General features: G+C 37.9%; 3 protein-coding genes and 1 long non-coding RNA gene across 10 annotated transcripts; 2 read left to right on the forward strand and 2 right to left on the reverse strand.

Moving 5' to 3' along the window:
* Window positions 1-931: 931 nt before the first annotated feature.
* Window positions 932-8083, reverse strand: CCKAR (cholecystokinin A receptor). Its single transcript, XM_065060675.1, has 5 exons — window positions 7700-8083; window positions 6730-6981; window positions 4529-4790; window positions 2686-2813; window positions 932-2063 (listed from the first exon to the last, which is right to left on the reverse strand). Exons 1-5 carry the CDS (start codon window positions 7818-7820, stop codon window positions 1537-1539), a joined length of 1290 nt encoding a protein of 429 aa, XP_064916747.1. The 5' UTR covers window positions 7821-8083; the 3' UTR covers window positions 932-1536.
* A 14135-nt stretch (window positions 8084-22218) lies between these two features.
* On the forward strand, window positions 22219-74960 carry TBC1D19 (TBC1 domain family member 19). 6 transcript variants are annotated; one of them, XM_065060682.1, is made up of 22 exons: window positions 22219-22303; window positions 22426-22561; window positions 34727-34799; window positions 35572-35617; window positions 37393-37468; window positions 45439-45513; window positions 46467-46530; window positions 47151-47197; window positions 49279-49389; window positions 50233-50305; window positions 51103-51141; window positions 53683-53795; window positions 60610-60684; window positions 61167-61229; window positions 65506-65590; window positions 66209-66253; window positions 67498-67530; window positions 69852-69961; window positions 71189-71280; window positions 72006-72121; window positions 73530-73600; window positions 74596-74960. In XM_065060682.1, the coding sequence occupies exons 5-22, from the start codon at window positions 37433-37435 to the stop codon at window positions 74668-74670; spliced, it is 1323 nt and encodes a 440-aa protein (XP_064916754.1). In that variant the 5' UTR covers window positions 22219-22303; window positions 22426-22561; window positions 34727-34799; window positions 35572-35617; window positions 37393-37432; the 3' UTR covers window positions 74671-74960. The 6 variants fall into 6 exon arrangements, with proteins under 6 accessions (XP_064916754.1, XP_064916752.1, XP_064916751.1 ...); XM_065060678.1 differs by lacking the exons at window positions 22219-22303; window positions 22426-22561 and adding an exon at window positions 25099-25288; XM_065060680.1 differs by lacking the exons at window positions 22219-22303; window positions 22426-22561; window positions 73530-73600 and adding an exon at window positions 25098-25288.
* Window positions 74961-75575: 615 nt separating this feature from the next.
* On the reverse strand, window positions 75576-84951 carry LOC135579340 (uncharacterized). Its single transcript, XR_010472177.1, has 4 exons — window positions 84771-84951; window positions 84532-84651; window positions 79534-79621; window positions 75576-75710 (listed from the first exon to the last, which is right to left on the reverse strand). It is a non-coding gene; the product is annotated as an uncharacterized LOC135579340 (long non-coding RNA).
* A 6993-nt stretch (window positions 84952-91944) lies between these two features.
* On the forward strand, window positions 91945-158246 carry STIM2 (stromal interaction molecule 2). 2 transcript variants are annotated; one of them, XM_065060677.1, is made up of 13 exons: window positions 91945-92174; window positions 129554-129684; window positions 140382-140496; window positions 147440-147551; window positions 148160-148275; window positions 149617-149794; window positions 150701-150878; window positions 151470-151637; window positions 151845-151945; window positions 152246-152484; window positions 156022-156223; window positions 156499-156647; window positions 157034-157488. In XM_065060677.1, exons 1-13 carry the CDS (start codon window positions 91982-91984, stop codon window positions 157069-157071), a joined length of 1920 nt encoding a protein of 639 aa, XP_064916749.1. In that variant the 5' UTR covers window positions 91945-91981; the 3' UTR covers window positions 157072-157488. The 2 variants fall into 2 exon arrangements, with proteins under 2 accessions (XP_064916749.1, XP_064916748.1); XM_065060676.1 differs by lacking the exon at window positions 156499-156647 and having other exon boundaries at window positions 157034-158246.
* The last annotated feature ends 50574 nt before the right edge of the window (window positions 158247-208820 follow it).

Genomic DNA, 208820 nt, shown 5'->3' on the forward strand with positions numbered 1-208820 from the left:
AGCTGGATGCAAAAAACATAATAGCCAAAGGTGTGTGCTACACTGCCTGGGTAAACCGTTTCAGGCAGTAACAGAGTGCAGAACAGGCATCTAGGTGCCTGGAACTCAAAATATAATTCCAATTTAAAATCATTCTGTAAAGAGATCAGATTTTCCTGATTAAAAACCTGGAGAGGGGTCATAGTTAATATCCACATCTACATTTCACGCTGTGCTCGAATTTAATCTCTGTTTAATAACAAGTCTTAAATGATAGTGACTCAGCTAGAGGATAGAAGCATCTCCAACAGGATATTTTCACAAAACAAAATAAATGATATAACTTCTTCTGCTGAGCTCCACTGAGCAAAGGGCAGGACCTGAACACCCACACTCACCCTTGCGCTGCAGGAAAGAGCCTGATTTCTTGCTCAATAAACCACCAATAGCTACAACATTCAAATGGGGCATTTTTCCTCTGTTGAGTCTGCTTACAAACACCTCTAGTTGGAGAAAATAATTGTTCCAAAGTTTAGAAAAACTGTTTTCTGACAAAGTCTCTCACTTTTTGCTTGTTGTGTCTGCTGCTTCTTCATTTCTACCTCTAATGGCTTCTGTTTTTACTCAGCCAGTACCACAACAGTAGTGACTGTGAATATGTTAGTGAAATATGTTACTGCCATGGCCATCATCCTACGTCTTCAGTCCCGTGTCCTTTGTAAAATCACCTCTTTTTACCTTTATCCCAAGCATTTATCCCAATTTCCACAGGTGTTTGGGGTTCATCCAAGACCCTTCCATTTGCACGTGTGGGTACTTGCAGCTGCACAGAAGAAAGTCACTATTGGGGCTTTTTTCTATGGGGTCTGTTTAAACCAAAAATACATGAAAAGATGTTAATTCAAGTGATTGACTGAGTGAAGAATGCATTCCAGCCACAAAGTCATAAATATTTATTTTCATTTTATTTAAAAAAAAATATTTTACTTAAAAGTGTTATTTTCACATGGACAAACCAAATATCCCCTCCCCAAAATTCTGCTTTTAATTGACCATGACACCAAAATGAACTCAATATGTATTAGCTCAGTTAAAATAATGTGAAAAAATACTATGAATGTAACAGAAAGACTTTGATTCTGAGGCATAGATATTGAAGTGAAGACTGCCATACATGTAATCACATTTGAGGAGACTGTATTAGCGTCTTGAAAATTTTAAGAGAACTGCAGTTGAAAACTGAGGGAAACTGTTGATGTAAAGAACACCAATTTTTACAGGAGAATTTGTGACAAATAGAGCATCTTCTAAGGCTTTTTATAAAGCCCCTTATCTTCAGAGAGCCCTCTTCCTCTGTACTTTTGAAAGGAAGGTGACATAAAGCTCAGACAGTGATAGCATCCATTTCCCATTAAATTCTCCCTGCTTTTACTGTCGCTGAAGTGTTTCATTACCTCAGAACTAAATCATGTTCGTCTGATGCCACAGTCACTTTCCAAGACCAGGTGATAAACACTTGAATGTCTGTAGGCCATGGGCAGCTTCTTGTGACGCAGCTCAGGGGGGTGCGGATGCATTCATGTGCATGTAAGAGCATTTGGAGAGTGAAGCCCCTGTGGTCTTCCCCTCCTCTTCCTCACCAACCTCTCCCCGTATTGCAGGGGGCTTTTGCTTGGCACAGCAGGTGAAAGTGTCTAGAAAACCCATGCGGAAACGCTTGTTCATGAAGCAGTATATGATGGGGTTGACGCAGGCAGAAGTGTAGGACAACAAGTGGATGAAGGAGATGGGAGCTCCCGAGAGACGCTGGTCTGCCGAAGCGGTGTCAAACGCACGCCAGGCATTGACGCTGAAGATGGGAGTCCAGCAAAGGAAAAACAAAATCACTATCACCATCAACATGCGGATGACAAGTTTCTTGGCCATTAAGTTGGCGGAAGAGCTGCTGCTTCTCACCCTGTCTATTTTGGTATGGCTAGTTACGGAGAGCTGTTGCAATGGCATTTTCCTTTTTCTTTTGGTTTTGTTGAGGTAGCATCCATCTCCATCCTCGTATTTGGTACTGCAGGTACTTATTTTTCTTTCTGTGCATATAAAGTGGTACTTAAATAGTTAGCAAAACATCTCTAAACAGTGATCCAAAATACAAAGCAAAGAATGGAGTCTAAGTCTAAATAAATAACATAATTCATAGCTGAACAACTGCTGCAAAATAGCACTGGTCTGCTTCTGAGTCAGTCATGTACCAGCTGCTCTGCTTCTGCTATTTCCCAATATTCTCATGTCTTAACTCTATATAAACTGATGCAAAAAATGTAAGAAGACTGTTTGCTAAAGTATTCGCTGAAGATAGTTTTCAAAGTTGTATGCTTCTGTCTTAATTTGACTGTTTTTATTGTGGTGTTTATTCAGAGAGATGGTCCTCATCCATGGTCAGAAAAAAAAAAGTTATTTCTATAATAAGCAAATTAGAAATGTAATGTATCCTGCCCAGAGTCTTTGCAAGCAAGCCATAGGTGAGGAATTATTTGCTAGTGAATAGTGGAATAACTTCTGTCAATAAATGCATCTGGCAGGATCACAACTGTAGCTGACTGCAATGAATATTTTTGCAAATAGAAATTTTGTGTTCAGTAGCCTCAAGATGCCTGCTCATACCTTCAACTCTAACCTAAAAGAAAACCACAAACCTAAATGTATTTTTACCTCGTGAAGATTTTCTCTGGCTGGCATCAAATTTTATTCCTCTGTAGAGTTCCAAGGAAATCAGGCCATATGCAATCATCATTATAATCCCAGGTATAAGAAAGAGTATGAGTAGCAGGAAAATGTACCTAAAGAATCAAAAAACAATCTGTGACCAGGGAACAGCACAAACCCAGAAAAACTCCTTTTTCTCCTGGTGAGAATTTGGGTGGGTTGGGATTTCAAGATTTTGCTGGAATTTTTTCATACTAATACAAAGCATCATTTTGATGGCCCTGGAAATTAGAAGTTTCCCACCTCTTCTCTTCCTTCTTCCCTCAGAAACGTACAGCAGGAACAAGGTTATTGTGGCTGCAAAACATGTGTCACCCAGGCTCCGCAGGCCCAGAGGAGATGGGCACTCCCGCCGTGGCTGGAGGGGTCAGAAGGTCTCTGTCCAAGGAGTGGGGCTCCCTGCTTAACCAGGTAAGTGTCAGACGCCCTGTAGCTTTGAATGATGTAAAAATTGCCTGGCATGAGCTAGAGGAGCAGCTGCTGATTCTCAAAGGAGCCCCTGGTACTGGCAGTCTACTTCAGTGAGATCTGACTTGCCAAGGGTCGTGGCACACACGGGCAGGGACAGAGCAGCCACCACCTGGGCTTGCATCCCTGGGAGGGATCACAAGACTGGCAACACCTTTGCTAAAGGAAGCAGCTTTTACTTGATTGGGGAGGGGGAGGGAAGGGAAGGGAAAAGGGAAGGGGAAGGGGAAGGGAAAGGGGAAGGGGAAAGGGAAGGAAAAGGGAAAGGGAAAGGGGAAGGGGAAGAGGAAAGGGAGGGAAGAGGAAAGGGAGGGAAGAGGAAAGGGAAGGAAGGGGAAGGGGAAAGGGAAGGGAAGGGGAAAGGGAAGGGAAGGGGAAGGAGAAGAGGAAGGGGAAAGGGAAGGAAAAGGGAAGAGGAAAGGGAAGGGGAAAGGGAAGCAAAAGGGAAGAGGAAGGGAAGGGGAAGGGAAAGAAGAAGAGAATTTTGCCCTGCACCCTCCATCCTCTTTTGTCCTCAGGCAGATACTTGGCAAATACCTGAGACTACTGAAAGCATTAATACAAATTTACTGTGTTTGTGGATACACCACACTGAAGTGGTGCACACTTTAATCTTGTTTCCAGTTCCAACTGACCTTCAGTATCCAAAATATCTTACCTCTTCTCAGTGCCAGTTGAAGTATTTAGTTGTTGCACAAGGGCACAATGTCTAACTATTAATAATATTGCTGCTTGACACTGCTACTACTTACTTACTCTGCCTGGATGTGACTTGGAGCACTGTCTCTGCTCTCATCTCTCTGCCCCTATTTTCTATAAGTGACCAAAGGGTTCCATTCTCAACCTCATTTGCAACCTCTCCAAGTTCTCATATTCTACTTCTCTGCATCAGGGACCTTCAGACAAACAAATTAACAGGCAAGGCAGCTCCCAGGGAGATGGTTGTATGTCTCTGTGTCTCTGAAAGATTAATGAAGGCTTTCTCTGAAAATATTTAAGTTTCTGTATAAATGAGTGAAAGCAGTACTCCTACTTGAATGACAGATGCTTTTTTACAGTGACAGTAGGGGCTTAGCAGACCATACTGTGAGAATCATTGCCATGTTGGGTATCATTCCTATGACAAGGGAAAAGTCATAAAAGTGTCAAAATGTAAGCAGCTTAAAAACACTTTTTTTAAAAAAAATTCTTAAATAAACATGATAGAAGTGTAAATGTTTGCTGAAGGTTATTACTTGATTTTCAACAGGCTTAATGCTACCATGAAATCCTGTTTTCCACCAGATAATTATGCATTTGCTAACAGTCAGTTATGTCTTACCAAGACTGCTGAATGACATCACTTGGCCAAAGGAGCCGACACATATTTGCTGTGGTGTTGTTATACTTGGTAAAAGGCACCAGTTTGCTGTAAATTGGGTATGGTGACATGATAATGAAGGAAACACACCAGGTAGCAGCAATCACTTTCAAGGCATGAGATTTTGTCTGCCAGACCCTGGACTGCAGCGGTTTGCAAATGGCACTGTATCTCTCCAAAGATATAGCAACGAGGTTGAATGTAGATACACTTACAGAGATACCTATATATATGAAAGAAAGAAAAAGGTTATTCCCTTGTTTAAAAGATTCATTTTATTTTCAAATAGTCTTGCTAACTTTTTGTACATATATAAAAATTAAAAATATAGCAAACTATTTATAAGCCAAAACATTGATGAATATCATACTAAGTCAGCAAAGAATGTGTGGGCAATAGGTCTGGGTCTCCAAACTGATGTTCCTGCTCTGTGTTTCTTTAACTCCAGAAGTCCAATATAAAAGATTTGTTTTGTCAAACCATGAAATTATAACAGGGAAAGAAGACACTTTTCCTCCTAATTCTTCTTTTTGCTGCTGTGGTTTATCCACTCCACTAATTGCACTGAAATTCAAACAAGCATTTGAAATCAGTGGGATTATGCTGTTAATTACTCTTTTAACTCAGGACTTCATAACGCCTCTTCCGTTGTTTTAATTTTTTCAAGTGTCTTGCTTGACTGCTGATCTGATTTTCTCATTCAAGAGAATTAAATATATTATCTTTTTTTTAATTAGGTGCTAATGGAATTACAAAGCAGGAGAATGAAGAATGAACCAGAATCTTTGTCCTTCAAGTGTCCTTAATTTCTCCTATTCATACATTATAAAATGCAATGCAGTGGTCTGTATTTCTGTCACTGAGGCGCCCCAGTTTATCACTGCAAGATTATAAATATTTCTTCTTAACTTTGTCACAAATTTTTCTTTCAGTGAAAGATCTTTCATTTAGTGGCCTCTGTGAATGTTCTAATGTGTGTCAAAATATGAAATGCCAATATCTTTACAGTTTGCTTTAAACAAATTATCTGTAGTTTAAAATAAGTCTTCCTACATCTTAAAATGAAAAAATGAGCACAGATAATGCAATGGATGTCAGTACCTGTTTGTCAGCTGAAGCCTCTGTTAACCTGAACTCCTAATGGGAAATACCTGGTTTCTGACTCTTAAACACCTTCATCATGAAAAACTTCATGTTTGAAAATATTTCACTGGATGTTTTATAAAGTAATTTACACAGTGTGAAATAGGAGAAAGATTACAATGCTTCAGTAATGTTTTATGGTATTTGTGGCAACAATTCCTCATAATTGCTTAAACATGGCCTTTAGATCTATTTGCTTTATCTACAAAAAGATGTTGATTTCCCATTCGCACACTTTAAGTGTGTACTTTCACATTACATCAAAGTTCTCAAGGGCACGGCTCGAAAGCAGACCTGAGGTTTCTGGAACTACCTGAGGATCTCCCAAGGTAGTAAAAACCTTACATAATGTGATTTTTTTAATTACTTTTTAATTTATTTTTAAAGAAACAAACAACTGAGACAAAATTGCTTGTACAGACATACATAATCCAGGCATTTTGAAACCCCTGGCTTTTCAACCAAAGGGGGCATGGCAAGGTATATAAAAGTGATGCTTCTTAAAGTCAGCCTCTAAAACCTGTATCTGTCTATTGCGGTCTCCTGGTGAGCTCTGATCACACATGGTCTCTTCTCAAAAGGTGCTTCTTCTAACTTCCAGTTCCACAAATGACACCTATTTTGGAACTTTTTTTTTCCATGTATCACTGAGACCAAAAATTTGTGAGCAAAATCTGCCCTTTGTGAGGCTGGTACAACCATGTCATTTCTGCTGGGTGACCTGAACAGTGCTGATAACCCTGCCAGCAATAGGTAAGCAAGTGCATGTGTTGGGCTCCTCATTAAAGCTTCATCGTGCAACACACTTCTCACTTAATTTTAACTACCCACAGAGGTGTTTTGCTGGATCGTACTGAGGGAACCTGAACCACAAAGTTCTGCACTATTAAGTTGTTTCCTTATTATTTTAGTACCTGTTCAATGGCAGATGGAAACAATTGGCTTTTTACTGCTTTAATGACCTTCTCACTTATCTCATTTAGCAATCTTCGAAGTAAGTATAAACTTCCAAGACTTACCCATGAAATAAGTGGCAGTTTTGCAAACAGCGCTACCAAAAATAAAATCTTTCAGCAGGTTGGGAATGAGGGTGAATGGCATGCAGAAAAGGCAGAGCATCAGGTCGCTGACTGCTAGTGACAGCAGAAAAGTGTTGGTGACTGTTCTCATCCGCTTGTTTCTAATCAGTACTGTAATTACCAGAATGTTCCCCAAAACACTGAGCAGAAATATCAAACAATACAGCAGAATCCGAATAATCTGATGCAGATCTGAAAATTGTCACAAGAAAAAAAAATCGGTTATGCACTATACATATTTTCAAAAACCTTTCTGTATTTAGTTTTACTAAGGTTTATGTCTTTACACCAATATCAAATCTGTGGAAGTTCTGAAATTCTTAAACTTATTCTGATCTACCTGAATTGCATAACATCAAAATACAACACAAGCAGACAATGTCCACTTGGAGGGCCAAACATGACTTCTTAAAAGCGCATTCTGCTCACACTATTTAGTGTGCGCTGCTCACTTACCATGGCAGTTCGTCCTTTGTGCAGAAGTAAGAAATGATACAGCAATCAAAAATATTTTAATACATGGATTTTTTTCAGCCTCAGAGTGCTATAAATTAATATTTATTCACTTTAATACACAGTATCAGGTAAGATAACTCCATTGTTATTTAATTGCTCGGGGTAAAAATAATGTTTCTCCATATCCTTAGCAGAGCTGTTTATATGTTGTGCCCGATAGTGTTACTGTTTTAGTTTTCCATTATATCCAAATTTTCTTCTGGTTGAATTTTTAACTTGGAAAACCAATACATACTAAATTCTCTCATGCATGTTTCTCTTTCTAACTTATCAGCAAGCAGGTGATTTTGTACTCTCTCACAGAAAAAGCCTTGTGTAACTGTTTCTTTCCATAGTTCCTCTATTTTCAGCTAGAACTAAAACTGCCTGAAAAAATCTCTATTTCTGTACATACCTTTAGAAGGATAAGGTGGATCATTCACACAGAAGAAAGTGTCATTTTCCAATATGATATCACACAGAAAAGCAGTAATATTGGTACCGTTCCCGAGGAAGCTTGCATCGACTATTTCCATTCTTCAGTATCCACAGGTTATCTTTGAGGAAGAAGAGGATGGGTTTGTTACTATCTGCCCATTCCTTCAGTAAACAAATACATTTCTGAATGAAATCTTCGGGAGAAACACAAGAGAGGCAGTTGTGCAATGAAGCTTTTCTAACTCTCCGTCAGGAGCACCCAGCACACAGAGTCCTGCTCAGAGTGAACAGGATTTATTCTGTGGGCAGACCAGGCAGTTCAGAAAAGCAAAGCATGTGGCACATCCCCGCTCACACGTACAAACGCACATCCATACACATCCCCTCTGGTACTTTTTAAGATCCACCCTCTCCTGTTACTGGACTCCTGTCGGGATTATAAATAGGCTAGAAAAAGATTACAGCGTTAACCCCTTGCAATATTGCTGCTACTCGTGTGTCTGCAATATTTCTCAGAGGGAGTCTGTGACACCGCAACCAGTAAATCACAACCGGTGAGTGATGAGAGTGACAAATCCATCTCTCAACCAACAACATTTAGGATGGTAACAGTAGCTGAATAAAAGGGCAGAGAAGAACATAGTGAACATTTTGCATGCCTTGCATCAAAATGATTCTTATCTTCATATTTTTCAGAGCAGACTGGAGATTGGGTGTGCTCAGAAAAAGAAGAGCTGTTACATTTATCTCACTTGGTGAAGTGCTAACTTCTTATGAAAGCCCTGTACGTGCCTGATCCAAACCCCAGCAAGTCAATAGAAAGACTCACTAATTTTAATGTTCTGGGGTCAAACCTTATGAAAGTATGTTATCAAAATTCTTGGTTATTTTAAGCAGAAGCCTGCACTTCTTCTCAGTGCAAGGACGTGAATACAAACTTAATGAACTGATAAATTGTACTACATTACTAACGCATTAGTGTAAGTAAAACACAACAATCTTGATTGTTTAGAAGAAAGTCTTTCTTCTGCACTCTGCTTTTTGAATGCATAAACATCATCCTCTCTGGTGTTTTCACAGAGTCATGGGCTTTTAACTTCCAGTATACAGCTTTTTTATGGCCAAGTATGTAAATTAATATTATAAATGCATCCCTGCTACAACTCAATGGAAAACTTCACATCTAAAATGTCTTCTACTTAAATAGGTAAGGCAATTACTGGTTCCTCATAACAAGTGAGGTCACCTTACAGTCGATATACAATCTCCCCAGCTTTGCTTTATAATGCCATTAATGGGAACAGGTATGTAGGAGAGTAGATTGAAAAGTTACACCTAAAGTTCCAATTTCTAGATAATCTTTTCTTTATCAGATTAATTTCATTTTTTCCATTTCTTTTAAAAATCTGAGATAAAATGACTCAAGCTGGCACTTAGTCTATACAATGTATGAATGTCTCAGCTGAAAAAAACATTCAGTCCGGCAGGACTCAATTCTAGTTTCAAAGGTGTAATGCACTGGTAAGAAATTAATCCAAAGTGACACGTTCTGGTTTATTTTTCCACTTGTGAATCTCAAAATGGGAGACAAGCATACTGACGCAATGAAAGTTGAAATAGGTTTCCATTTCTGCAATGACTGAGCATTAAGCCTGGACACTAGGTACCAACAACATCTCTGAAACCAGATTTTTCTCTTAGCTAGCTAATTCAGCTTTAATTTTTTTATATATTTTCTACTACAAAATTTACAGGTGTTACTAATCAACCACTCAAATTACTAACTTCACACTGAATTATACATATTTTTTTAACTGTTTTAGTTTTGAATATAATTGTAATTATTCAAGTTTTTCCTAAACATACACTCTGACAGTTTAAAATTATTATAATATCCCAAACAGCCGAAATGGCAGCCAAGACAGGTACTGATTTAGTAGTGGTAATGCACAGGAAAAATAACGAATGCTTTTTGGAAAGAACTACTGCACTTAGGTTGCTTTTGTTGCTCCTCTTCATAGATAATAAAATGCAGACTAGCCGAAACTTCTGGTTAACAACTTCTCTTTCAAAGTAATTTTGAAAATTACTTTCTGTAGAAGAAAAATCAAGGACAAACCAACTCAGACCAAATTTTGCAGCCTTTGTTTGCCTTTCTAATCTGTCCTTTACACTCGAGGTACTGATCCTGCTTTCTATATCTGTATGTAATTCACTTCAATGAAGTCTTCAAATTTTAGGGCTTTCAATCTGATTCTGAGATTTAAGAAATCTTTGTGTATCAAAAGAAATTATTATAATTATTTACAATTCTTATGATGGTCTGACCTGCTGCAAAATACAGGCTGGGTAACTGTGTTTAGCAATTCCTTTACTGAATTAAATACCTTGTAAAGGAGTTCGAGGCTTTCTATAAGCAAGATATCTAATTGTTGTTCTGGGCTCATTCTTAATGTGGAAGAGATCTTTCTGAATTCTTGGCACCTGCTATTAGATCTGCATTAGAGAAAATTATTTGGTATGTTTTCAGTTGCAGTTGTGTTGAATGGCTGATATTAGCAGTATTATTATTTACTGTATTATTTATTTACCATAGATGTGTTGCAATTTGGAGTTGGATTCTCCCCCAATTAGTTTTTAATCTACAGCTTTTATACTGGTTGCACCACTGTACTTTTGCAGTGAGAGGTTAATTGCTGGTGTTCTGGTGAGTTACAGCTTGGTTTTTCCTGTACTTTGAGGAAGCAACGGTACACTAAGGATTAATTTTTATTCATGTTGTCAAATATAGACTGGACTGACAGTGTGCACTTATCATCTGTTGGGCTTCCAAACTTGCTGAGCTGGATGCATAGAGTCTTCCATGAACTCTCCAGGATCTGCTTAAAAAGAAGAGAAGAAAAAGAGCGAATGGAGGTCTGGGGGACACATATTTAGTGATCAGGAGGGAAGACAAGATTAGGAGAATAATTAGGGGGATCGTTGCAGTCAAAGAGAATACACTGTCTCTCCACTGTATCATGACAGACAGTGAATTATCATTCTGAAGTTAACTTCTATGTACCTGATACAATTTCGTCATATCTGAAGAACATCAGGTTGGTTGTTCATTCCTTGTAAACAAGCAATTTTTACATTCCATGAGCATTGTGGCCCAGGTCCAAAATCTTTTCTAGTTATTCTACAGTATTTCACAGATGCTAACGCATAAAGATGAACCTAGAATTTAAATAATGGCACATTGTGGTTTTGTGTTGTTTTTTCCTTTGTTCCTTTCCTAATAATTCCTGTAATCCTATTTACCTTTATTATGAATACTGAGAATTGAACTGATGTTTTTGTGGAATAACCTACTGTAAATTCAGTAGTCTCTCTCCTGCATAGTAATATCTAGTTTAGAGCCCTACACTATTCATGAAAAGTTATAATTGTTTTCTGCTTTGCAGTTATTTTTAGTTCTCCCATTTTATCAGAAAGATCTTTCGGCAGTCCTTCAAGTCAGTTTTTGTTTCTCCTTTCCTTGAATGACTTAGCAGAAGCAGAAAACTCTTCTACCTCAAACCTTCTTCCCATTTTCTGGAGCATTTATGAAAGAGACGAACAGCTGTACCAAAGCTTCCTGTGGGGCTCCATTCAGAATTGCCTTTCACTCCTACTTTTCTTTCCTACTTTTTATTTCCAATCTTCTAATCATGCTGTTCCCTCTTTCCCTCCAGAACAACACTCTACTTGTCCATGGTCTTAAATTGCTCCTGAACTCCTGCTTCCATGATTCTCCTAGCTCTTTCTGGCAAGAAAATCCATACCAAATTTGCTCCCTCAGCCCAGATAAGTCTTTCAGGACTGTCAGTGAATGTTGATTGTCATGTGTTAAATCATCCCAGGCCTAAAGAAGCAATGAAGAAACAAAGTAAGAAATGATACTGCAGCTCAGTGATGTGTGTTGTGCCCACAGCAGAAGGGAATAATGTTTTAAGTTAAAGAAACAGAACACAAAGCCTGATGCACACATGCAAGTCATTGAAAAACTCAGCATGTATTCTACTGAATTGTTAAGACTTTTACCAGCACTGCCACCACTGAATCACTCATTGCTTCGTAAAGGTAGCCCAGAGCCATGTTTGCATTGCAGCTCACTTTTTCTGTATGTGCAAATTAATATGACATTTGTCAGGCTTATTGTCCTGACTTACATGTGAGCAGATGGCTTCATCTCTTGCCATTCACGTCTTCCCACTGCAAGCCCACTGGTGGTGGGAGTGGCAGTACCAGGCTGTGTGTAGATAAGGCTGCCATGAGCATGCCACGTGGAAAAGGCTGAACTGACAGAGAGCAGTAGGCTCTTGTGGAGGACTTGGCATAATGTTCTTCACCTCTGGGGGTCATGGGTGCAGCTGGTCATCAGTGGTACATACCACTGCATGGTCCTACTAACCTCCTTGCTCTTAAGGGGGTGAGAGACTGGCCAGCCTGCAGGACACTGCAAAAAAACACTAAAAAACCCATCCATGTCCCAGACATCAGTCTCAGCTGTATGCGGGAAGGTGTGAAGGACCAGCTTCCTCATGGCAGTCGGAGTCCATCACCTAGCCCCATCCCAAGGGATGGGCCCACCACTGCTTCCTCAGCACATGCAAGAGGGCTGAAGCCATTCAGGTCCAGCAGCCATGGCCAGAGGCCTCGTGTAGTCTGCAGAAATGCAAAATGGGCCAAATGGCCTTGGACATGGCCTGCTTTGTGAAGCCAGTTGGCACAGCCACATGCTGCAGACAGCAAATGAGCAGACAGGGTGGTGGTGGGAGGCAGCATATGCAGCACAGACATGGAAGGCTGAGGGATAAGTATCAAGCCATGGTTGACTCCAGAGGGTACTAATTTCAACCAAAAGCACGTGCAGGACAAGTGAGGGGGTGCTAGCTAGTGCAAATCCCAACAACTGTGTAATTACTGTTTAAACAAACTGGATCATCTTGTTCACATGCTCAGATCTCTAAATCTGTAAGGTGTAGCCTTCCTCTACAAAGTTTGGGCAGATCACATGTCCAGAGATTTTTATCCGTTACTACAATCCCCACCAGTGCCCCTTCTATGGGTGCCAGGCTCACAGACAGGTTTGTAATTCCAAGGGTTTCGTTTCCCTGGAGCCTCTCTTAAACACTGGTATCACATTTGTGTAATGTTTTTTCTCTGGCAATAGTGTAGGTCTAAGCAAGAGGTTACACATCATGTTTAATAATTTTACTGTTTCCTTTAGAAGTTCTGGATGAATACCATCTGCTTCTGGGCTGAGCTGGATTCAGTGTCTGCTGGTTAAACTGCCAGACTAAATAAATAAGAATTTGCTATGAGCTCCAGACTCCCCTTTTGGAGTAGATTTCTGTATGAAACATATTAAGATCAAAGAGTTTTGTTTTTCTAGGCTTTTTTTTTTTCCCATTTTTTTTTTCACTCAAATAATCAACCAATAATCTTAATGTTTGGACAGTTCTGAGTTGCCTTTTTAACATAATTTCTCTACATTTTGCTAATTGCACGATAGATTGTTCTCTGTGCAGATCAGTATCATCTCATTGTCTCCCTGCAAGCTGTAAGAGAAAGAAAAAAAGGCTGCTGTTTTAATGAAAAGCTTGCTAATCACAGATGTACTTTTATTACATAGGAAAAACAAAGACCTGAATGTCTGTCCCACTTGAAGTTAATAATGCATTATTTGGGATGTTGGAAGTTTTAGGCAAGAACTTCCTTTGAGTTGTCTTCTTTATTAACAACACTACCTTATTGACAAAATTGGCTTTGTTAATTAAGAAATAATTTTGGTACCATAGTCTGCCTGTGTAGATAGTTTAGAGAAAAGTATAAAAATATTTTTCCCTGTATTCAAAGACGAGGCCTGGTAATCCACAATAAATTATATTATTATATTATATTATAATTATATTATTATTATATAATTATATAATTATATATTATATATAATTATATATATAAAATATATATATAATTATATATAATTATATAATTATAATTATATTATATTATATTATATTATATTATATTATATTATATTATATTATATTATATTATATAATATTATATTATATTATATTATATTATATTATATTATATTATATATATTATATTAATTTTTTGTCTTAATTCTTGTTTTCCCTTTAATGTCAAATACCAAACACACTGGCTTTGCAGCCAAAACAGTTGCTGCGGTCTGTCATTCCATGCTATGTGTATAATGCTTTTCTCATCCCAAACCAAAACACATCCATTTATATTTGCCTCATTCATTTTTCCTGAAGAATATGAATCTGTTCTGTTTTTTCATTAATTTAACAAAGATCATTACTTAAATTTAAAGAGAAACTTCACTTGTAAAATGATGACTCTGGAAAAGCTTACCTTTATTTTGTTCTCAAACCAACAAAAAATTTTGGGTTTGTTGCCAGCTGTTTTTTGTCCTGGCAAGTGAAATAAAATAAATTAATTAGGAGAAATATATATGGAAAGTAGTAGTCTACTTCTGTTCTCACTTGCCAAGGTTACACTGGCATTAGGCCGCTGATTCAGTGGAGTTACTCACACAGATACAAACTACAGGGAGATCTGGATTAGGCCACACTTTTGGAGAACATAAAAAATTCTCAAGAACACATTTAATTTAATATTTTTCAAGGTGATCTGAGCTTGAGTCTGATCATTATCTTGAAGTAATTGAAATCAAGACCGGTGTATATCATGCTCATCTGAACTCAATAGCACTAAGGATGAAATTTACTTCAGAACACCCTGTTGTACCATCAGTAATTTCTGAAATAACATTCACCAACTGTAGAAGGGATCAAAGGCAAGCAATATGCATCTCCAGTGGTCATGTATGACACGGCTGTGGCATGTAGCTTAATAAATGCCTGGAAGAATCCACAGGTCTTGATGGATGATACTTGATCTGGACACATCTCAAGGTAACTTTTAAACAATTTTGGGGGTGACCACTGTTCGTTCTTCTGAAGCACAAATTCATATTATTTGAACTTGTTGGATGTTTGCAGTATCATCCACCCACCATAGCTGTGAGACACGTCGCAGCTGGCCCTGATGCTTTCATGGGCATCCAGTCAGCCTGTCATACCATCTTCCTCAGAAGAGAGGAAACGAGGCCTCCCAGGTGATGGCTGTGACTTTTGTACAACGTTCAAGGTTCACTGATGAACAGGACAAGTAAAGCATATTGTCTCCATAATTCTTCAGGTCTAATTTTATAATTATATTAGAGATTCTGTGTGTTTCCCAGGTGAAAGAACAACCAGAAATTCAGTTTGGCTCCAGAGATCGCTACGCACTAGGTTCAGCTGCATTTCTTCTCTCCATATACCTGGCCATCTTACTGTTAAAACTGAGGGCAGTAGTTGTAACAATGCTCACTGAACAACTGAAGCCAACCCTTTTCTTTTTCATGGCTTACCATAACTGATGCACAAGTGCTTATGAGAAAAAACAGAAACCCATGAAAGAAGAAAACAGATATTTTTAAAACATGCTTGTTTCTTCTGTAAGCTATACACTGGGTTGTACAGCCCTATGTTTTTCTTCCCTCTGTGAATATATTAGTTCGTCAGAAAAAGCAGTGCAGGATTCAAGCTAGAGATTCAAGGAAATAGCCCCGCACACTCTTGTGTTGTGGATGCTAGAACCACATGCCAATTTACCATCATTAATACATGGCCCAAGAGGTCACTTTTTTTTTTTTTTAATTAACACTATCAGGCGTTAGTACCATTAATAGGCTCATTTGACTACATTTTTGCATACAGACCAGCACCGGCCAAAGTGAGAATCCATCACATGTTCTAAGGTACCAGTTGCCCAAGATTGTTTTCTGAGGTACAGTTGTGGCATGGTTTGTAACAAACAGATGAAAGATCAGGGGCTGCCACCAGAAACAGCCCCCATTGCTTGTAATTTCAGCAACAAAACTGGAACGGACTGCTAAATAAACCTCTAACTGTAACAGCTGAGAGCTGTAGTCTTTTCTTTTTAAGATTTCAGTTCAGCACATGAGAGAGGCACTACTGGTTTACTGCTAGAGATTTTCACTAGTAGATCTCACAGAAGTATATGAAAGAAGCTACTTACGTTAACTGCAGCCACCATGAGTTTCAATTTAAAGATTAGAAAAACGAAGCACAGGAAAGTGAAATATTTGGCACGGGCCACTCCATGGGCTGGTGGAAGAGTCAGGAAAAGGAAGGCAATGTCTTCAGACTTAGTCCAGTGCTACATTTGTCAGACAGCTCTGCTCTCAAAAGAAGCCACGCTATACTCATGACGTTAGGATCAAATAGATTTCCACATTTCCGCAGAATTAGATAAAGAGATGTTAGCTTCACAACATCAACTAAGTCATTAAGGGACTGGCTGTGCAGTTAGTAGGGAGGAAATAGAGAAAGTCAGCTGACGTATTATTGGGTGAATTGGTACCAGCATGTCTGAAGCCACGGTTTTAATTTAAGATTCCAAAGTTTATGTGGCTTACTATGTACACAGAGAAGTTACTTTGTGTTTCATGACATCTGATCTGACATCTAAATTTTTGGAGGAGTATCAGTTTCTGCAACAGAATATAAATACCTTTAAATTAATACTACTGAAATTTGTTCCTTGGCATCTGAGTTCCCAAGAATCATTTAATCCTTGGCTTAAGGGAACCTAAGCTATGTGTAGCAAGAGAAGTATTGTCTGCATCAGAAAACTACTGAAATTACATTTACATAAGAATTCATTTAATCAACAACAGTAGTACTTGAAATCTTCAGTTTTTATAGGAATCATAAACTTGCCATGAACAGCAGTCATCTGATTTGACATAAATTTCCACAAGTCTGTACTAGAAATTGAACATACAATTTGCTTATATTTTGATGAATTCTCTATTATTCAGTAGCTAAAGTGGGATACACAGCCTTACTTTTTCCAAAGTACACATCTGGCCAAGTCTCTTATCAACAACTGAATTCTGAGTACGAATTTTAGTCATTTGAGAGAATTCGGAACATGAAGTGAGGGTAAAGAATAAGAAAAAGAGAACAGGAAATAAAGTATTTGCAGTAGGACTGCAGTATGAAATACCTATCCAGAGTTATTTCTAAACCCAGAGCTATACTGAAAACTTTTAGGAGATCTTGCAAAATGTCTCTCCTTTAGAAGACCTTTCTACCATTACTGCTGGTACGACATAGAGAGCTACTATCGTCTATAAATCCCACAAAGAAACAATACTCTGTCCTTGATAGCACTTAACCCAAGTGGGATACTGATCTAATAAAAAGAAAAGCAAACGATTGTGTGATGTCTAGAATTTTGCTGGTTTTCCATCATCATGGTTTTGCATGGAAAGGTACTCAGGCAGTGAAAGAATGGGTTGTCCATTTCTAGTTTTGGGGCTCCTAGAATGAAAGTAAGATTTTAAGTTAGGTTCATGGCTATGTATTTCCTTGTACACAACTAAGTATTTTATTGTTTGACTCTTGTTCTTTTACTGTGACAATCTCCAGGCCAGTTTTTTGCTTAACTGGAACTGTGCTAGCTGACAGTTTGGACTAATTATTGAATGAAGTAAGACAAGGTGCAGGGGACCTTTGAGAGTGAAGACAATTTACCTCAGCTGAAGTTCTGTTCTAGGTCTTCATTTCTGGAATGTTTATCTTTATTTGTAAATTAACCAAATTATCTTTGCAGTATGGACTTCTTTGATAGGCCTAATGCTATCCAACAACTGGATATAGAAAATTGTCACTTACAATTTTTTGAGAAACAGAGAGAGTTAGGTCAAGCCCATAGTGATAACAAATACTCTGATTTATTTCAACTCTTGAGCTAAGCTGTCCTGGGAGTATTTGACAGTATTTCCACACAGAGTGATTTCAAAACATTATTTGAACACTGAAACACTGAAAATAATAATTTCCATAGTTTCAGCATAGATGGGCTGTTAAACGATAGTAGTATTTGCCTTATTTGCCATGCTTTTGTCTATATAATTCTTAAGAAAACATACTCCGAGGAACCATTCCCATAGTTAGTTTGTACTATTTGCCCATGTTTATACAACATTACATTGTGCAGGGAGTTAATGCGACTGAAAGTATGTAAGTTTTAAATTCATTTTGATTGTTTAGTCTTTGCTTACATTAGAAGACTGCTTTAAAGCTGCCAAGGAGAAGACTCAGCTCTCAAAAGAAGGGAGAAACAAAAGTCTAAGGACAAATTCTGTTCTGAATTCTCTACATTAACATTTTGATAGAGCCAGGCTCAGTTAGGATGCTGTGGTATCCCCAAATACCCAGAGGCTTATAAATCAGACAAACAGATCAGAAGATGGATCTTTGAGAGATAATCTTTGTCTACAGAAAAGTTATATGAAATACTGTCAATTTTGCTTTAACAAACATTTGAAAATTTGCAACTAATGTGGAAGATTTTAATCATTTTTTGTGTGTGTCAGAAGTCTTGCATTTGCAGTTTCATGCATACTGGTTTGGCCCATTCTGTGATCAATTGCACTGGTGTTAAGCGAGCTTTGTACAGACAAAGCAGCACAAAACAGGCACAGATCATACAAATTGTGGCTACTACTGTCTCACTTCTTGGATACCTTATTTCTTCTTTTCTTCTCCTTTTATTCTAGTGCATTCATTTTGCAATCCTGCAATGTGGGAAAAATGAATAAATTGAAGTAGGAAAGGTATTTCTGATGAGATCATGACAAAAGATCCATAACAACTAGTATTTTATTTTAGCAGTGTTTGCTTATTGAAGTTGCTGGAGCAAGTAAAGGGTTCTTTAAAATGTATTAAGTGAGATGTTAGTGAAATGCCCCCAGATTCTACTTTCACTCACTCTGGTTTTAAACGCAGCAGTATCAGAAGTATAATCTTGCACAAACCATAATCTTACAGTGATGTTATCTCTTCATTTACATTTCAGTCAGAAAGCCAGAAGTTCCAGCTGCAATTTTATACTTTGTAAAGACAGACCTTCCCAAAGTCTTCAATTAATTCTTGAAGACTGCTCATAAAAGTTGTTATGAGAAGTTAAAATTTGGATGCTCTGGCAAAATAAAAAGTAAAGCTCTATTTATTTCACTAGCTGTTAAACTGAGTAATTTCCTACTGGAATAACTTCTTCACAAGACCTTCTATAGAGAAGGCTAGAAATTTAAAATTGGATTGTGTGAGAAATACTCAGATAAATTCTAAAGAATCAGATCATTATATTAATTGCTAAATACATTTTGATTTTCCGTTTTAAGAAGGAGTAGGTGGTAGATCACATACAATATTATCCAACCTAAAATTATAGGAAACCTGTTCTTGTTGTCTCATGTGTTACTAAATATCCAAGGCCTTCCAGATTTAATGCTGTTTGAGAAGAAACTGGCAGTACAAATTGATATTCCTTTGATGAAATCCAGCTTACTTATCAAGAAGGCAGTAAATTTCATTTCCCTGAATAGTTTGGGGAATGAGAAACTAAACAGGATTTTTCCTCACTTACACTTTTCCTGTCAGCCTGTCCTTTACCCAGTGGTTCATTTCGTTAATGACATGATAAGCAGTTTGGATATGTACAATAGTTCTGTAAATTTCCCAACAGACCTCCTGAAAGGTGAATATAAAATTTAAAACTAAGATTAAAAATATATGCCATACACAAAGTGCATAAACAGCTCAGTATATAAACTGCATTTCTGATTCAGCATGTGTTTTTCTTCAAAACTGATCTAGGTCCATGGGCTTCATTTCTGTTTTAATCCCAAGAAATCCTACTTCTGGATAATTATATTTTAATACATGATAAATGTACACATGGGATTTTACAAACCAGAAGATACAGAATGTTACTGCTAAAGCCCATGCCACTTGCTTAATAATAAAACATATGAAAAATGGACTAAACACTAGAAAAATTAGGTACTTCGTGTATGTTGGTTGTTTTGCATATCTGATAAGTCACAGTTGCTGCTATTATATGACTCAGCAATGCTATGAAAAAGCACCAGAAATAGATATTATGACGTGAGATACATGATCCTCTCTAGGCTTATACCTATCTAAAGCCAAGGTCTGGTAGGAAAGTACCTAAAATCAAGGACTGAAGCAATGTGAAACTCCTAAAACTAGACTGATAATTCTTCACGTCATTGGCAGGCAAAGTCTAGCTCTCAAGTTCAGCCACATATTAGATAAAATATATTACTACTCATGAACAATAGTCTGCAATAAGAGATGTTTTCTCCCCTGATAACTGAAGATACATCATCTAAGCTTCCTACATTCTTCAGATTGCACCCGTATTATTTGGGCAAAAAAATCTTATTACTCCTCAGGAACTGATTATTTTAAATAAAGTACTGAAACTTGTCAAAATATACACTGTAACTTTTTGGGCAATAATTTGAATAAAGCTTGAAAATGAAGAGGGTTGAATCACTGACAGAAATTTCTTGTTTGTCTCACCTCTCTGTTTCCAGCTTCAAACAATATGTTGTGGTTCCAACTGCACAAGGAAACCAGTGAATGTTATAAAGTTTGCAGGATTGTCCCATAACTAAGACTAAAGTTTAAAACACATTAGTCTAAGACAAAGAGTGAGCACACTGAGCAAAGGCCTGACTAAGATGTTCTCTGAAATAACCTGCTTGGATGAGAAATCCTGAGCAGTTTTTGAACCTGATGCTTTAGTTCACAAGTGAAGATCTGCTGATGGCTTGAGATGGAGGATCAAGATTATGGATTTTAAACCCTTAGGAGCTAAAATAATTCCAAATGGAGGAAGAATAAAAGAAGGTCTGGACAGGAGCAGCTTTTTAGCTGAAAAAAATCCAAACCACCGAGAACAAAAAATCCAGTTTACCTGAGAGGCAATAAAAATGCTCTTTTTTCCTGTCTCAAGGAACAAATATTCTGGGGCCTTTGGGGATGGGTAGGACGTATGTGGCTTTTGTTTGACATGTTTTGTTATTGTTTGTTTGTTGTTTTCCATTTAATGTCTTATCCTTTCGTTTTGTCAGAAAAAAAAAATGGTGTGGAAGGTTTCCTTACACGTGATCCAGTCTGCCATTAGAGATTTCACATGCTGGCAGCGTCTCATGTAGCACAAAGAAAGGGAACAACTTGGGGATCTACACAAAATTTATGATACATTATCAGGGTGAACGTGACATGTAGCTTGCCCTGGACAGCATTAACCCCCTATTACTCAGGGTGTCAATGAAAGGTAAGTGGTTTATCTACAGTAATGGGTGACAACGATTGCATGCTTAGTCCTATTTTGCATCATCCCTTATTCCTCACCGTGCCACCCTGCATAATGCACCCACCCCACACAGGTAAAGAGCAGTGTCCCAACTCCAGTCCCTCCCCTGCTCCCCCAGCAGAGAATGCAGCCCTAAGAGGGCTCTTCATGACTTGGTGTTTCTAACAGAAAGAGAATGAAAGATGAAGGGGGAATGAGGCCAATACAAGTGTTGTGAATTGTTATGGGGAAGAGTGCCTTGTGAGCAGCTGACTGAAGGAGCTGGGATTTCATTGATGCTGCTGGGATTCTGTTAACTTCCCTCACCCGTTACCCTGCCATATAAGTCAACTGCCTCTTTTGGTGATACCTACGGACAGCCCTGGTTTTTATTAGGTCAGCTAACACAGCTGTATGGAAAAAGCCAAGCTTCCAGACACTCATGCATCCTTTAGATGCCTTTCCATTTTCCTGACTTCACTGACATTCTAGGAAATAAACTCATCTTCAGAATAATTTAGAAGCATTAGAATATTATCTTATGTGGCCTTAAATAGAGCAGTACAATGTGTCTATTGCTTCACATCCTCTTCTCAATCGAAAACCTACCAGGGAAAAGAGGGAGAGAATACGGGTGAAATATTTCAGATACTCACTATGTAATTTTTGTCTTTCCCTTGCCAAATTTTTGATGCTTTCCAGACCTGAAGTGGCAAATAAACAAAAGACACTTGGGATACCAGTATCAGGTACCGTTAACAGCAGCAATGTGACAGAAAATGCAGTAAAGAAAGGTATAGCACTGTGGAGAACTGCAGCTGTAAATGAAGGTGGAATTCAATGGGGAACTGAACTGGTATTCCTCAGTGTGCGGAAGAGAGGGAAAGACCACAAAACAACCCAAAACAAAGCAGAAAAGCAATGACACCTCCACCAGACCTTCTGCTAAACCAGCAAGCTACCTGTGGTATGTTGTACTGGACATCATAAAACTATCTTAGGCTGACTGTACTGCAGTTGCTTACTTGTAATTTAAAAGTAAAATCATGATGAAAAAGCAGTAATTGTCACTTATCACATGAACCAAGTTAAAGTAGTCATGTGATAGCAGGGGCACAGGCTAACGGGTTGGCTGGGATTTCTGCCAGTGTCTGTTACTTAAGTGATATTTTCTAACAACGACCCTGTATTTCTCAAGCTGTGATGCAGTAAGCTCCTTGTAAGGAAACAGAAAAAGAAGCATGCACTCAAGCACAAGATTTCTTAACTGGATATGGTAAGAATACACAAGAAGCTGTTAACAGCCCTCAGTGAGATGCTGTAAAGATGATATCTTTCTGCTGCCTTGCTTCTTTCTCTGATGGGCACTTACAAGAAGTTTTCCTATCCGTATTGCAGATGAAACTGACCAAAGAGAAAGCCAGTGCATAGGAGGAAGGAAACCAGACTGGAAATAGCCCAGGAAAACAGGGAATGAAGAGCGACAGATGTGCACATGCAGGGGGCAACAAACTAAGGCAGATTTCAAACAGAGGTAGGTAGCTGCAGGAAATTACTCATCTGCAGCTGACATTAGCTATTTTTCCTGTTTCATTGACCTATAGAGATAAGGATGGCTTTTGCAGACCTGCAAAGCCCTATGCATTGCACATGAAATTCACCTGATGTATTGTTTCCCCGTGTTCCCCAGGAGTGGGGGAACTGACACTTCTAACCAGCAAGGTGTCGTGGTTTCTGTCCTGTTCCATCACCTGCGATCTGACTGAATGTGGTGCCTGCAGATCACAGCATGGAAAACAGCAAAACACCATGTTGTGCAACCAGTAGGAATGTGCCCAACCTCTGAGTCCCCACATATCAAGCAGTCTTGATAAATAACACACTTGTCAAATGCAATATAATATTGTCATCCCTGTGGCAGTCCACAAATTCTTTCGAAAAATGGAAAAGAAAATGCTGCTGAGGACTGTGCCAAGCAAGAGGGGAGGGCTTCCCCTCACACTTGCAGCTGCAATGTAAACCCCTGGACTTACAGACATGAGCTGTGGAGCTTAGTTGCATGCCCTGGTTTTCTGCATGTGCTTATCTTATTATGCTTGTTCAGCTGGGAATGTTGGCAAATATTTCATTAACCCCCAACACACAGAGATATAAAACATGCTTACTGTTTCCCCTAACTTCACATTTGCATGTGAGTGCAGAACAGACACAAAACTTGGTGCAAATCAGAACAGATATTCAGGCATTGGTAGACAACTGGGTATTTGATCTCTCCGTTGTCTCCATGAATTGAGAACTGAGCGCTTCTCAGTGTTTTGGTTTGCATAAGCAACTCTTTCAGGTTTTTCTACAGTTGGTTAAAGAACTTTTCCCTTTGATCTTCTATTCTTCTTTAAACTTTTCCTCCAGAGATGCTCACAGGTAAGTCAAAAGAGATTGCAGATAAGTTCAGGTGCATTTTATACCTAGTTTATACCTAGTTGTATATCTAGTTGTTTTTTCTAGCAAGTTTACTAATGGTATCTATCTTCATTTCCTTACATTTGTATCACTCAGCAGTGAAAAAGTTGCAACTTGATGTTTCAGAATCTTGAAACATTCCTTGTTACAAAGGGGTATGGCCATCCTCAGAGCTGAAAATGAGTATTAAGGCTTGGCTTTGGAAGTCAGTGATCAGATTTGCCATGTTATCTCCCTGAACTCTCTTAGTTTATTTATTAATTATTCTGGGATTTTCAAAATTAGTATTTTGGCTTAGTAAATTAGTTTATTAAGTGAGAATTTGACTACGTGGTCCCATTACTGATGCACATAGCAATAGGTTTTTCCTGAAGGACTAAGTGGATTAAAGTTCCTTGCATTTACACCACCCAACAAGATGCACATAGTACCACACAGCTGCTTGGCTTAAATGAGGGCTGTGTCAGCTCCTGGTACTGAGCCTCAGCATGGTGAGTGGATGGCGTAAGAGTCAAGAGTGCAATAAAACTTCGCCTGAGAACAGGTCAACTAGTGTCCCTCAGGAAGCACACAGAAAGGAACCTTGGGGCTGAATTTGCTGTTCACACCATCTGGATGTCACACATCAGGCCTTAAAAGCAGAATTTTAAACTGTGTCTCAAGCTGTAATGACATTAATCCTGCTACCTCACACTAGTGGCAAAGCCACTTAAATTGCAGTTAAAGATGTTTTTAAGCTAAACTTACTGACTGCATTGAAGTGGGTTTGAAGCCCTTTCACTGTCAGCTCCAGCTGAGAAGCAATTCAAGAAGCAGTTGCCTTGAGCTGCCAATGGCAGCAGCTCAGCTGAGGTGCGATAGCTGACTGTAAGAGAAAGCTTAGTTCTTCCCAAGGCAAAGCCAGACAGGTGAATTAAGCCGTGAGTAATGATGATGTAAGGTATTATTTAACTTGTTATTGAGACAGATCTGGAATGCTCACGGCCAGTTACTGTCCACCTGGTCCTACAGGTGGTGAGCAACAGCAGCTAGAAATGCCTTTGTGGGCTCCTGTCATGAAGCCCCTCAGCCAGGTGAGCGGCTGGGCACGCAGGTACAGCTGAGGCAGTCACAGACTGGGGACAAGGACACTTTTGTATGCAGAAGCCAAGGGCAGAGCAGCGCCCCAGGCATGTTTGGATGTCCCAACACCAACATGGCCAGGTGCTGGCATTCTGTGCAGCCAAAGCCCAAGACCCACTCGTAGGCTTTCCTTACACTTATTTCTGGCTTCCTTTCTAGTAATGATACATTATAAATGTTTATGTCGGACACAGAAGCAGCGCGTGAAGCTTTCACCAGAGCTTTAGGTGACCCTCATCTGGCCCATGGCGGGCGCAGGAAGGCCGCCGGGTGCCCGGGGCGAAACGGCGATCGGAGACACCACCGAGGCGTCTCCCCGGCTCCGGGCACAGCCCGCCTGGGCCGAGCTCCGAGGGGCCGCGGGGATCTACGCCACACCGGGCGGCGGAGGACGCGCTGCCGCGCTCCGGTCCCCACAGGCGCTGGGGAACGTTTCTGTGAGGCGGCGCTTTCCAGCCGGACGCCGCGGCGGAGGAGCAGCCCCGCCGCCGCCGTTGCCCGGTAACGCCGCTGAGCGGGGCGGGGTGCGGCGGTGAGCGCGGCCCGGTGCGGCAGCCCGCCCGCGGGCAGGGGCGCCGCGATGCTGGACCCGGACAGCGGGCTCTCCCTCACCATAGCGCGGATCGTGCAGCGGCTGAAGGGCTCCAGCCTCCACTCGCAGCTGGAGCGACAGGCCCGGGTGAGCCCCGCCCTGGCGCTGTGCCCGCAGGCCCGCCTCCCTCCCCTCCTCCCCGCCGCTTTGTTCCCGGCCGCCGCCCCCGGCCCGGGCCGCGCTGCTCCGGCGGGGCAGCGGCCCGGGGCTTCCCCTCCTTCCCCCCGTCCTCCATCCTCGGCCGGGCCGGAGAGCGGTCTGCTTGGTTTCTAGAGCTATATTTGTAAGTTTCTCCCCCCGGGACTGGAGGATTTCTCAGTGAATATTAAGATGATCCTCTTGCAGTCCCACTGCTTGCAATAGTTCCTGAAATTAATTGCTTTGTCTTTTAATCTCTAACTTGGAAAGATGTAAATATTACTTTTCCCCTCCAGAATACCCCTGAGAAAATGAGGGTTTGGTGAAAAGAAGTGAAAATAAATCAAAAACACAAATGAAAATACATTTAATGAAAATACATTTTTGTAGCTGGGAGGACAGTTGCTTTTTTATATTTAGTAACTTATCTGCATTTGAAACCAGATTTTCACATTTCAGCTGAACTTCATTTAGAATGTTTCAGATTAAGGTTTTATCAACTTTCATGTAATGACATAGCAGTGGTGCTATTACAATTATTGTGTGTTAATGAAATAGTTAAATAGTTTGGATTCAGTTTTATAAAATCTTGGTGGTTTGTTGTTTTTTTTTTTCCCCCAAACAGTGCTTAAAATTGTACAGGGTTTCAAATGAAACATAATTTTCTTCTTTGAATATCTCTAAAGTTTTCTATAGCAAGTGACTTCACTGTGTGCTTCCCCCCCCCCCCCCCCTTTCTTTTTAAACATATGCTGGTTTGGTTTCTAAATGGTTTTTTAAATATATATCTGTTTTGCTTCTTTTGACTGGTTGTTCTCTAAATATGTGAGTAGGCAAATATGCATGGCAGAGGGGCTGGAACTAGATGGTCTTTAAGGTCCCTTCCAACCCAAACCATTCTGTGATTCTGTGACTTGGAGGGGGCTGGAAATATAAAAGAATACAGCATCGGGTTCCGCTAAGTGTTGAGGAATTCAGCATCCCAAGTAGATGGCCTGACATGAAGTGTGGAGAGTCAAATTCAGGACCTTGTCCTCAGTAAAGGAAGTGATGGGATTTCGGAACAGGACTCTTTAACAACTACTGATTGTAATAAAACACGTATGTGCTCACCTTTGCTTTCATGCTTTTGTCACCGTCACCTCTGAGGCCTGATTTTGCAGTCACTTGACCTTTGCATGTTTGTTTTGAAACACAAGAGAGCTTGATGTTGTCAGCAGTTGACAGTGTATTTAAATGCTGCTGGCGGGCGGCTATTTCATACAGGCATTTTGTAGAGGTGGACACTCTGAGGACCTTAGCAGTGGCCTTCCATGGTGGCGTCTGATGTCTAAAGAGGTGGTTAAATGTCTAAATCCCTCCGTGACGCTGTAGCATATCAATTTAGTCAATGCAAGCAGAAACCCTATTTAATCTAAAAGCACAGAGACAACCTATAAAATTAAGAAAACAGTGTCATGACCACAGCCAGATCTGTTGTGATAACTTTGCAGAACACTGCTGTTTTACAAATTTCTCAAAGAACTTAATGTATATATAGATCAGAAGATTATTCTTGTCATATGAAGTGCTAAGAGGAAAAAAATAACAGGGCAACAATATTCGAGTTGATTCTGAGAGTAGGTGTTTGAAGAGTTTGTAATAGAGATTAAATCAGAGCTCTGGTCAGGGTAGTGATCTGAAAGACTGGAAAGTCTATATAATGAACTAGAGGATTCCATAATCTAAGGAGTCATCTTTTGGAGCTTGCAGTTTAAATTAACAGGGCCAACTGTACACCCTATTTGTCGGGAATCTGTATATTCTCCTTGATCTTGAATTTTTTAACTGACCTTGCATGCATTTCTTTTCCTTCATTACAGTATAGACTTGTTTTATTTATAATGCTTGTATAGGTATATTATTGCTACACAATGCGGTTGCAGAGCTGCTATCAGCAAGTTCCTTATCCTTCCTCCATCCCTTAACAGCTGTACAGAATTCTGAATGTTTCTGAATTTTGCTACTCTCTGTATTAAGTTGTTGCTTGATTTCCCTCTCATGACATAGAGTCTTTCTGAAGCTGCATTATCAAATACAAAACCTTTGCTACTGGTATGTGTCATACCTGAACCCCAGTTTATCAATAGGATGTGGTGAGTTTTCTGTCTGCTGGTTAACAGTCAGCTTCTGAACAATGCTTAGTCTGCACTGGTTGCACTGTTGGTCTATGTGTGGTCCCTTTTTAGGCAATTTTAAGCCATTTTTGGGGACACATACTGTAGTTTTAGAAATCTCTTGAGGCAGTGCATCAGAATAAAACTTTCTTGTTTTGGGTATTTAAACTACAGTTATACTTTACCTTTGTAAATATTGCTCTTTATCTGACAGTTTAGAAGATTACACTACTGATACTCATTCCTCAAAAATATTTGCCATCTCTGAAAACATGAGAGTCAGAATGGATTTAAGGTCCATTATAATATTGCCTGAAATTTTTGAGAAGTCATGTAGTCTCACAAACAGTATTTTAAATATTAACAAAAACTCTGTTTTGTAAATTCATCTCTTCTTTTAACACCTGGGGAGGAAAGCTCAAAATGAACAGTTTCTTTCACAAGTAAGTAGAACTTTTGGGAAAACACAATATCCTGACATTATTTGCGGGAGGTGATAGAGTAGCCCTGTGATTATGCTCTGATCACACCAGTCCTGCGCTCGCCTGTCACCGAGGGCCTGAGCTTGTGTCAAGGGCTCTGATGCACAGTCTCTGCAATAAGTTTGGCATGGGCACCAAATGATTTGCTGTCACAGCTTTAGCTCTGTGCTTGCCAAGATAATTGCATTTTTGTCCCAAGGACTGAGGTAGAGTCATATACTTGTGTCCAGGTTTTGATTGCGGGGTGACAATAAAACCATGGCAGATGTGGTGTTAACCCTCTCTCCCCTCACTTTCCCCCTTCAGCCCCTCCCTCTCCCCCCTTCCCACTAAGGACAGGTGATCCGGAGGGAAAGAAGGACAGAGAGAAGAGAGTTGGAAAAATTAAAAATGTTTTACTAATGCTATTGATAAGAATAGAGAAAATAATACAAAATATACAAAACCAATCTTGAAAGTCCCAGCAACTGCAGAGCCGGCACCTGAAGTCCTGGATTGGACTCTGCAGCCAACCGGAGCTGGATTCATTCTGTCACTGGGCCTCAGTTCGCAGGGACGACTAGCAAGGTCCTCTCCTAATGTTGGCCATAAGGAAAAGGGATGAGATCCTTGTGATCTCCCACTTTTATATGAAGTATTCACATGAATGGGATGTTATACTCCGAGAAGTGCATCCATGCTTATCAATAACTTCGCATTCCATTGCTATGTTTACCAAAACATGTATCTGGTTCTCCAGGAAAATGCAGTTAATATGAAGCTTTAGCTGACAGGCCAATTCACTAAAAGAGAAACTTGTTTTTAACAAAACCAGGACAACTTGTTAGTGATGATTTGGAAAATAAATTTTAGGTTGATTTTGTAGGTTGAGTTTTGGTACATTGATAGTGTGTTTGCAGTTAATACAAAGAGATTAGTGCAGGAGGGAGTGTAAATTTGCCAGTCATTTGCTCTGAAATTTCTTCTGAGTGTATTTTGTAGTGTGATTGAAAGGCAAGGATAACAAAGAGCCAAAATATTAGACAATAGCTTTTCAACAGGTAGAATTGCTGCTGGGGTTACTGGAGTATCAGAAGAGGAATCTGATCTCAGTTTCTCAGGTGCAGCATTCACTGTGTGAGTTTGTAACCAAATTTATTTGCTTTTGTCTTAATTTTTCTCTTCTCTTCTTGGAATGTGAATGTTTTTTAAGGTGAAAGTTAGAAGTGGTTAGAAAAACTGAGACATGACATCTTCAGTCACAAAATGTGGTTTGAAAATAAATATATTTGTGAAATCTTGCTAAAATTTTGTTTTAGGGAAAATCTTTGTCAGTGAAGTAATAAAAAAAATAAAACAGTTCAGAGACATGAAAAAAGTGCTACTTTTTAACACATTTTCATTTGCAGACAATTCAGAGACTTTGTTTTTCATCTTGTTTGAAGGGAGTCAGGCTTTATTAATCAATTAAGATTAATCAATCTTAATTTTTGTTCTCTGCAAACCCCTAATAGAAATCCGTCTGACTTGTGAGTTGCCTGGAACCTCTAGTGGCTGGGGGCAAATAACAAGTAAAGTTAAAAAAACCCAGACAAGCAATCAAACCTAAACAAAAATACCCCACTAAACTAGCTAACCAACAAACAAAGAAACAAACAACAGCCTCGGTAGTTTTAAATTGAACAAGAAACGCTCACAATCCAAAGAATCCCTCTGGGCATTTTCTGTGTAGACATTCTCAGTTCTGTTTCTTGTAGGTGGGTCGGTAGTGGAACAGCTTGAGGGAGAACTTGTAGAAAAACAGGATAATGGCTGTCAAACTAGTCTAAAAGTGGTAACTTGTCTGTAAGAATCAGCCCTGACACCCCATCCCTCCCCACTCTGACAATTAAGTTTGGGAGTGAGAAAAGATTTTAGGAGATACCTGAAGGTATAAACAAGGTGTGGAGAGACACGCCGGGGGATGTCATGGTCAGAATGATTGCCCAGAGGAGAGGGCTCTGCCGTCACTCTTTGAGCAGACCTGTGACTAGTACCACAAAAGCTTAAAGAAAATATTAATGAAAGTGAGAGGTGACGGTCTTCACAAGCCTTCAAGTGGGGCAAGGAAGAAGAGGAGTTTGCTTTGGGAGCACCGGGAGCAGTGCAGCTGGGGTGTTGCCCGACTGTGCGAACATCCTAGAACCATTTATGTGGAGTGAATGGTTTGCAAGATATCTGAGGATACTATTTTCATGACATTTTTCTCCCAACAGTTAAAAAAAAGAAATTGATACTGATTCTTACTTAAGTAAAAGATCAAATTGAGGAGGAGAATGTTTCTGTGAAATGTAGCATTTATTTAATAAAACTTAGCAAATAAACGTAGGCACATGAGTCATCATAGATAATTAATGATTCATTTTCGTGCACTGTGTTTAACAAAGGGCTTACTATTCCCTCCTGCTAGAGCTTGTACTTTGGTTCACCGGTAACATTTGCAGTACAGTGAATTTTAAATTTAATGCATTTGTGTATATGTTGAAGAGATTACGGAGTTCAGAAACAACACAAGCTTGATTTACACATTTTTTTTTAGTCATGTAGATGATATGTTTTACTTTTTGTGTGTATTTTAGTTGCAACACTGATTTTTATTCAAATAAAATGTAGAAAATTTATTAAAACATCAAACCTGTATTATTAAAAATGTATCCTGTGTATCCTGTAGGAGAACATAACATTTGAAACTGTTTATTCCTGTATCAGGCTAACTGAAACTCTCTGTTTTGACCGCGAGGTTATTTTTACTTGTGTAAGAAAGTTCACAGTACTTTTTCCCTTCGTGTAATTACTGTCGAAATGTAGAAGGGCTGGAAAATTGTCAATGTGGTCAGGGTTTTACACTTAACTGAAAAGTGCTTAGTTATGCTCAGAATGATTTCTCTTTCTGTTATAGAAACATATAAAGCTAAACCAAAATCACTCCATTGTATCTGCATGATTTAAAGTGTTTAGAGAGTGTTTATGTTGAAATTGTTGTGATCATACTTGAAGAGGTTTTTAAACAAGTCGCCTTGATCCTGATAAAATGTAGTTATGCAGAATGAAGTATGTGAGAAAATGTGAATATTTATTAGCTTTCATTTAAATTACTTCTGCTAAAGTTGGGCTGTATTTGGGGTAATGTACTTTGTTGCAATTTGGGAAACAATAGCAATAAAAGCGGAAAACATTGTGCACTTGTGCAAAATCATAACGAACAGTAATAATGCTTTGAGAGTGTACATACTTATCTAAACCAAAAAGGCTTTGAAGAGAAATCATGGTGGATAGCCTGTAAAAATATTTAGACTGTGTAAAGTTGTTTGCAGAACTGTTTGCAGCAGGATAAAAAATATGTGCTCACCTGATGCAGTTCCACATTTCAGCACAGTTGGATCACTTCTCTGCAATGTTTGTTCTTGCTGAGAAAAGAAATAATTCAACACAGGAGTTACGCTGGAACACTTTGTTCTGTCAAGCCTCCTTTTTGTAGTATGCTGCTGGTCCTCTAGCTCTTTCCTGTACTTCTTTGAGTGTGGTGCCTTGATGGCTGATTTGTCTTCTTGCATGATCAGTGCTGTTCCAGTCATCATGACTGAATGCCATTTCCAAATTTAGATGTTAATTTGCAAATAGATTTCTCGCTGTGTTCAGTTGCTCTACAAATCAATTTACTATGCCTGCTAACTTTTTCCACCTAGCACTGCACTATCCTGTTGCTTGCTTTGAGCCAGATCAGCATTGAGTGTCTGGATTTTCTTCCATTGTGGCATCCAAGTCCAGAAAGTGTGATACATTTAGAGTATCGCTTATGGTGGTGACTGCCTGTATCTCAGCAGGATACCTTTACAGAAGAAGATGTACATGAAGGATTGCTAGTGGTACCTGAGACAGCTTTTGGAAGGTTTGGCAAAATTTTAAAAGGTCCCAAACTATCTTTTATCTTCTGTACAGCTGAAGAACAAGAGGGTGCTAATGCTGTAATAATAGCTTGTTTTATGAAGGAATGTCTAACTGCCAGTTGCTTCTTGATTTGGAAGAAGGTGACCAAGACTGTAGATGACCACGGGCACCCAATGCCTGAGCCCTGGTGCTCTATTCACAAGAACATGCACAATGCCAGTTATATGGGAAAAGAAACTGGTAGACATTAACTTTTATTTAAAATAATTTGTTACTGATTGCTAAAATACGCTGCTTTCATCCCTGTCTCCTTCCAGGACTCTGTGTTGGCCTGACTGAGCCTCTGAATAGCGTGAAGAGGTGAAGATAACTGGTGGAGACTGATGCACTAACATAGTCCTTGGAGAAAGTTCTCCCCAGAGTGCTGTCCTGCTTCCTTTTTGACTTCTGCCCTGCTGCATACAAACGAGTCACTGTTTTTTTCATTCTGTAGCAGGGGAACAGGCTCTGTTGGGAACAGCAGTTTACAAGAAAGTCCTCTATTGTATCTTTTGGCCTGGCAGGGAAAATGGGATTCATCTGTGTGGACTGAATGCCTTTATTGCCTCAAATGCAATACGCAGTATCAATTTCAAGAATTTCCAGGAAACCACACAAAAAAAAGGATCATTAATATGAGTGTCAGACCTTCCTCAGTGAGCCAAGAGCTCACAAATTTTACAGATGTGTGAACAGTAGAGAATTAAAATACTGTTCTCCTGATCACACTTTTGTCACTTTTTGCACTGTCTACAATGTCAAGACAATGAACCAACTTTTTAGTAGATTGTAAAGCTACTTTGTTGTTGTTGTTGTTGTTGTGATTAATCAGCTGTCAATGAGTTGTATTCGTGAGGGAGTTTTTGCATATCTAAAAAGGATTTTGAAACGTGTACACGGCTGCACAGGTAAACACCCTGTGGACACTGAGATTAAAATTGGCCATATTTAACCCAGGAGACAAAGTTAATATTTACAAAACTGTGCACAAAAACTTCCAAGGAACAGTCAGGCACAATCTGCCCAATTTGACACATATCACTTTATTTAAAATTCATACAGGAAAGGTACAAATTCACTGCCTTACAGCAGAAAAAAATTAAACTCAGCCTGACATACATCAGTCCAAAATGGACATAGGACTTTCCATCAAAGTTGGTTTAGAAGGAATCCTTCATAAAATACTCCTTGAGGCTATTGCTTAAAAGCATATTTTGTGAGCTGTCCAAGAACTCCCATAAGAATCTTTCTTTGGACCCCTGCCTTTGGTGGTGAACCTTTGCCAGCTATTACCATTGTGCTAAACAGAATACATGTTTATCATTTGACACGAGAGTTATGCAACTCACCACGCCTTATGGTTTGTGCTTATGATCCTTTTTTTCTTTTTCCCTGGAAAGCATGCTTAAGATATCTTTGCTATTGCAGTCCATAAACCAAATATAAAAGCTGTCCTGACCTGTAATGGCAAGGTGACTTAAAATAAGAGCAGAAATGCTGATGCTGTCAGTCTCTGCATTGTTGGCTGTTCCTCCTTTCAACTAAGGCAAATGGAAAGGTTTCCTTAAAGTTCTGCCTTGTGAATTTATCTAGACCAACTTTTCCAGCAAGCTGTACAGCACAGCAAATACCCTTTTCTATATATAAATTGTAAGGTAAATGGTAGAATTGTGGAGTTTGTTAGTTGTGTGTGATGGACCTAAAGCATACCGTGCTGTCAGCAGTGCTGTTAGGACTGGCAAACTGCACAAGCTGGACTCAACTTTTAATCGCAACATAAGTTACTGCAATAGAATCAGCAGCTGATATGCCTCCAGCATGTTGCTGAGTAGCTTTTGGTAAGAGATATCTCACATTTCTAGGCAAGTGATATGGCCATATGCTTCTAACATATGCCTTGAGCTGTCATGGCAGTGGAATAAGTTGCACACAGCTCTCCCAGTGTTACTTTCAAGCTAGCAGTCGGGGCTGCTATTGTTTTCTAAGCCTCTAGCTTTATCCTCTGGTGTTAACTGGGTATCGTCACACTTCATGTTTAGAAAAATATGTATTAGAAGTCACTTCACAGACACTCCTGAGTTTCTGATGGCTGTGCTTTGAGACCTTTGTGGTCTATTTGTTTTCTCCTCTTGGTCTAGCTATGAAAGAAGAGATGCCGTAGCTGCTGCTCCTGCTGTTGCTGAAAAGTCTGCAGCACCATGTGCATGGTAGTGTCATGGTATGGTTGTGACGCTGGTTGGTGCCTAATTGTCTGTGTTGAGTGCATTTCATTACAAGAGGCTGAATGTACCTGGTTGTCCCAGCTGCAGTGGGGAATGTTAGGTCCAAAGTTTTTATTTGCAGTTTGAATATGGCATTTCTGATCTGAAAGAGCTGAAGTTATGGAATATTTTCAGTTTGATTCTTTTGATGTAGAATACAGTGAGTGGCTTTGAGTTACTTCCTTGTGTAGGTTATGACCAATCCTTTAATGTCTGGAGCCTAGCATTATGCTAAGTACATGAGATACTTGCTCAGGATATTAAGCATACACGTCACTGCATACTCCATCTCCCTTCTTCTCTCTCCTTCCCCACATACAGCTTTTAGCACTGATGTAAAAACAAAGACATCGAGTAGGTAAAAAGTGGGCTGATTTTTTTGGCTTCAATTGCCATTGTTGAATTAGTAGGAAGCAGTTTGCTTTGTATGTAACCTTGAGCATCTATGTTTCTTTTTTCATAACTTAAAATATGCAATCTACTTTCTTTTTAGTGCTTGCTTGGTGCTTATTTATTTATTCAATTATTAATTTCTCATATTAGGTTAGTCTACACAAACCAGAAATTAAACTGGAATCACTGAAAGAAGATATTAAGGATTTTCTGAGGACATCAGGTTTGTAATACTTCATTGATACATTTGTGAATAGTATAGATCTACATAAGAACATATGTGGCACACATGATGAAAATAGTAGTTTCTGCTGCTTGGTATCTTGTCCCTGGCAGTAGACAAAAGCAGACATTCAGTGATTCTAGGTTGCTAAAGGAGATACAGAAAATTAAAAGGGAAAAAGTTCTTGGATTCCAGCAGCATTTTGAAAAACATACTGTGCAAATCAGTGATTTTATAATTTTATCAGATATTGGTAATTTTTTGAAAGTTCTGAATGATACAGAAGTTCAGTCACTTCTGAAAATGGAAATTAATGTTCACAGAGGTGCTTTTGAAAATTTTACCCTTAGTTAATTTCCCACTTTCCATTGGAAGATGTAGGCTATGTAACTATAATGTGAAGATTTGATTATAAGTGATATAAAATTTATAATAATCAAGAAAACTGTGTCTAATAGTATTTGTAGTTGTTTTAATAATATGATGGCTTTAAAAAATAGCATATAATATCTAATCAAAACTATGTTGTAATTAGTTGAACAGTAGATGGAAATAAAGGATGTTCAACCTTTAAACAGGTCTCAACTTGCAATTTTTCTTGCAGTTTTTCCTATATTAATTAGATTAAGGTTTCTTCGTCTCTTCCTGTTTGTCTGCTAGGTAGACATGAATTGAGACAAGACAGAAAACTAGTGACTGCAAAACAACCTCTGATTCCTTTTCCATTAGTATTAATTCCTAAAGTAGTCTTCTGGATATTTTATTTTAACAGGTTGGGAAAAGAAGCTTCAGAATGCTGTTTATAGTGAACTCAATGTGTGAGTTTATTTAGTATTTTTATTTAATAATTCTACTCACAGGATTTGTATTCCGATTCATTTGTATATATAGGTGTATGATGTGTTACTATTAATCTCCAAGATCTGTCATACCAAGGGTACCTGCTTTGTTTTTGTTTTTGGAGTGCCATTATTTCTTTTCATCCCCATGAAATACTGGACTCAACTACATTTTAAAGAATGGGTGAAACAAATATCACCAAGTTTTTTAGTTCCTTCAGTAATTTCTTTGTTGTTTTACTTCCAAAGGACCAACAGTCATAATATAATTCTTGTGTAGCTGAGTTAGTTGTTGCAAATGAATTTCAGTTATTTTCAGATGTTTATGACAGTATCACACATATTTTTTTAATTAATTATTAAAAAGAATCTTTAAGGTTTTGGATCTCTAGATCTAGCAGATTAGTGCTCATCATGCTTGGGATATGGTTATAAACACACTGAAATTTGTGAAATTCCCATTTTATAATTGTTCTGTGAACTTTGGATTAGACTTCTGGGAAGCATAAATTGCTGTTACATTCTGACAAGGTGGGAAGGTGAATTTTGTAACAGACGTAACCATAAATGCAACTATATAATAAGAAATGTGTATGCATACCTATTTCTGCTAATTTAAACAAGCTTGTTAGCAGTTTTGAACGATGTGTCTTAGTAGTACTTCAGCAAAATACTTCTAAATGTATCTGTTAGTAAGGATTCATGTTCATTCTATCTTTCAAGGGAAAAGTATTTACCTGTCTCTTAGACTAATGCTTGTACTTTCTTTGACTTCACAGAAATAGGCTGCAAAATAATGAAATTAGCCCTGGAAAATTGAGATTAAGTAAGAATACCATGATTTCATGACCATTGTGGAAAAGCCAGGAAATGGCATTGCTGAAATCTGTTAGTGTTGATTCCATTTTACACATGGGCACAGAGTTGTCCAGAACAAATTAGCAGCAAGTAAAAGAATGATCTTGTCAGTTAAAAATGGGAAGAAATTTGGGGAGGGTTTTGCAAAATCGCATGATACGAACTGACTGAATACATTTAAACCAAAGAAAATTCAGGATAACGAGAGAAGCTTTGTGTAAATTTGGTTTCCTGAAAGAAATTTGAGAAAGTTAAGATTAAATGGAATAAAGAGTTTGACAATAATTCATTGGAAATTGTCTGCACTACTGACAGACAAATTAGTGTTTTGGTTTGGTTATGTTTTTTAATTTTTGTTCCAGCTTATGTATTTTGGCCTAATGCAGTTTATGAATGGATATTCAACTTTGCTGAGGTCAATACCACAAAGTTTTAGTTGCTTTGTACATGTACATGTTCACTATTGGTTTTTGAAAGGAAATCCTCCAAAAATATAGTCTTTAAAAAATATATAATATCCTGGATAGTAAAAGTTCCAGAGAGTCATAAAGATGATATGATGTGAAGAGGAGGATACACTTTTAAAATACCTGATTTGTTCATAAATTATTTGATTTTATTTTGCAAATATGTGAAATTATTATAGAGTGTTACTTTTAGTAGAAGAACTCATGTTGAAATGTTACTAATACTTACATACCTTTGTATTGTTTATGTCCATAGGAAAGGATGAGGAGGAAATACTTCTAAAAACTATGTTTATTCTTAGTTTTGATCAACATACACAGTGGTTACTAGTGCTCTCATAGAAGAAGTTATGTTTAGGTTTACAAAGACAGAGTTAATTAAGCATAATAGAAATCTGACCATTTAAAACCTACAATACTTTCTTAAAGGTTTCCTTCGCCCTGTCATCCTGCAGCACCGCCTGAGCATATGAAAGAACCATTAGCTTATATGAGGAAAGCACAGGTTGGTTGTTATCAATTTTACTGCTAATATGAGATCTTTGACTTGACTGTTTGACATTTACTCTGTATGATGTTACTGTACAATTTCTAGGTATTATACTGTAGGAAAAACACAAATTCGTAATTGCATCGCAGTTGTTAATAATGTTGTATATGTGACATCTTAAATACATGCAAAAAATGCTCAAGTAATTCTCCAATCATGAAAGAAGTAGGATATAGTCAGGCAGGTGAATATTTTAGAATAGAGACAATGTGAAATATGTCAAGGAGGATAATTTCATTTTGTTGGAGAGAAGAAAAAGCGTAGCTATAGGTCATTTCACTTAAGTTACAAAAATGTCTTTTTGAAGAGACACAGGCAGGCAGTTTTGCAGTGAATGAAAACAGGCTGCAGAGATAGTGAGATCTTCAGGAAGTAGAGATATATTTAGTACTTAGAAATATGAAAGGAAGATGAAAAGTATAGAGCTAAGAACCTAAAGGCATATTGAAGGAGAATAAGAGAAACTGGACTGCAAAAAATTAAATGAGGATTTTTAGAGTCAGGAAAAAAGAGAGTTTTGATTTGTTGGTTTTGTTTTTTCACCAATATATGCCATTTGAAATAAATTAAAAAGTCCACATAAAAAGGTAAAAAAAAATGCTTGAAGAATATGATCTGACCAAAATATCTGAGGTAAGGATAAAATTGTATTGATCTCAGCCGTGCTTAGAAATATATTGCAGTATTCTTTTACAAGGTATTTGACAAATTGTGTTACTTTTTAAATCATATTGTTGCTTATTCCAGTAAAGCTTATCTTCCTGTCCTGAGTTTGAATCTTTAGCATTTGGAGACAAAGATTGTATTAAACAATTTTTCTTCTGTGGTGTGAAATATAATGCCACAATTTACTGCCTGAAAATAATCACTCATCAGTTTACTAATGCAAAACCCACAGAGATGTATCTGTGTGTGTGTTTGTCTTAAACCAGCTTCATTGGTTATTATTTTATAGAAGTGTTTACCATACTTAGGGTAAGCAATATTTTTAGCTCTATATGGGAAGGACTGTTTTTCTGATAGTTTAGGAATGAGTAGAAGAAGCCCTGGTTTTGCTAGTTTCAAAATTTCATAGCCCTGTTTCGAAGAGTATTAGGCATCCATGTCCTCTGGGGTGGGTTAGCCCTGGTAGGCAGCTCAACCACTTGCTCATGCTCCTGCAGCGGAATAGGGGAGAGAATTGGAAGGGCAAAAGTGAGAAAATTTTTGATAAAACCAAATAAAGACAGTTTAATAGGTAAAGCAAAAGCTACACATGCTAGCAAAGCAAATTAGGAATTAATTCACTACTTCCCATGGGCAGACAGATGTTCAGCCATCTCCAGGAAAGCCGGATCCGCCACACGTAACGGTTACTTGGTTTCACTCCGGTGGTTTCCAGAGCAAGGCAACGTTAACCAGCCATCTTCAAGGAGACTGAGAAACTCTGCTGGGTCTGGAGGACCCATGTTGTTTGAGTTAATAATGCTTATTTTTGCTTGATCTTCTTTCCATTACCTCTAAATTGGTCTCCAATGAAAAAAATGATAGGTTCATCTGAAATCTGTGCAGTCAGAAACATAACTCTGGGTGATCTTTTGTGATACAGTATACCTTTCTGAAGGTCGGGCAGTTCTTAAAACTTGAGTACTGGAGTACAGTCACAAAAATGAGAATTCTGATCCGTTACTTCAGGAAATCTTAAGCATGATTCAGTGTGTCCTTGTTGAGTAGCATCAACTGGTTGTCTAAAAACACAGAGACCTGAAAAGATAAATTGTTCCCTGGTGGGCTGTACTTCAGACTTTCGGGAATATAGAAGACCATAACTGTTTTTTGTTGTTTTTTTTTTTTTTTTTTTTTTTTTTTTTTTAAATCTGTTTGTCCCTTTTTTCATTAGATTCTTTACCTCTATGCTTCTACTCAAATCTGTGATGATCTTGCTGAAGTGGAGCTTTACTAAAGCAAATCCTTCCTCCCAGTACTTAAATTTTCCTGTGTTCCTCTTTGCTCATTTTCAGATCTCGCAATTTGAAGAAAGTGCATACATAAAGAACACACCTGGTTAAAAACTTACCTTGAAATACATTGTTATATTTGTTATTGATATTCTGGTAGGTTTTTTCACCCAGCCAAGACCAGATTCTCCGTGTTGTACACGCTGTACAGACACACAATCGAAAAAAAGCACTCTGACCTGTAGGTTTATAGTTACAAGCTAGAGCACGCCCCAGTGCAATTTAAAATATGAGTAATGTTACAGTTTATTTAAATAGGAGTGTGGGTACTAGGAACTTTTTACACAGAGATGTTCCTATCCCTACCCTAATTTCTCCCAGAAGACTTAAATAATCCATAAAGGACAAAAACCAGCTAGATTATTTATTTTCTTTCTTGAAACAGACTGGTGGACTTTGAAAAACTTGAAATGACAATATGGCATATTCTAATGCTGTGGCTGCTAATGATCTGCTTAAAACAATAGTCAGTTCAGCTTTCCTAGTTTACAAATCTCTTTGAGAAGATGGACGTGAGTGCTTAAATAGTTGATAAAGAAAAATCGTATTTTCTCTGAAAAGTATTAAAGTAAAAAGAAATTTGGTAACATTTTTGTTATTCCTGAAAAAGTTTCTGTTTCTTGTTACAGAAGTTGTGGTAGGGGATATTCAGTATCTTTTAGATTGTGTATTGATCTGGCTTCTTGTATCCTAAATTAAGTTATGCCTCATATCAGAGACCAAATGAAAAGTTCGTGAGCATCAAAATGAGTGCATTACCAACATTGTTTCTATATTTCTCTTCTTTCTGAAATTTACAGGTTTTGATTCGAGAAAATGTACCAAATGAAATCTGTGTTCAGATACCTTGAACTGTACCCACAGAGTAGGTTTTATTAGGTACCCTCTGAAAGAATCACATTTCCGTCTAGTCTTGTAGAAGAAAGAATTTTATGATTCATTCTTGTGGAAAAAAAGTAACTAATCCTGGCTAGTTTATGCATTTGTGACATATTTCTCTTTAGTTTATTTGTCTACCCTGTTTCATTTAACTGCAGTGAAAGTTCATAAATGACTTTGCTACAGGATAAGATAAATCTGATTTGTAATAGTCATGTTTGGAATTGTTTGCAAATTGCACTGCTGCGTTCCTTAGTCTAAACTGTTTTACTGAAGGTTATCATTGTAACCATAGCAATCATAGAACCTTAGAATCATAGACTGTCCTGAGTTGGAAGGGACCCATCCACAAGAATCATTGAGTCCAACTCCTATCCCTGCGTATGACAACCCCACAGTTCACACCATGTGTCTGAGGGCGTTGTCCGGTTTCTTCTTGAACACTGTCAGGTTTGGGGCCGTGACACCTCCCTGGGGAGCCTGTTCCAGTGCTCCACCACCCTCTGGGTGAAAAACCTGATGTCCAACCTAAACCTCCCCTGGTACATCTTCCTGCCATTCCCTCAGGTTCTGTCACTGGTCACTGAAGAGAAGAGTTTGGCGCCTGTCCCTCCTCCTCCCCTTGTGAGGAAGCTGTAGACCACGATGAGGTTTCCTCCTCATCTCCTCTTCTTCAGGCTGAACAAACCAAGTGACTTAAGCTGCTCCTCATACCACTTCCTCTCCAAACCCTTCACCAACTTTATAGCCCTCTTCTGGACACTCTCCAGTAGCTTAATATCATTTTATCCTGTGGCGCCCAGAACTGCACACAGTGCTCCAGGTGAGGCTGCACCAGTGCAGAGCAGAGCGGGACAATCACCTCCCTCACCCAGCTGGCGATGCTGTGCTTGATGCACTCAGGACACAGTTGGTCCTCTTGGCTGCCAGGGCACACCATTGGCTCATGTTCAACTTGCCATCGACCAGAACCCTCAGATTCCTCTCTGCAGAGCTGCTTTCCAGCATCTCATCCCTCAGTGTGTATGTACAGCCAAGGTGGCCATGTCCCAGGTGCCAAATCTGGCACTTGCCCTTGTTAAACTTCATGTGGCTGGTGATTGCCCAGTTCTCCAATTTGTCCGGATCCCTCTCTGCCCTTCAGAGTGTCAACAGCTTCTCTCTGTTTTGTGTCATCAGCAAACATACTAAGCAATCCCTCAAGTCCTGAGTCTAACTCATTTATAAAGACATTGAAGAGCACTGGCCCTAAGATGGATCCCTGTGGAACCCTCCCAGAACAATATTCTCCATGATTTTGCCAGGCACAGAAGTGACACTGACAGGCCTGTAGTTGCCAGGGTCATCCCTGTGGCCCTTCTTGTTGGTTGGGACAGCGTTTGTCAGCTTCCAGTCTTACGGGACCTCTCCAGTTTCCCAAAAGTGTTGAAAAATCACGGAGTAGTCTTGTTGTGATGTCAGCCAGCTCTTTAAGCACCCTTGGATGAATCCCATCAGGCCCCATCATCTTGTAGGGATCTAGCTGGAGTAGCAAATTCCATACAAGTTCCAGATTGGTTGGGAGTTTATCGCTCTTGCAGCCACAGTTTTCCAGCCCAGGGTTATGGTGGCCCCTAAGTGCATCATCAATGTTGAATACCGAGGTGAAGAAAGCAGTAAATGTCTCAGCTTTGTTTATGTTCCCGTTAATAAGGTGACCATGCTCATCAAGTAATGGCCCAATGTTACTTCTAGTTTCCCTTTTGCCATTAATATAGTTTAAGAAGCTGTTTTAATTGTCCTTCACAATACTGGTCAGCTTCAATTCTAATTGAGCTCTGGCAGCACAGATTTCCTCCCTACAATGGCAAGCAGCATCTCTGTAGTCCTCCCATGTTGCCTGACATGCTTCCACTGACCATGTAATTTCTTTTTTCACTGTATTTCAAGAAGATCCCTTTTCAACCAAGCTGGCTTTTTGCCTCACCTGCTAGATTTTTGGCATTTTGGAATTGCCTGGTCTTCTGCTTTTAGTAGGTGGTATTAAAAGATGACCAACACTGATGGATCCCAATGCCTTCAAAAGCTTTTTCCCGGGGAATCTTACTAAGTGCTTCTCTGAGCAGCTTGAAGTCTGCTCTCCTCATATCTAGGGTTAAGGTCTTGCTGGTAGTTTTCCTCCCATTAGCAAAGATCTTGAACCTGACTGCTTCATGGTCTCTGTGGCCAAGGAAGCCACCAGTCACCACTTCTCGCATGAGACCCTCTCTGTTAGTGACAATCAAATCTAGGAAGGTGTCTAGGAAGGCATGTTTTCTGGTCGGTTCCCTTAGCACCTGCACTAAGAATTTATCTTCCAGATGCTTTAGGAATCTGCTGGACCTGTTTGTGCCAGCTGTCTGATACTCCCAGTTGACATCTGGCAAGTTGAAGTCCCCCATAAGGACAAGGGCAGATGATTTGGAGGCTTCGCTTAGTTCCTTAAAGAATAACTCATCAGTGTTGTCATCCTGGCTGAGTGGCCTGTAGTAGACACCCATGATGACACCTGCTTTATTTGTCTGACCCTTAATCCTTACCCAGAGGCTCTCAACTTTGCCGTCGCCAGCTCTATACACTCCAGCCCCTCTGCTACATACAGTGCCACCCCCCACCTCTCCTACCCTGCCTGTCCCTTCTGAATAGCCTGTGGCTATCCACCATGACACACCAGTCACAGGATTCATCCCAGCAGGTTCCTCTAATGCCATTTATATCATATCCCTGGGACGACCAGGCCAAGGCTTCTAGTTCATCTTGCTTTTTCCTCATGCTACACACATTAGTGTAGAAGCACTTCAGTGCTGTTGATTGTGCCCTTCACCTCATGGCACAGTCTGAGAAATCTTGCTGCCAAGCATCTCCTCAATCTTTGGTGTGCCATCCCACTGCTCATCACTGACTGGCCTGGTACTGCTGCCTTCCTCCTTCCAGTCTTAGTTTAGAGCCGTGTCAATCAGCCTTGCTAGCCCCTGAGCGAACACCCTTTTCCCCTTCCGTGAGAGGTGACGTGAGCAACGTGTTTTCTTAGTGTTAAATTTCTTCATGAAATTGGTGGAATCATCTTGGAAAATGTATTATTCTCATCAATTTAATGAATTCACAAACTCTCCTACCAGATTTATTTCAGTTGAGGACACTGCTTTCTGTTTCTGCTCACTGGAGGTGATCTGCTGTCCCAGGGAGAGGGGAGGATGTTTGGCTTGGAGAGGCTGTGTAGTCCTCACTTCTGTTTTAACTTGGTTGCTTTTATTTGGACGTATTTTACTGGGCAGAGTCTTGAAGGCTGCATTATGGCACAGTCTATGAGTATCTGGAAGTGATCTATTACTTACATGTTGCATCCTCAACCACATAAGTGGGTTAATGTTTTTTCTGGCAGTTGTCAGTCATACCAAGAGTATTGGCCTCCATCACTCCTTGGAATAAGCTGGTTCTTGGTCTTGCAAAGCTGCCATCTGCCTCCTCTCTGCTTCTTCTGTAGCTTTTATAGCTTGGAGCACATCTGTGCTTTTTTTTTTTTTTTTTTTTTTTGGCCTTCTTTCTCCCCTTCCCCCCCTTAATTTTTATCTTGGTGATTTCACTTTTTGATTTAAACTGCTACTAAGACCTCTGTATTTTCTCTTTATTTCAACTTTCTTATCCTATATGGCTTAGTAGTGTTCGTGCTTTCTCACTTGTCATTTCTTCTAGCAACAAAACTACACTTAGCAAAATAGGGTACTGGAAATGCTCTGCACAACCCCTCCACAAGAGAACAGCTGTTTTGTGGCATGGTATTGTGTAACTGCAGCATTTGAAAGGCATTTGAATATAATAATACAGTTAAATAAAAATATTATACAGAACATTATTGAAAATACTGCCATTTGGAAAACACTGCTTACAGTCAAAACTCAAATTATTTTATTTATGCAAGAGAAGGTGAAGGGATGACATGATCATGAGAATAAATTTCTGGTGGAAGATAGCTGTTTCACTTGATGGAAAAAGTCATGAGAAGATCTTGTAAATGGAAGCTAAAGTGAAACAATTATAGACAAGAGACAAGTTTTATTTTTTTAACAGCACATTTGGACATCTGCCTTTCCCTTCGTTTGCTTCCTGTCTAATAAGCTTCAGCTTCTTTCGGTTGGAACTTTGAGGAACAAGGGAATAGACAGTCACTAACTGTTGTAGAATTTGTGTCTAGAGCAAATTACAAGTAATAAATAGAACTAAATGACATTAAGAGGAGTCTTCACATTCATTTGATCAAGGCCTGATTCATCATCCACGGAAAACTAAATTAAATATAAAACCCACCAGTGTTGCTGTAATCACAGAAGCATAATCCTAAATCAGTTGACAAGGAAGTCAATACTAGTTGGCATTAACTTCATAGGAATTATCCACGGATTAGGCATCGTATGGTAAGTTTGAAGTCTAATGCAACAGTGGGAAGAATCTGATTGCTCTTTAAGCTGTCCACTTGCTACGGACGTATTGTCTACTTCTGTTTTTCTCTTCAATTAGAGAACTGTTTCCTGAGCATTATTTTAGAAGAACTATTTTTTTGAGCATAGCAGAATTACAAATTTATAATTTTTTAACTTCTGAAAACTTCTAAGAAACACCTTTTGTGGAGAAAGACTTGTACTCTCTTTAGGTCGTGAAGTGGAGAAGGCATTCTCTGGACACAGATGATTGCCCTGCAAATAATAATTTGAAAAATTTGTTAAATGTTGATAAGGAAGCTTGATCTTTAGACATATGTCAAAAATAAGTAATGGTGAAATATAAGCTTTTTGGACATCTGAAATATAAATAACTAATTTTTCTTGTTCTTTATTGTGATGTAAATGGTGCAATCTCTTTGCTTTATTGTTACTTAAGCATGTAAACGTTCCCTTAACATTTTTGCAGATCCTTGTCCATGACTCTTGCTATCCTTTCTTAGATATGACTTTAAAAAGCTGCTTGTTATTATATGATAAATGCAATTGGAGGAAAAAGAAATTCCATATAATTTGTTTTTTGTGTGTGTTTTAGGGAAACTGGGAGAAGCGAATTCTAAAAAGTCTAAACAGCATGTGCACAGAACTTGGTATCCCACTAGCACAGAAGGTAATGTATTATTAACTCTCTGTTGCCAAACATACATTTCTGAACATTAAACCTCATCTTGCACACTTGTAATGTTTATTTTGCACTTGGTTATCAAGAGCTGCAAGGCCACTATCTAAATGATTTTAATACAGAATAATTTTCAGGGATAGTGGAAATGTGTGCGTCAGCTCAACTTGGGAGAAGTTGAAGTGTATAGGTAGATCTTCCTCTTTGCTGTTGCAGTAATTATCCGTTTGAGGGAGCAGCATGTTGGAAAGCTAATTACTATGTTCATTGCTCTTAATAGAGCATTTTTGTGTGCAGACTCAGCTGTGTAACTTCCAGCTGCTTAGCCTGTGCACTATATAGATACACTTTGTGTGCTGGAGAAAGCCACAGTCGAACTGGTCCTCTAGGAGAGAGAGATGCTGGTACATTGCTAATTCTGTCATTGATTCTGCTCTATTTTGTTTTGTTTTTTATTAATTTAGAGGCTTTAATTTTAAAGATCATGGAATTGAGCAATAATGTTAGAATGTTTTGGATTTTATCTTTCTCCTGTTGTATGTCTATGAAAGGTAGCAGAACCACTGTGGTTCGTCATATGAGATGAAGGATGCAGCTGTGTTTGCTTTTCGTGACTGTGCCAGGGACAGGAACTTGATGACAAAGTCCAACAGCTCTATGGAATGTGCAGTAGATCTTCAGTAATACGAAACCAACTACTAAATAACCTAAAATTCATTAGTGAATGCATAGAACTCTTTAATGGGCTCCTTTTTAACTTAAACTGGAACTTGGACTTTCTACAATCAAATCTACCTTTAGGCTGGGTATAATTTGTAAGCAAAATAAGTTTGTGCTGCTGTTGCAATCTGTTTTTTAAAGTGTTACATTAATTTATGTATTTGAAATAGGCATGTTTTAACTCATTCTGTCAAAAATAAGAGTTACTTTCTTGTGCCTTTCAGAGGCCTGTAAATGAACAGAAAGAACTACTTAATAAATGGAATGAAATGGGAACTGATGAGCCAGGTAAGGTCAACTAAATTTATGTGCATTACATTTCTGTACATAGAAAAATAGCATATACATCTTATTTATCAGTCACAGATTGATGTGATCAATTCAAAGTAAACTTATTTCAGTCTTTTTTTCTCATTGGTAATGTCTTATCCTGTATAAAGAAGTATATATTCATTTAATTGTTATTTTGTTTCAAGTTATTGTACTAACTGTGAGTTATCACTGAGAGGGTATAGTATAATACTCCTCATTCCAGGGCTTTGGAGATTCACACAGCCAGGGCACAGCTCCTCTTAGTGTAAGATCAAGCTAATAGAAAGAAAATGTTCAGAACTATGGATAATTAAGCTCAGGTCTCTTCCATGTCTGAGAATTGTTCAATGTAAAGGCTTATGTGGAATAAGTAAAAACTTCCTGTGACTACTGTTCATGTACTTGGGGTTTACAAAACTAACAATGGCATAATCTCAGAGAACATGTGGTGGTTGTAGCCATGGTGCCTGTGATGTTATTTTCATCTTTGCTTTAGTATGTTATTGAAATTGCTAGATTGTGTTATAGGTATGGGAAAATTGCGTTTTTTTTTCATCTCTTGGTTTTAACATAAAATCGTTGAAATCTTATTTCAGATCTAAGTCTCTTCCGGCCTGTTTATGCTCCTAAAGATTTTCTCGAGGTAGGTGTTCATGAAACAATGACTCAGCTATTGACTTTCATCCATTATAGTCTTTAATGTGAAATGGGAAAAACAGCTGCTAAAAGTGCATTTCAAACAACTTGTCTTTTATAGCAGGTGAAAATTGGCATGTTTGTGATGACTCCATATTTTATTTACAAAATGCAATCCTATTGTGTCTTTTTTTTTTAAACTGCAGTTTTAAAGTGTACTTGTGATAAACTCTTTCTCCAAAGAAAAGTTTGGAGCTAACGTTTTTCTTTGAGGGCAATTCTCCAGCTGATTTCGTAAATAATTTTACATTTTAAGCTGCAATGCATTGAACTGATAAATGAATGCAGTTGAAATTGTAGGTCATCTATGAAGACTGTGAAAAATCAAACATGAAACAGAACTGTGTGGAATTTGGAGGCTTTTTTCTGCAATCAAACCAAACCATTAAAAAAAATGTGACTGCTGAATCTTTAAAAGTCAGAAATGACAGTATTACTCCTCATTTTGTATGGTTCAAGCACAGGACATCTTAGTATAACAGAAGTTGCTTTACCAGCTATGCCAAGAATAGTAAACATTGTTGATGACAGTGAACTTAATGGTGACACAGTAGGAGATTTTGGATTAAAATGTGACTGAAAGTAAAATTTTAAAAATCAGTATCTGTATATCCTCTGCATTATACAGGGAAACAAATCGTCTAGAGCAAGGTTGTCCAACTCATTTTCACCAGGGGCCACATCAGCCTCACGGTTGCCTTCAAAGGGCTGAATGTAATTTTAGGACTATGTAAATGTAATTACTCCTACTTTTATAGTATGACAACAGTGTAGAATTCTAGAATTAAGATGGCCTCCTGATTTACAGAATAAAACTTAGAAGTCTAACACTGAATTGTCAGTCAGAATTAATGCATTAATATTGCAATGTGATTCAGTGCAAGTTTAGTGGAATGTCTTTTGTAGTGGTAGAGGAGATGTACAGTATTTCTGACTTAAATGTAAATTGTTTCAAGGTTAAGAATTGTGCATGCATTTCTGAATCCAACAGTAAACTTTCCGTCCATTTTATTACATTTCTAAAGAGTTCCTCTTGTTCAGTTAGTGATAATAGTTTTGGAAATTTTTAATTTATTCTATTTTCCATCATTGTAGAGACAGTTGAGTTGTATATTTATTCTTGAACCTATAAACAAATCCATCTTCATTTTAGCCTTATCCAGCGACCTTCATGGTCACTCTGTTTTTCTTTATACTGTTTTCTTTCCAGAGTTTGCGGTTTCTTACATTATCTTTTAATTTACAAATCTGACAGTGAGGTTATATGGTATTGTAATACTTCCAAGTGTGAGAACACTAGAGGTAGGATGTTGTGGAAGAATTTAATAAGAGGTGGAAACTTCTCTTAGAATCCTTGCCAGCTCAACATTATATCAAAATCTATACCCATGGAATACCAGTATGTAAGAGACTATAAATTCCTTTATATATCTTGACATGTTTCCTTGTCCCTTCAATTCTATCCTTACTTTAGATTTTCAATTCTGTAATTTTTTTTTCCTTTCCTAAATGAAAGAAGATATTTTGGTGTATTATTATTTAGTAAGACATTATTTTAGCAGGAAATTATGTAGCACTTCAATTGAAAGCTATGTAAGATCACCAGTGTAAGAATGTGGGTAAAAATTCTTTCTGAAAAAGTAAGACTGAAGAATATCCTGGATATTGTAGCTATTAGAAATACACTTTTGGTGTTCCTATAGCTTTGATAAAGAGTTGAATTTCAGCCAAGACATTACTATATAGCCAGCACTTAATCCCATATATCAAAAATTATTTCTGCTTTTTTATTTCATAATATGAGCTTACTTTTTGAAGTGGCATATGTTTGCTTCTTTAAAAAAGTGTCTCATTTTTGATTTTGAAAATGTTGAGATATAATTTGAAAATTAGGGCCTACATATATAACAGTTACAACAAACGATTTTATACTGAATGTACTGTTCGTAATACTCATGATGTTAAGAAGAGCTCTGAATGTAAATTTCTGAATATACGCAAGGAATGACAAAAACTACCATTTTTAAGGTACTGATGAACCTTCGAAACCCAAATTATGAAAATGGAGAACAGCTTAGTTTCAGAAATCACCTGGGGCTAATTCAGGTTCCTCTAAAAGTTAAAGATATTCCAGAACTGGTAAGTATATTTTTTCTTACAAGAGGTTTCTGTAAGAATTATTTTGCTTTGCTGATGAATTAGATGCTGAACAATAAGAAGAATATTGGTATCATAAGTTTCTCCTTTTGAAAGTGAAAATCCATCTAAATACGTAGTTAAAACACAGAGCATTGAAAGTTTTATAAAAATACATTTTAATGAGAAATAAAACATAAACATTTATTTGCCAGCAGAAAAGTTTTCATTTTATGCCGCACAAGTTTTATTTGTGCCAAAACTAAAATACACTTCTGTACATATTATTGACTTACTCTTTTTTTTTTCTGTACAAGAAACTTCAAATATGTAGTATATCTTAATTCTACAGTTTTATTTGATGCTGTACAAGATCAGTAACCTGACAGTCAGTTAGGTTCTGATTTTCTTTGCAAAGTAATTTTAAATCACCTTGTAAATGAAATGAAGTGCTTGGGTATTAGTATTATAATTGGAAAACAAGAGAGCTCTTCTTAATGCTTCACTGATAAGGCTCTTGAGGATTTTATGCTGGTAGAAAAACTTGCACCTGGGGTAGAAAAGAACTGGGAATTAGAGATCCTTAACCTGATCATTCACCACTTTATTACATCCAGGTGTTGCTCATAGTTGACTTGAAAACTGGGGCTTATAGTGAAAACTAGAGTAAGAATTTATGTCAGATTCTTCACTTTAAAAACCTGAGCACATATTTCATTTGTATGCATTCAAAATAACTATGTTTGGTTTAGAAAATATTTGCATTAAGCCTTTCAGGAGATATCTCCAGTGATTTAGAGAATTAAACGTTGCTAATTACTGTTTTATGGTTTTGTTTCTTTTCAGAAAGAAGACTTCAGTGAACTGGGCTTAAATATAGGACAGCTGGGTATAGATGATTCTGCACAAGTACCTCCTGGTTAGCTAATGCTGCGCTTCAGTCATTTAAATGGAACACTAATGAGCTGACTACTTATTATCAAGTAATCTGTGTAGTTTTTCCATAATGAACCACAAACATTTTTTTCTGTAGCTATGACTGTAGTTATTTTCTTAGTAAAATACAGCTAGTAATAGAAAACATTGCAAATATGAAGGGTCAGATTTGGAGAAGGTTTAAAATCATCACCTTAAGTTGAAAATATGTTGATTTCAGTGTGTTTGAACACTTCAGGATCTAGAGAACAGAATTGCCTGTCTCCAAAAATACAGAAAATATCAAATATCAAGCCAACTAACAGGCATATATACAAACATTTTTTAAATTACTGTCTTTGAGAAAAAATTAGAGAAAATATCCAAACATTAATATTTAGTTGCTTAAATAGTACATAATTTCTGTTGTTTTTCCATGTATGCATTTAGTCCTGCAGAAACAGGTTTTAAAATGGTCTTCCATATGAAAGTGGAAAACATTGTAGGATCAAGTGATGTTTCTTTTTAAATTGAAACATACCTAACTGAAAGTCTAGGTTCATGCAGTATAGTGCTACTTCAGTGTTTGTGTCCTTCAGATAAGAAAAAAATCTGTAGTATTATTTTTTCTTACTTTCTGAAAAAGAACATTGATGCTGATGCAGGTTAATTTTAGCGACATTAGCAGTACAAGTCAGCCGAATGTAGTGTTGTGTAGTAAAAATATAGAATACATTACTAGCTAGAATATATTTTTTTTTTCTGTTTAATTTTTGCCATTCTTTTCTATTTATTTTCTAGAGTTCTTTGAAAATGAACATGTACGTGTTGGACAGAAAGGTATGGATCTCTTTTCATCTGAAATAAGCTGTGAGTAGTTAGGAATGCATATAGTAAATTTCTATCTCAATTACGTATACCTTTTAGGATTTTAATAATTTAGACAGACTAGCACAAATCGTAGTCAGTAATACCATAGAAATTTAGACAGAGACAGTCAGTAATACCATTGTAATTTAGGCAGAGACAGAAAAGCAAGCATTTACGGTCTACCAGTAGCTAACAGATAAACAGTTCTGTAGTGATTTCATTAAAAATTAAATAGGAAGCATACAGACGTAAGATTTTGGTGGCAACTTATTCCACTACTGAATTTCATTTTGAAATCAAAAGACTCTGGACTCCTTTCTCTGCTCACACAGTTCTCATTAGTGTAATGGGGTTTATGCCTGTGCGTCAGAACAGAGATTTTTAATGGTTATTTGCAGTTGCAGGACTTGCTAAGTATTGCAATACTAGGCCACCATGCAAAATTCACTCATTTGTCTCTGTATACTGCTTTTTCCGAAGAAGTTCTGTGTTTTTTTGTAGGTTGAGAAATAACCTACAAAACAAAGGGAAAGATAAAAGAAATAATAATTTATTAGCTCAAGTTTGTTTGTAGAAGAAACATACAAGGAATGTTTGGAATACATCAAAATCTGCTCCATAATGTCTCTTGTGTTACCTGGTAAACATCATCACCTTCAAAGAAAAAAATACAGAGGATAGTGTCCCAAAAGTTCTTCATCCTATTCTTTTGTTACAGTAACAAAACAGTGACCTTTCTTGCTTGCTTTTGCTTTTGCGATCCCCCTTCTATCCCTCATCATCTGTCTTCTGATCCAAGAGCAACTCATTTGGGTACTGTCCGTCTCTCAGTTCTTTTCCTGTTCTTCCAAATAAATTCCCCATCCAGACTTCCTGAGCCAGTCGTTCAACTCCACAATGTAATTCTTACTCTTTGTCTCTTGTCTGTGTAGAGCAGCCTCTGTTACAGAGATTGTCTTAGTTTTTCCTATATAGAGAGACACAAAATTCTGTAAAAATGTCAGTTAAGAGTCTTGACCATAAACTAAAATCTCAGTTCATTCAGTGGGAATCCTACTCCATTCTCTGTTAGGTGTTGGTTGTGACTTTGGTTGCCACTGGTGTATTGATTTTGCTTTTATATTAGATGTATCGCCAAGTCCAAGCAATTTTCTTAATTGTGTTTAGTAGAACCAATGTTGTATACAGCAAAACTACTTTTAAATATTTTGCGTCTCAGTAAGAAACAATAAAGGGAACACTCATGGACACTGAGATGAATCACAGTCTTTTCTGAAGTTTTGTGGGAAATGTAGGAGTGTTTTTCTTTTCACCCTCTTCATTTAGGAAAAAGGATTACACACCATCTGTGTTAGAGATCAGCAGACTGGTCTATTCAGGATTTAAGGACAGAGGTATCACTTAAATAGATTTATAATTCCAAACTTCATACTTCTAAGTCATGTCAGGACAGATATTGTGAATATCGAGTTTAGTAAAATTTATAAAAGCAAGCAGTTTTTGAGAGACTTCAGAAAAATCAGAGGATAGCCATTTGTGGAAACTTCTGAGTACCAGAACAACACCTGTATAATGTCTAGGTAATCTCACAGAAATATTCTCCTGTCTCTCTATTGTGGAAGACATTTCAGGTATGAGGGTGCAGCTAGTCACATAATCTTGATAGGAAACAACATTTCTACCAGATTAGGATAGCTAAAGATAATTGTTTTTCAATTTTGTAGATTGAAATAAGGAATGAGATAATCTGCTTTAAGGTACGTGCAGTACTGTATTCAGGATGTGACAGGGTAGCCTAAAGCCTCATAGGAATGACACATCTAGGCAAACCTGTCAACAGTATTGTTTTATGTCAATCTGAAGAAACAACAACATCTTTTGAGAAAGTCTTTATCCTCCAGAGTATATGTACCAATAATGAGAGAACATGACAGTAGACTCTGAAATGGAAAAATCTTGCCCCACAGTTATCTGTGAAGATATTCATACAGTTCACACAAAAATAGGGAATACAAAAAAAAAAACAGACCAACAAAACAAACAACCCTCACACCCCCAAACAAAAAACCCACCAAAAAAAGAAATAAAACAAAAACACCAAAAAAACCCAAATCAGAATGAGTGTCGATCTGCTATTTGAACTGAGATACCGCTCATAGTTAAACAGGAGTATTTTGTGGCTATATACAGCTGCTTGTTCTGCTTGATACCAGCCCATTAGCTGCAACTATCCTTGATACAGCCATAGATACATCCTAAGGATACATGCTAAGTGCTATTTTCTTACAGAAGGTAGTACAGCCTTGCTTATTAATATCAATTGCCTTGTTTCCCAGGGAACTGCTTCAAAAATGTGTTGTAGAAACCAGACCTTTTAGATATTTTCCCATTGGCCAATGCTTACAGCATGATAAACCAGTTTGTAAAGTTAAAAATTAAAGTACTTGATAATTTGATAAACTTCAGATGTCTTAAACTACATCAATTCATTTCCTGCTTTGTTTCTTACAGTTTTAGCAGAGCAAGATAGTGCTGCAGCTCAACAATATGTTCGTCAGGGATGTCCAACAGCACTGCGAGCTGATCTGTGGGCCCTCATTCTTAATATTTCTAATCAGCCAGAGGTAAGGAGCAAAGTGAGAGTAAAATACAAAGACTAGATGAAAACACAGAAATGCAGCACGTATCTTCTAGTGATCTTCTTCCAAAACAGAAATGCTTCATTGAGTTGTCACAGAAACTGATAAATATTTTATGAGAATAGACACATGCCTGTAAAAAAACTCTGTGCTATGGTGAAATCTTTTAGGTTCTTCCCTAATTTTTTAACAGGTACATGGGCAAAATACTGTAGAAAAAACTACTCAGTTCATCTGGCTAGCTCCTGAGGTTTTCCTGTGTCTTGCTGACTTTTTTGGAAGGAGATGAGAAAAAAGCCCTGGAAAGAAGGCTGAACCTCTCTTATCTTTGCTAAGTTTTAGAGAAAGAAGACATGCTATACCTTTTTCCTGGCTATTTGAATCTGTCGTCATATTTCATGTACATGTCTTGTAAATTACTTTGTATATTATTGCAGGTACTCTACATATGTACAATCAAAAATACATTAAAAGGAACTAGTAAGATGTGAATTGTTTTAATATTGCCTTGTACATCACCCGTTTTTCATAGTACATTATGTTTGACTCAGGTACTCAACAATAAGATCTTCTGCAGTATCGGAAGACATGCTGTATTTGTTATATCTAACATACCATAAAAAGTTAAATCCCTATTTAAATCTTTGCAGAATTGTGATTACTTGGATGCAGGGCTTTCATTGCAATAACAAATAACATGTATGCATGTAAATTTGCTCATAAATGTGAGAATTTTACAGTACTTCATGTCCTTTGAGGAGGCAGCCTTTTTCTTGTCATACTGGGGCATTTCTTGATAACTACATAGTACAATCGTAAGATCTTGTCCATAAAAACAAATGTAATTCTTGTTCGTTCACAGCTTATCTAAGGAGTTGAAGTTCTTTGGTCTGGTATTAGAATTACTTAGTTTATTCCTTTTTGAAAAAATAAAATAGACTTTTATTTCTAGTAAATAAAAGATTGAATTTTCTGCAGAAGAAAGCTGTTGGAATAATAACGAAATATTTTACATCTTACTTAATATGCTCAACACTAGATTAAATTGAAGTTATTGGGACAGCTTGAATTTTAGAGATCGTTATGAAAGCAGGAATATTAGAGGTGTAAATATAATGTTGGTTATGTTGCATCTATTTTTATTCTGTTAAATGCTTCATGCTCTAAGAGCATTTTTATCTTAATGTGGAAGACAAAATAATTGAATAAAAAAGGCAGGTATTCTGTTTCGATGACTGAGAGTCAAGATAGTATTTGGAAAAATGATAAAATATTTCCTTTTATGTTCATATGAAGCATGAGTTGTTACAGAAATAGTTTTGTTAAAATCAATAGACACACAGAGACACATCATCACAGAGACAATTTTCAACAGCTACCTTTTTTTAAAGAGGAACAAGATATTTGTGTCTATTAATATATTTGTCGGCCACACTGTTAGGTCCTTTACAAGTTAACTCTAGTTTATAGTTGGCTTTGATATGTGTTTATACTATGCATGAAGTAGGAATATTTTAGACCTTCTCAAAAGGTTAGTCTCTCCTGTGAGGTTATTAGCTCAAGTTACTGTTAGGTAAGCTAGAAAACAGTGCATTAGCTGTTTGATCACAAGTGCCTATGTAGGTGCCTTTACTGTGTAACAGTAATTCAGCTCCAACTTATTGTAAGGGTCCATGTGGACACTGATGTCAGGGCAGCTAATACGTTCTCATCGACATATTATTGAAAGTTTGGTATGGGCAGTGTTGTGTGTGTTAGCATCCAATATACTTGTTTGGAAAATGTTATTCAGTAAAACTCAGCCTCTATATAAAGCTAATATACAGCCAAGCAATGGACGATGCTAGTAATCTAACATCGTAATCATAAACATGATAAACTGTAAACTCTATATGCAGGATTTTTTAGAAAAGTGTAAACACATTTCCTGGCAAGGCATTGTTTATTAGTTTTCATTTGTAATGTTACATGTTAGAGAAACTCTGTTAAAATAACGTTTTTAAGGTTGCAAAGTCAAACATTGGAAAGCTGAACCGTGTCACAGTTAATATTGTCTGTGCAAACAGTCCAATTTGCTGTATATATTTTTATATTTTATTGTATGCTCTTGAATCACAAAATCACAGTTTTTCCTGTGGGATGTCTGCCTCATTGATTGCACAAAATGGACGGTGTGCACTTACTGATAATCAGTTTAATATTTTTTTTCTTCTGTTTCATGTGTTACCTTATTGTTTATTCACTGCATGCTATTCAAGCAGTGCTCGAAAATAAAATTTGTTCATTATCTTATAGGCTTTTTTCCTCCATTTTTTTAAGTTAATAGGTTGAAAATCAATCTTAATTCTGAAAATTCCAGCATGCAGAAATTAGTAATGCTTTAATATAGATTTTACTGAATGTAATATCCTAAGTTAAAAAACTTAATAAATAGGTCAGGTGGTAAGTTCATAATGGAGCTTGATGTAACTGTGTGCCTTATCAGTAGAGTCTTTTAGATTAGGATCTGTAGCTGAAGGTGCCCATTGCACTGTTCAACCAGCTGAGAAACCAGTAGCAGCAATGGACTGCTGTATGTTACAAGCATATTTCACAGGTGTCTAGTCAAAGGAGATTATGTTTTGGATCCTCTTCCAGGATTTACCAGGAGGGATGTTCTTTAGCTGTTTTGTCTGTTATCTCTTCATGTAATCTGTTTAGATTTTTATTTTGTACCTGTTTCTGATACCTCTGTTCCAAAATCTACAGCTCATCTAATTAATGCTGGTTGTTGTTCTTTAGGCTTCATCCAATTCTCATAAGTCTTAGTGTCTCCTTTCTAGACTCCCAAATGTCAATCTTTCTTCATATTCCTATTTCTGCGCTTCACCCACTCATTTCTTGTATTAGGTTTGAGAGACAAGTGTAGACAGTGTAATCAAGTGACAAGGGTAACCTGAAAATGCATCACGACCTGTCTGCGACTCAGCAGTGAGAGTGCAGCTCCTGTGCCAGGGATTTCATGGTGGCCACAGGTGGCCTGTGCTGGCACAGAGGCTGCTGAGTAATCCAAACCTTCCTTTCAAAGGAGGTGAATCACCAGATTCTGCTTAAACTAGCTTTGCTGGGTACTGCTGAAAGATCTGCTCTCTTTTGCTTCTGAGCTACTTTCAGTGCTGCCTTTTCCTTATGCGCTCAGGTTGATACGATATGAGTATTTTGGGCGGAAGGTTTGGTGTGTGGCTTTGTGAAGTCAAAAGGTCTGCGCACTGCAATCCTGAAATGTACTTTGTTTCAACTTGGAAAGATGAGTATGTTTTGGACGTGCAGCATAAAAAAATACATATTATTTTTGAGAACAGCTATGGTCTATATAAAAATGCAACACATTTTAAAAAAATAAAGATTATATTAAGATTCGGCAGATGGAGAAGAAAGGTTGAATCAGATGAAGATGGTAAGATTTTGGTTTTATAAATCAAAACGTTTTAGGCTAAGAAACCTACTACATTTTTGAACACTCCTGAAACTTAGTAATAGTCAATTATCTTATCTGGAGGAAGAAATGCAACCAAAAAGTAGTAAAAGAGGACTTGAATCTTTTTTGAAGCCTGAGAGAGGCTCTTAAAAATATTTCTCACTGTGTGAGGAAAACTAGTCACTTAGCAAAAGGGTCATGTGTCTCGAAAGCAAATCTGTGACCAACCTTGTTTATGATTTGGGTATAAGGAATACATTTATTAATGAATCACAGCTTCTTGTCTTACTAAGAGGCATGGGCAAGATCTTGTGATCAAGCCATGTCTATAAAACCAGAGTGATTCCCAAGCCCTGTTTTTGTTTTGCATCACAAAAATCACAATTTAAGAGAAAATTAATGCAGTGAGTAAACTATTCCTAGAATGGTTATGGTGGGTTTTGTATTGCAAGTCTCTTTTTAATAGTTTCTGATTTGTTTCCCAAACTTTTTCTCATGAGTTTTAGCTCAGGTAGACAGCTCGGCCTTCTGGTCTTTTTAGTAAATTATTTAACTGTTATATCTAAGTGCTGTTTTACTCTGCAAATATTTGCAATGTAAATTTGCTATTAATTTTTTCAGGGTAGCGTTTTGAGTTGTGTTTGCTGAAATTATAACAACAACAGCAAGTGGTGTCTTACTTTCTGAGAAATGACCAAGTTGGCGTAGTGGGTTTTTGTAAGAGCAAAGGACAAATTAGTCTTTATGAAAAACTGAAAAGTGATGAACTATTTAGCTTTTTGTTTAAAATCATACTGAATATTCAACTGAATTATAAAGAACTTCCATTCAGTTCCTGCAAGTTACTGAAGAATCTGTGCGCAGTTGTTCTCCCTTTTAAGACAATGTCCATCAGGTTGCTTTTTCTTACCTTTTTTTAACTGGTTGAAATATTTACACTAAATAAACCAAATTAATGGAGGAAAATTGGGAAGGACACATATTTCAAAAATTGTACATCCTGCTGGCTAAAGCTAAGTGATTATATCTCTGTTCTAACTCAGGCAATATTTGCCCTATATTCTAATAGGTAGATTGGTTTTTAAAATCAGTACACAAGTAATCTGAAGGGTGAGAAATGGGAAGTCTCTACATTTCAGCTTTACTGATTTCCTTTGCTAAAACAAAAAGAATTTTTTCAAAATGTTTTAAATACATGTGTCATTCTGGATTAACAAATAGCAAATACTCTGTTCTAATTAAACCTGTTTCATTTAAATTTATTTCAGTGCTTTTCTGTTTTTCTTCCATGGAAGATACTGTTCACTGGCTACACTAAACTGCAATTTATACTTGCAATTAACATGATTCTTTGCACTTCAATTAATAATGCAGCTGAATTAAGGCATAGGAAGCTAGTAAATATTTTAGAGATTAATAAAATAACAATTACAGTTCAGTATGATGCCATAAACAAAGCTGCACTGAAGCTAGCATGGGCTCCTGTAAGCAAATGTAAAACATAATTGAATGGCTTCCTAATTCAGGAAGGAAAAGTTTAGTACAAAATCCTGGACTAGTGATAACGTCAACTTGTGGCTTGGAGCCACCGTGTGACCCGCCTTCTTCCAGGCAGTTTTAGAGAACTAGAACTGAGGAAATGATAACAGGAAACCTTGAGGTTATTAGAATTTATTTCCCAAGTTTCAATAAATAGGTCATTGCATTAGCCAGCGCCCTTGTAGCCATGAGTTTCATTGTGTCATTTGTTACGCAGGACTATTTCCATGTACAACAGAAACAGTTAAACATGCAGTCTGCTTAGTATGAAAAAGAAGAGGTTTGCCATTTTTAATTAGCTGCTTCTGTTCTAATATACACAGTCACTTGAGATAGCAAAAAAACCCCCAGACATTATTCATTTGGCAGTGTTACACCTAATTAGACTACAGTATTGATGCTTTAAAATTGTGACTGGAACATTAGAGTAGTTCTCTGTAGCTCTTAAGAACAAAGTGATACATTCATATGGCAATTAATTTACATTCAGTAAATATTTGTGTCCAATAGCGCACTACTTATACATCCCCTTTTTTTATTTCTCAGAAAGAAAAATGTAAATATTTTCCCTGTGGTAGTTGTCAGTATTTAATAAATAAAGCTATTGTTCTCATTCCAACTTAACTGTCTAATAATGTATTAATTCTAATAATTTCTAAGTGTATTATATTCACCACTTCTTGGTTTTGGATCAATACAAAGAACAGTTACAATGTTCCCAAGCCTTCTCTTAATTTTTTTCCATTTGCTCCCTCAAAATTTGATCTTACTTCCCATTTGTTCTTTAAATCCTTACTCCAGACTTACCTTTTTTTGCAAAGAAATTGGCAGTAAATATTAAGTAAAACTTGGAATATACAACCATTCATGTGATGCCTGTAGAGACACATTGAAATAAAAATATTTTTATGAAGAGGAGTGGAACGTTGGGACTGTTGATTTAGTTTATAAATTTATTCCAGATCAATTTGAAACTGTGGTATTCAATCTAAAATTGTTATTCAGTTGTAGGAATAATGACAGAGAGGTATTTAGGGTTTTAAGACTTACATGATGATAGTGCGATGTTTAATTTTGTGTTTCCTTTGCAAGCTCTTTCTAAGAAGAAAGGGGTAGACTAAGCAAAAGCAGAGAAGTGTTTGCTTTAATACTGCCCCATCACTTTATCCTTGTATGTGTTCTGTAGACATTCAGGAAATGACTGGAGTTTTAAAAAAGGTCTGACTTCTTTGTATTCTTCACAAGATACTTAAAATATAGTTATAATTTCATCTTTTCATAAGTTATACTATTTAGAGATTCATATTAGATTGGTAGATTTGCAACAACTTGATTAGATTTGCAACAAATTGATTAGATTTGCAACAACTCATTAATGCTAGAAGATATGACAAGCTGGTAATGGAGAGGGGCATGAAAATAGAGGGTAACAAAGAAAAACAACAACAACAACAAAACAACATAATTATTTTGAGCATTGAAAAGGTTTTAGCAATAGAGACCCAAAGGTTGGAAGATACTGATCTTTGGTTTGAATTAGTTCCTTCATTCTCATTTTAGTGATTATCCAAAGGGGATGTCATTTTATAAAGTCTCAAATATCTGCCTCATTTCTTAGGGAATAAGCTAGACTAAACAGTGATAGAATGCTTCGCAAATTGTGCAGTGAGGTTTTCAGCTGAATAAATGCTTATCATTTTTCTTGATTTTTTTAAATTTTAAATTGTTAAAAATTGGCTTAATTTGTTTAAATATAAATTAAAATTATGTCTCAGACTGATTATGATAATGTTTTAATTTTAGGATATCTTGTATTATGAACAGCTTAAGTCAAATGTGATTCAGCACGACCTTTTAGTGGACAGCCTGATTTACAAAGTAAGTGATTCACTAAACAGTGCTAAAGTGATTTATATACACATCACATCAATATCTTGTTTTTTTAACACAGAAAATGTTAGGTGGTTTGGTTTTAAATAGCGTAATAATAATTAGTGTGGATTTATTATTGTTAACTCTCTCCTTGAGCCTGTGTTGGCTCTTGCGTAGGATATTTGTTTGAGTTGAGCCGTTAAGTTGTATAGCAATGGTAATTTCATTTGAAGGAATAACTGGAATAACTGGTTTTGCGAGGAGGAAAGCACTGGGGTCTGAGTGCATCCATTTGGAGTTTCAATTCTGAATATTCTAATCATCAAGTTAATATAGCATTTTTAATTTTAAAATGTGGAGTATATGCTTAACTACAGCTCTTTCATGATTCAATGGTGAAACAGTGTTATCTACTGCGTTAAGTTGAGCTTCTATGAGAATCTGAAAGGAGGTTTTTGGCTTCAAACTGCTGCATGTTTTGATTGCAGGATGTAAAGCTGACAGCAAGCAATGATGACTACTATTTTGTATTTGAGGATTATTTATATCAGGTATGTAACTATTTTTTTTTCTTAGAAAAGCTAGAAAGTATACTCCTGTGGGATTACATCATCTTGTGAGTGAGGACTGCCTTTGTTTTTCATGTGCAAGCAGAGTACAGTGGGACCCTGGACAGCATCTGCTTGCTGCATTACATGTACTTTCCCTTCTGAATAGCAATACTGTAAATTAATCTTGTACGCTTAAACAGATTAAGCAGGACAGGCTTCTTAAACTCCTATTCTGAAAGGCTCTACACAACATCTTTCAAGTGCAGAAGCCAGAAAATATGCAGTCAGCCATATTCTTCCCCTTTCCAGCTTTGCAATAATAAAATTGTTAACAGCTGTGGCATACAGAGGAATTAAGACTTGAGAAGTATAATCAGGATTCTGGTTAAAACTGAACAAATTTTTAAAAATGCTTTACAGTGATGTACTACAGTAAGCACAGAAGATGCTGTATTGACATATTTTTAAATGGAAGACGTTGATTCTGAATAAGGTAGTGATATATATGGTTAATCTTAGAATTGCTCCCATTCCAAAGTTGCTTCTAGCAATGGGAAACCCAGCTATTGCTGACTGTCAGATGCCCTCAAATAGAAGGACATTACATTTATGAATTTCCTAATGTGTAGTTGATTGCAGTGTCAACATAAATGTCATGCAGCAAACTTATCATTTCCACAGTGCTTTCAATTTCATTAGTCACATCTGTTAGGTTAGACTTGCTTAATTTTTTGTTTAAGAGCTATGTGAAACTAAATGATTTCTTCTTTGATGGTAATATGTAAAACTGCTAGTAATTAACCTAAGCAAGAAACTGTCCTTAATGCTGCTTAGTCCATGTAGGTATAAATATATGCATTACTGTTTAAGCATACTATTCAATCATGTCTACATAGAAGATTTTAGTACAATAAACATTCAAACACTAATACTTAAAATGGTAACCTCATGAAATTATAGCTTTTTTTACTTAAAATAGTTCCAGGATTAAGATCTGTAACTGAATTTGTTTCTGAATTAAAATTTGAAAAATTATTGCATAGTGACAACTCAGGGATATTTATTCACTAAAGTATTTATTATACATGTAGAAGTTTTCCTTGATTTAAGGGTCAGAGTTGATCTTCATTGTTGTAACATTAGCTCTTCATCATGGAATGTGAAAATCTCATTCTTATTTCTGCTTCATTCATTATATAGACTACTAAAGCATATTAGTTAGTCATAAATTGGCAGTTCCAGTGGACACAAGTTTATAATCTCTGGAGGAACATCAGTATGGTATAATATTTTATTTGAAGGCCATCAGAAATAGATTTTGTTCAACATTCCCAGTATATAGCACAGTTGAATATTTTAATTTTCATACATCTCTCTTAAGTAAAATAGTTATTAGGGAATGAACATCGTAAAAGGGATTAAATTAGCCTTACTAATCTGAAGGAGAATCACCAAAAATCTTTGAAAAATGGAGTGCCTAGTTTTACCGCAAAAGCTTTGAGGCAAAGAATATCTCAAACTTCTAATTACTGGTTGCCCTAGTTTTGTTTGGTACTTTGTGGTATTCCTCAGACTCTTCTTCTAGAAGAAAGCTATCCATTTTTAGAATCACAGAATGGGTGGGGTTGGAAGGGGCCTCTGGAGATCATCTAGTCCAGCTCTCCTTCTGAAGCAGGAACACCTAGAGCAGATCGCACAGGAATGTGTCCAGGTGGGTTCTGAATGTCTCCACAGCCTCTCTGGGCAGCCTGTTCCAGTCCCTCCAGCCTGTCCAGGTCTCGCTGAATGGCAGCACAGACTTCTTCCCAGTTTTGTACCATCAGCAAACTTGCTGGGGGTAGACACTTCATCCAGGTGACTGACTGATGAACAGGTTGAACAAGGCTGGACCCAGAACTGACCCCTGGAGAAGACCACTGGCCACAGGCCTCCAACCGGGCTCTGCACTGCTGGTCACAGCCCTCTGAGCTCTGCCAACCAGCCAGTTCTTGGTAGTTTTCTCTTCCAACCTAATCTGCAAATGCATTGCTGCTGGATGATTTGATTCTGTGGCCCCTGAAAAAATTTTGCAGTGTGAATCACTCTGATATGGAATATTATATATTGATTTCATATGATAACTGGAATTAAATTTGCCTAAATCAAATAGGTAATGAAAATGTTAGTTTAAATCAGATAAATTATTTCTATTTGCGCTGGGTTTCTGTTTGTTTTCATGACAAGTTACTGCCTCCGAGTTTTCCAAGTCCTCGAGCAGAGTGTGGCATTTGTCTGTGTATTACTTAAAAGATAAAGCATCCATCAAACCCAGAAAATTTAGGCCTAAAATAGCAATGAGGATATTTGGTTGGATTATTGGTACCTCTTTATTAGCATGCACAAGTTTATAATCTCTGTGAAAGACACTGTGAAATGATGTAATTTATTTATTATCTTTGTTTTCTTCATCCCAAAGTTTACATGCTTTTATTAGTTTTGTAACGATTGAAATAGAATACAGTTACTTTTAATACAGTGATTTATTTTTCATATAAGTTTAGGTTTTGTGGGTTTTTTTTTCCTATATTTTTAGTCCTTTAAATGCTGTGGTTTTATTTTATTTTTTATTATAAATATCCGATAGTTTGCCAATAAAAGGGGTTTGTGCCATTGTTTTCTTTAGCATTCTTGTTTTTTGTGAATAAGAAAAATCATGCACAAATTATTAAATTTGTAAATTCATTATTTCAGGCCAGAAGTTCAGTTTTAATACTTCACTCTTACATCCTACATAATGAATATATGCAAAGAACCTCACCCAGCCATTTTTAGGTACAGTCATAAGTTTGAGCTAGAGTCTATCTCTTCAAGATGCATAGTCTTAATTTAAAGACTTTCAGATACTGGTACTAGACACTGTATTCCTAAAAAAGGGGGCCTCAAATTAAGGTTACATTCTTTCCCTTATGAGGGGACATAATGTATGTCCTTTCTAGATTAGTTTCTTTTTCTTTCACCTCAGTTAACATATACAAAGAATTACATTTGCCTGTGTATTGTTATTGTCAGCTATATTTTGGCAGCTACGAAAATGATTGTGTATTGTGCAAAAATAATGTTTAGTTTAAACTGTTCAAGATAAAGAAACTATTTATTTTTTAAAAACTGTTTGTATCTGAGAAATAGTTTTGAGGTTCAAAAGAGGAAAAAGTCTCATAATATGACCTTTCCACCAAAAAAAATTAAAAAGCAGTGTTGTTCAGATGTCACAGTGTTTCAGTTTTGCGTGTTTCCTTTTGACAAGTGCTGGTATCTGCAAAATGTCTTCAAGAATTAGTTGAAGTAAAAATCCATTCATTTTTATTCACAATAAATTATGTCATGAAACGCCATCTAAAGCATTTCTGCCTTTTACACCTTGGCTACAGGTAAAACAAAGGAATGCTTAAAAGCCTAGGAGAGAGAGCTTAACTTATGCAAAGAAGTCAGCAGCAAGTTGAAGTCTGTCTTACTTCTGCCCTCTTGTGTACATTCTTGATAACGCAATCTTTCGTTGCATGAAAACATGAACATTTTCAAGTACAATCCTAATTATGACAGTTTTTATAACTGCATGTAGGGTGAGAGTCTCTGTTGTTTTTTTTTTTTTTCTAGGAATGTTTTCATTATTTAATTTTATACTCAGTTACTGTGAATACTAGATATTTCACTTATGTAACCAATAAAAAATGCATTTTACAAAATGCAATGTGCATTTCACAACTTACGGATATGAGGTGAACATTTTAATCTGTGCTTTTTGAAAGAACTGAGTATCGTGCAATCACTCTGTAAAGCTCCTGGGAATGAAAGCAGATGTAAGGATCAGTCTTCTATATCTGCACACAGGCGGAAATGTAAATGTTTCATTTGCTTATTCACTTACTAGGACTTCCCCAGGTCATAGTAACTGAATAGAAAAGCAACCAAATAGACAGTAAAGCAGGCAGTTGCATGCACAGTCACTAATGATGTGACAGCAGAGGACAGACCCGTGCTAAGAGGCAAAGAGGAGAGTTGGAGAATGGGGATATTTTACTGACAATAAATGAATGTGAAGGCAAAATCATAGCAGGTTCAAAACAAGCCTGGAAATTTGAACAGGAAAGTAAATCAAGTTGGTCAAAAGCTTTCAACCATATTAGCTGTCTTCAATAACATCTAATAGGTGCTCATTAAGGCAGGTCCTTAAGTCTGTTTGGCATTGCTTTGTTGATCCAGTAAGTCAGCTGATTCTTATATCCCGTCTTTTCTACAGGTGTTGCTCTGTTTTTCCCGAGATACATCTGTATTGGAGCACTTTACCTACAGCAGTGCCACCCCACCCAAATCATATATACGAGGTAAAAGGAATTGTTTTAAAAAAGATTGTATGGGTTTTTGCTGCAGCATAGATTGTACAGTTTGCTGCAGTAATACAGTATGTGAATTTCCTTTATGTTCATTACACCTACTAGACTACATTAAAAAGAATGTTAATAAAAACTTAATGTATCTAGTTGACACCTGCACAGATTCCGACAGTTTAGAAGCTGATCGCATGAAGACCAGATTGCAATGTCATTCTTTTACTGTAGCTTTCTGTATTCTCCAGAACAGCATGGCAGATGTATCCCCTTAACCTTATTCCATCATAGAGCTTCACTGTCTTCCAGGTCTGCAGCAAATGCCTTTAGAGCTCCTAAGACACACCCCAATAAAATCTCTACCAATAGCATTGCTGAAATCTTCCTCTTCTTTTTTGCTGTTTGTCATCCTCCGTTATTGCTGCTGCATTTTACTTTTATATCTGACACCCTACCTGTCCTATTGTATTGCTTGCTTGTTTTAGACAATAACAAATGGTCAACAAGGTAATTAGTTATTTTTATAATTGTAACTCAGAATCCACCTTTTAAATTTAAATCTTTACATCTTTTAACAGTTTAATGACATCTCAATTGTGGTTTGATGATTCACAGGAAAACTTGGAATGGAAGAGTATGCTGTTTTCTATCCTCCAAATGGTAAGAATTATACTATTGTCTCCTCTAGTGGTAGATTGGGAAGATACAGGGTATTTTTCTCAAGTACATGATAACTTCTGTTTCTATTACAAATAATGTTTCACTGTTATTCTGTGAAATTCATTAGTTTAAAGGAATAAGCTGGACTGAAGGTACTCCAAAACCACATTCAGCCTGGTGTTAGTAGTTGCACATGGAGTCTGTCTGTGTGGGTGGGAAGCAGAAGGAAAACAACTTCTGGTGCAGCAGCTTGTGCTCCAGTCTTGTGTCACCACTCGGAGGATCTGAATGATACGTGCTGAAACAGTCTGACCCCCAGCTTTTCAGCACTCAACAGACCACACCTTAGAGTCTTTTCCTTTCAAAATTTGCGTTCATTTAAAAAACTCAGACATAACTAATCTATATAATTTTAAGTTAATATCATTGCTGTTGGTTTTACTTCAGTTATTAAAAGTTTTTTCAGCTCCTGTTTTAACCATTTAAACCCTTTTCTATTTAATCCTTTCCCTGTTTCTGTGCTGCATTTGTATTTTAAGTTCAAGCTCTTTGCTTTCAAGGCCTTACTTCACCAATCTTAAATCTGCATCACTTGCCTTGTCTTTTACATCTTCTGTGTTCCAGCGGTGTCAATTACAGCACATACTTTTGTTCCCCCTTCTTCCATTTTTGCCTCCACAGTTCTTTGCAGCTTTGTAGCCATGAAGCATTGTTCCTGTGGCCTTTTGCCAAAGCCTCTCCCTCTTAACAGTCCTGTATGAAAATTAATGAATGGGAGCTAAGATCAGCTGGAAAAGAGGAGAGAACTGTCGTGATACAACTGCCAAGTCCTATAAATGTTTTGTCTGAGTACTACGTGAATTACTAGAGGTCTTGGCCTCCTTTTTTCCTGTTCCCTACTTGTCAGTGCATGACATTTACAGGTTGTCATTTATCTGAAATTAGATGCTGATTTCAGCAAAGCTTATGCGTAATAAATTAATGGAAATGGAGCTTTACTTGGCTTTCTAGGAACTATAGCATGTGTTCAAGCATGTAGCTGGTTGTACTGAAGTAAGTGATACAGTTCCTGTGCTTAAATATTTACAGGACTGAGATCTAAGACTTAAGGTGCCATAAAAAAGGAAATATTGTATTCCTATAGTAGGCAGAATACAATTTAGAAACCTGGCGGGAAAACGCATTTTTTTACATGGATACAGAGTAATATAAAAACAAAAAAACCAAATGTTTTTATTTTGTAGGTGTAATTCCTTTTCATGGCTTTTCTATGTATGGTAAGTGTGACTCATAAACTTCATAACCTTCATAAACCTCAGGACTGCTTTTTATTATGTTGCAGTTTAAAGCTGTATGTACTTTTCTGCAACTTTTAAACGTGTGTGTTTTCTCTTTCTTTGGGTACGAAGACAGTTGTATATAATTTTTAAAATCCTAGTCTGTTTCTATGTAGTTGTATTACAGCTGACTACGATGTGGGAGTTCCTTCTTTGAGAGCTAGTAGCTGAGCTATACATTTTAATGTATATGAAGAGAGGGATAGTTTGTTGACAGAGTGCTCTTGTGTTTCACTACTGGGTAGACCAAGTTAACCTGTGAAAAGAATTCCTAAAAACATGAATGATGTGAAAGGCCTGTTGCTGTATCAATTTTCCTAGGACAGGTGTTAAAGAAGCATTAAAGGATAGAATGGTTGCTACTTTACTGCATGGAGGAAAGTTCAAATATCCACAAGATTTCTAGGAAAAGAGTAGAAGAATCTCCTCAGTTCTTTGACATAACAGGGCAGCTGGTGCAGAGAGACTCCAACAATGGGAGAAGGTTTGTTGCAGCTTGCCAGTTTTTTTCCTTTGATTTGTCAAAGGTGTTTGTGGCATCACAAGGCAAGCAGATTTTATGGTTATGCTCAAAATGCTATGTTTTGCTAATAAGAATGCTTAACACAATCATTAAAACCAGATTATTTAAATAGGAAATACAAATTTCAACCTGAGTAGGGCATTTAAGTCTTTGAAGTAATTAACAGCTTAGTTGCAGATTCTTCCTTAGGTACTCACTAGGAGGCTTTCACTTCTATGTGAAACCACTTGTCAAAATGTTTGTATTTGACTCTGCCCTTGAGAACCGCATCTCAAACTGGGTGTGAGCTGCTTCCCTCCCTCCTGGCTTCTCTCTTTGCAAGGGCTCAGAATGTGCTGGCAGATAGAAGGAGGGGGGCTGAAAAGCAAGAAAGGCTGCTGTAACTCCAGGCTGTGGGTAAGGCAGCTGGGACCAAGCAGAGCACCCTGTCTGTTCCGTGCTCTGATGCTCGGGGAGGAAGTATCTGGGTCCTTATGTAAACCCTATGCGCTTTTACACGTTCGCTTACATACCCTTGGACGGTGCCAACTGTCAGGCACTGCGCTGTTATCCCTCTGCCCTTTATGTACATATGCATGCTGCCAGCTCTTCCACCTTCAGTCCTTAAAAACATACACACTAGTAACACCCTCTGCTTTTCTTACGCCTACGTAAATAGACATTTCTGTGAACATCTCACCCTACCTTAGCACCCCACCTCTCATACACATATGCCATTATTTTCTACTAAGCCACCTTCTCTGATGTATATATGAAAATCAATTCAAATATGCATACACCCATATATATATAAAAATGTACATATAGTCATGTGCGTATGTATACATATGTATACAGACAAAAGGTATACACATCCCTATCTTTGTGTAAATAAAACTGGAAGGGAAGGTGAATGTAGAGATAGAGGCTATGAGTGTGTTAAAATATAAGCTGTCATCCAGGATGAATGCACCTGTAAAATGAAGCAGTAGATGTGATGAGTGGACAGATGAAAAGACTGTAAAAAGAGATGTATATAGAACAACTGCCTGTGAAACATGCACTGAATGGATGAGTAGAAATTGGGGGGAACTGCTTATGGTTGTACGACGTGTACATACAATAGGTTTATCTGTATGCTAGACTTTTACAAAAAGAGAAGAGGGATTGATTGAAAAAAAGCTTGAGAACAGCTGCTTTACAACTGTAGCCAACTGTTGTTTTGAATCAAATATATTAAGAGACTTCTAAATAGTACAGTACTGAATGCCTGTGTTTTTGAGATCTTACAAGAAATAATCAGGTCTCTATCAATCAGTTGTACTTACGTAATGTTATTGTGGCAACCAAAAGCTATTTTGGAGATGGTCACTGGCCCAAGAGCACATTGGGAGTTATAGATGGTTGAATTAAAAACTTCCGCTGCTCAACATATCATTGCCCTGCACCCCAGAGAAGCTATTCTTAAAGTGTATTTCTTATGCTTAGGAAGCCAGCACTGTAGTAAGCAGGTTCTAATTAGTTTAGATTATTGAAATATATAGAACTATTACCCAGAATGTGTTATACTCCCGTTCTTGACTTTTTATGTCAAATGATAAACTCTACTTTAGAATTTCTCTTTCTAAATAATTTGTTTAGCATTGGTTTTGTAAATTGTACTACTATAAATTACTTTTCCTTATATCATGTACTTAATCATTGAGCTCTTTTAGCAGTTTACGGTGTTGAGTCAATTATAATTTTTTTATCCTTTCAGTTGCTCCACTTTGCTTTCTGTACCATGAACCTTCCAGATTGTATCAGATATTCCGTGAGATGTACGTGAGGTTTTTCTTCAGGCTCCATTCCATCTCTTCTCATGCCTCTGTAAGTTCATCAGGAATGAAAACTCACTTGATATTCAGTTTGCTATGTAACAATAATACACATTGGTGTGATTTTGTGTGCAATTGAAATATATATGTACTTCAGGCAAGCTTAAAAAGCATATTAGGTAACTCCAATTTGGATATTTTTGTTTTCTGTGTCAATGTTAGTTGTTGCTATATAATATCATATACTCTAAAACAGTACAGTTCTCATTTTATGAAGGATTTTTTTTTTGAGAATCAAGTCTTTCCTGTAATAGGTTTCTTATTTCAAGAAGTCACATAAATATGTACTTGCTTTCATTACTATCAATAACATGTAAGTGCACACAGTTTAGTGTTTTCTGGGGTAGAGGAACTAAAATATAGTCATAGATCCACAGGCACTGTTTCAGTGATTTCAAGTGAATGCCTGTTTCTTTAACTCAATTATCTTTGTGTGACAGCACATGCTTTTTAGCACAACTAGATGAATTTAAATAATTTGCTTCTGTTTATGACCAGGAACAGCTGTCTTGAAGGTAAGACAGTTGTAGAAATTTGCTTATCTTCTATTTTTGAAGAATAAAACATAGTAAATTTTTTTTTCTCCTTCACAAAATGCTGAATAGTTACATTGATTTTTGAAAAAATTTCCTGGTTGAAAGAAAATCCTTTCCTTTATGTAGCATTTCAAGGCTGTGCATTGTGCTTTCAGTCATTAATAGCAGGGAAACCGGTCAGACAGGAATCTTTTGATTTTCATGGTAATTTTTAAAACAAATTTTGAAATGTGTTTGCATTTAACTTTTTGTAATTATTCCCATTACTGCTTGTTTCTAGTTATCAGAGATGTATTATTTGTCACATCCTCTTATTTTTAGTGTATGTATAGTGTAACTGAGTTCTATTTCATGAAAGGGGAACTATGTCAAGTAGGTCATATTATAATAACCTGCTAAGTACTTAGACCCTGACATACAAATACCATAAGTAACTTACAGCTGAAATGAACTATGAAAATATGTTATGTTGCTAATACATAGAATCGTAGGAGTAAGGCTCTAGTGACCGAAGGTATTAGAGCTGCTCGTGTCCTGCTTACGTGAGCTGTATGTTATTAATGTATCACTAATAGTGTTTTATGACTTGAATTAAAAGTTCATGCATACTTAAATGCTGATACTGCTTTCTCAGATTTGACAGGATGAGTGTTAGTATTCAGGGTGTGATCTTGTTTCACTAGGGCATCGTGTCATTGTGCTTGCTGTTCGAGACTCTTCTACAAACCCATCTGCCCCAGCTCTTTTATCACCTTCGAGAAATCGGGGCTCAGCCGTGAGTACTTCTTTCTGACTGGCTAAAAATGTTGCAGATTCATTTTCTGAAAATGCTGTTTTGTAGTATTTTAGTTTAAAAGCTATGGGAAATTATTCAAAAGTGCATTTTTCCTTGAAAGTCAATTGGAGTCCTTTCTCTAACATGCCTATGTGTGCTTTGTGCATTTCTACTACATGTTCTATGAAGAAGAGAGGAGAATTGCTCTGTGAGAAATGCTGCATTATTCAGTTAAGTTTCAGTTATTCATGTCAGATCTGATGGAATTAAGTGATTTATTTCCTGGGGGAGAGAAGACACGGAGATACGTTAGTTACAGCAGGAGCTACCAGAAGGGGAGAGAGCACAAGGGGCTGTCATTCTATAGTGTACTCATGGCACCAAGTGCAATAGAACCTGAAAATCTTACTGTTATAACTGGTATCCATCTTAAAAGCAGAAGGATGAAACGTTGGGGGTGATAATGGTTGCGGATCCGTCTAATGTGCTTGTTCGGTCGGAATATTTTTATAGTAATAGTACTTTGTCAAACAATATGTTAAATAGTTTTCTCATGGTTGTTACAAAGGGAAACATTGATTGCTAATGCAGCAAGAGAAAAAATGGCTATTCTTCCTGGAAAAGAAATACAGAAGAATAGTAAAATATTTTCAGTTTATAGAGGATTTGTCTAATAATTATGTGATACAGAAATATAATAACTGTTATTTATCACTTGTTTGCAGGCTACGAATTTCATTTAAATGGCTGGTACGGGCATTTTCTGGTTATTTAGCTACAGATCAGCTCTTGCTTCTGTGGGACAGAATCCTGGGATACAACTCTCTCGAAATTCTTGCTGGTAATAGAATTATTTTAACAAAACGTTTTAAGTCCAGGTGGATGTTAGCTTGAATATGTTTTGTGACAAGTAGAAAATAGTTGCTATTTGAGTGTTGAAAGCAGATTACTTACATGTCAGAGGGTATAACTTTCGGAAAACTAGAATTGCATAAATACTACATCTCTAACAAAACCGTGTGAGGTATTTTTTGTTATGACAGTACTACAAAAATACCAAGTGCTCTGTAAATAGAATGTAGGATGTTCTCTCAGCTTCAGCAGTAACAATAAATTAGATTATTGCCTTTCACAAAATGCAAGATCTATGTTGCTCATTTGTGGCAAGTACTTCTTCAGTACTTAGAGCAGCTGAGAATTCCCCAGATTTTGCTGGATTTCTTCTGTCACAGCCCCATCTTTTAAGAGACTTTGAGGCAACTTTGAGGCAACGAAGATGATTAAGGGAGTGGAGCACCTCCCTTATGAAGAAAGGCTGAGGGAGCTGGGTCTCTTTAGTTTGGAGAAGAGGAGACTAAGGGGGGACCTTATCAATGTTTATAAATATATAAAGGGTGAGTGCCATGAGGATGGAGCCAGGCTCTTCTCAGTGGCAAACAATGACAGGACAAGGGGTAATGGGATCAAGCTGGAACACAAGAGGTTCCGCTTAAATTTGAGAAGAAACTTCTTCTCAGTGAGGGTGACAGAGCACTGGAACAGGCTGCCCAGGGAGGTTGTGGAGTCTCCTTCTCTGGAGACATTCAAAACCCGCCTGGACATGTTCCTGTGCGACCTCACCTAGGCGTTCCTGCTCCAGCAGGGGGATTGGACTAGATGATCTTTTGAGGTCCCTTCCAATCCCAAACATACTGTGATACTGTGATTTTTTTAAAAGGAAATTCTGTGCTAAGTTTTATGCAAAGTTTTAGATGGGGGTTCTAAGGAAGGACGTGTATCTTCAGTTGGGTCAGATTTTAAAAACAAAGTAGGTGAATAGAAGAGAAGAAAAAAAATTTTGGTTCTATTTGTGCATGTAAGACAGCTATGCAGAGAGATACAATTATATAAGATAAAACAAATGAACTTTGATTAGTATTATATAATATTCATGATTGAAATACTGCTATTTCAATAAATTAAGATTATTGGCTTAGAAACAAACTAATTGTAAATCACCCTGTCCCTTTAATTCAAAAGCTAGTCACATAAAGCATTTTCAATCAGACTTTCCTGAAAGAATGTTGTGGTTTTCCTATCCTTTTAAAGAACAGCGAAAGAAACTCAAACACAGCCATGCATCATTGTATATTATTCTTCAGAATCAAAATAATTACTCTAAGGGAGTTAGAATTGGAGTTTTACATCGAGAATAATTCTAACCACTAATTAACAGGTCAGCAACTTAAATATTGGGCATTTTCTTTCAGTCTTGGCAGCTGCCGTGTTTGCTTTCCGAGCAGTCAACCTGATGGAGGTGACATCACTGGCTGCAGCTGAAGTAAGGATAAGTTTCAGTTAGAGGAGATTGAAATAGTTTCTGATGCTTTGCCAACAAGAGTAACTTAAGCTTCACATGGCACATAGTACATAGTGCAAATCTTTCTGCCTGAATTCTTCCTTAGATAAAAAACTAAGGAAACTGCCAGCATGCAGTGCATAATGTTGCTTTTCTGGAGTAAAAAGAAGTAAAGGAGTATATATTTTACAGAAATGCAATGTTATAAAATTACTTCGTACAATCTGATCTTTTTACTAGTTTTATATATAATTTATGTGTGTGGGATTTCAAAATATTGTGGAGGTTTGTCTCTTTTTTCTCGGTCCATTTTAATGTAGTTGCTTGTATGCTTTTTGATATTACAAAAATTTTGGAAAATTATTGTTGTCAATGTTGGATCTGAAATTTTACTGTGAGTGCTGTCATTTTACAGCTGGGAAATGAAGGAAAAGAGGTAATTAAGATGAAGATGATTATTGTTTATCTCTACCAATTTGTTAAAATATATTTTTTCCTAAAAACCTGGTGATGTGTTTTTTTCAAACTTTGAGTGCTTGTGATGACTCTTTTTTCGTTGTTTTTAAACATACTTTCATGAGAAGACTTTGACTATTTGAGTCATTACATCGGACTTACTTCACAAGTACTAGCCAAGCCACAGGATAAGGATTCTTAATTCCCAATTATTTTTAGAAGCAAGTTGAAATGTTAGACCCCTTATTCACCCATGATGCCATGTGTATTTGAAGGCTAATGGCTAAAATAAAGTTACTTGGTTTATATACATAAACATATGCTTTTTCTTTGAAATATTAAAATGAAGAATAATACAATAAGGCACTAACATAAAACAGCATATTTTGTTTCTAGTCAGGTCTGAATCTAATTATTGTTAGTATTGTAGTATTTGAATCTTTTTCTGACTTTTTGTCTTGGTTTAAAGAAATTTGATTTAAATGTCAGGTTTAACAAGCCTTTTTGTTGTTTTATCCTAGGCTGTACTTGCTGACCTGTCAACCCTGAAAGTTATGCCTCTTCTTCAAATCTTCTTGTTTGCTACTGTCACTTGATCTGCTTCAACAATACTGGTACCACAGTTCCAGTCTTTCTTAAGAAGCCTAATCAACTATGCAATGTCTGCATAAAACCAAAATTAAGCTGTATGTATACTACTAATTTAGAAATCATGACCGAAAAATTTCTGAACTGACAACAATAACTTTGCACACAAGTGTGTGCAGTGCATGCTACTGAATTCTTACTTTCACATTAAGAATTGCTACCTGTGCAAATAACCAATATGAATCAGTGTCTAAAATGCATGTAGTATTAAATTAAATAAAGTAAATGTAACTTGTGATCTGAGTGTTGTGATGTTAATGTTGGAGTTGGAAAAGCTCTCTTTTAATATGAAGTTACTTTTTCATGCTCACAGCTTAGAGGTTATCAGCTCAAATACTATCAATTGAGAAAATAAAGATACTTTTAACTTGCAAGAATGTTTTCTCATTTTCTAAGAAAAACATGAGATCATACATCAGTTCTGCTATTTCTGTCTTTTTTATTCTCTTCATATAAATTTTCTCCATGTTCTTTGTCATGTTAAATAGAGAATAAACTTCTGTTTGTTCTTTTCGTATACAAAGATGTAGTCACGCATTCCCCATTCATCTTCAGTTAGGTATACAGCTATCTCAGGCTTCTTCTGAACTCCTACCCAGAGTTCCATCAAAGGCCCCATGTTGTAAAATATGTTCCCCTGCAGAGAAGGCCTGAGCATAGCTTCCTCCAGAGCTCGTTGGAGCCAGTCCTTACATGAGCCAAACTATTCCCTGAGCCCGATGCCAGGAGTCCTTTTGCTGTGCCCCACACCCCTCGGGGAGCACAGTGCTGTGCCTTTGCCAGTTTTCCAGCTTCTCTGATTCAGCAGCTCAGGCTTCAGTTCAGAATCCAAACTCGTATCGATGTGTGACGGATTGTCACTACACTGTCACGCTGGCTTGTTGTCTGGTAGTGATCGTACCTTTTTGTGACGTCTTCCAGCTTTTTCCACTGATTTGTTTGCTACCAAAGTTGGAATCAATAATCTGATTTGATTAAGTGTATCTTACTACCTGAAAAAGGATCAGAGTTAAAAGAACATAATGGGTGATACAGCCACTGCATTTGCCATAGGACTTTTATCTTGGCTCAATTTACATACATATAGTTGTCATCGTTTGTCATACATACCACATGTATGACAGTGAAATACGAATCCTTCATAGTTTGCACAAAAGTCATCTGAATGGTGATCTAAGATGTAGTATCAGATAGGGTTATGAGCTTTATGTCTATGATTCTTGTTGTCTTTGTCAGGATAATGTAGTAAGAAACGTACTGAACTTTTATAGACTACTAGTAAATTTTTAAGGCTAATTTTTCAAAAGGTAAAGGTGTGGACTCTGTATGATCCCTTCTTATATAAAGAACCAAACTGCTTAACAGGTGTGACCTATCGAATGAGAATATTGGGGGAAATTTTGTTCTGGATAACAAAGAAAGTTGATTTTAATATTTGCAAGAAATGGTTTGTGTGGGTTTTGTCGTTGTTGTTTTTGGGGTTTTTTTAAACTGTTTAACTAGAGACTTTTCTATGACATTTAGTTTTTAAAAAGAGGACATATGTGACAGCTTTTATCCTTAAAGCCAGTATTACCCTCTTTTATCTATGGAGAATGGAGGCATAGAAAGAAAAAGTGATTTGCTAAAGATTAAAGAGTAAATTCCTAAAAGATGTAAGCAGTGTCTCCTCTCCTGAATTCCTGTTTATACCTCAGGATGCTCAGTTTGTGTATTAACCACAAGACCTTATTTCATTTTCAGAACAACACATATAATGCACATCTACCTCTAAAAATGCAGCATGTTGCAGTTTTAAAAATCTGTAAGATCAGGTAGCAATTTAGAAACCATAGTGTTACAAAGCAGTCACAAGGCTCACTAAGGTCACCATGGCAAGGTGACATGGTTACCGTGGCTTTTTAGGGAATTAGAAGTATTTACTAAATAGCAAGGGAGATTCCTTAGAGGCCTGCTGACCCCCTAATTCCCACCGCTCTGTGCAAGTACATGGTGCAGAATCTGAACATTACCCCAACCCGTTCCATATTGCGATTTTTGAGTGATATTTTTTCTCGTTTTCAATTGTTTTGAAAATGTTCTAAGTAGGCGGAGATAGAGACTGTAAGGTTCTTGTTTGAACAAGCAGTTCTGCGACTAACAGAATATGGTCTGTTTTCCTCTGACTTGGTGTCTTGTTATTCATCTGAACAATCTCTCATCTCCCTTGGGTCCCCTCTGCCTTCCCCACTGGAGTACTTCAACTCCTCTTCCTGACCTCCACCCTCATTTTTCCTGATGGTGGGACAGGGGACCTTATGGTCTGTGACTCATGTGGACCAACACACGTCTTCAGCTCGTGCTGAGTGCCGCAGCTGGCCGCCCCGTCAGCCTGGGGTGCCGCTGTGCCAAAGGCTTCACGGGCTGCATGCGGCTCTTGAGCCAGGTGTTGTACGGACCAGCTGTGGCAGCAAACATCTCAAAGACCTCAGCTGCCTTTTGTGACATGTTTAAGTTGACTTTTTTGAGAAACAATATTTAAGTCAGATTTTTTTGAAGCACTGATAGATGCGCACACACACACACACACGTATACAGGCATAATGAGGATGGTTGCTTTAAAAATGAGATTAAGATGAGACTTAAAATGAACCAGATCCTCTCCTTCGACTTCAACTCTACTGTTAGATTTTTGTATATTTTTAAAATATATTTTTAAAAATTGCTTTTGCTGAAGATGTATTGTTTTCATGCTCTGCATAATTTCTCATTTTAGTTCCAACAAAATACTGTTTTTCAGATTCAGGCTGATATTTGTATTTTTAATCTCCCTTGCGTAAATAGCACTAATTTAAAATATTTTTGTTGTTTAATATTAAAATGACTGGTGTCTATCTTTCAGCTAGATGCTCCTCTTGTATATGTAAGTCGTATTGATTATTTACTTCTTTAACTTTGGAGACCAGATCAAACCTGTTGATGTCTGTGGTCTATCACTTGACTTGCAAATTCCTAAAATTCCTTTTTCTTTTTTTTGCTGTTATAAGTAATGGCCAGATTTTGATTGTAGAATCATATCTAAATTCATAATTACACCTATTTAAACAGGCTCAGATGAATCTTCAATGGCTCAATTTAGCCAAACGGTTCTTCTTCTTGGTTTGTTCCTCCCTATATGAAATCAATATGAACAGACATTTCTGTTCAAGGGCCAATTGTCTCTGTGTTTATACATACAGATTGATTTTTTCTTCTGCTGCTTACCTTAGGATTCTGGCTATGGTCTGTCAAAGGTTTCTTGTAATGTCAAATTGGCTGTTTTAAAACACATGAAAGTAAATAGGCTTGTCTAAAAATGCACCCAAGTTATCCTGTTCAGTACTTCCAAAAATATATTGAAACTTAAATCCTGATGGCTGGGTAATGGAACAATTGAATAACTGGAACAGTTTCTACTTTTTAGTGGATTTTTTTTTGCCATAGTAACAAATTTTATTATGAGAAATCAAGAGAGTATGGAGACCATAAAACAGTTGGGTATCCCAATAAAGGGAAAAGGCTGGAAAGAGACTCCATTTTAAGACAAATTTCTACTTGTTACCAGAAACTAGAAAAAAAAAAATGCCCAAGCATATGCCTCTTACTGTTATCTAACAAATTTTATAGAATTCTTCCAACAAGACTGAAGGAATCTCATTAAACAGAATTGGTGTATAAAGATCATCTGGGAGAAAGCAATTTAGTGAGCCACTTATTAATAATAAATAAGAGTTTATTTAAAAGATACTGAAATATACTGCAAAACTGTTTGGCTCTATCTTCAGTGAGAAAGGGGAAGAGCCTTTTGACATATTTTAAGAAATCGTTAAAGAATTCTGTCCAGTCTTTTAGATGAGGAAGCGGGGGCGGGCGGGAGGATGCAGCAGGGGTGGCGGAAGCTGCTGGGCTCTTCCTTGTCCCTGCTTTCCCAAAGGCTGCTCCTGTCCATGCCTGGCTGCGGGCGGACGCTGCTGCGCCGCCTGTTTTCATCCCCAAAGCCCAGACAGGAAAGGCAATTAGCTGAGGAGAGCATCTGAGATCAACAGAGCTTTGTGTTTTGTACAGCCAGACACAGCCGGCTTCCTCCGGCCCCAGAAACTCCCCTCCTGTGCAGCCACTGGGCAGGGAAGGCAGCAGGGCCAGGACCTGGGCTAGGACCGGGGCCAAGAAAGAGCCTGGACCAGGGCCAAGAAAAAGCCAGGACCAGGACTAGGACCAGGGCCAAGGCGAGGTCCCCGGGGGAATGGCCATCAGAGGGAGCATTCGCCAGCCATTCTGTCCTCCTGGGCAGCACCACCAGGAGAACTGTCCCTGTGAATAATTCCCCTTCCAGACAGCCATATGAATGGTACTGGTATTCAGAAGTGCTGCAGGATAACTGCGGTGTTTTTTGTTGTTGCTCTTTGTTTTGTTTTGCTTTTACAGCTGTTGGATGCAGCATGAGAGGGGGGAAAAAACCCTTCCGGAGGCTTCAGGCTTTCAGCACAAGGCGATGCTTGTTATGAGGGACTGCGTGTCTGTGAACAGTTCTGCAAGAACCACTTATTGTAGTAAATAACCACAGAATAATCTGAAATCTCTAGGATACAGAATAAGCTGTGCTGCTAATTGAAATCACTGAGAGATTTCTTTTTCTTGTACAGTTCATGCTCAGCTTTTTCAATACCTTAACACAGCTATTAATGCAAGGGAAGATCATTTTGTTCCAGTAAGGGAACTGTTGTGCAGTGCTTTAGAACAGGGTTAAAATGCCTCATCTTTGTATTTTTTTAATTAGGCAATTAATAGTATACCTACCAAATTATGGCCATGCAGGTCAATTACACTTTTGAGAAGCACTTCAGGATACTTGTGCCTTTGCTGATGACAAACAGTGCAGATCTTAATGGGGACAGAACAAAAATATGGTTAGAATAGGATGTTTGTCCTGGGTTCACCACACTTTGTAAGACTGCGATTCATAGACAACTGTAACACAGTCTAATTGTGCTAAATATTGACTGGGGATCAGCCTGAAAATAACTGGAGGGAGGAGCAGTAATACTGCTTTTTGCAAACTGGGAGGTTCACCTGATTCCGTGTATCGTCAGACATTGCTGGGTACAGAAGGTGAACTGCAGGGTCTGTGAGGGAAGACATAGCGAGACCTCTATTTGCCCGTATTTCAGAATCAGTGCATTGTTCTAGATGTTGGGCTACTGGTATGTGCAAACCGTTATCTCTAGAGAACTGGTTTTATGGAGGACCATGGTCCTTTGCCAAATGACATTGTGTTTGGCTGAACAGTTTGAACAAATTGTTTCTTTTGGGATTATGACCAAAATAAATGCAATATTGAACAAAGCATTAAAAGCTCACTATTTGCACAAGGCAAAGCATGCGACCAATTTCTGTGTCTTGTTTTAAACAAAAGCAAATCTGTATTTTGCTAAGAGGCAAATTGGAATTTGATAGTCAAAGAAAAAAATATTATATTATAGCCATATAGCATGTTTTAGTAGGTATCATCTGTTAGTTCATTTTATTCAACAGTTGTGCATTCCATGAATGGTATATTTTGTTATTTTTTTCTGAAAAGCTCTATTTAGAGTAGTGATGCTCTTAATTAGCCCAATTATAAGTAGTAAATCAGCACAAATATATGCTGTAAAAAGCAATAATAATTAATTTTGTATCTGTTCAGAATTATTTATTATCTAAATTTCTTTGAAAATGTCTAGTGTCACGTTTTCCCTTTCCATCTCTTTTTGTAAGCGCTTCTGGGTTACAAAAACATAAACATTGCTTTGAAGCACAGTCTTGGTTCATTAATGTTAACATGAAGTTCTGACTGTGGAAAATTGGCTTGTGAAGATAGTTTGGGTTGCTTTCGGCATTCACATTAGTGGTGAAGAAGGTCACTCCATAGTTTCCAATACAAAGACATATTTAGATATTTAATTTTAGTTTGTGATACATTTGAGATATTTTAACCATAACCAGTTTCTGAAGACACTGCAGTTAACTGACAGGCGTGGGAAAGTAGCGTTATCAGTGTTAATACCCCTCACAGTTAATACACAGGCAGGAGAACCTGTCCCCACCTCTGTGTCACTCTCACAAAATACTCTTCCACTATGTGGAAAGTGATTCAAGAAAGGAAGGTCTTGTGGGAAAAGGTGCTCAAATTCTGTATATTATCATCTCCACAACACCAAAAATGAATAATTTTCTATTTATATAGTTAACAATGTACACTTTCTTCTACTGACTTTATATTGCATGTTAGACAGCAATAAAAACATATATGTCAATTAAAACATAAAAAGGTGCTTCTGAATTAATTATTTCTAATTTAAAAGCTTGAGTAAGGTTTGTTAATCATATGAAAGAGAAAATGTCTTTTTGATGTGTTAGTATAAATTTTGAAGTTCAAACTTTTACCACTAGATGTTTCTGTTCTGAAGCTTTATCTTCCCCTCTCTTCCCTTTTTGGAATATTCATTATGCTTCCATAGTTTTGTGTTTTCCTGTCTTTGTGAATTACTGTTTACGGCTTAAAGAAAATACAAACTTTTCTGATTAGGACTAAGAAAGATATTGGTTTTAATCTGTTATGAGGAAATCCTGGAAAAACTTTAAAGATTTGACAACAGTCCACTTCTGCATTAGGTGGTGATATGGATAAAGGGTGAGTATTATAGTAGAGAGGCAGTTTACAGCATGTATTTTTTATTTAGGCAGATAATCAATATTCAGACCTGAAAGGCCACAGTTAAAAGATGCAACTAGTAGATGTTTGGGCTTTGCAGGTTAAGAAACACCTAAATAGAGGCTTGAAATCTTAGAAAACCAAATCCATCAAAGACCTTCCTGTCAGTGCAGTCCTCCCACAACAGCAGGGACTGGTGCCCAGGATGTTTTCCTGGACATCTTCTGTCACAGTTCTGAACGCAAACCTGGAGGAAGCGTGTGGAGAAAGGACGAGTGCGTACCTGTCGGGTTGTCAGTGAGAAGGAGAGAAGCAGTGAAGTTACAGACACTATCATGAGTGCCAAGTTTCTCAGGCTGGATGGTACCCTATGAGCTCACTCAAAGCTGGAAAAAAACCTGTCTGAAACCATATTGAGCACCTTGGCCTTGAAAGAAGTCACACAAGGCAGTGTGTGTACTAACTGTCAAGCAGGTGATGGAATAGATTCCCATTATTCTCTGCCACTCATAAAACTCCCCCGTACTACTAGGTTGGGTTGAGGAAGGGGTCAGGATGCTCACTTGTACAAATAACCTTGTTTCGCATACACTAGATCTTCATGCAGTCATCTAGAACATAAGAATAGAACGTTTCCAGAGAATGGTGAAATCTGGGCAAAGAATTTTAAAAAATTATCATCTTATATGATATGTACAATATGTAAAATAGAAATTCGTGGTGTTAGAGCCTTTACATCTTTTTTTCTAGTTTGTCAGACCTTTCATGGGCTCTACAAAATGGTAAAAATTTCTCCCAGAGGCTGATAAAAATCTTGATTTTTTTTTTTTTTTATAAATTATGGGGTTTGTTTGTTTTTAATAAAAGAGTAAGGCTCTCTCTGACATGTGAGGTCTATCTTTGCCTATCGATATGTGATTTTTTTTTCCATTGAATAAAGGAATTAATATAAATATGTATTTTCCTATTTCAGAAGCAGGAACTGTAATTCTTATGGTTATTCTAGCTGTGTTTTCAACTCAAGGTTAGTATTCTTACAGCTAAGCCATTCTGAACATTTTTATAAAATCTCAATTTAATGTGTTGTAGTTTTATAAATGAAAAGATCACCTTTTTTCAGCAGCAGACATATGCAATATAAAATGTTATAAAAGAAGTAGCCCTTCATAAATACAATTTTTTTCACAAGTTCCAAACAGTTTAATGAAAAATATTTGCAGTTGAACTGTCCTTTTTGTTCTTTGTAGAATCTACTGAAGATCTCTCAGAAGACTGGACCCAACCCAAGTAAAATGAATACGTTCTCAGTGGAAATCTAAACAGCTTTTCAGTTTTCCCTGGGCTGAAATTTTGCCCCTTTTTTGAAAACACCATGGTGAGATTATTAAATGATAAGTGCAGGATAAATGTCTCTCTCCTGAATTCAGTCCAGACATTTAAACAGAGAGATGGTTACTGATACTGCTCAGAAAATTGTTCCAGTGAAAACAGGTCAACACTGCATACTCTGCTTTTGGTGAGACTGGGCCATTCAAAGGCAGGGTTATTATGGGACAGACACGACACTCAGTGCTGTAATAAGATTTTAGTGAGAATTAATGCTAGGTATTTTAGCTTTTTATTTCCTTTGTAATATGTGTTTTAAATTTTCACTAGCCCCCTTTTTTTTAGCATAAGTTTACAGGTGATCTGTCAGACCTGAAAGGAGGAGTTATTAGAATTTAAGAAGTATACCATGTATTGTGCTCTTTCCAGCTTAAAACTCCCAGGACAAGGCAACCACCCTGCTTTAAGGAACAACAGGAACAACACCCAATGCCGTAGTTCATGGTTTGCTGCAGTCGCTCCCCAGTAACTCTGGACAGGTGCCACATCTACCTCAAGCCTTTATAATTCAGGAGACGTTAGCAATCTAATTTTTTGATTTTGTAGCTAACTGCTTCTTGAGCTTGTCCTTCTTTTTTCAGATTACAAAAATACCAAGATTGTGTAGAAGGTACCAGTCCTGGAGTGATATAAAACCTTCCTATTTTGAAGGATCACAAATCCTGGTTCCAGGTGAAGGGAAATGCCACTGGTGTTAGCGCAGTTATTCCCACTCGGAACGCATCTTTGGAATCAGGTGTTTCTCTGCCTCTCTCCTTAGTCCTTCAAGACTGGTTATGAAGATACTCTCTTGACTAACTTGAGCTTAAATATAATGGCAAATACCAAATCATAACAAAAGGTTTACCCATTGCTACTGGATGCCTGTTCCAATGCTTACATACTGTAAGTATTTACCTTTACGGTTGTTTTCTACGTATATCATTTCAGTAAGGCCTATAATTTATTCAGATTCCTGTGTCCCAAGGACATGAATTAAGACATATGGAAAAGCATCAAGACCACTTTGTGTGGGTCATTCCCTAGTGGATAAGAGCCAAATGAACATTCAGTTTCTTTTTTTTTCTGGAAGCTTATTTGCCTCTCTTCTCACTCCCTACTCATTTGTGTGTGTGTGTGTGTGTGTTTAATGGCAAGACCTGTAGAGCAGGATCTAGTTAAACTTACTATAGAAATCTAGCAGTTAAATGGCTAAAATAGTTTTGCAAGGCTTCCTTTATTATCAATGGAGAGAAACAAGTATTTAAAAGGAAAAGTTGTCTGACCTAAATGCTTATTTTGCTATGCAATGAACAACCTTCTGGAAATTCCCGTTACTGTCTATTGACTCTAAAGGGATCAGGAGTTGACTGTCTCTGATTTATTATAGATGTCTAACTTTTAGTTGAGCCCTTCCCTGTGTTTCCTGTTAACCACCATGAACAGTTTAAAAGGAACTGATAAAACTCATTAAATAGTAGATAAGTAAGTCCTAAACAGGTCATGTCAGAGAAACTGACAAACTTCACCAAATACAGAATTTTCTTGTCCCACTCCTAACCAAAACTCTCCCAGTCTCATCATGAAGGCAGAAAGAGGGATAAAAAAGTCCAGATTTGAGGAAGATCGTGAAGGTAATTTAGCTCCACTGCCTGGGGAAGTTTAGTGCATTGCACACAACCCTCCAAGTATCGCAACTTGCAAAGCAAACCAGAACAAAATGAGCAGTACATACCGTTTCTCCACATGTAAGCAATGGATGAAATTTCACTCTCCTTTTTTTTGTTTGTTTGTTTTTACCTGAGGAATACAGGTGTTTGTAGTGAGTCATAATGCCAAACGACCAAGGTTGTATCTGAAAGCAGGAAGATAGTTTGTTTCCAATGACCTAGTACCTGAGAATATGGCCTCCGATGTTTTTTTCCCTATTACCCAAACCAAAACAGAAAAAAAAATGAGACAAAGACAAAATACCTGTTATTTGATTTTCTGAGCAGTAGTTTCCATACCTCCTTCAACTTTCTAGGTGATTTGAGACTAGCTGTCTCTGCCTTTGCAGAATGATCTTATATATTAGGTGCCGTGTCACTCACAGTAGCTGGCAGTATGTGCCATGGAGTTGTGACAGATCCCGAGAGCTCCTGTTTACAGGATGTGCAACTTTCCTGCAGAAATTCCAGGAAACCGTCTGCTTGCTCTGACCTCAGAGCAGCCAGTTCAATCCACCACAAACCACCTGACAATAGAATTGTATTTACACATGATACATGTGCTCACTGGGCTTTTTATTACTATCTGCTAGTCACAGATCATGAGAATATAATTTCCTACTCACTCAAACTCTGGCCTCAGGTTTACTGACTACTTTTCAATCAACAGCTGCTAAAACTACCAGAACCACACTTGAAGGAAAAGCTGTGATCACTTCCTTTTTGCTTCTTCAAAGGTCACAAATATTTTTTGTTCTTATCCCAAATTTTTACTTTAAGGGCAAATTATTTCCATTATAAATAATTAATCCAACAACATTTTAACGACCATGCTCATTCAGGTACAGAGCAGGTCTGTATATTAGGAACTAACAGGGCTTTAGCTCCTTATATAGGCAGAATAAAAATATACTGAAAGTTACCACTCACATAATTTTAATGCAACATTTACTTTCCAGCCACTGAGGAAATTACAACTGATCCCTCAGCACAGCAATACCAGCCTGAATAGGTGGACTCCATCCTGAATAGTGCCTGTTGCAAGTGAGTGGGAACTTTTTTCTCATAGTGAAAACAAAATGTGCTTCACGAGACAGACTTCAGTCCTTGCTACAATCATGAGTATGTGCTAAATTACTATATCTAAATGATATTTTTTAAAACTTTGAATTTTATTCTATTTTCTTCATCGCAGTTGATCGGCATACTTGTTAAAAGATAAAAGCTAGTCATGCACAGTAGTGACTCTTATCACCTCCTGACTGTAATTTTTTTCCTTGTTTCCTGTCTATCAGGAAGGGAGGGAATAGGCAGACACAAAGTACTGACTCTCTCTGCTGTAGGTAAGGGTGGATTTAGAGAATTACTGAGATTCAGAGAAAGTGAAAGAAAGAATATGTACATGCTGGATTTTTCTTTTATATATATATATATATATATAACACATTGAAATTATCTGTAGTTCCTTCCCCCTGAGATAGCCTTTTTCAGTGAGTCATCCCTATACATATCACTTCTGCGTTGAAGTGGGTTGAATACTTGCATTACTGAAAGAGAAAGATGGCAAGCAAATTATTTTTAGTGTATGTATTGGTTGTGTAATACTGCTGTGCATTAAACATCAATAATTATTACAATGATATTTTAAAGAGAGTTTGAAATACAAATTAACTGCTTATGACTTTACTGGGGATGTAAAATTGCCACAATAAAAACCTTCTTAAAATTTAATAAGATGCCAGACTGTAGAAGTCCAAGCAATCCATTTTAGCAAAAAAAGTTAAGAGGAATACTCTAAGTAGACCAGATGAGGAGAAGGACTCAATCACATAATGATCTCCAAGACTGTCCCTTCACAGTATTTAACATACTTCTGATCACCTTAATCTGTAATGTATTCATTTCCACAAGTGTTTTTGTGTTACTCTCAAATGTCTTTTAGCTGTCAAAACATATAACAAGCCATCACTTCGTTGTAATCTAACTGACATGCCAAATAATATTCAGTCAAACAGCAAGGTTTTCCCCCTCCATCACCAACAAGATTGTGTCCAGGTAAGCTGGTTGGCTCTTGCTGCAGGTTCCAGAAGTCATAGCGCTGCCTGAAGTATTTTATTCACTCATTCTGCTTTTGTTTTCCTTCAGATTTGGTATCTCCAGATGTGCCTCCAGATCTTGTCTAAACAGTTTGAGTGTTTATTTATTTTTGAAATAAACAACATTCAACCACAATCTGCCTACCCATCATCTTCTAGCTGGATTGCCATCTTTGTTCTCATAAAGAACTCAACAAATTGAAAAAAAGCATAAGTAAGTCTTCCATGCAAATAGCAGCTGCAGCTGCAATGAACATTTGCTGAATAATTAGTATTTTTCAATACTTTTTTTCGTATTTGTACTTTGCTTTTTAAGTTTTATGGGAGAAAATCCTCTGCAATACTAGTTTGAATACTAGTTTGAACTCTACAATACTGATTGAAAAAAACATCTAAAATTAGGAGACATAATCAAAAAGTTCTTTGCAGATCTAAAGCCCTAGTTTACAGTTGATGTCTGCTCCTTCCCACTGATTGAAAGACATTTTGTCATTTTATCAGCATTTTAGCTTACTACCAGGCAATTTGCTCATTTGAGAGATACCTAGACACTTGGTCATCGATAAGAAGATCATAAAAACTAATACTCTCATCAGTTAAGGAAAATGTTTTAAGTAATTTCCATTCTTTCAGTTCCAATTTCATTACTGGACCAAGATAACATCTATGGCCCACAGTTTCGTTGTTCATTAAGGGCTGGGAACACGGGAGCACTTAAAATACTGAGTACTGTTTCCTCTTGAGCCGACGGCTTTCCCTCCTCAAAACATAAACTCCAGAAACAACTGAGAAAGGGCTCCCAGACTGATCCTCTCATCTTGGCAAATATAAAGCCTATAAAATTCCACCTCCAGTCAGCATGTGAAATCAGAGAACTAGAAGGTTGAAATGAGTACTTTTTTTTTTTTTTTTTAATAATTTGGGTACAGATGAGAGTAACATACCTAATCAAGATAAGATACTTGAATTTTACTCTCAAGCCTTTTCAAAATGATAGTTTCTTTTCACAGCATTTGTAGAATCAAATGCTTTTGGGACAACTTACTAACATTCTGGTGGTCATTGCTTATTTGAACTTAGATTAACTTACTGTTAGTTTGTATTTGCATTGTTCATTAATAAATAAATCTGATTGTATTAATTTCTACCTGATATTTTGCTTATTTCTGAATCTTCTTTTATGTTATGTGCCCTCCAAGCATTTTTTCAGTTTGTGCTTGCTTTCTGTCTTGCCCACCAGGTTTCTTTCTCATCTGTTATTATCAGCCTGTTTCTGTGCCTGATTATAATTTTTCTTCTTGAGTCCTCACATCTGTCCAGAGCATTTCCAGTTTGTAGTTTGGAGAGACTGTAAACAGCACCACATAGAAGCAAAAGGTTGTTTTGTTTGACTTTTTTTGTGTATGTGTGTGTGTGTGTGGTGTTGTTTTCTTTATTTTTTATTTGTGTGTGTATGTGGGGTGTTTGGTTTTGGTTTTGTTTTGTTTTGTTTTCCTTTATTCTACTGTTTAAAGCTGCTATGGGGTTTTAGGACCAGCAAAATATATGTATGGGAAAGAACTGTGGACATGAAATGAGTCTGAAAATTATTTCATCTCCCTTTTTCTTTTTAGATAAATCAACGTGCACAGAAATGCTTGGTGGATGATAAAATTGCTGACAGAAATGGCAACTCAAAGTAGTAAAATACACATTATATTAAAAAAGGATTAACTTTCTATGAAAGGATGGAAGATGGGACTCAAAAAAAGCATCTCAGGTTATCCATACAGCAAAGTACACTCAGAAAATTTGACCAAGACTGTTCAAGTCCATTAATACTGAGCAGGACTAATGACTAGAAGTAACATATATGTCTTAACTCCGGGCTGTGAGACTGCTTCACTCTCTGCAAAATGATAAACATATGCACTTGTGGGAAATACTGTTGCAATGCTCTGTCAACAAGGCAGCACATACCAGTGCCAGATCTTCAGAGGGGAAGGTGGTTTCATTGAAATGAGAACTTACACCTGTAGTTCTCGTTCACACCTTGGTGCCATCACACAGAGGAGCAACAGGATGTGTGTCCAGCACGTCTGTACAGCCATGGCAGCAGTGTCAGGCTGCCCATCGAGTTCTGTGGTGCCCATGTCCAGACATTAGGTCCAGCATCCATTGCAATTACATGGGGGTGTAGTGACGCCAGCTGTGAAGTCCTCCTCATTTCTCTTGGGTTCTTCTTGGGCTGGCACCCATGTACAGATTTTGGATATGCTTCTTTGTAGCCTTGAGCAGCTAATAGTGATCAGTACCTCCATCCTGTCCCACCTCTGTAAGTCACTGGGATTTCTTCACTTCTCTTTTTCTCCAGAACAGGGTCTCTTGTGAAACTGTACACAGATGTGCTGGGGGCTTGGTGCTATTAGCACAGACCATGCTGAGAACCTTTTGCTGCAGTGTGCTCCCTCTGGTGCCCCCATGCCCAGATGTTACCACTCATTCTCCATTCACATGAATTCCAGCCTTTCTGTTACAGCTCTCTATACCCAGAAGTAGAAAAAACCAATCTGAATAATTTTCGTGACAAGCATACTAACCCTAAGAACCCCAGGCTCTGCTGCTCAATGGGGTAGGTGGCCTAGTGATGAAGGACCGGGGAAAAGCTGAGATGTTCAACACCCATTTTACCTTGTTCTTTATTAGCAAGTTCAGCCCTCAGGCCTCACAGATCTCTATGCGTAGTGGCAAAGGTTGGAGGAGGACATTACTACCAATTGTAAAGGAAGCTTGAATTAGGCCCATTTTAGCAAATTAGATATTTACAAGTGCTTAGGGCTGGACAGGAAGTGCTTGCGAAGCTGCTGAGGAAGCTGGCTAATGTCATTGTGCTTATCCCTATCACCTTTGAAAGGCTGTGGCAATCAGATGGGATTTCCAGTTAGTGGAAAAAAAAATGTCACATCTAACATCAAAGCAATGTGCGGGAAACTACAGGACAGTCATCCTCAACTGGTCTCTCTCTCAGAGAAGATAATGAAGTAAATCTTTCTGTAAAAGCCATTTCCGAGATGACAAAGGACAAGAAGTTTGTTTGGAAAAACCAGTACAGTTTTACTTACATTATTGCCTACATGGTTTGCCCTGTGGTTGAGGTGATAAGAGCAGCACACATTGACTTTGTCAAGGTTTTTGCCACAGAATCCATAGAATATTTGTAGCCCAGTAGTGGAGTTATGGACTGAGTAAGTGGGCAAGGTGGGTGGAAAAAGGGTCTGAATCACTCTACTCAAAAGCTAGTGTTCAATGGTCCAAAATGAAACTGGGATGTGGTTATGAGTGGTGTTCCTCAGGGCTGAGTAGGGAGGTTAAACTGGATGACCTCTAGAGGTCCTAAATTATTTTGTGATTCTGTGATCAAGCCTTGCAGGGCCTCCAGCAGTATTGGGTCATTTAGGTTTCTGTGGATTAATGGGTTAGGCTGCAGCCCAGGTACCTTCCTCCTGAGCTTGTACAGCTGAGTCTGTGTGATGTGAAGCAGCAGTGCATCAAGACATGTTACCATTTCATACACTACTTCTCACCATGAGATCTGCTGAGATGTCCTGACCAGCAGTGACCTCCTCCCAAATCCAGAACACAAGCATTGCTTGAAAACAATCCATTCCATGCTGCCTGATTTGGGGACTTGAAAGCACAAAGTGAAAATGAACTGACTTTGCAGGAGGACTTTTAACAAGGATCATTTTCTACTCCAGGCCCACAGCATTTTCACTGAAGTGCTCCCTGTGAGTGTCCCCATCTCACAGCTATTGTGATGTATGGCTTTTCTCTATAGGACTCACGCAGTCTGTATCTTTACACCCCAGTAGGTCTCAGTTATAACAGTTCACACTCATCCAAGAAACCTGCCTCTGTCAGGTACCCTTTATGAATACCTCTCTCTTTGTATTTTAAAATTAACTATTTAATTAGCAGCTGGTTTCTTTGTTTCCATCTGGGGAATTTTACTCTGCTCCAGCTCCCCTCCCTGAAGTTAAACAACATTGAACAAGCTTTCGTAAGGTGCAGGCACTTCATTGTTCTCTTTGCACAAGATATGGTCAGTCACTGTTGGTCTTTAAAGGCTGTTGTATTCAACAACAGAAATTATAAGGCTATGCACAGACTTCACAATGCAAAAGAAATTGTCAGGTTTAGGCACATTTTCCAAATCTTCATGTGTTATATGACTACGTAAAGGTTTTGTGGTGTTGTTTCAGCCGGGATGGAGTATACACATTAACTATGTTGCTAGACAAATTATTTCCTGCTGCATTTAGTAGTGCTACAGCAAGCTGGCTTTCTGGATTCTGCTGACCCGGGGAAGCAGCTAGTGCCGCTCCATTTTATGCTGCTGTGTCTTGTGGCTTTTGCAAAGCACATAAAGGCTTTTCTTAGGACCCTTTCAAAACATTACTGTTATTTCTTAGGTGGTCGCAATAGTTAAAAGTGAATATAATGTTTATATAGCTTTTTGCCATCCATGGTACCTTATTTCCTTTTGCATTGTGAGAGAGAGAATAGATTCGATTTTGTCTTTAAAAGCTGTGTTATTCTTGGTTGACTTGAGACAGACTGGTTGGAAATCCCGCGGATTTCGACTGGACAAAGCATGATACAGATTTTATTCCTGTTCACTGGCTTAAGTGGCAGAAGTTTTTGGTGTTTTTTTTTTTTTAGTTGTTTTGCCAATGTCCTAAACACAGTTAAATTAGGGGTTAGTCTCTGTGAGTGCTTAGTTTGCCTGACTTCAGTTGTATGGGACCGTATTTAAACCACCTTTTTGTTTGTTTTTACGCTGAACTGTAACTTCTTTCATCCATTCTTTCCCTTTAGGACACTTCCCTCTATTGTAGGTGCGGTAAGGACAGATTTAGCGAACTCCAGAGTCTCGGCCACCCCTAAGGCTCCCGCACACCTCCGCTGTCCGACCGCCGCTGCCGGGCGGAGCTCAACCTCCGCACGATCTCCGGGCAGGGCTGACCGGGAGCCGGCCGAGACCTCCCCAGGGCACCGGGGGTGCCGCACCGGGATCCCTCCAGCGCCCCGAGCGGCCCACAAGCCCGCTGCCATCCGACCGACAAGACGTGAGAACCCACTCCTCCCCGGCTCGGCTCGAAACCCCCTCCGCTACTCCCGCCGCGGCAGCGCCCCCGGTCCCGCCCCCTCCGCGGTGACGTCACCGCGCGGTGACGTGTCGCCCCGGCGGTTCGGCGGCGGTGCCCGCCGGAAGCGGCGGGAGGCAGCGTGGGGCCGGCGCTGAGGCGGGTTGGTGCTGCCGGAGCGGGCAGCGTCGCAGTGGCGGAGCTCCAGCCCCTTCCCTCCATCCCTCCTTCCCTGCGCAGCAGCGGCGGTACCGATGAACGGGCTCCGAGCGCTCGGCGGGCGGGCGGCGGCGACCTGGGTGCCGATCTGCCTGCTCCTGCTTGGGCTGCTCCTGCCCGCAGCTGCCGGGGGATGCGAGCTGGAAGCTGCGGACGTTGGCGGTGGTCGGCGGGGAGGACGAGGAGGTGCCGCCGCCCCTGCAGCGGAGCCGGCGGCGGTTGTGGCAGGTAACGGCTCCCGCGCGTGCCGCCGGCGGTGGGGGGAGCATCGCGCCGGCGGGGGTGGGGGGACGAGACGACGGACGCCCTGAGACGAGGACCCTGCCCCGCCCGGCGGGCACCGCGGTGCCTACCGGCGCTTCCGAGCCACCTCCCTCCGCCGCGGGGCCAGCCGCGATGCGGCTCTGCAGAGGGCGCCGGGCCGGTCTGCAGGGGGTCCGGCTGCGGCGGCGGCACTGCGGTACTGCCCCAGCCGGCCCCCCGCCCCTCCCCGGGCAGGAGCCCGCCGCAGGATATGTGCAGGATCCTGTTGAATAGCGATATTGTTGAGAGCCGGAGCCGCCGCTTCCGCGTCGGCTCCCGCGGTGCCGCCCGTGTGTGCGGTGGGTGTCTCGGGCGCCGCCAGCCGCGGCCCCGGCCGGGAGCTGCCGAGCGCGCCCGCACGGCGGGGCGGCTCCAGGCGAGGTGTCCCGCGCCCTCCCGGCGGGACTGGGGGGCTGCGGCGGCCCCGGGGGGGCGGGTGAGGTGACCCACGCCGACGAACTTGCGGGTCCTGCTGTATAGCAGCATAGAGCTCTCTACAAACGCCGCCCGGGAGCCCGATGCTGTAAAGACAAAGGTGTCCACCCTGTACCCTCGGAGGGGCTCTAGTTCTCCAGAAAACTGTGGAAAGCTTTTTTTGCCTCCGCTTGATTTTTTTTTTTTAAAGTGAAATATTTAGGCTACCTACTTAAGGCAAATGGTAATGCCCGCAGTTAAAAACTGAAGCATTTAAAATAATCTAATTTCAGCAGACTTTGATGGCTCCGAATTGCTTATACACATTCTGAATCTATCTTGTAATGAGCAGTAGGAAGCTTTACGGTCTTTAGACTGTTCACTTAGGAAAAAGGGATTTGTATGTTAGGAAGTACTCGAAAACGTTTAGAAGTTTGTCATGTCTCATAATGTGCTTTTCCAAAAGCTCTCTAATTGGAGAGAGAGTGGAGAAGGTGAAAAGGAAGAAAACATACCCTTTCTGAATCAAAGTAGTGTGCATTTTTATCAGAGATAAACTTCTGATATTGTTTGGAATACTATTGACATCTGGAGCTAAAATTACTGAACTTAAGTGGATGAAACATGCATGGGTTTCTTCTCAGTGTAACACTTTAAAAACATGACTTTTAATTATAATTAAGAAAACTTCAACATTATTTCTGAAATAACTCTGAGATAGAGATGCAAGGCTATGTGATCTAGCAATCATGTTTGGGGACAGAGCATTTCTGAAATCTAAATTGTCCAGTCTGTTGGTTTGCCGTATAAACTGAGGAAGTTGGAACATCCGCAGCCTGTGAAGCAGCAGTCGAACCTCCCAAGGGTGTTGTGAAAATGCTATATTGGAAGAGGGTTTTTTTTGCTTTTTTTTTTTTTTTGTTTAATTCCCCAGACCATAACTAAGCTGGTTGTAGGTGGTATTAAACAGTTCTAGCTATGTATAGTGCTGTTGCTGTCTAAATTTCATGCCTAATCAGTTTTGATGTGTCAGCTTGTATGGAAAATAAGTATTTGTGTGGGGTTTTTATTTTTTTAAATTATATTTTATGGACTGTAGAAGTACTGGATTGTTTGTCAGTTGTCTTGGTGCCCCCAGCAGAAAATCTGGTGAAGAAATACATTTATATGAGAAATCTAACATGTTTTAAGTGCATTGATTGTGATATATGACAGTTTGGACTGGAAAATACATATGGTTAAGAGCCATCAGAATCAGCTCCAGTCTTTAAGAGGTTTTTGACATAGTTCATCCATGTTCATCTGCTTGATAAATATGGTGTTTCAGTGGATCACTTGAGTTGTTTGCCCGTCTGGTAACTAACCCCCAGATAGTTTTAAGTTACTATTTGGTAAACTGGAAGGACTCTTGAAAACCAGATGACATGTTCAGGATGTGGGTTTTTTATAATATCTATGATTCTTTCCTTAAAAGATAAAGCTTGCAGATGTGCCGCCAAGTTAGGAGGGATTGCAGAAACTCATCTGGAGAAGAGTAGAATAAGGTTTTAATTTAGTAATTTTGATAAGTTTGAGCAGTATGATTTAGAAGACAAAAGCTGCTAGGTATAAAATGCTGTGTTAGGAAGAGGCTCAACCAGAGGTGTATGTGCAGCACAGCTGGACAAGCAGTCCAGGAGTCCTGATCACGAATTGATCTGAATAAGCAATGTGCAGCTGGCAAAAATGAGTGCTATCCTTGGATATGTTAATCCAGTTTAAATTACAGAAGGCTCTTATTTTTTTCTTTTTGATTGTGCTTTTGGGTCTAGTCTTGAGTATTATACAATGCAGAAAGTACAGAGGATTGAGAGACACAGAAGCTTGTGACCGATGCAAAAAATATTAAAGTATTGCTTTATTTTGGGGAGTGGAAGAGGCTGTGGGAGGAGTGTATGTGTAAGAAGTAGTTTCCAGAAGCATATTTATATATATATTTTTAAAACTCTGTGTTTAACATGTAGGTTAAGACAAAGTAAATTGTAGTGGCCAAGTTTTAGGTTAAATACAAGCTGGAAGTTTTTTACCTATAACAGTCAAATAATGTAGATTGTTCAACAGTTTCCCATTGTTGGAGGTTTTTACTGGTTTAGAGAAGAAGCTGGCAAGGATAATCAAGACACTTTACAAAAAAGGGATGTACAATCAATTTTTAGGACTTGGAAAGCCCCTGAGATTCTACTCCTGCCATATTTTTATCAGATATTCAGTGATTTACTCAATTGTTTATGTAGATTATCATTACTGTTGTCTTCCTGTGTGTATGTGCCTTCTTAATGGTAATTTATAAATGACGGTTGTATATGTAAAACCTGACACTGCTGAAGGTATTTAGTCACAGTCATGAAAATCAGATCAACAAACTGTTTCTACTGGGTGGAACACCATGAGGCTGCTTGCTATTCATTCCAGCTCTGCTTGTTCACTACTTAATTTGGTAGAGAATTTTAAGGAACCTTCTGTTCTGAGTCTGAAGATAACACTGGGTTCTCACATGCAGTTTATTTATTGATGTTTAATTTAGTTTGTAATTCTGGATAATTGTGCATTCCTTTCTTGTTTAAAAATTTAAATTTAATCCGGGATCATGGATTAATTTGGCTGCCTTTCAGATGAGGCAAAGTAGCTGGACCTGTATTTGGCTAACAAATTTCTCTGAAATAAAAATGGTCTAGCTCAATATTGTAAGCCATTAACGACAGCACTACATTGTATGTACTAAAGAAACAATGGACAACATAACATAACCTTTTCCTTGAAGTCATTAATTTTTTTTTATTTTAATTGAGTTTCCATTCTGGAACTTACCTATCATTTTAACGCTCTGAGCTCTTCAAAGTAATCTGACTTCAGCAAGTCAGGGGTAAGGGTTTCTAGAAAATGTCTTTTTTAGCTGCAACCTCACAATTGGTTTTAGCAATTGTAATGTGGGTGGCTTTCTTCTTTGGAGTGGACCCCAGCCGGCCACTCCAGCAATGTTAGCCCAGAGCACGAGTAGGAGTAGGTGTGCTCATCCTAATACTCAAACCCACAAGGAGGGAGGGAGTTCCTGCTCCTTTTCTACTTTGTACCCACTTTGCCCCCAGTGTTGTGGTGACCACTGTCTGTTTCTTTGGCTTGCAGGAATGTTCAAAGAAATGCAGGCAACAGAAAACTTCTGGATTTCTTACCAGACTTATGACATGCTTTTAAGCACTAGGACCAGTGCAAAGAAGAGAGATGATGGGACTGTGTGGGTGGGGTCAGCAGTACAAAGCGTGATCTCCTGTGGGGGTGTGAGTCCAGCACTTGTAATTTCCTTTGCCTGTAGCTGAATATTTCTGCCTTCCAGCATTTTCACTGTAGCTCTCCAGTGCATTCTGCACCTTCTGGTGTCCTGTGAAGTGTTTTTTTTCCCTTGACTATCAGCTTCACCACTTCTGAAGACTTACCTGGTCTTGCTGTTGGGAATTATCCGGGTTATTTAGCTGTTGTTTTCTTTTTCTTGTCTTACAGCAGTCAGTAGTAGACCCTTTCTTGAAACCCCTCAGTGGCCCTCCCTGAAATTCTGTGACTCAGTATCATCCCTCCATCAGCAGGTTTTTGTGTTGCACTTTCAGCTATAAGCTTTCTGAAGACAGCTCTGCTTTTCTGGGGGCCTCCTACCAGATTCTGGTTAGCTGCTCCTACGCGACTTAGGCATGACTCATTTTCTTCTAAGTGATCAGTGATACTGATCTATCATAACTAGGTTGAGCTGCCATGTATTTGTCGAAGGAGGACTGGACCAAATGACAGAGGCAGTTGATCTTGATAAGATTTCCCATGATGATTCTATCATTATGAAAAACACTTAAAAATGTAGTTCACTTTTTTAAAAGTAAGCAATTCAATGCTTGTGTGCTGTAACTTGTATGGCCTTTTGTATTTCATATTTGCTCTCAATCAGCACTGGGGGGAGGGGAAGGTGCTGCAAAGAGCTGTGATGTGGGAAAGCTAGGAAAACTACTACAGGTTTGGGTGTGGTTGGTTTTTTTTTGGTGTGTTTTTCTTTTTTTTTTTTTTGGTAATATTTAGTGCATTGTCAAAAACTCCTCAGAAGTCAAAACTCTTTTATATAAGAGTTGATGCTAATTTACTGCAGAGATCCTTATGTATGAGAAGACTTCATTTGGATTCGTTTGTTACATCCTGTCTCTGAAACTGGCTTTTTAAAATACAGGAACTTGAGATGTTTATCTTGATCACATATGGTGTCCCTTAAGAGTAAATAATCACTATGTATGTTGTCTTAAAATAAGCACATATAAATTTACAAACCAAGGTGAGTTTCAAGTTATTACATAAGTTAGTGTTATTCTGCCTTTGGATACTACTAAGTCTCTCCTGTTACTATGGAAACTATCTTTGCATATCTGAAAGGAGGAGGGGTGAATAACAGGATAATGCATTGTTAAAATTTAGGATTAGCATAAACAGAATGTGATGATTGCCTCGTTACGATAAAATTTGCATTCATTTACTTGATTTCTGTGGGCACTTTAAACTTAACTAAAGAGAGTCCATTACTTTTTTTATTAGATTTTATTTTATTCTGGTCCCTGCTTCTTTTGCTTCCAATGCCAAAAGTAGCGGCATTTTTCAGAGACCTGTTAGAGGAATCCTTAAATCTGCATAATGAAAAGTACTCCAGAGTTTTAACTAAAATCTGTCTTGAAAATTGTCGATAATGTGCTTGCCAGAGCATTTGAGAATTTGAGTTAACAGCACTCATTATAACAGAACTGCTGACTCATTTGAGTCAACAGTATTTGAATTAACAGGTAAGAACCACCGACCTTTAAAATCTCATTCTGGTGGTCTCTAGCAAAGATTTTTTTTAAGTATGTTAGGGGAAAATTTCTTCTCTATGCAGATAGTGTTATACTATTGCAGGTGAATCTTGCTTCTCCGGTGATTCCCGGATGCAGAGGTGGGAGGGAACCTGTCCCTGCCTATTGCAGCTTGTATGGGAAACCACAGGCATCACCACAGAAACTTGTGTGAATTGCAATGGTTGTTGCGGCTACTTGGATTGTGTGAAGCTTTAACTTGTTAAGTAGCTCAGAGTTTATAGGAATGCAAAGATAGCTTTGATCCTTTTCCTCTAGGCAATGCTTTCTGTTTCCTACCTTTTCTTCTGCATCACGAGGCATTTAAAACTGTCAGCAGCCCAGCCCCCTGGTACTGTCTCCAGTTAAAATGTTAAGACCTGTTTTTTTTTGTGTGTGTTTGTGTAGTTATTGTTGATTTGTAAAAAATTGTCATGTGTTCAGCTTCTAAAACTCTTACCCTCAGTAGATGCAGTAAGCCGGTGAATTTTCTGTTTGTATGCCTAGATGTAAAGCAAATAAAAATAATAAGTCTTATGTTGGTTCTCTCTAGTTATAGTCTGAAAATGACAAGCTTGATTAGCTTCTCCTCAGAAATGCTACCCAGGATTTTGTTTTTTTTTAAGAACAACAATCAAGAAGTATTATACTGTTAACAAATAAACAAAACCACTCACGTGGTCTGGAATGATTTTGAAACAAATACAAAAGTTAATTTTTCTACGTAGGAGACTTCCTTCTATTGTAGTTTTGATCCTAGATTGCTATATGTAGAAGGTTACAGAATAGCTCCTTGCTGTGAAGTTGTATACCTGTATGAAAAATACTGTTGGCTTAAGTTATTTCCATTGCCTAAAGATGTAAAAATGATTTTTAAGTGAAAATGAAATTGGTTTTAGTGCTAAGTGTTGTTTGCTATTTTGCTAAGTATGAACTGTATGATATCATGTAGCTCCAATACTTCTATTGTGATGTGGCAGGAAGGAAAAGTGCATTTATATCCTTTCCCGCTTGCAATTTTTAGTTGCAAATGAAATGCATCAAGGCAGCTCTGTCTTCTCCAGAGTATATTTTTAATTTTTCTTTGAAAAACTTAACTTTACCAGTACTTTTTTGGAGTGTGGCTGTTTCAATCCCTTTTCTCCTACCTGGTTCATGTTCCCTGAATATATGTACTGAAACGTGACTATCGGTGCAATAGAGAGTATTGTAGTTACTTTGGAAAGAGCACAGTAATATGTCAGTCTAAAGTACAGGTAAGAGACTGTGAAACTGAATCCGTTGGCTTCAGTGAATGAACCTATATTACGTATTCTCTGGGATTTCTTTTTAAGACTGAATTTTCAGTAAATTAATATTTTGCTTTTGATCCTGTTAAACTGTACTCTTGATAATTGATCTTATTTTGGTTGTGTTGCAGGCAGTGATAGGAAACCTGTAGCTCTGAAGTCTTTGAAGGATGTTGCTTAGTTATTGATTTAAACTGACCTTGGTGTGTGTAGGCCTTTTCTCCCTCCCTGCCTATTCTGTGTGTTCCCGCTGCTTAACATTATCATGGCTGGAGATGAGTTAGTTTGGGGAAACTGGTTGAGCTGAATGGTGGAATTAATTTTTTTTGCAGCAGGGTCAGGTCTTTGTTTCAGGTCAGTGCACAGTTGTGCAAGAGCATCTGTGAGAAGATACCAGGAGGAATGCAGTACTAACCATTTTAGTAGAAGCCCACATATGCCAAGTAAGTAGTAAGTGATTGGGAAAGGGAGAAGCAATGTTTTAGACAGATGTTACCATCTGTGAAGTTGATAATGACATTCAAAATTGGTAAGGAAATACTTCCGCCATACATAAAATTTATAGAGGTAGACTATTGGATTAGCAGTAGAGCCAAGATTTTAGCAGAGCTTCTTAAAGAGCTTGGTTATTATAGATCATAATAGCCTACAGAAAAATATGTGTTTTGGAATTAAACCTTTGTTTTGGGAGTTAATTTGGTTTTTAATATTTGATTTTCTGTAAGAGAGAGTTTATGTCTAGAAACTAAAATCAATGGACTATGACACTTGCCTGGCATACCTATTTACTTCTATAACTACCTGAAGGGAAGTTATAGCCAGGTGGGGATTGGTCTTTTCTCCCAGGCAGTCAACAATAGGACAAGGGGGCATGGGCTTAAACTCTGCCAGGGGAAGTTTAGGCTGAATATTAGAAAGAAATTCTTTACAGAGGGAGTGGTCAGGCATTGGAATGGCCTGCCCAGGGAGGTAGTGGACTCGCCATCCCTGGAGGTTTTTAAACTGAGATTGGACATGGCACTTAGTGCCATGATCTAGTAAACGGACTAGACTTGGACCAAGGGTTGGACTCGATGATCTCTGAGGTCTTTTCCAACCCAGTTGATTCTGTGATTCTGTGATAAAGCAAAACTTATTAAATGTGATTGTGATTTTATTAATACAGGATAGTAAAGACACATTCCATTCTGATCCAGGTGTAGATGTTTCAAAGAAAAAAAACCCACCTATCTGAACTCTAAATGGATCCAAATGACTACTTATAAACTTTGTTATAAAAGAATCCAAGTAAAACTGGTTTGTTTCCTTTATTAAGTAAACATCCTTCCTAAGATACTATGCATCTGTGGTATGTTTCTCTTTTGTCACAAAAGCACCCAGACACATGTTTTATGTTGCCTCATGTCTGTTTATAACACCCTAATAACAGTAGTCGAGGCTCTGATTTTTCTTGATGTTATTGAGCGTTAAGACTTCAACAAAATGGAAGCTCCGTAAACAACCTTGGCTGTTATCAGGTCCACAGAAATTGCTATTTCCTTACAAAAGAGTGATAAGCAATCACAGGTGAAATGTTGTCTTAATGGGCAGAAAAAGGATGCATCTTCACGGAGCTAGATGGTTACAAGTGGAGCATTATACTATGTAGTGAGTGGAAGTTTGGCACGTGTGGCGGGATGATGAAGGGGATTCATTAACTATAGTTGCCTGCAGAGATCTTAGATGGCATTTAATGATACTGTGTGACAGAGTGATGAGATGGTAGTGTCAAAGTGCAAAAAAGTGGGGCAGGGAGAGAGAGAAGGAAGGAGCTTATTTTATTTAGTACTTTCATACTGTTAAAAGTATACTTGGTCTGGATTTAACTGAATAATTTCAGCTCTGATTAGCTGTTTACTTGAACTTTTTGGGAGTAATAGTGGCTTGTTCTTTGGAAAAAGCCTGGTTGTTGGTCAGGAAGAAACACTACAAGTTATGAAGAAAGGAAAATAGTATACTAATTGTTCTCACTTGAAAGGATATGTAAAACTAGAAAAGGTTTGAATCAAGCTTTTGTATATACATTTTTGTGCATGAAGAGAAACTAGAACTTCTTGGTTTTAAAGGATCCGCCCCGTGGCTGTGGTACTTGAAGCTAAAGCCAATGTATGTTGGCAGCTATGGTTTAGGCCTTCAGCCTGTCCTCTTCCTCGTGCTGACCTATCTCAGTTTAGTTGTTGTATTCATTTTTTTGCTGGAGTAACTTGGTGAAGTTGACTAAGTGAAGGTCAGATGGATCCTGGGCTGGAAGCAAGGGAGGCCAATGAGGTGGAGGGATGGAGAAATAGGAAGAGCATTGGGGTTTCAGATGGGTTTCAGGTTTTAGGAGGTGATAGTGAGGATGTGGTAGAGTTTTTTTGAAATGATTAGTTTTATAAAGGGGGCAACCATAGGAAGACCGGTAGTTGTTTTCATGCTGTGAGACCTGGGGGCATTCATTGAAAATCAGAAGGTTTAGATATATCCCACCGCTTTCCGTTTTCCTGGAGGAAAGGAGAGAGCACATCTGTGTGAACGAGTGGTGTTAAACTAGGAATCTCATAGGAGTGCAAAACCAAAATGTTTTGTTTCAGGGAAAATTGTTCTTGCCATCACCCTTTGTACTGCACCACATGCTGCTAACTGGTGCTGCGCAAGGTTGAATCAGAATGGACACCTTTAAGTCAGTGTGGCCAAATCATATGTTTTTTCTAGTCTTCTGTGGAACTGCAAGGGGTGTTGGAGACAAGACAGTTTGGCAAATACTTGCTGTTTCCCATTAGCATTTCATTTTTAGTTTTGTGGAAATGTTTAAAGTGACTGCTAAGGCGGGAAGAATAAGAGTAAAATGGTTAAAGGAGAATGTCATAAGGTGGTAGTAAACTGCATCATAATTTATATGATAAGTTTTTGGGAGATGATGATTTTCAACTTGAGAACTGGCAAAATTTTTACTGGCAGTGACTAACTGTGTAGATTGATTTTTATTGAACTGTGTTTATTCCATTGATTTGTGTTCATTTGCAGTGTCCTAAATGGTATCTTAAGACTGAAATTTCTTCCTTGCCAGAAGTTAGTAAAATTACAATGACTTTTTTGTTATTGATTTTTTTTTTTTACCACTTCTAGCTTTCTATGCTCAAAATGCTGTCAGCAGCAGATTAACATTCTTACAGAAGCCAAAGAACAACACAGCCATTGTCTTGTTACCCAAATTGTTGCATTTTTTCTTTAAATATGGAAGTAGTAGTTGGTTATTAATTTGAATAGAATTTTTAAAGTTTTAGTACAAATGTTTTAATAAGTATTTCTTTAATTCTGGTCATTTGTTGTTCTGATACTGTGTTTTTTGGCTCTATACACTGTTTGAGAAAAGTTTAGGCAGAGGACTAAGCATACCAACTGAAGATACTGAGTTTTCGGGATACTATGATGTTGCTAACCTGCTTATAGTCTAGATGTAGTGCCTTGCTGTCTGAGATGAAAGAACCAGTGGCTAGTCTTTTGCTTTCAGATCTTACTGTGGGTGAAGTGGAGATTTTAAGCAGCTGTAGTGTTTTAGGTAGTAGTGTGACAATTTTGAAGATCAAGCAACCTGTTGCTGAGTATCAGTGAACCCAATTTGCTTTGGAAAACGGGCTTTTGCTCTATAGCTCCTACCAGGCCACTCTTATTTACAGGTTGTTGAGGGAAAATAACTTTAAAGAAACTTTTCAGATTTTCTGGCCTCTTGTCTTTTTTTTTTTTTTTTCCTCCAGAAGGTTTTAGAAAATGAAAATGATTGTTTCAGTGTTTCTTGTATGATTGTGAATATTTTAATTGAATCTATCTGGTCTTGCCATGAGTTCTGCTCTGAAAACTGACTGCAGAAATGTTTCATGAATGTGTCTTGTTCAGTTTGCGTTTTTCAAATTTTTTTTGGTCTACACAATAAAAATGGAGGTGGAAGTGAAACACTCTGGTAGTAACAAGAACATTTTGCACATGAAAATTAAGAGAGGTGTGGTGTTTGAAGGAGTGAAAATTCAGCTTGCTTTTCTAGGTCTGTGCTGTATTCTTCAATCATCATAAAGGACAAGCTTAATTCTGGTTTGTTTATTGGGAGTGTAGCAAGAGACTTGTTAGAAGCAGGAAGGAGCATGTATTTCACTATCAAGACAGAGCTATAATTATCTTCTCCTTGCCAAGTTTTGCATTCAGAATTTTGGAGAGGACTTAAATATGAAATTCTCTGGCACTGTCTGCATGCAGATGAGAATTGTAAACATCAACTGTAAACTACGATGGAAAACAACAGCATAAGTCCTGGAATCACCATGGAGGCTGCCATTTGTACAGCTGCTTGGATATTTCAAAGAGCTCCTGTTTGGTGAGGTAGTGAATTTAAGATCAGAACTTGAATATAGAGCATTTGTATTGTGTGGAACTAAAGCATATATGGCATTTTGGGCTACAAAGATGATTGAGGTCTGGAGCATCTTTGTTATGAGAATAGACTGAACTGGGTCTGTTCAGGCTGGAGAAGGCTGAGGGGGGATCTTATCAATGTTTATAAATATCTGAAGGAGGGTGGATGTCAAGATGATGGGACCAGACTCTTCTCATTGGTGTCCAATGGTAGGATGAGGGGCAATGGGCACAGACTGAAGCATAGGAGGTTCCATCTAAACATGAGGAGAAACATTTTTACTTTGAGAGTGACAGAGCACTGGAACAGGCTTCCCAGAGAGGTTGTGAAGTCTCCTCTGGAAACATTCAAAACCCGCCTGCACACATTCCTGTGCAGTCTACTCTAGGTGAACCTGCTTTAGCAGGTGGGTTGGACTAGATGATCTCCAGAGGTGCCTTCCAACCCCAACCATTCTGTGATTCTGTGATTTCTCTTAAATATTTTACCTAATCCCGGGGCTATTGGATACCTAGTGGAGAGCGTATTTCCTGGATGTTTTCTTAATGTTAGTATGTGAAGTAAGTGTAAGTTAGAGACATGGTAGAGGGTGAACTATGACGTTTGTACTGGTGGCAAGTACAGGTGCCAGTGCTAATGATGAAGTTCTCCAAGTATTGCAGCTGTAAGTGCTAGGGTGAGGTAAATACTGTACTTTAGCTGTGCATCTTGTTCAAGAGCTATAAGGAGCCTTCTATGTTTGCATGAATAATGAGCCTTTGGCTCTGACACATTCACTTGTTTTATAAAATAGCCTTACCTGATGGTCTCAGATTTCTCATTTGGAAACATTTTTAAACTTGCTTCCTCTTTGGCCTATCTCAAACTTCTGTCAAACACAGATTACTTAAAAGTGCAAGTTCTAGTTAGCTCATTTGTTAAACAGCCAAACCTCCTTGATTTTACTGATTGCGTGTTAGTAATTTTCTGTTTACCTATTGAAATGGATATGAAGTTTAGTTGTGGTGAAAGCAACTTCACTTATTTGTCTCCTAACCTAGAAGCTTTTGAGGATCATTTGGTATACCTAGATATCTCAATACGGGTTAAATACTTCTACTATCAGAAACGATGTTTTATTATTGTTAGGGTGTCATCATCCAAAGGATGACTTTCAGCCATCCTTCAGCTCTTGTCCAGTTGTCGTCCCTTACAGAGGAAATAGAGAAACAATGTTTTCCATTTGGCAGGGCAGGCAGGAAGCTTTGCTGTTGGCTTCAGTGCCACTTCCAGAAGGGGCTGAAGCATGTTGGGGTGGTTACTGGTAGGGTACAGGGCCTAGAGCAAGGGAAGCAGCCAGCTCCAGAGCAGCTCTTGGTGCCCATAGTCAGTATTTTCAGCAGTGAGCTCCTACCTTCTCTTTGGCTTTTCTGCCTGGCTGTTCCTCATGCCAGGGCTATTGTTGTTGTGCTGGACTTTGAGAATGTGGCATCATTTAGGAGCTGTTGTTTCAGATCATGCAAACATAAAGACGTGGTGGGAAAAGCGTACTTGGGTGGCAATTACTGTGCAGTTTCCTGCCTCACCTATTCATTATTTTCGTTTGTTGTTTAACACTGTTGAGTTTGTAGAACTCAAAGGTGTTAAAAGTGCTTACCCATGGTGTTATTTGATCAGACGCTTTAAGGATGGAATTAGTTTCACGTCTCTTGAGGTGTCGGCATTTGAGCTAGAAATCTGGGCTCTTTCTGTAACAGAGTAAACTTGTTTTGCCATGAGGTAGAGAGCCCCGTTTGGACATGTGGATCACACCACTAACCCTACTTGCTGTGTCAGTTAGATTCCTGCTGAGTGTGAAGAGGATACGTACTTCAGATATAGGGGAAAAGTGTTGCTCTCCTCACTTCTAGTGAGTACTGTTCTAGGAGCCTTTAACCTGTTTGACTTTAGATATAAACAGTTTTTGAGTCAGGTGTTTCTGCCATGTTTGTTTAACATGTTTAAATTTTTTGAATGCTACTGAATGAATAATTACTTCTCAGGCTGGATATTAATTTAGTATTTATCTTTACAGTGCTGCTTAAGTTTTGTTTTCTATGTAATTTAGCTTTAAAATGTTGCAGGATTAGGTTTCAGCCTATCAGTAATGTTACCCAGCAAGCTGTAATTAATGTTACTTAGTGGAGTGGAGGCGATGTTAACTCCTTCTCTGTCTTTGGTAGCCTTGTTAGCTATAATTTATTACTTTCAGAAGTTTTGAGACTTAGTAGATGACGTATTTACTGGAGAAGATGACCTATGCTTGAATTCACTTCAGCTTTTGAACAGTTTCACAAACTTCAATTGAATGGTTGGGTTGCAGGGTAAGGAAATTAATTTTTTTAGGATGTAATGTTTCATAATCTGTTTTGTAAGATTCTTTTAAATGTCTTATCTGTTGAGTCATGCTGTTGAATTTGTCTTGCCTCCTCCACCCCAGCAAATCTTGTGGATGTTTTCTATGTTCTGATTGTGTACCCCAGCCTCCTTAACAGGCCTTCATACCTTATTTGATTCACCATACATATTTTGCTCCAGTTTAAGAAAGGGAAAGGAATACTGAAAAACTAAACACAGCCATTCTCTATTGCTAAACTTCTGATGCAGGAATTGTGCGGGTGTTGTAAAATGCTGGGTACAACAACACATAACTGAAAATGCTGTGTAGGTCCCAGAAGGAATTTCTATGCTTTGCTAGATTTTTGTGTGTGGATATAACATGCTCAGCTGGTTTTAGATGTATCAACCTGTGTTCATGAGAAGTACCAGAAGTAAAGATTACACAGCCATCAGTTAATGTGGTTCTGAAACTCTTAACAGAAATATTTTAGGTCTGTAGATAGGACTGGAGCATAGCTATGGAAAAAGGAAAGAACAATTCCACCTCTGCATTAATTGCATCTGGGAACTTCAAGTAACGCTTTGTACTTCATAGCAGAATGTTGTGCTAAATTAGAAATTGTGATATCCTCGCCCACAATTGTTCAGTATCATGCAACTGTGATTGGTTTAGTCACAAGCAGAATATTGGTCTGCCTACTCTCTTTGCAAGCTACTGTAGCACTGGAGTTGCTCTTAGTGGTTCATTACTATTCATACGTGTTTTGCAGAAGGGAGGATGAGAGTTGTGGCAGTGTCTTTCCTGGTGACATAGGCTTATCTCTGAAAAATATCAGAGAGAAAGAGAGAACCCCAAATCTTCATGAATGTTTGGTGACATATAATCTGCAGCTTGTTAGGAGGCTACAGTTTTCCTGTGTTTGAGGATCTTGGGCTAATGCTGGAATCTGCAGAGAACTCTTAGTTGCTATATCTGACTAATGCAAGCTGCAATAAATCAAATTAAATTCTGTACTGTACTTCTAAGCACAGCTGAATATGTTCCATGTAATTAAGGCTTCTAGAAATCTGCAGGGTAACTCTTTATATGCAAATCTTTTAATAACTAAATAATATATTTAGAAGTAGTGATTTGTCTAGTATAGAATGACTTATTCTGTCAAGTAATTTTTCCACTTTTTATGTGTGTATATATATATATATATATATTTTTTTTTTTTTTTTTTTTCCTTGGGCAATACTCTGGATTTGGTTGCCTGTCCAACTTTTGATCACACCTGTTATTTACCTCCTTAGATGAATGTCAAATGGAACTTGCTAAGCAATGCGTTCAAAAGAAATAATAATCCAGAAATAAATCTTTGTGCAGCTTTTGCTTTTATGTTGTTTACAAGGTGGTTCACTTCAGATAGGGAGTCCATGATATGAGGGCAAGTACTTGAGAAATGTGGAGTTTGTTCTTAACAAATATGATGCAAAGCCATTTAGATTAGTTAAAGCCTTATTACTTTTTGTGTTTTCTGCCCAATTAATGCCTGTATCATTGCAATCAGAGTTTATGGTTGAGCCAACACTTAATGGTGGGAATGATTTTTGTGTTCAGTCTAACACACCTAATATTTGTAAAAGGACTTTACATTCGGTATTATAGTGATAATAATAACCCCTCTGAACTGGGACCTTACTTGTGTATAGTGACACTAGTAAATGCCTGAATATTCCATGAATATGAAAAAAATCCATAATAAAAGTAGCATAGATAGCTTTTAGCAAAAGGTGTGTCAAAATTAATTAATCCATTCTGTCTGTGCACCTGCTTGGTGTAGCATTTCATGTGCCAACCAGCTGTTACTGTTGCCCAACCAGATTGTAGAAAGAACAGAAGAAATAAGAAAATCAGAGGCAAATTAGAACAACTACTGAGAGGTTGCCAGTATGTTCTTATGAAAGTTCAACAGAGGATGGGTGCTGGCTGAACACGGGTAAGGAAACAAAATAAAAGTTGCCAGTGAAATGAGGGTTGGGCCAGGGGAAATCTCTAGTCAAGGAAGGATGGCGAAGATTGTGCATGCTGCACAATGCATTGTGAAAATACTGCATCTGTTTAGAAGAAAACGCCTTGGCATTAATGACATTTAGATGTACAAGTCACTAAGGTAGCAGCGGTGACAGACTGGTTTTGTATAGAGTTCTAAGGGGTGCATATGCAACTTCTAGCCATAAGCAAGTTGGGAAATGTTGCTTCATATTATTCCTTGTTTCTCATTCTTTTGGTGTGTTTGTTCATGTAAGTAAACAATATTTTGTCCTAACTGTTTAAGAAACAAGTATAAAGCAAAACAGAAATGTGAAATTAAGAAACATCTTTCATTGTGTGGTTTACTTTTTACATGAGAAATGTGGTAATTCTGAAATTTTCCACTCTGAGGGTGCCTGGCAGGTTACAGTGTGTATTATTTATTCCACTTATGGCGTACCCTCTTGCATACTTTTGTTGTGACTGGAAGTTACTAGCGAATTCACTGATAAAGCACCCTTTGTTTTTAGGGTAGGGTTTAGTAATTGGTTTACTTGGAAAAAAAAAATATGGTTTTGTAGAGTTTGTGTCAGTGTATGCATGAGAACTGATTGCCCAAAAAATAGTACTACTGAAATTATGCCACAAGAAACCCTGAAGGTTGTTTTCACTTTTCTGTAAGTGATTTAGCCATACTGATGAGTACTTTGTTACTGCCAAAGACCTGGATAACAGACAAAGACTGTTGTATGGTTGTATCAAATTTTTATGTTGCCTAATTTTTTAGAAGAATTAATGGAATCAAATTTTTATCTGACCATAGATTTTTATGGATCACTGAAATATTGTATTTGGAACAAAGTGATCTTAGGCAATATTTTTATTGCTTTTATAAAAGGGAAAACTTAGTTGCATTTCTGCAGAGCATATATCGCTGCCGTCTCTTATTCAAAACCATTTTGCTGAAGTTTCACTTCCTGTTGTGGGAGAGGATTCAATTTCTGTGGCATCAACTTTAACTCAAAAGCCATGTATATTATTTATGGTGTTGCAATGTGGAAATCCATGGAGGCTATTTAGGAGTATTGGAATAATAGCTTTTTCCAGAGGTGGTCCTTTCAGACAATTGATGCTATTATTCAGAAATACAATTTTAGGCATATTGTTGTGTGCTTGTCCCTCCTCATTGGTCCAAAAGTGATTGGTTAAAACCTTGTTTAAGAACATAATCATTACCTTCCAAAACTGGTGAAGTAGCTTATCTATTAGCTTAGAATATCAATCTGCCTGGGGCTTGAGAAAAGGCTCTTGCAGCACATAGTTGCAGCACAGTGATTCAGTGTCACTCTTCCTTACAAAAAAACATTTACTAGTTGCCTTATGTCTTGAAGTGTGAAGACTTATTCCAGAGTGCCTGATTTTTATCTTACATAAAATAAACATGGCTTTGTGCTCCACACTTAGATCTCGCTTTGGAAAATGTTTGGTGTCTTGGACATGATGATCAGTAGAACTCATTGTCATAACTATGTGTGTGTGTTGTGTATTTTGTATTGGTTGGGTTTTTTTGTTTGGTGTTGTGAGGGTTTGTGTTTGGTGTGTGGTTTTTTTTTTTTTTTTAATAGCTAATAGCTTTTCAAAATACTATATAAAAACCAAAAACCAGAACCAACACTCTCCGGTTCATTTTTCTCTGATTGGTTTTCTATCACTCTGCCTTTCTGTTGTTTTCATATGGCTTTTCCATTTCTTCCTTTGGAATTATGCTCACTGCGTTTGGAGATGAGCAGAACAGAACACAGTACTCAAGCAAAGGAGGTGTAATTACCTTTGCATTTCTCTGTTTAGTAACTTTTAATAGCTGCTTATTAAGCAAATAACTCAGTGGAGTTAACACCAATTAGCAATCTTTCTTGTAAGAAATTCTCTGCTAAAACAAATTCCACTGTGTATAATTACCTCAGGTGACTTACTGCACAGATCAACAATGGTGAATTTTTCTGTGACTTCACCTCCACATCTCCTGCTCCACAGCTTGGGCTTGGATTTCTCTTCAAATTGTCATAGATGACATTTGCTGTTGACACACTTTACTTGGTCAACAGCAAAATTCATTAGGATGGAAGAAGATTGTTATGCTTGGTATCACTTCTGCAATTGAACTTGTAGCTCTTCAGCATTGATAGGGCAAAACGGGGAGGGAGTCTTAGTTCTTGTTTTGACTATAAACTGAGAAGTCCTCTGAGTATAAAATATTTGCTCCATACATTGTGTTCAATATTTCTCTGCTGTATTTGTATCCTGTCTCTGATAAATTGTCTTATGTTTGGTTTTACATGTTTTACTGTCTCTTCTATTGAGTACAACAGCTTATGAAAAAGATTTTGTACGATTTGGTTGCTGTTGAGTTTGGCTTCAGATAAAATACTAGATTACCTTCAAGAAACAAAGCCAGAATTTTCCAGAAAGAACTGAATGTGGCTGTTTTTCTCCTAGAATGTATTTATGCAGCATTTGGTGTGTTGATAAGAGGCAGAGAAAACTTGGGGCACTCGGGTAGCTGCGTAAGGGGAAGTGTCATTTTCCTTGTTTGGTAAACATTTTATGTTAAACAGCAAACAAACAGAGGGTATTCTATCAGGAAACTGTTGGCTCTGTGTGACCAAGAATTCCTATGGATTCAAACTGAAATGAACAAGCAAAACTTCCTTCATTTCTACTAATAAAATGTTTTTACCTATGAAATGACAAATTAGATCATCTTTTCAGAGTAAATCCTATAAAGAAGCAACATTTCATTTACATGTTGTGTAAATTTATTATGCATATTTATGCACAAGTTTTCTTTGATAATCTTGCTTAGATTCCAGTGAGTTACAGTATCTCCAATTCGGTATTCAACTACAATAATATTGTTTAGTTTCATCACATTTCTCTCCCGTTCAAAGAGAAGGGAAAGTCTCTCTTGAAAAAAAGGCATGTAAACACGTGTTCACATCATGCAAAAATGAAATTCTGTTGTTGGTGTTTGGGAAAACAAGAAGAAATAGGAAAATTGAAATGCTTACAGATTTTTGTTTTTATTGGGACCTGGTTTAATGGAGGCAGGTTCTAGGTGGGATAAACTAGTGGTGAGATTTTGTGATGTACATGTTATTTTAACAAGTGCCTAGCATCTTTCACTGGAAATACTAATGTGGAATGAAAAAACACAACCACTGTTTCTGGGGAAAAGTTAAGTTCATGATGGACCAAGTTTTATGGTTTGAGGGAGCACTTTGCTGAGTTCTCTGAGCTAAGTGTGTACTTCATCTGGGAATCTGCACAGCATCAGGCAGTCCTGACTGCATTCATTTGGAAGTGCTTGATATTCAGGGCTTTTTACTTCACATACAGCACTGAAACAGATGAACTACCACAGCAAGACAGCTTAAAGTGTCAGTCAGGCATTTCTGCTGTGGTGTTCATCAGTGTCTCTGATGGGATAAGGGTGTTCCTGTATCAATGATTTTAGCATGCTTATGCTGATTTACAATGATCTTCCTTTACAGTGAGTGGCAGTCTTCTTTGTACATCTAGATATTAGTCTGCCTCTGGAAATTACAGGGAAAAGTTTCTTAAAGTTTAAATTCTGAAGTGGCAGGGGAGAAGTGAACTTTGACATAAGCTGTTGCTTAGAGAGGGTGGCTTGGTAGCTCTAAATGATCAAATTCAGCAGGTTGCATTAAACTAAAAGTGTATGAAAGTGCCTGTTATGAAGAGGTCTCATAATTGTTTTGTGGCCGTCTTTGTTCTCCTGCAGGTTAATTAGGCTAAACCCTGAGATGGACAAACACTGAGGAGGCTAAAAATAAGGGAAGGTATTTGTGTTGTTAATGGAAACATGTAATGCAGAAGTTTGCACCCTTAAAGTCTGTGTTTGCCTTTGGCAGTTTTTGAAAAGAAACTTTTTTCCTTGCATGCAAAATTTGATTGCTATTTGATGCCTTTTTTTTAAGACTGGTGTGTGCTTTGTGCAAGTGTAGCCATGAATGAAATTCTGGATAGGTTCACACTGTTTTCAGGCAGTGGTGTTAATCTGGAGTTGCTCCCTTCCCTGTACAGAAGCAGGGTTCGATTATTAGGGTCAAATTACCTTTGTTCTTGTAATGCTATTTTCTTAATTCTCTTCTTTGCACTGTCAAATTGAAACAAATATTTTTCAGGAAAAAACCACACATCACCAAAATACCTGGTTCTTAACATGGTTTGCAGGAGTGTGTGTGCATGCAAAAATAACTCGCACTGGTTCAGTGGGGGGAAAAAAAGAAACAACTAAACACAAAAGAAACAAAACCCCAACAAAACAAATAAAAGAACAAAAAAAATCTGATCAGCAATGTGTAGTTACGCATATCTGACATTTTATTGCTGATAAAATGAGAACCTAACCAGAATCAAACCACTATAGCATACCCAGCATTGCTGGGAATGGGAAGAATAAAGAGAAATACACGGTTGCCACTGCTGCTTTAAAAGAAAAACAGCAAGTTAGAAAGTGAAGAAGTGAAGGAAGGGGAAATTAGCAGGTGTATTTCATCAAGTAAGAGAACAATAGGTCACAATATGATGTGACATTTATGGTTAAAAAATACTAGGAAGAAGCAGTAAGAAGATGGATTTTGTATCAGAACATCAAAACTATCTGACAATAGTTTGATAACACCTCTTTCATAGATGAGGAGATTGCTGAGAAACTGCAATGCAAACCTTGTGACTTGAAATGAAACATGGAGGACACTGAGGGATGACCTGGAAAGGGAAGAACAATACAAGCACAGTAGGGATTAGGTTTGTGTGTGTGATGAAGTGGAGGGAGGATTGACAGAAATGGGAAGAGCAGGCTAACTAATTTTTTGTAGGACCTGGCAGCATTGAAAAGAGGAAGTAGTAAGTTATGGTCAATTTTCTTCTGATGTCTAAATATTATACTTGTGTAGAATAAGAGAAGCACAAAATACTTATTCCTATCACCTTATTTATATTATGTGTTGGTAGGCATACCTATCTGGCAGTATATGTAGCATCTTGTGAACTTTTTTTTTCCTGCTAGATAACAAGTTGAGTGTTTGGAGTGCGAAGAATTTCTGTAGCTTGTTTGAATCACGCTGTTTTCCTGGCTGTGAATTGAGCATGCAACAGCACAGGCTGGTGGTTCCAGCCATCGCCTGCGCAGTGATGTGCAAAAAGTGATTAAGTTTGCTTTGTGAGTCCTGCCTGAGGCGTGTGCAAGCTGAGTTAAATATTTAGACCCATACAGAAAGTCTCAAGAGTGACTTATGAAATCGGCTTTCTATTGTCTTCCTGATGAGTTAATGACGCACCACAGAGGCTGAAGCTTCAGCTGGGCTTGCGCTGCAGTTGGTTCCTCTCTCTCATGCTCATGCAAGGAACCGTGGGCTGGCTGGACAGTGCAGCTTTGCACAGAGAAGGGAAGATGCTAATGAGATCTGGTTTAGAGTTGGTTTGCAGTCTCAGAGGTGACAGGAAGACACTATGCAACAGCCATGGCTGAATGATTGCCCTGATTTCCTTGTTTCTGTTTGAAACCTCTCTGGGGTGTGGCCTCTATCAGCCACATCTTCATGTGGGTGGTTAATTCTCTAGAAACCGATAAACTGGTGTGCGGGCACAGCTGGGGTGGCACCATAAGGTTTGGATCAAGATGCTAGGGGTGACTGAACAGATTTGGGACTCTGGCATGTTTTTGAAGGAAAACGGAACTGTTGCCTAGATTTGTTGGTTTTAAATTGCCATTTGGCTTAATTCGGACAAGGTTGAAAACCATTCTCAAATTTTTCTTCCCTTGAGGGTTTAACTCAGCTACTGCAGGCGTTTTTCTGAAGTAGGTCACTGAGCCTGTGCTCAGTTATTAGTATATGAACTTGGCACATGTTAATATAGTTTATTATGTAGCAATACCTATGGGATTAAAAATAAAAGTATTATGAGAAAAGAAAAGTCTTCAGAGGCCATTTCTATCAAGATGCCCCTGTAAAAAAATTGTAGCTAAAATCCCACTTGTCTTCATTTTATCTAGTTGCTTGCTTTTTGTTACTTTGGATATCTTTTATATAGTAATTATGTACACACTTATTTGCCCTTATGAGTGTACTGGCTTTTGTACATACATAGAAGTGTACAATTCTGACAAATGCTATCTAATTTGAAAAGTGCAAGTGTGTGTTTAAGCGTGTAAAAGAGTATCTCCTTTCACGACAGCCCTCACCCTCTTGCTGTCTCTTTTTTGCAGTCATTTCAAATTGGCCTGCAGGTAGAAAGCCCTTTCAGATAAGAAAAGGATTCTGTGTGTGTTGAATTAAGGAGTTTTTAAAAAAAGTGTGTATATGTTGTTATGTATTATATAATGTGGGCAGGAGTTACTAGTTAATTGCTTTTAGAATAAATGGAATACTTGCTTTTAGAGGAAAATTATCAGAAAATGCATGTTCTGGAGCTGGACGTTTCATTTGTCTGCTCAATGCCGTGCATTTGTGCAATGTTTTCTGTTTGTTTGACCTCTCGTGGAAAGGTGTGCTTGAATTATGATGAAAGGAATAATTCTCTTCAAGGCACTGCTTTGGTAGCAACATAGGATTGCATTTTTAGTAATGTAGATTTCTAGATTTTTTTTTTTTGTCTCTGCAGGTATTTGCAGAATTCTGCCATCATTTGAAAGACTGTATTTGACTCTCAGCTTTCCTGTTATCTAAGTGTGTTTTTTTTTTCCCCAATTTCTGTAAGTTTATGGCATTCTGTACTTGGAATACTAGATACTTAGCTTTTGCCTCAGTCTAGCAGTCTTGAAATCTTGTCTATGGCTTTAAAATAGTGGTGTTTTAATTTCCAAGCTAGGAGAATTTTCTTCTATTAATCAGGTTTTACTACAACAGATAATCCTTTGTAGGGGATCAGTAAATCAATAGCCATGTGATCTTGCATGAAACAGGGGAGTTTAAAGAACTCCAGTGTTTAAGTTTGTTTATTAAAACTTGGGTTGAAATAATTACCCTTAAAGAAAAAACTCCAACTGGCCCACCCGCCCCAACCCCAAATAACCCACAAATAAACTTGTATGCAGTGCAGAGATGAAATTTTACTGCCTGTATTTTGCTTTACTTACTGACTTCTATATTCTCTGAATTTGTAGATTTAAAACAAAACAAAACAACCTCAATGAAACTTGCAATTGTTTACACCAGTAAATTTAGTAAACTTAATTTTTGCTACTTTTTTTTTTTTTTTTTTTTTTTTTACATGTCAGTTTGCTGCTTGAGACTGATAAAGTACTGCTACTTAAAAATGTTAATAGCTTTATTCTGCTTACTAGGTAAGCTATTCCTGGCAAGTGTTAGAGAAGGCTTTAGTTGATTGCATTAAAGCCCACCTTTCAATAAATAATGCCAAAGTTCAGTGTGCAGTTACATGGAACAGCCTATGCTGTTCAGAAAAGGTTGCAATGAATTCTTGTTAGTGTTCTGTTTAAGCCCTGACTTTGTTTCAGGATTTATATCGAGCTCAGTATTTTTCCTGTTGAGGTAGAACTTTCAGTTTAAGAACTGAACTCTATAGGAATAGGTCGAGGTAGCTTTTTAGGGTGTTGGTTTCATTAGTTCTGCATATCTCTTTAATTTCACTTCAGTGTAGCTGATTTTGGTTGCAACTCTGTATTAGTGCATTTCATGTATGCAAGCATTCCTACAGCTTTCTATTCAAAAGATGGGTAAAGTCTAAGGTTACAAATATTATTTTTTTTGTGGATATATTGAATGTTTCTGTAAGGTGCTTTTGTTACACTGCTCTAAATAGATCAATAAAACTGGTGGTTGACTAACTTATCTCCTTTTCTACCACACCCTTCTCTTTCCCTTCTCCTGCTGTTAACTACAACTTAGCTACCAGCATCTTGAATTTTATTTTTGATCAAGATTGCAGTTGTAGTGCAGTAACTTATGTAACACTCTTTAATAAATCACTTTTTCTGCTTATTAAAACAGCGAAAGCATTTTGACAAAACTGTTTTTTCTTCCCTTCTCCTTCTTTACATGGAAATTGTTAACCTTTCTCAAAATCTTTAGCTTTAAACTTATGTAAATGTCAGTAAAGCCATTAAACTTAAATCAGGTATTCATCCCTAGAGAACGTCAAATGTCTGTTTCTAAATTGCTGAAAGAAAGGTGAGGCTTCTTACCAAAACAACACTGAGTCTTATTGAAGCTTTAGAAAACTCTGCCAGAAAGTTTCTTTGCTTTAGCCCTGGCACAAAGGTGTAGACTTTAGCAATAGGTTATGCCACTTAAAAGTATGGATTGTCGTTTAATTGGGGCTAGGCATGGCCATATAAAGTAGAATTTTAGTTTTTTACATTCATAAGGTTGTGCATACAAAACTTCTCCTAATATATTAACAAGTATTTCTTATGGAACTACAAGATGCAAAGCAATGTTATACAACATAGTGTAGCTTTAAAAAAATACAAACGCCCTCTTGAACAAACATGCCTATTCTAGTTGTGATGAATTCTTTCTTCTGAATAGTTATCACCCTGTTTTCAAGCTCTGGCCTTCTACAGGCATACCAATATGTGGAACGCTTATCTCTTCATTGTCTTTCAGCATGCCTTAAGTTCTGCTGAAACTCATGTCTCTTCATTATATACAATAATAAACTGATGTGATGGTAATAACATACAGATTTTGTAAATGCATTCCTAAGGAGGAGTTCATTTGTATCCATGAATACAAACATTCTTTACTGTTGATATGAGTAACATATGCACATTGAAAGGCAGTAAAACCTGTGTGCAAATGTCAGTACTGTAAGATCCCATTTGGGATTTGATTAGTATTTTGCAAGGGTATTTTCTGGCTTGCCTTATTCTTCTGTTTGTTACCATTAGGTATCTTCTTAATATTTGGGATGTAAATGTGGTGGGTCAGCAACTTCACAAGAGCATGCTTCCTAGGAGCATCTTAGGAACACACGATGAGGGTACAATTAACATTTCGTAAGTAAGTATGACTACTGGTATTACATTTTTGTTTTTATTTATTAGTTGGAGCCCTCAGTATTGGGGGCAGTTGTTATTGAAGAATCTGCCTTTCAAAATAGGTAATGGAGATACTGATTGAAAGGGACCACTGGATGTCAGAGTTCCTCTTTGAGCAAGAATGTGGCCATCACAAGAACAGGTTATCTGGCCAGCTTCTGAAAGCCTTAAGGATGAAGACTTCACATTTTCTTAGTAGCCTGTCATAGTGTTGCAATGCCCTCCTAGCAAAAAGGGGTTTTCTGGTATCCCTGTGCGCAATTTTACTGTTACCTCCTGTTCTATGGTCTGCCCCTGCTAAGGAGGGTTCGCCATCTGTTGTCAAGTAGTTATTTGCAAGCTACTGTTGGATCACCTTGGCCTCCTCTTTGTAAGACTGAACGTTAGCTCAGCTTTCTGGAAATCAGTGATCTCCTTGAAATTATGTAGGATTGAAACTTTGTTTTCTTTTAATGCTAATAAAATTGAAGAAGTTCATTGAGCACAAGATTTGGAAGGTAAGTATTGTAAGAACGTGTATTATTAATGCATTCAAAAGGAGCCTCCAAAACAAAAAAAAAGCTTGCATGCTGCAAGTATGTTTGTGCTCATGTGTGTATACATATGGTCAAACAAAACGACATTTTACTAAAAAAAAAAAAAAAAAAAAAAAGTGTTACTTGAATTTTGTAGATTGTAAGTTGACTTTTTGCAAAAGCCAATCTGTGTCTCTGTAGAAGAAATGTAATGTATTTTGCTTCAGTCTAAATAGTAGGCTTTGGAGAGAAACCAAGTGAAATCACATGTAGAAAGGTTCTTTCATTCAACTGAGTTTAAGACAACATGTGAGCAGAAAATGGAAAAATTTCATATTACTCCACTGAGGAAAAGATGGAGAGTTTATCACTCTCAACATTTAACAGCTTCAGACTGTTTCTTGAGAATATTACCTGGCATGAGATAGGGAATTAGTAGCTCACAGAGAAGTAAATTTGTAGACTTGTTTAAAAGAAAGTTTTCAAATTTAATTTCAGATACGCCTCAATGGAAGACTTTTTAATGACTTAACGTTTATTTAAAGGAGCAAGTGTCAAGATTTTAGATACAAAAATGAACTTTAAAGAAAAGAAATGGAGGAAAAATGGAAAACTTAATAATTGCTAAGCTAGTAGGGTAGTAGGTCAGACAGAAACCCTAGCATGCTTGAAAACAATCCTAATTTAGTAAAAATTTTTCTCTGTATGTTCTATTTGTAACATATTTCTGTTTTTTCTTGTCTGAAATTAACTTCCAGGGTTTTTAAAAAATGGGATGTAATTGAATGTATTGATGTAGAATTAGTCTTTCGTAGTTCTGCTTTACTTTTGCTTGTGGTTAATAATGGGCAGGTGGCTTTGTAAACTTTTGGAAGTTTTTCCTTTTTGATACTGGAAATGATGGACTGCCTGTACATATTGATATTTGATACATTAAAAAAAGGTAATGTAGCGGAAACAAGTCTGTTGGAATTTGGCACTGTGCCTGTTTTCCTTCTTCTGTCACCCGGAGGAAATAGCAACAGCAACATGGGTAGTTCTATGCCTGAGATACCCAGCTCCATTTACAGTATGTGTCCAGCAAAATTTGAAAGAATATAGGATGTTATTTTTATGCTGTAGCTTTTCAAATCTGATGGAGACACATCAATATTAGTGTTTAAAGTCTTATGCAAGTCTCTGTAGACTTATTTTTTATGTTTAAACTATATGTATATATACCATAAAGTACCTGTAATGACTCTCACAAGTACGAGTAGTCATTATTTGGGAGAAGCTTAATGACCTTCATTTCTTTTCATTTCATCTTGATTTTTCCCAGTATATGTCAGGAACATATATTGGGATTTAAGAGTAGATTGGTATATCATTAAAGGTAAACAATTACATGAAGAGATATACAATGTTCTTTTGCGGTTGGTTGTAACCTCAGTTGTTACACCATTACATTTTGAAAGATCTGTATACTTTCTTGTTCTTTCCTTTGAGCTTTCCATAAGTATCTTCCTGGCTGTTTTTTCTCTTCAGAAAACTGTCTTGTTGGGCTGCCAACTTTGAAAAAGCCCCTAAACAAAACAAAAAACCCAAACTCACTTGGCTTTATGTAGTCAAGTGTCATAGTTGTCAGCTTTGGGACAGACCCTATTATATTGCTATTTTTATAGTTCTGTGTTTTGAATTCTTAATGCGTGTTCTGGCTCCTAGGTTTTGGAAACTGGTCAAAAAAGGGAGACTGAATGAAGGGACTACATAAATTATAGCAATATTTGGGACAGACATGCACTTAGTGGATGCCTTGAGCTTGCTGGTTTAAGTTTGTAGAGATGAGATGTCTCTGAAGACTGATTGATTATGATGTGGACTGAGTGCAGCCCAGGTGGGCTACATCTGGAACTTGTGGCTACTCTAGGCTTGTGGGGACAGCCTTGGAGAAAGGACAGGTTCTGGGCTTGCTGGCAGTGGCTTTAGAAACTGTTTTGTCAAATCCTGTGGAGTGTTCTATTTGTTTTTTGCTGTTACTCCTACTCTTGCTACAGTGTTACAAAAGTCTGGTTTAGGTTTTATAGGCCACAAAATCTACTTGAAAAAAGCAGATTGCTTTAAGCAGGGAGTTCAATGTTATGTTTAAAGTCCAGCCATGACATCAGCGTGTTGTGGGTAAGTATGTATGTAATTTTTCCACTTGATAGTTATTAATTGCAACAAGTGTTCTAGGACATGGCCTTGTCCTATGTCTCCTACTAAAGTGAGGATCTAAAAAATGGAGCTTGAGTTTTCTGCCGAAGTAGCATAGTTGTTCCACTGCATTAATTCAGTTTTTCAGTTTATTGGTCAACTGCTGTGTTGCTGGCTACGTTCAGTGGAATCATAGGGCAGGTCAGGACCAGGGTTTAGCAGCAGCACTGGTTGTAAAGTGTTGTTCTGCCTGCTTCTGCGTGGGTTTCCACCTCCTGCTGCCCTTGCACCTTTGTTGCAAGTGTTTGTGCAGGCCTTGAGAGAGACCATTCAGGCAGAATCCCTCCTGCACCGTGATTGCACAAATGTGCTTATATTGGCACAAGAAGGGGGATAGTACAGGGGCAGGAATGAACGGTGGGGGCATGAACAGTTAGGAATCCTTTTAGCATTAGTCTTTGTCTCATCCTGCTGTAGAGCATATGTGAAATCATTGCCTTGGCTCTCGACTCCTTGCATCCTGAATATGCTCATGCCGTTGGGGAGCAACTGATGGGATTTGAAGCTGTAAAAGTAGTATTTGGCAATGTGTGTTGTTCAGGCAAATGTAGAACATTCAGGAACCCTACAGTTTCCTTTTGCATGTAACTTCTTGAGGCTCGTCTAGATATTGGAGATTACTATTTTAAACTTGTATGCGAATTGTATCTAAGTCTTTGATGGGAAAAGCCATGTGTTTGTAGTATGATTTTTTTTACCCTTTTAAACAGAATCAGTTTGAGCCTATCCTCTTTAACATTGATGTGGCTGAAGTTTTAAGTTTTGGAAATTTTTAACTGAACTGAATTTCCTCCTTCGCTGCCCCGCATGATTCCACTGCGTGACTTTATGCAGAGGATGACTGTTCATTTTATGCTTATTGTGTAAGAACTGTCTTTTGTTTTAATGGCTAGTTTAACAGTTGTGGGATAGTACACCATTCGCTACTATTTTTATGGGCGCATAAATATGTTTATCACAATAGTATCAACCAACATATATCTGAGATGTGTAACTGCTGTTTATTCTAATATTCTGATAATTGTAAATATCAATATCTGCATTAAATTCGAGCAACAGCATACACTATAAAGTGATGGTATGTTATTTCCAAAGATGCGACTGTCTAAATTTTTTTTTTTTTACGTTCCAAAACCAACTTTTTTAAGGGCTCTTTAGATCTTATTGGCATCAAGTAAGCCAAGGTGAACTGGGACACCATCATTAGATTTGTCAGTCGGTTTATCACTTGGTGAAATTCATCATGAGAAAAATATTTAGCAGCATATTAGTAGGAGCAAAACTGCCAGTTGTGCAATCTGGAGTTGGATGTGAGTGCGAACTGCAGAGGGGGGGTCATGTGAGCTGCTGGAAGTGCCTTTGAGTACCCGGCAATCTGCACTACTCAATCTTCACATTAAGCTATTTGAAGTACCTGAAGAAACTGATGTTTTTATATCCTTAAAATTACTGATATGTTGAATGGTGCTAGAAGAAGTGTTTCATTTTAGTGTTATTGATTAAATAAAATTAATCTGTGCACTCAGTGCCTTTGTATTTTCAAAAGTATAAACATTGCCTAGGCTGGCAAATGTAATACTCAAATGCTAGAATCTTAACAGATTGTGTATTTAAAAAAATGCCCTGATGATAAGCTTCCTTTATTATAAGTACAGTGTTAAATTTTTAAATTTAGATTTCAGTTGTATAATTCTGATATGCTCTCTTAAAGTATAAATACATCCTGACAACATGTTGTTACAGGAACTTTGAGGGAACTGACGATGCTACAGATGGTGCTCACAGAGGATTAAATTTGATTCCTTGGTTAGAACAGTTAATAATATACGTACTAGATCAGATGGTGTAGAAGACTGAAGTAATTCAGTAATGTCACCAATGTCATGCTTACACGCCTGATTCATGGATATAAGATCTGATTATGAATCACACGTGAAAACAAATGTATTGGAGGAAAAACTGGTGTGATTAGAAGTTTCAAAATATATATAATTTTATATGAAAATAATTACTATAAGTTAATTATGCTCCTCTAACTTATAATTTTAGCATGTTTCAGTTTATTTGTCCAAAAGTGTAAGGATTTAGGTCTTAAAATATGCTTTTTAAATCTTAAGACCACATCTGTAAAACTTTTTTTTTGCCTTTTACTAAGCTTTCTAAAAATAATGTAAGGTCCTAAAATACATTTCAAGTGCCACCCGCCTCTCTCCCCCTGTTCATCCTTCATTCTAAGAAAATGTAAACTCCCTTTCCAGCATGGAGTTTGTAAACTTCTAAATTATCAGCTATGCTATCATGGTGATTGTATTCTGCAGGTCACTGTCTACCAGAAAGGAATTTAGTGGTTCATGCTCTGCTTAACTCTTCAGCTATATCTGAATAGAAATTGGTACACTGAATTTTGACTATGCACTTTCACCAGGAGGCTGAAGATCAAGCTTCCAGATTAGTGCACAGTAGAGGTGTTAACAAGCATGGAATTCCAAGCAAGAAGATGAGATTTTTACCTAGAAAACAGTTACTAGGAAGTTTACTTCAGAAATCAGATGGACATATTGAGGGCATTTGAAGGTCACCTGTAGATCACTTTTTTGATTTCTTGACCAAATTAAGTAGGTGGCTTAAATGCTGTGCTACTGTTCTTCCTTAAGAGCTGACAAATTCTTGGGCAGATTAAAGTATATGATGAGGGATATACTGTGTCTTTTCCACCTTCCTGCTATTAGAAAAAGGAGAAAGTTGTTAGAACAGCAGGAGGGAACTGGTCAGACCTGATAGATATAAAAAGCTTAGATGCGTGTTGTTATATTTGCTTAGATTTGCGTTATGCATTAATTGTCAATGAATGTGTATGAATACACATCTGTAGTTTGTTTCATCAGCTTAACTAATGTTCTGTTTACAAATGAATTCAAATAGTAAATTCATGGTCCTGTTTCTTTGATAGCTGTAACTTTTAAGCACATAGGGGAAACAGAGCAAAAATGCTGGTGTTGTGGGGTTTTTTTGTCTGAGTTCAGTGTGTGTTTTCATTGCAGGTGAAGTTACAAATTTAGGTCATTTTTGAACCTATGCAAGTGAGTTTTTTCTTGGAGCTATTCTAATTTTAGATGTGAATAATTACTATAACATGCAAAGAGTACATTATACATATTTGAAAGTGTGTTAAATAGTGTTCACTACCAAGTCAGGATACATAGATGAGAAACTAGATTTTATACTGCATTAGGTAGTTCTGTTCTTGGCCTTGTGCTAATAAATATAAGTAAAGTGAGACAGTTTTCTGAGAGTAGGTATTGGACATGTGGCATTTTATTTTTTTTTAAACTGAACATTCCTAGTGTTTGTAGGTTTGTGTACTGAGTATCATTAAAGTACAAGTAAGGTTGGAAGGAAAAAAAAAAAGAGAGTTTTTGGTGGCTTGCGTAAGATGCATCTCCCAGTTTCCTCTCATCCTGCTTTGTTAGCGTTGGCAGGCGTTCCTCTTCTAAATCAGTCCACTTGGACCATTGTATACAATAATTGTCCAATTTCCTCTTCCCTTCAAACTGTGTCATTGCTCAGGGAGGGTGTGGGAAGGAGATGGAAAAACCATGAATCCATCTTCTCGATTTTTTGTTTAGTCAGACCGAGCAGTGTTGTAATTTAATAATTAATTTCCTAACAGTCTAAATGAAGTGTTTGTACTGATATTTTGTCTTGTCAGAATAATCCTTGACATGATTAACGTATTCAAACCCTTGTAACTTCCTTTTTAAACAAGCATTGCTGATTTGGCTTAATGCAGTAAAATTAAAGCAGAATTAGATTTGACATACAAAATGAATTCTCTAGAGAATTAAATTTTATCTTTCCCTTTGAATAAACATTTTGATTAATACAAAGTTTTTAAATAGTTTCCTAAGATAGTGTACCATGTTTTGGATGTCTAAACAGCTGATCAGAAAGTTAATGGTGTCTGCTGTATCTGCAGTTTGTTTTGAAACTTTTTATGTAGGAAAGATGAGAAAAGCTTTAGTCAAAACCTGTCTTAACAGTTGATTTGCAAGTGGCATTATTTCACTGAATTTCTGCTTTAAATAACAACCTATGATTTCACTTTTTTTCTGTGCATAAAAACTGAAATTTTAAGTTCGGAATTAGACAGCTTTTTTGTGGGTGTGGAGAAAGCAGAGATGAGCTAATGGTGATTTAAGGAAAAATTGAAGCCTTACTTGCCTCATCAAGTTTCAAGTTTCCATGTGGGGGAAAAACATAATGGAGTTGCATGTATTAAATGATACAGAAATAGCAGAATAAATGGTTGTTTCTCAGTAGTGAGAAAATAGTGTTTGGATCTCTCATGCAAAGATTACTTCTATACATAATGAAATGGCAAAGATTTATTTTAAGTTGTTAGGAAATATAATATTTTTTTCCTGAAGGATGCTTAGTGTTTTTTTAAAGAATTATGGCAGCTTTCAAACTGCAAATAGGGGGGGTGGGTTTTTGGTGTTGTGGGTGTTTTTTGTTGTTTTTTTACTCAATTGTTACCAGCCACTAAGTAAGCATTACACATGTATTCAAAAACAAGTGCTTCAGATACCAGACTTTTCAGTTGGGAGTTTGATCTGTGAGTCTCATCTGCTGCTACTGTATAAGTTTATAAACCCAGTTTCAGAAATGACCTGAATGTCTAATACGGAGTAGTGGAAAAGCCTAACGTGAATTGTAACATTTAAAAATTTTTTGGAGACAACAATGTCCTGAATCTTCTTTCCCATTGCACCCTTCCCCTTCCCCTGCTGTCATTAGTATTATTGTGTTCTCTTCAGGAAGCTCATTTAAGCAACATCAGTGTTGTGATTAGAAGATAAGTGTATTCTGCCCTTTTTGTCAAAATTTTGTCTGTTTTTAAAAGTGTTTTTAGTGGAAAGATGTGCTACAATGGTGAACTTTATTTTTCACTCTAATCGTTTAAATAAATGTCACAAATGACATTGTCAAGTTAACTGTCATATCCTGCTCAGCCTACTTGCCATATGGAGGAATTTAATTATTAAGAGTAGGAGTGATTTGCTTTGGGAGCTTTTAATTGAAAGATTAAATGAAGCTCACCACAGTCAGAGAGACCAGGCTGTCTTTTCAAGCATTTGAAGCTTAAGATACCTTATATAAGTATTTAAAATAAAAGCAACATGTTTATTAGCTTTACTGTGAATAGCTGTTTTGAACATCTGGTGAAATTCTTGAAAGCACTTGCTTTTCATTAATTTCAATAAGCCCTACTGTATCTAACACTCAGATTTGTACTCAGGTCTTTAAAAATAATTGTTTTCTTTTTCTTTTTCTTTTTATTTTTTTTCTTTTCCCTGGGAAAGAACCATATTGATGAAGAAACTGTAATGTATTAAAGTGCAGTGTAAAACTAAAGCATGTAAAGAAACAGAAATCCTAGTTAGATGAAGATGCATTTGTTCAGGTGGCTGGGGATATTGTAGCCACCTGCTTTGGCTCTAGAAAATGCAAAGAAATCCTACTTCTGTCATTGTGATTGCTGAAACAGTTATTTTAAGCTGAGAGTATGTACTTAGGAAGCTGACACTTGTGTATAGTGCTTGCCTTTTCTGTGAAGCTTTGCTTTTTCCCAGATGGCGGTTTAGGGACAAGGAATCATATAACTAGCAGAACATGGTATAGTCCTGAATTAATAAGAAAAAGGCAGTCACTGGAACACTGTGGGTTTCCATAGGACTACCATGCGTTAGTGTAAAAAAGTGCCCTTCCTTCTCAGTTAACACCGAACATCCTCACAGGACAAAAATGATGTGTCGTAACCCATTTCTCCAAATAACTCTCAACTGCTAAGTTGCTCAGAACGAACTAGTGGGGAAAATTAAAGGCATTTACGTTTTAAATTTGGAGGTGTGTATTTGGTTCCAGGTACCTCTGAAAATCATAAAGGTTTTGTGTGTCCCTGTATTTTTAAAAAGGCTCTTTGAGGCATTGAAAAGACTTAAGGCTGCAGGTGATTTGGAGGCCAGATCAGAACTGCAAACACCTGGCACCAGTCCCTGTCACAGGCTTTGGTGCAGTCGTAGCTTTTCTGTTCCAGTGTCTGTATGCAGAAGGGTGTGTATGTGGGATACCTGCTGGATTATTAGCTATTTGTTGGCCTGTCACTTCTTTTCATTCTGAAGTCTGCTATGCTCATGACAATTTAGGGAAAAGTAAATGCAGGATGGATGACAGACTGCGAGGTGCACACACCCTTTTTCTTTGGAACCATTTCTAATGGTGTATTTCTCCTAAAATCAATTTCAAGGGCATGCATGCTTGAAGATGTGGGTGTAATTAGTTTTCCTCACTGGCTTGTGTTGACAGTGCCCCTTTAAGTTTAGCTCCGGTTGGCTTCAGGAAATAGGATGAGAAAGCCATGATTTTAAAGTTCAGGTGAATATTGCACTGAAGTTTTTTGTGTAGTCTCTTCTTATTTTAGCCTTACTGAAAAGAAAAAAAAAAAAAAAAAAAAAAAGAGGAAGAAAAAAAGAGGGGGAGAAAAATTGCTAAACATTACTTTCCCCTTATCTGTAAATATTATACAAAGTTTCCTGGATACCGGATTGGATAACTGTGTACTTGATTCATTATCAAACTGTCTCCTGTCTGTACGTATGGCTTTGTGCAGGTGCTTTCTCCTCTCGCCACAGAGCCAGGAGGCACTTCCTGAGCTACTCACAGCAGGAGGAAGGTTTGGTTCAAAAGCCTCTGCCAAGTTTGAGCCATGAATTTGACATTTCATTTTTCAGTAGCAAATTCCCTCCTTATCATCACCAGAAAGCAAAAAAGCAACATTAAAAACTGGGCTGTAAAATAACTTCTGCCCAGAGTGACATATGGTGTGCTTGTATGCCTTTTGTCCGCTTCATGTAACTGTGTCTCTTTTGTTTGCGTTGTTAATTCTTCTGTGCTGCTTGTTGAAGGAGGGGTCAAATTCTAAGCTATCAGGTTCGCTCCCTGAGCAAACATCTTGGTATCATCTCTGTACTCTTTCCTCTGATGATGATTTTGGAATAAGTGTGTTTATGAGAACACAGCAGAATAGGACAGAGAAATTGGTCCAGATTTGAAATTAAGTTTGTACAATAAATGGTTTGGAATCCCGTCACACCTTCAATAGGGTGGATTCCACAGGAAAAATTATCAGCTAGTTTTATAGTTTGTTGCTGGACATTAGGGCTGTATTTATGGTGCTTTGATATATATTGACACTTTTCATCTTGGCTTTTATCTTAATTAACTGGATGTTTGAGAAGTTTCCAGCCATACTTAATCTAGTATTAATTTGAATTGTTTCTGCGATGCAAGTGAGGAAAAATACTGCATTTTAGAATGTTCTGTAGAGCTGTAGATGATTAAATTTCCATCAGGTGTGTTTTTTTTAATTTGGTAGGGCCCTGTAGATATGCTTGTGAAATGCTTTTCACTTATTCTTTAGGTTGTGGCTTTGTAATTTTTGTTTCAAGATTTTTCTCTGAAGAGTGGGATGACAAGTGATGTCAGTCTGGGAATGTTTAGTTTTGCCATATGCAAATAAGCCTGAAGCTAAATCTGGATTCTCTTCAGAGGGGCTTAATTTTTATTACAGTTGAGATGTTTTACTCCATGTTTCTTAGTCCTAAAAGGAGCAATTGGAACTCTGTCTCCTGAGAGATCAAGTGTTCCTGGAGCCAGCGCATGGGACATATGAAGCACCAGCAGCCTGTTTACTTCTCTCAGAAAGAGCCATAGCTCTTTATAAAGAAACAGAAAAGGCATATTTAAGATAAATAAGTATTCTGATTAAGAAACTGAGGAACCTCAGTGTTGAGAATATTTACTCTGAGAAAACCTTTTTGATTTGGAAAGCTGGGCTTTCAGTTGAAAACAATGGAAAAACATTTGAGTAGGTGCTTGCAAACTGAACACTATTTATCTGACTCTTTATCCTCTGCAGGAATAGAACTGATTACAAATTTTAAAAGTTGGGTGTGTTTGAGGGACCTGTTTATCTGTTCTGACAATTACGCTTTCTTGTAACTTAAAACACAGTATAGATCTAATCTTGAAGAACAAAGATGGTTCTTCTGATGTTACTGTATTTAGGTAGTGCCATATTATTTGTTCATGGCTATTGGAATTGAATTATTAACAGAACTCTCAGGTGATTCCTTACCATTGCAAGGGAAGCCTTTCTGCACCAAATTCTCTGTATTACAAGGATAAGTCCTTAAACTCCCCAATGATAGTAATTTTTTCATTGCAAGGTAAAAATGTAAAGACTGTATCTTGTGTAAATTAAACCTTTTCTAATGAAACAAAGGTGGACAAATAATATAGTGTATATTAAAAATTATTCAGTTTAATTTTTTTTCAGGAAATATTGGTTATATTCCAGAGGTGAAAACTGTGTTTGGCCTGGTTTAATGTTTAGTAATTTGTCTTTCTGATTTATATGAAACAGATCTAAAAACAGCATCTCTGTTCAGTTTTAATTGATACATGGGCACAGATAACAGTTAACTTTTAACTTCTGTATAATCAAACTGAATTTTAAAGTAAGAATGCAGTGACTCATGTCTGGCTATGGGGATCTGTCCTGTTAGTATTGAGATTCTACTTGTGCCATGGTTGCAGTTCATGGGACTAGACAGTGCATTTTATAATGACCATTACAGTGGGAATTAATCATTTTATTCAAGCTGAACTTTCAAAAAACTATCTTTTTCCACCTTCTGTTCTTTGATGGCATTTGGTGTATCAGCATTAATTAAATAGCTCACTATTAGTTAATGTCAAGGTACATGAAAGACCAGTCTTTAATGATAGTTGACCATCATGCATTGTAGAATTTTGGAGCATTTGGTATGTGCCTTCTGGAAAAGAAAGAACAGAGATGAAAGTCTGACATGGTGGAAGCAGAGCCATCAGAAGCACACAAACCATGAACCTTTAGTAACGAAAGCAAACAAAAATGTACTATTTTTGACCTGGAATCCTCTTCCACAGTGACTGCTTCTTTTGATCACAGCATATAGACCTGAGATATCATGTTTTGTTATCAGATGAATTTTCTTTGTGGTGTGCTTTCTTGCAGTCCTTGAATATTTTGCATTCAGTAGTACTATCTATTTTGAATTTGATCTGTAGTGTGGTTACCATCCCTTTGTTATCTGTTTACGAAGCCATGATGATAGGTTATGATCGTTCTTTTTCTCTTCCTCCACTGCTTTCTGTTTAGCCTAGGCTTTCAGAAAGGAGGTTGGAAAACACAGTGACTTTATTTGCTTTTGCAGTGATATATTACTAAACGTGGATGATATATTGAAGAGGTAGAGATAAAATAGCAGTCAAAGGGGTGGAAAAAAAAATTCAAGTCAAACTATTGTAACCTATTCTTTGTACTTCTGGGTTAAAAGAAAGAGTTGATTTCCATCCACAAGGCCCCATACCCTTCACTTTTTTTGTAAGAATTACTATTTTATAGCTAAACTTGACATTTATTGTCGGGGATTGGCTCAAGGAGCACAGACATGAGTCCACCAAGCAACTGTACGAGCAGAGCCCATTTTAGTTGACATAAGTAGGCCTTAGTTAGCTTGTCTATTAGGCCGTGGGAAAGGGGGGAACGGAAAAGTACTAACTAAGGCAGGGTCAGGATATTTTTGAAGAGATAAGAGTCAGAAGAATGTGGGATGCGCATAGCTAGCTAAACCCAAGAAGGTGGAGTAAGTAAATGTGCTTAGCCTATTAGATAGAGACAAGTATGCATAATTATGGTATTTGGTATAAATGCACGCCATCTCGGGCAATAAAGTTGAAGTATGCTTTATCACTCATATTGAGTCGGCTGCATTTCTTCCTCCGTCCGCTCGGGTCTGGAACTCTGATGGGATTTCTCTCCGCAATCTATGACCTGGTATCTGTGTGGAATGAAGTACAAGTACACATGCAGAAATATAAGCCCTTTCTATTGCATGGGAGCTTTATATTCTAGATTGATAGTAACTAATATTTCTGGTTTGATTTGGTATTTTTTCTCCCCACTTTAGATCCCTGCAGTTCCCTCAGCCCACCGTGCTTTACTGAGGAGGACCGATTCAGCCTGGAAGCTCTCCGCATGATCCATAAGCAAATGGATGATGACAAGGATGGTGGTATTGAAGTAGATGAAAGTGATGAGGTAGGAATAAAAAGCCTTCACTTTTGCATATATGAGGTCTTTTTTTTTTTTTCCCCCCTTGGTTTGATATAGCTACTCATGTTTCTGTACGTCATTGCTGTTTTTCTTAATTCAGCCCTTACCACAGCCAAATGTGGAAGGCAAGTCTAATTTCTAGAACTGTCTGAAATGGAATATTATTGTCTGTTATTCTGGCCTAAAGGAAAGTTTTCTACAGCTATGTAGAAACGCTCTTATTGTTGTGATTAGTGTAAGAGGTAGGCAAATAGTGTTGATTTAGCTTGCAATGAGGGAACTCAGACTTGACATGATCTGCCACCTGGTATTTTAATTTCTTTGTGCTAAGGTTTTCTTGCTTAAGGCATCGCTGGGCTTTCCTGTTGTTGTTGTTTGGTGTTTTTTTTTTGGTTGTTGTTTTTCTTTTTCTAATACCTTAGATCTGTTCCAGGCACTGCCTGGTGTAAAACAATACCTGGTACAGACAGCAGTTGAGAAACCTTTCTTATGTGTTTTTAATTACTTTTTACGGGTGAGTAGCAAGAACCTTCTGCTTTAAGCTAATGGTAGGTTAAGTCCTGTGAACTAAGGAAGTTTTTTCAGACCTGGCTGAAGTTTTTTGTGATTGGGCTTGAATGAGTTTGGTAGGCATGCTCCTGGTGGTCCTGGCGAAGGACTTGCTCTTGCACTTACTCAACTTGACCATCAGGATTCTCAAAATTACTGGATAGGAATGGAGATATCCTTGTTGTTTTTTTGCTCGTGCTTTCTGGCAGCTGTCAGGTACAGGGTTGAGAAAGTAAGGGGAGCAGACATGTCCCCTCAGCTCCTGTCCCTTAAAAATAAAGGCATTACCATGTGGCTCTAAAGTCCATTCTCACTGGAGGTGAGTGGGAGAAGAATCTAATCCTGATTTCTCTTCCCTATTTTGTAACTTCTCCAGACAGATTGTTCTCCCTGAATGAGTTGTGAATTATCGTTATCAAGTTTAAGGTGATGCTACTTACTTTTGTGTGACTATGTGCAAACAGCATCAACAGTGAGTGATTGATGCTTGGTTGATATGAGTTTTCTGAAGGAATACTGTACAATGGAGAGAATGATCCAGAATAAAATGATGTACTTTTTAACTTTGGAGGGAAAAAAAGATCTACTCTGGGTGTCATGGCAAGGTAGTCCAGGCACTGGAAATCATCTGGCTCTGTTATCACAGAATGTTTGGTTGTTCTCGTGTTTGGGACAGGCACAATCCAGTCTGCAAACTGAAACATTAGTGTTGGCGTGTGAGTTTTCTGAGGAGCTTCTCAGCATTGTGTGGTTCTCTTGACTTACGTTGCATTTGTTATACACAAAAGCTAAGAAAGTAAAAAGAAAATGCTGAAATATTTATACATTGGAAACTTTTTATCAGTATTTGGAAGATCTGTCCTGGTTTTCAGCGAACCATCTTTATGTCTGACCTTAAGTTTCTTCCTGATCTAGAGGAATGTTGAGATAAATCCAAGTAACAGAAGCTACTCTTGAAAATATTAATCTATGCGCTCTTGTTGTAGTGCTTCTACTGGGACTTTACCATAATCTTAAAAGATATGACGTTTTAACAAAATAATTACGTAGTTACCTGATTACAGTAGGTCAGAATATATACTAATTGTGTCCTAATATACACTATTTCAAAACCAGTTTTTTTTTTTCCCCCCTGTAACAGTGAGTAATGCTGCTTGTTTTGATTGAGGACTGATAATGTACAAACAAACAAAAAACCCAAACACAAGCAAGCAAAATAAACAAACACCCCCCCCAACTATTTTAAGAAAAGCTTACATGAAATGCAGGGATTTTACTTAACAGCAGGGTAATGGATTTCATGTTTCGTGCTGCATGGTTTTTGCTTGCAAGACTCCTGGAAGAACAGTATATTGACTATGTTGATCAGATATTCATTGGCTTTTTATTTTGCATCAAAATGGTGATGCTGTACAATAACTTCCTGTTTTACCAGCACTAAAATGGTGTTACAAATTACAAGTGTATATTTACACCAAGTAAGGAAGTTCTTGTAAATAAGTTATTTTGAGAGGGGAAGGTAACAAGAGCTAAAGATGTTGAACTATTTATTTTAATTATTTTAATTTGCTAATGCAATTGAGAACTCCCAACAGTGATTCCTGACATTTAATCTGCACAGTCTATTATTTTTCCTAATGTTCCTCATGCCCTGTTTTATGTTGTAGTTTTGGTTTTCCTCTGTGAAATTTTATCTCACATAAAATCATTCTGCAGAGAGAGAGTTTCTCTAGGAGGTAAAAAAAATTTGAACTTCTATAAGAAACTTTGTTTCCTCAAAAATTATCTGATACTGGAAACTACTTGGATCTACTTTGTGTGGAATGCAAACAAGCTTGTATTTGACCTTGATCAAATCAATGGGGGGAAACTCAATCTAAATTTTAGCCCAAGATTTATTAGTCATTGAAACACATGAGGGATTTGTTGAAGTCTTCTAGGGAAGACAGAGTGGTTCTGGTTTGAGCATGGAATGGTTAGATATTTTTTTCCTTAGTCTTTGGTCTGTTACCTACGTTAGACTAGATGGTATAATTTAAGAGATTTATAAAGCTGAAAAAAAAAATAAATTCACTAGAATATACTTTTCTAATTGTAGTTATTACAAAATACTTGGGGAAAAAAGAACTTTTGTCATAGCTACTTGTTTTAATTTTCTTTCTGCATTCAGGATTCACATAACTTGCTAGTACTTGCTCTGAATTGTCAATGTAGAATTATGTACTTCAAAACAAGAAGCGTAACTTAAAGGAAAAAAATGTTTTGGATAATAATTTGTCATACTTTATGCTTTACTGTGCACTTACTAATTTCTGTAAAGTATGCTATCACAGTGTGAAAACCAGAAAGCATGGTACAGCAGAGAGTAAAAGGAAGGATATGGGAAAAGACTATGGTTATCCTTAGGACAGGCTAATATAGATTTCTCTATTGAGTCTAGCTCCTACTATTATTATGTTGTTATTAACATACAAAAGATTGCAATTGTTTTAACTAGTTTGAAGCGGCAGGCTGTAAAAGGGTGAGTGAAAGGGAGAACATATTACTAACTGAGGTTTTAGTCATGTGTTGTGGGAGGCTATCTGTCTCAGGAAGCATCTGTTGCACCACATGTACACGATTTGTTTTAATGATGAAGAGGCACAAGCAGTAAGACAGACTTATCATATGTTCACTATTTACATAGGTTTTTCCTGTTTCCAAAGAACCTCTATATGTAGATCCTACATCAAGTGATTTCCTCAAGGAATCTCTCTCTAAAATAGAACAAGTTGGTGTTTTGAAAATATTAATATCTAACTGTGCCTCTAATGTCACACAAAGCTAATGGCATGAATTTACAACTTTGCCTGGGATCTTTGGATAGATCACTTAACATCTTGATATTTTGAGTTTTTCTTAATGAGTGCATTTGGATAATTACTTAACAAAAAAACACGCAACCCAACAAACCTCACACAAAACCACCACCAAAAAAAAAAAAAAAAAATGACAACAAACACTGTGTGGAGAGGAAGAGACTGCAGTATTGAAAGCATGAAATGATCAGAGAATGGCTTTTAACATTGTGATCAAAGAAGTTGGAACCTCAGGGGTGATATGCAAAGTGCCAGACTTTAAATGTTGTCTGGAGGCTAAAATCAAAAAGAATCCAGTTTTAGTGGCCTAAAACAGGGAAGGATGATTGTCTTCCATACAGTGATTAAAGCAGAAAAGTAGCTCGTATGATCTGACTATGAATAGCAATAGTAACATAGCACTTTGGCTGTAGTACATCTGCTGGGCAGAATATTTGACAGCCCACGATCCTTTAAGTTGATGTTCTCTGAGTAGATGGGCACTGTGAAGCTATTCGAGGGCTTGAGGTTATATTTGCATCCAAGATGCAAATAATCCAAGAGAAGTGGGACTAACATAATGTCTTGAGAGAGTAGGTTGTGTTTTTTTTGATAGAAGTTGAAGAAATGGAGTTTAAAAAAGAAAGAAGTCAAAGAATCTAGAAGGAAATAAAAATGGAGAAGATACAGAGGTCAGATGTAAACATATTGGTCAAAAATTTATAATTATGGAACTAGAGTGAGTTCAGAAACATGCTTCATTATACTTACGTTTTAATATTAATTTGTGATTAAAGGCTTGTAAAATAAAGGAGAACCAGTTTGTGCCCTTATTACTTATTTTTATTATGTAATTAATTTGCTAGTCATATTCTTGGTTGTTTATGCTTCCTTTCTTCTAGCGATTAAAATGCTACATGCATCTATACATCACAATTTATTTTACAAGCTTTTTAAATTAAAATATTGTGCATTGAGAATCTGGATAAATAACATTTAACATGGAACTTTTCAATGTGAAGTTATTTTCTGAATTACTGCTGAAATAAAGCTATTTATTTCAGTATTCAATTTGTGTAAAGATGAGTTGGTGAAAGAAGTCGCTGGATATCTCTGTTCTTTTAATTCCTTAAAATATGGATAAATTCCATAAAAATGAAGGAAATATGATTTACTAGTTTGGACCTGAGACATATTCATTTCAATAATCTGTTCTGGACAGTAGTGAGTACTAAATACTTGAGCAAAGTTGCAAGAAATTCTGTGACAGGAAATCCTGAAGAACTAGATGCCGAGATAGTGTGGTGCTCCCATTACAAGTATGTATAATATAGGTATTAGGAGCATTATGTGTGAGATGAAAAATCACTTTCAGAATTTAACGTTAAACTCAGGCTGACTTTAAGTTAATAGCCTTTCTGTATTTTTGAACAAAAGTAAATTTATGCATAGAATTTCTCTTCCTTTTCATTGTTGCATCTTGGAGGGTGTAAAGATTTAGTAGAAGTTTTGGGGAGGGGGGATGTACAGTATGTATGGAACAGATGTTAAAAAGTAATGGATGACATTGTTCAAAAGCTTGATATCATTTTGTTTATTGCATCTTGGGACCTTGATAAACCTCAGGAGTCTACCCCAGGTGTTATTATTTCAGTTGGGAAAGGTTCTGCCACAGTCTGAGCTCTTGCTTCATTTTGTTGTTTGCAAATATACACTTAGCAAGATGCTAAATGTCCTTTAACATTCCCTTAGTATTCTGGTCTCATCCATACATTTATATAATGAACTGGTGTTTGTATTTGTGGAACTAGTTTATACTTCAGTGTCAGCTGGTTAGGCAAAATTCTGTGGTAGAGAAATATGTGCTGCAGTGGTTCAGAAACTGAAAACACTGTAAATGTTTTGCATAATACTGGGAAGGCTCCTGAGTGTGTTTTACATTTCACTGTGCAAGACCATTCTGCTACAAATACTAATCTTTCAAATGAATATTTTGACCTTCCTAACCATTATAGCAAACCTGTTAATAGAGGTCTTGTTTTTTTCCCATTGAATTTTATCAGTCAACTGCTAATGTATTTGTCCCCAGGCAAGAGTGTCTTCTAGCCTCCTGAAGTTTTGTAAGCACCTTTGAGCATGTCTACACAGCCTGTTTTTTACAAAGCAGGACAGGCAGGAGCCAGGTCTTGTCTGAAAACAGTACCACCGTGTTAGGCTGCGGCTGTGCCTGTGCAAAGGAGTTCTGTAGAGAGGCAGTGTGTGTCATCGTGGCTACGGTCGCATAGAAACCTGTTCCAATGTGATTTGGATCAGACCTACCTCATGCCTTGTCTCCTTGGAGGTACTTAAGCTAATACATGGCTGTCTGCACCTGTTTATGTAGCACTGCAGGCATTTAGTCCTGCTACAGTGAAGTGCCCCCTTGGAAATTCTAACTTGGCCTTGAAGAGATTGCGACGCTTACTTTGCAGTAGAATAGCTACAGCTTTGTTTTGAGCTGCAATAATATTTTTTCGATGGAGTTTGTAGATTACTGAAGATACACTTGGTAACACTTTTGTGGCTATGTCCCCCATGTTTCTAGTAGTCTTTCTATTCTGCTTAAATACATTTTCTTATTTTACTGTGCAACATCTTTAGAAGCCATTTCCATAAGGTAGGCAGTTGTGAATGCTGTCATACTTGAACATTGCCTTTTAAAAGCACACTTGACATAACTTAGTCGATACATGTGATATCGCAATAGTTGCCAACAAGTCTGGTAGCGGTAGATGGGAGGAAATGTCTGTCTAACAGTGACCAGCTGTATCTGAAGGTAGGATTAGAGGAAAACCAAAGTTGTAACTTTTGCAGGTTTTCTTTTGATGGAATAAAACCAAAAGTAGTAACACTGTTTAAGGAATAGATGCTCAAGGAAGACAGAACAGTTAGCCAGGATATGTTACTAATTGCTCTTAAAGTAAACTTGTCAGTTAGAGGGTCTATTTTAAGTTCATGAAACTGAAAATCATAAACTTGAGCCTTCACCCAGAACAAAATATAAACATAGCATGTGAATACTTCCTTCTGCAGTTAGCGAGTGTGGTTAATTTTACTTTTCCACTGGCATTTGCAAAAGTATGCAGTTGTTCATTTGCTCCTCAAGGAGCCAGCATCTCTTGCAACTTGCCTACTCTTGCAATTTAACATATTTTAACTTTTTGTGTGGTTGCATGTGGCTTTAGTTTGTAAGTGCTCTCTCCATGTCAGATAAGTATTAAATTTTGCTGTATCTTTTTTTCCTGTTTTGGAAGGGTTGTAAATTTTATTTTGGTGGTCGTTCTAGCATCAGGTTACAGCGAGGAAGAGGAAGGAAGGTTGTGGCCTACCTGAGCCTGTAACTCCTTTCCAGGGTTCCGCAAGCCCTGTCACCTCCAGGGAGGAGAAAGTTTCCTCTCCACCTATTATGGTGCTGAACTTTGGGCTTTGGAATGTGAATTTTTGTAGAGGCACAGTTGTGGTACTTTTGGAATCAAAACTCCAGTTGTGAGTCTAGGTGTGATGTTGTTTTTTACTCTCTACTTGTTTTTTGAAGTAACTACTTTGACAAATGATCCATTTCATACAGAATTTTTAGGTAACTTATCTGCTGCTTTATTGGTTTCAACTTTGTAGACTCAAAAGGCCTTCTCCCTCTTGAATAATTATGTTGGCTGAGATAATCCGTAGATAGTTTTTATTAGAGCTTATTCTTTTAACCTCCCTATTTAGAGTTATTTTTCTAACCTTTTCTGTGTACACTTAATGACCAGGGCAACAGAAGAGAGATTAGCTGCCATGACAAGGAACAGAAAAATCCTCTGTTTTTACCAGAGTTGTTCTGTTTTTATGGCTTTCTTCAATTTAGGACACAATTCCTTTTCTTAAAGGAGAACTTCCATATTAGGCCAGTCTTGAAAGAAAGGTATTTTAAACAAAAGAGAGATGTTTGATATAATATCTTTTCATTAGTAAATGCATTCATTCTTTGAAACATAACAGCCTCTTTATAGTTATGCACACTGTACCTTTACTGTTGTGACCATCTGGTGTTAGAGAACCTTATGGAGGAAATGATTGTTGTCGTTTTCACAGGATCTGGGAGCAATACGAGTAGAACTGAACAGAAGAGAGGCTCTTTTCTTTTTTGAAGGAAAATCCATAAACACATAATCTCTTGCTCTGCGATGTTACTGCGGACGGATTACTAAACACAAGCTTCTTGCAAGTTTGTGTGTTGACAATCTCTTTTAAAAAAAGAACTTAGTAAAATACTCTAAACTATCTCTCAGTATAAACCAGATCTTTTTCACTGTTGTCCCCTTCACCTGGGAAATCTTGTGCTTCAAACTTGGATTTGTTTTCTGTATTTGTGATGAAATTTGAAATCAGCTTTTCGTTTTTTTTTCTCCTCAACTTGTCAGCGGAGCTGGTTGTGTTCCAGCGGTGTGTTGAGAGCGTGGATTCATACCTTAACTCTTGCTCCCTCTGCGGGCTCTGTAGCAGAACGACATGAAATGCTGCAAGTTTTCCAAAAACTGTCGTTTGCGTTGCTTATCTCTGTGCCAAGGGAACCTATGTTCCTCCCATTTTTTAAATCAGAATGCTTTCTTATAGTACCTTATAGTGCTTTGGGGTGAGATGTAAGGTTTTCTGTTTATCAGTTGGCTTCTTCTCTTCTTTATTCCCAACCCTGTATGTAGAATTGTTAACAGCAATTCAGATTTTTTTTGAGAGCACCTGTAGCTGTTCAAACGTTCACATTCTACTGTATTTTACAACTTCTGCTTACAACTAGGAATAAAGATAGAAGCAAGTTCATTTCTTAGGAAAAAAACTGATCTGAGGTATGAATTTTAGCTGAGGAGATGCAAAGTGTGCTGAAACCTTCACATACAGCACATATGCCATTCTGCTCTTCTTCAGGAACTTGATCGGCCTGTAGCGCTTGTTTTTAAATCAAATTTCCACACCTGACATTTGGGGTCTCCCAGAGCAGTGCATCACCAGTCACTAGAAAGCTGAGAGTAAGCATTAACATGTACCTTAGCCCCCTTATGAAGGGAGATTGTCTTTATAGGGAGGGACCTGTAATATATTTTTCTGTCTTTTTTAGTACATTTTTCACAAGTTCTCAAAAAACACATTGGTGATAGTAGGTGCTTGGAGTCTGATGCTTGCCTTCTTTACCTTTTCCCTTCATTTTTTTTCCTGCTGTTTCAGCTGTCAGACTATACTTTAAACTGGAATGGCTTAGAGATGTTAGTGGACAAGAATTTTTTTTTGTTTTGTTGTTTGGTTTCTTCAGTTTACAGAGTGGGAATAAATAAGATAATCTGCCCTTGTTTGCACATTGGATGTTAGCTCTGGAGATTGCCAGCTTCATGGTAGTTATGCCAATTTGGGAAGTACTCAGAGTTCATACTTGGACTGTGGAATATGTGACAGAGGTTATGCAGCAGATATCTTTATATTTGCAGATAGTTACAGCTATAGTTACAGTCCTTTTCTGTGCTTGTACATTTTACAGTTGCTGGGTCCATGGTGTTTCAGAAGTTCTGTAATTGCCTCTGCCCCAACTGTTATTTTCAGTTATTCTCCTATATTTCATAAATTACTCCTATATTTCTCATGTATAGAATGGGTGTATATCTATATTTATGCCTTTCTCATACATACAGAAGAGAAGTTAAAAATGCTTGTTCAGTTCATATGGGTTTAGTGGAACTATTTTAAGGATCAAAAGACTTTAGAAAGCTAATGTCTGACAATCAAAAAGGTTTTGGAATGGTAGATGAATGAGAGAGGGTTTGCATCCAAGCTGTATTTGGAACTAAAAGTTACATATGACTTTACAATTGGATTAGGAAAGGCAACTGGTGCTTTATCCCATGTCTAGCAGTTATTGGAGAAACTTGAATCGCTTCTCATTTATTAGATTCCTTACTTCCTACTAAGAATGAAGCTTTTAATACGTTTTTAATAAGTGTCATACACTGTTTTTATTAAGAGTTACTATTATGATTTAACATTGATTACTTTTCAGTCTCTCCTGCAGTTTCTTGAATGACATGACCTCTAGATCTGTTAGAAATGGGGCCTATGTGGGAAGCTCTGCAGATAAATTACTACCAGGACTAAATGTGAAGTGGGGTCTTCTGCAGTGCATTGGTAGCTTGGCCTGCTTCCTCACTTCGGCTTGAAGTGGTGATGACATATGAGTAGCAACATAAAAAGCTGTTTTTTGAGTTAGCTGTAGTGACTATCTATATCTGATTTTATTTAAACAGATGTATCCTTCAGGAATGGAATGCTCTGGAAGATTACTTAGCTCACATGTTAGTTTTCTGGTACTAAGATCTCCACCCACAGACACTGTTCCTGCTGTGCATTTAGGGACTGATATGTATGGAAGATTTCCACTATTGATGTGAAGGTGGTTTTCTAACCAGTATTCCAACTTTTCTAGGCCTGTCTGAAATAAAAATAAAATGGCCTTTACATCTCCATGCTTCTTTTCCTTGTATGTAGTTGGAGACGCTGTTTATAGTGACTTGTGAAATACTGACAGAACACTGCTATATATGACGTGATTGCAGGATCTCTCTTTCTATCATGCTTACCAAAAGGCACAGTGCAGTACTTTGATGTAGGCATCCTGTTAATTACTGACAATGAAACAGCTTTGTGTAATGCTTCTGTGCTTGTAGTGTAACCACTGAGGAATGATTAACAAGAAGAAAATTGGCCCTAAGATGACTTCTTTTAATTTGATGAAATAGAAGTCAAATTTTTGTTGTCTAATCAAAGGACTCTAGTAATAGTTAGTCAACACCTTTCTCATCCTTCAAGCAGTTGTAGTGAGCTAGTGTAGCAGGATTCAGGTATTACTCATCTGTAAAGACTGGCACAGTTTCAAATCTTAAATGGTCTTATTTTCAAGTAGATGAAGTTGGCTAAATGTCTTTATAATAGAGAAGTTTGCAGTATGACTTGTGTGGTTAAGCACTCTAAATCTAAGGCATACTAATAATGTTGTTAAACCTAGTATACTAGCAATTGCACCTTCAGTTTTCCTAGATTTAATTATTGTGAAAGTCAGATCCTGTAAGTGTGTTTAACTTGCTTTCTGAATGTTTGATGTAGTCAGCTTAAATTGTGTGCTGCTTACATGGGGAATATATGGTAAAGATTATCTTTCCTGATTTACCTGTAGTTTCTGTTTGGAAATAGTTATCTTGGCATGATATTAAGATGATGTTTTCCCTTTTTCTTCAGTTTCTAAGGGAAGATATGCAATACAAGGATGCCTCTAATAAACATAGTCACCTGCACAGAGAAGACAAACATATCACCATTGAGGATCTGTGGAAACGCTGGAAAACATCTGAAGGTAGGTAAAGAAGTCTAGCTAAAAATGATGGCGGTTGTAGAAACAGACATAACTAAATGATTTTTCCACCAAGTTGTTTAGAGTAGTAACTGGATGACCTCTTTTATACCATCTTTATGAATATTTTGGTATTGTTATTTATAGGCATATGTAAACCTGTCTAAAAACTCAGTCCAGCTAGTGTTAATTTCATATTGACATGTTGGGTGTAAGTAAACTAAGCTAGCTTACACACTCATCATGATGAGGTTGTAACTTATGAAAGTGACTGTTGCAAACACTGAATTCCAGATAAACATGATTTTAATTTAGTAAGTTCTCAGGGCTGTTGTCAAGCTGTTTTTTAAACATTTATTGTACACCATGTTAAGTGGAAAGTCTAATGTGCTTCCTCATTGACGTAAACTTTCTTTGGGCTATAAAAAGCTAGAATTCTTAGTCCAAACCATTTTGGAAAATCCCTTCAAACTTAGGATACAAAAAAATGGACTGACAACCTAACACAATCATCCTTCCCCCACTTTGATTTGAATGAAATAAGTTGAGCCAAATACTCTCAGTATCAAAAGACAGTACATAATGAATGGTATGGTGTTCTTTACCAAATATGTTCCAGGATGTAGTGATTAAAAACAGAGTTTTTAGAGGTCCAGAATGTTAGTTAGGAGAAAAAGGCTGTTTTTTTTCCTACATCTTTCACATGGTGGTGTGCTAATGGTGAACATGTAGAGATCTAAAAGTTGGTATTAGTCAAACTACTAAAAGTAGGAACAAAAGAAGAACGAGACTAGGACCACACCATTGGTTCATTCTGCTAATGCAGGAAGTCATTTAAGTTTAGTCTGAGGTAATACATTGGTTAAGTGTTTGCTGTGTAGCAAATATCTATGTTTTAAACAGTGATTTTTAGCTTCATATTCACAAATCTTCTGTAAATGCTTATTAACTACAGATTTTGTTCAGTGGAAACATTGCAACTAAATTATCAGAGAAAATTATCTCCTGTCAATTGTTCGTCCAACTTAGGAGTAACTCTTTAGAAATTTAGGCTCTAATTTTTCTGTTATGTATATCTTTGCTTCAGGTTTCCTGAATGTAGTGATCACAGTAAGACTCAAGAGGTTTTGAGAGGAATGTCTGGTCTTATTGTGTCTGCTTGTAATGGCTTTGCTGTGCATCCTGTTGAGGAAACTTAAGTTGCACCACAGGGAGACACTTAGAACGAGGCTCCAAAACAGTGTTAACAATGGTCAGGTGACTGTTAGAAAGCATGAAGCCTCTCAAATAATAAACTCTTTTTGTTTTATATTAGGAAACTTGGATAATACTGCTTTTCCTTTCTAGATGTTTTAGGAATTCCGATTTGTTTCTTACGTGTTGCTAATTTATAGTGCCAGTTTAATGCAATCTGACAGCATTAAACAAGAGCGTGGAAGGTAGTGTAAATGACGGTATCAGTAATTTGAAACTTTGTTAAGTAGCCTGTTGAGGGATCTGTGTGAGAATTACAAGCTCTAAATAGTGCCCTTGACAGTGCCCATTAGTGCTTATGCACTTCTGCCGTCTATTGCTGCTTAGTTTATGCTGGGTAGAATTGCCCATTCCTTCCCATAAAGCTTGCTTTATGTGGATGTTTGTCTTAAGTATTTGTCAAATAGCTTAGACATGCTTTCTGTTTAAGATATTGGTGATATGAGAAAGATAAGATAGTGAGTGTGCCATTGCTCTTCGGTGTCTCCTTTTAGAACAAAGAAAAACAGATGCTATTTTTAAAGAATTGCTTGAAAAGTTAATGAAACCCTGAGGATTAGCTCTATTTAAAGCTTTAAAAATTGCCTCATAAAATTAAAAAAGCAGCTTCAGAATATTGCTTTTTAATATTACTGGCACTGGGCAGGTTTTGGTATCCCCATCTGATACAGAATCCTTAAGGCAAAGTCTGTACTGGTGCAAATTCAAGTGTTTCAAAGCTGCTATAGGTTCTGCCTGCATTCAGGGAATAATATTGTAGCTTAAATCAGCATCCAGCCTATTATGTTGTGTTGCTGCACAGTTTCAATGAGTCCTTTAGTACAAAACAACACTGTCACTTAATGTAGTTTGGTTGATGTTACTTCTGCTTCTTGTGACCATTCATTTTTTAAAATCTTGTAATATAATTCTACAGAGAATTCCATCTAGAAGAATGGCTAGAAGAACTATCATAGCTGTTTAAAGCATAGAAAACACTGCTTTCTGAAGTCCTCTGTCTTCCATTACTGTGTGTGTCTTTTCCTTAAATGTAAATGCCAGTATATGCTTGTTTTTTGGTATTTGCTTTGACCATCTCCCTTCCTTTCTAACTAAGCAGTATTTATACCTATTCAGAGCCTTTCAGCTATTCTAAAGTATCAAGCATAGTAGTTATTGTTGGGTTAAAATTCAAGGTGCATCTTCAGTGTTCTTTCTACGAGGGCCTTGAAGAGGTGGTAGTTGTGAGTACAGCAAAGGTGACACATGAACATTTGTTTTGATGTCCGAATACCAGTCTTTGTACAATTATCTCTGGAAGTTTTGTGTCTTGAGGGTGTCCGATTTATCTTTTTTTTTGCTCCTCTAATGGACTAAGATCATATGAAGTTGCTGTCTGAAGAGAGATGTGTAGGTATTTAGTCTCGATAGTAAGGGGGTCTGTAAAATCAGTGTTGGGGTCTTCAGCTGTGTAGTTCTCTGACCTGTCTTGGTGAATAGGTAGTGTGCTGCATTCTTGGTGATGCAGCATTGTCCCTTGGGACTTGATATTGCAGGAAAGTAAAACTATAGTGGTCAAACGTGGAGTTCGTGAATGGGTTTATTCTTTTCAGAATAATCAGAGTTGTACTAAAAACTAGTTTTTACAAACTGTCTTAAATAGTAGTTTCTCTTTACCATTATGGCATATTTGATACTCAATGTGTAGTATGTCCTGCAGACTGTTCTGTAATACAAGAAAGCTTCTTCCCTCCCTTGTGTGTATATTTTTTCTTTAACTCTTCTTCCTTCTCTGTGGTGAGTAGGAGGTGACCTAAAGTCTGGCACCTTATTTACTAGGGGATAAAGAAAAAAAAAAAAAAAGCTTTTTGTTTGTATGTGTGATCAACTTTTATTCTCAGGTAAAGTTGCACAAGTGGTGTTGCAGCAACTGGGACTAAGCTGCATACCACAAAGATGTTATGGTTGCCTTGCACTTTCTTAATTGTTTGCTGTCTCAGGTTTTAAACATCCGGAGACTGGAAATGCATATGCAAGCAGGGCTTGGGTAAGGATGGGTTACGTCATGCTGGGTGCTGTGCCAGGCAGGACCAGTACAGCACTGTGGACTGGCCTTTCTGCGTGAGGGGAAGCAAGGGTTGTGGTGTTAAACTGTGGTAAAGATGCTCAAGGTCACTCCCCTCTTTTGACTTTTCATGCTATTTAAAAACCTACTGGTGGCAGCATATGTCATACTGATGTTGCTGCTGAAAGTCTTGCTAAAATAAAACAAACTTTTGAAGCCTGTTTACTTTATTCAGAGCAGTCTTCTGTTTTTCTATATTGCCTGGTCAGCCTGTTCTCAACTTTGTAAGCCTGGTGTATGGCTGTCATTCGGTCCTTGCCATGAAATACTCTTACCAAACATAACTTCATTCCTGAGAGGAGCAGGAGGCTCATAGGAGTGCCGGGGCTGATAGTGTAGTGTTGTTTTACTTCACACCTCCCCACCCTGAAGTACTGTGCTACATGATAAATTTAACATGAAAAAGTGATATATAGCCTGATCTTCTAATCAGCCATTAATGTGGGTTAGCAAGAAGCAACTTTCATATAGGGACAGTTTGACACTACTTTTGCTGTCTTCACCTTCAGATATGTTATTAGAGCAGTTAAATCAAAAACAAACAAAACCAAAGCAAAACTGAACCAACAAACAAACACCACAAAACTTGTGATCTGAAATAGAACAGCTGATGCAAGTCTATGGACTAAGTGCTGCACTGGGGTGTAAACACAGTGGCTTCTACACCTGCCTGCCCAAGGTGTGTTGCTGACATCCTCTCTCAAGACATCTATTTGTAAAAATAGGTGTGAGAGGGAAGGATATTATGGTTACTCTTTAATGCTACGTGCATTTAACTTGAAGTAGTTGTCAGTCACTACTCCACCAGCTGAAGCACTGTATTCTTTTTGGGTGTTTAAAATAAGGAAAAGTTACAACCTCAGCTAATTAGTTGGAGCTGTCACATTCCAATTGGCAATGCTGATCAAGATGAATTTCAGCTGGCCTGCTTGACTTCCAGTACACCTGGTGTCTTATCACTTGTCTTGTGTCATGTTTCAGAAGACTAACTGCTTCTGCTGAAGAAAGGTCAGTTTGCTTCTCAGTACTGTGTGCTGCTGTAGAATAAACATATATGTTGGTCAGAAGGTCTCATTGCAGGCAAGTCAATCAGTACTTCTTAGTAATATATATAGATCATATAGAAGATATCAACAAAAAGAAACAGTCTCAATGTCTTCACTGAGAAAAATCCGTCTCTCAGGGCTTGACTGGTGCTTTAGGAAAGGGAGGATGGTCTTGTTTCAGGGTCTGGTTCCACCTGGAAATTTAGGGGTTTGTGGGTACTTACACTGGAATTCTGCTAATGCATAATTAGTTTATATATAAATCTAAATTACTTGTGAAATATGTGTATGGGCAGAGATTCAGGCTGTGAATTCCCAGAATAAGAGTTGCCTGTCTGTGTCGATTGTGCTTAGTTTAGATGGCGAGTGGCCATTTAAAAAGGCACAACATATACCAAAGAGTAATCGAAATTAATTTTGATGTAGACGGGTAGCAGTGTAAGAAGAATACAGTAAGTACAAGTTCTCATTCTGTTTCGGGATAGGCTTCGGTTGTTTCTTTTCGTGGCTTCTGTATCAACACAGACATCTGACACAGAAATAAATCATGAATAGTAAAATGTTTTTTCCTAAATATTAGTGGTTTGTTTGGGGAAATTTGCTTGATATTCTATGAAGGAAACATCACACCAGTCTAAGAGGCAGAACAGATCTGATTGACATGTCAGATGTATATGGTAGAACAGATGTGACTTCAATATGTACTTCATTTTTTACATGGTGATATGTTTAAAATTACTACTGAATTATGTAGAGGTAAAAACTTGTACTTTTCAACAGTGACTACAAAATACTGTCAGCAGTAAAAGTGAGACTTCTTGATGTTCTTTTTTCTCCCCGCCCCCCCTGCCACCTCCCTCAGTTTAGAAACTCAGTGAATGATGTGATGTCTGACATTGCATGTTCTGTACTGTCAGTGATAAAGTCTGTAGTGTGTAGTAGCTATTGTAAGCAACTTTTTCCCTATGTCACATCAAAACAATGCTTTTGCTTTGGATTAGTTTATGAACATATTTCTGCAGTTAAGGTGGCATTTTTCTGAATGATCGTACAACCCTTCTGAGATGCTCAGAAGGATTTGTAAAGCTAATCACTTATTTTTTGCAAAAAAAGTTAAGAATCTTTGCAATGTCAAAATAATCTGTTTACAAACAGAGACCAGGCATTTTGCATAAAAGCTTAGAGTAGTTTGACAAAACCGAGACCATTATAAGATGAAGACCTGGAAATTTTGCCTCAAAAGCAGAGGATGAAAAGGGACAACGTGCTGGGAAGGAGGTGCAGCCATTCACATAGGTAGCATACAAGCGCTTTGTACTGTGAGTTTATTTTTTAAAGCTGTAAGTGGGTCTGTGAAATGTGTTCCGTCTCTGGTTGTCTGGAATGAAGATCTGAAATGTTTAAGCTTTTCAGCTACGCCAGTATAGACAAGAGACCTAGAAGTCCTTATTTCAGTTTCAGTATGAATTTGAACTCAAAAATTTTTATTGCCTGTAGCTTACCTGTCAGGATTTCAGCAGCTCTTTCTAAAGGACCATTGTCAAAATTCACCACTAAGAATGTGTCTTTGTGATAAGGTTTCTAACGAAATCTCTGACCAGCATTTTCATATGCAAGTAGTTTTAGATAGAGAAATGTTTAAAAAAAAAAGTCTGTTCATGCACAGATATTTTTGTCCAGAAGGAGGCTGTTTCATGTGCAGGCAAACTTTTGCAGACTTCATAAATGGAGAGAACAATTTCCCTTCAACTTTCTCAGAATGAAGCTGGAGCAGCTGGCCTGTAAGGGCCAGAAATGTGAATTTTTATATTTTATTTTATTTATTTATTTATTTATTTATATGTGGGGATGGTGTTTTCTTAGAGCATCTTTGTAGCTTTGAAAGGTTGTGTAGACTGATGTTATAAAGGAAAATTATTAATTGTTCTTGACATATTTAAATAATTTTTCTTAGGGGGAATATTATTGCATGCAAGACAGCCATTTTGAACATATTTAAGATTTGTTTTCCTGTTAAAATTCTGCTGGCTTTCAGTATTTTTGTTCAATCTACTCTTCCTCTCTGCTCTCATTTTGAGGTTAGTAGGCATGAACCTGTGTGAAGATTCTAGTGAAAACAAGTTCTTAAGCCATCATCCTGGGAAAGATCTTGGTGCATTGCCTTAAATGGCTACAGCACCTGCTGACAAGAACAAAAGGATTGAGGCTGAGATCAGTTTAAGTAGATAAAAGTCACAAGATGCTGTCCTGATTTAAACTGAAGCAAAACACTAAATTATTCTGTGGAATTTTTAATAAAGAAATGTTTTTGTTGGTTCCACGCTTGTTTTGTTTATAGTTGATCTAAGCTTCCTCTGAGAAGCATATAATGAAAAAGGCAAAATGCCAGAAACACCTTGGTGAATGTTAATGCTAATTTTTCTGCAATTATATTTGGCTAAACTCTCTTGCTCACTGTAACGTACTTTTCTACTGCTTGTTGTCTATGTTTTTCTATGGGCTTTTAAAAAAATTAAAGGTAATTGAACTGACTTTTTTTCAGTTCATAACTGGACTCAAGAGGACACTCTTCAGTGGCTGTCAGAATTTGTTGAGCTGCCCCAGTATGAAAAGAATTTTAGAGACAGCAATGTCAATGGAACAACACTTCCCAGGTGAATGCTTCTAGACTAGTTTCAAATAATTCCCTGTAGGTTGCTGTTTAAGTTTGTATGTGGGAACAGCTATGTGAACCTGAAGTCTCACAAGATATGGTCAGATGCATGAAAAGAGAATCATCCTTGCAGGTTTGAAGAGCTGGCTGCATTTTTTTTTTTTGGCGAAGCTTTTATCAATGATCACATAATGCTATGTGGTAGTGAACTTTCTTTTGAACAACTTACAATCTGTTATATGAGTATACATCAGAAACTACCTGCAGAATCCCTTTTCTTGAGCATAACTAATAAATTTGAGTGCTGAATGTATTTCAGAGTTGATGTCACAAGTCTGCAAACATACTATTACCTTTAACTATGCCAGATGGTTTTGGTTTATGATTATTCCAGAAAGAAAAGAATAGGGAATTGATTTGACATTCATTCTTTGCCACATGCTGATATGCCTTTCTTTAAAATGCTACTACTGTAATTTTGTTATATCTATCTAATTACATAGCTATAATCTGTATAACTGTGGGAAATGATATTCAGGTATTTTTTTCCATAGACTAATTTTGAATATGGCTTGTGGAATAGGTAACGTTTTGTTTTATCCTTAACAGGATAGCAGTAAATGAACATGCCTTCATGATCTCTCACTTGAAAATAATTGACCGGAGCCATAGACAGAAGCTTCAGCTTAAAGCCTTGGATGTTGTTTTATTTGGACCTCTCACACGTTAGTAACTTTCTGGAGTTCTTTCTTTTCTCTTACTTGAAAGAATTCAACAGAAAATACTTTCAGTGACTCTTTATACTGTAGGTAGGATATTTTGTTGATGTACTAATGGATTGCTTGGTATGTGTTGTGAACTAAATGGCATGGCTAATGAATTAATGAAGGTTATCAAGATTCTGGGATCAGGACAAAGGTTCACTTCTGTGTGTAAGATTATGTAGATATTTTAGTATAACCCCACCTGACAGATTAATGTTGGCTTCTGTGTGGCAAGAAATGCCCTCTAAGTGTGTTTGACTGTTTAAATTGCACTTACAGCTAATGTTATATTAACCTCCTGATTAGCTTGTACAGTGTAAGCTGGGATATTGAAGTGGGAGGAGATGGCCTTCCTTAAGGAAAAAAAAAATGAGATAGTGGTGCAAATCCAATACCAGTGCCTTTTGTGCAGACTTGGCTTTAGGTGAAGTAAGATTTTATGCAGCAGTTCCACATCGGAACCGTTGTAGCATATGCAGACATTTCCTACCACATCCCCACAGTTACTCATCTCTTGTGGTGCTGTGTGTGTTGGGTGTTCCTCAACTGGGAAGCCTTTCTAGAGCTTGGTGGTGAGTTTGGAGAGTAGTGAATGACTGCAAAAGTCAGGCCAGATCTGAACTGGCCCAGCTGATCTGAGTTAGCCTGACAGAGCTGTGCTGGAGATTTTTAGGGAGGAAAAAAACCCCACCTTTGTGTTTGTATTGTACCTTTAATGCTATCAGAAACTGTCTTTTAAAAGTTTATTATACAAAGGGCCAAGTGACTATAAAAGCTGTACTAACAAAGAAGTTTATGTGAATCTTGGATATGATACTTTGACAGTCCAGGTTTTGCTTTTGAAAAGTGCTGCTATCGGATACCCTATCAGTACCCTATTAACATCTACTTCATTTTCTACAAGTGTGTTTTTAACTCTGTGTAGGGTATCCCAGGGAAAACGAACTGGGGAGAACTTACTTCAGCGTAACTGAAGTTCATACTGGCCTCATAAAGTGTAATTGGGGAAACTCTCTCTGAACTCCTTTGAACAAAGATACAGATTATGTACTGTAAACATTTAGTAAGCTTTCCTCAATGTAATGTATGTTTTAGTATACATTAAGTAGATTGTATTTGAGTGGAGTTACTGGCCCTGGAATACATTTGAAAAATTAAAAGGTAGTTGTTGGAGATTATTTGAGATAAATGAGCTGGAATTCGGTTTACCATCAGGTTCAGTCACCTTTTAGGCTGGTGGGGAGGGGAAGTCCATGGTTTGTATCAATTACCTAGTTAGTGATCGTGTTATTCTCTACACAGGTCCCCCTCACAACTGGATGAAGGATTTTATATTAACAGTTTCTATAGTTATTGGTTTTGGAGGCTGCTGGTTTGCATATACTCAGAACAGAACCTCAAGAGAGCACATCACAAAAATGATGAAGGACTTAGAAAGTCTTCAAACAGCAGAGCAAAGTCTTCTTGACTTGCAGGAAAGGTAAAAAAATATATAAAAAGTTAGTGTTTAGTTCTCCTTTTGTTTTGAGGTTAAATGCAAATACAGATTCTTTACAGTCATAAGTTATTTTCATTAGGCTGCCTATGGATTTTGTTCATCCTGATTTTGTGTGGAAATGCTGATTTCAGTGATTCTTTTTTCTTTTTTTTTTCTTGTGGGGGAGGGGGAATAGAAATTCCTCCTGCATGTTTTAGTGGGCAACGTGAACTTGAGGATGAAGGTAGAGAATAGAAGTTCAGTCTTTTTTACCTACAGCATATACTGTTGTTTTCATATAATTAGTTTACTTTGGAATACTTATATACATGGAAATGAGAACATTTCTCCTGTTTTTAATCTCTTAAGGTTGAAACGGACCTGGACTGATTACTTTCTGTTGCTTATTTGGCAGTGTGAGAGTTAATAGTCTTCTCTGATTAACCTTTAACTCCGTTTTCTATGAAGACTCATATTTTGGTCATTTTATACCTTTAATGAAAGTTCACTTAAAAGTTTGCATGTTTTGTCCGATGTGGATATCACGTTGCTGCTGATCCAAGAAGCCTGCATAGTCTCTATCACAGAGTGGTTGAGATGAGAAGGGACTTACAGAGGTCTTCTTGTCCAGACCACCTGCTAAAGCAGGATCATGTAGAACAGGTTGCCCAGGACCATGTCCAGGCAGCTGCTGAATATGTCTAAAGATGGGGACTCTACCATCTCCCTGGGCAGCCTGTGCCACTGCTGTCACCCTCACACTGAAAAGGTGATTTGTGATGTTCAGATGAACCCCTTGTGTTTTGGTTTGTGCCCCTTGCCCTGTTGCTGGACACATTTTCTTCTGAGGACTGCAACTTTTAGCAAGTATGCTGTGTATTTTCTCATATTTTTTGTTCAATTGTGAAGGCTTGAGAAGGCACAAGAAGAGAATAGAAATGTTGCTGTGGAAAAGCAAAATCTGGAGCGCAAAATGATGGATGAGATCAATGATGCAAAACGGGAAGCTCATCGCCTAAGGGAGTTGAGGGAGGGAGCTGAATGTGAGCTGAGTAGGCTCAAATATGCAGAGGAAGAGCTAGTACAGGTATCTGCAAACTGTTTATCATTTTAGTCTTGACTTTAAATTGGTCCTGGTTTTATTAGATCCTTAGCTGTATTTAAAGCAGCTTAACTCTAATGCTAGATTTGAATGCAAAAGTTCTAAGAGCACTTAATGGTTTTTTTCTGTCAGTCATGCCATTATCTAGTAAAATAATCCTGAAGCTATAAAAAGACCTAGACTCTGTATATTAGCTTATTCTAATGTTGTTGGATTCATGGAACAAAAGAAAAAGAGCTTCTTTCTGTCTTATTATCAGATGAGATATAGTAGGTTTGTCTCATTGTTCTGAGAAGAAATAGATTGGGTTGATTGTACTAAATAGAAATGCTGTCTTACAAAAATATTGAAGCTTTAGCTTAAGGACTGTATACCATCGCAAAAAATCTAAATATAGTATATGGAAATTTGTGTACTATATTTCAGAGATGTCTGATCTGCTTTCCTGGCAGCAATTGCACACACCAAAGCTCTGTAAAGCCTTAGTATGTTACTGTGGGGTAGAAAGGTGCTTACGTTCCAGTTTCTTCTTCTGTCAGTTCTTTTCTTGGTGACACTTTTCTTTTTGATTGCTAGGTTCGCATGGCTTTAAAAAAGGCTGAGAAGGAGTTTGAGCTGAGAAGTAATTGGTCTGTTCCTGAAGCTTTGCAGAAGTGGCTTCAGTTAACACATGAAGTTGAAGTACAGTATTACAATATCAAAAGACAGCATGCAGAAATGCAACTAGCAATTGCCAAAGATGAGGTACTGACTATTTTCAGATACTTGAAGACTTATCTGATCTGTTGCTAAATATATGAAGTAGTAAATACAATTTATTTAGATAAGTATTTGCATTTTTTTCTCCTCTGAGTTGTTGTTTGCTACCTGTCAATATTGCTAATGTTTTGTCATGTGTTTATGTGTATGTATATGACCCCTGGTTTTATGCATTTCATTTTATCTTTTCAGGCAGAAAAGATAAAAAAGAAGAGAAGCACTGTATTTGGAACATTACATGTTGCACACAGCTCCTCCCTTGATGAAGTGGACCATAAAATCCTGGAAGCAAAGTAAGAGTATTACCAGGATGCATATTCTTTTGTGATTATTTATCCCTGGAACAATGGAAGTTTTTGAGAGTAATGGAATTTATTGTCCTAGTGGTTTTGCACTTCTAAGTAAAATAGTTTAAAATATATTACTGTCTTAGTGGTTTTGTGCTTTTAAGTTAAATAGTTTAAAAGACATTCCAGTGTGAATATTTGGACAGTCCTAATGGATCTTCTGGTATGCTGGAGTGACTGAACTTGTGTTCTTTTGCTTTATCATTAAGTGCAGTGTATGTAATTTTAATGTCTGTTTTTCTTCAGGAAAGCACTCTCTGAGTTGACAACATGTTTGCGAGAGCGTCTCTATCGATGGCAACAGATTGAGAAGATTTGTGGTTTTCAAATAGCACACAATTCTGGGCTACCAAGCTTGACCTCCTCTCTTTACTCTGATCACAGCTGGGTAGTTATGCCCCGAGTTTCCATTCCTCCCTACCCAATAGCAGGGGGAGTTGATGACTTAGATGAAGATACTCCTCCAATAGTTTCACAGTTTCATGGTAAGTGGTGAGTCAGTATAAAGAAAGGGGAAAAGTTGTGACAGCATAGGATTTTAAAGTAAGGTGGGAAAGGAGTGCTGAAATAAAACAGGATTGGATGAAAGTCAAAAGGACCCAAGTTATATCCAGCATTTCCAATGCATCTTTTGGGATTTGCGTGAATTGAAAACTGGGTTTTGCAATAAAGATGACATGAAGAAAAAAGCCTTTATTCTGTTTCTGTGAGGGGAAAGACAGGGGCGAATCCAGCTGAGGTCTTGAAAGTCTGCTTGTCATGCTTGGATTGCCACTTAAACAAAAATTTAGGAGTAATGTTAAATTTCTCTTAGCACATTTATTTTTTCAGATGGAAGGAATGGGGTTAGTCTAGGGTCCCTTGAGCTACCAGGATGATCCCACCTTTTGAGAGGCTGTGTGCTACGTAGCTCTTCAAGCATTCTTTAGTGTCTGGAACAAAATCCTGTTGTTGTCCAAGGAAAGCTTTCAGGCAGAATGTTTGTTTGGATACAGTGGGTTGTTTTGAGTGTGAGGCAGAGAGGCCAAATGCTGGAGGGAGGGAGATTCAGCTTTGGTTGGACTACGATCTGAAGATACACACTGGGAATTCAGACCACCCTTGTATCTTGAGTCATTGCGTCAATACAAGAGCCAGTTTGATGGAAGTTGTGATTAACTGGACTCCAGAGACAAATAAAAAATGAGCTCCCAAACAAGCAATATCAACCTGAGGAATGAGTAGGGAATAAAACTTTCTCATATGCGTACATTTTTTTTCCAGAGCTGGATTTCTCCAGATAAATAAGAACTGTATTTTAAAATAGTGTAAGGAGAATGGTCACCACTTTGCTGGCTTCCTTTAGTGTGCCTTGTGCATGTGTTTTTCTTCTGAATGTACCAATCGTACACTACATTGAAAAGTTCATTAATCCCCTTGCAATACTACTTAGTGCAAGTTCTGATCACTTTTAAAGAAAACCGTCTCTCTAGTCAGCTTCACTGTGTGGGCTTTGATTTGAACCTAAGCAACAAATTTCCTGGATGGCCCAATAAAATATGGATGCCTAGAGTTGAACTTCCAAGTCTGTATGGAGAAACCTGTTTGATTGCAAAAGGAAAAGCTCCATTTGTTATTATGACTTTCTGGATGGTCTAAAATGACAGAACACTTGGATATGTATATAAGACTTCAGACTTGTGAATTTTTTCAGTCATTCTTCTCATTCAGCTCTTGCATAGAAATGAAGCCAGAGAATGAACTGCAGTTTGTTCAGAGGAACTATGATTAGAAAAGGACTGCACAGTTTGTAAGAACATACTTAGTTGAAACTTTATGTAAGCTTTTGCAATATTTTTTTTTTGTTAAAGTTCAGCTTATTTGGAAGTATTTACCTAATAGATGTTGTCTCACTCAGTGATGAAAGTTATTTGAATCTTAGTAACATTACAAAACTTTAAATGTGCTATTCTGAATTTTGGTAAGGCATAAGAGCCTGGTTTTGTTAAAGTGATCACATTGGGGAAGTAGCTTTGTCTTAGTTTTCTAGCTTTTAAAATATCTACTCAGTTAAAAACCCCTGGAAACACTTGGGGGTGGGTAAAGAGGGGGAAAATACACTCAACGATCTGTTGTTGAAACCAGTTCAGGCATCAATTTTTTGTAGGTTAGTTTGGTAACTGCTAAATTATTCCTATCCTTTAGAAAAAAAAAGGACAAATATATACAAGGAAGGGCAGAAGGAAAAGGGCTGGTCTCACTCAGGAGGCTTCAGGCAAAATGCAGTGTGCAGACAGGTCAGTTATGAGCAAGACTGTTTCAATCTCTGGATCTAAAGTGAACTATCTGGGCTGTTACCTTGCCCCAGCATCCTTTGATCTCATAAGATGGACAAAATTTGAAGTCTGCCTGACAGGCTTATTTGTGCTGTAGCAATTAGGATCATAGGCTAAAACAGTTTGAAGTAGTAGATCTGTTTAATCAATCCTGAGCTGAAGAATGAAAGGAGATAAAGAAATAAATGTTTGAGACTGGAACAAAGTCATTACAGGAAGATGATAGTGAACCTTTTACTTTTCCATTGACTGATTAGGATTCAGCTGATTTCTTGGTGTAGTGAGTTCATTTGTACTATAAAATTCTAGATGTTAAATTGTCATAGCTGGATCCTACAAGGAACCAAAATGCTTGTAACTTCTCTCAAACTTCACTGATGGTGCAGTCCTATTTTTTTTTTTTTTTTAAACACTGGCAAGTAGAATGCCATCTCATTTACCTGGACACACAGTACAAATTTCCTACAAAGCTTCTTGTTCCCTTATCTCAGTTCACATTTGCTTTTTCAGGAATATTTTTGTAATGATACACACTTATTTTTGAGCTGCCAACACCTCTTTTGCAGGTCAGTAGGGAGTTAATCAGAAGTAAAATCAAAAGTTTGAATTACATGACAACTGTCATGTTGGAACTTGCAAACCTTTCTTTTCTGTTCAGCGTGGCAGAAAACAAAGTCTAAGTGTTAGCAAAGGTGCAGCTACTTGCTGTTTTGTTAAAGCTGTAATTTCCTGCACTAAAAGCAGAATGACAAGCTTTTCTGAGGTTGCAGGAAGGGAAACTGCAATTTTCCTGATGCTAAACTGGCATCTCAAAAAATAAAATGCATTTTGTCAGGCTAGACATCCTCGTCTACAAAAACAATTGAATTTTTGTAACATGTTGTCTTTGGTAAACATTTTGAACATCAGTAAGGATATGGCCTGTTTTACCTAAGCAGTGATGCTTTCTCTGGGACAGTTTGCGGAGGGGTATGAGAAATCCTGAGGCTTGCAGCAGCTAGGTTGAAAATGGGTCTGTAGATTTATTTCCATAAAAGTATTGCTACCTACTAATCTTTTGAGGGAGGAATTGGATTTGGAACATTTTAGTTTGTCAATTCCCATTAGATACTATCCTGGTCAATTCATAGTTTGCCTGGCAAGAGAAAGTGTTATCAAATTAGGAAATTCTTGAGCTTAAAAATGGGGTTGAATTATGTATTTTCTATCACGTTCTACAAATTAAATTGGTGTTCCGTGTCTAATGTAATTTCAACTAATGCAGTGTATTTCAGTTGGCTGTTTGGTTAGGTATACCTACATTGTAAAACTTTTACCTATTCTTATAAGCTCCCAAGTGCCACACAAAATGCAGGATGTTATGTAGCATACTAATTTCAGCACTATTTTTAGTTTATAAAGGGTCAGGAGTTTCAGTAGAACCTTCCTCTTTGTTCTCAAGAGAGCATAGTGAGCCAGAACTTTGCACATGGTCACAGTAATATTTGACAGGCACAAACCAGCTGCAGTTGCATCATGGTTAGCTGCTTCAGCTAACTGTGGAATGCATAAGGTGATTCGTCTTTCTTTCCTCTCAACAGTAGCACAATGTCAAAGTTGTTTGAGTCACTGTGGCTGAAGTGGATACCTGTTCTTTAGTCTTCAGAGTAGGTACTGTTAACATCAATGTCACTTGGAGGGTTTTGGTTTGCTTTTTCTTTACCTCAGGGTCCATTGTAAAACCTCCCAGCACACTGGCAAGAAGCAGTAGCTTGTGTCGATCAAGACGCAATGTTGTGCCATCATCTCCACAGTCTCAGCATGCTTTGCACTCCCCTGACCCTGACATCCTTTCTGTGTCGAGCTGCCCAGCTCTTTATCGAACTGAAGAGGAGGAGGAAGCCATTTACTTCTCTGCTGATAAACAATGGTACGGAGATTAGCAAACAGCACTTGGAACTCTTGTAGGATTATTTGAGACTAACAGTTTAGAATTAGAGATTGAAGCAAGCCAAGAGCTAACGTAATCTGTAGGATACTATAAATTAATATAATCCACGTGAAACAGAGGGAGTTCTTGTCTGGTTTGTGTATGTAAATAGCTAGCATGTCATATACAGTTAAGTAATGTTAAAATCCAGGGTGCACTGAACTAACCCTGATTCTCCATTACAATATGTTACTGGCTTTTACATCTGAAACAAGGATCAAAAGCAAGGTCAGCTACTGGGCGAAGAGAAGATGGATGGTAACACAATTCTTACAGCATGTTGAGCGTGTATCTACTCTTGTTACATGGCCTCATAGGAAAAGGTTAAATTCCTTTTGGAAGGAGCAAATGAGCTTGTTGAAAGGTAGGGACACTTGTTCTGAGGAAACTTTTTGTATGTGATAGGCTTAAATCTCCTTCTTTCATTTCATAACTTTTCTGACTTCACATGCCAGAAAGATAGTTTTTGTTCCTTGCAGTGAGATACAAATGACTAATTCTGGGCAGATGCTGCTGCCCACAAAAACAAGATTGCACAAATTAATTACCTTAAGTTTAGATAATAAAATGATGTAATGCAAGTTGTAAGTTAAAGTGTTTAACTTAATGTTTTTTATTAATTAACTACTAAGGAAAAGTGTGGGTGGTGCTTTTAGACTAATGTTTTTGATTCTAAAGTAATTTTCTTTTTAACTGCCAGAAGGAAATAGTAGTTTCATCATGTTTTCTCCTCTCTTTGCTCTGACTCAGGGAAGCACAGGAAACAGGTTCGGAATGTGACTCGCTAAGTTCCTCCACTGGAAGGAAGCAATCTCCTCCAGCAAGTCTTGAGATGTACCAGGCACTTTCTCCTCAGAAAGTATCCCCAGAAGAATTCTCACTGGAGGAATCATCTACAGGAGACTCCTCTTCTCTAACTGCAGATATTTCTAGGGGCTCTCCTGACTGTGTAGGCATGGCAGAAACTAAGAGCATGATCTTTAGTCCTGCAAGCAAAGTTTATAATGGAATCCTGGAGAAGTCCTGCAGCATGAACCAGCTTTCAAGTGGGATCCCAGTCCCAAAGCCTCGGCACACCTCGTGTTCTTCAGCCAGCAGCGATAGCAAACCCAGCCACGAAGCTGCTTCTGTCCCTAGGATAAGTAGCATACCACAGGACCTGTACCAAAATGGTGAAAAAACCAAAAAGCCATCAAAAATAAAAAGCCTCTTTAAGAAGAAGTCTAAGTGAGCTGGGCAGAAGAAACCTATAGTAATGTTATAAGAAGTCTATTTTTTAAATCTTTAGGAATGTAATTCCATTTGAGCATTCCAGGCTGGATGCCCTAATGGAATGCTCTGTAGGTCAACTATATTTAACTGACTGTACTGTCAAAGGTTGTGCCAGCTGTCATTAAAAGGTTCAGACAGTTTACATTCATTTCTGCTTATTTATTTCTTTTTTTTTTAGTTGGTCTTGTTTGTTTAGTTTATTCATAAACCATTTATAAGCCACTTTGGACTTCTGAGCTTTAATGGACTAGTAAGCCTTCCTGGGCTTGCCAAAGTTTCTTGTTTACTGGAGCATCTTCCTATCTTTCCATAGAGCTAGGACATTTATCTACCGGACTTTAAGAAAAATAAAAGAAGTAGAACTAATGGAATTGCACTACTGTTTTACAGACTGGAAGAGTCTCTCTGCAAGTGAAACTGAAAGACTTGTATTTGACTGAGAAGATGAATCTTTTCACTTTTAGATCTTTCGGGTTTTTTAAGTAGAACTTAGGATTTCTAATTGACTTGATTTCTGGAAATGGAAATGCCATGCTTTTATTATGGGAAGCTTTGTTAGATGCATTTATTATTAGAATGGTTCAAGTCCTGCTGTAAAGATCATGTTTTCCCCAGAACTTCCACTGTGATTTTATTTCACTGCAGGCTGTATGACACAAAAAAAAAAAAAAAAAAAAAAAAAAAGGAAAAAGTAATTTAACAAGAGAAGAGGCTCTTGATTCCTTATGCAAGTGATGGATATGAAACTTGACTGAGGACTGAAAATATTCACCCTCTTAAACTGAGGAGAGGGGTGTAATAGCTTTTGTTTACAGACTGACAGACCATGGACATTTGGTTTGTGAAAGTTTGTACTGTGGTAAAGATAATAAATTGGAAACATTGTGCTTGGCAGTGTCCCAGTTTTAGCTGATACTTGTTTCAGAGGTTAATTGAAAGCTGTTGTAGGCTACATTGCTTATGCTTACTGCTGTGTATAAGTTATTATATTTTTTGGATTAGCTATTAATGTCTGAATGTCCTCCTTTTGTAAGATTTCATACTTTATTTTTGTATAGTTTGAAGATCTAGCTGTTCAGACATGTCTGAAGTAAATGGTATAATTTTGTAATGCATACGGTTATACTAACTCATAATTTTAGATATAAAGATAGATATAAAGGTGAGACTCGATGTGTCAGATAAAAGCAATTTTATGTTGAGCTTTTGTAGGGAGAGGTGAAATTACTATGAGGTAACAAGGAAGCCTTCTTAGGGCAACAGGAGCTACTTGTTTAAAAACACCTTTTTATTTTTTTTTAAACAGTTGGAGACAACAAACGTACTGCTTGAGCAACAGTGCCTTTTATTCAGTTTGTCTGAAAATATTAATACAGAGCAGGAATTCTTTAGAGGTACATTCTAAAGAAATAACTTCTTGCTCTAGTGAACACAAGCAATTTACCTAGTGATGACTAAATAGTTTCAGCTCTTCCATTGGGGTAATCTAGTTGCCTCAGTAGCAGGTGCCACTGCCAGGGCCCTGTGGTTGGGGCTCACTCCTTGCCAATACGTACATGCTGTACTGTATGAAAGAATTCACTGACTGCCTAAATTTGTTTTTTCTTTTGTTTCATGAGGAGCCTTCAAAATCTGTAGCTAATTGAAGTCAAGGGATACATGTGTTTTATATCACTTTCTGTTTAGGTTCCACTGTACGTAACTGATGTGTTAGTTCTGTCCTCAAGAAGTGGTGGTGATGCTAACAGAAGCATTTACTGTGGGCAGAGAAATGGTTAGATGAGGAGGGCTAAAAAATGGGATGGAGACGTTACATGTGCAAGTACATTAAAATTCCTGGTGCATTGACTAATTCCTTAAGAGAACAGAAGGAATCCAGAGTTCTACTGCCTAACAAAGGATGATTGTATGTCATGTATACAGAAAGACATGGGGGAATCAAATGTTTGATAAAGTTTGTAGAAGAGAAAAATTGGTGGAATAGAAGACAATGAGAGTATGATATTGTTCCATTATTCTTATCAGATTGAAAGCTATAGCTGCAAAAAGAAAGTCATCACAAGGTAACAATGTTCTTGTTGAACACAGATTGTGCTGTGTGTACGTGGTAGACAAAAAAGCAACCATGCAAAAAGATTTGTGCCAGAGAACCACCTCGGTGCAGGGCCTTCAGAATTGTAGTTAAAAGCCTGATCAAGTAGCTGAACATGTACAAAGGAAAAAAAATATGTAAAAGTAGGGAACTTATTTTGCCTCCCAAACAGCATGGAGAAGACTACTACCAGACAAATGTTCAGTTCTGTTGTCTGCACTTGAAAAGGCTTTAGCAATAATTGAGTTTAAAGTAAGATCTGGGGCTGGATAGTAGATCTTGAAGTGACAGGTTTGAGGAACTCTGTCTCTATCATTACCAAAGAAGATGAAGCAGCATTTTGATACTGGACAATAAATATTTACACATGGAAAAAAGTATCTGGTACTGAGGAGTGGGAGGACAGCACTTCTTAATCCTGCCATCAAAGTCAAGCAAGTTCAAATACTGAGGTACCAAAACAGATAAATTCAGTTTTCTCCAGTAAGTTCAACTAAAAATTGAGGAGGTGTTAGACTCTGGATTGTCTGCGAGTTTTTTTAAGTGTTAAATATCTTCTTAAAATACACAATTTAACTGTCTTCTGGAAAAAAAAAAATATGGTGTTGTACAAACAAATCAGATTAGATTATCATAGTGATAGATTTTGGCTTTGAAATGACAAATTTTTGAAGCGCAGACTGCCTTCCAACACTCAGTTTATCACATGCTGTCTAGAATATATAAATGTTATAGAACAAAAAGCTTAAGTTAAAATATTATGAGAAGTGGTAAGTATCATATGTTGGAGCACAAACTGTAATTTCAAGTTCATAGAGTTGGGGGGTTTTAAAAATTATTTTAATGGGTCCTTTGCACATCTTGCCACCTAAATTTGTCCACAGCCTAAGTGACTTGCGTTATGCCTGCTATGGCTGCTGTAGAAGTGCTTGTCTTGAAACTGTGAGCATCCTTTTGCCAAAGTATGTTGGAGCACTGACTCTAAGGTAGATCCTTGCTGGCAAATGTCAAATCCAGTCTTAATGTTGAAGTATCTGCGATATGTCAGCATCTCAGAAGCGAGACACAATGTGCTCTGAAAGGTCCTTTGTTTTTCCTCTGTTTGCTTAAGGATGTAACTGGAACTGGCTGGTGGTCAGTGAGTCCAGCCAGCATTCCAGCCACTAAGATTTCTCTAAGACATGCCAGTCATATGAGACGATCATCTAGTGTCATCCACCTTAAATGGCTGAGGACTTCTAAACTCAGAATGGTTGTCATCAGATGTGTTGTGGTTTGTTTTTTTTTTTTTTTGGTTCTCCCTTATTTTTCAGAAGATAAGGATCTTTGCTTTCTTAAATATTTTCTGAGAGTCCTTTGTCAGTGACCCGTTTGTGGAAGCTGCCTAAAAGGCTTCTTCCTGAAGAGGTTACTATTGCAGTCTTTCACCTGTAAAAGCAGGAATTGTCAAGTGTGTGGCTCTATATAAAGAAGAAAAAGTCCCAGTTCTTCCAAAACTGAACAAACCTGAACCCTTCCACAATTCTTATTAAAACTATGTAACACTTCTTTCCTAATAGTGGAGAAGTTACAGAAAAGGCACTTCTAGTTGCCATGGGGAATGCTTTCGACTAGCTTACAGTGGGCTTTGAAATTAAAACAGTTGACGGAATTTAAAATTGCTCATTGGCAGTTCCAAGCATATGTCAACTTTTCTTTCCCCACTTCACTGGTACCAGGGTAGCAAATTACCCTCCACTTTCTGATGGGCAATTTGCTGGAAGAGGGAAAGTTCTTCATCAATAGTCAGATTAATAATGTTAAGAATACTGTTCCTCATTTGAAATCCTTGAAGATGGTGAAACCAAGGATACTAGACTTCAGTTTTCTTGTGATATTTATGGATGCCAGCCTGAGTTGGGCATTATCTTTTTGGGCTTTTAATCAGTTCTAAGTTAAAAATAAATTAGAAATAGAAACCTTCAAGATTTTGCCCTTTCGATTTCCAATATATGGGAAAAAGAGCATATACAGGAGAGAGAGGAGTTCTAATTAGCATTTCACATACCACGAGCTTTTAGATCTTCAGGATAGTTTCATTTTATTTCCAAGACAGGAATTAATTTTGTAATGTATGCCAAGAAGCATTTATTTTTCATTTACTTACAAGCAGGGGAGAGGAATGTAAATAAATCAAATGCTTAACTTAAAAAAAAAAAGAAAAATGAAGCCACATAGAGGAATTACTTGTTCTTGGACCTCTTTACCATTTGCTTATCTCCTTGTACAACATGCTAAGTAAGGTGAACACGGTTCTCTAATCTGTTCCAGTTGTGCTGACTAAAGTGATGCATCACTATCTCAAGTTTGAAACACTGCTTGCTCAGAATTGCTGTAGGCATTTTAATCCTGGATGTTGCATCTGTATAATGGTTAAGCCTCCTATGGCTGTTTGATTCTAAGTGCTGGTAAACTTTTCCACTAGTGACTTAAACACAGGTGTTGGTATATGCAAAAAACAAAAAAGATGTTTGACAGCCTGACAGTGTGTAAATGTGAGGTAACCGTTCTTTGGGGCTTCGGTAGCAGTTTTCAACAGATGGCTTTCCCTTTGAGCCCTGTGGAAGTGATGCTTATCTGAAACTCCACCCCGTCCTCCCTTGCATCAACAGAATGCACTGATAAATAAAAATTGTGATATTGTTAACCTATTAGTCCCAGTTGCTCTTGCATCTGACCTTACTTAAGCAAGATACCAGTACTTACCAGTCCACTTTAGTCTTTCAGAAAAAAAAATGGATTTGTGCTATCTTTATTTCTCTACAACTTCAAATCTCAAGTTTACCAAATTGTGTCTGTGTTGTCTGTATTTAATACTTCACCTAAATGAAAGTGGGAAGGTTGGTCTCTGATAAGATGTTAAGGAAAGAACATCTGAGCAGGGTGAAAAGAAATTCCTCTTGCTCGTTGCAGAGGATGAAAAAGAGTTCAGAGGTATTTCATCTGCTCCGAAGTCAGAAGACTAAGGAATGTTCATGACTTACATTGCTGGCAATGAGAGATGCCATCGATCTCAAAGCTTACAGATCAGTAACTATCCAAGAAAAAAAAAACAACCCTTTCTTTAGATTTACTCTGCAGGGCATTACCTTCATATTTTTATTTCATTTTTGTCCCAGCATTAAGTTTGGTAGCTACAGCACCAACTTATGTGATTGCCAGACCTCAGAGCAGTTTCAGATAATGATTTCAGTAGCATGTCTTAACATCATTTTTGGTTTTAATATGTGCTGAAGACATCAGAATTGAGACTTTCTTCTTTATGTACCTTTTATTTTAATTCAATTCAGTTCTTTGTGATCCCTCTGCTGTTAAAGAAATAAACAGGTACTGTTAGTTGATGCATGTTCCTGTTTAGAATAGTCTCTTTTTTTCAGCTGATAATTACTAACAGATAAGTGGTAGATACTTGCTTTTTAAAAACTGGGTCATGGTTGGATATAGTTGTAAACACACTGCTGTACTTCAGTTGAACTAGGTAGAGCATTGACTGGTGCAATTTCTGTATAAGTGGTAAAGTTATCCTTCTTAAATTCTCCTTGTGTGTGTGTAGGGTTTTTTTTGGTTTTGTTTGGTGTTGAGTGTTTTTTTAATTTGTATGTTAATTTGATACTGCAGAATTATTTTCAGACTTGAATTCATTTAAAATTAAGGTCATTATGTCCAGCCTTACAAAAGTCAGTCTTCAGTTGTCAGCCATCAGTCTGCTCTTATTGAAATGAATTCAAGTCTTGAATATTTGTAGTAGCTTATTAGCTTGTTAGGTGGTAGAATGAGTTCCTGGAAGTCTTCAGGTGAAAGGCAGAGAACTTCTGAAGCGACACAGGTAACCTGTGTCCTTTATCAGCTTTCAGATCTGTCTCCCAATGAGACAGAGTCTCCCAGGCAAATGTAGATGTACTTACTGCTTGGAATTTTGTAGTTAATTGTATTTGGCTATCTAATTCTAATAACTTGCATGTGTGCTATGCTTGCTTGCCTTTCAATCACTGACAAAAGCTATAGGAGATCTTGGGGGTTTGTTTAAAAAATGCTCTTTAAAAAAAAAAAAGTGGCAAGAGTAATCTATCAGGCTGTGAACTGACTGGAACCAACAAAGATCCCAGCTTTTTGTTCAGAAGGATTGTTTAAATAGTTCTTAATGAAATTAATTGGGTAGCATGTGTATTTTCACATTGCTGCCCTCTAAGTAACAAAAATAATTAAAGAACCTATGTTTCAGTAAGGCTGTTTGGGAGATGTCTTGCCCTGTGTGGTTTGTTTTGCTTTGTTTTTTTTCAATTTTAATAACGTTGAGTTGTAGTGAGTGTTCAGCACGTTAATGCCTGACTTAAAAGATTAGCAGCATTTGAATGACTTGCATTGTTTTGTTTAATTACAGCTTCATAAAAATGTAGATATTTGCATAAAGCCTGTCATTGGACCTAGGTATGTTTCAATGACGTGGCAAGAAGAGGACCAAGACAAGTAAACATGTGCACAATTTAAATCTTACTTAAAATGCTTTACTGTTCTGGGAAGAGATGTTGTTCTCCATGCAGATTCTGCTCTTCCTCTGTTTGCTCTTAGCTTCTGTTTGTTTTCGTTAGTTGAACTAAAATAAGAAACAAAGCCCTCAGACTGACTAGTTTCTGTCTCTCTAATATATACACACTGTACTTACTTTTAACCTCATCTACTGCATGTTATTAACGCTGTACACAAACGCAGCTGGAGTATTTCTTTGGTGTTGTACAGCATGATGCATTTCATTCCCCTTTCTGGTTTACTTCTCATTAGCTATATTTTCCTTTAGAACTGGAAAAAAAGAGTTTTTGGAAATTTAGTCTGTTTGCATATAAAAATCTTATTTTTTTTTTTTTTTTTCCTTTCTTTCTGTGAGTCTTATGAGAAATGTCCTGCTTGGAGAATCTCAGACAGTATTTTCCTGTGTTTATTCATGTTACTTTGCTTTATTTTATAAGTGGATATTGATTTCTGATACGTTGTTACACTTAATGTTGAATAAATCTGACTTCCATTTTGAAAAGTAAAACTGTGTTAGTGAAAATGTTATGTAATATTAATTCATCGTAGGCTGTTCCCAGAGTATATGAACTCTTATTTAAACTTGACATAATTTGTTGTTGTTGTTCTGCTTAGGATTCTGGCCAGTATTTCTTAGTTTCTTTGCTTCACACTATTATTAAAGCTTGACAACAACGTTACTGGGAGGAAGAGGTGGAGACAGTTTTCTTTGGCAGTTGGGGTGCTACAGTTAGGCTTGGAAATCTTGAGTCTTACTGCTTTTGCTTGAAAGGGCCCTTCTGAGTTTAAGTTATTTGATATTTTGAAGATTTGGGATTTTTTTTCTCCCAAGCAAGTTGAAAAAGCCTTTCCAAGTGACTGCTGGAACACTGCATGGCCTTGTGATTTTCAGCGTGAGGATTAGTTTGAGAACCTGTGGCGCTCTACCAAAAAAAAAAAAAAGTCCTTTGCTGTTAACATACCTTTTAACTCGAAGCACCTCTGAGAAGGAAGAAGCCCTATCTATACATCAAGAATAGCTTTTTAAAAGTAGCTTCTCTTGCAACCAAAAGTCCTGCCTCTGCAGAGGTGACAAAATTGCAGTGAGTAAATGGGTGAGTGACAATACAGGTGTGGACTGGGGAATCAATGTGAATTGTGTTTAGAAAATGTACAATGCAAAATAAGTTAGTTTTTCCTCGATAAAAATAGGATATTGGTAAATGAATCCGTATATAAATTTTCAGTTGTAGTTGTCTAGTACAGCCCCTTCAGAACCAGTAACTTGGTGTGTGTGAGTTAGTAGCTGGTTTTGTTTCAGTTTATCCCCAGTGTTCTTGATTAAGTTGTGCTGTTTGACAGAGAAGGCTGGCAAAGCCTTCATCAGCTCTGCATCTTCAGAGCACTAATTACCTTTCTGTTTGGGACCTATTAATTTCTCCTGCAAATTTTGATTGAGCTATTACAGCATAGCTTATAAGAAATATTTTACTGCAAGACTTGGCACCCAAGCAAGTGGAACACGGCATTCTAATCTCATGGGATATTACTGAGTTTTGGTTAATTAACAGCTTCAGCAAGCTGGTGTTCAGTCACTGAAGTCAGTTTTGTTTTGTTTTGTTTTCCTAGATGAACTGCTTTTGATTACCGTTGAATTACAATCTATTTCCCTACCCTGCCAAATTTAGGCTTTTAAACTGACAGTTTTACCAGTTTCATTGGGTGATGGCATTGTTTGTGAAATTCTATAGCATCCTGCTTGCCCTCTGTGAGATGCAGAATGTGGAACAGGTCAAGATGGGACAGCTAATCTCTCATAAAGTCCTTTGAGCACTGAGTCTTTTCTAGGGATGGAGTGCTCCCAGTTAAGCTGGTTGTGGGTCAGTTTCATAAAGGTCTTCCATGCTCCCTGTTCTTTTTGAGTGACTTGTAAGGATGTGCTAAGTATCCCCTAACATCACAATACAATGGAAAATATTTCTTTACTCAAGGCATTTATCTGTAATCAAAGTAAAGTTTAGTTGAGTTTTTTTTGATCAGCTTGATGCTGCAGCACTTGTCTGCTTCAATCCTGTTTCTCTCTGACTTCTGTACTTAAAATTATGACTTTTTCCCCACTGTCTCCAAGAGGAAATTAAATGGCAAACTCATGAATCTTAAAATATAAATATATTTAAGTTCTGAATGCCAGGGCTTGTCTGTATTCTAAGAGGTCTTATATTTCAGCTAGTGGCTGATAATATTGTGGAAGTAATGCTAGATTTCCATTGGTTCTGTATACTACTTACATCTTATTAAGCTATGCATTCTCCAGTTTTTCTTATTGGTTTTATATGGGTGAAGGCTTAGCAATAGGAAAATCTTCCAGAAATTGTAAGTCACAATTACAGCATGTGAGTGAAGAAAGAGGCTGGGGACAGGGGCACAGCAGAAAGAGGAGTGTATCATTATATATCTATGCTCTGAAATGCTGAGTCTGGAAGAACGGTTGGAAAGATGAGGTATATGTGAGGGAAGTTTGAACATGGACTATGGAATTGCTGGAGTGCTCTCCCCTTCCCTGCTTCTCTCATGAAATATACCATGAATGAAAGTCCTGCTTTCAGGAAAAAAAGTCCATTCTGCTTTCTGCACAACCAATTGAATGTGTTAATCTTTTCATAGCAATTTTAGATAAAATAGTTTGAGAAAGATAAATAAAGCATCACAAATATAATAACTTTCTATCGCCAGTGATATATCTGATGTTATCTGCCAGGAATGCTCCAAGATTAATAACTACCCTGCATCTCTACAAGCTAAAAAAACTCCAAGTGCCAAACCCTGTGGTGTTTAAAGTATTAGTACATTGTTGCCTAGTTAGAGCATATAACAGCCTGGATAATTGTAGTTTATATTGCCAGAGATTTTGATTAATTTCTGTCTGGGGTGGAAGAAGCAGCAGAGACGTAAGAAAGAAATGTTGAGTTTTGATGCAAGTGGATAAAAGCTAATGTGTCTCCAGGACCTAACAAGCAAAGAGTTCCTGAATGTACACTTCTTCTAATGAGGTTCGTGACACTTTAAAAAGTCCTTGCATTCTTAAGTCTAGGCATTGCTGAATTGTTCAGCTGAATCTATGCTTTAACAGTGTAATTTCCTGCTTTGGTGCATGTCTTCAGATTTTAAAACAGCAAAAACTCCAAAATTAATATGTAGAAGTAAATAAAAAAAAATCCAAGCTCAAATCCTCAGTTGAGTAACTTCAAATAAGAAAGAAAACATCCTTTTAAGACAAGTTTTCTAGTGTAAGATATGTAAATATAACGGTTAGTTATGTATTGGTGCTCTAGATTTCTTTTGATAAGCTGTTCAACCTGTCACTCCCAAAGTCTACCTCAACATGAAGATGTTTTGTAGCAAGTCTGACGTGTTTTTGTCTTCTGTAATGCAAAGAAAAGTTTCTGCAGTGCCCTTAAGCCGACCTCTGCAACCTCCATTGTCTAACTCAGGCCAGGGATACCTCTGCTGCTTTACTGTTGGCAATGTTATCTCCTCTTACTACAACAAACCTAAGTTTTTTGGCAAATTTGAAGTTTTTTATTTCAATTGTATTGGAATTTTGTTTTGATGAGCCTGAAATACTTTATTCCTAGCAGTTCTGGTCAGAGCTACTGGGCATTGCTAGATGTCATGTGTCTGAGGCAACCTGCTGTAGCCACTCAGTGCCATTGCTAATATTAGCCATAGACAAGTATACTAGGCTTGCTGAGGCTCTGGAGAGTGGTGACAATTCTCATTCACCAAAATATTGAGGCTTTTTCTATTGAAATCATGCCAGTATAAATTAAGAAAAAAAACCTTGAAGAGGCTTTAGTTACTGAATCTTGAATTAGGTTATTTTCTTGAAAAGAAAAAATTAGTATTATTTTGTCCTTCAATATCCCAAAGTAGTGGGAATAAAAGAAAACACAGTAGTTCCTCTTGCAAAGGGCTACAAAGGAAAGTGTTCTTGACACATCAGCCAAAAATTAAGAAACTGAAAGGAGTAAATGCTTCATCGCTGATGGGAACAATGAAGGCCCCTCAAGGCTCTACATAAGATTTATCAGTATTTAACTTCATTAAAGAGGGGAAAGACAGAGTGTGTATAAACAAGTGTAGAAGAGTGATTAGGTGATCAGTTTTGACAAATGTATGTCAGAAATGTGAACTACTTGATCCCTAGTATGCTCAGAATGTAATTTAGAACTTGGGGAAAGAGACTTCCAGCCCAATGTAGAATTTGGCATTGAGCTGCTAATGACTTTGAACATGCATGGTATCGGGATTGCAACTGGTTGTGTAGAAAATATAGTGAGAAAAACATTTAAATTATGGCCAGTTGTGCAAGGTATTCATTAGCTGCCATGATGCAAATTTCTCTTTTAAGAGCTAACTTTGCTCTTTTTGAATCAATGATATTGAGAGGTGTGGTGTACTCTTCAGCATTAGAACAAGCTGAAGAGAAAACCAAACTGGGCTCCTCTGCGTGTCTGAAGAAATTCCTGCTGTTCAGAGCCCTCATTAATAATGTTGAATGGTAATAATTTGAGGAATATCAGGAGATCCCGTAATTTAAAAATAAAGGCGAAAAAAGCAGAAACCCCTGCTGGCATTTTCTCTAAACACAGCTGAACACAATGTACTTGCCCATGCCTTGCTCCTGAGTGTATAGCAAATAATACAGTTCTGCTTATGCCCTTCCTGTTTTATCTAGGGCTGTTGAAATAAAGTGTGAGATCTCCAATAACACATACTCATTCTTTTCTTTCTCTGGATTCTATTATGTATACACTTTGCCAAACTTGAGAAGAATATTTGCACCATGCTGCTTACCTGCCGTACACGTCTGTAGGTAAAAGGTGATGTATTTTCATTCAGATGATCTTTTTGACTTCTGCCAGATTTTTCAGTATTCCTTTGGAACCAAACTGTTTTGAAATTTATGTAGAAATAATTGCCCTTCCTTGGTACTAATTTGCTGCAACTGCAAAGGCTATTTTGGATTTGTATCTGCTGTAGTTAAGAATTCTCAAGTGTCCTGTTTTCCAGGGGAGCTCAGACAAACCTGTTATCAAAGAACCATGATTGATTTTGTTGCATTACAACCAAACATTAATTTTCTTCTTTTGGCCCAGAGGGAGAAGGGGGCGTATGTTTTCCATCCCTTTAAAGATGCTCTTCATCTCCAAGCACTGTGTAAACTGGCATATGTTGAATTCTGAACATCAGTGGAGAAAGCAGCACTGTAATTCACACATTTTGATTTGACAGCTAGGTCGCAAATATGCTAATGTTCAACTTGTTGGTTATTATTGCTGCTCCTTTTCACAAGGGAAAAATTTGATGCATATTAGAGGATGACTTGTACAAAAAAAATGTATAAACTATGCAACCAGCTCAATTTCTTAGCTGTTTGTGAAAAAGCCTTTTATTTCTTACTGTATTCCCTGTCTGGGAGAAGTCAAACATTCATTTGAACAGAAAAACTTGGAGATTAAACAGATAGTTCCCTCACTTTAAGTGCAGCCTGACCTCTGCTGAAACACTGCCTGTTGCCTCTTTTTTTCTCGAGGGCCTTGCACTGATGAATCACTGTTCTAGTGCTGTGTTCATGATAGATCACATGCATAATTTGCCTACTGAAGACTTTAGGGAAATCTGTGTGTCCCACCAGTGGATGCATTTCCATGTAAGAAAAGAGGGGATCATAGCAGTTAAGGAGATCAGCTGTGATCAATAGTCTAATGTAGGGGTGTAGCTGGAGCAATGGTGAACTTGTGGAAGAGAACAGTAGAACAGACAGGAATTCCAAGATCATATCGGTATCACTTTTCAGGAAAATACTGTTGGGTTGTGAATCTATAATGGGAAACCTCCTTGAATTTTTATAGCTTACTGGTGTAGACACCAGAAAGATTTACCAACAGCTGTGTTTTTTAAGTTGCTTTAAAATAGTATCCTGTAAATTTGAAAATAGTGCTCCATCAACTTGCAAACTTGAAATTACTGCTCATGCAAGCTTCTTTGAGCGTTTTTTCCAAATTAAGTGTCTTCCAGTAAGATTGTTACTCGTGGGTTTATTGCAGTTCTGCCCCCATCTCTGGTACTATGATATGGTCAGCTGAAACAAGCAAATTCTTGTGCTAGAAGTGCAACCAGAACTTAAATTACTGAATTTTTATTTACGCTTTTCCTCCACAACACTGTAGAATTGGGTTGTAGGAATATATAGAAAATTACTGGTATGTAGGAGACTGCACTTTGTGTCTTTACAATGTAAGAATGTAACTTACTGCTACATACACTCTGCACCTATTGCAAATCATTGACCTGTCCTTAGTGAAAATGAGTTAGTGTGGTGTTTGTTATTTCTGCTTTTTGGTGCTCAAACATAGCAGTAAGTCTTGCTCACAACTGTGAAGAAGTTTACTTCATGACCCTTTCTTTAAAGAGCCCTCTTCATCTTATGTGGTGGTGACTGCTCTGGAAATACTCTACAAAAGTACGGGTCTTTCGAAGCTGCTTTTAATGAACCAGTAGGACTTTGTTCTTTTCCATTTCAGCAGCCAAATAATGCAGCCCCACCTGAGCTTTCCCAGTGTGCTCCAAGTTAGCGTTTGATTACTCTGTCTAGTCTGCTCCTGATTGTGCTTCATACCTGATAGAACCCAAGTCAGAGCAACTCAGCCAGGTTCAGTCTAAATGAAATAGCTACTACATAGCACAGCAGTCTTCAAGGCAATAAGACACAGAAAGAAAGAAACTTCCCTAAAAGAAAATTGGCATTGCTTTAAATCCAACTTTAGCTAACTGTATTTTTATATGTACATACATACATATGTATAAAATAAATATATGGCTAAGGTTCCATATAAGTTCCCACTAATAGAGCAATGAATCTTTGAAGTGAATAATTCTATTCTTTTGTCTATTGTTACTCTGAAGTGAAAGACTTCTGTTGTTTTCTGGCCCTTCAAAGGTATCAAAGGTAGTACCTTTGGATCTTTGCTTTAATGAGTACGAATAAATAACATAATACATTTAGTTAAGCTTCAGATAGGAAGTTGAAATCTAGTTCTTATTGTCACTTATTTGCTTTGTGACTTTTAATTAGACAGTTCAATTGTTCTGTAAAAGAAAGGCAACAGTGACGGGCTTCCTGCAAGAGGTTGAATGAATGTTAAGCCTCTGTTAATCGAAAGTGCTACTCTGAATTCTAGACATGATTAGCAATTCACCAGATTAAGAGAGAAAACTCCTCTGAGAGCTAATAATTTTCTCTTGCAAAGAAAAGTCTTGATTTTCGAAACTACATGAAACTCTGCTCTGTCTTTCAGGATGCTGTAACCTATTCATTTTCAGGGGAAAAAAGGTGTGTGGCAATTAAAATGAGAAGCCAGAAAAGAGTTTAATATAAAAAGCAGGTTTGACCTTCATCTTAAATGGAGGTTTCATAAAGTGACATGATGAGGGCTGGGGGTGGTGAAGGAAAAGACAAACATACTGAGAATATAAAGCGTAAGTGGTATGGAACCATCACAAAGACTTTGAACAGTGTTCTACGTGTATTTCACATCTGTGTTGCTAGTTATTCTAAAATCCTCTATAAGTTAATGAAATACTTACAAATAAGACAGAGGCATGTTCAAGCTTATCCTGTCACTGCTGCTCATAAGCTGAAGACATTGACATAGGTATTCTACTAAAGCAGAGTACCTGTTTCTGGAGTTAATGTTTCCCTTCCTGGGAGAGAGTCTTGAAGCTTGACTTCATTGGAACTTGACGTGCTCAGTAAGCCCACCTAGTGTTTCAAAAGTATCCTGAGATCTTATCCTGGGTGAGAAGACTGGCTTAACCTGCTGGTGGATTGCAGTTAGGGTGTTTCCTGAGAATGTCTAAAAATCTCTCATCTCTTTGCATATGTTGATTTTGAAACATATTGGGGAATATCCTATTTCCTTTTTCTTTTTTTTTTTTTTTCAAATTTATTTTTTGTTTTCACCTTATTCAGTCACCAGAACGTGGATCACAGAGTCATGGAAATTTAGGATCAGAAGGAGCCACTAGAGACTGTGTAATCTGACACATCTAACACCCCTACTGAAGGCAAGGTCACCTACAGCAGGTTGCTCAGGACTGTGTTCAGTTTGGTTTTGTATATTTTGAATATTTTTGAATATTTTGAATCTACACAGATGGAGACTTCACAGTGTCTCTCTGGGCAACCTGTATTAGTGTGTGATTAGCCTCAGTGTAAAACCAGTATTTTCTTTGAATGGAAATTCCTATTTGAATTTATGGCCATTACTTTCTGTCCTGTCACTGTGCACCTCTGTGAAGAATCTGGCTTAGTCTTGTTCTTACCAGGTATTGATACACACTGATGAGGTCCCCCTGAGCCTTCTCTTCTCCAGCCTAAACAATCTTATCTCCCTGAGACACTCTTCAGATATTTCTATCCTGCAGTCATCTTCATGGCCCTGTGCTGGAACTGCTCCAATTTGTCCATCTCTCTGTGTTACTGGGGAGCACAAGACTGGTCACAGTACTTATGGCATGTATCTGCAGTGGAAGCATCATCTCCCTCTGCATGCTGGCAAGAGTCTGCCTAGTGCATTCTGGAAGTCTGTTGTTCTTTGTTGCAAGAGTACATTGCTGACTCATGTTCAATTTCCTGTCCACAAGGATTCCCTGGCCCTTCTCTGCAGAGCTGTTTTTCTTCCAGTTGCCCCCCAGCCTGTGCTGGTGCACGGGGTTATTTCTCCCTAAATACAGGACTTGAAGCTTCATTTTCCTGAGCTTCAAATGTTAACTCATTTCTCTGGGCTGGGGTGTCAAACTCCTTTTTGCCAGGGGCCACATCAGCCTCGTGGTTGCCTTCAAAGGGCCAAATGTAATTTTAGGACTGTGTCAATGTAACTACTGCTACATTTACACAGTCCTAAAATAACATTAGTCCCTTTGAAGGCAACCGCGAGGCTGATGTGCCCCCCCTCCCCAGTGAAGATGAGTTTGACACCCCTGCTGAGGTTATTTGGAATAGCAGCACACCCATCTGGTGTATCAGCCAGACCTCCCCATTCATTTGTCACCTGCAAACATGCTGCTGGTGTGCTCTGTCCCATCTTCCAGTTCATTAGTAAAGAGATTAAACAATACTGGTCCCAGTATCAACCTCAGGGATACAACGTTAGTGATTTGCTTCTAGGTAAACTTTGTGCTGCTCATCACAACAACCAGTTTGAGCCTGGCAGTTCAGCCAGTTTTCAATCCACTTTATAGTCCACTTATCTAGCCTGTATTTTGTAATAGGAGACTGTCAAAAGCCTTGCTAAAGTCAAGATAAACTGTATCCACTATTTTCTGCTCCCCCACTGAGCTCATAGCAACTTTCTTGTGAAAGGCTATCAGGCTGTTCAGGCATGATTCCTGCTTTCTGAGTTCGTGCTGGCTCATCACTTCCATGTCCTTCACGTGTTTGGAAATGGCTTCCAGGATTATTTGCTCCATCACCTTGCCAGAGTTTGAGGTGAGGTCAGTTGGCTCATAGTTCTCAGATCTTCCTCCTTGCCCTTTTGGAAGATGAGACATTCTCTGTCTTCCAGTCCTCAGGAACCTTCCTCTATGACCATGACCTTTCAAAGATAAATTGATAGTGGTCTCACCATGGCACTGGCCATCACACTCAGCACTTCTGGGTACATCCTTTCTCTACTGACAGTAAGTTTTCCTTGCTCCAGACTTTTCCACTGATTTCAGGGACCTGAAAGACAGATCTTACCAGTAAGGACCGAAGCACTGAGTACCTCACCCTTATCCATGTTGGCTGTCACCATATGCTGTGTGTCCCATTCAGCAGACACACTGTCCCTAGTCTTTCTTAAGTTGCTAATAGGCCTTTAGAAGCCTTTCTTATTGCCCTCCCTTCATGTACCTCACTGGATTTAGCTTCAGTTGGGCTTTGGTGTACCTGACCCCATCTCCGCACACTTGGACAGTGTTTCTGTATTCCTTTTGGATCACCTGTCCCTGCTGCTATCTCTTGTTATGCTTACTTTTGATAGCTGAGTTTTGTTGGGAGGTCCCTGCTGATCTGTGCAGGGGTCCTGTCAACTTTGCTTGACTTTCTGCATATTGAGATGAACAATTCTTGAGTTTGGAGGGAGGTGATCCTTTGAAAAATCAAACACCTGTTCTGAACCTTTCTTTTCTCCAGGACCATACTCCATGTGACTCCTCCAAATTGGTCCCTGAACAATTTTGAAAGATTGACTTTCCTGGAGTTCAGAATCTTGCTATCTGCCTTGTTCCCTCCTGTCTGGATTCTGAACTCCACGTTTCATGGTTATTGTAGCCAAGGCTGCCCTCAGCCTTCACACTCCCTCTATTAGGTCTGGCTGGGATGGAGTTAATTTTCTTTATAGCAGCCTGCATGGTGCTATGGTTTGTTTTTTGTGACCAAAATGGTGCTGATAACACACCAATGTTTTTTCTGTTACTGAACAGTGCTAACTCAGTGTCAAGGCCTTCTCTGTTTCTCACTTCACCCCTCACAGTGAATAGGTTGCAGATGAACAAGAGGCTGGGAGAGGACACAGTTGGGACAGCTGACCACAGGGATATCGCATATCGTATGACATTTTTCTCAGCAATAAAACTGAGGGTGAGTTTTGCAGTGGTTGCTGTTGCTCAGGGACTAGCTGGGCATTACGTGACTAGTGGTAAGCGATTGCTTTTGCATATTTTTTTTCTTTGTTTTGTTGAGGTTGTTTTCCCCTCTCTTTACACCCCTTATTAAGCTGTCTTTATCTCAACCTGCAAGTTTTCTCACTTTTGCCCTTTCAATTCTCTCCCTTGTCCCTCTGTGAGGGAGCAGCTGTGGAGAGCTGAGCTGCCTGTGGGGGTTAGATCACAACACTCCTGACCAGTTCCTCTTTCTTTGTAAGTATAAAGTCCAGCAGAGCATCTTCCTTTGCTGGCTGCTTGATCACTGGTGTCAGAAAATCATCACTAATGCAATTCTGAAACATCCTCGCTTGTGCTGTTCTGTGTTGTCCGCCCAGCAGGTACTGGGGCAGTCAAAGTCTGCATGAGGACCAGGGCCTGTGCATGTGGGGCTTCTTCAGTTTTCTGAAGAAGTTCACAAAAATCCAATACTTCCTCCTGATCAGGTGGCTGGTAGCAGACACTCACCACAACATTACTGATTTTGGTCTGCCCAGTGATTCTGCCCCATTAACAGTCAGCTGGCTCATCACTCATGCCTGGGCAGAGCTCCATCCATCCCTGCAGTGCTCTCGCATCAAGAACAACTCCACCTCCTCACCGTTGTGCCCCATATTCACCCATTGCAGCAGTTGAGTTGTGCGAGCTATCCCACCATGTTGCCATAGTCCCAATAAAATCAAAGCCTTACAACTGCTTGCAGACCTCCAAGTCTTAATGTCCGTTCTGCATGCTGGGAGTGTTAGTGTGTGGTCACTTAGAGAGGCGCTCAGTCATGCTGGCTTCCTGTTGATGCTATGGCCAATATCATACAGACCTATTGCAAGACAAAACAAAACAATTATTGAAACTCTGAGGACATGTCCTTCAGTGTGTTTCTGCATTAATGGAGATGAGACAAAAGGAAGTAGTGAAGGGCAATGAATGCTGGTTGCTGGTCTGTGCTCCTGAGATCCTCTGTGTCTATTCACTCCCTAGTCCCAGCAATAGAAAGCAGTTTGCTCCCCAGGGAGTCAGAAATGATTAGTTCAGTACTCAGAAATGTGGCAAAGGATGAGACAGGAAAATATTCTCTGACTTGTGGGGGGGAATGTCAAGTGAAAGAAAGTGAGGATAGGGTGTTTGGAGGAAACGTGATATTCAAAGGAGAAATGATTGGAAGTAGGTCAAGACTCGCAGATTTGAAAACAAAGTTGAATGTACTCAGGGTTAGGAAGTGATCAGAATAAACAAATAATAATAGAACTGGGAAATGTTAATAATATCTAATCCCAAAAGTGACAAGAAAAGAAAGAATGGTTAGAGGTTAAAATGGTTAAAAACTAGTGTTTTTAAAAAGTATCTATGCTTCACAAATAATATAAGAATGAAATTCTCTGTTCTTAGTAATCATTGACTTTATTTTCTTAGTCCTGGCATGTATGTAGGTTGATGTGATCAGAAATGGAACCAGAGTCATTGTGCTTTCAAGGGCTTGCTTCCCTGTACTTTGCTTCAATGCCTTCCTTTTCTGCATCCCTTGGGTGTGATAATGACATTCTGTGAATCATAACAGCAGTGCAGAGCTTAATTAACGTTTGCAAAACACTTAGATCCTCAGATGAAGTGTGCTGTGTGCATCCGGTGCAACATATTATTGCCAATAAGCACAGGCTATTTTTAATTCCAGCAGCAACTCATTCTTGGTGCTTTTCCTATCACAAATACAGCCACATGAGGATGGCCATGATGGATTGTGCCAAGGTCCAGTTATCTCACTATCTAGTGTCCAGGAATAGCAGGTGTTTAAGGAAGAAAACTGCAAAAATGACAGATGATTTACCTGGCAAACCCTCCTGGTTTCTAGCAGCAAATATTTTAAAGATTTGTGATCCAAAGGTTACATCCAGAACCTGCCTCTGAAGTGAATTCTTGTCCCTGTCTTTTCAGCTAGTGCTTTGTGAGCCAGGGGACTAACCTTGCACACCTTCCATAGGGTGTTCTCTGCTGTCTGAGAGAGAGAACCTAGAGGAAGAAAATAATATTTTTAGTCTATTTAGTTGGAAGTAAATCTTCATCTACCACAATGATAAATGTATTTCAGTCACTAGAGGAAAAATTATGTGCTATTTGGTACATAACTGCTCATGGAAGAACTCAGCATATGTCTTTTCAGCCCTCAGAATAGGATGATTTATTGCTTCAAATTTATCTGAATCTTTAATGCCACAGATTCATATCCGAGGAGACATCAGTTCTTCACCCTTGTGAGCTGGAGAACTGGAGTTAGATGCATTAATTCATATTAATAAGATGCTAAAATCCTAGCTTTTATATAAATAACACTAAAGATCATCAGCTTTCTGTAAGGAATTGATTTGCCTTGCTATTATCTCACTTTTCCCCTCCCAGCTAATGGACAGTGTTTTACATATCAACTGGCAGCAGTTATTTGCCTCAGAAATAGAAATATTTGGAAATGGGAGATACATACTTATATGAATTGGAATATTTTTTGTATTAAGTTTGGTTTATGATTTCCTGATTTTCATGAATAGACCAATTCCTAATTTAAAACCTTGGTAAGGGGTTTTTATCCCATTTATATGGGGAAATGGATAACTACTTTGTGAAGTTGTGGAAGTATTTGGAGATGTGTGTAATGAAAGGGCCAATAAAAATGTAAATGATCTCAACTGTATTTATCATATATTTCACCTAGTTTTCTGGCAATGCTGCTGATTTTGATAGCAAACAGCCTCCTAAATATTTTTAGCATGTTTTTTTTTTAAATTAATAAGCCCATAATATTTGCATTTATGTATCTGTCATGGAAGGTGTATCTTCCATTTCAAATTAGTCAACCAGATAAGTGTATGTTCTCCAAATGTTTTTATCTCAGTACTGGATTTTACTCTAGGTGGCAGAATTGTTCTATCTACAGCACATGATGAACAGATTAAGAAACAAAAAATGGTTAATGATGTATACCTCCCCAGTGTGAATAATTCTTGTTTCCTAAATCAGCTACCTTATTTGCGCAATAGTGTCAAACTTATCAGTATGCAGGTAGAATTCATATGCTGTGGTTTTTAAGATGGGGGAAAAAAAAAAAAGCCTTTCTTTGTAAAAACTGCCTGACTCAATAAGAAGCTGCAGAATATTTTGTAAAGTATAATTGCTATGAAACCCTGATACTTGGAGCAACTTTTTGGGAATGTGTATGAACTGTCACGTATGTATAGTTTCCTAGGAGGGGTTGGGGTAAAAGTTAATCTTTCCAACAGTGTTATGTCAAATTCTTTGCATATGGAGGAAATAAATTCTAACAGAAAATGCATGTTAAACAGGGAGCTGGGGCACTTTAGGCACATTTGTAAGGAAACAACTCTTTCAGGCTAAAATATGTATGTGTGTGGTGAGTGAGCATGTGTTCTCTTTTTCAGGTGTGTTGTAAGAGCCTTGAAGGATTGAGCTGGTCTGATAGTTACCTAGATTAATGCTTTGACATAAAACTCCACCCTAGATCCTCTAGTTCAAATAATGTTTTGAAACATTGAATATATTTTCCTTGTTACCCAATGTAACAAATTTTAAGTGTAATATCTTTATGTCCTCCTGACAGTGTTTCTGAACTTTGGATTACAGAGGGAAAAAAAAAAAGGCAACAAATCCTTTCAGGAGGAGGCAGAATTAACTTACGCTCTTTAGGAGATCAGGCATTTGAAGTCTAGAAACTCTTTCTGGAGCTGTACAGGGGAGTAGAGAATTCCAAATATGTCACTTTTCCCCACTTTTTCCGGCTTTAATGATGCCAGTTCTTCTGTTTAGTGTGTGTTTATATACCTACATTGTCACATTCCCTGACCATCCTTGGTCAGTATATTATTGCTACTCATAAATGAAAACTATTCAGGAATAAGTCTCTCATAGTGCTTATTAGTTGTTTTAAATTTTATAGCAGGGTTGCCGTTGTGGACTTTCTAAGCACTTATTGCGTAGTGCCACTCCAGAGATTGATGTTGCTGCCTTTGCATGGTGGGGGCAGTTAGCTGTGCACATAGCTATAGCTACTGGAATACGAGGGAAAGAAATAATAAGCTTTCTTTCAAAATTATGCTACACGTGACCAAAAGCTTTGTCCATTTTTAGTGGTTTAAAAAGAAGGTGAAGCAGCTATAGCATTGCCTTGCAAACTGCTCCTCAAAGCTGGAAAAAAATGTATTTCTTTTTTTTTCTTCTTCTCACAGAAAATAGAATTGTTGACTGACTAAATGCTTGCCTTTGGTTTGTGGACTATCTAGATTCCATGCCCCCGCTCCCCTGCCCAAGATTGGCTTATTGCAGTATTTTGAGTTGAAAGCATCCTTTACTCACACTGAGTATAACTTTTCTCCCTGAAGGATTCTTGGAAATGAAATGAAGCCACTTTGTAAATGCAGGGAGTATAAATTCTCTACATGAGTATGAATACTGTCCCTGTCTGAGCACAGCAGAAGCAAAAGCAGAAGGAGGAAGACTCCCATGGCAATTTTTCCATGGATACTTTTGAAGTGCTTTTTCACTTGATTTTATGTAATGTCAATCAGAAATTTGTAAGGTTATGTAGGAGTACATAGGGGGATGCCACACTAACTGATAAAGGGTGTGGGGAATGTGGGGACATTGATTTCTCTAAAATTATCTGGTCTAGGACCTTGCCAAATGTGATGAAAAGGAGAAGGGGGAAGCAATAACCAAAATATGGAGGTGTAGACCTGACAGACAAATATAATGACACAATGACAAGAAATGAAAATTGATAGGCTATGAGGAAACTGCAGGTGAACTGTGACTTTGTGCAGCACCCTGGACCCTCAGGTTTGCAACCTTGTGAGTTGCAAAGTGATGGGGTATTGTACCAAGAAACAGGATTGGGGAAGACTGAAGTGGGAACAGACTAGAAGGGCTACAAAAGGGGTTGATCACTTGTAAAATGTGCTTGTCCGGCAGAGCTGTGTGTCTGATCACCACAGTTTGTCCAGTCTTCTGATTAAATCCTTTTGTAGGAGGGCAATGAAGCTGGTGGGGGATCTGGAGAACAAATCTTATGAGGAGCAGCTGAGGGAGCTGGGGCTGTTTAGCCTGGAGAAAAGGAGGCTGAGGGGAGACCTTATTGCTGTCTAGAAATACCAGAAAGGAGGTTATAGCATGGAGGGTGTTGGTCTGTTCTCCCAAGCATCAAGTGATGGGAGGAGAGGAAATGGCCTCAAGTTGTGCCAGGGAAGATTCAGATTGGATATTAGGAAAAACTTCTTCACAGAAAGAGCTGTAAAGCATTGGAAGACTGCCCAGGGAAGTGGTGGAGTCACCATCCCTGGAGGTGTTTAAAAGATGTATAGATGAGGTTTTTGGGGACATGGTTTAGTGCTAGAGTTAGGTTATGGCTGGACTTGATGATCTTGTGGGTGGTCTCTTACAACCAAAATGATTCTATGACTCTATGATCTCTCTGTGTATTCTCACGCTGTGTCCCACATATGTGAGTGTTACAAAGACAAGGTATTGGGTGCTGGCGTGCTGATGTGAGTGGGTTTGCGGCAGCTACAGTCAGATAGGGTCTGTGGGTGCCTCTGGCCTGTGGTGTCAGCTACTGGAGCCAGTGGGGTCTCTCTGCTGCCCCTGGAGCACGTGGGGGTCTCAGCCCCAGCCACTGGGCTGGGAGGGGTGTGAGTGAGTGGAGTGAAGGGCTTGGTGCCAGTGGCTGGAGCGGGACTGTGGATCACAGCCCGTGTGCCTGGTGTCATCTGCAGAGGGAGAGAGGAGGGCATCTCCCCCGGATCAGGTGTGCCTGTGTATCCCCTACCAAACCTCAAGCTGGACCAGGTGGCGAGTAGGAGATCTTTGGGGCAGGTAAGAGTGCCCAGGATCAGTGCAGGGATGTTTGAGGGACAGAGAAGTTGGGCTGGTACTCAGGGATCTGCAAATGTGTGTGTGCTTGTGAACCTAGAGAACATTGTGTTGGGGTGCGTGTGCTTCCACTAGCGACCTCCTGCCTCTGCCAGCTGAAGAGGAGGAGGGGACATGGCTGCCTGTGCTTGAGTTTTACATGAATCCCGTATGTAGGTGCTGCTTTAGCAGCTGTCTGTGGCAGCTTGTGTGACCGGCCATGTCAGCATCCTCTGTGTGCACATGCCTTTGTCTGTGTGTGTGTCTCTGGTACATGTGCTCAGCTTCGCTACCAGTTGAATGTGCAATTGGGAAAGCAGCAGTGGTGTCCCCCAGCCTAGACAGAGATCCCAGGGCACTGGGCCAGGCTTTTCCTTAAGAAAGCTCTTTTGTCCAAAATGAAGAAGCTGCTGAGTGTGAAAAGCAAAAGGAAATTTTAAATAACTACATTTTTTAATGTAGAATTTTCAGGAAAATATGAATATTTGAATTTATGAAAAAAAACTGCCAGTTAACTTGGCTCAAAGACTCTTAAATATTTTTTTAAACAGGAAGGAAAGAATACTTTGCCATTTTTTTAGATACAGCTCTATGTATAAATCCTCAAAGCCTACAAGTTTAGCATTTCTATAGACTATAAAAGCAGGTTTTTATTGACTAAAACTGGCTTGAATTTGCACTCTTACTGCTTCTACAAAAAATAAATCAACTCGATTACTGAATAAAATTGAAGACTGCCTTCAATTGCTCAATTTGTTTGTAAGAAATCTGTTGTGTTTATGTTACAAAACTGTAATCAGTGATATATATTTGTGGGAATTCTTTGACTCTCGAGGGATTTTGACACTCTGCATGCTAACTACTGCTACTGCAACATGACCGTTTATCACTAGGGAGTCTTGAAGGTCTACAGCATTAATGCTGCTATGCACTGCTTGATGTGACAAGACTGGTGTTTCTACAGATTACTCATACCCTGTTGTCAACGGGAAAGGTCATACAAAACTGAATTCTGCTTAATGTAATCATATTTCTTAATTTGTTGTTTCTTAATTTTAAACAAAATACTTTCTCCTTGCCGTAGGACAATTGAACTAATCCTCTTTAGCTCATAACTGCAATTCCTGTGCTGTTCTATTTTTGGAGAATAGGTTTATATTATCACTTCTCTATAAAACTATTCAGAGGTCACCTTTTGCGACATCATTTTTCTTCCTGCTTGCTCTAGTCACCATGAGGAGATTCTGTTCTCTGAAGTGGGAAGCTCTATGCTAATATTGTTTAATGTGTTTTCCACAGGGGTTTGCTGTCAAGTAACATAAAGCGATGTTCAGGAGGTGAGGGTTACTACCTTTGTAGCTGCTCTCTGTACTAGAAGAATGTCACACTTCTACATCTTTTTAATGTTAATGAAGCTATCTTACAAAAGGTTTTTGACTTCGCATTTTATGAAGCTTTCTTGCAAAAGGTTTTTAACTTAGTGTTTTATCCTGGAGAAAGCATGAGTGAAACCTTTACACCCACCACTTTTCCACGTATTGCACACAATTTTATTTATATGAGCTGCAAACAGTATTGGTATCTGCTGTGCCCTTATGAACATGGTATCAAGAAAAAATGCCTTTGCTTCTCTCTGTCAGTTTGTGTGCTTTGACCTTCCTCTGAATAAATGTTCCCCTCATTTTTCTTTAGCAATATTGTTTCAGTGTTTTACTGCTCAAACCAAGTGACTGAAATTATTTGCCTTGCCTTTTGAAGCGGATGTCCTGAGTTACCTCTGCCCAGCTTGGTGAGCCTCCTTGCTGCTGTGGAGCCCCTCAGGGGAAGCCCAGCAAGGACTGTGTCTGGACGCCAAGGCCATCTGCCCAGTGGGGCTGCTGTGGTTTCATGGAGAAAGCCTGGAGATGACTTAGTAAAAACTACTTGCTCAAATACTTTACCTTTTAATCAAAAGACAGAGGCCAGTTTTCAGAGCTTTTCGTTCTCAATTTGAGGCTTTTCTATGTGGAAAACCTATTTCAACAGCAGCACAGGCCATTTTAGGGGATGGTTATAACATTACATGTGGTATGACCTGCAGAGGAAAGAGGTGTGAGAAACCTGCAGTTGCATAAGAATACTATAGCACATGCAGTATAATGATTTGTAGGTCTGATGATTTTAGAGCTGCAAAGAGCCTTTGAAGGAAGCTCTACTACCACCTGATAAGGAGAAAAAATAAAGTTGAGTAGTTTGCAAATTATCTGAGAAGATATGTGTAGTCTGTGCTGTATCTGAAATCTGGTTATTAGAAGGGAATATTACAATGCAGTTTATGCTGCAGAATGAAGTAAATGCTGAACCCCTAGGCATTAATGGGGATTACTCAGAGTAAAGATAAATATTTTGGAAGTAAAGGTGTTTCAATGGAGTTCGCATGCTGAAACGTTGCTTAGTTATTAATTGTAACATTTAATCATTGTCAGATTACCTAGAAAGTGTCCCTAGCTAAAGTTACTTTACAGCTTTGCCCTTAAAATATGCTGTTAATGGGGCATTAACTCTCCTTATGTTTGGAAGGAAGAGAGGGTCTGGTCTTCCTTCTGGAGCCAATGGCAATCTGACAAGTCTTTTCTTCAAGGCATTCCTGAGAATTAGATGGTTGTTCTGCTGGCATTACCTGTTGTCCTCCCATACAATGGAGATATTGCCTAGACCCTGAATGTGTGAATTTGCTGTGTATTTTTGGCCTGAAGTGTTTATCAGGGAGAAAAGAGAGCAGGTAGCTGTGCCTCTGCTCACATTTTAAGGGACAGCTTTGCTTTAAATGGATGTGAAAATAGGATTTGTTTCATATTACAGGGACATAGTTTATCAATTTGTGTGTCTTTTCAGGAAGGTAAAGCTGAGAAAACCAGCTTTCAGGGGTAAATAATGAACAGAGTCTTAGGATATAGCTGCTATGTTCTTACCCACATAAGGAGGAGAAGAGTCAAGGGATTTTCTTTAAAAGTGCTAACCATGTTTCCTTGACTGATGTTAGAATTGTTTAACTTCAGCCTAGACCCAGTAAGAGAGCAGCTAATAAAGATTCAAACTTCTACTTCAAAATCCATGCAGATGCATCATTTGTCTCTTTTTGAAGTATGGTTGACACTAGAACATTATTAATGATTGAAAACAGCGAAGTTGAGACTGGAGAGGTGGCACATATTTGGAGCTGAGAGATCATGGAAAAAAAGGATTATTGTGTCAACAGGGGACTGGAGATCCTTGAAGAGACTGGATCCATTTACAGAGTGTATTTTCAGGAGTTAAAGGCAATACAAGTGCAGATGCTACCCGAAAACTAAACAGTTTTAAATTTTTTCTTCTCACAACAGATTTTTCCTGACTCAGAGAGGCGTTTTGTCTTGCAGTCTCACTTAACAGACTTGTAATGATGACTGTTTAAAATCCAATTCAAGGGAAAACTACTTCTCTCAATTTGCTTAAAAATGAACTTCTGGGTTGGAGGGAGAATGGGGAGAAACAGCAAATTATATGGAAAAAAGACTATTCCATCTTAAATCATGCTTAGCTACATAAAACTCTTATCAGAACAGACTCTCTGGCTGTAGGGAGTAATTTATGGGATTTTTTTTTTTTCTGCAAACAGCACAAGAATGGGATTTTTAAAGTTTGTTCAATGTGCTAAAACTCTCTCCATTACATGTTGAAATAGGTTTTTAAGCTTCTTGATGTAGCTCAATACCAATTTGCCTGCATTTCGGTAGTTTTTTAGCATCTCTAATGTCTGCTGAGTAATACATGTGAATACCTAATGTTTTATATGGAGAGGCCTTTGTTAGTTCTTGAATCAACATAGCAAAAAACCCCAGACATTTTGAGATCTGGTTACAAAAGTTGTTTTCATGGCCTTTGAACAGATTCTTAAAATATGATATTTATTCGTAGTAATTGGAGTGGAAGGAATTTAGACAGCAAAGAAGCCCATCTTTCCTAATGTCTAGGATGATTGAACTTGTCACAGACTTCCCCATTTCTGGTAGTGAGGCTCTGCCTGTACTTCTGCAGACCTATTTTGCTATTTTGTTAGTTTTTCTTTTGTAGGCTTCAGAGTTTTTCTCCTTTTGCGTTATTCCCCCCTCTACAATGGTTTCTGGAATGGGGAAGGTGAAATTGGGGCAGATTGAAAGCAGCCTGGTGTGAGCCCCCAGAGGAGCCTGCCTGGCATGGTTAACTCTGGTTTCCGTGGGTCTGAATGTCTCCAGTGAAACCCGTGGAGCAGCACATGTGGTGGGTGGCACAGCAACTATTGCTCATTATTTGGAAAAACTCTTTGTAGTTCTGGAGGCCATGCTCCATTATTGTTAATTAAAAAAAAATATAAAAATTCCTCACTCAGTATAGCCTTAAAAAAAAAAAAAAAAGGAGCTTATGCTAAGCATATGAAAGAAGGCATTAAACACTGAATGTGGCATTGTTCCCTAGCATTGCTGGCCTGGGGGTAGTGATACTGAAGGAGTCATGTGCTGCGGGCGTATTGTACTTTGTTCGTCCCTTCAGCTTGAATTCAACTTTTTAATTTCCTCTGCCTGTGAGCAATGTTGGAGGGTATCATGGGCAAACAGCGCTCATGAGTGGTAGGGATGGAGGGCTGCCCTACAGTGCATCTCCCTTTGCTGCCTCTTATCTGTCACTCATTATAGAATTATACCCAGTGTTAACTAAATTCTGTGAAAAGTTTCAGAAACTGAAAACTCAGCTGGCAGAAAAGCACGTACGACGTTTGAGACCCGTTGTATGATGATGTTACTAATGCACACAAGGGGGCACAGTTATGCTTTCCCATGCAATTTTTATGTCTTAATCTGTAACATGTCAGGAAATTAAGCAAACATTCTACTGTTCTCTGAAAATACTGGGGTGTTTAGTACAACAATACATTAAGCTGTTCAAATTCTGAGTTGGCATTTCTAAGATAGTTTAAACTATAGTTTAAACCCCATCTCTCTGAACACTTGCTCAAAAAAATAGATTTTGGATTTTCAAAATATATCCATAGAGCCTATCTCATGTAGGTATGGCACATTAACACTTGTACGCTATCTGTGAGTTACATTATCATTTCTAAATTGTTGGTTTTCATCCACATTAAACAATTACATCTGATTTTGATAGCTCAGCTTTCCTTCCTCATGAGCTGTTGAGGAAGGTTAATTTAATAATCCGTATCACCTTAACCATCTCAGTATTATTTTGTGTAGCTTTATATTTACATAGACAAAACCATCCACTTTTTTTCTCTCTCTTTTTTTTTTTTTTTTTTTTTTTTTCTTTAGAAGGACCCAAAACTAAGACAGCACAACTCTTCATGGTCTGATATAGAGAACAAATAATTAGTTGTGATGCTACTAGAAATGAATTTGAAACACTGATGCTTGAACACTGAAATGTTTCTGTTGCAAATGTTTTTTGAAAACTTGTGTCCCATTAATGTATGTCATCATTTATATGAAGTATTGGGTGAAACTGGAGCTACTAAAATTTTTACTTACTTTCCGTGCAAAAATCTGTTCCCCTAGGAAAACATTAGGGACTTGATCACGTTTGTGATTCTTGAGGCCAGATCAGATATAGTTTCTAGTTTAGACTTAATGATGCTTACTTCTGTGAAATGTTAAGCTAATTCAACCCCAAATAGTTCAAAATGAATGATAAAAATTGCATGGAATTTCTTCAATCAAAAATTCAAGGGTGGCTACTTTGTGAACTTCATTTAATTGTTTTCTGCCTTCATTAGGAGTTGGTTCAGATAGGAACAGTCTTAGGCAAGAAAATTTGATCCTAGGTCTTGAAGTTTTTAGACAGGGACTTCAATATATATACTTATAAGTATATATTTTTTTGGTATTTCCTGTTGTCCTCAATGCTGTATCTTCTTTTCCAAATAACAGCAAAGTGAGATTTTTACATGCACTGAAGAAACATAATTGTGCCTGAATTGTCTCTGTGGCAATTTATGCAAGCATGCAGTTATTATCTTAAATGCTTACAAGTAGAGCTCAATCATGTTGGAGTGCAAACACAAAGCAATAATTAATCCTCATCTCAGAGATGCTATAAGTTAAACAGACCTGATGGGGTTGCAAGAAGGGTAAGCAACATAGTGATGGCAAGCATTCATGCTAATGTCATGGTTATTTATGTGACAGGACTTAAAGTTTTACTGATTGAAAGTCAAGAGAAGGCAGCAGGGATTTGTGCAGGCTCCTGTTCTTCTGCAGTCATCAAGGAGAATTCTAAATATGTTATGGTTGTGAAGATGAACCTTTTGGTAAAACAGTGAAGTGTTGAAATGTGGTGAGGGAGGGATGAGAGTGTCCCCTTGCTCTGTTCCCAGCAGTTACATGTTCATACAAGCCCATACTGTTGTTATGGAGAGCTGCTTCCACTCCTAAAGACACAGGGTGGAACACATTTTGAGAGTCTGAGCCTACCAAAGGATGGCCACAGATTTTGCGCTGTAAAACCAATTGGACCACTGAAAACAGTAGGAAAACTAGGGCCTACCTATGCTGTTGAAACATTCTCTCATTACTATTTGTACTTTTTGGAGGCTGCCCTGAACATGGGGCACCTAGACTCTGGCCAGCTATGTAGCTTGACCTAATAGATTTCATCTTACTGAAGGCCAGATGTAACCATTTCCTCTACCCTTGGTGTTTCAATGCTTCGCTTGGGAAAACAGATTTGTATTTCACTTGAAAATGAGCTGGAATATCTTTCCATGAACCTGCTACCGAAAGGGCTATTTCTGCCTATATTTGGAAATGGCAATGCACAGTAGAAAGTTTTGTTACCTTAGAAAGGTCAAGACTTTAGCTGAAAAGTGAAACACTTTTGCCGATATAACTGGTGTAAAACAAGCTTGGATTCAAAGATGTTTGAGAACCTAGGACTTGCTGTCTCCCAAATGCTTTGCTAATACAGTGTTGTAGTGCTGACTTAGCATAAAAGTGCTTGTAGATGCTTTGGCACAAGCATAAGCTTTTACTGTATATGAGGTTTAACTGGGAAGCATTAACATTGCAGGAGAGAATTATTTATATTACATATACTTTATATGTAAATTAATATGCAAAATATAAAGATTTTATGTTCTAACTAATTTTCGATATACACACGCATACACTTGTCAGCGCAATGATATTAATTATAGGCCAGCTGTGCCTGTCTGATCTTACAATCTTACAGTATTCTCTGGTGTAACACTTCATGCATTCTGATAATGTGAATTTCATCAATAATGTCTGTATTTCTTTTGAGAATGCCTCTCCAGAGCTCTGTAAGAAACTCTATAGATACTGAACTTAAACTAGCCTACTGCAAAAGGTCACCATTTTTAGGGAAAAATTGAAATAAATTTTACAAAAAAATCTAGACACACCTCTGCTATTATAACTGTACAGCAGCAAAAATAACTAACAAAAAAAATATCAACAGCTATCAATTTGAACAGTAGATAGACATTTCTCGTTCCTTTGAATGCAGTGAGTTTTGAATATAGGCTGTGGCACAATGGAGTTAGTGTCCTGATTTGCAGGACTGTTGAAGTGAAAGCTTCTTTTCTGTTGTTGAGAAAGTAGCTTTTATATCACAAAGATGCTCACAGTTTCATGGTGAGAATCTTTGTGAGGGGAAAATGGTTAACCGATTTCCATCTGTGATCGATATGGAGCTGACACAAAGTCTTTGCTTTAGCAGTTCCAATGGAGGTGATGAGCTGCTAGATGAAGGGTTTATACTAGTGTTATTTTTGCTCCTCTACTTGAGTATTATGTGTATGTGATATAAAAGAGACTTGAATGCTTGCTTTGTTTCTTCCTCTCTGCCTAGAGGAGCTTGCAAGATTAATTTTTGGTCCATGACAGTGTCTCCAGCTCTGAAGATTCTTTATTCACAGAGAATCCGAGTGATGTCTCCCAAAGACTGTGTGTAGGTTGATGTTGTTGCCTGAACAACACCAGCTGAAGATTTTTTTTGTTGTTGTTCATGAAATGAATGCCTATACTTTTTGCCTGTTCTTTGTATTGAATCTGAGATTATCTCTGAAATCATCTTTATGTATCATGATTGAATAACCACATTCACAGCTTGGGAAGAATGCAGGGGCAGATTCTCATTAGCTATAATAAACAGTAGTCAGATACAGAAAAAAGCCACATCCAGATGGGATGCTATTTCTAACATTACAATCAAGCACAAAGATACATGCAGAGTAAGTATGGGTTGTAGCTGTTTGTGCAAATACAGCTAGGAAGAAGCTGTGAGGTTCAGAGGTAACAATGTGTAGCAATTTCTAACTTACAGTTGAGGGCAAAAAAATATCTTGGGGACAGCAGATATTTCTCCCTTCCAAAAAGGCTTTCCTTTTCTTCTAGTGAAATGTTTTATGAGAAAAATATCTCACCTTGGAAGAGTAGTATATTGTGATATGCCTTAGTGTGAAGAAGATATAGGAAGGGTTAAGGCAACCCCTCTAGATGGAGTTGAGGGAAACTGTTATGTCTGATCAAGAAATGATCAAAAGGAAATGATTTCTAGAGATATAAGCTTCCCTTTTTCTATGCTACTAAGCCAAAAATGCCTACATCGTCTGGTTTCTGAGAAATATAAGTCTGGATGTGTTGTTAAAACTGATTTTGCTAGTGTTCACTGATCTTATTGATCTTTTTAGATAGCCTCACATGCTCTACAGAGTAATGCTAGAAACAACCTTCAGCAAAAGCTAGAAGCGACCACCTGAAATGATGGAAGGAGAAGTTTTACCTGATGACTCTGCACTTAATGGAAAAACTTTCCTTTTACTAAAGTCCTACCCTGTCTACATGATTGCTGGCTGTAATAACTGAGTATCTTAGTGCTTAATCAGCTTTCATCACAGAATCTGTGAAGTACAGAGTGATGTTTTATCTGTTTATGGATTTAGGAGATGTGGGTAGGGGAAACAAGTTGCTTACTATTTTTAAGCATCTCAGTTTAAGGTCCTTGCTTGGTACGCTAGCACTTTGATTCTCTACCAAGGCAGAGGTCTCCCAGGTTTCATCAAATTCTTGACATACCTGAATAGAAGTGTTGGAACTAATATCTTTTTGTGTCCTAGCCAGAATAGCTTTCATAAAGCCAACAAGGCTGTAGTGCCTTGTGTGGATGGCTTTCTGTGAATGTGAAAATGGTAGTTTTCAAACAGGCTGATATTGTAGTGGATCTGGCAAACGTTTAGGAAATACTTCCTTTAATGGTGAGACTGTCTCCAGCTATGAGCTAAGACTTGCGAAATTAGCTCCACAGCTTTGTCCTTGAATTGCAATGTAATCTTGCCATCTGATTATTTGTTACTCTGCTTTTATCTTTAACGTGGCTTTAGTATCTCTCCTACTGGATGTCCTGAAGATTGGCACATGTATACTGCCTTCAGGCTTTCAGATGAACAGCAAAATGGAATTGCAAACGTTACTAGTTTTACTATTTGCTGGCAATCTAGAAAGTGCTTGTATTCCTAAGGGTTAATACAAAAATAAATTTAGCTTAGCTCAGTTGTCAGCTAATTTAAGGTGAAGATTTCAGAGATTAGTTCTGACAATCTTGTGAAACACACCATATGTCATCTTTTGAAAACTGAAGACAGTATTCCTTCTGGTCTTTGTTATGAACTTAATGAGGTTATAGAAATATCCTGTCTTTTACAAGATGCAGGGGTAAAAGGCCTTGATTTGAAAAATACTGATCAACAATGCATCTTTAGTAAGAAAACAAATCAAATTATGTGCCTGGTTTTGTTCGTGTGGTGCCTCTCAATAAAAGTTTCATCACAAAATGATTTAATTGTAATTGCTTATAAACCCCACAATTTGTTAGAGGCCAGAGTGGAAGCCAGTAGGGATGACTGCTTGTTGGGAGATTGCTTACTGCATTGCTGGGTATCTAAGCCTGACGGGAGAAACTAATAGCTATAATGAAGGTGTAGGAGCTCTTGGCTGCAGAGCTGTTTCTGGGTGGGGATCGCTGGAGGAATGAGCCACAATCTTCCTCTAGCTGAAAGAACTGACATGGCCTAATACCAGCATCCCCCAGGCCAATTACAGTGTGATGATCTTTTCGTTGTTTCACAAATAATGAATGTTGCTGCTATGACAGAGAAATAGTCTTTAATATGAGAACCAAGACTGGAAATAAATTGTGCATCCAGCTGCCTTGCTGGCTGTATTTCTTGCTGTCTGAGTCCCCTAAATGACAACTTGAAGGCTACCTAGTTGCTGCACAATCTGCTCTGATCATTTTGGGTATATGTGTCTCTTTCATCTATCAAATGCCAAAAATGCTTCTAAGTAAAGTTTTCAATATTAGGAGATCAAAACTGAATCTTTAGATTTTGACTATTGTTGTTATGTAGTTATTATTCTGTACACCTAATTGGCATAAAATGTTTGTATTTTTTATCTATCTAGGCAGTTGAAGTTGAGAAATACTTGCAGAGTTTTTCCTTCTGTTTTCAGTAAAAATTGCCTCATTTTAAACAAAAAACTTCTGCACTTTCTGCTGTCCATTTCTCTCTCCTTCTTTTAATCAAACCTAAATTTCGAAATACAGGATTTAGGGATCGTGTTAGTTCTTCTTTTTAATTTAAAACTAAACCAGAAAAATAAAGGAGAGCTCATCATGTATTTTTTTTCTTTCACTGCTGAAAGTATTTCAAGCAACTGAAATGAGAAATATATCATAAATGAAACCAAGCTGATGTTAGAAATAATGTACTTTTTTGTCACTGTCTAGGATTTAGATCAAGAGATTGGAAGTTTTTCTGACTTTGCTATTGATTTGCTAGGTAATGGTGTTTTAACTTCTCTGTATGTTTCTGCACTGGCTCTTATCTCGTAAGATTTTCTCACACTTTGCATCCATATTTTTTTATTAACTGATATGTGGAGGGAGGGGAAAAGTAAATAAGGTGCCAAGGGAGACTTTGGCTGCTTACTTATCCAAATACTATCAAACTGTGAGAAATCTTACTTTCTGGAAAGAGTAATAACCTGCAGAATACAACACTGATAATTCTAAATGGATTGAAGTCTGTGTATGTTTAAGATGAATGATCAAAAGAGCCAAGTGACACAAAGCACAAATGGGATATGAGAAACAACAGTAATAATGAAGGCAATTAGTTTACTTTCTCTGAGAGAACAAGGTGCTTGCTGCCAACTGAATATCAAATTCCTTGGCAGCTGGGGACAGTGCGCGAGGGGGCAGGAGCAGAGTGGTGAATTGGCTGCGGTTATCCTTTTCTCCGTTTCCCAAAGAGGTTCTGGGGCTGGAGCAGATGAGAGAAGGACATCTCTCCCTGGACAAGCAGGGCTGACCTGCCTTCCAGGACAGAGGGGACCTGCACTGGTGAGCTGAGACTTGGCTGCATGTAGCTGTTCTCAGGAGTTTCTCCTGGAAATGCCTCCAGCCCAGCCCCCCAGGTTGAATCAATACTCTCCTAAAAGCCAGAATATCAGAATGCCTTTAAGTCTGATGAGATTCTGACAAGGTGAACGAGGTGGGTTCAGTGAGTGGAGATGGATATCTTCCAGAGTATGAGATTTGGATATCTGATTTCTACATTGAAAATGTAGCTCAGCATAATAGCTAAGTCTGCCTGTGATGCAAAACAAAAAGAAAACAGTGATGTACCTGCTGAAGTGAGGAAAGATACAAGGCTAGAAATGGTGCCTTGTGGCTCTTAGCCCATAGGAATATGTTACTAATAGTTGAATATCAATGGAATTTAAATTCTGTGGTGAAGCTGTCCTTGGACAGCCTTGTGGGAAATACATTTCGGTCTTAAAAGGCTCATAAATTACGAAGTTCAGGGGCTTTTCTAGCCTGGTTTTAGGAGTTTCAAGTAAATGAAGTACCTATGACCTATGCCTGCTTAACAGAAACCTTTTCTTTCGTGGAATTATTATCTCAATCTAAAGTACTACTTTGTACAGAAAAAGCAGGAACAGAGAGATGAGCCTTTGCTTTTACAGCATGCATATGATTTATCAGGCATTGCATTCTTTCCCTGGGGGAAGGTAGGTCAGCTGAAGCATGCAGTGGGGGATGTAAGGGTTTTTTTTTTTTTATTGCCTTCATTCTGTTACCTGCAAGAGATGTGTTCTACACACGTGTCAAGATAGCTTTCATTAAGACTGCTTTCAAATTAGCACTGTTAAAAGTGAACTATGGGATTTAAAATTTGTATGTTGCTGGGATGACTTCTCTGTTGTGGTAAAATAAAAAATATATAGAAATTATTTTCACAGTAAAGACAAATGCATGAAAGTACTTGTTACTGTGAGAGACGACAGCTCTATGGTATTATATTTTGAAAAGCTGCCAAAAAATACTGTATGAATAACTATCAATGCTCTGAAATGCCTGGTGCTGTGCCTGCAAATTGCTGCTTGGCATGAAATGTGTTTTGCAGCTGTTACAAAGGTACATCAAAGCCTGGACTGGGGGAAAATTCAAACTGGCGGGGTAAAGAAAAAAGTTCTGGGTGCAAATAGTTGATCTGCCCAGAGTGAGATGAAGCCAAATATTGTTTGCTCTGCATTGTCTGATGGAAGCATTGAGCAAAGTGTACACACAGACCAAATTTGCTGCTTGTATAAACAAGCTGAATGTCACTGAAGTCAGCTGTTTGCACCAACAGTGAATTTGCCTTCCAGGTTTTAAATGATTCTTACATCTTTTAGTGTTAGAGCATAAACCAACATTCATTACAGGCTCTAAATTAACTAATTATACAAATTTCCTGTTTCTCACTGTAGAGGTGGAAGGGAAAGCTCTGTGTTCTACTGAGGAGCCTCCTGCCCTGTTTGGCATCATTTGGATCTGGCACAGGGAAGTTCTCTGTGAAGCTGTTCAGGAGGAGATGTATATAAAGGGTTGGGGTCCTTGCCCAAATGCCAGGAGATATCATTGGCAAGGCCCAAGGGACATCAAACTGGAGAACACAAATGAGGTGTGAGGCTGAGGTGAGGAAGCATTTTGGTTCCCTCTTTCTTGACTAGGTCAGCCTTGAGTCCCTTGAGTGCTGCTTGTCACCCCTTGTGTCCAGGTCATAGCCCTTAGCTCTGCCCTGTCTCTTCAGATCAGTCCTAGAGATATGGTGAATTGACTGCTCTAAGGCATGCCCAAATTTTGCCTGTCTTTAAGACGTGTTGGGTGGGTGGTGTTGAGAACCTACATGGGGGCTCAATTTGGGGCCCATCAGTAGCAGCATTGCTGACACCCACGCCAGCTTTCCCTCCCTACCCTGTTCTGTGCTGCAAACAGTGGAGATGAACAGGGAAATCACTTGTAAGTAGCTTCTGCTGTGTAGGCTGCATCCTAATACGAGGGACTCCACCCTCACCAGGTATAGAAATGTGCTGGTAATTTAAATCTGTTTCATTATTCAAATCCCTAAGTATTGATGTTAACATATTAACTTAATTTACAAGCAAAGAGAATAATTTTGCCTGATAACAATGGCGTAATGTACTATTCACATCTGTTAGTAAGGTCCTGTGGGAGCTTCTCTCTATTTAAATCTCTCTCTGAAATCATCTTATTGTTGGCTTTTATTTGATTACTCATCTTCTAACAAGGGCAGAAATTATATATATTTTTTTCTTTTACTGGTTCTTTTATAAGTGACTTGATGTTATTGAAAGACTAATTATTTAAAAATGAAATAATATTAAAACCCGTTCCCTCCCCAAAACAATGAAACTATTTAGGATGGACAAATTGCATTTAAAAGCTTGTTGGTTTATTTTTCATCTGGCCAACTGCAGAAGAAAAATGTCATCCTTGTTACTTTTTGAACATAGTGAATTTTCTACAATTTTTAATTTATACAATTCTGTATTTTACATAGGCAGAATGAAACATTTTACTTCAGAAAAATAATTAATAGTTGAAGTGTTTTGGTTTGATTCCACTTAATCTTGTTGTTCTTAGCTGTCTCATGGCAACTAGAGAGAACTCAGGAGCTGGATTGCCTTGCTTTGCTCTAGCCTTCCAGGTTGCCATGTCCTCCCAGAGGGAAAACCAACAACCAAAAATATTTGAAATACCTATGATGCTGAAAAAACATCTTTTTTTTTTTTTTCTTTCTGCTTAGCTTGACTCTGTTTCTTAATGTTTTATTAACAATTTTACTGATTATTGGTGTACTCCGTGCTTTACAAAATATATTACAAAAACCGTGCTGTGTGGCTCTTACAAGATATCTGACTGAAAAAGCAGAAGGAATGAAGCTTAGTAAAAGTTCATGGACTTAGTCTCCTACAATCACATGCTTAAGCAAGATGAGTTTTTAGGAAGGATTTGAATGAGAAGTAATAGTTTGATAGTTGTGGAGTGATAACAAGTGGAGCAGCAGTTTTTGATTTGCCAAAAATTCAGTCTCCTGAGTGAAAACTTGGCGTAGGGGCAGAAGTAGTCATTTATTTGAAACCGATTCTGTGTATAGTTAATATGTTTGTTCTAAGGATTTTTCAGTAAAAGGCATAAATTATCTGGCAGATGAGGAGCTTTTGCAACATTAAATAGCGAAGGTTACTGTGTATACACTGCTTTCCTCCAACCTGTTAGCAGAACTGCTATGCGTACTTACATGTGCCAAAGCAGATTCCCATGTCAGTGCTGCTCTAGAAACAACAATATCTGCTTGTGGAGCTTGAAGCAGGACTTTAAGGAGCAGGCAATGATCCTCCAACTTGAGATGAATCCCCATCTGGAGCCACTGTGGTACATGCTGGTGCCATTTATCTAAACTGATGCTTCCTTGAAGGAAGCTGTAGTTTTTTAACTACAAATGGTACAGAGACAAATATCACAGCAGTTCCTGAGTAACTAAGAGGCTTAAAAGGCGGGGATTAAAAAGTTGGTTATATGGAATTTGTGTCTTGGCTTAGTAAAGAACGGTCACAGTTTTTCAGTTACAAGCACATTTAAGTGCCTCAATTTTTTGTTTGTTGTTGTGGTTTAACATCAGCCAGCAACTAAACACCACACAGCTGCTCACTGACTCTCCACTCTGGTGGGATGGGGGAGAGAATCAGAAGAGTAAAAGTGAGAGAACTCATGGGTTGAGATAAAGACAGTTTAATAAGTATAGCAACACGCGAACAATGCAAAGCATGGGCAGGCAGCTGTTCAGCCACCTCCAGGAAAGCCGGGCTCCATCATGCATAAATGTTATTTGAGAAGACAAGCAGCATCAGTGCAAATGTCCTCCCCTTCCTCCTTCTCCCCCCAAAATATATACTGAGCGTGATGTCTTATGGAATGAAATATCCCTTTGGTCACTTGGGGTCATCTGTCACAGCTGTGTCTCCTCCCAACCTTTTGTGCACTCCCTGTCTTTTCATTGGCAAGCCCGTATGAGATGCTGAAAAGTCCTTGACTGCTTAGCAACAACTAAAACATCCCTAAAACATCAGTGTTATCTGCATTATTCTCATACCAAATCCAAACACAGCACTACATCAGCTATTAATTTAACTTCATCCCAGCTGAAACCAGGACATATATAAATGAAGAAAAATTAAATTCCGTACCTCAAACACAGGTACTGTGAGGAAAGACTGAAATGGTCCATTTCACAGTAAGTGTTGTGTATTAAAAATGCCTCATGTTGAACATAACCATTAGGTAAAAAACTAAACCCCCTGTGCATTTACTACTCTGTTTCTGTGTGTTTTTCTTTTACACATAAATCACTTGGAGACAGTTCTGCTACTGGTTTCTAAATGGCACTTTTCATTCTGTGTATATAGACTTCCATGCTAGGTGTCTGATTCAAAGCTTACTAATAGCTATGGAAAGACTACTGTTGACTTTGAAATGGTTTGCATCAGGCCCTTAATGTGACGTACTCTAATGAAAGAAGGTATTAAACTATGTGGAACAATAAGATTTTGAAAATCCCGTTGTCCACTTCTTGAGCTCTCTGTCTTGATTTTCAGACCACTACAGGCAATGTGTTTGTCCATAGGCTACTATTAAAACAGCTGTGTTTCCCAACTGTTCTTTGCTGCAAAGTAATGTAAGAGACACTTAAGTTTTTGTTGTTGGATAAGGAAGCAAGACTGCTGAGAAGAGGGCACGGAGGCAGCTGTAAGAATTTCACATAAAAACATTAAATTAACTTGATAAATAACAGAGAACTATGGAACTTCAATCACTACATATCCTGAATGGAATCTCTCTGGAGCATGTTAACTTTACTTGGCTTTATTTTAAAAGTAAGACTCTACATTTTTGGGACAAACTGGAGGTATGCCTTGCAGACTAATGGTATTTTGTAAGGAAGTTGCATTCTATTTATAACGTGCAGTTAGATTTTTCTAAACCAATTCAATCTAAATACCTTGTAGAACTAGGTCTTAAAGTTTCATTTCTGTCCGAGTTGATCACTTTAGTAGATCTTTGGATAAATGTCTAAAGGCAGAATAAGTATTTGATCCACTGAAATCTCCAGCTTTCTCTCAGAGAAAGATCAAGTTATGAGAAAATGCTACTTTTACTGCTGCTTTCACATGTGTGAATGTTACTGAAAAGACGTCTATAACAATGTTCAAGGAGAATGGGTGTCACATCTATTATGCAAGTATTATAATGTTTCTAAACCAGATAAAAATAATGTACTCAATAGACACTACAAAATGAACTCCGATCTAATTGCTCTCAACGCTATTGTATCACTCCCATTTGCACCTTGCTAATGATTTCAAATGTTCAAACAAGCCATTTTTAAACTGATCAAAGTCTATTGCAGTTCTAACACTGATTCATTTCACCATCTAATCAGGTCTCTGACAAATTCCTAAGCACTCATTTCCTTGGAAGTAATTTGCAAGTGGTGCTACTGACAGTATTATGAATTGGTGCAACATCCAGCTGCTTTTTAAGAGATATGACATGAAGCCTGTATTTAGAAGAACATGAAGGATAAGTTCACTTGGTCAAACATATTTTTCATGTTATGACAATTGAGCAGACTTTGCACCTATCCTTGCATATAGCTTTGCACCTGGTTCTTAGTGTCTTCTGTAAATGTCTAGCTGTTATAGTGTCTCAGGATATGAATGCCTTTAGCATTCTTGCTCTTTGAAATGATTGACTACACTGAGGCCTGTTCAGAGGAGGGTTGAGATGAGGTGGTAAATTCTCTGGCATCGTCCTGTTTGTATGTATGACAGATATGTGAAGAAGGTGTATGAAAGTATAGCTTTCCTGGACAAGAAGGAATTTCTGTGTTTGCATATTTCCAAATATTCTAAGATTATAGCTAACTAAAATTTTCTTGGGCTTCCACCATTCCTTGTGCTGGAACCTCACAGCTATTTAATTTTTTTTTATTTTTAATATTTTATTTTTATTTTTATTTTATTTTTTTCACTAAAGCCTCAGGGAGTTCCATCTCACCCTGCCTGCAAGTGGTTCTCAGGCTGTCTCTTACAAAGCAATGTGTTGGACAACAGCTTTGTTTTTTGCAGTGATTTCCTAAAGGAGTGTTTATTTGTTCTCTTGGCTAAATAGCCTGCCTAGTGGTTAGTGATTACCATGGATCACACATCTGTCTTTTAATAGAACAAAACCCCATTAGTTTGTATACAGTAAAAAACCTATTAACTTGACCATGGAGGTAACTAGAATTGTAAGGCTCTGGTAAACTTCAGTTTGTACTGCTGTTATTTCATCTCCTCTTCATCTTGTACGTTGCATCTCCCTCCACAGAAGGCTGTTTAGTTATGCATATTGAGGAAATTGCAATATTAAGCTGGATGATGTACAGATTAATGAATTTTCAAGGATTTGATATTGCTGTTTTTCCAAGGAAACTTCAAGTACACTTTTATTTTAGTTTATGTTTCTTCATTGTAATATTAAAAGTTGGAAATAATTGCTTTTCATATCCATTTTGCTGATTTTATTTGACAATGCAATCTCTAGCATTTTAATGGTCTGAAATAAGTCTGCTCATTATACTTACCTGTCCTTTGTAAGTTTGCAGAAAGGACTTAACTGATGTCAGAGCTGAGCTGACATCAGCGAAGTAATGTTTGCTAGCCTGCCACTTCTGCTCAGGAAATGCTATTCAATTAAACTAAAACCACTTAGGATGCCTACATGCAAAAATTCTTGCTGCTATTCATCACTTGTTAATTTAATGGACAAAATTCTATCCATAGGTAAGGATAGATACTGTGTTAGCTAATGACTTGTATGTGTTGACTGTAACACTGCAGATTTTTCCCCTTAATGATCTTTTTAAAATACGTACAATTGAGAGGAAATTGCTAACTAGATAATAATGGTCTTTACACATTGAATTAAGTCCGAATATGTCAAGTTGTTTACTTTGGTTTAGGAATGCTTTAAACATCACGCTTCACAAAATAACATACCTCAAATCCGAAGACCTCAAAGAACTTTGCAGATACACATGATTTAGGTAGAAATAAACTTCGGTGAGGCAGGAATTAGATTAAGAATCCATTTTAAAAGGAAACAAAGAAATTACAAAAGGTTGACAAGATAGTTAAAGCGTCTTATAAAGAGTACAGAAATTTGCACAGAAAACAGTAGAACTGTGGGGATTTTGCTTCTCTGTAAGTCAGGACCACTGCCCACCTTCATCCTGGTTCTCACATGCAAATGATGTACACTGGTGAGTGCTGGAGATTTCCTTCAGAAGGGAAGCAGGCACTATCCAGTGCAGAGACTTTCACACAGACTGTGTGATATTTATCCCGTAGTATTAGAGAGGGCACCACTCTTTTGCTCCTTTGAGATGTGGTTGGGTTTTGGATCTAGAGGGCAGATGCCTGTTATCGGTGAGGATTTTTTAGTCTTCTTGCACCAAACCAAATGCAGGATTGGAGCATAGCCTGCCTCAAGAGGCTGAGCTGGAGGAAGAAATTTTTATTGCAAATGTGGATGGATCTCGACCATCAGCTATAGGTGCAAAGTTATGACTTCCTGTTCATGACCTGCTTAAAAGGAGGTTTAAGACTTTCTGCAGAATGAAAAATTTGGAGCTGTCTGCCTTTAGATTTTTCCTGTGGAGAAAAGTGTTTATTTTCTCCTTCAGGAGAGAAAATTCTGAAGCTTTTAGTTTAATGTTTTGTCTTCCCTGCCAGTAGAAGGTGTCTTCTGGAACGTGTCTACAGAAGACCTGGAATGTTTGAGAGTTGCATTTGTCCAGCACTTCACTCCAATGTGCTCCACTGGAAACACCAGATAGCAGGCTAGGCTGGGTGTACACAGTTTCCCTTGCACTAAGGCACTGTGAATAATTACCTTGAAAAGACAGCATGATTTCATTAAAGAATAATTAGAGCTGAAAATATCCAAAAGATATTTTTGAGGATCCTCTTTTCAAACCAAGTACTTTGATATCAAATCCTGTCTTAGCTACTGTACAACCATTTCCTACCAATATTGGGCTGAGGGAAACTGATGTTTAATAATAAATTACATGTAAGAATGTCTGTATTGTGAAATAGAGCTAAACAGTGCCTTGAATTGAACACTGTGTTTCCAACTTAAACCCACAGGATTTCAGCAGTTTTCACAATCTTTCTTAGTAGCTGCAATACTTTCTCAAAGAATGGTAGTGATAGATCCCCGAGAAAGAGTTGTTATATAATGCAAGCTTAAATAACATTTAATTTTAAAATATATAAATGAAAGAGCTACAGATTTGGTGTAAATGAACTGGGGAGATGACTGATGATACAACTTCAAATTCACATACCTATTTAAAATACTGTATTTCCTGTTACATGCACAGTGAAATACCGAAACATCTGATGAGCACCAGCAGCAAAAGACTGTTTTTTTTTTTTTTTTTTTAAATGATGAATCCAGTGCCACATTGAGTGATAAGTGATGTGATTACTAAAATTTCCTGATTTCCTGTAGTATGAGTTTTCTAGCCATGAAATCTCAAAATTTTGTGAATTATGTTTACAGTTAAAATGAAATAGGTTTTACTATTGGCAACAGAGAGGCTGCATGGATGTGAAATGGTATACTAACGGTAGCTCAAGTCACAAAATGGTTTTGTGGGCAAGCTGCTCTAAGCCTATTATGAGAAGAGCTACAGCAAGTTGTTATGGTAACTGAAACTGTACGGTAACAGAGTAGGATTAAATACTTTATTTTTTTTCCCTGTGTGGACTTTTGTGAAGCATCGTTTTCCATGTACAAAGAAGAAAAAGTATTTTGGAAGAAAATTAGTGAGGAAATAGGCCAGTCAAATGTTTGTGTAAATTGGCTGTTGTACTTCCATCAAAGGCCTTGCCCCTCATGAACAACAGGTCTTGCCTTCCTTCAGACAGAGATGAATATGTTTACTCCACTGAAAGTCAATGTTTGTTTTGGTTGGATGTTTTTGATACATTGCTACTTTTTGCTGTTCCAGTTTTATTATTTCTGGTGTGGTGATTTTTTCATTACTTCTATAGATTTGTGTAGAGAGTGTTTGCATCATGAAATTTTGTGTCTCTGGGAAATTGTACTCATGTTGTAACACTGCTGCAACAGGCAGCCTGGAAGTGGGAAAGGCTCAAAAATATGTTGGGCACAACTGACAGGACAGGGCTCTCCTAGAGCCCATGGCAACAGCGCGGCACTCTAGTTAATCTGAATTCTCTTTGATAACGGTATCTTTGACAGCTGAAAATTTGCTTCAACCATGTTTAACAGTGATGTAATGTATTTTTCTATTATCATTTTCAGTACAAGTAATATCTTTGACTCCTGCTTTTGTGTGTGTGTAACACTGCTTGTTATCACCATCATTGTGCCTATTGCGTCTGTTTCATATGCATTTCTGAATCATTTTTGAGGGAGATTAAATTTTATTCATCAGTATATCACAACATTTGACAAGCTCCTAGTGTATCCTTTGCCTTGTGAGAATTTTGGTTGCTTTTGTTTTATGTAGCTGCTTATATATATATATATTTAATTATTTTACAGAATAAATATGCTCACAAACTGTACAACACTTTTATCATAGTTCTGACTCTGGTTACTTAAGGCTCTTTGGCATTTAAAATGCTTACTAATATGTTGCTACAAATGCTGAAATCTTTAGAGTTTAGGTTGCTGAACAGGCTCCACAAATGGCCTTGAACTTGTTGGTTACCAAGTCAGTTGTACTACAACTGGCCAATTTCAGCATGGGTATTTTTTTCTAAAACACTTTACTCTTCACATTTACAGTCCACTTGAATTATAGCACTGCTCAGAAATAAGAATGAAACTTCACTGGCCATCAAAGCAACCCTCTGGTAAGCTAGTAGACTCTCTCCTCTTTGCAGTTAAAAGCTGTAGCTATATACTGCAAATCAAAGGTTGAATCTATGTCTTGCAAAAATAAAGGGAGTCTCCATTATGCTGATATTTCTAATATTTATTTCTTGTAATAAAATCTTCAGATGTATCAATTTAGGCATGTGCTACTTAAAAATGTAGACTAGCTGATTAGGGAACATAAAGCAGACAGTGTATCTATAATATGTCAAGAAATAAGAAAGGAATATGAATATAGATTGCAAGGTATCATCCTGTTAGACAATGATAAAATATGCGTGGTTCAGATGACAATAACACAAATAAAATGCAACATTTTACAGAAGTGAGCCACAGCTCCTGCCATAGCTGTGGCACTAGGATATGAGTGGTGATTATTCAAATGTCTCCATGATTAATTCAGTTTGTATTGATGCAAATAATCCTTGAGGAGACCCGCGAGAGCTAATGCATTTTAGTTCTGTGGCTTTCCATTGATAGCACAAAACAGAAAAGAGGAAAGTAATTTTCATGATATTAATAATGGGATTACAGAATCAGGTCATTTGAAAGAATGGTGCTGACTCAGCAGTAGTAGTGCAGGGTTTAACGTAGAGATTAATTCTTGAGCGTGCTACATAAAAATCCGCTACTGGGTATCTCGTTGCACTAAAGCATATTTCCTCCTTGGTAGGAAATATTTAAAATGACAGCAGTTGATTTGATGCCTTCTTCCCTGCTGTTAGGAATTCTTTCATAACATCAGAGCTCTTTCTGTTGAAGTATTTACCTTTACCCTGTGAGAGGGGGCTTGCCTTTCTCTCTTCTCCTTTCCAGGAACTGGAATCAGCTCCTTTCTTTTTAATTCCCTGAAGGTCAGTGAAAGTCTGAGGGGATCATAGCTGCTCTGCATGAATAGCTGTCTCAGGCAATGGATCTTACTAAAAATCGGTGATGAGAGGGAGCAAACATTTCAGTTTCGTGAAAGGACATCATAGATGTCACTGCAGGCAGGTTCCTGCCTGGCTCTGGCTACCTTAGGCAGTTCTAGTGTTACATATCTGTGTTTTAATCTTGCTTTTTTTTTTTTTTTAAATCACCAGGCCAAAAATCTTAGCAGATATACTGAAAGGCGATTCTTGCACAAGTTGCTTCACAAGAGAGAAAAGAAAGAACACATTGCCATTGATTTTTTTTTTTTTTTTTTTAGGTGCAAGTTACAAATGCATCACAGAACAATTTTTGTTCCCTGTGTTAAAAAATACAATGAGGAAAAAAGAGATGTTTGAGTCAAATATTTTTCTAATGTGGAGGCAGGCGTAAAGAAATAGGGAAATATTTTTTATCATCTTTGCAATGCACTGTTTCTGCGCTAGTGGAATTTTTGCTTGCTTTCATGGAAAGAGCAGAAAAAGCCTGTTTTTCTTTTGTGGAATTACAAAATTAAAACTCAGCTGAAAGTTAAACACACATTTGCCCCTTTATTTCTTTCTAACTTTGCATTTTTCTGATCCCATCTAATTTTTAATATATTTCTTATTTCTAAACTAAATAAAGATATAATGTAACACAATCTAGGCAAAGACCTTGCTGTATTAAATGGATTCAGTTCATGAGATTTGTAGTTTGAGCTTGTTGATGAACAGGGGAAAAGAAGAAGAGGAAAGCATTAGTGAAGGGTATTAGCAACATCATGTAGTAATTAGAGACATTAATATTTCTGAGATACTGTAGCAATGCTGGAAGCTGAGAGACTTATTTTCCTCCTTAACATCTTGGGTGGTAAATAATTGGTCTGCTTTGGCCTGCCTGCACTTGAAAGAAAAGCTCATATTTTCTTGCTGAGAGTTGTTTCTACACTTTGTGTTTTAAAATAGGTCAGATGTGTGCCATCCCCTTCGGGTGTGTATTAAGTCATATCACATAGTTGCAAACTCAACGTCTTCTCTGAGAAAGCTGCAGTTTGCTCTCTGGGAATACAGGCTTTGGCTGGGAGGATTAATCTTTACTGAGAGTGCAGCATGACAGACTCGCTCCCACAAGGACTCATTCCACAAGTATCATGTGAAGTTTCTTTCTTAAATGCCGAGATACTTTTTAAGTTTTGTTTGGATGGGGGGGGGTTGATAAAGCCTTTGATGTTGAGTCAAATCACTTGCCTCTTTTGTTACTGTTCCAGGTTGGATTTGTACCTTGGTGCAGAGCCAAGCATGGTTCCTGCTGCTGCCCAGCCCGAAGCAACCTCGAATGCTCCCCATTCAACTTCACTGCCCTCACTCACCGCTTGGCGTCCCTCCTCCGGGTGCAGGTCTCACTGCCTCTTCTAGCTGTGCTGGATGGGGTTAATGCTGTCATCTGTCTTGCTGACACCCTTCTGCAGTCAAAAAAAGAGTGAAAGGTGAGCACTTTTGAAAAGGTGCTTCTCTGTCGCTGATGTCCAGATCATAACCAGGGTCCTGCTGCCTCGCGTGCTGTCACGGGTCTGTGTGCAGCCAAGGGAGAAGGGAAGGCAAAAGCCTTGAGAATCCGTACTCCCTGCCTTGGTCAGGTTTTTGAAATTAGATTCACTCATGAATTGATCATAATTTTATTTAAAATGTAGTTGAATGTCAAAATACTAACATGCCAGCCTGCACTAGGCTTCTGCTGAACTGGATGGGGGTTGTGTACTATTGAATGCTAAGATATGTGAGATTTGTCTGTGTCCAGGACAGTTTTTATCATATTTGGCTGTGCTGAAGGACTGGAAATTGATATATTGCCTCAAGGTTTGCACAGGTGGGAGAATGATGTGGAAGAGTGAGTCATATCAATTTGAAATGGGAAAGGAAGCTAAAAAGCATTGTTTTAATGTTTGTTTTTCCTGTTGGTGTGACTCCATTTTTAACCACTTTATTATTTTCTGTACATATTTTTTGCAAAGACATTTGCCAAGGATTAGTTTTTGTTTGGTTGCAAATATTGTATGGCAGCTGGAAGCCTTTTTTGTCTGGCTTTCAAAAGCTGAGAAACTGGTTGTCAATGTGTGAAAAGTTCTTTGCTGGTACTGTAAACTGCCTTTCATTAGGCTGTTTTATATTTAATGATTGCAAACCCAATGGGGCATATAGAATTTCCTGCTGTGGTCTTCTGTACAAATTTATTGGAGAAAGACATTGGAAAATGTTGCTGATGTGCAACAATGCATGGATAACATTTGCATTTTTGTAAAAGTGATGGAAATCCTCAGGAGCAGTCGCTAGATTAAAACAAATCCAAAACGTTTGTGATGCTAGATGAGTTATCTGCACACAACTATTGGCAGGTAGGGTAGATAGTAAGTTTTATCACTGCCTCTGGGCAGCCAGAAAACTTTCAAATCCAGGATTAAACTGTTTTCTTTTGGAAGAGAAAAGTAAGATATTGTTTTCTCATTTGTTTGCATTCACGTGCAGAATTACAGAATAGCAACTATGAATTGGATGATACAACATATAAGTAGAAGTCCATCTTTCAACTCTTACGTGAAATTTTGAGACTTATTGTCTGTAATAAATCTTGTCCCAGCTTCTCTCACAAGTTTGCTGCTTGTCAGAGTCTGTGACCTTATTTTTGTTTGTTGCCATATTGGAAAGGCATGGCTCTCTGAAGACAGATGTCAAAACAACCAGTGAACTCAATGCGTTGGATGAAATAGGTCTGACTGAGGAAAATATGATGTAGCTCAGGTTAGAGGGGAGCTGACGTGGTTCTAAAACTGAGTGGTTTTCCTAAGTCAAAATGTCCAGGGATAAAAAGGCGATTTTTAGACCAGTGGTTGGAAATGAAGTGACTGACATAAGAGATCCAAGAAGGAGCTCCTATGTTAGCCTCAGCCTTAGGTGGTATTTGAGGTCCACTTTGCAGGTCAGACACTGCTGCTTTTGCTCTGAGCTAGAGTATAAACAGTATAATACACATTAAAAATATATTCCATGTTTTAGTTTCTAGCATTTCAGTTTGATAATGAAATTGTATCTGTGGCTACTCTGTTGACGTGTCCACTTTAGATTTTGGTTGTAAATCCAGAACTTGTATATATTTGCTCCAAGTCAAACATTTATTTCAAGAGCACTATGCTTCGGCTAACTGATCTCTCCTGTGGCTCAGTCCGCTCAGGAGGGTTGATCCTCTTCCAGAACTACTTTAAGTTTAGATGGAGATATTATGAAGATCCATTAGGATGCACTAGTTGACTGTGGCATTATGCAACCTGACAATATTTAGAAAGAGCTGAGCTAAGACTTGAACAATGTAATGCATGCTGGAGTGAATTGTTCAGCTCTGTAAGGTGATATGACTCATCAAAATGATCCAAAGGTAGCTGCTGAAAACACAACTATATGAAATGTAAACAAGACATGTGCAGGAGTTTTAGTGTAGACCTAAACTGTTCTTTGAGGTATTTTCAGCCACAGTATGGTGTTCTCTGTGGGGAGGATAAATTCTCTGTGTGAGTTCTTGCATAAGAGCATCTGGAAGACCCTTTATCATTCATTCCCTGTACTGTCCTGTCCAGCAGATCATATCTTAGCCACAGCTTTGGAGTCTACAGCACTACACCATGTTTAGATGTGTAACCCAGTGGCTTAGGAAGTTTTAACTCTGAACACTGTCATGTTTCAATAAGTAAATATACAATTTACTTAGCGAGAGGGTTTGTCAGTGGGCCAGCAAGATGGAGTGCAGGGCACATGCCCTTTGAGAGAGCTGGGCTTGCTTACCATCATGTAGAGACTGAGTGATCTAGTAGATGTCTACAACTACTTTAAGACTGGGAGTTATGAAAATGAGAGTACCAAATGTTCCTCAGAAGGTGCAGGTGATATGACAAGGGACAATGGCCACCATTTCTGCACAGGAGGGGTCAGGTTAGCCATCCTTTCTTCCCAGAAATTCAGTGCAGCACCCAACCAGGTGACCATCTTTGGGGGTTTTATATAGATCACCTGATTCAGTTCTGCTGATAATCTTGCTCAGAGGGCAAGACTGGACTGGAGAGCTTTGGAGATCTGTTACAAACAACATTTAAGTGATTCTGTTCCCAGTCTACTTACCCAATTTGAATGCCTCCAAGGGGGCTTTCTTGAAGGTGCTTAAAACTGGATCCGTTCAGCACTCCGCCCAGTACAAGTTTCAGATGAAAGCTTTCATACATAGACACTTCGGGTCTCCAGGTAAGCATTGCTCTTCAGTATGAAAGTAAGGTCTATTTCAGCAAAGATTTTTGAATAACCTCTTATAGGAAACACAGTGGGAGTTGCTGCTTCAAAGAGGAAGTATAATTTTTTTGACCTTGACTTCTCTGATAGATGCACAGAGCAGCATGTATGTATTTATACAAGGAAAAACAATCCTACCAGATCGTACTTTGCATATATAATTTGGTGACGGGGAAGAGAATGAGACAACAAGCTGCTTGTGGTAAATATAAATAAATTCATTATTGCATAGCACTTCTTGCTATGGCATGATAGGGTGTTTTCAAATCTTGCAGTACAAAGTCTTATTGTCTTGGTTTGACCAGATGGATTAATGATCTTTTGGGTCTTATCTGATGACATTTTAAAATACTTGGAATCTTCACTAGACAAATTTTAAATACACCAATAAAAGATGTACATAAGAATGCTGTTGAGTATTTTCTCAGAAGAATTTGGTGGAGGTTTGTTGTGTTTGTTTTTTTTTTTTTTGTGATTAGTACTGTCTGAATGTCCAAAAAATGATTCCTTATAAGTCTCTGTGAAGGAGTTACTGATGTAGAAACTCAAGCGGAGAAACAAAACCACTTGCCATGGACCACACAGCAAGTGAGATGCTTCTTTCTCTTCATTAATTCTGAAGATAAAATGGATGTGAAATCAATTCTTACACTGATCTGGAACAGCTGTTGAAAATCTTTTAACACAACCCAAGTAGGAATAATGTCAAGTCAAAATAGCTCTCTAAGTAACTAGACACAAATTAATAAAACCCCCAAATATAGGGTCATAGTATGAACTCAGATTTAATGCCAAGAAGAAGAGGAATTAAAGTATTATTGATGTGTATGTGCACTGTCTTCTGTTTAGGAATATGTATTGGTCTCATCAGTGTAAACACTAAATATCTAAACAGGCAAGATAGAAGTAATTTCTGTGGGAGAGGGATGGAAAAAACAGGTAGAAACCATGCCACAGATGATGCTACCCTAATGGTAAGGGTATTTTATCACTGGGATTTGCTGACTGAATACATTTATTGATCCTAAATTGTTCTTTGGTTTATATGTGGTCGTGTGCTAGTATGGACTGAAGGACACTTTTTTTGGTTTTATTGTGCAACTGAAAATATTGTAGCAGTTTATTTCCATTTGACTTCCATACTGCAGTACAATTTCTTTTCAGGAAAGCTCTGTAGAAGAAATTAGCTTATCACAACATATCACAAAGGACAGGTAGATCCCTGTACATCAAGAGTAATATTCAAGCATCTGAGAAACAAGCTGTTTCATACCACTGCAGTGTTATCAGGGAGTGAAAATCAGAGCTTATTTCAGATGTACTCTGTTTTGGAAGGGAGACAGAAGCCTGTGGTTTA

The sequence above is a fragment of the Columba livia genome, chromosome 4 (genome assembly GCF_036013475.1).
Source record: "Columba livia isolate bColLiv1 breed racing homer chromosome 4, bColLiv1.pat.W.v2, whole genome shotgun sequence".
NCBI classification, from domain to species: domain Eukaryota; kingdom Metazoa; phylum Chordata; class Aves; order Columbiformes; family Columbidae; genus Columba; species Columba livia.

Bases quoted from the DNA above. Each gene is read 5' to 3' on its own strand.
- CCKAR (XM_065060675.1), bottom strand. From the start codon at position 7,820: ATGGAAATAGTCGATGCAAGCTTCCTCGGGAACGGTACCAATATTACT. The intron at 6,982-7,699 runs GTATGTACAGAA...GACAATTTTCAG, and splicing joins TCCACCTTATCCTTCTAAAG to ATCTGCATCAGATTATTCGG. The intron at 2,814-4,528 runs GTAAGACATAAC...TTGATTCTTTAG, and splicing joins GATGTCATTCAGCAGTCTTG to GTACATTTTCCTGCTACTCA.
- TBC1D19 (XM_065060678.1), top strand. From the start codon at position 25,190: ATGCTGGACCCGGACAGCGGGCTCTCCCTCACCATAGCGCGGATCGTG. The intron at 61,230-65,505 runs GTATGTAACTAT...TCTTTTCTACAG, and splicing joins TTGAGGATTATTTATATCAG to GTGTTGCTCTGTTTTTCCCG. The intron at 71,281-72,005 runs GTGAGTACTTCT...ACTTGTTTGCAG, and splicing joins CGAGAAATCGGGGCTCAGCC to GCTACGAATTTCATTTAAAT.
- STIM2 (XM_065060676.1), top strand. From the start codon at position 91,982: ATGAACGGGCTCCGAGCGCTCGGCGGGCGGGCGGCGGCGACCTGGGTG. The intron at 149,795-150,700 runs GTAAAAAAATAT...TCAATTGTGAAG, and splicing joins CTTCTTGACTTGCAGGAAAG to GCTTGAGAAGGCACAAGAAG. The intron at 151,946-152,245 runs GTAAGAGTATTA...GTTTTTCTTCAG, and splicing joins CATAAAATCCTGGAAGCAAA to GAAAGCACTCTCTGAGTTGA.